Genomic DNA, 288,358 nt, shown 5'->3' with positions numbered 1-288,358 from the left:
TTTGGAAATTGCTACGATTATTGGCCCAGGGACTTCACATGCATTTCTGACTCTTCATCTCAACAGAACTTTGAAGCCAGCTGTTACAGAAACGTGGCCTGGAGATGCAAAATCATCTGCCAGGAGAGTGAATAGTAGAGCAGGACTTGGACTCAAAGCCTGGCTTATCCCATTTCTTGGAAATTCCCTCCCGGAATGATGGGAAGTCAGACCGGTCCCACATCCCACTAACTGAAAATGTTGGGGTCTCTGCATCTTAAAAACAAACTGATGAACCTTTCCTAGTGTCTATCTGCTGCTGTCAGTTTTCTCCTGTCTCCCCCTGGTACATACCCAGCAGTCTGCCTTACTCTCTGCTCTGGGTTTCTTAGTCACTGCCAGCTAACATCCACATCCCTGGAGTGGCATCTGTCTCCCGGGAGTGGCCCCACCATGTCAGTTGGTCCCCAAGACACTTTGTGGCCCTCACCATACCTGAGCCCTGTTTAACCTCTTCAAAACCCGTCTACCAACATGTTTACCTTTAGCTTCCCTCCTGGATTTCCTCCCACCTCTCTGGCAATCCTGCCCTAGTGGCCTTGGCCAGCCCATCACTTGGATGCTGCAAATCCCCAGATTTTGTTTTCAGGCCATGTTCCCTTTATAAACCCATTGTTCACCCTGGTGGGCTCATTTCCTCTTGGAGTTTCAAGGTTTTCATATGTCCCCACCCAGAAACACCCATTTCCCCTCTGTTAGTCTCTCAGTCCCTCTCAGTCTGTATCAGGTGCTGACTTTGATGGAAGAGATTCACTTTTTTCTAAAAGTCTCGAGTTTGGTTCTCAGCTTGGTCTACCTCTGGCTCCAAGAAATATTTTTTGTTTATTAAAAATTGCCAAGGAAGCCTCTGTCTCTCACAGTTTGCCTTGGGTTAGTAATCAACTGCCCCGAGCCTGTAATTTTCTCTCTTCAGTGCCTCAGTGATGGTCAGTAATGGCTGCCGACACCACCATCATTTAATTACTGTTTGCTCTCTACCTCTCACGTGCCAGAGATATTGCCAAAAAGTATTCCCTTTTGGCTCACCACTGGTGAGGGTCTCAGTAATTACACTGCTGCATCAGGCCAAGGTTTTTCCATACTCCCACTGTGAGGAGAGGAAGCTGAGGTTAGATGATTTTGGAGATTAGGACCTTCAAAAATAGCTGTGTATACAGGAGAATTTAGAAACACATGTGTGTGTACAGTGAAGATGCATGCTCAGATAAATTCTGAGAAGAGGCATTCACTTAATGCTTATCCCTAGGCTCAGAGAAAGTCTAGATACGTGGTGGGGTGTCCCCCAGGCAGAGCCAATCTGCAAAGACCAGGAAAGCTGGCTGTTCTCTCATTTTGGAGTCTTGGCATATTTGTTTGTTTGTTTTGTATCTGTTTTAGCTCCTGGCATTTCAGGAAATCTCTGCCAAAACACTAATTGAACACAAGCTAAAGAAATAGAATATTCACAGTGATTAAGCATGACAAGGCATATAATCTTTCCTAAAATATTTTGGAACAGTCTCAAACAAATGTACTATTGTAGCCTTCAACAGCATCGAAGAAAGAAAGAGAGGGAGGGGTCAGAGAGAGAAAGAAGGAGAAAGGACAGAGAAGACTAGCAAACCTTGAGGAAAGAGGGAGAAGTAGAATCTGATTTTCAGAGTTACTATATTATAATAGCCAAATGCACAATTTTCAACAACAACAACAAAATTTCAAGGCATAGAAAGAGTCAGGAACAGATGGACCATTCAGAGGAACAAAATTAATTGACAGAAGCTGTCCCTGAAGAAAGTCAGACATCAAAATCATTAGACAAAGACTTTAAATCTCTCAAGTATTTTCAAAGAGCCCGGGAAAACATGGATAAAGAACGAAATGAAATTAGGAAATCAGTGTATGAACAAAATGAGAATATTAACAGATAGAAATTATAAAAAGGAAACAAAAGTTTTGAACTGAAAAGTACAATAATTTATATAAAAATTCACTAGAGGGGATTCAGCAACAAAATAGAACAAGAAGAGAAAGAAAATCAGTGAACTTGCAGCTATAACTATTAAAAGTATAGACTCTGAGAAGCAGGGAAAAGGAATGAATAAAAATGAACAGACCACAGGGATTTGTGGAATGCCATTAAGTGGAACAGCTTATACCTTATGGGCATCTCAGAAGAAGAAACAGAGAACGAGACAGAATGATTATATGGAGAAATGGTGGCTGAAAACTTCCCAAATTTGGGGAAAGACATGATTCAAGAAGCTCCATAAACTCTAAGTAGGATGAACTCAGAGAGATCCATACTGAGACATATAATCAAACTGTCAACAGTCAAAGACAAAGACAAAAGTACTTCAGCATATACAAGGGATCCTCAATAGATTATTAGCTGATTTATCAGAAGTCATGGAGGCCAGTGGGCAGTGATATAATTTAAAATGCTGAAAGAAAAACTGTCAACCAAGAATTCTGTATCTGGCTAAACTGTGCTTCAGATGTGAGGGAGAAATTAAGACATTCTCTGATAAACAAAAGCTAGAGGAGTTCATTACTATTCAACCTACTCTACCCGAAATTCTAAAGGGAGTCCTTCAAGTTGAAATGAAAGGACTTTAGATAGTAATGCAAAGGGATGTGTGTGCATGTGCTAACTTCAGCTGTGCCCTTTGTGACCCTGTGGATTATAGCCCGCCAGGCTCCTCTGTCTGTGGCGATTCTCCAGGCAAGAATACTGGAGTGGGTTGCCATGCCCTCCTCCAGGGGATCTTCCTGACCCAGAGAGAAAACCAGCATCTCTTGTGTCTCCTGCACTGGCCGGTAGGTTCTTTACCACTAGTGCCACCTGGGAAGCCTGCAGAGAAAGGTAAATATATGGGAAAACACAAAGTCTGTTATTACCAAAATTTTGGTTTGTAACTCCTTTTTAAATTTTCTATAGTATTTAATAGACAAACACATAAAATAATTATAAATCTGTCACTGGGGACACAATGTGTAATAATAAAATTAATAATCAATTTCAGAGCTAATCTGATGTCCACTGAGCCAGGAAAGAAAGCAACAGGAATCAGGTTACATGGCACCCAGAGCTCCATTATTGTGAGGTGAGTCTGTTACAGAGAAGTATGGGATGTACTCTTCTTTGAGTTCCTAATCCCAGACAAACTTTCCACAGCAGTGGCTGCTGGTCTCACCTGTTAGAAACCATGCACACTTCTCCCTGACTGACCGTTCACTCCTGTGTTCATTTGTTTGTTTAATCATTTGTTCACTCGTTGCTGTCATACATTTAGAATAAAACTTGAAGTCCTCGTCATGGCTTTCAAGGCTCTTGGCAGCTTCTCCAGCCTCATTTCTTACCACTGCCCCCTCAGTCTGATTTCTGTCTAATTGTCACACACATCAAACATCCTTGAGTTTCAGGGTCTTTGCACTAGCTAGGAGGACTTACCTGCTTCACACATCTCTCATGCTCCAGCAGGCTAACCTGGGCTTGCTTTCATGGTAACCTAGCAAGTTTCTGAGAGAGAGAGAGAGGACCAAAGCCACCCAAGGCCTAGGTTGGGAACTGGCACTTGGTCACAGCTTTCACATCTTACTGGCCAGAACAGGTCACAGAGAAGTGGGGAAAATGCCAAAGGCTGTATGGTGGAGAGACTTAACAGTGGCTGCTATAACCCCTGACTCCTGTTGTCCATGACCTCGTATAATCCCTCCTTGAGGGTGGGCTGTGCTTCTATCTGTATGATAGACTATGATATCATAGTCTATCAAGGGAACATCACTCTTATGATTAGACTACATTGCACAAGACTCTCTTAGCAAACAGGGTACTAGAGACCCTCCTTATGAGCTCAATGAAAGATGCAGCCATGTTGGAGAACCTTGTATGTCAAGGAACTATGAAAAGACTCTAGGACACTGGGTTGTCCCCAGTCCACAGCCAGCATGGAGCTGGGCTTTCAGTATAGCCACCAGGAGTGAATTCTGTGGAGAACCTGAATGAGCCTGGAAACAGATTTTTCCCCTGCCGGGCCTCCAGATGATGATGCAGCCTTGTGAGATCCCAAGCAGAAAACTCAGTCCAGACTCCTAGATATGGAAAGTCTGAGATAATAAATGCAATAAAGCAATAATAAATAGTGATTTAAGCCGTTAAGTTTGGAGCAATTTGTCATGCAACATAGAAAATGAATGAAGTCTGGGTTCAGCTGATAAACAGTAGCTGAGAAGTGGAGTGTCCTTAAAGGAGTCTAATGGTTCTTTCTGACTTTACCTGGGAACCCAGGATCCCTGAACAGGTGGGTTGTGATGGACCATGTTTGCATGGTATTGGATTTCTCATGTGAACTGCTGCTGCTGCTGCTAAGTCACGTCAGTTGTGTCTGATTCTATGCGACCCCATGGATGGCAGCACACCAGGCTCACCTGTCCCTGGGATTCTCCAGGCAAGAACATTGGAGTGGGTTGCCATTTCCTTCTCCAATGCGTGAAAGTGAAGTCGCTCAGTCGTGTCTGACTCTTCGCAGCCCCATGGACTGCAGCCTACCAGGCTCCTCCATTCATGGGATTTTCCAGGCAAGAGTACTGGAGTGGGTTGCCATTGCCTTCTCCCATGTGAACTGACCTACCTAAAATTCTAGTGTGTGAACACATAGAAAGACAGACTGTATTGATGGGTGGAGCCCAGGATGGCAGTTCCTTGTAGAGTGGGATGTTATGAAAGTCCAGACTGGCCCTCCCTTCCCATCCACATACACACTCAGACCCAGTTTTTCAATGGAATCTCTAGGGGTGATGTGACTGGGATATAGTATTAATTCCATTAACTTGGAGATATGAAAGGAAAAGAGACTTGTCTCAAATTAGTGATAAAAGCAAATATTAATAAAAGATTTTAAAATAAGTTCTGTCTTGTCACTGCCAAGCAGTTAAAAGAAGATGCAGTGGTTAATGTATTCTAGTTAGATGTGCTTTTATGATTAGGGAAGTAAACCTTGTAATTAGCATATTAATTGCTGATATTAAAGTGATAGCTTGAAGATTTTAGTTTCAGAAAGATGAACATTATCACAGTCTTCTTTATGTTATCAATTCGTGTTTTGAGACAGAGAAGGTGCAATGGTAAACAGCACAGCCCCTATTTAAAAGTCACAAACAACAGGTGAGCTGGATGCAGATGATCACATTTTTACTCTGCTCAAATGACATACCTGAAGCACTCAGGTGACAGAAAAAGGAAGGTCATGATCGTATTTGTCAACTGAAGCCATGGGAACAGCACTTGTCCCACAGCTCTGCTGGGCTGCCTGCCCTGATGGGATTTAATGTTTTGTCTTCCTCCATTTGGAAAGTCCTCAAAGAACAGTCAGCGGTTTACATAGGATGTGGGATATTGGGGCAGCAAATGGCATTGGTTTATCAAATTTTTAAAAATTTGATTCTAAACCCACGTTAGGAAATTGGCAATTGGAATTATGTGGTTGCATTACTTGATGACAGCATATTATTTGATAAAAAGCAGAGATATCACTTTGCCGACGAAAGTCAAAGCTATGTTTTTTTTTCCAGGAGCCATGTACAGGTGTGAGTGTTAGACCATAAAGAAGGCTGAGCACCAAAGAATCGATGCTTTGAATAGTTGTGCTGGAGAAGAGACTTGGTCCCTTGGACAGCAAAGGAGATCAAACCAGTCAATCCTAAAGGAAATCAACCCTGAATATTCATTGGAAGGACTGATGCCGATGCTCCAGTATTTTGGCCACTTGATATGAAGAGCTGACTCACTGGAAAAGACCCTGATGCTGAGAAAGATTGAAAGCAAAAGGAAAAGGATGAGATGGTTAGATAGCATCAGTGACTCAATGGACATGAATTGGAGCAACTCTGGGACACAGTGAAGGACAGGGGAGCCTGGTGTGCTACAGTCCATGAGGCTGTAAAGAGTTGGACATGACTTGGTGAAGACAGACAAGCATGTGGATTCTGGATTCTGGGCCTGTGTTTCCTCTCCCTTCTTCCACTGTCACTCCAGAAACTTTAGAGCTGATGGAGAGCACTCCAGAAGGCTGCTGCGGAGCAGGGAGCAATGCTTTTCCCTCCAAAGTCCAAGGCAGTACTTTCCCTTGGTGGAGGGTCCAGGACTCAACCCCGGCAGCCAGAATGGCAGCCCAGGGGCCTGATATGAAGGAGCAAAACCTAGGGTTTTGTAAAACTTTCCTGGAAGGAAAGGCAGGAAAAGCAGGAAACTTTCCTGCCTTTCCTTCCAGGAAACTACTTCAGAGCTCACAGCACTGAACTGCTGATGAAATGCTTAGGTCTGCCCAGAGAAGAGAGGGAAGGGAGGCCAGAGAGGGTGTCAGTCCAACATAGATGCCCCTGGGAGGCTGGCAGGCTGCTCGGTGCAAACCTACCTCTCTTGCAGAAATCTCCCTTGTGTCGCTGCAGCCCCCAGGCCTCTCTGTCATCGAGGTCCTGCAGCCAGGGCAGAGTTAAGCACCGCTCAGGGCTGGGTTCCAGTCCAGAAGTCAGCTCTGGCATCCCGGACCTGCTGTGCCCACCTTGCTGTGTGACCCTCAGTTGGGTGTCTGAGCAGCTCTAGGCTTCAGGCTTCTCTCCAGCCAGTAGTCCTGTTCTCGTGTGGCATCACAGCAGAATTTCATATCCAAGAAGTCTAATTTTTCTGTGTCTTACGTGAAGGAGGATTTATTTGGCTGCATGTGAAAGACTCCAGATAACAGTAACTTGAACACGGCCAAAGTTTGTTTCCTTTTGATGGCAAAGCCTGAAGGAAGACCCTTGAGGGCAGTGTGAGGGCTCTAGGCCACCTGCTCAGCTGTCCAGAGGGTGTGATTTTGAGCCTCAAGGTCCAAGGTGAGCTTCCGCTATCTTGTCCATGCCCCCAGGGCAGGATGGAGGAAGAGGGGTGGGGGGGCAGAGGAGGGTGGGAGAAGGAGAGACATGACCCCCCACCCCCCTTAAGGGATCTTGTCTGAGAACACACACATATCCATTCCTCACTCTTGACTGGCCAGCAGTCACCTGGCTACAGGAGGCAGAGAAATGTGGCCTCAAACCCAGGTAAATATCAGCAGATCTATGGTTGTGAAAGGAGTGGATGATTATTAAAGGGATGGCATGAGCCTTTGACGTTTGTTTTTATTAACCTTTTCTATATTGATTTTTAAATTTGAAAATACTTGCTTACAACATATCAAGCAGTGCAAAGATACATATATTTGTATACACACACACATATACTTATGAGAGTGTGTATATATTCCGCTTCCCGCCCCCCACCCCGCCACCCCCGCCCTATAAACTCTAGGACTTCTCGGTGGCTCAGAGGTAAAGAATCCGCCTGCATATAGGAGACCCTGGTTCAGTCCCTGGGTTGGGAAGATCCCCTGGAGAAGGGAATGGCAACCCACTCCAGTATTCTTGCCTGGATAGTCCCATGGACAGAGGAGCCTGGTGGGCTACAGTTCATGGGATGGCAGAGTTAGACAGACTGAGCAACACTTAAGCTTTCACATAAACTCCAGGCCCCCGAGGGAACTAATATGAACAGTTGGATATACATTCTTTCATGTCTTTCTTGATTGACATGTAAAATGCACAAACCTTTCTGTCTCCCCACATTATTTTTTTTAAATGAGAACTTCATTTTAGAGATAAAATATATTTTTCAAAATATGTAGTCTGCTTGTTTCTAATACATAACAAATCATTTTATTGGAAATTATATGTGGCTCTAACCCGTTCTTTATATTAACTGCATAATCGCTCATAGTATGGATTTCATGGTTGAATGCACTGTAATTTCTTCTGCCATTCCCCAATAGAATATATAGATTATTTCCTTTTATTGTCACTGTAAATAATGTTGCAAGAAACAACCTTGAACACTATCCTCAGGTATGTCTTTCTATTAAGACGTTTGATCAAAGGGCCTGCAGTGAGTTCTACTTGGTCACTTCCTGAAGACTCCTAATTTGTAGGTGGGTGCAGGGCAGGGAGGGGCTGGTCTCAGCCTTCAGCCCCCTTTCACAAACTGGGGACTGAACTACGTAATTCTAGTTAGTGAGTGACAGAGTGGAGTCTTGAGCTCAGAAGTGACCCCCTCTCCAGTCCCCAAATAAAAACCCTTGCTTCCCCTTTGCTGCCAGGGGGCTCCTGCTTCTCTAAGGAGGGGGAGAGACGCTGGGGACAGCCAGCTAATTCTTTAGCCACCTCAGCACTTTGCGGAGCATCCTGTTTTTGTGTTGGGGTGTGTTGGGGAGGATGGGTGACCTAACTTCAGGTCAGCTAGGCAGCCACACCCCCTCAAAGTCACTTCCTTGATTCCTGGAATCCCCACTGCCGAGGTTTCTAGCTCCTGGAAGGATGCAGCGCACCCCTCTCCAACCAGAGGATACACAGTGTGCCCTTGACCCATGACATACATGGCCACCCAGAGAAAGTAACCCCTTCCCTTCCCCACCTGGCCGGAGGGAAGAGGGCAGTTTCTTCCAACTCTAGGGACTCTGTGCATCTTGTGTCTTCTAGCCAAGTCATTGCCATCACTGTCCATGGACAAATCAGTGGTTAGCTCTGAAAAACCCCAGTTCAAGAAATAGCCTTCCTCACTCTACTCAGGCCTGTCAGCTCTACCTGATAATGTGAAGATTCTCAGTTCTTCTCAGCCTGGGCTTAGCAGTCAGCCCAGCCCAGAAACAGGACAGGAGCCAGCCCCACACTGTTGCTGTTGTTTAGTCCCTAAGTCGTGTCCAACTCTTTTGCAACTCCATGGACTGTAGCCCACCAGGTTCCTCTGTCCGTGGATTTCCCTGGCAAGAATACTGGAGTGGGTTGCCATTTCCTTCTTCAGGGGATCTTCCCAACCCAGGGATCGAACCTGTGTCTCCAGCATTGGCAGGCAGATTCTTTACCTCTGAGCCACCAAGGACACCCAGCCCCACACTGCTCACCTTTTATATGCAAGTGGCTTTCACAGTATAGGACATTTTGTTTTCATCAACCTACCCTCTGTTACTCAGGGGCATATATTTAGCTGTTGCTTTTCTCACGTTTTGGGAAGTGCTGATTTTGTGCTTTTCAGAGTGAAGACAGAGGCCAGAAGCATCTTGATTTTGTTTTTGCATCTTGTATGTTTGATTCAGCAGTCGGAAAGCTGTTGCATGTAAGGATGTTTCTGAGTTTGGAAAAGGCTGGGAACAAGGCTCTGTGGGAGAGCCCTGGGTGGTGGGGGCAGGGTAAGAGTAGAGTCTGTCTGTCTTGTCCTTTTAAGTAATGGGATTAAGTAAGCTCCCTGAAGGGCAGCGACTGTGTCCTCTTGCTTCTAAGTCCCCAGCACCTGTGTGAGGTCTGCCCTGGTAAGTGCTTGATAAATAGAACTGGGAAAATGCAGGCAGAAGCTGAGCTCAAAGGCGGGCCCCAGGCCAGGAATGACTGTGCCAGTCTTGGGAGAAGCCAGTGTCTTGGGGGTGGGTGATCCAAGGGTGGCTAGAGCCCAAGCAAGAGGGGACACCCCACAGCTCTGCTGTAGCCCCTGGAGCAGACTTTTGGGGGACTTGCATGTTGGTACCATGGCTTTCCAGGCTGGGCTTCGCTGGGTGGGGAGGCTGCAGGATGTACCAGGTGAGTAGCTGTGCCCAGTGGCAGCCCTGTGTGCTCCAGCGCTGTGGGCGGGGGGCCCTCCTCCTGTGAAGCTCTCTGGGCGGTTTATTTCTGCAGCATCAGTTCTGTTCTGGGGGCTGAAATCCACTGGTCAGGCCTAGCAACAGTCACCAAGAGAAACAAACAGCAGAGGAAGCCTGGGTCATAGCTGACTCCCTTTTGGGGGGATGGCCCTGAGGGAGGTGTGTCAGCCCCCGCAAGATGGTCTCATGGGGGTAGGTGGAGGCAGGGAGCCGACCAAGGACCCTTGGGAGGGCAGTGCACAGGAAGAGGAGCACAGCTATTTGTTCTGTGTAATTAGATTGAGCTAATTTCCTTCTGTGGCACAGAGTCGGAGAGTCAGGGTTCTCAGAAAATGTTATCTTATCTCATTTTGTGTAATGTCATCATGGCGCAGCTGGAATGGGAAGAAAGAACATTTTTGAGGCATTCCTGGTCCTCTTCATGGATTGCATTCTGTTCCTTCGGCGTTGAAGTCAGTCTGATGCTGAGGTCTCCAGGAGCCCAGGGCAGACGCAACACTGTATTTATGTAATCAGCCACAGACATACAGGAAGGCACTCTTTCTGGATAAATCTAAGGCCTGAGTGAGAGAGGCTGAGAGATAGACAAGGCAGTCCCCTGGGCCCCAGCATCTCTGCTCAGGAACCTGCCACAGCTGCTGACCTAGGTTTGTCCCAGAGGGGAAATGAGAGAAACAGAGAAATAAACCTGGGGCAGCCGAGTTCCCCTTTGAGTCACTGTCCTGGAGTGACTCTGTGAAAGGGGGCAGCCCTCCGAGGTGGGGCTGAAAAATGTCAGGGAGCAAAAGAGGATGACCGCGCAGTTCTTTTCAAGATGAGAAGATGAGACACAGGACATGGGCTGGGATCCCAGACAGACACCGGTGGCCCTGCCTTCACCCATGAAGTCTCTCTCCCCGCCAGCTTTCTGGCTGTTGTCTTCATGGGGCGCCAGCTGTCATTGGATGTGGATGTGTCCTCCAGGGCACTTTGCCTGGGGCGGGCTCCCTAGAAGGACAGCCTGGCTGGAGGGACCGGTGGCTGTGCCTCAGCCCTTCCTGATGGCTGGATGCTGTGATGGCCCCTCAGAGTCTCTGTTCTTGCCTGCCTGCCCTCTGGCTCTTGCAGTGACATGGGACCCTGGCAGGCTGGGCTCCGAGCACAATGGCCCCCTGCAGCTCTCCCCCCAGGTGTAGGTCTCTGGGGGTGCTGCAGTTTGCTGTGGTAGAAAGATCAATGATGGATCCAGATCTTAGGAGTGGACAATACCTCCAGGAAATACCTCCAGCTTCCTGAGGAGGGGGTCTCTGTGTCTCGGATGTTGAGGACAACACATGGCATTTTTTGATGTGCTGGCGTTTCTCCTCACGACTACACCAGCCCCTGTGGTCACCACATGCTTGTGTCACCAGGAAGACTGCCCATCCAGCTCCTTCCTCTCCCTCTGCTCCCCATGTCCCTCTGCCAGGTCATCAAACCACTGGCCCCTTGGAGTCTGGATTTCACAGAAATGTACGTGCATACGGCTCAGGACTGGAAGGGACCTCTGGAAGTAGTTGATACATCTGTCATGCTACTAGTTTTCTATCACTTTCATGTACATTTCCTCATTTCTTTATAAGGACTGCCGTCCACCTGGTGGATAGCACGGACACGGACACCAAGGTCTGGGGAGCATCATGACTTACTGAAGGTCATGCTGACTCTGATCTATGCCCTTCCTGGAGCTGCAAACCCCTAGGCCTCCTCATCTCCCTCCTCCTTGGACCAGTCCCAGCTCTGGTGCTAAATGGCCCCATCATAGCTCAGTCCAGCCTTGGCCTCGCCTGGACAGGGCTGTGGGGGCAGCAGTCCTGCTTGGAGCCTCCTGACTTGAGCAGGAGTTTGAGTGGCAGCAGCTGGTTCTCTTGAGCCCTGTCCCGGCTGGTAAGTCTGGAGGCCTTTGTATAAATGCCCCACCGTGGGGTCCAATACAGGAGCAGCTCAAACACAATCTGGAATCATCACTGGTCACGGCTCATCCATGGCAAGCCTGAAATGGCTGAGCACACGTGAAGCCCCGGTTGTGGCCCTAAGAGTGGTTAATGACTCATGGGGTGATTTCATCTCAGAATCTGCACTCTTTTTGGTCCATGTGTCTGGTGGCCCAGATGCCCGGGACTCTGATCAGCCTTCACACACAGACTCTCCCACAGGCCTCAATTCAGTGAGGTCTGTGTGCTCTGGACCCCTCCTAGAACAGTTTTCAATGAGAGGATGAAATACCCCAGACCCTACAAGGGAAAAGGCTGTGTCTTGGGACTCCACACCAGGGGTGTTCACAAATCCCAGAGGAAAGGAAGATCCCCCGTTCCTCCAGGCCAGGTCACAGCTGACCATCTGCTCCTTTTGGTCTGATAGATATTTAGTTCAGTCTCAGGAAGTCTTCTCTGCTGCCTCCCTGACCCCTGGGAAGCCAGATAAATGGTGACAGGAAGGTGAGAGTCTGATGTGTTTTTGAAGACCTGTTCTGGGCAGGAGGACACAGATGAAGGACACTGATTTGTGATGATGCTTCCTGATGCCACCGGGAGTGAGCCATCCAGCTGAGGGACAGTGATTAGGGCCAGGTCCTGGGGGGAGCACAGAAGGGGCAGCCAAGTGAGCTGGGGAGAGAAGCAGTTGAGGAGTGAGGAGATTCTGCCAGGCTGGGAAGGGAGTGGGGTGGGAGGTGGAGGTTGCTGTGCTGTCTGGGGCTGCAGATGCATGTAGGGACTGGCAGGGCTGCCAACAAGAGCCTCAGACGTGGCTTGCAGGGAGTCTGTGAGCACTTTAACTCAAGCGGTGACATCCAGTCACTTTGTGAAGCTGCCAATGGTCAGGATTGTAAGGAGGGTCAGGCTGCAGATCTCTGGCAGAGCGCTGAAGCCCAACACTCAACTCTAGATCTCACACAAACGAAAGGAGACGTCCTCGCTCCTCCAGGGTGAGACATGTTTGCTCAGAGCCAGGAGGCTCAAGCTGGCCTTCTCCCCACACAGGAGAGGTTGGTGTTATGGAGCCAGTTTTTCTGGTCTACAAAACTTATCAACGTCGTAGGAGGCTGAGATGCTCCTAGGGGTTATTGAGACAGGAGACCCTTTCTAATCTGTGCTGATAAAAAGAATCAGCTCATGTTAATAGGTGGCAACAGCAGGCTTGGGACTCTGGCTGTCGCCAGTGGCCCCTCTGCAGTCTTAAGAATGGTCTTTGGTACCAGAAGGATGCTGAGGTTGAGGCTGGGATTAGTGGGAGGGGCAAGGGTTGCCAGGGTTGAGGGTGTGGCAGAGACTCCTGTTGCCCACATTCTGGGCCCACCACCAGATACCTATTTGAAGACGCACAAGAACCACCCCAACCCTGGCTGCCCACCCCCGCCCCAGACACACCTGAGAGGCTCTGACTTAGTTTAAGGCTTTCTCCCTGATAGAGAGTAGGTCCCAGAGAGGCCATGGGTTAAACCCATTTCACCTGCCTTCCCTAAGCATGGTCATTTTAAGAATCCGAGGCAGCTAACATGTTCGCCTGAGTTTTTTTCCTAGAAACTTGGACTCATCTGTGTCTAGTTGGAGCTGAGTTGGTTAAGACTGGATGGAACTGCCCATCCTTCATCGGAGCGAGCGGGAGCGAGTGGTTTGCTACTTCTTCTGGCCCATAGCGGAGTCACGCATGCGCAGAACAGCCATCCTCACAGCTTCGCCTCATCACCTTTCCCACGGTCCCTGAGCAAATGCTCTTTGCTGGAAATTTCAGCATCTTAGCGTTCAGGAAACAAACCTGGTTGGTGACACTGGAAGTTCTTTCTTCCCTCTAGTGCCTCGGACTTTGCATCTTGGAAGAGTTGGTGGGAGACTTTCCAAGTGAGGTTCGTATGGTGAAGGCACCAGGGGGCTGGACACCCGAGGGCAGAGGTAGGGGGTTGCCCAGGAAGTGGGGGAGCAGAGAGCAAAGGCCACAGCCTCCATCTACGTTCCATTGGCCTCACCGCCTGATCTAGGCCTTGCCATGTTTCTCCTTATGCCCAAAGGAGGTGGGACGGCTTGACCTCTGGCCTTCTGCTAGACCTCCCTACACCCCGGTTCAGCCTGAAACCTAGAAGGGTAAGTTGTTCCAAGGAGACCGAAGTACAGGCTGTCCTCAGCTCGGGCCAGGGTGTGCTCTGAGTGCTCTTTGTTCATGTGGCTATTTCTTTGTAGAAGCAGGGCTGTCCTTGAGGGTGATCTGGGGACTTGGATCAGCCTGCAAAGGCTTGACTGACCCATGAGGCGTCCTGCGTGGCTTTGACAGTGGTCTTGGGTCACCCGCTTTCCTCTGAAGCTCAGCTTTGAGTGGGTGGCTGTGGGGCCTCTCCTGGGGAGAATGTGGGCAACAGGAAGGGAGGGGAAAAGGAGAAAGAAAGGGCGGGTGTGTGTGTATTCGGGGGCTTTATGGGGGTGAGGGAAGCCAGGCTCACACAGTTCTTGGGCTGCTCCAGGAGCAGAATTCGGCAGAGCCAGAGGGGGACACTCAGCAGAAGGCCCAGGGCAGCTCTCAGGCCTTTTGGGGGCACATGTGCCCTTTAGAACTTCAGGATTTGGTGTACTTTTGAGTCTGGTGATTTTTTTTCTTGTCTGCTTAAAAAAGTGTAATTCACACATAGTAAAATAGACCCTTCTAGAAAAAATTAAAGTATAGTTGATTTACAATGCTGTGTTAATGACTGGTGTACAGCAAGATGATTTGGTTTTGCATTCTTTTCTATTATGGCTTATCATAGAATATTGAATATAGTTCTCAGTGCTAAGCAGTAACAACTTGTTGTTTATCCGTTCTATATGTAAAAGCTTACATCTGCTAACCCCAGTCTCCCACTCCATCCTTCCTCCACCCCCAACCCCTTGGCAACCACAAGTTTATTTTCTTTGTTCATAATTCTGTTTTGTAGATAGGTTCATTTGTGTCATATTTTAGATTCCACATTTAAGTGGTATCACATGGTATTTGTCTTTCTGACTTCATTCTGTATGATAATCTCTAGGTCCATCCATGTTGATGCAAATGGCATTATTTTGTTCTTTTATGGCTGAGTAATATTCTGTTGTGTATATGTACTACCTCTTTGTTGATTCATCTGTCAGTGGACAGTTAGGTTGCTTCCATGTCTTGGCTGTTGTGAATAGTGCTACTATAAACATAGGGGTACATGTATCTTTTTGATTTATAGTTTTCTCCAGGTATATGCCCAGGAGTGGGTTTGCTGGATGACATGGTAACTCTATTTTTAGTTTTCCAAGCAACCTCCATGCTATTATCCACAGTGGTTGCACCAGTTTACATTTCCCACCAATAGTTTAGCGGGGGTTCCTTTTCTCCACACCCTCTTCAGCATGAAATGAACCCACTTAGTGGATAGTTCTTGAATTTTGACATAATGTATACAGTTGTGTAACCACCATTGCAGTTAAAAACATTTCATTGTACCCTCCTCCAGGTAAGTGATGGTTTTTGTAAATGTTATGAATGATTTTCTATTTTATTTCTCCATTGGCTATCATTGGTAAAGAATATTACATTAAATTTTATGAGTTAATATTTTATCTTGCAATATTGATGAACTCTTACTAGTTATAATGACTCCTCTAATGGTCCTGTTGAATTTTCCGTGCAGATGATCCAATGTGCAAATAAAGACAGCTTTATCATCTCTTCAAATTCTTTTAGCTTGTATTTTGTTTTCTTGTCTCAGTGATTGCCAGGATCTCCAGATTTATAATAAGTCATCATGATGACGGTAGATGTATTTAGGTTTTTCTTTTAAGTGTAATGTTTTGTTGACTAAGTATGATTTTTTTGTTATTGAGATATGTCAAAATAAGAAAATACTATTATATTCCCAGATGAGATTTAAAAAAATAAAAATCATAATATGTATTTACCTAGTACTTTTATGCATTTATTTTCATAATAACATGATTTTTTCCCCTTTAGTTCTTAGTACCTTAGGTCTTAATGTTACTGATGTTCTTATCCTAACATATGCTTAATTTAAATTTCTAGAATAAAATTCTTGATGCTGTTGCATCATCAATACCTGTTGGACTTGGTTGGCTAATATTTTGTTAGGATTCACAAGTATAAAGAACTTATTTTTTTTTTATTCTCCTTACTAGTTTCAGAATCAGGCATATGATGTGATTATTCCTTGGAAGTGTGGTAGATTACATCCACGGTACCTGTCTTAATTTGGGCTTCTGTAACAAAAATACCATAGACTTGGTGGCTTAAGCAACATTTATTTCTTATAGTTCTGGAGGGTGGCAAGTCCACGGGGCCAGGAGGTTCAGTGTCTGGTGAGGACCTGATTCATAGTTGTCTTGTTGCTTTACCCTCACATGGCTGGAAGTGAATAAGGGAGCTCTCTGGGGTCTGTTTTGTAAAGGCACTAATCCCATGACCTGATCACCTCCCAAAGCCTGACCTCCTAATACCTTCACATTGGGAATGAGGCTTCAACATATAAATTCCAGGAAGACACAAATATTTAATACCTTAAGAATACCCTTTGCATCTGGGTACTTTTGTGAATGCTCAATTTACCTAATACTTATTGGTCTATTCAATATTTCTTCCTGTGCCATTTCAAAAGAATTTTCATTGAGTTAAAATAGACATACAACATTATATTTATTTCTGGTATACAACATTATGATCCGATATTTGCATATATTACAAAATGATCACCCCGATAAATCTAGTTATTATCTGTCACCACACATAGTTGCAATGTTTTTCTTGTGATGAAGGCTTCTAAGACACTTTCTTAGCAACTTTCAAATGTACAACTCAGGATTATTAACTATAGTCACTGCTGTACATTGTTATATCATCAGTGACATTTATAATGGGAAGTCTGTGCCTTTGATCCCTTTCACCTATCTTTCCCATCCCCATTTAAAAAATTTTACATATATCCAGAAATATATTTTGCCTAGACTCTCTACGTTTATTAAAGCTGAGTAGTTAATATTTTTATTGTTGTTATATCTCTGTGTCATAGTTGATCATATTTTTTCTTTTTAAACTTTTTATTTTGCATTGGAGTATAGCTGATTAATAGTGTTGTGATAGTTTCAGGTGAACAGCAGATGGACTCAGCAATACATATGCATGTATCCATTCTCCCCCAAATTCCCCTGCAGTCTAGGCTGCTGCATAACATTGAGCGGAGTTCCCTGTGCTGTATAGTAGGTCCTTGTTGGTTATTCATTTTAAATATAAAAGTGCATATGTGTCCATCCCAAACTCCCTGATTAATCCCTTCATCTCTAATTCACATTATCTCTTTTTTTCTTGACCAGTTGTGCCAGAGGCATGCCTACCTGTTTAGGCAGATTTACCTTCTGATTTGTTTCTGCTGGCCAAAGCAGGTCCAGTGTTCTTTAAAAATCAGCCAAACCTTTCTCACCTCCTAGTAGTTCTTGTCCTCTTCTCAGGTTTGGGGAGTTTTCAAAAAAAAAAGCTTCGTAAGTTTTGGGCAACTTTCCAAACCAGATAATTTCCTGGATGTCACATTGCAGAGTTTGAAATATATAAATTAAATGTGATATAATTTATTATTTGATAGAAAAGATCTACTAGATTCTTTATCTCACCATCCATCCCCATAATTCAGGGAAATTAGGGTCCAAGGGGAAATCAGGCTACTATTAAATAATAACACAAATATGAAAATTACAACAGTGGTAAGATTTAGGAGTGGGGAAAGGCTTTGAGAAGTGATACAGGAAGCACTGACTCAATTATGACCATCAAGGAAAATTTCTCTGAGTAAGTGATAGGAGTTATCTTGGTGAGGAAGAGAAGGAACAGCATTTCATGTAGAAGTAACAGCATGAGTAAAAGTCCTAAGACAGGGAGCCAATGAGATGGGATGAGAAGGATTAAATGAATACATTAAGGGATTTCTGCAGTCAAGTCTGAATCAGTGGTATTGATAGTATTACATTGGCCAAAAAGTTCATTTGAATTATGCTGTCAAGTGTTTTGGAAAAATCTGGATGAACTTTCTGGCCAATCCAATATCTTTAGACAGAGAAGGATTGAGAAAGAGTCCTAGGTTGTAAACTGAAACGTATATGCATTAAAGTTGGAAAAACCCCAAAAGATAAAAATCCTATTTGTATCCTGAGAAAAATAACTGCAAAGGCATATTTCAATAACTGAACATACCCTCAGAAAACAGAAAAATGTCTTTGGAAGGGTTTGAAATTGTTCCTGCATTGATTTGAAATGATCAAAACTCAAAATGTTGCAGGTTAAAATGGAAAATAATTAAAAATGATTCTTTGGGATAATATAAACCAAAGCAATATGTTAGATCTGGAATATAGTCAACTTTCCCATCATTGCATATTGAAGACAAATATACTTTCAACTTATAGTATTTGCTTTTAATTTAATTGAGTGAAGAAGAGCTGATTAGTTAAATTTCAGCTCTGCAACAACCCACCTTTCCTAAGAGCACAGATTCAGATGTGCATGCCCTGGCATCTCTCTCTGCATCATGCCATATACCAGATTTTTGGTTGAATGATAATGTCTGCAAGTACCACATATCTCTTGATGAGAATAAGCTACAGGTTTGCTTAAAGGTTACTAACTTCAGTTGCCCCAAATATATGACTGTAAGCGAAAAATCTGGGCCAAAAAATAGGCAAAAAATTGAGATGATGTAATTTACAGCTTCTTTCCCAAAGAAGTTGATGCAAGATGATTTGTTCATCTTAATAACATTTTAATAGATTCTTTCTCATAACACGTATTGCAAACCAGAACATTAAACACTCCAGAATGGCTGTGGATTATAATAAGCACTTATTATGGCTATGGATTTAGTAATGTGACAAACAGATTGCCTTGGTTATAAAACCTGGGATTGCTTTCTTTGGTTTTGCAGCATATGGAATTCTTCTTGGTGAACCATTAAACATGCACCATGCTTTTCTAATTAAAACTAATGATTCCCTTTGTCACCATTTATCCCATCATTTCCTGGTGCAGAAACTTTCATAGCATCATAGGATAAAGGCCAAATATCATAGTCTAAAATGCAGTTCCTCCATGATCTTCCTTTCTGCTCTTGCTACCCTTTAGGCTCTCATGAAAGTGAAAGTCACTCAGTCGTGTCCTACTCTTTGGGACCCCGTGGACTGCAGCCTGCCAGGCTCCTCTGTTAATGGAATTCTCCAGGCCAGAATACTGAAGTGGGTAGCTGTTCCCTTCTCCAGGCTATCTTCCCAACCCATGGATTGAACCCATGTCTCCCACATTGCAGGCGGATTCTTTACCATCTGAGCCACCAGGGGAACCTAGTAAACAGTCTATATGATTTCTCCAATTGTGACTGGTCCCTTCCTGCCTCTGTAGCGTATTAAATGCTCCTCGCAAAGTTCTTCACTTTCTCTCTTCCATCTTGGCCTGCTGAAGCCCTTGCAGTTCTCTCAGAATTATCTCAGATGCACCATGCATCTTGGAAGCTTTCCCTGGTCTTTCTAATTACACTTCCCAAACTGGGTTCCTCAGAACACCAATTCTAAGGACCATAGAAGGACACTGCTTTCTGGAGAGTCACAAAACAAAAGGAGCATCTTAAGTGCTCAGAGAAGTTGTACAGTAAAGACATCTGTTAATTTTTGTTCAGCTCAGAACTTTCTAAACTTGGTGTGACCATGAATTATTTTTTCCCCTCCAAATGGTACTTGTTCACCTCACAGAGAGCAGACTTTGAGAAATATTCCCCTGCTAGTCTGTGTTGCCTGTTCGCAGGTCCTTATTTTTTCACTCACCTAGTGAACAGATAAAACATTTATAGACTGTATACTAAGTGTAGAGAAGGATTAAGAAAATGACTCATGCTTAGAGTCTTGAGAGAAGCTTAAAGTCTAGTAGGGGAAATAAGACAGTAATGGCTGTCCAAGGTTGGCTGTGCCACGTGCCCTGATTCAGGCACCAATGAGATGCTGTGGAGGCTCAGGGTGGAAAACAACCTTTCAACCCAGGGGATATCCATCTGGGTCCTTCAGGAAACAGATTCCCACTGTGTGCTTTGTAGCCAAGTAGGAGTTCCTGGATGATTTCAGATGGTATCTTATTGAACATTAACAGTGTTTATTTAGGTATTAAATGTGAATTTGGAAATGTCACTGGCACACAGTAACCACAGAGTAGGTAGTGGCCCAAAGTTTTTGGTGGTGATGTTGGTTCCCATAAATTATATAAGTTAAAAGCTTGAGAGAAACTTTGAAATAGTAAATAGATAATAAAATGGGAAATACAGAGAAAAATGTAGATTCCTAGACAGGCTTAACTGTGCAAGGATTGATTAGGGGGTATGAGCTCTGAGAAAAGAGGGAGGGAGTTGAGAAAACCTGGGAGAGCCATCCAGCCACCATGCAGCCTGACCCCTGGGTGAAAGAGAAATTGAGGGTTAGGAGGAAGAGAGGGCCGCCCAGGGAAGATGTGGCCAGGCCACTGGGAGTCCTTGAGCCACAGCTAGCCTCAGAGCTGTCTGGAGGCTTCTGTTATCCTCAGTCATGACCAGGAGCAGCCCAGGGGTGATGTGGCCTGCGCACAGGGACAGCACTGAGGTCTAGAGTGAAGCCACTGGTCTGGAGGTCAGTCCTGTCATTGCAGGTGCATGAAGCGTGTTTCCGTGGCTGCAGCTGAGCACTGGGGCTGGCTGAGGGCTTCACCAGCTGGCACTGGTGCTTGACCCTGATGTTGTATTGGAATGTAGAGGTGGGAGAGAAGAGCGTTCCAGGCAAGATGAGCAGAAACGCAGAAGCAGAAAAATATGGAATTGCCCGTGGAATACATCATTTCATTTATGGTTGGAATGTAAGGTATGGGACAGCTGTTAAAAGTTACTGGTGTGAATTCTGGAGTCAGGCAGCCTGGCTGGAATCCCAGCTGCTCCCTTACGTTGGGTGAGGCCCCTCACAGCTCTTTCTTCCACTGTCCTCATCTTTATTGTGGGAATAGTGATGGGGTGGTTGTGTCATTCCAATAACAACCTTTGAAACCAACTAGATATCTGGCAATTCTATTCTATTCTGACGTAACAAACCTGAGTGAATGTAGACCCCAAAGTTGAGGGCTGAGTAGCACTGAAGTGACTGCCCGCACTTAAGATAGCAGCTGCCAGTGAGGTCCCCAGGCTACTTACACGTCGCTGTAAATTCAAGATTTTCCACACACTCACCCCTTAGGTTCAATAATCCACTAGAATGACTCGCAGAACTCAGAATAGAGCTTTGCTTACAATGACCACTTTTTAATTTTTTACAAAGGCTGAAACTTAGGGACAGGCAAATGGGAGAGATGCATATAGGGCAGGGAGTGGGGTGGGGGACAGGCTCCAGGCACAGCTGCTCCCCCAACACAACCAATAAGTTCACTAACCTATGTGTTTATGTTAGCACAGACACAGGTGTGCATGAGGTGGGGTTGTTAAGAATAGCAAAAGACACTCCTGTCACTCAGGAGTAATGTTTATGTGAAATAGACATATGTGAAATACACTATCTTAATAATTTTTGTAGTACAGTTCAGTGGTATTAGATACATGCACACTGCTATGTCATCACCACCCTTCCAGCCTCATGAGTCTATTCAGCATATAAAACTGAAACTATACACACACTGAGTTTCCTCTCCTTCAGCCTGTCAACCAACATTTATATTCTATCCTTATAGTTTTGATTATTCTAAGTAAACTGACATCAGTGGGTTCATTCAGCATTTGTCTTTTTTGTGACTTAAATAATTTCCTCAAAGTTTATCTCCGATGTTACATATTGCACGATTTCTTTCTTTTTTAAAGCTAGGTAATACTGGAATACGGGGCTTCCCTGGTGGCTCAGAGGTTAAAAGCGTCTGCCTCCAATGCGGGAGACCCGGGTTCGATCCCTAGGTTGGGAAGATCCCCTGGAGAAGGAAATGGTAACCCACTCCAGTATTCTTGCCTGGAGAATCCCATGGAAGGAGAAGCCTGATAGGCTACAGGCCACGGGGTCGCAGAGAGTCGGACACGACTGAGCGACGGAACGGAATGGAACGGAATACTGGAAAAGAGTCTGATGCTAAGAAGGGTTGGGGGAGGGAGGAGAAGGGGACGACAGAGAATGAGATGGCTGGATGGCATCACCGACTCTGTGGACATGAGTTTGAGTGAACTCCAGGAGTTGGTGATGGACAGGGAGGCCTGGCGTGCTGTGATTCATGGGGTCGCGGAGAGTCGGACATGACTGAGTGACTGAACTGAACTGAACTGAATAGTTCATATGTATAGACCACATTTTGCCTATCCATTCATCTGTTGGTGCACACTTGGGATGCTTTGATGTTCTCAGTTCAGTCACTCAGTTGTGTCCGACTCTTTGCGACCCCACAGACTGCAGCACAAGGCTTCCCTGTCCATCACCAACTCCTGGAGCTTGCTCAAACTCATGTCCATCGAGTCGGTGATGCCATCCAACCATCTCAGCCTCTGTCGCCCCTTCGCCTCCTGCCCTCAATCTTCTCCAGCATCGGGGTCTTTTGCAAAGAGTCAGTTCTTCACATTAGGTGGCCAAAGTACTGGAGTTTCAGCTTCAGCATCAGTCCTTCCAATGAATATTCGGGACTGATTTCCTTTAAGACTGACAGGTTTGATCTCCTTGCAGTCCAAGGGACTCTCAAGGGTCTTCTCCAACACCACAGTTCAAAAGCATCAGTTCTTTGGCACTCAGCTTTCTTTTTGGTCCAGCTCTCACATCCATATGTGACTACTGGAAAAACCATGTCTTTGATTAGAGGAACTTGTCTGCAAAGTAATGTCTCTGCTTTTTAACATGCTGTCTAGGTTGGTCATAGCCGTTCTTCCAAGGAGCAAGCGTCTTTTAATTTCATGGCTGCAGTCACCATCTGCAGTTGTTTTGGAGCCCCCCAAAATAAAGTCTGTCACTGTTTCCATTGTTTCCACATCTGTTTGCCATGAAGTGATGGGACCAGAAGCCATGATCTTCATTTTTTGACTGTTGAGTTTTAAGCCAGCTTTTTCACTCTCCTCTTTCACTTTCATCAAGAGGCTCTTTAGTTCTTCTTCGCTTTCTGCCATAAGGGTGGTGTCATCTGCACATCTGAGGTTATTGATGTTTCTCCTGGCAATCTTGATTCAGGCTTGTGCTTCATTCAGACCGGCATTTCACGTGATGTACTTTGCATGTAAGTTAAATAAGCAGGGTGACAGTATACAGCCAGGACATACTCCTTTCCCAGTTTGGAACCAGTCCGTTGTTCCAGGTCCGGTTCTAACTGTTACTTCTTGACCTGCATACAGATTTCTCAGGAGGCAGGTAAGGTGGTCTGGTATTCCCATCTCTTTAAGAATTTTCCACAGTTTGTTGTGATCTACACAGTCAGAGGCTTTGGCGTAGTCAATAAAGCAGATGTTTTTCTGGAACTCTTCTTGCTTTTTCAATGATCCAACGGATGTTGTCAATTTGATCTCTGGTTCCTCTGCCTTTTCTAAATCCAGCTTGAACATCTGGAAGTTCATGGTTCATGTACTGTTGAAGCCGGGCTTGGAGAATTTTGAGCATTACTTTGCTAGCGTGCGAGATGAGTGTAACTGTGCGGTAGTTTGAGCATTCTTTGGCATTGCCTTCTTTGAGATTGGAATGACCTTTTCCAGTCCTGTGGCCATTGCTGACTTTTCCAAATTTGCTGGCATATTGAGTGCTGCATCATTCACAGCATCATCTTTTAGGATTTGAAAAAGCTCAACTGGAATTCCATCACCTCCACTAGCTTTGTTTGTAGGCCCACTTTACTTGGCATGCCCAGATGTCTGGCTCTGGGCGAGTGATCACACCATCGTGGTTATCTGGGTCATGAAGATCTTTTTTGTACAGTTCTTCTGTGTATTCTTGCCACCTCTTCTTAATATCTTCTGCTTCTGTTAGGTTCATACCATTTCTGTCCTTTATTGAGCCCATCTTTGCATGAAATGCTCCCTTGGCATCTCTAATTTTCTTGAAAGGATCTCCCATTCTATTGTTTTCCTCTATTTCTTTGCATTGCTCACTGAGAAAGGCTTTCTTATCTCTCCTTGCTATTCTTTGGAACTCTGCATTCAAATGGGTATACCTTTCCTTTTCTCCTTTGCCTTTTGCTTCTCTTCTATCCACAGCTATTTGTAAGGCCTCCTCAGACAACCATTTTGCCTTTTTGCATTTCTTTTTCTTGGGGATGGTCTTGATCATTGCCTCCTGTACAAAATCACAAACCTCCATCCGTAGTTCTTCAGGCACTCTATCAAACCTAATCCTTTGAATCTATTTGTCACTTCCACTGTAATCATAAGGGATTTGATTTAGGTCATCCCTGAATGGTCTAGTGGTTTTGCCTACTTTCTTCAATAAACTGCAGAAGGGAATGGCAAACCGCTTCAGTACTCTTGCCTTGAGAACCCCATTAACAGTATGAAAAGGCAAAAATATATGACACTGAAAGATGAACTCCCCAGGTCAGAAGGTGCCCAATATGCTACTATAGAGAGTGGAGAAATAACTCCAGAAAGAGTGACGAGATGGAGCCAAAGTGAAAACAACACCCAGTCATGGATACAACTAAAGATGGAAATAAAGTCCGATGCTGTAAAGAACAATATTGCATGGGAACCTGGAATGTTAGGTCCATGAATCAAGGTAAATTGGAAGTGGTCAAACAGGAGATGGCAAGAGTGAACATCAACATTTTAGAATCAGTGAACTAAAATGGACTGGAATGGGCAAATTTAATTCAGATGACCTTTGTATCTACTACTGTGTCCAAGAATCCTTTAGAAGAAATGAAGAAAGCCCTTATAGTCAATAAAGGAGTCTGAAATGCAGTACTTGGGTGCAAACTCAAAAATGACAGAATGATCTCTGTTAGTTTCCAAGGGAAACCATTCAATACCACACTAATCTGATTCTATGCCCCAGCCACTCATGCCAAAGAAGTTGAAGTTGAAAGGTTCTATGAAGACCTACAAGACCTTCGAGAACTAACACCCAAAAATGATGTCCTTTTCATCATAGAGGACTGGAATGCAAAAGCAGGAAGTCAAGAGATATCTGGAGTAATAGGCAAATTTGACTTTCGAGTACAGAATGAAGCCGGACAAAGGCTAACTGGTCACTGCAAACACCCTCTTCCAACAACACAATAGAAGACTCTACACATGCACATCACCAGATGGCCAACACTGAAATCAGACTGATTATATTCTTTGCCGCCAAAGATGCAGAAGCTCTATACAATCAGCAAAAACAAGATCAGAAGCTGACTGTGGCTCAGATCATGAACTCCTTATTGCAAAATTCAGACTTAAATTGAAGAAAGTAGGGAAAACCACTAGACCATTCAGTTATGACCTCAATCAAATCCCTTACAATTATACAGTGGAAATGTCCATCATTAGATGAATGGATAAAGATGAGGTCTATATACACAATGTAATATTACTCAGTCATAAAAAAAGAATAGTATAAGGTCATTTGCAGCAGATTTTCATAATAAGTGAAGTGAGACAAAGAAACACAAATATTATATGACGTGATGTGGAATCTTAAAAAAGGTAACAAATGGGCTTATTTACAAAACATAAACAGACTTACAAACAAAGAAAACAAACTTATGGCCATGAAAGGAAAAGCAGGGGAAGAATAAATTAGGAGTTTGGGATTAAAATACACGTTCTACTATATATAAAATAGATAACCAACAAGGACCTACAGTTTAGCATAGGAAACAATTCTCAATATCTTATAATAACCTATAATGGAAAAGAAATCTGTATGCAGGTCAAGAAGCAACAGTTAAAGCCAGACATTGAACAATAGACTGGTCCCAAACTGGGAAAAGAATACATCAAGGCTGTGTGTGTCACTGTGCTTATTTCACTTATATGCAGAGTACATCATGCAAAATGCCGGGGTGGATGTAGCACAAGTTGGAAACAGGATTGCCAGGAGAAATATCAGTAACCTTAGATGACACCACCTTTATTAATAAAGCGAAGAGGAACTAAAGAGCCTCTTGATGAAAGTTAAAGAGCAGAGTGCAAAAGCTGGCTTAAAACTCAGCATTCAAAAAATGAAGATCATGGCATCTGGTCCCATCACTTCATGGCAAATAGATGGGGAAACAGTGGAAACAGTGACAGACTTTATTTTCTTGGGCTCCAAAGTCATTGCAGATAGTGACTGCAGCCATGAAATTAAAAGATGCTTGCTGCTTGGAAAACAAGCTATGACAAACCTAGACAGCATTTTTAAAAGCAGAGACAGTACTTCGCCAACAATGGTCCATCTATTCAAAGCTATGGTTTTTTTAGTAGTCGTGTACGGATGTGAGAGCTGGACCATAAAGAAAACTGAGCACCAAAAAACTGATGCTTTCGAACTGTGGTATTGGAGAAGACTCTTGAGAGTCCCTTGGACTGCAACAAGATCACACCAGTCAATCCTAAATGAAATCAGTCCTGAATATTCATTGAAAGGACTGATGCTGAAGTTCCAACACTTTGGCCACCTGATGCTTCAAAGAACTGACTCATTAGAAAAGACCCTGATACTGGGAAAGATTGAGGGCAGGAGGAAAAGGGGAAGACAGAGGATGAGATGGTTGGATGGCATCACCAACTCGATGGACATGAGTTTGAGCAAGCTCCAGAAGTTGGTGATGGACAGGGAAGCCTGTCGTGCTACAGTCTGTGGGGTTGCAAAGAGTTGAACATAACTGAGCAACTGAATAATGGAAAAGAATCTAATACACACATATATACATATATTTATAAACATACTTGTATGTGTGAATCACTTTGGTTTATATAAAGATAAAACATTGGAAATCAACTACGTGCTAAGTTGCTTCAGTCATGTCTGACTCTTTGCACCCCTATGGACTGTAGACTGCCAGGCTCCTATGTCCATGGGATTCTCCAGGCAAGAATACTGGAGTGGGTTGCCATTTCCTCCTCTGGAGAGGGACAGGGTCTTCCTGATCAGGGATCAAACCCGTGTCTCTTCTGTCTCCTGAATAGGTAGGTGGGTTCTTTATCACTAGTACCACCTGGGAAGCCCTGGAAATTACTTCATTTAAACAATTTTTTAGGTTGGTTCTTTGAAAAGATCAAGAAACTTGATAATCATTAGATGAGCTAAGAAAAATTACTAACACCAGAATTAAAAGTGTGGACATTATTACCAATTCTACAGAAATAAAAATTATTATTGAACAATTTAGATGACCTGGTAAGTTTCCTAGAAACACAAATCCTAACAAGAGTAAACCATGAAGAGAAAAACTGAACAGTCTTATAACTAGCAAGGAGATTGAATCAGTAATCAAAAATCTTCCAAAAAAAGAAAAGCTCTCAACCTGAGGGCTTCACTTAGTGAATTCTACATTTTAAAGAAAAATTTCATACCAATTCTCCCCAAACTTTTCCAGAAAATTGTAGAAGAGGGAACACTTCCTAGCTCATTCTATAAGGCCAGTTTAAGCCTGATGCCAAAGCCAGACAAAGATACTACAAGAAAAGTAAATTACAAACCAATATCTCTATGGACACTGATGCAAAAATCCTCAACAAAATCCTAGCAAAAAGAATTTGGTAGTATAGTAAAAGGATTGTACACCATGACCAAATAGGATTTATTTCTGCAATGCAAAGAAGGTTTGACATATGAAAATTGATCAGTATAATATGCCACGTCAACAACATGAAGAAACTGAACAATCATCTCAACTGATGTAGAGAAGTAATGTGGGAAAATAAAACACTCTTTCATGATAAAAAAGAACCCAACAAACTGTGAATAGAATGAAACTATCTCAACATAATAAGAGCAATTTATGAGAGACTCACAGCAAATATCATACTTCAGTGAAAGAGTGAAAGCTCTTTCTCTAAGAGCAGGAACAAGGTAAGGATGCCCATTATCCACCTCTTTTATTCAACACAGTACTGGAAGTTATAGCCAGAGCAATTTGTTATAGGTATTTTGCAGATGACATGATCCTCTACACAGAAAACCCTAAAGACTCTATGAGAAAATTACTAGAGCTAATCAATGAATATAGTAAAGTTGCAGGATATAAAATCAACACACAGAAATCCCTTGCATTCCTATACACTAATAATGAGAAAATAGAGAAATTAAGGAAACAATTCCATTCACCATTGCAATGAAAAGAATAAAATACTTAGGATATATCTACCTAAAGAAACAAAAGACTTGTACATAGAAAACTATAAAACACTGGTGAAAGTAATCAAAGAGGACACTGATAGATGGAGAAATATACCGTGTTTGTGGATTGGAAGATTAAATATTGTGAAAATGAGTATACTACCCAAAGTAATTTATACATTCAATGCAATCCCTATCAAACTACCAACGATATTTTTCACAGAGCTAGAACAAATAATCTCACAATTTGTATGGAAATACAAAAAACCTCGAAGAGCCAAAGCAACCTTGAGGAAGAAGAATGGAACTGGGGGAATTAACCAGCCAGACTTCAGGCTCTACTACAAAGCCACAGTCATCAAGACAGTATGGTACTGGCACAAAGACAGAAATATAGATCAATGGAACAAAATAGAAAGCCCAGAGATAAATCCATGCACCTATGGACACCTTATCTTTGACAAAGGAGGCAAGAATATAAAATGGAGAAAAGACAGTTTCTTTAACAAGTGGTGCTGGGAAAACTGGTCATCCACTTGTAAAAGAATGAAACTAGAACACTTCCTAACACCATACACAAAAATAAGCTCAAAATGGATTAGAGAGCTAAATGTAAGACCAGAAAATATAAAACTCCTAGAGGAGAACATAGGCAAAACACTCTCTGACATAAATCACAGCAGGATCCTCCAAGACCCACCTCCCAGAATATTGAAAATAAAAGCAAAAATTAATGAATGGGACCTAATTAAAATCAAAAGCTTCTGCACAGCAAAGGAAACTATAAGCAAGGTGAAAAGACAGCCTTCAGAATGGGAGAAAATAATAGCAAATGAAGCAACTGACAAAGAATTAATCTCAAAAATATACTAGCAACTCTTGCAGCTAAATTTCAGAAAAATAAATGACCCAATAAAAAAATGGGCCAAAGAACAGACATTTCTCCAAAGAAGACATACAGATGGCTAACAAACATATGAAAAGATGCTCAACATCACTCATAATCAGAGAAATGCAAATCAAAACCACAATGAGGTACCATTTCACACCAGTCAGAATGGCTGCTATCCAGAAGTCTACAAGCGATAAATGCTGGAGAGGGTGTGGAGAAAAGGGAACCCTCTTATACTGTTGGTGGCAATGCAAACTAGTATAGCCACTATGGAGAACACTATGGAGATTCCTTAGAAAACTGCAAATAGAACTGCCATATGACCCAGCAATCACACTCCTGGGCATACACACCAAGGGAAATCAGAATTGAAAGAGACACATGTACTCCAGTGTTCATCGCAGCACTGTTTATAATAGCGAGGACATGGAAGCAACCTAGATGTCCATCAGCAGGCGAATGGATAAGAAAGCTTTGGTACATACACACAATGGAGTATTACTCAGCAATTAAAAAGAATACATTTGAAACCGTTCTAATGAGGTGGATGAAACTGCAGTCTATTATACAGAGTGAAGTAAGCCAGAAAGAAAAACATCAATACAGGACACTAACACATATATATGGAATTTAGAAGGATGATAATGATAACCCTGTATACGAGACAGCAAAAGAGACACTGATGTATAGAACAGTCTTTTGGACTCTGTGGGAGAGGGCGAGGGTGGGATGATTTGGGAGAATGGCATTGAAAAATGTACGTTGCTGCTGCTGCTAAGTCACTTCAATCGTGTCCGACTCTGTGTGACCCCAGAGACGGAAGACCACCAGGCTCCTCCGTCCCTGGGATTCTCCAGGCAAGAACACTGGAGTGGGTTGCCATTTCCTTCTCCAATGCAGGAAAGTGAAAATCACATGTTAAATGAATCGCCAGTCCAGGTTCGATGCAGGATGCTTGGGGCTGGTGCACTGGGATGACCCAGAGGGATGATATGGAGAAGGAGGTGGGAGGGGGGTTCAAGATGGGGAACACATGTATACCTGGGGCGGATTCATGTCAATGTATGGCAAAACCAATACAATATTGTAAAGTAATTAGCCTCCAATTAAAATAAATAAATTTTTTAAAAAAGAAGGGAAAATGAAATAAAATACACCTAAATTGTAAAGGAAGAAGTAAAGTGATATGTTTGCAAATGATATCTTATATATACATAGAAAACTCTAAAAATTCCACACAAAAAAATTAGAGGTAATAAATGAATTCAAAAAAGTAGCAGGATACAAAGTCAACACACAAAAATCAGTTGCATTTTTATACACAATAAATCTAAAAAGGAAATTGTAATAACAGTTCCATTCACAATAGCATAAAAAAGAATAAGATACTTAGGAATTATAACTTAACCAAGCAAATTTGGAAAACTCAGCAGTGGCCACAGGACTGGAAAAGGTCAGTCTTCATTCCAATCCCAAAGAAAGGCAATGCCAAAGAATGCTCAAACTACCGCACAATTGCACTCATCTCACACGCTAGTAAAGTCATGCTCAAAATTCTCCAAGCCAGGCTTCAGCAATATGTGAACCGTGAACTCCCAGATGTTCAAGCAGGTTTTAGAAAAGGCAGAGGCACCAGAGAGCAAATGGCCAACATCCGCTGGATCATGGAGAAAGCAAGAGAGTTCCAGAAGAGCATCTATTTCTGCCTCATTGACTATGCCAAAGCCTTTGACTATGTGGATCACAATAAACTGTGGAAAATTCTGAAAGAGATGGGAATACCAGACCACCTGACCTGCCTCTTGAGAAACCTGTATGCAGGTCAGGAAGCAACAGTCAGAACTGTACATGGAACAACAGACTGGTTCCAAATAGGAAAAGGAGTGCGTCAAGGCTGTATATTGTCACCTTGTTTATTTAACTTATATGCAGAGTACATCATGAGGAACGCTGGGCTGGAAGAAGCACAAGCTGGAATCAAGATTGCCGGGAGAAATATCAATAACTTCAGATATGCAGATGACACCACCCTTATGGCAGAAAGTGAAGAGGAACTCAAAAGCCTCTTGATGAAAGTGAAAGAGGAGAGTGAAAAGGTTGACTTGAAGCTCAACATTCAGAAAACAAAGATCATGGCATCTGGTCCCATCACTTCATGGGAAATAGATGGCAAAACAGTGGAAACAGTGTCAGACTTTATTTTTTTGGGCTCCAAAATCACTGCAGATGCTGACTGCAGCCAGGAAATTAAAAGACGCTTACTCCTTGGAAGGAAAGTTATGACCAACCTTGATAATATATTGAAAAGCAGAGACATTACTTTGCCAACAAAGGTCCGTCTAGTCAAGGCTATGGTTTTTCCCGTGGTCATGTATGGATGTGAGAGCTGGACTGTGAAGAAGGCTGATCACCGAAGAACTGATGCTTTTGAACTGTGGTGTTGGAGAAGACTCTTGAGAGTCCCTTGTACCGCAAGGAGATCCAACCAGTCCATTCTAAGGGAGATTGATCCTGGGTGTTCATTGGAAGGACTGATGCTAAAGCTGCAACTGCAATACTTTGGCCACCTCATGTGACGAGTTGACTCACTGGAAAAGACTCTGATGCTGGGAAAGGTTGGGGGCGGGAGGAGAAGGGGACGACAGAGAATGAGATGGCTGGATGGCATCACCGACTCTGTGGACATGAGTTTGAGTGAACTCCGGGAGTTGGTGATGGACAGGGAGGCCTGGCGTGCTGTGATTCATGGGGTCGCGGAGAGTCGGACACGACTGAGCAACTGAACTGAACTGAAGGAGATGAGACGCTTGTACAATGAAAACTACAAAATATTGCTGAAAGAAACTGAAGAAGATATAAATAAGTGGAAACACATTTCATGTTTATGGATTGAAAGACTTGATATTGTTAAGAATGTCCATACTATCCAAAATAATCTACAGATTCAAAGCGAGTCCTATCAAAATGCCAATGGCAGTTTTTAAACAAAAATCGAAAAACCCAAACTAAAAGTCATATGAAATCTCAGGTTCTTAGGTTAGGTTCTGTCGCTCAGTCGTGTCCGACTCTTTGCAACCCCATGAATCACAGCACGCCAGGCCTTCCTGTCCATCACCAACTCCCAGAGTTCACTCAAACTCATGTCCATCGAGTCGGTGGTGCCATCCAGCCATCCCCTTCTCCTCCTGCCCTCAATCCCTCCCAGCATCAGAGTCTTTTCCAGTGAGTCAACTCGTCGCATGAGGTGGCCAAAGTATTGGAGTTTCAGCCTTAGCATCAGTCTTTCCAATGAACACCCAGGATTGATCTCCTTTAAAATGGACTGGTTGGATATCCTTTATCCTTGTAGCCCAAGGGACTCTCAAGAGTCTTCTCCAGCACCACAGTTCAAAAGCATCAATTCTTCTGCGATCAGCTTTCTTCACAGTCCAACTCTCACATCCATACATGACCACTGGAAAAACCATAGCCTTGACTAGACGGACCTTTGTTGGCAAAGTAATGTCTCTGCTTTTTAATATGCTATCTAGGTTGGTCATAACTTTCCTTCCAAGGAGTAAGCGTCTTTTAATTTCATGGCTGCAGTCAGCATCCACAGTGATTTTGGAGCCCCCAAAAATAAAGTCTGACACTGTTTCCACTGTTTCCCCATCTATTTCCCATGAAGTGATGGGACAAGATGCCATGATCTTTGTTTACTGAATGTTGAGCTTCAAGCCAACCTTTTCACTCTCCTCTTTCACTTTCATCAAGAAGCTTTTGAGTTACTCTTCACATTCTGCCATAAGGGTGGTGTCATCTGCATATCTGAGGTTATTGATATTTCTCCTGGCAATCTTGATTCCAGCCTGTGCTTCTTCCAGCCCAGCATTCCTCATGATGTACTCTGCATATAAGTTAAATAAGCAGGGTGACAATATACAACTTTGACGTACTCCTTTTCCTATTTGGAACCAGTCTGTTGTTCCATGTCCAGTTCTAACTGTTGCTTCTTGACCTGCATACAGGTTTCTCAAGAGGCAGGTCAGGTGGTCTGGTATTCCCATCTCTTTCAGAATTTTCCACAGTTTATTGTGATCCACATAGTCAAAGGCTTTGGCATAGTCATTGAAGCAGAAATAGATGTTTTTCTGGAACTCTCTTGCTTTCTCCATGATCCAGAGGATGTTGGCCATTTGATCTCTGGTTCCTCTGCCTTTTCTAAAACCTGCTTGAACATCTGGAAGTTCACGGTTCACATATTGCTGAAGCCTGGCTTGGAGAATTTTGAGCATGACTTTACTAGCATGCAAGATGAGTGCAATTGTGTGGTAGTTTGAGCATTCTTTGGCATTGCCTTTATTTGGGATTGGAATGAAGACTGACCTTTTCCAGTCCTGTGGCCACTGCTGAGTTTTCCAAATTTGCTAGCATATTGAGTGCAGCACTTTCACACCATCATCTTTTAAGATTTGAAATAGCTCAACTGGAATTCCATCACCTCCACTACCTTTGTTCATAGTGATGCTTTCTAAGGCCCACTTGACTTCACATTCCAAGATGTCTGGCTCTAGGTGAGTGATCATGCCATCATGATTATCTTGGTCATGAAGATCTTTTTTGTACAATTCTTCTGTGTATTCTTGCCATCTCTTCTTTATATCTTCTGCTTCTGTTAGGTCCATACCATTTCTGTCTTTATCGAGCCCATCTTTGCATGAAATATTCCCTTGGAATCTCTAATTTTATTGAAGAGATCTCTTGTTTTTCCTATTCTGTTGTTTTCCTCTATTTCTTTGCATTGATCGCTGAGGAAGGCTTTCTTATCTGTCCTTGCTATTCTTTGGAACTCTGCATTCAGATGCTTATATCTTTCTTTTTCACTTCTCTTCTTTTCACAGCTATTTGTAAGGCCTCCTCAGACAACCATTTTGCTTTTCTGCATTTCTTTTCCATGGGGATGATCTTGGTCCCTGTCTCCTGTACAGTGTCATGAACCTCCATCCAGAGTTCATCAGGCACTCTATCTATCAGATCGGTATTATGAGGGGGCATCAGAGGGCAGACACACTGAAATCATAATCACAGAAAACTAGCTGATCTGATCACATGGGCCACAGCCCTGTCTAATTCAATGAAACTAAGCCATGCCGTGCGGCGCCACCCAGGACGGGTGGGTCATGGTGGAGAGATCTAACAGGATGTGGTCCATTGGAGAAGGGAATGGCAAACCACTTCAGTATACTTGCCTTGAGAACCCCATGAACAGTATTAAAGGGCAAAATGATAGGATACTGAATGAGGAATTCCCCAGGTCAGGAGGTGCCCAGTATGCTACTGGAGATCAGTGGAGAAATAACTCCAGAAAGAATGAAGGGATGGAGCCAAAGCAAAACCAATACCCAGTTGTGGATGTGACCGGTGATAGAAGCAAGGTCCGATGATATAAAGAGCAATATTGCATAGGAACCTGGAATGTTAGGTCCATGAATCAAGGCAAATTGGAAGTGGTCAAACAGGAGATGGCAAGAGTGAACATAGACATTCTAGGCATCAGTGAACTAAAATGGACTGGAATGGGTGAATTTAACTCAGATGAGCATTATATCTACTACTGTGGGCAGGAATCCCTTAGAAGAAATGGAATAGCCATCATGCTCAACAAAAGAGTCCGAAATGCAGTACTTGGATGCAGTCTTAAAAACGACAGAATGATCTCTGTTCGTTTCCAAGGCAAACCATTCAATATTACAGTAATCCAGGCCTATGCCCCAACCAGTAACGCTGAAGAAGCCTAAGTTGAATGGTTCTATGAAGACCTACAAGACCTTTTAGAACGAACACCCAAGAAAGATGTCCTTTTCATTATAGGGGACTGGAATGCAAAAGTAGGAAGTCAAGAAACACCTGGAGTAACAGGCAAATTTAGCCTTGGAGCATGGAATGAAGCAGGGCAAAGGCTAATAGAGTTTTGCCAAGAGAATGCACTGGTCACTGCAAACACCCTCTTCCAACAACACAAGAGAAGACTCTACACATGGACATCACCAGATGGTCAACGCCAAAAACAGATTGATTATATTCTTTGCAGCGTAGGATGGAGAAGCTCTACACAGTCAGCAAAAGCAAGACCAGGAGCTGACTGTGGCTCAGATCATGAACTCCTTATTGCCAAAAATCAGACTTAAATTGAAGAAAGTAGGGAAAACCACTAGACCATGAAATCTCAAGGGATCCCAAATAGCCAGAAGTGTCTGGAAAAAAGAACAAAACTGCAGGACACACACTTTAATTTCAAAACTTACTACAGAGTTAGAGTAATCAAGAATGTGAGATAGGCAGAGGGACAAACATAGAATAATGGAATAAAACAGAGTGTTTAGAAATAAACACACATACAGTGAAATGATTTTTGACAAAGGTGCTAATGTTGCCTTTTCAACAAATGATGCTGGGAAAACAATAACCACATGCAAATGAATTAAACTGGATCCATACATAACACCATATACAAAATTAACTAAAAATGAATCAAGGACCTAACTGCAAATTAAAACAATAAAAAATTTCAGAAGAAAAGATAGAACAAAAACTTCATGACATTGCACTTGGCAATAATTTCTTTGATATGATATCAAAATCAAAGGTAACAACAGAAAAAATACACAAATTTGACTTCATGAAAATTTAACATCTTGTGTACCAAAAGACACAGTCAAAAGAGTAAAAAGGCAAAACCGCATGATGGTAAGAAAAGATATTTGAGAATCATATATATGATAAGGGATTAATAAAATATATAGAGAACTCCTAAAACTCAACAACAAAAACAAAAAACCACCTCAACAACAATTCAAAATTAGCAAAGTACTTGGAATAGACATTTCTCCAAAGAAGGTATGTGAGTGGCCACAAAAAGATATTCAGCATCACTAATCATTAGGGAAATGCAAATCAAAACCACAATGAGGTACCATCTCACACCCATTAGGATGGCTACTGATTTTTTTAAAAACAATACAGGTTTAGTGAAGCATGGACAAACTGGAACCATTGTGCACTCTTTGTGGGAATGTAAAAAGGTATAGTTGGTATGTTGGTTCCACAAAACGATTATACATGGAATTATTAGTGCCAGCGGTCCCACTTCTAGGCATAAACCCAGAAGAAGTAAAAGCAAATTCTCAAAGAAACATTTACACACCCATGTTCATAGCTGTATTATCCACAATAGTTAAAACATGATTATGCAAAGATGGATGTTAGGTCCATGAATCAAGGTAAATTAGAAGTGGTCAAACAGGAGATGGCAAGAGTGAACATTGACATTTTAGGAATCAGTGAACTAAAATGGACTGGAATGGGCAAATTTAATTCAGATGACCATTTTATTTACTACTGTGAGCAAGATTGCCTTAGAAAAGATGGAAAAGGCCTTATAGTCAACAAGAGAGTCCCAAAATGCAGTACTTGGGTGCAAACTCAAAAATGACAGAATGATCTCTGTTCGTTTCCAAGGCAAACCTTTTAATATCACAGTAATCTGAGTCTTTGCCCCAACCAGTAATCCTGAAGCTGAAGTTGAATGATTCTATGAAGACCTACAAGACCTTCTAGAACTAACACCCAAGAAAGATGTCCTTTTCATCATAGGAGACTGGAATGCAAAAGTAGAAAGTCAAGAGATACCTGGAGTAACATGCAAATTTGGCCAAAATGAAGCAGGGTAAAAGCTAACAGAGTTTTGCAAAGAGAACACACTGGTCACAGTAAACACCTTCTTCTAACAGCACAAGAGAAGACTCTACACATGGACATCATCAGATGGTCAATATCAAAATCAGATTGATTATATTCTTTGCAGCCAAAGATGGAGAAGATCTATACAGTCAGCAACAACAAGACTGGGAGCTGACTGTGGCTCAGATTATGAACTCATTATTGCAAAATCCAGTCTTAAATTGAAGAAAGTAGGGAAAACCACTAGACCATTCAGGGATGACCTAAATCAAATCCCTTATGATTATACAGTGGAAGTGATAAATAGATTCAAGGGATTAGATTAGATAGAGTGTCTGAAGAACCATGGACAGAGGTTCGTGACATTGTACAGGAGGCAATGATCAAGACCATCCCCAAGAAAAAGAAATGCAAAAAGGCAAAATGGTTGTCTGAGGAGGCCTTACAAATAGCTGTGGATAGAAGAGAAGCAAAAGGCAAAGGAGAAAAGGAAAGGTATACCCATTTGAATGCAGAGTTCCAAAGAATAGCAAGGAGAGATAAGAAAGCCTTTCTCAGTGAGCAATGCAAAGAAATAGAGGAAAACAATAGAATGGGAGATCCTTTCAAGAAAATTAGAGATGCCAAGGGAGCATTTCATGCAAAGATGGGCTCAATAAAGGACAGAAATGGTATGAACCTAACAGAAGCAGAAGATATTAAGAAGAGGTGGCAAGAATACACAGAAGAACTGTACAAAAAAGATCTTCATGACCCAGATAACCACGATGGTGTGATCACTCGCCCAGAGCCAGACATCTGGGCATGCCAAGTAAAGTGGGCCTACAAACAAAGCTAGTGGAGGTGATGGAATTCCAGTTGAGCTTTTTCAAATCCTAAAAGATGATGCTGTGAATGATGCAGCACTCAATATGCCAGCAAATTTGGAAAAGTCAGCAATGGCCACAGGACTGGAAAAGGTCATTCCAATCTCAAAGAAGGCAATGCCAAAGAATGCTCAAACTACCGCACAGTTACACTCATCTCGCACGCTAGCAAAGTAATGCTCAAAATTCTCCAAGCCCGGCTTCAACAGTACATGAACCATGAACTTCCAGATGTTCAAGCTGGATTTAGAAAAGGCAGAGGAACCAGAGATCAAATTGACAACATCCGTTGGATCATTGAAAAAGCAAGAAGAGTTCCAGAAAAACATCTGCTTTATTGACTACGCCAAAGCCTCTGACTGTGTAGATCACAACAAACTGTGGAAAATTCTTAAAGAGATGGGAATACCAGACCACCTTACCTGCCTCCTGAGAAATCTGTATGCAGGTCAAGAAGTAACAGTTAGAACCGGACCTGGAACAATGGACTGGTTCCAAACTGGGAAAGGAGTATGTCCTGGCTGTATACTGTCACCCTGCTTATTTAACTTACATGCAAAGTACATCACGTGAAATGCCGGTCTGAGTGAAGCACAAGCTGGAATCAAGATTGCCTGGAGAAACATCAATAACCTCAGATGTGCAGATGACACCACCCTTATGGCAGAAAGCGAAGAAGAACTAAAGAGCCTCTTGATGAAAGTGAAAGAGGAGAGTGAAAAAGCTGGCTTAAAACTCAACAGTCAAAAAATGAAGATCATGGCTTCTGGTCCCATCACTTCATGGCAAACAGATGTGGAAACAATGGAAACAGTGACAGACTTTATTTTGGGGGGCTCCAAAACAACTGCAGATGGTGACTGCAGCCATGAAATTAAAAGACGCTTGCTCCTTGGAAGAACGGCTATGACCAACCTAGACAGCATGTTAAAAAGCAGAGACATTACTTTGCAGACAAGTTCCTCTAATCAAAGACATGGTTTTTCCAGTAGTCACATATGGATGTGAGAGCTGGACCAAAAAGAAAGCTGAGTGCCAAAGAACTGATGCTTTTGAACTGTGGTGTTGGAGAAGACCCTTGAGAGTCCCTTGGACTGCAAGGAGATCAAACCTGTCAGTCTTAAAGGAAATCAGTCCCGAATATTCATTGGAAGGACTGATGCTGAAGCTGAAACTCCAGTACTTTGGCCACCTAATGTGAAGAACTGACTCTTTGCAAAAGACCCCGATGCTGGAGAAGATTGAGGGCAGGAGGCGAAGGGGCGACAGAGGCTGAGATGGTTGGATGGCATCACCGACTCGATGGACATGAGTTTGAGAAAGCTCCAGGAGTTGGTGATGGACAGGGAAGCCTTGTGCTGCAATCCATGGGGTTGCAAAGAGTCAGACATGACTGAGCAACTGAACTGAACCTTTATCAGTGGTTGATCTACTACCTTTACTGTATGTGTGCCTTTACCAATGAGGTGTTTGTGTTTTTCACATTCTAGTGTGGTCTCTTTTCCTTTGAGAAGTCCTTTTAATGTTTCCAGTAAAGTCAGTTTAGTGGTGCTAAAGTCTTCTAGCTTTTGCTTGTGTGTAAAACTCTTGATCTGTCCTCTAAAACCAAAATGATAGCTTTGCCAGGTTCTTGGCTGTATGTTTTTTCCTTAGATCACTTGAACATATTGTGCCACTCCTTTCTTGACTGGAAAGTCGGCTTCTAGTCTATTTGTGCATAACTGTTTGCCTTTCTCTTGATGTTTTAAAGATTTTCTCTTTTCCTTTAATTTTGCCATTTAATTATAATATGTCTTGGTGCAAACTTCTTTGGTTCATCTCACTGGTCATTCTCTGCTTCCTGAACCTGTTTCCTTTACCAGGTTATGGAAGTTTTCAGCTATTGTTTCTTTAAATAAGTTCTGTTCACCTCTCTCTGTCTTTCTCCTTCTGCAGCCCATATAATGCCAGTGTTAGTATATTGGATTTTGTCATAGTTCTCTTAAACTATCCTCATTTTAAAGAAATTTATTGGAGGATCTACAATGTTGTGTTAGTTTCAGGTATATAGCAAAGTGATTCAGTTATACACATGTTCTTTTTCAGATTCTATGAATATATAGGTTATTACAGAATATTGAGTAGTGCCCTGTGCTACACAGTAGATCCTTGTTGATTATTTACGTATATTAGTGTGTGTATGTTAATCCCAGGCTCCTAATTTATCCCTCCCCACCTTGTTCCCCCTTTGGTAACCATATGTGTGTTTTAAAAATATGTGAGTCTGTTTGTTTTGTAAATAAGTTCATGTGTATCATTAAAAAATTAGATTCCATAAATGTGATATCATATGATATATGTGTTTCTCTGATTTACTTCACTTAGCATGATAATCTCTAGGTCCATCTGTGTTGCTGCAAATGGCATTATTTCATTATTTTTTATGACTAAGTAATATTCCATTGTATATATATGCCTCATCTTCTTTATCCATACCTCTGTTGATGGACATTTAGATTGCTTCCCTGCCTTGGCTATTGTAAATAGTGCTGTGGTGAACATTAGGGTGCATGTATCTTTTCAAAGAAAGGCTTTCTTTGAGTATATGTTCAGGAGTGGGATTCCTGGATCATACGGTAGCTCTATTTTTAGTTTTTTAAGGAACCTCCATACTATTCTCCATAGTGGTTGTACCGATTTACTTTCCTAGCAACAGTGTAGGAGAGTTCCTTTTTCTCCACATCCTCATTGTATGTTCTAATTTTCATGCTTTTATGTGTAGCTGTCTAGTTTTCCCAGCACCATTTATTGAAGATTGAGTCTGTCTGTTCACCATTATATTATTCTTGCCTCCTGTTAGAGAAGTTATCCTAATTTTTAAAAATTCTTTTTGTTCTTTTATCTCTTCAGCTTGGATAATTTCCAGTACTGTCTTCTAGTTCACTAGTCTTTTCCTCTGTGTCACCTAATCTACTGTTGATTCCTTTTATTTCAGGGAGGAAGCCAATTCTGACTCCATGTTGGAACTGTTTGACTTGCTTTTCATTGTTTTTGTAACTATAATCATACAGAATGGTTTACCTCAGAGAATCCTGCCCCTCTGCCTAAAGTTCCTTTGTTCAGAGTCCTGTCTACATGTGGATGGCAGGAAGGAAGAAATTAACACATCTCTTTCCTGAGGCTTGCCATTCTAGGAGATGTTTGCAAGATTACTGGCCTTTTTACTTTGCTTCCTCACCTCCCCTCATCTCTAACCTATAAAAGAACCTGGCATCCAGACCCCAATAAGATGGTTATTTTGAGGTACTAACCTGCCATCTTCTCGGCCTGCCAGCTGTCCGATTAAAGTCTCTTCCTTGCCTCAACACCTCATCTCTTGGATTCATTGACCTGTTGTGCGGCGAGCAGAGTGAGCTTGGACTTGGTAACACTTATACTGTATTATTTATTTCAGTCATTGTATTCTTTAGCCCTGTTTGGTTCTTCTTTATACTTTCTAACTCTTTTTAAACTTATTACTGTATGCATCCATTCTTCTGAGTTAGTTGAGCATCTTTATAATCATTACCTTGAACTCTTTGTTGGGTAAATTGCTTATCTCCACTTACTTCTTCTCAGTTTGATCTTGTTCCTTCATTTGGAACATACTCCTCTGTCTCCTCATTTTGCCTAATTCTGTGTTTCCATGTGTTGGTAATTCAGTTGTGTTTCCTAATCTTGAGGAAATGGCCTTATGTAGAAGACATTCAATGAAGGGGAGCCCACTGCATTCTGGTCACCTCATGTAGGCTGTGTTGACTGTTATGTTGTGGTTGGTATGACTACTGTGGGCACATTGATAAATGGATCTGATCCCTAGCCCAGTTGACTACACAGCCCTAGTTCAAGCCACCCCTGTTGGCTTGCTGTTAGATGGGGAGGGGTCCTGGCATGGCTGGTTGCATGGCATGGGGGTTGCCCAGAGCTGGTGCTGGCCTGCTTCTTGGTGTGGCCTAATCCTTGGGTGGCTGGCTGTTAGTCCTGAGAGGCCCTGGGGTTAATGCCAGTCCACTAGTGGATGGGTCCTGGGCTGGCTGGCTGTGGGGCCAGAGGGACCTGGGAATGATGCTAGTCTGCTGTGGGTGGCTGGAGGGAGGATTCCAGAATGATGCTTGCCAGCACCAGTATCTTAGTGGTAGAATGAGCTCCCCAAAATGACTGCTGCCAGTGTCTATGACACCAGGGGAAGTTTCAGTAGCCTCCAAGAGGCTCTCCAAATCAGTGAGTTTGACCCAAATCCCTGAAAAGTATTGAGTCTGCACTGGGACTTGAAGTCTGTGAGATTACTGTGTTCCCTTTAGGAATCTCTGTTTTCTACACCCCTCTGGTTCTCCCATATACAAGCCCTGTCACCCTTCAGAGCCACACATTCTGGGGTCTTATTTTCGGTACAGGGCCTCCAAGTTGGGGATCTCAAGGTGGGTCTCAGACCCCTCCCTCTTTGGAAAGAACCTTTGCAGTTGTGGTTATCTTCCCATTTGTGGATTGTCTACCTGAGAGGGTGGTGGTGTGGGCCAGATCATATTGTGTCTCTACCATCACTACCCATCTCATTGTGGTTCCTTCTTTAAATCTTTTCTGCTGGTCTTCAGATTGTTCTCATTGATAGTTTCTCTGTAATTAGTTATAAGTTCTGTGTGCCCATGTGAGGAAGTGAGCTCAGTTCTAGTCTACTGTCTTGGCTGCACCTTCACTGTGTTTTCATTTCTACTCATCTCTGGGATTTTCCAGATTCCTTTGTGAGTTTTTCTTTGATCCATTGGTTAAGAGTGTGTTGCTTAATTTCTAAAATTTTGTGAATTTTGTTATTGATTTCTTAACTTTAATCCTGCTGTGGACTAAAGAAAATATTTTGTATAATATCTATCTTTAAAAACTTTGAGACTTGTGGCCTAACATATGGTCTGCCCTGGACAATGTCCTATGTGCACCTGAGAGTAATATGTATTCTCTTGTTGCTGGCTAGAGTGTTCTATATATGTCTATTATATCTAGTTGGTTTATTGTCTTTTTAAGTCTTCTATTTCCTTACTTACCTTCTGTCTAGTTATTTTATCCACTATTGTGAGTGGAGTATTGAAGTCTCCAACTCTTACTATGGAGCTCTCTATTTCTCCCTTCAGTTCTGTCCATTTTTGCTGCATTTATTATATTTTGATGGTCTGTAATTAGATATATGACTTCCCTGGTGGCTCAGACGGTAAAGCGTCTGTCTACAATGTGGGAGACGTGGGTTCAATCCCTGAGTTGGGAAGATCTCCTGGAGAAGGAAATGGCAACCCACTTCAGTGTTCTTGCCTGGAAATTTAGATATATAAATGTTTATAATTGTTATATCTTTTTTTCTGTGTTAAACCTTTTATAATATATGACATTCCTCTTTGTCTCTTATAACCTTTTATGATTTAAAGTTTGTTTTGTCTGATATTACCATAGCCTCATCCCCTGCATGCCCAGTAACTTTGGGTTACTGTTTGCAGTTAAATCTTTTCCCATCTTTTCACTTTCAACCTGCTTGTCTTAGGATATCAAATGATTCTCTTGTAGATAGCATAAAGTTGGAGCTATACATATAGCTATAGAGTTGTGTTTTTATATACATGCCAATCTGTCTTGGGATTTGAGAGCTTAATCCATTTATGTTTAAAGTAATTAATTATGAGAAGAGGCTTACTACTGTCATTGTTTTCTATATGCTTTACAGCTTTTTTGCTCCCCTTTCCTACATTCCTGTTACTTTTTGGGTTTAATTGTGTGTTTTTTTTTTTTTTTTGTAGTGAAATGTTTAAATTCCTTTCTTATTTCCTCTTATGTATATTGTATAGCTATTTTCTAGGATACTGTGGGGATTACATTTAACATTCTGAAGTCGTAACACTCTCATTTGAATTTATATCAACTTAACTTTGTTAGCATACAAGCACAGCTCCTTTACAGCTTTTACCCCACCTTCTTTGATTGTTGTTGTCACAAAATTACATCTTTATACATTCTACACCCCTAAACATAAGCTGATAATCATTTAAAATGCATTAATTAGTCCTTTATATTATGTAGGAAACAAGATTTGGAGTTACAAACCAAAGTTACAGCAATAATAGCTTTTACACTAATAATTTTTTCTTTAAATGTGTTAATTTCTTAAACCATGTTGAAAGCAAAAAATGCAATTACACATCAATTTTGTAATAGCTTTTATAATTTCCCATCTATTACCTTTATTGAAATCTTCATTTTTCAATACAGCTTTAAGTTACCATCTAGTGTCTTTTCACTTCACCTTGCAGGACTCCCTTGAGCATTTATTTCAGGGCAGGTCTAATGGTAAGGAACTCCCTCAGCTTTTGTTTATCTGGGAATGTCTTAATTTCTTCTTCATTCTTAAAAACAGTTTTTCTGGTTATAGGATTCTTGGTTGAAAGTTTTTTCTTTTATCACTTTGAGTATATTGACTCACTGTCTTCTGGACTCTAAAGTTTCTGATGAAAAATCTGATAATCTTATTGAGGGTCCCTTGTATGTGATAATTTGCTTCTTTCTGCCAGCTTTCAAGATTCTTTTTCTTGCTAGATTGATTATGATGTGTTTTGGTGTAGGTCTCTTTCAGTTCATCTTAACTTGGAGATTATTGACCATCTTGGATGTTTATACTTGTTTTTCATTAAGCTTGAGAAGTTTTCAGCCACTATTTCTTCAACTATTCTCTCTTTCCCTTTTCTCTCTTCTTCTGGGACTCCTATGATGCTTATGTTGGTACACTCGATGATGTCCCACAGATCCCTTAGTCTCTGTTCACCTTTCTTCAATTTTTTTCTTTCTGATCCTCAGATTTGATAATTTTTGTGGCCCAGTCTTCAAGTTTGCTAATTCTTCCTTTGGCCTACTCAAATCTGTTTTTGAATCCTCCTAGTGAATTTTAAGGCTTCCCAGGTGGCTCAGTAATAAGAATCTGCCTGCCAATGCAGAAGACATGAGAGATGCAGGTTTGATCCCTGGGTTGAAAAGATCCCCTGGAGTAGGAAATTCAACCCACTCCAGTGTTCTTGACTGGAAAACTCCATGGACAGAGGAGCCTGTGTCCATGGGGTCACAAAGAGTTAGGTGTGACTGAGCAACTGAGCATGCACAGTGAACTTTTAAGCTTGTTGTACTTTTCAAAAGCTACAGAACTTCTTTTTAGGTTTTTTTTTTATCTCTATTTGAAAAAATTTATTTATGTAATGTATTTATGTTTGTGCTTGGTCGTCATTGCTGTGCATGGGCTTTCTCTAGTTGCAGTGAACAGGTTCTACTCTTTGTTGCAGTGTGCAGGCTTCTCACTGTGGTGGCTTCTCTTGGACGTGTACCTCTAGTCTTGCAGTCTTCAGCAGTTGCAGCATGTGGGCTCAGTAGCTGCGCACAGGGTTGGGCTCAGTAGCTGTGGCTCATTGGCTCAGTTGCCCCATGGTGTGTGGAATCTTCCTGGACCAGGGATTAAACACATGTCCCCTGCACTGGCAGACAGATGCTTAACCACTGGACCACCAGGAAAATCCTGTCTCTTTATTGAGTTTCCATTTTGTTCACAGTGCAGTTTCTTGACTTTCTTGCATCATCCTTTAATTTTTTGAGCATCTTTAAGACAGTTGTTGTAACATCTTTGTCTAGTAGATCTGCTATCTGGTCTTTTTCAGGGACAGTATGTTGACTTATTTTACCATTTGAATGGGCCACACTTTCCTCTTTCTATGACTTGTGATTTTTGTTGTTGAATGCTAGACTTCTGAATCTAATAGTGTCACTCTGGAAATCAGATTATCCCTTCACCAGGGTTTGCTCTTTGTTATTGTCTTATTTTTGTAAACTGTCTCTGAGCCAGTGATCCATCTAAAGTGTAAACTTAAGGTTTTCTTGAGGCTCTTTTCTGAGCCTTTTCCTGAGCATGTGAAATTACTTTCTAATTTCCTCCATATATTAGTTGTTTTAAATGTCCTAGTGTCTGGTTCCCAGAGTCTATTGGTGTGGAGATGTGGAGGAAAAGTAGGTTAGAGCTGAGGGTGGGAAACTGAGTCACCGCCAATGAGAATCATTGAGATGCCGCCTCACACCCACTGCTGTTGCTCAGTCGCTCAGTCCTTGCTGACTCTTTGTGACCCATGGACGGCAGCACACCAGGCTTCCCTGTCCCTCACTATCTCCCAGAGCTTGCTCAAACTCATGTCCATTGAGTCAGTGATGCCATCCAATCATCTCATCCTCTATTGTCCCTTCTTTTCCTTCAGTCTTGCCCAGCATCAGGGTCTTTCCCAATGAGTCGGCTCTTTGTGTCAGGTGGCCAAAGTATTGGAACTTCATCATCAGCTTCCAGTGAATATTCAGGGTTGATTTCCTTTATTATTGACTGGCTTGATCTCCGTGCTGTCCAAGGGACTCTCAAGAGTCTTCTCCAACACCACAGTTTGAAAGCATCAATTCTTTGGCACTCAGCCTTCTTTATGGTCCAACTCTCACATCGTACATGACTACTGGAAAAACCATAGCTTTGATTATACAGACCTTTGTCAGCAAGGTAATGTCTCTGGTTTTAAATATGCTGTCTAGGTTTGTCATAGCTTGCTTTCCAAGGAGCAAGCATCTTTTAATTTCATGGGTGCAGTCACCATCCACAGTGATTTTGGAGCCCAAGAAATTAAAATCTGTCACTGTTCCCCATCTATTTGCCATGAAGTGATGGGACCAGATGTCATGAACTTAGTTTTTTGAATGTTAAGTTTTAAGCCAGATTTTTCACTCTCCTCTTTCACCATCATCAAGAGACTCTTAAGTCTTACTTCCCTTTCTGCCATTAGAGTGGTGTCATCTGCATATCTGAGGTTACTGATATTTCTGCCAGGAATTTTGATTCCAGCTTGTGCTTCATCCAGCTCAGCATTTTGCATGATGTATGCTGCATGTAAGTTAAATAAGCAGGGTGACAATATACAGCCTTGACGCACTCCTTTCCCGATTTTGAAGCAGTCTGTTTGTTCCATGTCCAGGTCTAACTGTTACTTCTTGACCTGCACACAGGTGTTTCAGGAGGCAGTTAATGTGGTCTGGTATTCTCATATAATAATTCTCCACAGTTTTTTTTTTTTTGGCTTATTATCTTTTTTTAAAAAATTTTTTATTGGAGGCAAATTATTTTACAATATTATATTGGTTGGTTTTGCCATACATTGACATGAATCCGCCCCAGGTGTACATGAGTTCCCCCTCCTGAACCCCCCTCCTACCTCCCTCCTCCCTTTTTCCTCCTTCTGGGTCATCCCCATGCACCAGCCCTGAGCATCCTGTATCATGCATCGACCCTGAACTGGTGATTCGTTTCACATATGACAACATACATGTTTCAATGTCATTCTCCCAAATCATCCCACCCTCACCCTCTCCCTCAGAGTCCCGAAGACTGTTCTATACATCTGTGTCTCTTTTGCTGTCTCATATACAGGGTACTCATTATCATCTTTCTAAATTCCATATATATGCATTAGTATATTGTACTGGTGTTTTTCTTTCTGGCTTACTTCACTCTGTATAATAGGCTCCAGTTTCATCCACCTCATTAGAACTGATTCAAATGTATTCTTTTTAATGGCTGAGTAATACTCCATTGTGTATATGTAGCAAAGCTTTCTTATCCATTCGTCTGCAGATGGACATCTAGGTTGCTTCCATGTCTTGACTATTATAAACAGTGCTGCAATGAACATTGGAGTACACGTGTCCCTTTCAATTCTGATTTCCTCGGTGTGTATGCCCAGGAGTGCGATTGCTGGATCATATGGCAGTTCTATTTCCAGTTTTTTGAGGAATCTCTACACTGTTCTCCATAGTGGCTGTACTAGTTTGCATTCCCACCAACAGTGTAAGAGGGTTCCCTTCTCTCCACACCCTCTCCAGCATTTAATGCAAGACTTTTGGATAGCATTCTGACTGGTGTGAAATGGTATCTCATTGTGGTTTTGATTTGCATTTCTCTGATTATGAGGGATGTTGAGCATTTTTTCATGTGTTTGTTAGCCATCTTTATGTCTTCTTTGGAGAAATGTCTGTTTAGTTATTTTTCTGGAATTGAGCTGCAGGAGCTGCTTGTATATTTTGGAGATTAATCCTTTATCAGTTGCTTCATTTGCTATTATTTTCTCCCATTCTGAAGGCTGTCTTTTCACCTTGCTTATAGTTTCCTTTGCTGTGCAGAAGCTTTTGATTTTAATTAGGTCCCATTTGTTTATTTTTGCTTTTATTTCCAATATTCTGGGAGGTGAGTCTTGGAGGATCCTGCTGTGATTTATGTCGGAGAGTGTTTTGCCTACGTTCTCCTCTAGGAGTTTTATATTTTCTGGTCTTACATTTAGCTCTCTAATCCATTTTGAGTTTATTTTTGTGTATGGTGTTAGGAAGTGTTCTAGTTTCATTCTTTTACAAGTGGATGACCAGTTTTCCCAGCACCACTTGTTAAAGAGACTGTCTTTTCTCCATTTTATATTCTTGCCTCCTTTGTCAAAGATAAGGTGTCCATAGGTGCGTGGATTTATCTCTGGGCTTTCTATTTTGTTCCATTGATCTATTTTCTGTCTTTGTGCCAGTACCATACTGTCTTGATGATTGTGGCTTTGTAGTAGAGCCTGAAGTCCGGCAGGTTAATTCCCCCAGTTCCATTCTTCTTCCTCAAGATTGCTTTGGCTATTCGAGGTTTTTTGTATTTCCATACAAATTGTGAGATTATTTGTTCTAGTTCTGTGAAAAATATCGTTGGTAGCTTGATAGGGATTGCATTGAATGTATAAATTACTTTGGGTAGTATATTTATTTTCACAATATTTATTCTTCCAATCCACGAACACGGTATATTTCTCCATCTATTAGTGTCCTCTTTGATTACTTTCACTAGTGTTTTATAGTTTACTATGTACAAGTCTTTTGTTTCCTTAGGTAGATATAATCCGAAGTATTTAATTCTTTTCGTTGCAACAGTGAATGGAATAGTTTCCTTAATTTCTCTATTTTCTCATTATTAGTGTATAGGAATGCAAGGGATTTCTCTGTGTTGATTTTATATCCTGCAACGTTACTGTAATCATTGATTAGCTCTAGTAGTTTTCTGGTAGAGTCTTCAGGGTTTTCTGTGTAGAGGATCATGTCATCAGCGAACAGTGAAAGTTTTACTTCTTCTTTTCCAATTTGGATTCCTTTTATGTCTTTTTCTGCTCTGATTGCTGTGGCCAAAACTTCCAGAACTATGTTGAATAGTAGTGGTGAGAGTGGGCACCCTTGTCTTGTTCCTGACTTTAGGGGAAATGCTTTCAGTTTTTCACCATTGAGGATAATGTTTGCTGTGGGTTTGTCGAATATAGCTTTTATTATGTTGAGGTATGTCCCTTCTATTCCCACTTTCTGGAGGGTTTTTATCGTAAATGGATGTTGAATTTTGTCGAAGGCTTTCTCAGCATCTATTGAGATAATCATACGATTTTTTTCAGTTTGTTAATGTGGTATATTATGTTGATTGATTTGCGGATATTGAAGAATCCTTGCATTCCTGGGATAAAGCCCACTTGGTCATGATGTATGATCTTCTTAATGTGTTGTTGGATTCTGATTGCTAGAATTTTGTTAAGGATTTTTGCATCTATGTTCATCAGTGATATTGGCCTGTAGTTTTCTTTTTTTGTGGGGTCTTTACCATATTTTGGGATTAGGATGATGGTGGCCTCATAGAATGAGTTTGGAAGTTTCCCTTCCTCAGCAATTTTCTGGAAGAATTTGAGTAGAATAGGTGTTAGCTCTTCTCTAAATTTTTGGTAGAATTCAGCTGTGAAGCCATCTGGACCTGGGCTTTTGTTTGCTGGAAGATTTCTGATTACAGCCTCTAGTTCCGTGCTTGTGATGGGTCTATTCAGATTTTCTATTTCTTCCTGGTTCAGTTTTGGAAAGTTGTACTTTTCTAGGAATTTGTCCATTTCTTCCAGGCTATTCATTTTATTGCCATATAATTGCTGATAGTATTCTCTAATAATCCTTTGTATTTCTGTGTTGTCGGTTGTGATCTCTCCATTTTCATTTCTAATTTTATTGATTTGGTTCTTCTCCCTTTGTTTCTTGATGAGTCTGGCTAGTGGTTTGTCAATTTTATTTACCTTCTCAAAGAACCAGCTTTTGGCTTTGTTGATTTTTGCTATGGTCTCTTTTGTTTCTTTTGCATTTATCTCTGCCCTAATTTTTATGATTTCTTTCCTTCTACTGACCCTGGGGTTCTTCATTTCTTCCTTTTCTAGTTTCTTTAGATGTAGAGTTAGGTTATTTAGTTGACTTTTTTCTTGTTTCTTGAGGTGTGCCTCTATTGCTATGAACTTCCCCCTTAGCACTGCTTTTACAGTGTCCCAGAGGTTTTGGGTTGTTGTGTTTTCATTTTCATTCACTTCTATGCATATTTTGATTTCTCTTTTGATTTCTTCTATGATTTGTTCATTATTCAGCAGCATGTTGTTCAGTCTCCATATGCTGGCATTTTTAATAGTTCTTCTCCCGTAATTGAGATCTAATCTTACTGCATCGTGGTCAGAAAAGATGCTTGGAATGATTTCAATTTTTTTGAATTTACCAAGGCTAGATTTATGGCCCAGGATGTGATCTATCCTGGAAAAGGTTCCGTGTGCACTTGAGAAAAAGGTGAAATTCATTGTTTTGGGGTGAAATGTCCTATAGATATCTATTAGGTCTAACTGGTCTATTGTATCATTTAAAGTTTGTGTTTCCTTGTTAATTTTCTGTTTAGTTGATCTATCCATAGATGTAAGTGGGGTATTAAAACCTCCTATTATTATTGCATTGTTGTTAATTTCCCCTTTCATACTTGTTAGTAATTGTCTTACATATTGCGGTGCTCCTATGTTGGGTGCATAAATATTTATAATTGTTATATCTTCTTCTTGGATTGATCCTTTGATCATTATGTAGTGTCCTTCTTTGTCTCTTTTCACAGCCTTTGAAGTCTATTTCATCTGATATGAGTATTGCTACTCCTGCTTTCTTTTGGTCTCTATTTGCATGGAATATCTTTTTCCAGCCATGAAGATAAGAGATTAGTTTTAAAATTTTTAACTTGTAGTTTGCCTTGAATGTTTCTGCATTTGAGAGTTCCCTTCCCACTTTCTAGTACTCTAAAAGAAGCCTAATCCAGTAACAGAAATATTGAGTCTCTGCATCACAACTCAGTATACTTAGAACACAAAGACAGTGCTTACTACCTGTTTTGTTTTGATCTTTTAATTAATAAAGAAAATGGAGGCATTTAAAAGGCTAATTTTTAATTTTTGCAAAGGTGTATTCCTGTATGGCTACCACTCTTCATGTTATAGTTAGCATATCTGCTCTTCAGATTCATCCATATTGTATGTGTTGCTTATTGTTGAGTGGTATTCCATTGTGTGGAATACTGCAGTGTATTTATTCCCTGGTTGCTAGACATCTGGGTTATCTTCAGTTTGACTATTATGGCTAAAACTGCTATGAACATTTTAATACAATTTTTCAGTGGACTTATGCTTTCATTAATCTTTGGTAAACACCAAGGAGTGGGATTTCTGGGTATCAATTCAATACTAACTGGGGGATTTCTGCAGAAACTAACACTTGTGGCTGGTGATTTTTATTTTGGCCAGCCAGAAATGAATTCATTTCACTAAACACTTTGCAGGTTATTACATTCAGTGGTTACACCTGACACACCTGTAAATCTTCTCCAGCACCATGAGTTTCATTTTCACTTTTTATATCAGAAGCGATCACTAAGGTTTGTCTTTTTGTTGGTTTAATATTCATACCATATGAATCAGAACATTCTGAAGAATTATCATCTTATGAGATACTAGTATACATGCTGTGTGAACAATCAGAGAAAGTATCTGCATAAAATTCACTGAAAAATTCTTCACTCAAAATTCCACAATCAGTCATTTTTGAAAATTTTATGTTAATAAACTTGTGTTTATAATATATACAAGGTTTGAACAAAAGTCTGATGGAGCAAAATGTGAATGATAACGACAGTCACAAGTTGCATAATGAACCTTTGATCAATTTTAGGCTCTAATAACTTCACAGTTATGTTAATTGTATTACTCTCTAAAGATGTATTGCTAAGTCTCCAATCAATAATGATAACAAAAGACGTACTAATATGTCTCCAGTGAGTATTTAACTGTATTTATCTTTATGAGACACTGACAAACTATCTTCTGAAGTGGGTGTACTATTTTAAATTCCCACTAGTAATGTATGAGAGTTCCAGTTGCTTTCTGTTCTGCACAGTATTTGGTATTACTGATAGTCTTAGGTAGATAAATGAGTGTGTGCAATTATATTCTCCCAGGCTGTCTTCTGATTTTTTTAACAGTATCTTTTGGAGAGCAAAATTTTTAAGTTGTAATTTCAACTCATCAATTACTTTTTTCTGACTCATTCATCCTTTTTGTGTCTTATCTATGAACTATTTGCCTAATCGGAGGTCACAAAGAATTCCTTATGTTTTCTTCCATAAGGTTTATAATTTTAGCTCTTGTATTTAAGTATGTTATCCATTTGGAAATAATTTCTGTGTATGGTATGACATAAGGTCAAGTTCATTTTCCTGCATATGATGTGACATAAGGATCAAGTTCTAATATCAGCAGTGTATTTTGAAAAGATGATCCTTTAACCATTGGATTATTTTGGCACCTTTGGCAAAAATCAATTGGCTGTGACTATGTGGGTCTCCTCCTAACTTTTAATGGTTTTCCTTATCTGTATGTCCATTCTCATGCCCACACAATCCTGTATTGACTACTCCAACTTTATAGAAAGGCTAGAAATCAGGTAATCTAAGTCCTCCAACTTAATTCTTTTCAAAAATTGTTTTGCTTACCTAAAGTCCTTTGCATTTCCATATAAATGTTGAATAAGGCTGTCAATTTCCACAATTATATGGCTTCAGTTTTCACTGGAATCATGTTGAATCAATAGATGAATTTGAGGAGGACTGACACAGCAATGACATTGAATCAATCAATACACATGGACTGTCTTCTCATTTGCATTGTTTGCATCTTTTTTTCAGCTGTATTTAGTATTTTTGGTGCCCAGGTTTTGCCCATCTTTGATAAATTATCCCTAAATGTTTCATATATTAAAAAATTATTTTTCCATTTTACCACTGTTATAAAAGTGAAGAAAGCTGATCGCCAAAGAATTGATGCTTTTGAACTGTGGTGTTGGAGAAAACTCTTGAGAGTCCCTTGGACTGCAAGGAGATCCAACCAGTCCATTCTAAAGGAGATCAGTAGGGTGTTCACTGGAAGGACTGCTACTGAAGCTGAAACTCCAATACTTGGGCCACCTCATGCGAAGAGTTGACTCATTGGAAAAGACTCTGATGCTGGGAGGGATTGGGGGCGGGAGAAGGGGACGACAGAGAATCAGATGGCTGGATGGCACCACCGACTCGATGGACATGAGTTTGAGTGAACTCCGGGAGTTGGTGATGGACAGGGAGGCCTGGCGTGCTGTGATTCATGGGGTCGCAGAATTGGACATAACTGAGCAAATGAACTGAACTGAAAAATATGATAGATTTTTGCATGATGACCTTATATCTGCAAATAAAGTTACTTCTCTTTTCCCAATCTGTGTGCCTTTCTTTTTCCTGTCATGCTGCACCTGATGGGACCTCTAGTACAATGCTTAAAAAAGTGAGAGTAGACATTCTTGCTTTGTTCATAATTTTAGGAAGAAACCATTCAATTTTTCAAAATTATTGTTAATAACTGTGGGGTTTGTTGCAGATGCCCTCTATTAGATTGAAGAAATTTCCTTCTATTCCTAGATTGCTGAGGACTTTTATGACTTGGTGTAGAATTTTGTCAGGTGCTTCCTCTACACCTGTTAAGATGATCATGTGGCTTTTCTTTTTGCTCTGTAAATATGATAGAAGTATGCAAAAATGACGTAAACTGGTTTCTGAATGCAAAACAACCTTGCAGTCCTGGGATGAATTCCACTTGGTCATAAAGTATTTTCCTTTTGATACACTACTCAAAATGATTTCCAAATACTTTGTCAAGGATCTTTGCATCTACATTCAGAGAAATATTAGTGTGAAGTTTTTACTTATTATGTCATTGTCTGATTTTCCTATCAGGTTAATGCTGGCTCCACAGACTAAGGCGGGAAAAGTGTTTTGTTTTCTGGACGAGCTTGTACGGAATTTGTACAATAACTTCTGTAAAATTTTGGAAGAATTCACCGGTGAAGCCATCTGGTCCTGTAGTCTTCTTTGTGGGAAGATTTTAAAAAGTTTTATTTATGGCTGCACTGGGTCTTTGTTGCTGTGCATGGGCTTTCCCTAGTTGTGGCGAGTGGGAGCTACTCTCTAGTTGCGATGCGTTAGCTTCTCATTGCAGGGGCTTTTCTTACTGTAGAGCACATGCTCTGGAGCTTGTGGCACACAGGCTTAGTGCATATGGGATCTTCCTGGACCAGGGATTGAACCCACATCCCCTGCATTGGCAGGTGGATTCTTAACCATTGGACTACCAGGGAAGTCCTGTGGGAAGGTTTTTACTAGCAATTTCTTTGTGATTAGACTAAAAAGGTTATCTATCTCTTGTTATAGTGAGTTTTGGTTGTGTCATATTCATCAAAGCTCTCAAGTTCATTGGCTTAAAGTTCACAATGCTTCCTTTTCATCCTTTCACCCTATAGAATTTGCAAGAAGAATATCTTCTCTTATTCTTGACGATTTGTCTTCTTGATCTATGTGGCTAGAGAAACCTCTATTTTTTTCAAAGAATCAGGTTCTAATTTTGTTGGTTTACTCATTGCTTTTCTGTTTTTTCTGTCATTAAGTTCTTCTATTATTGCCTTTCTGCTTGGTTTGGATTTAATTTTATTCTTCTAATTTCCAAAGGGGGAAGCTTATGCCTTCTTTTCTAATATAACCATTTAATATTATGAATTTTCTTATATGCACTGCTTTTACTGGTTACTGCAACTTCTGATGTTGGATTTTCATTTTTATTTAGTTCATTTTATTGTCAATGTTTACTTAGAAACATGTTATATAGTTTCAAATAGTTTTGCAGGCAGGGGGAGGGGATTTTCCAGATGTATTTCTGTTACTGATTTCTGGTTTATTTTGTAGTCAGAGAAAACCACTTTGTTTTTAATTCTTTTGAATTTGAAGGTTGTTTCATGGCTCATAATATAGTTTGTCTTCATGAATGTCCCATGTGTTGTTGAAAAAAAATGTGAATTGTTGAGTGGACTGTGTATTTGATCACCAGAACAGAGAAATTTATGTTCTATCTTTTTTAAGGTTCAAAGTCCATATTATAGTTGTTCTAATATTGTTGTTCCCATTGATCTTAAGAAGTCTAAGTTCACATCTTCATGTTTTCATGGCTAATTTTAAGTTTACACACAGATTTGAAAAAGTCTTTGCCCTCCCTTCTCTTTTTCTCCACATTATGACATCCTCTTCTCGTATTACTTACAGTCGGGCTTAAATTTAGATGTAGACAGTGTAGGCTATTCTCACGTGAGATGTGATACAGGCTAGTTAAGAGCATGGCTCTTGGTGTCAGATATTTTATTCTACTCCTTAATATGTGTGTGTTCATGGACACATGGTGTTTCTGTCTTGTAAGGCTTCTGCGAAATCAGCTTTGAGAACAGCAGCAAGGAATCTGTGCATGTGGCATAGGTCAGTGACACACTGTTACTGGATTTGGGGGAGTGACGGGAAATGCTGATGCGTTTTCATCTTCAGAACTTCTCTGATGAATCTAGAATTCTTTCATTAACCATTTACCCGTATAAATCGAACACGGACTTCTTTGAGCTTCCTGTTAGAGTGACTATAGTATGAATGTGTCCTAAGAAGCGTTACTTATTCTTGTTTCCTAAACTTCTACCGTGCTTACTGGGGAGCTTTTTTCAGTGACAGAAGAAGTGAGGAATCATGCTGGGAACGTAAGGCCATCAGAAGGGAAGGGGGTCCTCATGGAGTTTGTTAGGATGGGTGCTGGCACTCCTCTCAGAGGCCTTGAGCACCTGTGTCATGTACCATGAGGGTAAGCACAAGGAAGACACCTAGAAATAAACTCACAAATCAGAACAGAAAGGCAGGAGGACAGGTAGAGTTTACTATTTGTCTATCATGTCTAGTGTTTAATAGGACCTGAATAAGGACATTACCAAATTGCTGAAATCATTTAACAGATACAGAAGCAAAATAGTAGTAAAGACATAGCTGAGCTCTTTTAACATGCAAATTATATTACCATTCTGCACACACGGCCGCATGGACTTGTGCTGGGCACTGGGGCAGGAGAGTGACCTGGCAGGTGGTCCAGAGGATCCTGGTCCTTGTGGGAGGGGCATGAGTGAACAGTGTGAGGGCTGAGGTGAGGAAGGCAAAGGCTGTGGGAGTGCAGAGGAAAGACAGTGAAACCCAGCTCCCCAAGTGTAAGAGGTTACGGATCCGGGGTAGGGGGTAAAAGCTTCTGGATGAGGACGCAAGCTCTGAGTTGGCCATTCATTGTCACTTCTGACATTCCCAGAAACATCAGCTGCAGGAAAATCCCTGACTTAGTGGGGAATGTCTAAACCAATGAGTTTACCCAAACTCAGCCCAAGATAACCAAGAGCAGGATGACTGTATACCCACTTTACAGAGTTTTCCAGAGAAAATCTTGACAATGATTAAAAGAAGGACAGCAAGTCAGGCTTGTTGATGCATTTTATTGTGAGATGGGGAGTCTGGTAAAAAACTAGAAAATGACCATGGTGTAACAAGGAACTTAAAAATGAAGAGTCAGATTTGTAACTTACATACATGAATACAGGAACAAATTGGCACAAAATGTTAAACGTTGTTCCCAACACTGTTTACATGAGGTTATCCTAATTTGGCTTCCTAAGGAAATGAGAGTTTTATGGTTAGACTAATCTCTTAATAAAACCGCAGAGCATCATGCTATTAGTCACACAGTGAATTTCAAAATTTAAGAGTTTTATATTAAAAACTGGGTAAAGGTAAAATGACTTGATTGCAGTTGTAAAACTAATACATTCCCATTTAAATTCTGTTCTACAGTCCAAGGCAAGTATAAATGTTAACATAACACTGTTAAATCAAATCTCAATGCAAGAGAACCAATTGCATCTCTACTTTAAATCTTATCAACTTTCCAAATTTTCATACTAAAATATATTATTGTATTAATACAAACTACAGTATTATACACTACACTGTGTAATAAATAAAGAAATATAAAAATAAGACACATAAATATAAAAGTTTTCTAAAACTAAAAGTACATATGTCAGTAAGAAGGGTATTAATACTGCCAAGTTTGAAGACATACAGTACAAAAATGTTGCACAGATCTATAAACTAAAAGAAATAAAATAATACTGATAGGTAAAAATCAGCTAATGTTGTTAATAAACTGGGTCCATAATAACTAACATTTGGAAACAGTTATGAGCCAAATAACAATGGCAGGTCCATGTTTGAATTGCAAGTACATGGATAAAGCAGATTAGAAAATTTCCCTTTCGTTTCAGTAGAGAAATTCTGAAAGTCAATTAACGCAAAATGAATACTGAGGAATTAAAGGGTGAAATGTCCCAGTGTTTGGCTTCTCTGACAGAGTCAGTGGTTTTTAAGTTTTATTTTGGAATTTTGATACAAGAAACAAATCAACAAATGCTAGTTATTGTAGGCCACGCATGAACGGAGGCTGGTCAGAGCCTTGAAAATACTGATAAATGGCACTTACAGCACACAGGTCTTGCTTAAGGCCAGAGGAGATACAAAGCTTCATATCACATCCTTCATATTTGTGTACCACGTACGCAAACACAATTACGAACACTGATTCTGACGTCTCTGCTGTCTCACCAGTATCAACACTGTTAGTCCCTGCAATCAGAACTCAACGGCAATCTCGTCAACTCCATTTTAAACCACATGAGTAAGAAACTTCAGCTCTTCTAGCGGCTGCTTTCTTAAGGCTAACAATACACTTTAAATGAGAATACGCTCTACTGTGACATCTAAATATTAGAAATGACTACCTTCTAGGTTGAATTTAGAAAAGGTAGTTAGCACGGTTTGGAACTGCATTATACTTCTCCGTGAAGGGAATTCTGTAGTGCAGAAGTTCTCACATTTTAAAAAACATAATAAAATACTGAAGCGGATTTAGCATATGTTTACCAATAAAAAATTATAAAATTTCTCCCAATTGTACAGCTTAAGAATAAACCAACGTAAGAGTGCTAATTAATACTGATAAAATGAAACAATGTCAGGTGCTCATCTAATTAGATCAGCTTTCTTTAACCTGTTAAATCTCTGCTTTCTGAGTCATTAAGTTTTCTAATCTGCTTCATGTTACAAACTTGTTCCTAACTTTGAAAAATGCATGAAAAATTACTAGGTCTGAGGTTCAGGCACACCCGGATTTTTTTTTGTGTTTTTTTTTTTTTTTTGATTTTGTGTTTTTTTAAATTTTTACTTTACACAGTAGTGAACAGAAATCACAGTATACAGGTTACTGTGTTTCCATGAAAAGCATGTATAATATAGAACAAAACTTCATTACCAATTAGAATTTTCTTTCTTTTCTAGAAAAACTTTTAGGCTTCATTTGTTTTCTCTTCGGACACCCGCTCGCTGCCCTCACTGACTTTGTGTTCTAAGCTGCGGGCTTGGCTCCCAGCCCCCGCCCCCTGCCCCACACCTTCCGTTTCTGCTCTCTCCGCCTCCTCCTCCGCCTCCTCGTCCTCGTCCTCCTCGTCGTCCATCTCCTCCTCCCCGTCCTCCACCTCCTCCTCCACCTCCTCCGCCCCTCGCGCCGCGCCACTTCCCTTCTCCTCCTCCAGCTCCTCCAGCTCCCGCTCCTCCTCCTCCTCTTCCTCCTCCTTCTCGCTGTCCTCATCCTCCTCCCGCGTCGAGCTCTCCCTCTCGTCCGAGTCGCCCTGCCCCGCGTGCTGCTCGGGCGGGACCCCTGGGCCTGCAGCCCCAGGCTCGGGGGGCTCCCGCTCCTCGGCCTCCCTCTTGCAGTAGGAGTAGCGGTGGTTCATGTGCTGGGAGTAGGAGCCCGAGTGGGAGAAGCGCTTCCCGCACTTGTCGCACTGGTAGGGCTTCTCCCCGGAGTGCAGGCGCATGTGCTCGATCAGGTGATGCTTGTGTTTAAACGCCTTTTTGCAAATGCCACACTCGTGGGGCCTTTTACCTGAAAATAAGGGCACATTTATGAAATACAACGGCATGGAGCTGCTAGGCCTTGGGGCACTTCCGGTTATGGAAATAGCCATCAAGTCAACTCTGCAAAACTGGCAGCTTCCTTAACATACATACCTGTGTGTTCGTATTTATGTCTCAACAGTGAGCTACTCTTTTGGAATATCTTATCACACAAATCACAAGCATACATTCCGTTTTCTGTCTTCCGCATTTTCTTTTTGGGGGGCGTGGAATCGGAGTCGTTTTGATCCTCTACGTTGGATACTCCTTCTGAGCTAGTGTCTTGCCTTTCATCCTAGAGGAGAAAAGTAAGTAGGAAAAGTTCATTTAAGATTACAGGATAAACGACAGACATAAATAAAAGCAGAGCTGAAGGAACCACTTTGATTTCCGCTTTCAACAACCTGACCAAAGCAGGCTGCAAGTGAAGGTTCAGGTGAGGGGGCAGTGCGGTCACAACAGCAAAGCAGCCCAGGGTCAGTGGGCACTGAAAGAAAGGACGCTGCAGAGAACACACTTAGTTCCCTATGTATCACTGATCTGTGACAAGTTTGCCGAATGTTTTAACTTACTAGTTTGCTAAATACTCGTGAATTTCTAACTGCATCACTTACCTTCTGGGTTTTACTAAGTGAAAATTAAGACTCTATTTCTTAAAAGTGGTCTTTAAATTGTATCTTCCAGGACCTCAGAATTTTGTGAACTAAACTTCATTGTCTCCTTGTAAAGAGGGAGAGGTTTGTTCTATCACTTTTCTAAGAAGCAAGATGAAAAAAAATGCAGGCAGGTCTGTGTTTTTAAACAAGAATCCTTGCTTGATGGTGAATCTTCACAGCTTTGGGTGAGGGTTAGGGAGAAAACTGGCAGCAGGGTCTCCTGTAGGTGGAAGAATTCTGCAGAGAGCCTGCAGTTGGATTGGGGCCCTAAGATCCTGTGTCTTTCCTGAAGACTTCCATCCTAAACACACATTTTCCACAAGTTTAGAGGTTTCCCACAATTTCTTACAGCTTTGTAAGGCGGGAGAGGAGAGGACTTTCCTGGTGGCTCAGTGGTAAAGAATCCGCCTGCCAATGCAGGAGATGTGGGTTCGATCCCTAATGCAGGAAGATTCTCTGGAGGAGATGTCAAACCACTCCAGTATTCTTGCCTGGGAAATTCCATGCACAGGGAAGCCTGGCGGGCATGGGGTCGCCAAGAGTCAGATACATCTGAGCTGAGCGACTAAACAACAACAAGGTGGGCAAAGTGCTGACAGACATTTTTCTGTCACTTGTAAGCTGCCAATGGTGTTAAAGGGACTCTCTTCCTGTTACTGGATCTCGTTAACTGAAATTTCTCAGTTTATTCTTCAAAGGTGTGAAGAGTGTTTTATACAGTTAAAATTTAGATTTCATGAAAAATTTAGCCATGTGAAAACTTTTTCAAGGTTACCACAATTATAGGAAGCCCCATTGGTAGCAATATTTAAGGATACAAAAGTAGCAAAACATCCTTGAACAGGATATTATAATTACTTTAGTCACATCTTCTTATAGCAAGTATTTGGAAAAAAAGATTAAATTTATCTCCAGTATTCATTTGCTTCAATCAGAAATTGATGGAAAAAATGGAGACATCAAGGTCAGTGACACAGAAAAAGCCTGGACAGTGAGACACACAACAGTCATGCAAAATAGCTTTATCATAACTGTCATGGATTTGAAGAGTGTTACAGAGGAAAATACGAACACAGATTCACAATTGTACTTCCTCATGTATTATTATGATTGAACACTAGTTTATAAGCTTATAAAATCATCAGTAAACTCATTAGGTGAATTCTTTATATACTTAATTTTTGTTTGCTTCATTAAAGTCTTTTATAAACAAAGGTTAACACAAAAAGTAAGAGCTAAGTTTGCCTGGTGTAAAACATCTGTGAACAAATCTTCATTTACTGATGATCATAATCAAGGCAGAAACTATGATGAATTCTGGGAACTTAATTATAAAACAGAAGTCCAATTAATGAGTATTTGATTTTTACTTTCCTCTTCCATCTCTAGTTTCAAACAGTCAATCTTATAGCTGAGACCCATCGACCCCCTTTTCAGCAAAATAACACTTAAAACTGCAGTTGAAAACTACACTCTGGATTCAGTCAGTTCAGTTCATTTCAGTCGCTCAGTCATGTCCGACTCTCTGCGACCCCATGAATCACAGCACGCCAGGCCTCCCTGTCCATCACCAACTCCCGGAGTTCACTCAAACTCATGTCCACAGAGTCGGTGATGCCATCCAGTCATCTTGCTTATTTAACTTATATGCAGAGGACATCATGAGGAACGCTGGGCTGGAAGAAGCACAAGCTGGAATCAAGATTGCTGGGAGAAATATCAATAACCTCAGATATGCAGATGACACTACCCTTATGGCAGAAAGTGAAGAGGAACTCAAAAGCCTCTTGATGAAAGTGAAAGAGGAGAGTGAAAAGGTTGGCTTGAAGCTCAACATTCAGAAAACAAGGATCATGGCATCTGGTCCCATCACTTCATGGGAAATAGATGGAAAAACAGTGCACTCTGGATTAGTAAACAACAAAAGCCAAGATGCCACAGCAGCTAAGGCACATAGTCAGCTATTTACTTTCAAACGTGACAGTTTAACAAGCTGTTTGGCTCTCTCATGCCTGGTTTTTATTAGAGAAATTCACTAAAATAAATCAAACTAGCATTTGATCAATGGATTGGGGCTGGGAGTGTTTTTTTATTCTTTTTTACCTGATTTCCATTGGGCTGGACCACCTTCAAGGGTGTTTCCTGGACCGCCGGGCTGACTGCAGTCGAGTATGTGTAGGCGACCTGGGGGATCAGGATGGTCTGCTTGTTGGCAGCCAGTGCTCGCAAGCACGGAACGCTGTTCTGGTCAGCGATGGCCACGATCGTGGGTAACTGGGCAGTGACGGTAGGTATAGCAATATTTATGGGGTTGGCACTTGGTGGGATTACATTTACAACTGGTTCTGAGTCTGTAACACAACTGTCCTTTTGTGGCTCCTTTTTTGCACAAGACAAGTTCAAGGGTTCTTCCTGGACAGAATAAACACTGTTCTGGTAAACACTAGTGATAGTTGGCCTTTCCAATAACTCGCCCTGCTGCTTTGGTAGTGAAAGATCAAGAGGTTCGACCTGTGGCTCTTCCTGCGCCCCTTCTGTCAGGTATGAGTAACCCTGTGCGCTTCTGGAGGAAGAGAGGTTCAGGGGGGAAGGGGATGAGGCGCTGCTTCTGGAACCATTGACGGCCGAGCCCCCTGGTAAGAGGGGAGAGCTAGCTCTCTTCAGAGGGCTCTGGCGGTTCCCTGTGCTGTCTTGGGCTTCATCTGCATCTGCAGCCTGAGGCTGATCGTCACTCTTGGCAGGGGTGTTGGCTTTGCCTGGTTCCGGGGAAGATGGTTCAGAAGACTGCACTGAGATCTGTCCTGCTTGCATCTTTTCAAACCACTTTTTCACTACATCCAGTGGTAGGTTCACAGAATCGGCAATTTTTGAGAGCTCTTCTGCACTTGGCTGTGCGTTCAAAGCATAATATGCTTTCAGAAGAGACAAGAGGTTCTTTAAAGGTGGCTGACTGGGAGACAAACTGCCATCTCCGGACCCCGATGGAGCAGAGGCCTCGGGCTTGGCAGCTTCTGGGGTTGGGGGCGGAGGGGGCTGGGCGGGCTGCTTCAGGTCATAGTGCTTTAGCTCTGGAAGTGCATTGATGTCCCCGGGACAGTCGTCACACAGGAGGCAAGTGCTGTCATTCCCTCCCCCTTCAAAGCTTTTGTCCTTCTCAGACTTAACAGTAAGATCTTCTGGTAACTTTTCACTTTTGCAATTGTTGGTGGGAACTGGGGTCTCTTTTTTTAAATTCTGAGGAACAACTTGAAGTTGGCTAGGTTGTTCAAGACTGTAGTTAATGATGATTTTGGTTGTTCCATCTTGATCAACCAGAGGAAGACTGATGGCTGAAATAACAGAATGGCCGCCTTGCTGGATGGATGAAGCATTGATGGTTTCTTGTTCTTTGGATGCAAGATTGGCTTGATTATTCTCCAAAACTTGCCTGATGACGTTACCATCTACCGCCACTTTAAGTACATTCTGAATATCACTTAAATTGATACTGATGGGGGACACCAAACCCACTGTTGGCAGAACAACGGCCTGTACCACACCCTGAGGAGAGCTGGTTGCCTGTAAGGGGCCACCACCACTGAAAACTCCATTCTGTAGAGGGGCTGAGCAGCTGATTCCTGAAGCAACCACGATGGGTTTGAACTCATAATCCACAGGTTCAGTTTTAATCTGGTTTACGGGAAGTTGCTCTTGAAGGGGCTTGTTCTCTATCTTCTGCCGCATCTGTGGTCTCGTAGGACTGCCTGGGGAGGCCGAGAGGGAGGGAGAGGAACACTGCGAGGTCTTGAGCCCTGTTCTTGGTCGCCCGTTCACAGGCATCAGGCTGATACATTTCTTACTGCTTATGTGTGAGCTGTAGGAACCAGAATGGGAAAAACGTTTCTTGCAGTTTGGGCATTCATATGGCTTCTCTCCTAAACAACAACAAAAAGTTACATTTGTAAATTTTCACATATTCACATTTTCCCTAAAACAAGCAGTATCAATTTTAAAAGGGGGTTACCATGTACGCTTGTGATACAGTTTTATTTAGAATCATCACTTTTAAGTTGAAAACCTACATAAATGTCAAGCACCAGTGAAATGTTCGTCTGAACTACATGCTGACCAGTAAGAGAATCTTCTCTTCAGGTGCGTATAACAGTTTTGCTCACTTTTTACAGTTCAAATCTTTCTCAGATACCAAAAAATTATATCCCACTCTTTCAAGTAATTTTTTTCTTATCCTGTGTCACTAAACTATGTAATTCTCTATATTTTACTCTACTTAACCATCTATAGGAGAAATTAATATTAGACAAAAGGAAGCAAAATCTCCCATAAGACTTAATAAGTGTGGACATCTATCCTTGACTGTATGAGTCATATGAATATCTATCCTTCCTATATTCATAGGTTTCCTTGAAAAGACCTTTTTCAGTGGGGAAGAAAAGTTTAAATACAAGTATTGTTACAAGCCTTGGCTTATTAAGCTGGGATGTATGCATGTGCTTAGTTGCTCAGTCGTGTCTGACAGTTTGTGACCCCAAGGAGACTGTAGCCCACGAGGCTCCTTGGTCCATGGGATTTTGTAGGCCAGAATACTAGAGTGGGTAGCCATTCCCTTCTCCAGGGGATCTTACCAACCCAGGGATCAAACCCAGATCTCTTGCATTGAAGGCGGATACTTTACCGTCTGAGCCACCAGAGAAGCCCAGTACAACTGAAGTGGTAGCCTATCCCTTTCTCCAGGGGAACTTTCCCACCCAGGAATCGAACCAGGGTCTCCTGCATTGCAGGCGGATTCTTTACCAGCTGAGCCAAGAGGGATGTATGTACTTCTAGATAAATAAGGCAGTGTTCGCTGTGTGCTCAGCTGCTCAGTCGTGTCCAGCTCTTTGCAACCCCATGGACTGTAGCCGGCCAGATTCCTCTGTCCATAGGATTCTCCAGGCACGATACTGAGTGGGTTGCCATTTCCTCCTCCAGGGGATCTTCCCAATGTGGGAAGCAAACCTGTGTCTTTTGTGCCTCCTGCACTGGCAGGTGAATTCTTTACCACTGAGCCTCCTGGTATGAAAAGCATCTTGGAGTTTCAATTTCAGTGACAGTGGTTACAGTAACTTAGAACATTTAAGTATTACAACACAGAGTATACTTTTGCTGCACAAATACAACATCTTTATGAAATGTCAGGAAAACAAACAAGCTTCGTGCTTGCAGAGGCCTCCCTTACGTCACTCCCCAAGACCTTCCAGGGTACAAGGTGTTCTTCTAGATCACTAGGGGTACGCTGACAGAAATTTTTGAGTTGAATGGAATATTTTCATACAGCACAACTTTTTTTTACTTTAGTTTGAACATGTTCTAGTTCATGAACGGATAGTCTGAAGGTTACCAGTGCCTGGGTGCAGGGGGGCCGGGTCTCAGTGCCGTTTACTCCCCACACCTGCTGCGTGCAGGCCACAGGGCTGCTCTGTAAGCCCCTGCCAGATGAATGAGTGGCTAACTGTACAATGATGAAGTGTGGCGATGCTGCTTATCCACTCAGTAGCAAAATAAAGCTCTTTATCTCCCCCTTTCTTTTTAATGATTAAAAGGAAAGCAGCAAGAAAGCATAGGACCTGCTAGTCTTGGAATTTCAATTTGTAAAGATGAAAACAAGTGCATTATATTTTCTCAAATGTGTCTGCATAATCAAATTAGAGTTGGAAGGAATCTAATAAAGCCCTCTAGTATAGCCTCCTTCTCAATGAAGGGTTCATTTCATATCATCCTTGGCACCAGCTCATCTCTGCTTAACCTCTTTTATTAAAAGGAACAGATCTGAGGAAGGCAGTCTAGTCTGGCTTTGCTGAGGACCAGGATCTGAGTTCAGATTCTTGCTCTGTCACATACTATGTCTATTTTCTTAATCTGTCCAAGCCTCAGTGTTTTGGTGCATAAATGTAGATACACACTCACTGGATTGTTCTGGCAGTTGTAACAGATGATGTAGCAAAACTCAGTGCGCTCTCAAGAAATGTTAGTGACTCTTTAGAAAAGCAGTGAGACGGAGGGTCAGTACTAAGCCAAAGCTGGCCTTCCCTGTTTGTTTCTGATGCCGCATGGAGCTGGCCTAACATTTCCTCGACAAGCCAGACTTTCAATGTGATGAAGAGCTGTCACAAGTATCCCTCAGTTTCCCTCATGCAGGTTACACGTGTCTAGGTCTTTCGTACATTCCTCATGGGATGTGTTCTTCAGAACTCTTACCCGCTTGTTAACTTACCTCTGAGACTCTCCAGTTTTATCAATATCTTTCCAATGGGATGCCTGAAATGTGATTCAATACTCAAAATGCATCGGATAAAAATTTCCATTGGGCATTAAACAAGGGATATGTCTTTGCATCTCTCTTAACATTCTTAATTATTTGATGACCTTTTTAGATGAACTACATGCTTGTTCCCTTGCTGACTAGGAAAAGAAGCATCTGTAGTATTGATTATTTCTGTCTTTACAGAGCACAGTGGGGATGGCAGTGGCTTTGGAGTCAGGAGGCCTGTGTCCCAGAGCCCAGCTTTGCTGTGTCCCAGCTGAGTGACTGGGGAGAAGCTAAGTTCTCTGAAACTCCATTTCTCATCAGTCAAAAAGGAGGAAATAGTATCAGCTACCTCCCAGGGTTACTGTGAGAGCTGCATAACTTAATGCAGTTGAGTGTCCAGCAGGTGCTGGATACCATTACTATTATGGGAATCACCCTGTTATTTTACAGCTGCTACAAAAAAAGACTGCAGAACAATTATTCTAAAGCCAAAGTCATTATGTTTGTTAGAAAAAGCCGTGTTTCTAACTTCATAGCTGAAGCACAGCACCTCAGTTATTGACCTCGGTTAGTGTTGTAACTACTACTGTAACAGGAAGTCGTGCTGCTCAGTTTGATACATTATGCACACTGACTTTTTTCTAATGGCTGAGGTGGTGTTCAGTTGCACCTGATATAAAAGTTTTCTAGGCTGAAATGACTATCAGGCCGTGGAACAAACCCAGGTTACTTGCTGGGGAGCCTCCCCGCCTGGGTGCAGGGGTTCTTTGGTACCCTCTCTGTGGGCAGCTGCATTGGCCACCTCACAGCCCCTTTGCACAGTTCCCATGTGCAAAGTTTATATGACGGTGACACACAGGACTCTGCATAGGGTTCATTTCATGGACATGAGAAGAGATCCTTGCAAATCTAGGGCACATAACTTCAGGGTCCTGAACTTCAATGCCTTTTAAAAACTCAGCTGCAAAAAAAACCCCAGAGTTTCCTGAAGGATGAGGTTCATTCATTATTAGGTACTCTAAACAGTGCTTTCAAACTACATGTGGTGAATGATCATTGTTTTTTTCATTAAAAAGCATTTTCCAATCTCCTATGGACTAACATTGTACAGGATATAATGAAATTGTCACAGCACTGTCTTGATATACTTTCTAAATGCTTTACGCTTGGTTTCTGTTTATCTGGGATGACTTGGAGTAGCCCTGCTCGAAATCTCCTCTTGGAATAAACCACCAGGCTCTGGGAGCTGTAGACTTGGATGGTATCCACTGAGCACCCTGGGGCAGTTCTCTTTCTGAACCGCATTTTGGTGAAATATCACTGCCCTCTACGGAAGAATCTTACTTTAGAATGAAAACACTATTGAGTCCTCTGCTGTATTATTTTAAGGATATTTTTGAGGATGATGTAAATTATATTTTGGTTCTTTCTTCTTAATGATGCTCCAAGGAACAACTTTCTCTATGGACTTCAGTATCAGAAGAGTTGTGCTTTTTCTCTCATCTTCTGACATCTGATCCTTTTTACCTACAGACACTCTAGATTTCCCATTACTAACTGTAGTTTTCTTATTTCCTAAAACCTAGGGTCTAATTTGTGGTCTCTTCTAGCATGTGCAAAGGAATTCATAGTATTCTTTTTTTTTTTCTTTCTCATTTTTACTTCATGCCTCTCTTCCTTTATTTTTATATGTTTACTTTTTTTGCTGTATTAAAGATATACAAACCTAATATTAAATAATCTTAAGAGACATAAATATGAATGGACAGCAGAGCACAGGAGTCCGTGTGCCATGATGTGGCCTGAATCTGCCTCCTCTTTTATTAGAGCAGCAGCATACTGTGAACTTATATAAAGCTCTTGATCACGAAAACACCTAAAGGGTTTCTGTAGATAGTACAGGCATTATTACTTGATTGAAGCTGATTTTTTATCTCAGTGCAGGATTTTGAGATTAGATATCAACTTCTTGTTTCCGGACTTGTATTTTAATGTTTTGTACAATCTGTGCTTCCCAACTGCGTATAATCTATAGATCTGCAACCCTCCTATATGACTGCAATAGGACATTCATTTTTATATATGAAATTTTACTGTTTTATTATCCCAACTTCAACATTAAAAAATGAATTAGCTATAATCTCTATCAACAACTTCGTTTCTGATGAGAAAGTAAAGTCGCTTAGTTGTGTCTGACTCTTTGTGACCCCATGGACTGTACCCCACAAGGTTCCTCCATCCCTGGACTTTTTCAGGCAAGGGTACTAGAGTGGGTTGCCTTTTCCTTCTCCAGGGGATCTTCCCGACCCAGGGATCTAACCTGGGTCTCCCCCATTGCAGGCAGATGCTTTACTGTCTGAACCAGGGAAGCCCTTCTGGTAAGAAGGGGGGCTATTAAAGATAAATTATTGATGTAACACCTATCCTTCTCAAACTATTTTAAAAAACTGGATAGGAAGGAATACTTGTGAACTCATTCTATGAGATCAGCATCATCCTGATATCAAAACAGACAAAGCACACACAAAATTGCAGGCCAATATCACTGATGAATACAGATGCAAGACTCCTTAACGAAAATATTAGCCAACCAAATTCAGTAATACATTGAAACACCCAGGTATACCATGATCAGGTGGGATTTATCAAGGGATGAAGAATGGTTCAGTTCAGTTCAGTTCAGTTCAGTCACTCAGTCGTGTCCGACTCTTTGCAACCCCATGAATCACAGCACGCCAGGCCTCCCTGTCCATCACCAACTCCCAGAGTTCACTCAAACTCATGTCCATCGAGTCGGTGATGCCATCTAGCCATCTCATTCTCTGTTGTCCCCTTCTCCTCCCACCCCCAATCCCTCCTAGCATCAGACTCTTTTCCAGTGAGTCAACTCGTCACATGAGGTGGCCAAAGTATTGGAGTTTCGGCTTTAGCATCAGTCCTTCCAATGAACACCCAGGACTGATCTCCTTTAGAATGGACTGGTTGGATGGTTAAATATCTACAAATCAATGTGATATACCACATTAACAAACTGAAAGTAAAAACTATATGATCATCTAAATAGATTCAGAAAAAGCTTTTGACAAAATTCAATATCCATTTATGATTAAAAAAAAAAACTCTCACTGAAATGGGTACAGAAGGAACATACCTCAATGTAATAATGACTATGTATGATAAGCCCATAGCTAACATCATACTCAATGGGGAAAAGCTGAAAGCATTTCCTCTAAGATCAGGAACAAAACAAAGATATCTACTCTCACCACTTTTATTCAACAAGGTATTGGAAGTCCTAGGCACAGGAGTCAGATAAGAAAAAGAAATAAAAGATTCCAAATTGCAAAAGAAGAAGTAAAACTGTCACTGTTTACAGATGATATGATACTATATACATAGACAATTCTAAAGATGCCACTAAAAAACTACTAGAGCTCATCAATGAATTTGGTTAAGTTGCCAGATATGAAATTAATGTAGAAATCTGTGGAATTTCTAGACATTAATAACAAACAAGAAAGAACAATTAAGAAAACAGGTTCGATGATTCTATATTGTTTCATTCATTCTACATATTCAATATAATTCCTATCAAAATGCCAATGCATTTTTCACAGAACTAGAATAAATAACTCCTGAAGATTGCATGGAAACAGAAAAGATGCTGAATAGCCAAAACAATCTTGAAAAAGAACAAAAGTGGAGGTATCACACACCTCAATTTCAAACTATGCTGCAAAGCTACAGTCATTTAGCATGGTGTTGGCACAAAAGCAGGTTCATAGATCTATGGAACATAACAGAAACCATAGAAATGAACTTGTAAGGGTGGTTAACCTATGGCCAGAATATACAGTGGGGAAAAAGACAGCCTCTTCAATAAATGGTGTTGGGAAAACTGGACAGCTACACTCTCTCATACTACACACAAAAGTAAATTTCAGATTAAAGATCTGAAACCGTAAAACTTCCAGAAAAAACACAGGCAGTAAGCTCTTTCACACAGATCTCAGTAATATTTTTTTTTGATATGTCTCTTCAGGAAAGGGGAACAAAAACAAAAATAAACAAATGGGACTACATCAAACAAAAGATTTTTGTGTAGACAAAAAAACTATGAACAAACTGAAAAGGCCACCTACTGAATAGAAGATATTTACAAATGATATAAATAAGGGGTTAATATGCAAAATGTCCAATGAACTCATACAACTCAAAATCAAAAGACACATCCAATTAAGAATGGGCTCAGAATCTGAACAGATATATATTTATCCAAAAAATACTTATAGAAGCCAACAGTCACATGAAAAGATGCTCAACATCATTAATACAATATCCCCATGCACCTGTCAGAATGACTATTACAAAAAAAAAGTACTGGCAAGAATGTGGAGAGAAGGGAACTTAGGTCACTGTGGGTGAGCATGTAAATTGGTGCAGCCTCTATGGAAAATGGTATACAGATTTCTCAACAAATTAAAAAGAAAACTACCTTTTAATTTGGCAATTCCAGTTCTGAGTATTCATCGAAAGAAAATGAAAACACTGCTCTGAAAAGATTATATATACCCCTGTATTCACTGCAGCATTATCTACAATAGCCCAGATAAGTCAAATCATGCTGCTTATACAGTGTTGTATGTCAGTTATATCTCAATAAAGCTGGGGAGAAAAAGGACAGTAGAAGAGGCAAAATATCCATTGGATATATGTTAATACAATGTTAATATATATATATATGAAATTGATGAAAATTGTTCAATAGCACAGGAGCTAAGAAATAGGATCCTGATGCAGATGCCAAAATACAGCTTTGTTTTCCAGACACATTAACGTATAAAAATTTTAAAAATTGTATTTGTGGACATTCTTTAGCCCTCAATGAGCAATTCAGCACAACTTCTATTAATGCAGTTCCAAAATACACATATCACAAAGCCATCCAACTGTACTTTTTTTGCAGGATATTTGTAAAATCTATTAATAATTGTCAGTATAATAATTTTCACAAAACAAGCAAGTGCAGAAAGTCATAATTTCCCACTCATTAGCTAATAGTTGTCTTTCATTGAAATTATTTAATATTAAATAATGCATCAAAATTAACCAGGAGACAATTCATAACACAATGTGAATTTTCTTGGTTGCTTTCAAAAAAAGGCAAATAGAGCTCTCTTTGATTGTAAGTCTCTAAACTGGACGTAATATTTTTACCATGTATTGATGTTCATTTTTCACGTGAAGCTGTAGATGGTGAGCAGTGCAGAACTGAGGGTGAGACGGGGAAGCCCGTTTTCTGTGAAGTCACCTCTCGTGCCACAGTCCCCACCCCTCATGCTGCCCGCTCCCACTGTCCCACGGTGCGCACGCCGTTTCCTACCCTGACTTCCGTCTCTCCTCCTCTATGGAAAGAACGTCTTCAGCTCCTTTCCCTGTGCACATGCTCTATCATCCCTTGTTAACTGTGCAACAGGCAATGAAATGAACATTCACCGAAAAGCTCAAGTGTCTCAGGTTGTACATCTTGTAAAATGCTATATACTCTTAGTAGGAAATTCAAAGTGTGTCCTCTTAGCTTGATATACTTTAGCCAAAGATTAAGATCCCAATAAAATACCGTTTATAAGCAGAAAATGTCTCCATATTAGTGTTTATCCCAAAACAACTGCAAAGAGTTTCTAACCATATGTGTAGCTCACATGTGATATTAATTCACTATCATTATCGCTATGATATTCAAGGTAGACAAAGAAAACAAATATTTACCACTGTGGATTCTTAAGTGCTCTTTTAGATGGTGTTTGTATTTGAAAGCTTTTCCACATTCAGTGCACTTGAATTTACGATTACCCCCAGACTGCGTCACATGTCTCTGTAAGAAAGAATTGGTATTTTATTTGTAAAGCAAAAAAGCTTTAGACATAAAGAACATCCAGTCTGCTAAAAGTAATGTTTGGGTGGTTCTTTTGTTTCTTAAAGGCCTCAAATCGTAGCAGTCACAAAAATCTAACACTTGGAAAGTTACCAAAAAGGAAGAGGACAGTGGCAACAGAATTTTGACATGAAGGAAAATCTCCACTTCCCAGTTTAAAGAATCAGAATCACTCTACGATGCAATATAGCATAAAGCAAAAATACGTACTTGACCAGGAACTAGAGATGATTTCCCTTGCCTGCACTTTAATTGACAGATAAAGAAACTGTGGCCCAGAACGTCCAGGACTCTGTCTCAAGCACACTTACTAAACAGAAGAACAAGGTCTCCTGAACAGAAGAAAAGGCTGGGCTTTTTCAGGACTCTCTAGTAAGTTTGGTATTTCCAAAATCTTAATCTGATGATTTAAAAAATACTTCCCTCTTTTCAGTCAAATATGGATTACTGTAATAGTTTTCTGTCTGGTTTATTAAACCCCTACTTTTACATACTGTGAATAAATTCTGCACCTTTCATTCATCTTACAAAAGCAGTGTTTGAACTGAATTATACAATATATTCTGCTCATAAATTTCTAGAGGATTCCTGTTCACCCCTGGGCACAGATTCTGAGGCTACAGATGCCAGGTTTACAGCCCTGAGTTTCCAGGCTTCTTCAGCAGGAATCCGCATCTCATCATCCAGTGAGTCCCACCTTCTGCACATACACCACTCTTCACCTCCCTGCTCCCACTGATACCATCCCTTACTTCCTGGCTACGTTCAAAGGCTCCAGTTCTGCTTGCTCTATGCTTTCCCACAGTGCAATCTCTGTTCTTCTGTCCTTCACACAGGAAGGACAGAGAATAAGCATGAAGTATGTGTCAGGCTCTACTTCACCCCAGCCCCTGGCTTTGAAATTGAATACATGGCACCAACTCCAAACTTCTCTCTCTAGGTCTCTCCTTTCTCCATTCCAGGCTCTCATAGCTTCCTCAATGTCCCCACTGAACAGTGACAGGCATCTGCTAAGAGGACTACACTGACCTTTTCATTTCTCTCCTGGAAATCAGCTCTTCCTCTCCTGTTTTTGGAGGGCTTAATCCACCTGCAGTGCAGGAGACCAGGGTTCGATCCCTGGGTGGGGAAGATCCCCTGGAGAAAGGAATGCTTACTCACTCCAGTATTCTTGCCTGGATAATTCCACGGACAGAGGAGCCTGGTGGGCTAGTCCATGGGGTCACAAAGAGTTGGACACAACTGAGTGACTAACACTTACTTACGCCTGTTTCTTACCTTTGCGAGTAAACCCCTCATTTATCTGATCATTGCTTAGGCCATGAATTTGAAGGCATCCTGGTCCCTCTCTTTCCCTGAAACCCTTATCCAGTCCCTCAGCAAGCCAGCCTGAAGCCACCATCCTCATGATGTCACATCTGTCACACCAGTGCCTCAGGCCTGGGTTACAGCCATAGCCCTTAAGTGTGCTTCCTACTTCCTTCTTGTCTCTCTCGATCTACTCTCCACCCCACAGCTCATCTGGCCTTAAAAATAAGATATAAACACAAAATTCAGTATCTTTCAAATGCTTCCCTATCACACTTTAGAGTAAAATCACAGGCCTGAGCCACGGCTCATACAAGAGGCCTCATCATCTGCCTCCTCCCTACCCAGCCTCTTCGTCTTTCTCCCCTTCACGCACCCTGGCTGCCTGCTGTTTCTTGGTTTCTGCCTTGAGGCCTTCACGTGCCTCTGCTCCCTCTGCACAGAATGCCCTTCTCCCAGTCATTCTGTGACTGGCTCCCTCACTTCACCCAAGTCTAGGTTCAGATGTCCTAGTCTCAGAAAGGTCTCTCTACTCTATTAAAAAAAAAAAAAGCTTCCGCCACTTTCTATCCTCTTACTTTGCTTTGTTTTCTTCATTCTACCTGTGTTTATATTTTACATCTGTTTTCTCTCACCTATAATACATGCCCGCTACTGTCAGGGACTTGCTCATTTTCACTACTGTGTCTTGAACACCTACAACAGGGCTTACACAGATTCAAAACTCAAACATCTGTTGCATGAATAAGACAACATGGAAATGCTCACCTCGATTTCCAGAGGCCAGCAAGGCGGACGCTCTGCCTCCTAACCTAAATGGTTCCCAATTATACCCCTCATGTTGCTGGCCTCCACAATCATCATGGTTCCTTTCTGACCTTCGTCTGACCACATATTTCACATACGAAACTGACCGACTACCTTTACATCCCTCAAAGAAAGCCTCACACACACAGTGGCCTTCATGCTCATCAGAGACCTTACAACTTATTTTTCTCACAGCATCTTCTGCTTTCCCTCCAGTTCTGTCTGTCCTTTGAAGCTCCTTTCTTTGACAAGGGCCCTTGGGGTGGAGAGGATGTGGGGCAGCAGTTGCAGGATAGCTCTGCTCCCCAAATGTCACCTGAATAGCCCCTTTCAAAGGGCTCATCTACACTGTGGTCACGTCCCCAGGGCTCGTCTACACTATGGTCACGTCCCCAGAGCTTGTCTACACTATGGTCACGTCCTCAGAGCTTGACTACACTGTGGCCACGTCCCCAGGGCTCGTCTACACTGGGGTCAGGTCCCCAAGGCCCACCCACACTGTGGTCAGGTCAGGACACCGGGGTGCCAAGAGCATGCTTCTGTTCTGTCCCTGACGAGACTCGTTCAGGGCAGATGAGAAGATGAGGTTTGTCTTCTGTGGATCAGTTTCCTCCTCGTGGCACTCGCTCCCACCGCAAGTGCTCCTTTGTGGACTGAAGCACTGACCTACCCAAGGAAAAGCTGGTCCTGTGCTCATGCCTGCCTGTACACTCCACATCCCATGATTTCATGAATAATGTCACCAGGGTCCTGAGAAGACAGGCTGACCCATTCTCATCACTGTTTCTCTTACAGATTTTGCCCTGGTTTTTGGTTGAGCCATCACAGCCAAGAGGGTAACTCGTGCTCTCTGGGGTCAGTGACGTGGATACACACGGGGCAGCCTCTTACACTCAGGTGGACAGGTATTCTAAGTCTCTTGATAGAAGAGACTGGACACGTGCCCCAAGCACAGCACATACCTTCAACATACTGTGTGCTGCTGAATTACTTATTTGATTTTTAAATCTAGATTAACCAGATATTAATTTTATTATTTACAGTTTACCTTACAAAAGCAGAACTGGCAAAAATGTTTCTGACTTTAATTCTTAAGTTCAGAGTCAGCAGCATAACTTAAAGATAGTCTTGGTTTATACTTCTAGAAATTGAGGCAAAGCGACATAGAAACAGAATAAACCATAGGAAAATTGAGTCCTCAGATTAAAAATGATTCAGTCTAAACTTTAGATTCTTAAGAGGCAACTTCCCTTACATGGGAAAAAGCCACAGTAGCTTATATCGAAAATAGCGTTTCACGAAAAATTAAACTTAATTATTATTTGATTTTTTTCCTCTACTTGGTCAGTAGTAAGTCATGTGGTTTATGAAATGGTATTTATTTTTCCTAATTGAACATTTTAGTAGAATGCATTTTGAAATCCAGTTATAAACTTAACATATTTGTTATGATACAAGCAAAATAACTGAGTTGAAAGGGACCTTATCTGAAAGAGAAAAAATGTAGTCACTTCTAAAATAGTGCTCATAGTGTTTACATGTGTGTTTAAACTCAGAAATGACCTGATCATCCAAAAGAAAAATCACTGTCCTTTTTACAAGGCTCCAGACCAGACACTGTCTGGTATAGCCCCTTAATCTTTCAGTGTGTGAGAACCCTTGCCTTCCATGGAGCGAGAAGTTCTTGGTGTGGACAGTGGGTGAATCTGAGTCGTGCCACTTACCTGCTCTCGTCCGGATTTGTGGGAGGTCATGTGGCGCTCAAGCTGGGTTCTGTATGCAAATGTGTAACTGCACAGGGAGCAGCTGAAGTTGTCTTCATTCTTCTCATGGCGATACTTAATGTGTTCTTTCAGAGAGGTAAAGCGTTTATATCCTCTGTCACAATACGGACAGGTGAGCAACTGGGAAAATGCATCTGGTGTTCCTGTAAAAGAAGGATCATACATTTTAAAGGTGTTCCCAAAATAGTACTAAAGCTCCCACCGAGGCCCTCTGCTATGTGCAAGATATTGTGCTTTGTATTTGATCCTCAAAACCAACACACTGATGTGTCTCTGTTTTATAAAGAGAGGATGTGATGCCCAGAAAAGGTTAAATAACTTCCAAGTCACACAGCCTGTGAACAATGAAGTTGAGAGTCAAATGTAAGATGACTTTAAAGTCTCATATCTTTTTCACTAAAACATAATTCTTCCCTTCTTTTGATTGGTTAATTAGACAAAGAAAACAAAAGCAAAATTATAATGCAGGTTATCGCTGTGAATGTATACACATGAAAGGGGTTTGGTACACTATAACCGTCTTTCTACAAAGGCAACAATGTCATTATTAGTTATTGAATGTTCCTTCTTTCAAATTTGAAAAATGTCACTACAGCCATCAGAGAGTAAGTAACATACAGTTAGACCACATTTCTAAGGTTCCTGTGCAGAAGCAGGTGACTGTGGAGGACGTGCTATAGGAGGTGTGAGGAGCGGTGGGGGCTGGACTGAGGGCTGGCCACTGAGATGCCCTGCATGGGTTCTTCGTGTTCTTTCCCCTCCTGAGACACACTGGCACACATCTTGTTTAATTTCAGATGGATGACTATTAGGATAGCTTTCAGAAAATAAGCCATTATAGATAAACTGTAGTTCAGAGAATGAACTACATTATTTTTAATACATGGAAACATCTAAGCCTGCCAATCTTAAAATGTAATACCACTTGGCCAATTAATATTATTTAACTACATTTCTATATTGGATTTACTTCATCAAAGAAAAAAGTTCCTAAGTCACATCTTGCTATAAATGTTATCTTAACTTTATTTTTAATTTCTTACAGAAAAACAGACTACTAGAGAAAATGTCATAACAGTCTTCTTTACTTCATAACATGTCACTGTTATTGATACACTGAAATATGTATCAAATATATGAATTAAGTCAAACAACCAAGACCCCAAAGTTTATGATGGTATCTTCTGTTACCAGCTCGCAAGGCACCTGGAACCAGAGACTTTTCCACTGGTGATGACTCCGACATGACCCATTTCTTTGGGGACTAGACTAGCCATGTGAGGACACTTGGGGTGGGGAATCATACTATGTTTTGTCTAACATCAATTTCCTATTTGTACAGGCAAGTGGGAAGTCAGTATTTGGGACACTCTCCTTGCCTGTCGATCCTACTGCTCTCAGCTGGTGTCAGGGGCTAAAGTCAGAGTCCACGTGACAGGTGTTTTATCAGCAGCACCACAATCAGTTTGCTTCCACCAGTCAAGCTGTCCTGAACTCCTGTGTCATAAGCTGTCTGCTCGCATTACATTCTATTTTCTTGTTTGTTTTCATGATTAATTCTTGTAATTAATGTACAAAATACTAATAATTTTGTAAAATGGCAAGTTGCTCATATTTAAACAGCAAGTTCTTTTCATAAATATCTATTGAATGTTCTCACACATATGAGATATGAACTTATTTTATATTTTAGGCCAACAGCATAAAACAATGAAAAATAAATCTAATTGTTTAACATCATAAGTTTATAGAATGAACAGGTTTAAAAGTTAAAGTTTTTGTTTTAAAAAAATATTGGAAAAAATTTTTAAACTCACCTTTTAGCAATGAAGACTTGTAAGGAATGTATGTTTCTTTTCAGAATTTCTGTAATACACCTATGGTAGGAATTCAGTACTAAAAAATCCACCCTATGTCTGACCACTTTTCGAATTATAATTTCTTTATGAATCTGTGACCATAAATAAACTTACTTAAAAAACATTTTAAATTTCTGTGTCTTAAACTTCCTTTAGTGGCAGACTGATATAAAACCTGTGAAAAAACCTTGATTTGTTACGACTGAACCAGAATTTTGATAAATCAACCTGCTGGAATAAAGCTCCCCTATTTACAACTTATGAAGTACAGGATGGTATGTTTAATTTACTAAAACATTAAAAACCTAAGTGCTTCTGAAGATAATCACTTTTTCATGGAAAGAGATGTTGCTGGTGTGACAGAGTATCTACTGTGAAATACTGTATTAGTAGTTAAACTACATTACATATCTGAAGGTAATGAATACCTGAATGAAAAACATTGTATACTTCAAATGTTATACTCATTCAGAATGACTAAGGCTCCAATTCTTATGGGACTTAACTGCACTGATTTGTAATAATGGACTTTACAGAGTTTAGTTTTCATTATTTCACTGAGGCTTTTTGAAATCCTGTTTGTTACATAAAATTTTATGTATTTATAAACATCTGTATTTTAAGGTTTTATATTTACCTTTCATATTTATTGTAACCTACTGCTTCTTCAGGTAAAATGTTAACACATTTTCTTTAAGAGAAAAAAAAACATCCAGGAAACAAAAGTAGGCCCTATAGAATTATAATGCTAATAACTATGGACTCTACAAATCTGCAAATAGATAAACAGAACACATGTTATTAAACTGAACTGCAGTGTCCCCAGGCTAACTATCTATCATTTTCAGAAATGCGTCCTTTTGCCACACTGAAGGAAAGAATTCCTAAAGTACCCTACTTCTCTTTCCTTTGTCACCAAATTATTTACAGAAATCCTACCTATTCTGGAGTGAAACTTTCCTTTCTGATCTTTTTCACAGCTGATTTCCTAATTTAAGGAAGGGACAGTTGACTTTCTGTAATGGAATCTGACTTGTTTTCTGATCACCCTTGTAGATTTCCTTCAAAAATTTGAAAGTTGATTGATACAATACAATTTACATGAGCACCAAAATGCTGAAATAATTAGGCATAAATCTAACAAAATATGTATAAGATTTATTTGAGGAAAACTATAAAACTCTGATAAATGAAACCAAAGCACTCAATAAATACAAAGATATTCCATGTTCAAGGATAAGGAGACTCAATACTATCAGGATGTCAGTTCTTCCCAACTAGATTTTCATATTCAGTGCAGTCCCAATCAAGTTATTTTATGGATATTGACAAAAATTCTAAACTCATATGGAGAGGCAAGAGACCCAGAAGAGGCAACATAACACTGAAGGCAAGAATAACGGGAGACTGACACTACTCATCTTCAAGGCTTACTACAGAACTATAATACTTTAGATAGTGTGGTGTTGGGGAGAGAAGAGAAAAATGGATCAGTGGAATGGAATACCGGTGAGCCCAGAGAGAAAATGCAATACAATGGAGCAAAGACAGTCTTTTCAACAAACTGTAATGGAACAACTGGACATCTACACACAAAAATATGAATGTAAACACAGACCTTACACCCTTCACAAAAATTAACTCAAAATGGATCACAGGCCTAACTATAAAATGACTAAGACATAGGCTATAACAGAAGAAAACCTATACCAACTTGGGTATTGTAATACCTGTTTAGATACCAAAGGCATGAGTCATGAAAGACATAGTTGATAAGCTGGACTTAATTGAGAATGTTCTGCCCCATGAGATAAGACAATAAGAGAGTTAGATGATAAACCACAGACTGGGAAAACTATTTACAAATGACACAGCTGAAGAAGGACTACTATCCAAAATACACAAAGAATCCTTAAAACTCAACAGTAAGAAATCAATCCATAATAGGTCAAATCATACCCCCATTCCTCATTCATCTTCATGACAGAGAATAAGGGAATCACCATTGCAGTGCTGAGTTCAAGAATATGTGCCTAAGATTAAAGTGAGCCTCTCAGAGGACACGATGGAGGAGTAAGGACCTGCGCTCACCACCTCTCAAGAAGACACCCAAATCACAACTAACTGCTGAACAGCCAACAGCAAAAAAGGCTGGAACCTACCAGAAAAGATATTCTACTTCCAGAGACACAGAAGAGGCCATAAGGAGATGGTATAAGGGGTGTATTTGCAATACAACTAAACTCCATTCCTGCTGGGTGGGTGACTATACTAGAAAGTAATCATATTGCAGAGGTTCTCCCACAGGAATGAGAGTTCTGAGCCCTATATCAGGCTCCTGAGTCTGGAGATCTGGCATCAGGAGGATGAGACCCCAGAGCATTTGACTTTTAAGGCCAATCAATGGGGCTTGATCACAGGAACTCCAAAAAATTGAGGAAAAGAGAAGTAACACGTGTAAGGGGCACACACAAGGTACTGGGTGTGCTGGGACACAAGGGGAAAAACAGTGATTTCAGAGGAGCCTGGGCCAGACCTACCTGTTGGGACAACATTAAATGTACCCACATTCACATTATACTGATCCTAGAAGGAGAGAGAGAAAGGTCCTGAGAAAATATTTGAAGAGAGAATAGCTGAAAACTTCCCTAACATGGGAAAGGATCCAGGAAGCACAGATAAACCCAGGATAAACCCAAGGAGGAACATGCCAAGACATATTAATCAACTTGATAAAAAATTAGAGAATAGCACTGAAACATGTATATTACCATATGTGAAATAGACTGCCAGTCCAGGTTCGATGCATGAGATAGGGTGCTCAGGGCTGGTGTACTGGGATGACCCTGAGGGATGGGGCGGGAGGTGGGAGGGGGGTTTGGGATGGGGGACACATATACACCCATGGCTGATTCATGTGAATGTATGGCAAAAACAACTACAATACTGTAAAGTAATTAGCCTCCAATTAAAATAAATAATTTTAAAAAATTAAAGAGAAAATATTAAAAACAACAAGGGAAAAGCAACGAATAACATACAAGGGAGTCCCCATAAGGTTATTAGCTGATTTTTTAGCAGAAACCCTAGAGGCCCGAAGGGAGTGGCAACATGTATTTAAAGGGGTAAAAGGGAAAAACCTGTAACAAAGAACACTCAGCAAAGCTCTGATTTCAACAGAGAAGTCAAAAATTTTACAGACAAGCAAAAGCTAATTTGGCACCACCAAACCAGTTTTACAATAATTGATAAACTTCTCCAGGGGGGAAAAGAAAAGCCTACAACTAGAAACAAGACAATTATGAATAGGAAAGCTCACTGGTTAGGGCAAACATACAGTAAAGGCAGGAAATCATCCACAAACAAACAGGGCATCAAAATCAGCAACTGTGAGAAGAGAAGAGTACAATGCAGGATATTGGAAATGCATTTGAAATTAAAGAGACCAGCAACTTAAAACTAGCTCATAGATATGCAGACTGATTTAGCAAAACCTTGTGGGAACTCCAAACCAAAAATATACAACAGACATATGCACAAAAAGGAAAAAGGAATTCCAACACAACACTAAAGATAGTCATCAAATCACAAGAGAACCAAAGAGGAAAGGAAGAAGAAAGATCTACAAAAACAAAGCACCCAACAAACAGCTCATGCAACTCAGCTGTTCTTTTAACAATGCAATCAAAAAATGGGCAAAAAATCTTAATGGACATTTCTCCAAAGAAGACATACAGATGGCTAAAAGACACACGAAAAGAAGCTCAACATTATTATTAGAGAAATGCAAATCAAAACTACAATTAGGTATCACCTCACACCCAGTCAGAATGGCTATCATCAAAAAATCTACAAACAATAAATGCCCAGATCCACAAAAACAATCCCCAAAGTAACAAAACAGCAATAAGAATATATATATCATCACTTACCTCAAATGTAAATAGATTAAATGCTCCAACCAGAAGATTGGCTGAATGGATACAAAGATAAAGACCCGTATATATGCAGTCTACAAGAGACCCAAATCACTGCAGATGGTGACTGCAGACATGACATTAAAAGATGCTTGCTCCTTGGAAGGAAAACTATGGCAAACCTAGACAGCATATTAAAAAGACATCACTTTGCTGACAAAGGTTCGTATAGTCAAAGCTATGGTTTTTTTCAATAGTCATGTATGGATATGAGAGCTGGACCATAAAAAAGGCTGAGTGCCAAAGAATTGATGCCTTCTAATTGTGGTGTTGGAGAAGACTCTTGAGAGTGTCCTGGACTGCAAGAAGATCAAACCAGTCAATTGCAAAGGAAGTTAATCCTGAATATTCATTGGAAGGACTGATGCTGAAGCTCCAAAACTTTGACTACCTGATGCAAAGAGCTGACTCATTAGAAAAGATTCAGATGCTGGGAAAGAATGAAGGCAAAAGGAGAAGCGGGTGGCAAAGGATGAGATGGATATATAGCATCACTGACTCAATGGACATAATTTGAGCACACTCTGGGAGGTAGTGAAGGACAGGGAAGCCTGGCAAGCTGCAGTCCATGTGGTTGCAAAGAGTCAGACACAACTTACTGACTGAATACACACACACACACACACGACCCACTTCAGATCTAGGGATATATACAGATTAGAAGAGACAGTCTCTTCAATAAGTGGTGCTGGGAAAATTGGGCAGCTGTGTGTAAAAGAAAGAAATTAGAACTTCCTAACACCACACACAAAAATAAACTCAATATGGATTAAAGACCTAAATGTAAGGTCAGAAACAATAAAACTCAGAGGAAAACACAGGCAGAACACTCTTTGACATAAATCACAGCAATATGCAAGATCTTCTCTGACCCACCTCCTGGAGTAACATAGATAAAAACAAAAACCAATGGGACCTCACTGAAAGCTTCTGCACAAAAAAGGAACCTATAAGCAAGGGGAAAAGACGGCCCTCAGGATGGGAGAAAATAATAGCAAATGAAACAACTGACAGAGGACTAATTTCCAAATTATACAAGCAGCTCATGCAGCTCAATACTAGAAAAACAACCAACTCCATCAAAAAGCGGGCAGAAGATCTATACAGACATTTCTCCAAAGAAGACATGCAGATGGCTAATAAACACATGAAAAGATGCACAATATCATTCCCTATCAGAGAAATGCAAATCAAAACTACAATGAAGTATTATCTTACTCTGATCAGAATGGCCATCATCATAAAGTCTACCAACAATAAATGTCTAGAGGGAATGCAGAAAGGGGGAACCCCCTTGCCCCGTTGGTGGGAATGCAAATTGATACAGCCACTATGGAGAAGAGTATGGAGATTCCTGACAAAACTAAGAATAAAACTACCGTATGACCCAGCATTCCCACTATTGGGCGTAAGAAACCATAACTGAAAAAGAAAGACTCATGTACCCCAATGTTCATTATAGCACTATTTACAACAGTTACGACATGGAAGCAACCTAGATGTCCCACTGACAGATGAATGGATAAAGAAGGTGCGGTACATATACACAATGGGATATTACTCAGCTATAAAAAGGAACACATTTGAGTCAGTTCTAATGAGGGAGATGAACCTAGAGCCTATTATACAGAAAGAAGTCAGAAAGAGAGAGACAAACAATCGTATATTCATATCATATATTAATGCATATATATGGAATCTAGAAAGACAGTAAAGATGATCCTATTTGCAGGGCAGCAAAGGAGACGCAGATATAAAGAACAGACCTTTGGTCACAGTAGGGGAGGGAAAGGGTGAGATGACTTGAGAGTAGTATTGAAACATGCTATTTTCATCTGTTTCTAGTTCTTGGAAGCCAGAATGACAGCTGATTTCTTTACAGGAGAATATGAACACATTACTCTTGTATTTTACTGCTGCTTATACACTGGCTGTTTTTTTTTTTTTTGTAATTAATTCATTTTTTATTGGAGGCAAATTATTTTACAATATTATATTGGTTGGTTTTGCCATACATTGACATGAATTCGCCCCGGGTTTACATAAGTTCCCCCTCCTGAACCCCCCTCCCACCTCCCTCCTCCCTCCATCCTCCCTCTGGGTCATCCCCGCACGCCAGCCCTGACCATCCTATAACATGCATTGACCCTGAACTAGTGATTCATTTCACATATGACAACATACGTGTTTCAATGACATTCTCCCAAATCATCCCACCCTCACCCTCTCCCACAGAGTCCCAAAGACTGATCTATACATCTGTGTCTCTTTTGCTGTCTCGTATACAGGGTTATCATTTGCATCTTTCTAAATTCCATATATATGCGTTAGTATGCTGTATTGGTGTTTTTCTTTCTGGCTTACTTCACTCTGTATAATAGGCTCCAGTTTCATCCACCTCATTAGAACTGATTCAAATGTATTCTTTCAGAGATGACCAACATAGATACAGAAAAAAAAAATTTGTCTCCAAATAAGTATGTTCTGAACCATACCATCAAAGTTTTCTTCCAGAACAGTGGAGCAGCCTCAAGGGGAAGTATGGTTTCTCCCAGTACCTACTTATACTGCCTGCTGCCATATAAGCGAATGGAAGTCAATGTCCAGGCACGGTCCTAAGCATTTCACGTGTGGGGGCATCACAGTATACACATGAGATGCACTGACAAAAGACTACACACTGTGACCATGGACATCACTCCATTCGCTAAAGAGATTACTCTCTACTGCCATCTGTTATAAATTCTGGTTTTCAGAAATGTTGCCTATGGTGGGGTGGGTTCCCACACAGTGCAATGGAAGCAATAATCCTTCAGAGGTGAGAACCAAGCGGCCGTGAGCTCCAATTACCGTTTTCGTCATGCCCGCTGGCCTCCGGCGTGCCCTGCCTCTGGTCGTCCTCGGGTGCCTCGGGGTAGATGACTGCAGTGTCTTGTTGTTGCAGGAACTCTTCAACGTTAGGATCATGGTTTTGTTCATTTTCTGCATCTGAGTCGCATTCATCATCTTTTACTAAAAGAAATGCATACTCTATAAAAAGCCATTTCACCACCAAGTTGTTACATAGTTTTCCTAAATAAGAAACTATCTTGAGAGAATACAGGACTGTCCGTGAATCTACAGGAAATATTTACAGGAATATTAAAAACAATTTACTCATTCAGCTATAATCTATTGAGAAGTCTGTTTTCATAAGTTTAAGGTGTTCTAAAAGTCTCGACATTGTTACCATATCCTCTTTAGGTTTTAGGGTTGTACTTCTATTCCATTTTACTGGTGAACAAGACCCAGTGGAGGCTGGCTGAATCCTTAGTTTCTCAATCAATAATAAAGCAAGGAAAACAGGAAAAGAGAAAAACATAGTTCTCAAACCTAAGTTCTTCCGAGCAACCTACTGTATCATGTTTACTTAGAGCTGTACTTGAATGACAAACTGAGTGCAAACTGCTCTGAAGTTCAGTACAATTATGTGATTTCTTAGAAAACAGCTTTAATAGTTAGCTACAGTCAAAAACATTTCTCATAAGAGTTAAAGAGTATCAAATTGATAAAAGTGCTTTCCATCTCCCCGAGTATTCAGATACAGACAGGGCTGTTCTTAGTCTTTCTGCTCCAGTAACTGTGTCACTGTTGGGTGATGGGAGAGGCATTTCCTCCAGAGTCAGAAGGTTACGAGGGTAATGCACGTCTTCACTTGGAGAAGGGAGCCAGGGCACTGGCATGCTGCAGGGTGGGCCTGGTGCCCTGGCCTTTCCATCCATCTGTCCTCCTCCCGGAGGAGGGTCCACACTTCTGGTCTGGTGACTATTCTGGGTCAGTATGGCCTCTGGGCGTCTCATTTATGACTTCTTCACACACTTCAGATTGAAGTCAGTTCTGAATTTGTGAAACAGCAGACTGAACTGGGCCCAATTAAGATGGTGATGTACCAGCATCTTTTTGTTCAACAGATACTAAAACCCTTGCACGGGAGCAGTAACTCATTTCCTCAATGTGGCTGCTGTTTAAAACTTTAGCACCAATGACACAGTAATAAAGGTGACTACTCACCATCTTTTCCTCCTTTTAAATACAGTCAGTAGCTATCAGTTACGTAGTGTCTGCTATATATAGTCAGTCCCTGAACAATATGGGTTTGAACTGTGAGGATCCACTTATACTTGGGTTTTTTCAATAGTAAATACTCTAGTACTATATGACTGTCATTGGTTGAACCCATGGATGTGAAACTGTAGACACGGAGGAATCCAGTATTGGGAGGGCTGCCTGTAAATTACACATGGAATTTCCACTGCAGGGGGCAGGTGCCTCCACCACTGTGTTGTTCGATGGTCAACTGTACTGAGAACTGTATTTTCTTAGTTGATGCCAGTCGTCACCAAACCTTGGTCACTGGGTCCAGGTGGAGCTGAAGACTCTTTAAGAGGGAAGCCACCACTCTTCACTTAAAGGGAATCCATTTCCAGATCCTCAGCTGTCATGCAGGGCCCTTCCTAGAGTCCAAAATCTTCTTTCTTCTACTCCTCTTTCACGGTCCTTTGCTCTAACTTCAAAGACAGACATGTCCCCCCTCCACCCATTACATCAGTACAGTGCATGCCTTGCAGTATAAAACCTCCAGCTGCCAAAGGAAAACAATTCAAAGTACTGATTGGGAGAAGCCTGCTTGACTGATCAATTAGGCCAACATAAGAAAGAGGAGAGTGAAAAAAGTTGGCTTAAAGCTCAACATTCAGAAAACAAAGATCATGGCATCTGGTCTCATCACTTCATGGGAAACATATGGGTAAACAGTGGAAACAGTGTCAGACTTTATTTTTTTGGGCTCCAATATCACTGCAAGATACTGATTGCATCCATGAAATTAAAAGACGTTTACTCCTTGGAAGGAAAGTTATGACCAGCCTAGATAGCATATTAAAAAGCAGAGACATTACTTTGCCAACAAAGGTCCGTCTAGTCAAGGCTATGTTTTTTCCAGTGGTCATGTATGGATGTGAGAGTTGGACTGTGAAGAAAGCTGAGCGCCGAAGAATTGATGCTTTTGAACTGTGGTGTTGGAGAAGACTCTTGAGAGCCCCTTGGACTACAAGGGGATCCAACCAGTCCATTCTAAAGGAGATCAGTCCTGGGTGTTCACTGGAAGGACTGATGCTAAAGCTGAAACTCCAATACTTTGGCCATCTCATGTGATGAGTTGACTCACTGGAAAAGACTGATGCTGGGAGGGATTGGGGGCAGGAGGAGAAGGGGACGACAGAGAATGAGATGGCTGGATGTTATCAACGACTCGATGGACATGAGTTTGAATGAACTCCGGGAGTTGGTGATGGACAGGGAGGCCTGCTGTGCTGTGATTCATGGGGTCGCAAAGAGTCGGACACGACTGAGCCACTGAACTGAACTGAAGAGCACTCTAGGTGTCCAGCCTTCCCAGGATTTCTATCGGGGAAAGGTTGGCGACTAAAATGGGGATGTTTTGACCCTGATTATGAATCTGTGAAATTAGCTATATGATATGGCCAGAGAAAGTAGAGTAATTTCCCCTTAATGACCTCAGCTGTTTCATTCCCTACCTATTCTTAAAAAATTCACTGCTCTTCAGAAGGCTGGTGAGAACAAAGCAAGGAGTATTCTCGAAAACCTTTCCTAAGATCTGTCATTAGCTAAAACAATAAGCACTTCTGAACAGCTAAAGTAGTACAAGTCTGTGTTGTTATACCTTTTCTTTATCATTTTATTTTCCTTTTTTATTTTTTAAATTATGGAAGTATGATAACACATTTACAGGAGACTTGGAAAACACAGAACAAAGTTACATATAGTTCCACTATGGTGGTCGGTTGGTTGGTTTAGTTGCTAAGTTGATCCCATGGACAGAGGAGCTTGGCAGGCTACAGTCCATGGGATTCTCCAGGCAAGAATACTGGAGTGGGTTGCCATTTCCTTCTCAGGGGATCTTCCCAACCCAGGAATCGAACCCGGGTCTCCTGCATTGTAGGCAGATTCCTTACCAACTGAGCTACAAGGGAAGTCACTATATATCATAATATATATATAGTTCTACTATATATTACCATTATTTTTTTAAGTAGATCTTTTCAATGTAACTTCAGATATTTGAGTTAAACTAGATTAAACTCACAAATTAAATTTATATTTATGTGATTTCTTATAGAGGAAATATAGATTTGACAAGTTATTTAAAAATACTTTTATCAGATTATATTACAAAATATTTATTTCAATTAAATATTCTCCACTTTTAAAATGTTTATATTTTCTATAGCCGAGTAGCTAAATATATCCTAGATGGTGGAATGATGAAGTTTTAAGTAGTGTACGTTGTTCAGAATTACATATGTAGTATGTATTTTATACATGAATCTTATATCTTCAATAAGTTATAAACTTATCTATACACTGAATGGTTGTAAAGATACTCATTTGGAGACAAAGATTTTTCTAACTCATAATAATTAGATTAGATCTAAATAACCTTAACCTCATCTTATTTTAAAGAAGTATTTATTATACTTTATACATTCCTCATTATTTATAAATTATATATTCTTCATATTAATAGAAAAAATTTTATGAAATTCCTCAAAATGTGTATCAACACATTCATTTTAATTAGGAAAATGAAGACACACTTTATTTTTCTGCCAGAAAGTCTGACTTGGCTGATGGTCTAACAGTGATAATTGGTTTCACTAGTAAGGTTATATTAGGTACAAATTTTCCAGAAACTGAATGAACTAATAAGTTTATAGTTCTAAGAAATTGATCAAAATATACTTAGTTCAGGTATTAAAAGAATTTTTATTTAAAAATGTACTGACAAAATGTACTTATTAGCAGTATTTCAATATTCCCAACCATTAGGCACAAGGTGCCTCTAAGTGAGGGTAAAAAAATAGCAAAAGTCAGAACAGATATCATTAGTCTTTTGGTAAGTAAGTATGGGTGAAGCCTTTTGGTATACACCCAAGGAAGTGAGGGCCTGAATGATTCTGGTGGCTGAGAAACAAATCCTTTAGCAAAATAGGTGGCTCTGAATTTTTGCTTTCAACAGAACTGAAGGCGCATTTAATAGAACTGGTCATTGACAAGTCATTAAAATATTCTTAATAGACAACTGTAATTCTTTGCATAAATTTCTGAAGATATATAAAGAATTTAATAAATCACTTATGACAAAAACTTATTTCATCTTTTTATTTATGAGAATAAAGTTCTTTCAGAGCTAAAGAAAAACCGGAAACAGAATTAATGCTCCACACTTTTTCTTCTAGAATAAGTGACATTAAACTACTGATTATGGGCTAATTAAAAAATACTTTGGCTCCTTTAATCTCATTTCCAGTAACATTTTACTTTAATGAGTAGTTGACCCCTGAAAAACACAGTTTTGAACTGCATGGGTCCTCTTATACTGGATGTTTTCAATAGTGAATACTACAGTTCTACATGCTCCACAGTCGGTTGTGTCCATGGATGTGGAACAGCAGACAGATGGGGGCCCTGTGTACGGAGGAGCTTGGTACTCAGGAGGGCTCACTGTAAGTTGTATATGGATTCTGAATGGGCAGAGGGGTCGGCGCCCCAACCCCTAGGTTGTTCAAGGGTAAACTATAGTTATTAAAATTTGTCATGTATGTTGTGATCAGTGATCATAGGATAAAGCAATCCATAAATTTAAAAAAACCTAGGAGCCATATAGTCCCTGGAAATTAAACAGAAAGTCACATTTCAATTTATATATAAGTTTTTCTTGCAAAGAAATGACAGTTGATCAAAAGTATCTTCGAACAGGAAATATACACTGGTTAGCATTAAATTCTATATGAGTTCAGGGAGTAAACATTATGATGCAACATTTCTGACTCTCAAAGAGGTATTCATATTTAAAAAATGAATGGTATTAAATTGCTGTGGATTTCAAATATAACAATGATGTTAGAAATGTCATTTTTAATCTGCCAGATAATAGGTTGTAACTACAGATGACCCTTAAAACATGAGGTTTAGGGGTGCTGACCTTCCAAGTGGTGGAAAATCCACGTTAACTTAACAGTCAGCACTCACTGTATATGATTCTACATCCTCGGACTTGGCCAACCCCAGACTGTGAAGCACTGCAGTATTTATTATTAAATAAAATACATGTATATGTGAACCTGCACCATTCAAACCTGTGTTGTTCAGGGGTCAGCTATACTTACTAAAGTGAAGAATTTTTTATGTCCATCAGACACCTGGGAGGAAGTACGTAATAAGTCTGTATAATATAAAGTGTGGAGGACAGGAACAGTATGTCCTAGGACAGTTGGGAGGGTTAAATGAATTAACATGGTATGTGTTGAGTACTGTACCAGGCACTTAGTAAGTGCTCTGTAATTGTTATGTTTTCTTCAGAGCGGTCCTGCAAGGTGAACACTGAACTAGAGCAGATGACTTAGTACTGGGGTCTGCTATCGAAAGCTGGGCTCTTTCCAACTAAAGTACACGGTTTCCATGAACCTGTACTTACCAAGCCAATTTCAAGCTAAGACCAGACATTCCTCAGTTTTACCCCTAAAACTTAAAGTGCTGGGAAGTGCACATGGTGAAAAGGTCTATTATAAAGCAAAATTCCTAGTCTTAAGACTAATAAGTGCATGTGTTTAAATATTAGAGAGATAAGCAAATACAGAGAATATGATGACAATTTTGCTTTCTCTCAGGTGTGACAAAACTCTGAACTAACTGTCACAGTACAGAATTACAACATTATAATCATTGGTCAAAGTGTACAACTGTAGGCTTATAATCACAAATTACAGAATGCAAGGCTAGAGGGGAAAAACACTTAATATAAAGGCTAAATAACATTTTTATGAGGCAATCAGTGTTTTACTCCCATCAGAATAAAGGATAGTTAGGCTTCCTCCAATCTTTATCCTCCAATTTTGAAACTTTGCACAAGTATCAGCTAAATAAACAAAGAAAGGATGCTTAGAAGAACAAAGGCTGTTTCGGGTGACTTTTTCACTCTCTGAATACTAAGCTGAGACTATAGTTCTCACTTCGTGAACTGCAGAAGGAAGTCAGCTTGAGAAAGGAGCTGACAAAGTTCTAAACTAATGATGGTGACCTCTTGCCATGGTTTTGTTTACTTTGTCAGCACATCATTCCCTGGAAGTGAAGGGAATAACACAAGCAAAGGTGAAACATGACTTCAAAGTTAAACTGCTTTGAAGGCTCAAACATCTAATTTCCACCCTTCTTTGGTGAAAACTGCATTTATCAGAGTTTTATTAAATGTTTACTCCTAATTCTCCGAGTGCCAAGGATGTAACACACAGGGCTCACTATTTTGGAGGGGAGGATGCTGTATTTCAGCGGGAACTCTAGTTTATATACAGTTACACTGCCTTCCAGACCTGACTATTTTGTGGGTAGGGAGATTATGTATCACTCATTACTTCAAACTGAAAGCATGAATTCATTTTTGTACTGAAGAGCAAACTTTGAGGTAAAATACCATCAACTTGGAACTCTAGGTGTCTTTTTTGCTGGCACTTTGCCTCAAAGGGCAAACGATCTTCTACAGAAGACCTTCTACTACTCTGGTGATGTGAGTCGTCACATTTTAACATTAAATAGAAGAGTAATGAACAGCATTCTTCTGTGTTCATTAACACTGTTTCACTAACAACAAATATATTGTTTAAATATTTTACATAATGTATAAGTCAGCCTGACAAATATTTGATAATAAGCATACCTGAATACATTATTCATGCAAGTTCAACACAACCATGTTAAAGGCAGAATACAAAATCTTTGTCTGTGGCACCATAAATGATCACATATTCCATTATTTGATTAATTTGCAGTGCACTTTCAGTACGAGTACAAAGGCTTACTCTTTGTTTTATAGAAATGACAATTATAGAAGGGCTGATGCTTATAGCTAAAAATCGATTTTTGACACATTACTACAAAATACACTCATCTTACACAATACAAGGTGATTGATAAGGCTCTGTGGAATACTCCTAAAATGTACTGCAAAGAACAAAAAACTATAAATGTTAAGCCAAAGAAGAACCATAGAAAATTTAAAACTATATGATAGAAATATCTAATCTATGGTTGAATATACAGAATACAATTATACTACTTTTAAGTATAGAATTTTGAAGAAATGTTTTAATAATTTGGAATTTCTTTTTGAAGTTTACATTCTAAGACTGCCTTATGAGAAGTAATAAGTGCCTGGTATTATCATATATTGGACATTATCATATGAAATATCTGGATTTAAGATTTGCACTTACTCTTTTGCTTCTTAAATCTGATTTGAATCCAATAATAGAGTAACAGTCTTAAGTCTCGGGGAATATGTACTAATATAGTCACCTAGAAGCAAATTCCCTTCTTTACTATAATTCAACTTCATTTTGGGTTGGGAAGATCCCTTGGAGAAGGGAAAGGCTACCCACTCGAGATTTTGGCCTGGAGAATTCCATGGACTCTGGTCCATGGGATTGCAAAGAGTTGGACACGGCTGAGCGACTTTCACTTTCACTTTCAACTTCATTTTGGCCTTTTTCAATCATAGAAATGGTAAGAAAAAGTGTATTCTCTTGTTTGCTGTGCATGTTCAGTTATCAATATTCATAATTCTCATCTGGTTTCTAGATAACCCATGATATTTGCTTGTTTTTCTCTCTTTTGCTTTTAGTCTTGTGGGCAATTTCATGTAGATCCTGGTAACTAATAATGAAACTCAAAATAGATCTGTATTTCTGTAACTATGGTAAAAATCTGATAGAAGTTTAAATTATCATTCAAACACTTACTCTGTGGATTATCTGTAGATTATATTTGTCATCCTTACAGATGAATATCTGTATTATATGAATATCTAAGGTTGCAGTGTATTTAAAGAATATAAACATCTAACTTTTCATACAGTGCCCCATATGCCTAGGTACTTAAACATTTAAAGGGGGGCAAGATAAAGAGGAGGAGACAAATTAAATGCAGGACTCACAATTGCAAAAACCAGTCACACAAAAGGCTGTTCAAAGATGACAGTGCTTGAGAAAAAGGCAAGAGTACCTGCACATCCCACTTCATCTGCCCGAGCTTCCGGCCCCAGGATTTCTTGTCCTTCCTTTCCTGCTAAAATCAAAGAACAAAAGCATTAAAACAGGTCCCCCCCTCTCACCAACATTTAATTTCTATAAATCTGAAAAGGAAATTTTTAGGTTATATTTGATTTGGATTTTTCCCCCTTGTATAAGTACAGTAACATGTCCTACTAAACTAAAGCTTTTTAAAGAAATTAAGCAGTTTCACAAAACTCATAGAGATATTTTAGAGAAGCAAAATAAGTGAAAATGTATATATATATTCTGGACTTCTACATATATTAGAATTATACACATACTAGGATTTTATTAATGGTATTTTTTCTTGGAGGGGAAATCTATCTACAGGAAGTAGGATTCCTTTTCCATCTCTTTCCTGAAGCACAAATTGCTATGTGCTGGGCACTGTGCTGGGTGCTTTATCAACTCATTTCCTTTAACCTTCATAAACTATCTCTTTATAAATTAAAAAATCCCACCAAAACATGAGGCTTGAAGAGGTTACAGAACCTGCCTAAGGACACACAGCTACTGGGTGGTGGAAGTGGAATATGAATGCAGGTCTGAATGGCTCCAAAACCCGCTCTCTCCTCCACCCTGGCTTATCTCACTATAGACAGAGTTCCTGACAACCTGCAGTGTGCCCAGAGCAAACAGCTAAGGACTATACCTTTTCTTTCACTCTCTTTATTATTCTAACTACTAGTAAGTAGTAATAAATGATAATAGTGGTACCAATAAATATTTTAGATGTCTATTATCCACTTTCTCTGGGGTTCAGATGGTAAAGAATCTACTTGCAACACGGGAGACATGGGTTCAATCCCTGGGTAGGGAAGATCCTCTGGAGAAGGGAATGGCAATCCACTCCAGTATTCTTGTCCTTGTCCCATGGACAGAGGAGCCTGAAGAACTACAGTCCACAGGGTCACAGAGAGTCAGACACGACTGAGAGACTAACACACATTATCCATCTCTGACATCTATATATTTGTAATGAGCTGATAAGATCAGAGTCAATATGCACATTATTTAGGCAAGCAGAAAGTAAACTTTATATATTTAGGTACATTTTACTTATTGAGTAGTTTATTAAGAACCTGTGCACATACGAAAGATTAGAAGTTAAAAACTGCTTTCAGAGTATATAATGTAATTATGATCAGAAGACTTACAAAGTCACGCTAAAACACTGTGTAGTTATCTGCACTCCAATCAAATCCCACTGAATATGTCAATCAAAAATCTTGATTCAGATTTTCCTTTAAGTTTGATAATTGAATTGAGAAATAGAGCACTAATCAAGTAAAATCTGTGCTCACATTAAAGCATGTATTTCTATAAGTGTCTTGGATTACTGGGTGGATTTATTCGGCAGATTTTCTATACTCATTAACTTTTATGTTACTACTTAAAGATGATCATTATGTGATAGTTAAAATATGCATAAACCTCTTTAGATCAGCATAAAGAACACTGTCTGAAGTGGATAATGATGAGATTAACTTCTGCTGAAGAATTCTCATTTTATATCTGCTATCAGTAAAATGACAATTTAAAAATCCCTGGTCAAGTGTTAACAATACTGTATGATAAACACTGGTATTTGCTAAGCATCTGAAAAGTCTCCAATGTTTATTTTTTTCCACTTCCTCCAAAGCATCTACTTAACCTAAAATAATAAACAGTGTGCCAAGTGGGTAATTATGATAGTAATATATTTATTATTGCATATGTGTGTTCGCTGTTTCTCCTCACACGAAAACCAAAGCAGGCAGAGCTATGACTTGCTAAGGTGGAAGGTAACACTGATTTTAGTTATTTATTTTGGAGTTTTTGTTTCTTTTTTTTTTTTTCAGTACCACATGGCATGTGGAACTTTCCCCGACCAGGGACTGAACCCATGCCCTCTGCAGTGGAAGCGCAGAGTCTTAAACACTGGACCACCAGGAAAGCCCAAGGTATCACTGAATTTAAAGTTTAAAATGCTGTTTTGGACCTTATTAATTTTACTGCTTGCAGTTAAAGCTAACTTAAACACTGTCTACAATTAAATTATTCCTTTTGCTGGAGTGAAATCTAGGCTCTTACATGAGAATGTAACATGTCAGAATCTGGTCCCATGCTTATTTACCACAGTTTGAAACCTGGAAGCGTCCAATCATCCCCTCTTTATTGGGGGAGGAATTTTTGTTCAACAACTAAACTCATGTCAACTAATGAAATAGAAATGGTGCTCGTGCTGGGCTGTCAGGTGGGTACCCTCTTCTCACCAAAGATCTGCCTGCAGTAGCCCCTCCCTGCTCCATCCAGGGACCAGCACGAGGGCATCTTGAAACAAGGCTATTCTAAATATTTCTCAACCAGCATTCTCCCTAATGTGTTCTGACCTTACTTCTAGTTTTAAGAAATATAAGAGGAATAAAGTAACTGAATCTACTTGTACCTAAGATTTTTTTTCTCCTGTAAGACTTTATAATGTCAACATATTATGACTAACCAATCTAAGTGAAACATAGGAAGGAAAACCAGAGTGCTCCTGAGGGTTTGACTTTTAGTCTAAATACCAAAGCAAGTATCTAAAGGACAAACTCCAGAGTAACAAGACTTAAGTTTTTCATAGACTGGCAAAAGATAGCTGAAGTAAGTCATGAAATGTTACTCGGCGATAAAAAGGAACAAACTATTGATACATACAACTTCAATGAGTCACTAAAAGATTATGGAGAGTGAAAAAAGCCAATCCAAAGGTTATTACACACTGCATTATTCCACTTATATTACATTAATGAAATGACAAAATTACAAAAATGGAGAATAGCTTAGTGGTTGCCACGATGAAGGATGGGGAGGAGGGGAAAGGAGGAGAGGACGGATTGTCTGAAGGCAAGTGGGGAGCCCTGTGGTCATGGATGCTCTGCATCTCACCTGCATCGACATTAATATCCTGGTTACAATACTGTACTACAGTTCTACAAGATGTTACCATTTGAAACTGGGTAAAAGGTGCACAGACTCCCTGTATTATTTGTAAATTTAAAACTATGAATTGTTTGTGAATCTGTAATTATCTCAAAATTGGAAGTTTACTTTAAAAAAGTCAAAGGCAAATAGCACAGATTTAGATCAAAGTAGACAGCACCTGTTCATTCTGTTGAAGGATGAAATTCCTAGTAAGTAAAAACAAGTACGAAAGATATAGTTGATTTTAATTAGAAATGTAGATGCTTAATATCAATGGCGAGATAAGATAATTCAAAGAACAGGACCGATAATTGAACACATGTTCTAAATTCTAAAACTTGCATTTCCGAAATTAATACCAAGGTGTTTCTAATAATTACACATATTTCTGTGAGGATATTTTGTAGCAATGGCTAAGAAGGCACAGTGAGTGGCTAAGGGAGTCAGATTCTCCTTTTCTGCTCTTGTCTTTTTCTCGATGACACATACACCAAGCACATTTAGACCTGCCTTTTTCTTAAAGCTGTGTTCTCTGCTAGAATGCTGTTACCCATTCATCTGAGTAATTGCTACTAATTTGACTTCTCTGAAGCTCAGTTCATGTCTCTCTCAGTTTGTAAGTCTTCCCTGACCCTGCTCTCTGTTAGCCCCACCCACTGTCCCTGTTACAGGAGAGAAACCTATTACAGTAACACTGTCCAAAAAAAAAACATTGAGAAATTCCTGAATTCAAACATATTCAAACTTTGATTAAGGATGAAATGTTTGTTTCACTGTGTCCTTTTTTAGAATGTTTCCAGACAGCTCCATCTTTCCTTCTTATATCCATTAGGTTCTACATATGTATCAATCTATTTTTGGTATAACTGTCCATCAACCTCCCAGTAAATATAATTCACAACCTCCAGGAAAACCTGTTAATGTAGACAATGGTAAACAAAAAACATGCCTGCAGTGAGCTTTGGTGAAGGTGGAGATAGGCTACCTGTATGTCCCACCAGACGCAGCTGCACCACCTGGGAGAACGCATAGGGGGCAGTGTGAAGACTCTGGAAGGTGAACTGGAGCAGGCAGAGGGAGAAGAGGGAGCCACTGAGCTGGAAGTGACTCCTCCCACCGTGGCCCGGGTTCAGGGCAGTTCAAAAACTGGATGTGGACACTGAAGCATGGAGGAAGTATGCTAGAAAAGCCCTCCAGTTTAGGCTTAGGGAGCAGGAAAGGGAGAAATATACATTTTTCCATCTTTCATTTTGGGTCCCAGCCCCCAGGTCATCCCACAGTGGTGGGAGAGACCATGGTGAAAGCAGGGGCCCCAGGGTATCTAAAAGCCAAGGGAGGGGCACCTTCTCCAGCTGAAGGAGCAGAGCCTGAAGAGGGTGGTATGCGCGTCCACTGAGCTCCCTCTGCCCGTCTTCCTGCAGCTCTTCTCACAGTCACAGCTGCAGGAAGTATGCACAAGGTACGGCAGTAAAGTCCCAGGAATTTGGACAGAAGACTGAACAGAAGAGTCCTGAGGAACTGGAAATACTGAGGAGACCACTGGGAGGGAGAGGCATGGGGAAGCAACTGCACAGAGCTGTCTGTGGACTCCTGGGTGCATCCCAAGTTTCCCTCACGTGGATCTGATCACAGACTCTGAGAATTGAAGCATGGGATAAGATCATTACTCTGCATGGTACAGATCTGAAAGGCACTGCAAAGGCTTGAAAATGGAACTTATATTGGGACCACAACCCACAAAAAGCTGGTTGGAACTTACAGCCTGATACACTGAATTGCCTGCTAAACCAGAAGTACAAAAATTCTCCACAGGATTTAAATAACAAGAGTCTCAAAAGATAATACTCAAAAGTGTCCAGGATACAATCCAAAATTACTTGGCATGCAAAGAACCAAGAAAACCACAGCTTCTGTGGGAAAACAGAAGAAGAAGCTGTTGCCTCAACACTGAGATAACACAGATGTTGAAATTACAGGACAGCTTTTATAAAGGTTCTCCAAGAAGTTAAGGGTGAACACTCTTGAAAAGAGTAGAAGGAAAGTCTCAGCAAACTTGCATCAGCAAATAGAAACTATAAAAAAAGAATCAAAAGAAAACTTTAGAAGAATACAATAACAAAAAATTTTAACCACTTGATAGGGTCAATAGTAAAATAGAGATGAAAGAGGAAAGATTAGTGAACTTGATGACAGATCAATGAAAATTTTCTAATCTGAAAAGCAGAGTAAATGACTAAGAGAGTCTTAGATGTACAGCATAATAAGAAAATATCTTTCATGTCACTGAAGTCACAGAAAGAGAACTATATAGAAAAAAAATTTGAAAAAATAATGTCTAACAACTTCCCAAATTTAACAGAAGACACAAATTAATAGGTCAGAGGTTAACTGAATGTCAAACAGGGTAAAGCCCTCCAAATCTATGCCCATATCATCAAACTAACTCTGAAAACGAAAAAAAAAAAAAAAAAAAAAACTTGAAAAGAGTAAGAGAAAATGTAATATAAGGGAACAATGATTGAAATGACAGTAAATTTATCATTAGAAATTAAGGATTCCATAAGGGAGTGGAATGTTTTAAAATGCTGAAAGAAAATAAAAGTCTCTCAACCCTAAATTTTACATTCAGTGAAAACATACTTCAGAACTGGAGGCAAAAGAAAGATTAGTTCAGTTCAGTTCAGTCGCTCAGTCGTGTCCGTAGATAAAAGAGAGCTAGCAGAGTTCATTGCCAGGAGACCTTATCTAAAAGAATTGCTACAGGAAGATCTTCAGAAAGAAGGGGAAATGATATTAGAGGGAAACTTGAAATGTCAGGAATGAAGGAGAATATAAGAAATGACAACTACATATACAACTACAATATAAAGGAAGGAGGGCAATGGGATCCATGTGGGTGCAAGGTTTCTGTATTTCATTTGGGATAGTAAAATATTGATTCTAAATAAACTGTGAAAAGTATGTAACATTCAGATCTACAGAGCAAATACTTAAAAAATCAATATAAAGAGATACAGTCAAAAATGAAATAAATACGTGAAAATGGAATACTAAACCATATTCAAATGGTCCAAAAAAGACAGGAAAAGAATAGAAAAATGAAAAAAATGAAAAAAAAAAAAACAAATAATATACAATTATAAACCTAAATCCAAATACCAAAAGTTATATTAAATATAAATGTTCTAAACAAGTCAATTAAGAGACAGAGATTTTTAAAAATCAAGCTCTATCTATAGCTCTCTACAAATAAAGTCATTTCAAATATAATGATATAGGTATGTTAAAAGTAAAAGGATACAAAAAGATATACCATGCAAACATTAATGAAAAGAAAGATATGGTGATTATTTTAACATTAAAGTAGACTTTAGAGCTAAGAAAATTACCAGAGATATAGAGCAACATTATAATGACAAGTCAATTCACCAAGAAGATATAACCATCTTAAATATGTGTGAAACTAGCAAAGCTTCAAATCAGGAGACAGAGAGAACAGAAAGCAGATCTATGATTATAACTGGAGACTTCAATACTCCTCCTCACATTAACTGACAGAACAAGCAGAGAAAAAGTCAGCGACAATATGAAGAACCAGGCAGCATTAAAACCTCTAGAACCAACTGACATAGAACATTCAACCTGGTCCTTTTTAAAAGCACATAAAAGATTCAGGAAGACAGATTACATCCAGGATCATACAACAAAACTTAACAAGTTAAAAAATATATATATAATTTAAGGTACTGAGTTGGTCAAAACAACATACTTTTTTGGCCAGCCTAGTATGTTTTTTTAGCATAATGAATATAAACTAGATATGTAGGAGAAAGAGGAAAAAGTTTCTAAACACTTTGGAAATTAACACACTTCTAAGGAATCAGAGTACATCATGAGGAACGCTGGGCTGGATGAAGCACAAGCTGGAATCAAGATTGCTGGGAGAAATATCAATAACCTCAGATATGCAGATGACACTACCCTTATGGCAGAAAGTGAAGAGGAACTCAAAAGCCTCTTGATGAAAGTGAAAGAGGAGAGTGAAAAGGTTGGCTTGAAGCTCAACCTTCAGAAAACAAAGATCATGGCATCTGGTCCCATCACTTCATGGGAAATAGATGGAAAAACAGTGGAAACAGTGTCAGACTTTATTTTTTGGGGCTCCAAAATCACTGCAGATGCTGATTGCAGTCATGAAATTAAAAGACGCTTACTCCTTGGAAGGAAAGTTATAACCAACCTTGATAGTTCATTAAAAAGCAGAGACATTACTTTGCCAACAAAGGTCCGTCTAGTCAAGGCTATGGTTTTTCCCGTGGTCATGTAAGGATGTGAGAGTTGGACTGTGAAGAAAGCTGATCGCCGAAGAATTGATGCTTTTGAACTGTGGTGTTGGAGAAGACTCTTGAGAGTCCCTTGGACTGCAAGGAGATCCAACCAGTTCATTCTAAAGGAGATCAATCCTGGGTGTTCATTGGAAGGACTGATGCTAAAGCTGAAACTCCAATACTTTGGCCACCTCATGCGACGAGTTGACTCACTGGAAAAGACTCTGATACTGGGAAAGGTTGGGGGTGGGAGGAGAAGGGGACGACAGAGAATGAGATGGCTGGATGGCATCACCGACTCTGTGGACATGAGTTTGGGTGAACTCCGGGAGTTGGTGATGGACAGGGAGGCCTGGCGTGCTGTGATTCATGGGGTCGCAGAGAGTCGGACACGACTGAGCGACTGAACTGAACTGAAGGAATCCATGGGTCAAAGAGAAAAATGAAAAACAAAATATCAAAATTTGTGGAATGTACCAAAAACACTGCTTAAAGGGTACTTTACATTATTAAATGCCTATGTTATAAAATAAGGACTCAGATCAAAACTCTGTGCTACCATGGTAAACAGTGGGAGAAGAGGAGAAAAATAAAAGTATTAAGAATAGAAATCAATAAAAGTGAAAAAAGAATAACAGAGAAAATGGTAAAAGGTTCTTTGAAAAGACCAAAAACAATGACAGACATTAAGAAAGACTGACAAAAAATGAGGGAAACTATAAATTTCTAATATCAGGAATGAAAAGGGGATCATGGCAGAGCCAGAAGATATTAAAAGGGCTATGAGTTCAAGAAGTAAACATTAAGATATACATTTCTCTTAAAGAAGAGCTTATTCATGTTTTTTTTTAAAACAATGGAAGTATTAAATGAAGGTATTAAATTGCTATGGATTTCACATATGAATGGTGTTTAAAAATGTCATTTTTAATGTGCTAGATAATTAGGTTGTTTGTAATTACACTTAAATGAAAAATTTTATATGTCCATTATGAAATCTGTGAGGCAGTTCATAATCAGTTTATAAAATATAAACTTGGAGGATAATAACAGTAGTTAGGGTAGTTGTGAAGATAAAATCACTACAGTACGTGCTTAGCATTGTACCAGACACTCAGTAAGTGCTATGTAATTGTGAGCTATTTTCCTTGTAAGGTTAACATCTCTTAAAAGACATGAATTTCAAACTTTTAAATGGAGTATATCGTCAAAAACTAGAAACTACTGCAAGTCATCCAAGATCAAATGGCTAATCTGAATATTCCTATAATTGTTTTAAAAATTTAATTTGTAGTTTAAAATCTTCTCCAAATAACAGAAAATTCTAGGTCCACATGGTTTCCACTTTAGTTTTACCAGACATTTACTGAACAGCACTATATTTAAATAGTATTTTTAAGAAAACAGAAGAGAAAGGAAGACTTTCCTATTAATTTTATGAGGCCCATATTACCTTGATACCAAAACCATGTTACAATATTACAAAAACAAACCAACCAACCCATAGACCAGTATCTCTCATGAACACTGGCACAAAATCTTCAACAAAAAATTACCAAGTCATATTCAGCAATATATGAAAACACAATGACTCAGAGGGGCTTTCCAGATAATCTAAAGCTAGTTCAATATTGGAAAGTCCATTAATGCATTTCACTGTGTTAACAGGCTGAAGAAACAAAAGCACATGATCACAGCAACTGACACAGAAAAAGAATTTGAAAAAATCTGACATCTATTCATGATGAAAACTCTCAACAAACTAGAAATGAGAATAGTTTCATAAAGAACATATACAATAAATCCACAGTTAACATTATACTTTAAAGCAAAAGACCACATACTTTCCCTCTAAGATTGGGAAAATGTCCACTCTCACCACTCCTAGCATTTTCTAATAAAAAGAAATAAATGGTATACAGACTAGAAAGGAAGAAAAACTACCCCAATTTGAGAGAAGACTGTCTACATATAAATCTTAAGAATCTCCAAAGAATGTTTAGAACTAGCAAGTCTGCAGGATACAAGGGCAACACATAAAAATCAATATCGCCCAACCATGTAATTCTCCCTAATGAGAATAAACAAATGGAAACTTAAAAACAAAATACTCACAATAGTTTTTCCCTTCAAAAATGAAAGACAGAGGTTTAAGTCTCTTAAAATGTGTTAATGATCTGCATTTTGAAACTATAAAATGCTAATGTAAGAAATCAAAGAACACCTACACACATTAAAAAAAATCCAAAAGTCAGTTGCATTTCTATATTCTGATACCATATGAAATAGAAATAAATAAATAAATGAAATCTTGTTTATAATAGCATCAAAACTAACAAAATACTTATGAATACATTTGACCAAGGAAATAAAAGCATGAAATGCTGTGAGGCAATTTTCCTCCAATTAAAAAATTAATTAAAACACAATTTCATTAAAAAAGCTGTAAAACACTGATGAAAGAAATTGAAAACTCAAATAAGTGGAAAGATATCTTGTGTTCATGAACCAGAAGAATACTGTTAGATATCCATACTGCCCAGAGCTGTTTGTAGATTCAATGCAATTCCCATCTAAATTCCAACAGCAGTTTTTACAGAAACAGAAAATAAATTATAAATCCTAAAACTTATGTGAAATTACAAAAGATCCCAAATAGCCAAAACAATCTTGAGTAATAGGAACAAAGCTGAAGGTAATCACTTCCTGATTTCAAACTATACTATAAAACTATAGTAATAAACACATGTGGTACTGGCATTGAAAATACATAGACTAATGGAAAAGAATCAAAGGCCCAGAAATAAAGCCATGTATATACTAAAGGCAACTAATACTTGACAAGGGAGCCAAGAAAGCTCAATAGGCAAAAAGTGGTCTCTTCAATCGATGGTGTTGGAAAAAGTGGACAGTCACATGTAGAAGAATGAAGCTAGACTCCTATCTCATATCACCATCAAACATTAACTCAAAACGGGTTGAAGACGTCAATGTGAGGCATGAAACCATAAAAATCGTGGAAGAAAACACAGGGGAAAAAACTCCCTGACATTGACCTTGGCAGTGATTTTCTAGATATGACACCAAAGCACAAGTAAAAAAATAAAAAATAAAGGAATACATCAAACTAAAAAAGCTTCTGCACAGCAAAAAGAAATGATTAACAAAATGAAAAAGCAACCTGTGTGGCGGAAGAAAGTATCTGCAAACCATATAAGTGAAAAGGAATTAATAATCAAAATGTACAGGGAACTTCTATTACTTGATAGTAAAAAAGCAAATAATGATTTAAAAATGGGCAAAGGACCTGAATGAGCTTCCCTGGTGGCTTAGTGGTAAAGAATCTACCTGCCAATGTGGGAGATGTGTGTTTGATCCCTGGGTCAGGAAGATTCCCTGGAGGAGGAGATGGCAACCCACTTCAGTATTCTTGCCTTGGAAATCCCATGGACAGAAGAGCCTGGAAGGCTACAGTTCATGGGGTCGCAGAGAGTCAGACATGACTTAGTGACTGAGCATACACACAAAGGACCTGAATAGACTGTTTCTTTTTTTTAAAGAAGACATACAAATGGCAAAGAAATACACATGAGAAGGTGTTCAATATCGCTTATCATCACTCACACCTGTTAGAATGGCTGTCATCTAATAGACAAGGTAGTGATGTGGAGAAAACGAAACCCTTGGTGCAGTTTGGAATGTAACCTGGTGCAGCTACTATGAAAAATAGTATGGAGGTTCCCCAAGAAAATTAAAAACAGAACTACCGTGTGATCCAGAAATCCTACTTCTGAGTATATATCTGAAGGAAAAGAAATTACTATCTCAAGAAATATCTGTACTCCTATGTTCACTGAAGCATTGTTTGTAATAGTCAAGGCATGGTGTCAGCATGACCTGATGAAGGCGGCATTAACCTTCATCATCTGGTTAAGTTGCTGTCCTGTCAGGTTTCTTTATACCAGTTATTATGCCTTTCTTTATAATTATCTGGTGGGGAAATACTTTAAGATTATGCAAATATCTTTTTTCTCATGTTATCGGCACCCACTAACTTTAGCAACCATTGATGGCTCTTGCCCACAACAATTACCAAAGTGTTTGCCTAATGGTGATTTTCCACTCTCCTGATTACTTCGTAATTTACAACTAGAATTATACTATAAGAGCTTTCCCTTCTCCTCCATGTATTTAAGTATTTATATCCATATGGAGGCATTGATATTTATTTCATGTCATAGATTATAATCAATACTATCATTTATTTTGCTGCCAAAATTGTTCTAGATTTGGCCATGGGGAGTTCCTTCAAGTTAGCTCTTGTGTCTCTTGATATGCCTTCATAAATTTTTTTTTTAGCATTTTCTTATTCATGTTCCAGGTTTATCTTACATTTTCTCTCCCTTGGTTCCAGAATGAGTCATTTCTGCAAGGAGCCTTGCTACAGTCATTCTACAGATCTGGGCACTGGATATGCTCACAGCTACTGTCTGTCACTGCCGCCCTGCCTTCTCGGCAGACAGAGCTGGGAGACACGTGTGTGCACTGACACCTGCACACAGGTGTGTGTACTTTTTTATTTGTCTTCATAGACATTAAGAACCATGAGATCACGCTAATACCTCTGATTCCAATCAGACACCACAGGCTTTATCCCAGCCTCCTTTCTTCCCCTTGTGTGTAACTCCTGCTGACAGTGAGAAACCTGGGTCTCCTTATCCTCAATGTATTTACTTATTTGTTCCATATCAGAGTACACTATACACATAAAGTAGTTTCAAAATAATGCATTCTTCTGTGAGTAGCATTTTTATTAGGGAAAAAGGGGACAGGAATGGGTGTGTGACACTTTTTTGAGTGTGTCTTTCTGCACCTTTACAGCCAGGACAATCCATCCCTCCCCCAAATGAATCACCCAGCAGACAGAATACAAAATGAAATACAGACATTAGCAAGGGTACCTAGCTGTATTACAAATGAATTACATGACACACTGAAGGGGATAGGGAAAACAAGAACCTAAGTAACCTGGAAATCAATATTTGGAACATGTGCTGTAGAGCTGACGACACAGGAGTTGTACACACTGCTCTCCATCCAGGCACACGTCTGATTGGCTGGGATTTTTCAGGAGGGCAGTGGGCACAGCTGAGGTTCCCACAGTGTGCAGAGCCCAGACTCCTCCCCCTGGGCCACCTCATAATGCTTAGACATTTAGAGTCACTCAAATGTTAGTGCTGCACATTTAGTGCAAATGGAGTTGGATCCCGTTATGAGCAGAGCTAAAAAAAGACCTCTGCGGTCATCTGGCCCAGTTTTTTCATTTTATAGATGCAAAAGTGGCACTCAGGGGACACAGCAGTACAAAGAAGACGAGAAGCCGCATGGTAAGCTTTTCCACATCACACACCACCTTTGGTTGGAAAAGGTTCCAAAGGGTAGGTCAGGCTAAATCTTGAGAAGAGGATAATTTAGTTCAATACTGAGTTATTTAGTGATGGCGGCATTCTTTGCATAGATTATTTATTGTATTTTATTATAGTGTTAGTTGCTTAATCGTGTCCAATTCTTTGCGATCACATGGACTGTGGTCCACCAGGCCCCCCTGTTCATGGAATTCTCCAGGCAAGAATACTGAAGTGGGTTGCCATTCCCTTCTCCAGAAGATCTTCCTTACCTGGGGATCAAATCTGGGTCTCCTGCATTGCAGGTGGATTATTTACTGTCTAAGCTGCCATTTTATTATAACTTGTACTCAAAAAAGCTTTATTGCTATAACTGTAAGATCAGACTTTTATGTTTTATCTTAAAGAAGTTTTCATTGAGTCGGCATTTTTGTCCACATGTACATTTCTATAGAGGTTAAAAATTCAGAAAAATGGTTAAGTCACTCTTACTTGGGATCATTTTAAGGCATTAAGAAATAGCCGGTCTATTAAATGATATTGTATACCACTGGATTAGTTTCATGTAATTTTTAAAAGCTAAAAGAATAAAAGGTCTACAAAACAGGTGTCCTGAAAGAGCATACATATTTAAAAACGTTTAACTGACACAAGCATGAGAGTTTTTGGCTGAACCACAAGAAGCTCTTGTCAGATAAGTATGATATGCTGGAACACTGCCAAGTTACACTCTTTCCTACCAAAAAAAAGTGAAGTTTATAAGTTTTTTAAGACAACAGGACTTAATGAATCTAGAAATCTTATCCTTACATGTGAACATGTCTTAGTTTATTTAGTTTTATAATGAAAATATTGCTTCTCTTTAATCCTTCTAAGAACTTGATCCAAACTTGAGACTTCATTCACAGGTAAGATTTTAAAAGGCATTTATGGCATAATTAACATTTTGATAGCACATAATATTTGCCAGTACACTTAAGACTGACGATTTGTACTCTGGCTGCAAATCTGTACCAGTTTCACGTGCTGATCTCTGCCACAGCTGAATGTCATTGCCTGCTTTCTTTACCATTCCCCCTGTTCTTAGTCTTTAAGGAAACAAATTGGCATAGACAGTGTGGCTCCTGTAGCTTTCCTTCTTTGGTTTTTTATATTGTTTTACTTTGGGTAGTGGCTGATTAATAAGATGCACCAAAAAGTAAAGAACACTGAGCAGCAGTGGAGCCAGGTCTCCTGACAGAGCAAAGCTAAGGGGATCAGGCAGGGGACCATCTGCCCCTGGGTGCCGGCTCTTCTGTTCGTAACTCAAGTGCTCTGTTTCTGCTCCGGGAGCAGGCTGGTTTGGTCAACCAGGTCCAATGTGACAGATAATTTTTCAAATTTAGTCACAAGGACCATCCTGAGAAGTCATAAAACGATTCAAGGGTAGAAGTGCTCTGGATCTGAGGCCTCATTACATAAAATTTCAGTGGAATGCATGATTAAAGGCCGGTTAATTGTAACCGACTGAATGAACCATTAAAAGTTACTAACGTGGATATTCATGAAGTTAAATTAATTTACAGAGGATTCTGAATCAATAGTCCAGCAAAAAGTGGTTGCCTTGCATCCCTGGGCAGGTCTGCAAATTGGCTGTGCATCTTTTCGCAGATGAAATATTAAACTCCCATTGTTTACCAGAGGAATGGTTTTATGTTTACTGGCTTGTTCTACCTGGTCAGGCAAGATTGTTTTGAACATGGTGTGACACATATAAACCTTATTTACTTATTTAACTAGGTGAGGTAAAGCCTAAAGCTAGCACTTTATGTAGGTTATTTATGAAATGAATGTATCTTCAAATTGAGGGCTTATTTTTTAGAGGAGTTTTAATTAGTTTTCACTATCTTTGTAGCATGTTCTCTAAACAATGCACACTGAACAACTGTGGCTCAAATGAACTAACAATTATGTTCAGGTAGGAATTAATGTGCAATTCTTAATACCCTACGACTTGGGTGTTAAATTTACCATAAGATTTGGTCAAATATAACTTGAGGGAGCTTATATACAATACAAATTAGAAAGTATTGACATTCGCTCCATTTCATTCATTTTAGCGACCCCTACTCATGTTTTCCACTTTGTCATCACACATAATTGAGAAAATCTGGAAAAGAAGGATATTCTATTGCTTGTGGCCATATGTTCACTCTTGTCATTGTGCTTTCTTCCTTCCTGATAGCCCAAGATTTCTTTTCTGTCATTCCCTTTTTATTCAGAGGCTGCTTTCAGACATTCGTTTAGGGAAGGTGTGCTGGGGACAAACCCTCTCCCTATTCCTTCATTTGATTTCTTCTTCATCTTTGAAAGATCTCTTCTCAGGATACAGAATCCCAGGGTTGACATTTTTTTTTTAATGCAGGAGAAATACACTACTACTCAACTTCTACTGTAAAGCTGGCAGCCCTGAAAACTCCTTTTTTAATGTAGCATGTATTCCTGCTTCCAAAGGAATGAGGAGCAGACACTTCCACGTGCAAGACAATTCTTTTCTTTAGCATTTGAGGTCTCCTGTTTCCAGCTGGCTCTGTGATTTCCTATGAGAAATTTTTGGCACTTAAACTGTTTCCCTCTAAAGGTATATGCACTTCCCTTCTCTGATTTCAGGATTCTCTCTTTGGCTTTAGTTTGCTTATGACACACCGTGACCTGGGTCTCCTTGGATTTATCCTGTTTGGGATGCAGGATTCTGTCTTTTTGCTGCATGTGGGAAAATTTCAGCCGTTATTTCTTGGACTACGTTTTCAGGCTCATCTTCTCCTGGAATTCTGGTGACAGGCACGTGAGACCCAGAGGAGTGGCTCAGGCTCAGCCCCATTCTGCAGTCTGGTGCCATTGCTCACAGGGGCTCACGCAGGCTCCAGTCCCCACTGCCACATCACTGATTCCTCCTGTGTCCTCCCACATGGCTACGGAGTCTGGGTGCTGAGGCTCTGAATTTCAGTCATTGTATTTTTAAGTTTTAAATTTTCCATCTGGTGCTTCCTTATATCTTCACTTCTTTGTGAAGACTGTATCTTTTCATTTGAAGCACGCTCACGATTGGGAGCTGAAGCACTTTTATCATGATGATCCATGTCAGATAATTCTAGCATCTTTGTCACCTCAGTGTTGGTGTCTGTTGATTGTCTTTTCTACTTCAGTTGAAATTTTCCAATGAGTGAGTTTTGAATGACACTTGGGGATTCCGTGGTGGCTCGCTCAGTAAAGTGTCTGCCTGCAATGCGGGTTTGATCCCTGGGTCGGGAAGATCCCCTGGAGAAGGAAATGGCAACCCACTCCAGTACTCTTGCCTGGAAAATTCCATGGACTGAGGAACCTGGTAGGCTACAGTCCATGGGGTTGCAAAGAGTTGGACACGACTGAGCAACTTCACTTTCACTGGGACATTCGGTTATTCTGTTGGGAGACAGAGGCCCTGGATCTCCTGTGTGAAGGTGTTCAGGGTCTCATTCCAGGCCATGGTGGGCTCCTCCCTCAGCCTCTATTCCTGCCTGGGGAGAGGGCCTGCTCTTTATGGCTAAATGGGTGGGATCGAGGCCCCCACCAGGCTCTTCTGATTCCACTCTGGCTGAGGGGGCGAGAGTGCCTTATCACTGCCCCACGTGGCTTCCACTGACATCACGGGTGGTGCAGGGTGGAAGCCTTGAGTCCTCACCAGGCTTCCCAGCAGGAGAGGGCAGGATGCCTATCACCACTGTGGCGAGGGGGAATGGAAGGCCAGGTTTCCATGTGGTTTCCAGGGCGTGTCCATTGTCACTGCTGCTGAGAGGGGAGCAAAGCCCCATCTCCCTACTTGGTCTCTGACATCACCATGGCAGGGTGTGTGTGTGTGTGTGTGCTCTGCTCAGTGGATGCCAAAGGCTGGGATCCCCACTAGTGGGCATGGGTCGCAGGGCGGCAGTCTTCCTGTGGCTGGACTAGAGCAGTTGGTATGCACAGCCTTCTTCTTACCAAGTGTTGAGGTTCTGATCCCCAGGGGACTCACTACTGACTGGGTTGTTCCTTGGGTCCTAGGAAATCTGCCCGTCTTCTCTCCACCCTCCAGAGTCTTCCTGGGTTTGTTTACGTGTAATATCCAGAGATTCTGGCTGTATTTAGCACAAGAAACATGGGAAAATATGTATTTCATCTCCCTAGAAGCAGAGGTCTCCATAGTTTTTTTTTTAAAGAGTTGATAAGGGATTAAGTTACTATCTATTTTACTGCTTCCCAGATGCCTTACACATGGGCCAGCCCAGAAAACTCCTTAGTCTCTACTCATATTTTACATAAGAAAAGTTTAAGAAAATAAAAAAAAGCAAAGTGTCACTCAGAAGGAGCTTCCAGGCTGCTCTGATTTCAAAAGTATATTTACAAAAAGCAGGAGAAAAGGAAGATAAAAACTGAAGAAAACTGAAGCTCTCAAATCAAGTCTAGGAGGGTGCAGTCAAACTGGGCTGCATAGGCCCTGGTCTGCTATGTGGCATAATCTGGATTCAAATCCCACAGGCAACCAGGAACATGAGAATTAGATGTGATCTTCTCTTCTAGAAAGTATGAAGTTCAAGAAGCAAAAGAAACTCAAAACTCAGGATAGAGAGATCATGGTACAAAAACACTTGGGTGAAAAATTGAAAGCATTTCCCCTAAAGTCAGGAACAGGACAAGGGTGCCCACTCTCACCACTACTATTCAACATAGTTTTGGAAGTTTTGGCCACAGCAATCACAGCAGAAAAAAAAATAAAAGGAATCCAAATTGGAAAAGAAGTAAAACTCTCACTGTTTGCAGATGACATGATCCTCTACATAGAAAACCCTAAAGACTCCACCAGAAAATTACTAGAGCTAATCAGTGAATATAGTAAAACTGCAGGATATAAAATCAACACACAGAAATCCCTTGCATTCCTATACACTAATAATGAGAAAATAAAAAGAGAAATTAAGGAAACAATTCCATTCACCGTTGCAATGAAAAGAATAAAATACTTAGGAATATATCTACCTAAAGAAACAAAAGACCTATATATAGAAAACTACACAACACTGGTGAAGGAAATCAGAGAGGACACTAATAGATGGAGAAATATACTGTGTTCGTGAATCGGAAGAATCAATACAGTGAAAATAAGTATACTACCCAAAGTAATCTATAGATTCAATGCAATCCCTATCAAGCTACCAACGGTATTTTTCAGAGCTAGAACAAATAATTTAACAATTTATATGGAAACACAAAAAACCTTGAATAACCAAAGCAATCTTGAGAAAGAAGAATGGAACTGGGGGAATGACCACAGTCATCAAGAGAGTATGGTACTGGCATAAAGACAGAAATATAGATCAATGGAACAAAATAGAAAGCCCAGAGATAAATCCATGCACCTATGGACACCTTATCTTTGACAAAGGAGGCAAGAATATTCAATGGAGAAAAGACAATCTCTTTAACAAGTGGTGCTGGGAAAACTGGTCAGCCACTCGTAAAAGAATGAAACTAGATCACTTACTAACACAATACACAAAAATAAACTCAAAATGGATTAAAGATCTAAACGTAAGACCAGAAACTATAAAACTCCTAGAGGAAAACATAGGCAAAACACTCTCCGACATAAATCACAGCAGGATCCTCCATGACCCACCTCCCAGAATATTGGAAATAAACGCAAAAATAAACAAATGGGACCTAATTAAAGTTAAAAGCTTCTGCACAGCAAAGGAAACTATAAGCAAGGTGAAAAGACAGTCTTCAGAATGGGAGAAAATAATAGCAAATGAAACAACTGACAAAGAATTAATCTCAAAGATATACAAGCAACTCCTGCAGCTCAATTCCAGAAAAATAAATGGCCCAATCAAAAAATGGGCCAAAGAACTAAACACACATTTCTCCAAAGAAGACAAACGGATGGCTAACAAACACATGAAGATGCTCAACATCACTCATTATAAGAGAAATGCAAATCAAAACCACAATGAGGTACCATTTCACACCAGTCAGAATGGCTGCTATCCAAAAGTCTACAAGCAATAAATGCTGGAGAGGGTGTGGAGAGAAAGGAACCCTCTTACACTGTTGGTGGGAATGCAAACTAGTACAGCCACTATGGAGAACAGTGTGGAGATTCCTTAAAAAACTGGAAATAGAACTGCCATACGACCCAGCAATCCCACTGCTGGGCATACACACCAAGGAAACCAGCATTGAAAGAGACACGTGTACCCCAGTGTTCATTGCAGCACTGTTTATAATAGCCAGGACATGGAAGCAACCTAGATGTCCATCAGCAGACGAATGGATAAGCAAGCTGTGCTTCATATACACAGCCATTAAAAAGAATACATTTGAATCAGTTCTAATGAGGTGGATGAATCTGGAGCCTATTATAGAGAGTGTAGTAAGCCAGAAAGAAAAATACCAATACAGTATACTAACGCATATATATGGAATTTAGAAAGATGGTAATGATAACCCTGTACACGAGACAGCAAAAGAGACAGAGATGTATAGAATAGTCTTTTGGACTCTGTGGGAGAGGGCGAGGGTGGGATGATTTGGAAGAATGGCATTGAAACATGTATATTAACATATGTGAAATGAATTGCCAGTCCAGGTTTGATGCATGATACAGGATGCTTGGGGCTGGTGCACTGGGATGACCCAGAGGGATGATATGGGGAGGGAGGTGGGAGGGGGGGTTCAAAATGGGGAACACATGTACACCAGGGGCGGATTCATGTCAATTTATGGCAAAACCAATACAATATTGTAAAGTAATTAGCCTCCAATTAAAATTTTTAAAATAATTTAAAAAAATCACTTGGGTTTCCTGGCTCATACAAAATTATTTTCAGAAAATACAAAAAGTCTTTGAGAATAAATCACTAACCTGATCACTACTCATGATCTTTGAGGGACAGTGGAGATTAGGAGAGGTGGACAAAGTCATTCAGTTTTCATATTGTTCCTTTTGAAACTATAGGTCAGAGATGTTGAACTTCCTTCTGGACAATGTGTTCTAGAATAGATTATATAAAGGTACTGTGTGTGTTTATCTGCACTAAAGAATAAAAATAAAAACAAAAACACTGGTCACTAGCACTCAGGATGGGTTCAGTAAAAGAAAAGTCATATAACTGGCCTCATATCCATTTTTTACATTATTCCTAAGAGGCATGATCTCATATGATATTTATTTTTGAAGACATGGATGGCAGAAAGTGAAGAGGAAATAAAGAGCCTCTTGATGAAGGTGAAAGAGGAGAGCAAAAAAGCTGGCTTAAAACTCCACATTCAAAAAACTAAGATCACGGCATCTAGTCCCATCACTTTATAGCAAATAGATGGGAAAAAAAACAGGAACAGTGACAGACTATTTTCTTGGGTTCCAAAATCACTGTGGATGGTGACTGCAGCCATGAAATTAAAAAATGCTTGTTTCTTGGAAGACAAGCTGTGACAAAATCTAGACAGTGTATTAAAAAGCAGAGACATCACTTCGCCAACAAACGTCCAGATAGTCAAAGTTATGGTTTTTTGAGTAGTCATGTATGGATGTGAATTGGGCCATAAAGAAGGCTGAGCACTGAAAAATTTATGCTTTTGAACTGTGGTGCTGGAGAAGACTCTTGAGAGTCCCTTGAATAGCAAGGAGATCAAACCAGTCAATCCTAAAGGAAATCAACCCTGAATATTCACTGGAAGGACTGATGTTGATGCTCCAATATTTTGGTCACCTGATGCAAAGAGCCAACTCACTGGAAAAGACTCTGATGCTGGGAAAGAGTGAAGGCAGGAGAAGGGGATGACAGAGGATAAGATGGTTAGACGGCATCACCAGCTCAAAGGACATGAGTTTGGGCAAACTCTGAGAGATGGTGAAGGACAGGGAAGACTGGTATGCTGCAAGTCCATGGGGTCGCAAAGTGTGATATGACTTAGTGACTGAACAACAACAACAAAATACAAAAATATAACTTATTGGTTTTTAAGCAGATTCTTCATTTGAGGTCATGATATGAAATTAAAGATAGGTTTATTTTTAATAAAAATACTTTTAACTGTAAAAAAATAAAATAAAATAAAAAATTAAAAAAAAATAAATAAATAAAAATGAGCTGGAAAAAAAAAAAAAAGATAGGTTTAACTATATCAATAGGGTATGAAAAGTTTGATTCTGCTTATAAAAAACTAACAAAATTAAATATATAGATCAATATACTAAATGCAAGTATGGTTGAAATAACTATTATTCTACTTCAGAAAATACTTTTTAGTAAGTAGAAGGAGCCGGTCCGTGGCCTTTTAGGAGCCAGGCTGCACAGGAGGAGGTAAGTGGCAGGCGAAGGAGTGAAGCTTCATCTGTATTTACAGCTGCTCATCACTTGTGTTACCGCCTGAGCTCCACCTCCTGTCAGATCAGCAGAGGTATTACATTCTCAAAGGAGTGTGAACCCTACTGCAAATCATGCATGTGAGGATCTAGGTTGCGCACTCCTTATGAGAATTGTCCAGAAACACCCACCCCCCAACACACACCGGTCCATGGAAAAATGTCTTCCATGAAACTGGTCCCTGGTGCCAAAAAGGTTGGGAACCACTGGATTAACAAGACAAATAAACTGTAGCTCATTTCAAGCTTATCATCTAGTTTATCATTTCAGTTAATACACTTTTTAAGAAGAACCCAGAGAATAGAATATTACAAGAAAAAGAGAACTCACCATCGTCCTCCCAGCAGCTCTTTGCGCTCCCTTCCCTTGCGCTGCTCCCGGGCAATACTGTCTGGTCTGAGGGCAGGTCATCGTCTGGCATGCCACCTTCACAGTCGGCTGCATCTGTGATGCTTTCTTCTTCCACAATGTGGAGTTTGTCTTCATCGTCTGAATCTGAGTTTGTTTCTACCACAGTATTATAATTTGTAACTGTAACACAAATAAGAAACAAACAATCAAAACCAACTAATATAAAAATCAGTTTTTACACCTTAGTAAAAGGAGATCAATCCTGGGTGTTCACTGGAAGGACTGATGCTAAAGCTGAAACTCCAATACTTTGGCCACCTCATGTGAAGAGTTGACTCACTGGAAAAGAGTCTGATGCTGGGAGGGATTGGGGGTGGGAGGAGACGGGGACGACAGAGAATGAGATGGCTGGATGGCATCACCCACTCAATGGACATGAGTTTGAGTGAACTCCGGGAGCTGGTAATGGACAGGGAGGCCTGGCGTGCTGTGATTCATGGGGTTGCAAAGAGTCGGACACGACTGAGCGACTGAACTGAACTGAAAAAGAAATTTTATGAAGTGCTTAAAATAGATTGTCACTCAATAATAGTTTATTTTAGACTGTAAAATGTAAACTAATGTATTTGATAACATGCATATATATAGCACTTACTAGATACACACGAAAGGCAAGTGCTGTGATTCATGGGGTCGCGGAGAGTCGGACACGACTGAGCGACTGAACTGAACTGAACTGATGCTTAGTGAACACTTAATTGTATGTACAGGTGCTTTATAAAGAGTAACTCATTTGATTCTTATAGCAACATTTTAGCAACCCTATGAACAGAGGATCTATCTACTGCCTACTGCTTATAGCCCTATTTTACAGAAGTGGGAACCAAGACACAGGGAAGGTCACTTGTCCATCTAGGAAGTGGCAGGGCAGGGATTTGAACCCCAGGAATCTGGCTCCATATTCTGTGTTCTTAAACATTCCATCAAACATCTTCTCCAGTTATAGCAAGCTTATGTTATATGATACTGCTTATGTGGAATGAGGGCTTCAAATCTTTCAAGTACTACAATTTAAGAGAAGAGTTCATCTTCCCGAATAAAATGGCAATGCAACATCAAGTTTAACAGTATTCTCAAGTTGTCAATTAGGTCCAGGCATTTTTGATTAATCCCATACCAACTTTAGAAAGAATCACCCAATATAACCAAATTTCCACATAATTCAGACATGATTTAAGTGATGTTTATATGTAGGTAATATTTATATGTGAGTCATTCTGAAAAAAGAAACCTAATGTTCAGTTTTCAAATGGGCATCCTTTCTACCTTTTCAATGAACTTCAGTAAAGTTTAACACCAGCGTTATAAAGATATATAATTATTCTGAATGACCACAGCTCACAGAACCAAAACAAATAATATAGTCCAGTCAATATTTTTCCTCCACAGTCTTTGTAATATTCACTCTAATTGGATTAATTATTTAGACCTTCATTGGAAATGATCACTGGAATAGCTCTTTTCAACAATCTGCAGGATGATTCTTACGTGCTAAAATTGAAGGGGAAAAAATAAGCTTTGTTCACGGAGCCAAACAATAATTGCTTTCAGTTATTCTTTCCATTTTTCCCTTAAAATTTCCAATCATTCTTGAAAGAAGATAATCACCTAAATGCTTAAATGACACGCATATATATATATACCCCTCCCCATATAAACACACACAGACACACACACACCGAAGAACACAAAAGAAGAAACACAATCTAAAAGTAGGGATGTGTATGTCAAGGCAGGAACTAATAACCAAAAATCTCCAAAACTGCTTTGACAGACCAGAGGAAGACCCCTCTGTTCAAAACAGTACCAGAGGTACCCTTCTGCCCACATTAGGAACTCTTCCATATCTGAGGAAAAATATCAAGTCTTGTGTCTTTAATACTTTGGAATAAATACATTTTCCCAGATCGTTCCCCAGAGCAAATAGTTTTCTCTCTAGTTTTAATGTAGAAGTAATAATGTCACTGTAAAAAGTTCACCCAATACAAAACATGTAAAATTAGTAAAAGCCCCCTCCTCCAATTTTTCCTTCCTCAACACATTCTTTCAAGGTAACAGTAACACAAGGTTTATTAATCAATTTATGCAATAGGCAGACATGCTACTTGGAGAACGAAATGCAACCCACTCCAGTACCGTTGCCTGGAGAATCCCATGGACGGAGGAGCCCGGTGGGCTGCAGTCCATGGGGTCGCAAAGAGTTGGGCATGACTGAGTGACTAATACACACACACAGACATGATACTAAGTATTTTATACGATGCTGCTGCTGCTGAGTCACTTGCAATGCTACAGACTGTAGCCTGCCAGGCTCCTCTGGCACGGATTCTGTCCATGGGATTTACCAGGTAAGAATATCGGAGTGGGTTGCCATGCCCTCCTCCAAGGGATCTTCCTGACCCAGGGATCGAACCGTCGTCTCTTGTGTCCTACATTAGCAGGTGGATTCTTTACCACTAGTACCACCTGGGAAGCCCATTTTATATACTTTATACTATTTAATTGTAACACATACCTCACCTTATACACTTTTATTTAATATAAACCCTACATATATAAATGTATGCATGCATATCTAAATAAACACACATGGGGTCACATTATACTGTTTTGCCATGTAGTTTTTGTGCCATGTAATAACATATCCTGGAAACTTTTCTATGTGAGGATCTATTGAGCTTTTTCACTCCTCTGGATGGCTACATAGCATTTCACTGTACAGACATAATCTAACCAATCATCTGTAGACAAAATTTAGCTTTTTTCTAGTGTTTAAGCATTGTAAACAATTTAGTAATACATTTTCTTATAAATACATCTTTGGACATTCCTTAAATACATTTTTCAGATACACTGGTAGGGGTGGAATTGCTGAATCCAAGGAAAACTTATTTAAGTAGCTATGAAAACACAGGAATTCCTTCCACTCCAGTCACGCCACGAATAAAGTAAATTGTGAAACTATGTGACAGGTAAAGAGTGTGATTCTCAAAGAACAGTCTACAGCTGGAAAAGCGTTTCCCAATGAGAGTAAGCGTTTAACTGACAGTAAGATATAAATGTGTGTGTTTATAATTTTACTTATTTTTGGCTGTGCTGGGTCTTTTTTGCTGTGCATGGGCTTTCTCCAGTTGCAGCGAGTGGTGACTACTCTCTAGTTGTGGTACAAGTGTTTCTCATTGTTGGGACTTCTCTTGTTGTGGAGCATGGTCTCTAGGGTATGCGGGCTTCAGTAGTGGCGGCACATGGGCTCAGTAGTTGCAGCTCCTGGGGGTTAGAGCTTCAGAAGTTGTGGTTCATGGGCTCATCTGCCCAGCAGCATGTGGGACCTTCCTGGATCAGGGATCAAATCCATGTTCCCTGCATTGTCAGGCAGGTTCTTTACCAATGGACACCAGGGAAGTGTGTGGGTGTGTGTATGCTTGAATGAGAGATCTTACTGACAAATGATGCACAACGCTATTAGTCTTGTTTTTACTTTCCAGAGCTCCTTATTAGTAGCCTACTGAAAGCCTTACTGAAGTCATTTAAAGTTGAGACAGTATATAAAGGCACTTATATGCCCCCAAACTAAAATCTGAAGATAGCTAATGTTTCCTGAGGATTAACTGATTCTGTTGTCCACTAGACCTGGCTGCCACAGAAGGTCTGGTTCAATGCAAAGCTCTCACTGTGCTTGGACATTCATAGATAGATAAAATTTCTACTAATTTCCAAAAGGAGGTTTTAGTACCTTTTCAGTATCTTGCAGTGGCCATGGGTTTGCATTGATGCTATTCTTGCCTTTAAATACAATATACTCTAGTTTAGTTTTATTATTATCAATTTTGTTGGCCATAGGTTGTCTGGTTAACTCTAGATTGTATACTTACATGTACACTTAAAAGTATTTGGGGCTTGAAAATTTTCCAAATTTTTAAGATATATACATACACATTATGGTTTAAATATTTACTTGCATGCTTCATAGTTTTCATTAAGTTCTTTTTACTCTGAGCTGTTTCATTCTATCTGAATCAACTGTAGCCTGAAGTCCTCTTTGTGAATATCTGTCACTTTCCAGGGTTCCAGCAAAACTCCTTCCTGTGCCCCAGTAGAAGCTGCCTTTGTAGTATGGATGACTATAAGCCACATAACAAAAACACAGACACTGCACATATTCTACTGTTATCTTTTGAATTTTCCCCAAAGTGTATTTTGAATAAGTGGAATAAAACTTGAAAAATCCAGAAGAGCAATATATTTTGTTGACTAAAATGGAAAAAAAGATAAATAAGCCTTCTTACTGTCTTTTGCTTCACAGTCACTTAGTGGAGAAAAAGTAGTGAAAATCACTTAAATTAATTATCATAACTCAGATAACACGCAAGCCTGTATGTCTGGATCTATCCTTTGCTGAATCCACAGAGCTAATTTCAAACTACACAGCTCCCACATCAGAAACACAGAGAGAATAACGCAGGGCCTTTATAAATTGTAGAAGACAATGAGTGTCAGTGATCTCAACTGTCTGCCCATCTATTCCCATATCTCTATGCTGTGTGCAACATGTTAATAAAAAATAATGAAATACAGATAATCTAAAGAGAAGCATTTTTAACAATCACAGGTGATCATTACCTCTCACTTTTGAGTTTTAATTAAAATAATAAATTTTAAGAAATGAAAATATAAAGGTTTTAGAATCTTTAAATATATAAAAATCACATAGCAATATCATATTATAAATATACACAATGTGAAATTTACACTTCAATGGAAATGGTAAACTTATCACTGCATCCAGACTGTGGTGAGGATACGCTGGCTCCTGGTGGTGATTCTTCGTGTCATTTGCTAACATTAATGCCAGATTGAACAGTGTTTCCCACACAATGTGGTTGTGAGGAGCTAATGACTGAGACATGCATTGTGCTCAGATCTGTATTGTATCGGCAGTAAAGACTACAGAAGTATCTGCTATTACTCTCAGCTTCGTGGCATCTCACTAAACCTTTACAACAATTCCTAAGAAGCAGGTACTATTACATCTTCCTTTTATAGACAGAAAAAGAGAAAAAGTAGCTGAGTAACAGTTCTGAGGTTAAATAGCTACTAAGTTGAATAGCTGGACTCCGATCCCGGTCTGTCTGATTCTACAACCCATATAATTTTACTACTATGTATAAAGCCTGCTGGCTGAAGATTTCTGCACTAGTGATAAATATTTTTACACTTGTATTTCTGTGTCTAGCCTGTTCTGAGGCCCTGTAATTCCATACTTAACAATTCGCCACTAAAAACATTTTCAAATGATTCAAAAACTTTAACCATTAGAATCTGAAAATAATATAACCAATAGTATCCCATGAAGAAATACCATCATTATAACCAATAAGCCTTTACAAGACTTGCACATACTATTTTCAATACTTGATAGTATGTAGTACTGTATCAAAGGCGCTCATTAAACTCTATGTACCTATTTCTTAAGTCACGTACAATTATAATAAAAGAATTAGCTAAATTAGATGAATGAGGTTCAAGAGCTGAGCAATACAATCCCAACTTCATCACAAAGGTAAGAGAAAGATATTTGAAGGCTTTATAAATAGAAGCCCCACCAGACCCTGTGTATACTCATGCTGCAGTGCAGATTAGGTTCCTATATGTGAGGGGAGGCTGGGGGGTGGGAAGAGGAGGTGGGGTGGCTGGGGTCTGATTCACAGGTCTTCGGTTAAAGACACAGGCAAAGGCCACGTTTTGACATATTTTCTGATGTACAAAGGCATTTTTCCTTCCAGAGGAGAAGTACATCATGCTGAACTACATCCCACTCCTTCACCAATCCCCAAACACACACATCTGCATGGCAGAAAAGAAAACTTCTCTTAGGAGAAGACACAAGACTGGTCCTTAAAAGCTAACAAACCACTTCTAGCAAACTGTTCTACGTACATCATAATTTAAGAAAGACCTAGAAAACAGGTACACTGAGTCACGATCGCCATACTAGAGGGGGATGAAGCCATATTTTACATGTGTCTGCACTATGTTGAGAAAAACATAATTTAGGCAGGAGTGCCATGAAACAGATTGGAAGGTGGAGACACTGCACAAGTACTTCCATTATTGCTAACATCGCTGCGATGAAAATACCATCATATCATGTATTCATATTTCTCTTGACTGGAGCATAGTCCCTGACACACTCACTGCCTTCCCCTTCCACACAGCAGGTACAGAATTATTTGCTGAACTGAATGTGAGCCCACACTTATCTATTTCTCAGGGAAGAAGTCAGTCAATATATTTAAGTTCTACTGATAATTCAGGAAGATAAAAGACAAAGCTGCAATGATAACCAGATAAAATAAACTTGTCAATTAACACACAACATAGAAAGAAGAGGTCATTTGACAATTTGTAAGGTTCGAGAAAACTTGTGCTAACAGCATGACTCCAGGAAAGAGGCGTGCTGTCCATAAATACTACATTCAATATTTGTTAATAAGGTTTTTGAACTAATTTATAGATAATGTTCACTTACTATCTATATGTGTTTTACTGCATGAAGTTATGATGAGTATGCATATTTAATATAACATACAAGTAATCTAATAAATGGGTTTCCCAGGTGGCTCAGTGGTAAACAATCTGTCTGCCAAGCAGCAGATGCTGGTTCAATCCTTGGGTTGGGAAAACCCCCTGGAGAAGGAAATGGCAACCCTCTCTAGTATCCTTGCCTGGGAAATCCAATGGACAGAGAAGCTTAGTGTGCTGCAGTCCATGTGGTCACAAAGAGTTGGATATGACTAAGAGACTTAACAACAACAACAATGTAATAAAGTACAAAGTGTAATTAGCTAATTTTAAGTCCTTTAAAAATAGACATCATAGTGATTGTAGAGTGCTCTAAACACTGAACATGTGAGATTTTAATAAACACTAATGGTTCGGCAAATTTGGAGGTAATTTATTTCAATTCCTCTCTAGGTACAATCTTTCTTAAGAGTACCCAATAAACAATAACCACAGACTCTTTTGACATTTTCAAAATAATTTGAGAAACATAACTTCAACTAAAGTCAGTAATTCTGAAATTTACCCCTGCAAAAGGGCTGGTGGTTTTCAGTGCCTCCAGATACCAGCTATTAATAGATGGACAGCTGAGAGCCAAGGTGGGAGGAAGGGCTACTACCATGCACAGAAGCCTCGTTCTTATTTTCTCCCCTCTCTCATTACACAGAAATCACTGCATATTCATAAGATCTGTCTTTCGTCCTCTCTAGTTCTTATCTGGACCTTTCTCCCATTCTCCATGGGTCCCTCTGTATCTCTTCCTAAGAGCCATCCCAAGTTAACATCACCTTTTCCTGCCTTAACAAAACTCCCACTCACTCAGGGAGCTTAGTTTAGCCAATGTTTGTATAATTTACTATACGGTTGGCAAAACTGTTAAACAGCAAAATTCTCAGTAGATTAAACTAAACTCAGTCCCAAGAACAGGTGAGGAATGTATATAGACTAAAATAATTCATGCTAAATTATCAATAACTAATAGTTCCTTTACAGGTAAATATTGATAAAAAGGATGCTTTTTAATTTGTATGACTTCTTACTTATGTAATACCTGCAGTATGAAAAAACTCAATGTGAAGAAGGGATTTAAAATGCATACATAGAAATTATTAAGTCAAAAAGGAGAAAAGCTATATAATCAAATCAATCCAAAAGTCAGATATTTAAATAATAACATAGACAAATCACTCGCCCACTTAACACTAGAAAAAAATTGAGAGGCACAAATATTCAATATTAAAATACAAACAGAGAAGTAACTAACATGACTTACCAACAAGAGGAATTTAACAGACAAACTTTATAAATATTTTGCACAAATCTAAGCAAATAAATTTGTAAACATGGGTGAAATAACTTTCTTAGAAACTGAAAATGATTATAGCTATATTTATTATTTGATAGAATTTATAAAATTATAGAAGAGAGAGCCAAGGTAGACGGACTATAAAATAAATTTGGGAAGATATCAAATAGTTAACCATAAAGTGCCATATGTTTTCCCAGGTGAACTTTAGGATCTTCAAAAGACTGATAATTCTGTTGCTTTTTCAAAGGAGAGGAAAATGAAGAGTCCAAGTTCTTTTTATGAGGCCAGCATAGTAACAGTCAACTCAAATCTGAGGAAGACCACACTCCTCCCCTCCCCACATTCCACCCAATAAAATCAGTCTTACTGGTAATCACTGATGTAAAAATTCTAAATAAAATATTAAATCCAGGATTATATTAAAATAATAAAGCAAGCACTACTCAATATTAAGAAATATATGAGAATTCAGTACATTAACACAACAAAGGAGAGACAACATGACTTGTATAGAAGCTGAAACACATCTGAAAATATTCCCTATTCCTTGTTGATAAATGCTTTTTCATAAAAAATAAAACTGAAGCTAGTATCCTGATAAACAATTATGTATTGGGAGGCATTTTAAAGATAAAGATGTTTAATGTCATTAGAAATTAGCAGTATTCTAAAAGAACAAGCCAATATTTTAAAAGAATGAAAGACAAGCACAAATAATAGAAAAGAAAAAGCAAAATTATTATTGGCAGGTGATATGAAGATGTTTCTTCATGAAGAATGCAAGAAAAATCACTAAGAAACCATTCAGTTCAGTTCAGTCGCTCAGTTGTGTCCGGCTCTCTGTGATCCCATGAATCACAGCACGCCAGGCCTCCCTATCCATCACCAACTCCCGGAGTTCACTCAAACTCATGTCCACAGAGTCGGTGATGCCATCCAGCCATCTCACTCTTGGTCGTCCCCTTCTCCTCCCGCCCCCAACCTTTCCCAGCATCAGAGTCTTTTCCAGTGAGTCAACTCATCGCATGAGGTGGCCAAAGTATTGCAGTTTCAGCTTTAGCATCAGTCCTTCCAATGAACACCCAGGATCGATCTCCCTTAGAATGGACTGGTTGGATCTCCTTGCGGTAACAAGGGACTCTCAAGAGTCTTCTCCAACACCACAGTTCAAAAGCATCAATTCTTCAGCGATCAGCTTTCTTCACAGTCCAACTCTCACATCCTTACATGACCATGGGAAAAACCATAGCCTTGACTAGACGGACCTTTGTTGGCAAAGTAATGTCTCTGCTTTTTAATATACTATCAAGGTTGGTCCTAACTTTCCTTCCAAGGAGTAAGCGTCTTTTAATTTCATGGCTGCAATCAGCATCTGCAGTGATTTTGGAGCCCCCCAAAATAAAGTCTGACACTGTTTCCACTGTTTTTCCATCTATTTGCCATGAAGTGATGGGACCAGATGCCATGATCTTTGTTTTCTGAATGTTGAGCTTCAAGCCAACCTTTTCACTCTCCTCTTTCACTTTCATCAAGAGGCTTTTGAGCTCCTCCTCACTTTCTGCTTCATTGACTATGCCAAAGCCTTTGACTGTGTGGATCACAATAAACTGTGGAACATTCTGAAAGAGATGGGATTCCCAGACCACCTGACCTGCCTCTTGAGAAACCTGTATGCAGGTCAGGAAGCAACAGTCAGAACTGTACATGGAACAACCGACTGGTTCCAAATAGGAAAAGGAGTACGTCAAGGCTGTATATTGTCATCTTGCTTATTTAACTTATATGCAGAGTACATCATGAGGAACGCTGGGCTGGAAGAAGCACAAGCTGGAATCAAGATTGCCGGGAGAAATATCAATAACCTCAGATATGCAGATGACACTACCCTTATGGCAGAAAGAAACCATTAGCAATTAGAAAATTTGGTAAATAACTAATTATGAATTCAACAGGAAAAAATCAATAGCTTTCCAATAAATCAACAATAACCTGCAAAAGACATAGCAAAAAAAATTCTACTAATAATATTGATAACTACTCAGAAGATAATACCTCCAGAAAAAAAGAAGCCTGGAGAGCTAGCAGGGAGCTGGCACACTCAACGAGCATGGAAGGATGTGGCTGAATGAAGACATCCCTCTTGGGTAGAATGGTTTCATATGGTAAAGATTCAGTTCTACCTAAAATAATCTACAAACTCAATGCAATTCTGGCCCAAGTACTAACATGCTATTTTAGATTCTAAATGTAGATGATCTGGACCAAATGATTCTAAAGCTTACAAAGAGATACAAGAGCACAGTCTCTGGAGCCAGACTGCTTGGTTCTAATCACAACTTCCCCTCTTACTGGCCATGTTGCCTTGGGCACATTACTCAGTCTTCTCATGCCTCAGTTTCCTCATCTCTAAGATGGGAATGATGATAGCATGTCCCTAATAGAGTTGAAATAATGAGAAAAAAATTATATAAGCAAAAACTTCATACAATACTGTACATAAGTGCTCAACACATAATGTTAGTATTATTATTTTCTGGGAAATAAAACAATTCAGGAAAATTCATTAAACTAATAGTTAAAGTGATAGGCTTCCCAGGTGACACAGGGGTAAAGAATCCACCTGTCAACATAAGGAGACACCAGAGACACAGGTTCAATCCCTGGGTCAGGAAATGGCAACCTATTCTAGTATTCTTGCCTGGGAAATCTCATGGACAGAGGAGCCTGGCCTGGCAGGGTATAGTCCATGGGATTGCAAGGAGTCATACAGGACTGAGCATGTGTGCGCACGTGCGCACACACACACACAATGGTGGTGGTGAGGCAGGAGATATTTGGGTCCCAGGTTGAGTAAATGGAGTTCACCCCCTGTGGACAGAAACTCCATAATTGAAGGATAACAGAAGGATAAATGGAAGGATAATCTGAGTCCTGCCCAGATACAAGACAGAGACCACATATTTCTCATTCTTGAAGTCAAGGAGACCTTCCCAACTAGAAAGCTCCTTGGAGGTCAAAAGGGGAGTGATGTCAGTCTACTCATAGCCTCTTCACTGGAATCCATCTTGGCTGAGAGATGCATGTACACATATGAGAGGACCCTGAGATAAACCAAACACTGACTCAGACCCAGGCAAGTCAAAATGATTAGCCAAAGGAAACGGGAAGAAAGGGCTCATACAAGTGATTTAAACTAGCACAAGGGTGTGACTCTCAGAGTCTGCCCATGTGTCTATCTACATATACTCTTTTTCCTCTAATAAATACGTTACTTGTTTCACTACTTTCTCTTCTTGTGGGAATTCTCTACAAAGTAGAAAAGCCAGAGTCTTGTCACTGATCACCAGTCTAGTGACTGGGATTCAGCACTCGCACTGCCATGGCCCAACCTCAATCTCCAGCCAGCAACCAAAACCCTGTTTCAAGCTGCTGCAGGACGAGGCCACTGGAGATCAGTGGTAGGAGAACACAGATGAGATGTACCAGACAGGAAAGGAATCTCAAAGCCATAGAAATGGAAAGATTTACACCAGCACAGGGATGGGCAAATGATCAATGGACCTCACAGAATCCAGAAACAGATCCCCAAACATATGGTGGTCGTGCTCATCAGATTCCCACCTCACAACTTCAACCAAAATGAAATCTGCATGAGTCAAAGATTTTAATCAACAACAATTAAATCATAAAAGTAACAGAAGAAAGCACAGGCAAATCCTTCTACAGACTTAGAATAAGGAAGGCTGTTATGAAACAGACTCACAGAATGAACTTATGGTTGCTGGGGGAAGGATGGGTGGAAGGGATAGATAGGGAGACTGGGATGGACAGGTACACACTACTGTATTTAAAATTAATAACCAACAAGGACCTACTGTATAGCACATAGAACTCTGCTCAATGTTATGTGGCAGCCTGGATGGGGGCTGTTTAGAGGACAACTGATATATGTATGTGTACAGCTGAGTCCCTTTGCTGTTCACCTGAAACTGTCACAACATTGTTAACTGGCTACACCCCAATACAAAAAAGTTTTTTTTTTAAAATAAAGGCTGTTATAAGCATAACACAAAATCTGTGATTATACATAGAAAAATTAAAGTCAGAAGACAACAAACTGTGAAAAACATGTGCACTCCATGCTCCTAAAGGTTGATTTATTACACAATTCTTAAAAACCCATGAGAAAATGATGACCAACCAATAAGAATATACAAAGGAAATTCACACATGACAGCATGAGTGGCCAATAAGCATGTAACAGGAACACTCAGCTTTGCCAATTAAAGACACGCATGTACTCAGTCATGTCCGACTCTTCGTGACCTCATGAACTGTAGCCCACCAGGCTCCTCTGTCCATAGAATTCTCCAAGCAAGAATACAGGAATGGATAGCCCTTCAGTGGTAGAACATTCCCTTCACCAGGGAATGTTCCCGACCCAAGGACTGAACCTGGGTCTCCTGCATTGCAGGAGGCTACTTTGCTGTCTGTGCCACCAGGGACGCCCGTCAATTAAAGCCGTATTTACTTTAATCCTATCTTGTTAACATATCATTACTTCTATACATAACTTCAACTCTCCTGCCTTTCTCTGACTTCAAAGCCCCTATTTTCATTAAATCTCACTTTTCTAGACTCTATACCTCAGTCCTGCTTTCCTGCAAAACGTCCTGAAAATACTGCCTACACTTGTCTCTGATGTCTCTATTTGCTTTAATCTTGTCAGGTCTGTGAAGGATGCTTACATTGTTAAATCCAATGACAATCAGGCCTCATGTTACATGACCAAGTAGCAGCATTTGACATAATCCATCACCCTCTCCCTCTTCAAAGCAATCTCTTCTTTCTGCTCTCTCGGTTCTCCTAATACACTGCTGCTTTTCTGTTTCTTCCCTCCATCTCCCAACCTCAATCTGTCTTATGGCTCTAAACCTGCTTTAATACCCGAGTTCCAGTTTCTCCTCTGAACTCCAGACTTGCACAACCACTGCCTACTTGATGTCTCCACTTGGATGTCCAAGGGCAGACCTGCCATACCCCAGGTCCAACTCTTGGGCCTCCCCTGTTCCTCTCCATTTCAGTCAACAGCAACTCTGTTCTTTCAGGTGCTCGGGCCAAAATTCTTCATGTCAGCTTTGACTCCTAATTTTCTCTTATATTCCACATTTAACCCAGAGGGAATGTATCTTAAAATACCTTCAGCATCTGACCACTCACTCCCCGACCCCACCACTCTCTCCAGAACATTGTAACAGGCTCCCATCAGGCCTTCTTCCTTCTTCCTCTGTCTTCTGGCAGTCAGTTCTCAGTACAGCATCCAAACAACCCTCTACAGCATCAGAGGAACCCTGTCACCCTTCTCTCAAACCATGTAATGATTTCCCACCATATCCTCTGTAATTCAGAGGCCCTTCCAGAGCTGTGCCCCTCCCCTGCCACCTCCCAGACGTCACCTTTGCCTTCACGCCTGCTCCCTGCACTCCAGAGGCGCTGGTCAAGGTGGGTACTTTACTACTGACTCTACCTGGGAAGCCCAAAAGTTAAGAGTGATCGAGTAAATAACTACTACAGGATTCCCTATATCATTGAGTCTTAATCTTTATGCCTTGATAATGAGCTACTAAATTAAAATTTTTTATACTTCTGGTTTTTAATTTGAAATATGTTGAAAAGTTAAATGGATTTGAATTTTGTATCAAAGAATTTCTAGTATTTGGTTGTACCAGTTTTGAGAAGCAGCAGAATGGTAACTATCTTTGGAGAGAAGCTTTTCAGAAAATAAATAATATCTAGTAAACAGGAAGATCATGTGAACTCACTACACTTACATTTTCATATAAACTTGACCTTAGAGAAGAAATGACCTTAGTGGTCAAAGAAATAGAGACTCTAGGAAAAAAATACATAAATGGAAATTTAAGATCATATACAGAAACAGAAAAAGGGGTATTTTTAAAGTATTTAAAAAACATTATGACCTACTGAATTTCTACTGCCAATGAAAAGTTAAGCCAATCAATACTGTGTAAATAGTTTTACAATCTGCCTCAAGAATACTACATATTCAGTTATTTTATAAATGTAAATTCAGTTAATCTGTACAAAAACCATATTAAGAGTTATTAATACTCTTAGTGAATAGATAAGAAAACTGAGACTTGAAGAGGTTATGGAATTGCCAAAGGTAGACCAGTTGTTCTGGAGCCAGGATTTCCAATCAAAGCTGTGTGGCTCTGGAAATCCTGCTCTGAACCTATATATACTGCCTCCCCAGGCAAGCAGAATGATAGCACCAACAAATCCTCACAAACCAGGAGCAAAGAGAGGGTCGTGATAAATTATTGAATACTTCACTGACAAGCATTTAATCAAATCTTTCTGACCTCAGAATCTCAGAAAATAAAACTTAAAAATATCCTTTTTATTCATCTTTACATCAGAATGACATTTGAAGACACAAATAATTACAAAATGGCAGTTCAGAGATTGTTTTATTTTCTTGATTTAAATTAATCTCCAAAATATACAAGCAGCTCCTTCAGCTCAATTCCAGAAAAATAAGCGACCCAATCAAAAAATGGGCCAAAGAACTAAACAGACATTTCTCCAAAGAAGACATACAGATGGCTAACAAACACATGAAAAGATGCTCAGCATCACTCATAATCAGAGAAATGCAAATCAAAGCCACAATGAGGTACCATTTCACACCAGTCAGAATGGCTGCTATCCAAAAGTCTACATGCAATAAATGCTGGAGAGGGTGTGGAGAGAAAGGAACCCTCTTACACTGTTGGTGGAAATGCAAACTCGTACAACCACTATGGAGAACAGTGTGGAGATTCCTTAAAAAACTGGAAATAGAGCTGCCAAATGATCCAGCAATCACACTCCTGGGCATACACACCGAGGAAACCAGAATTGAAAGAGACACATGTACTCCAATGTTCATTGCAGCATTGTTTATAATAGCCAGGACATGGAAGAAACCTAGATGTCCATCTGCAGACCAATGGATAAGAAAGGTTTGGTACATATACACAATGGAGTATTACTCAGCCATTAAAAAGAATGCATTTGAATCAGTCCTAACGAGATGGATGAAACTGAAGCCTATTATACAGAGTGAAGTAAGCCAGAAAGAAAAACACCAATACAGTATACTAACGCATATATATGGAATTTAGAAAGATGGAAATGATAACCCTGTATACGAGAGAGCAAAAGAGACACAGAGGTACAGAACAGTCTTTGGGACTCTGTGGGAGAGGGTGAGGGTGGGATGATTTGGGAGAATGGCATTGAAACATGTGTATTACCATATGTGAAACGAATCACCAGTCCAGGTTCGAAACATGATACAGGATGCTCGGGGCTGGTGCACGGGGATGACCCAGAGGGAGGATAAAGGGAGGAGGGAGGTGGGAGGGGGGTTCAGGAAGGGAAACTCATGTACACCCGGGGTGGATTCATGTCAATGTATGGCAAAACCAACCAATATAATATTGTAAAACAATTAGCCTCCAATAAAAATAAAAAAGAAAAAAAATTTCCATTGCACATACCTGAATTCCAAAATCCTACGCACAGCAAATAAGGGCCTCCAGACTGAATGTTATGGCCTTCAACATCTCTTTATCTTTACCCGCTACCATTCTGCCCAATATATTCTATTCCTTAGACATCTCTGAATATTCATGTTCTCCTGTGCCCCTTATCCGCTACTGCCAAATTTCTACTCATTTCTCAGAACTTACATCCAAGCCATCAACAAATCCTGCTGGTCATACCTCTCCATGCCCTTCATTGGATCCTACAGGATCCGCCTCACCGGTACCCTTGCCTCCATCTACCCTATAGCAGCCACAGCGGTATTTTCAAAACATAAAGCAGAATATGCCACTCTCCTTCTTGGAAACTTTCTGTGGCTCTTCCATGTTCCATCATGGCCTGCAGGTACTGTGTGTTTAGGCCCACCCCTTCTTCTCCATGATTCTTACACATTCTCACCAGATGATCTTCTTGTTCTTGGCATGTGTCTAGCCAGCTTTGTGCTCTCCAAGCCCTTGTCCTTGCCCTGCCCTCTGCATGGAGTGATGCTCTGCCCCCAGCTCCTTCCACAGTGGCTCTCTTCTCCATGTCTCCATCCCAGTGTCACAGCCTCAAATCCTCTCATGACCACCCAACCTAACCTGCTCCACCTGTGTTCTCTCTCATCATCCTATTTCTTTCCGAGCAACCAATCAGTAAATCTCTAAACTGTTTAATTACTAGTTTATTTTCTTTCCTTTAGTTTCCTACTGCTGCTGTAATAGATTACCAGAAACTTAAGAGGTTTAAATTACACATTTGTTATTTTATAATTCTGAAGTCAGAAGTCCAGGATGGGTCTCATGGGTTAAAATCACGGTGTCGGCAGAGCAAGAGTCTTTCTGGAGGCTCTAGGGGAGTGTATTTTCTTGTCTCTTCCAACTTCTAGAGGCTGCCACATTTTCTGCATGTGACCTCCTTCCTACTTCAAAGAAGCAATGGCAGCAGAGACTCTTTAACATCACAACATTCCAACACTGACCCTACTTTTGTCTTTCTTTCACCTCCACTTTTAAGGGCCCTTACCATTGCCTCGTGGCTCAGACTGTAAAGAATCGGCCTGCAATGCAAGAGACCCAGGTTCAATCCCTGGGTGGGGAAGATCCCCTGGAGGAGGAAATGGCAACCCATTCCAGTATTCTTACCTGGAGAATCCCACAGACAGAGGAGCCTGGTGGGCTACAGTCCATGGGGTCGCAAAAAGTCAGACATGACTGAGTGACTAACATACCATCAGGGCCAATTGGATAACTCAAAATAGTCTCATTTTAACACCAGCTGATTAGTAATCTGAATTTTTTCTGCTACTTTAATTTTTTTGTCAAGTAAGTGACATATTTACAAGTTCTGGGGATTAGGACACAGGCATCTTGGGAGGCCATTATTCAATCTACTGTACTTTCCCACTAAAGTGTAAGCTCCACAAGGGCAGACATTGTCTTGTTCACTCCAGGAGTCTAGTTCCAAGCATTACAGGGCCTACTGAAAGCATTCAAGAAATTTGTTGAATTAATTAAAATGCTACCGCTTTGGTGATGTTCTTCTTAACTTATCAAGACTCTTGTTTTAACCTCTGTGATCTTACATAAATTTTCACACTTTCTGCGATAGTGTACACATCCAATTATGTTTTCATTATGTTCACATGCTTACATTAGGTCTTTGGTTAAGTGTGAAATGTCCTGATAATATAAATGATTAAGTGCTGTGAAAGAGGTCTACAGTCAATGACTTTTAAAGTGAAACAGACTTTAAAAGGTTTAAAAAATTTGTTAATGATTTCATAATTGTTTTTATGATTTCCTAAAGACTCTGATGCTGGGAAAGGTTGGGGGCGGGAGGAGAAGGGGACGACAGAGAATGAGATGGCTGGATGGCATCACCGACTCTGTGGACATGAGTTTGAGTGTACTCTGGGAGTTGGTGATGGATAGGGAGGCCTGGCGTGCTGTGATTCATGGGGTCGCAGAGAGTCGGACACGACTGAGCGACTGATCTGATCTGAATAAAGTGTGGTATATTCCAACAATGTGTCAATAAAGGATCACCTTGCTGTGAAATGTATGTTAAATAAATTTCAAACTTGGAAAGGATTTGGAGTATAAGTCTCAGTCCAATATTTTATATTTGAAACCCAAAGAAGCTAAGTAATTTGTCTAGTTATACACAAAAATTATGAATCTGGCAAAAAAATCCAGTGAAGTTTCTATAAGAATCCACTTCCTGAGGTTGCCATGAAGATGAAATGAATGCATTTAAAAGAACATAAATAAAGGACCTAGCACAGAGCAAGTGCTCTATAAACAGTGGGGTCAGTAGATGCTTTTATTGGCATGATTATCATAAACACTATATATTTCTAATCTCTCAATAATAGAAATAACTTATGGAAAGTAGTTAGTGAATACTTGAGTTAATGAAAGATTAAAATATAAAATACAAATAAATAAGGTTACACAATTTTTAACAAGCTAAATGCTTTGTTACTTACTTTCATAGGAAAGGACAGGTAAATGAGAAGAAGCAAAGCAGCAAAAGCATATCAATATCACACTGACCTGTGTCATGATGCCTTCCCCAACCTGTCCTTATTAATGGCACTTGCCCTCCTCCCTTATCACCTGTTTCAGCGAGGGTACAAGCATTTATAACAATGCTAAGGTGCTATGTCATTTACCTTACTTACTCTTTGCCATCTGCACTGATGAGAAGGCAATGGTGGTTCTATAGTGCAATTCAAAGCAGTAGCAACAAACTGTGTATCTTTGTGTCTTTCACTGTCACTCATTTCCAGTTTAAAAATAATTGCCGTTTCACTTAAGAATGCCTTCATGAAGTAGTAAACATCATTTTCCTTTAGTACAGGTCTTTTAAATATTCTGTGTGACAAAATGGGATGTATACATAAAACATTTCTGCTGGATATCAAAGCATGCAATTGTTTTGAGTTGCCAGCTAAACTATCTGCTTTGTTCATGGTATTTTACTTGAAAGAACAGCTAATTATTATTTAAAGTTCAAGATAGACCAATGGATTTTAATGTAACAGACTATGAAATTCATTATATGGCTTTATACTTCACCCACATTGCAACTAAAGAGTTGCTACTTGATGAATTTTGGTGCAGTAATCAAAAAATATCCCCAATTATCTGAAAGAGCTAATTCCAACTACATAATTGTATGAGGCTATATTTTAACATACTTTAACCAAAACAATTTACAAGAGATTGAAGGCAGAACAGAAATGTGAACCCAGATACTTTTACTGTTATAAAGAATCATAAATATTTTAAGTGTTTTATTAAGAATCATAAATATTTTAAGTTTTCAGTTTTAATTCTGAAAATAGTAAATATTAATAAACATAACCCACATAATTAAAACCACTTTGAGGTATTCAAGCATTCTTTAGAGTGTAAAGGGACAGTGTAAAGGGACCCTGAGATAAAAACTTTGAGAAATGTGCTGTTTAATAAGGTACCCACTAGTCACATATTATTTTTCATATTAAAGTCAATTAAAATTATAAATAAAATATAAAGCTCCTCATTCATACCAGACTCAGCTCAAGTGCTCAATAACTATATGTGGCTAGTGGCTTTAGACAGAATATAGAACATTTCTATCATCATAGAAAGTTCTACTCAGTTCAGTTCAGTTGCTCACTCATGACCGACTCTTTGCGACCCCATGAATGACAGCACGCCAGGCCTCCCTGTCAATCACCAACTCCTGGATTTCACTCAAACTCATGTCCATCGAGTCGGTGATGCCATCCAGCCATCTCATTCTCTGTCGTCCCCTTCTCCCCCTGCCCCAATCCCTCCCAGCATCAGAGTCTTTTCCAGTGAGTCAACTCGTCGCATGAGGTGGCCAAAGTACTGGAGTTTCAGCTTTAGCATCAGACCTTACAATGAACACCCAGGATTGATCTCCTTTAGAATGGACTGGTTGGATCTCCTTGCAGTCCAAGGGACTCTCAAGAGTCTTCTCCAGCACCACAGTTCAAAAGCATCAATTCTTCGGCGATCAGCTTTCTTTGGACAGCACTTATCTATAACTGTATTTGGGGGCAGTTAATCAGCATCTTACTAAATATCACTGATACAATTCTTTCAATATTTTCATACCCATTTCAACTCTCTAAAAAGAATATATATCTAAACACTAAAACACTAATATCTATTCTACATACAGATGACATGGTAATGTTATACACATGATACTATATTGTAGCCCATAATGCCTTAAATATACATTACTAGAAATTATGCTGAATAAGAAAGATATGTGTTCAACTGAATATTTATTAACTCAATAAATATTTATTGTTGGTTTTACATAAAACAAGCCTATGTGATTATTATCTTTCATATTTGAATATATTCCTGTCCAAATTTATAAGCACTGGGTCTCAACTTTTTTGTTTTTGTATGTTTCCGTCAAGGGTCAAGTTATGCTGCTTCACTTCATTTTCATAACTAAGGATTTAAACCCAGTCCTTCCCTCTTATTATTTATTGATCATACAAAATGGGTGTTAGAGTTCATAATCATAAACTACTAATTATGACTTTCATGTTTTCCAAAGACTTCTGTACATGTGGCTGAAGAAAGCAGTTTTTAAGGTTATATTAAGTTATAGTAAACAATGAAATGATTAAATTTGTTTTGAATGAATTAGTATCACCTAGGTTTTATAGACAGAGAAGGCAATGGCACCCCACTCCAGTACTCTTGCCTGGAAAATCCCATGGACGGAGGAGCCTGGTGGGCTGCAGTCCATGGGGTCGCTAAGAGTCAGACACGACTGAGTGACCTCCCTTTCACTTTTCACTTTCTTGCACTGGAGAAGGAAATGGCAACCCACTCCAGTGTTCTTGCCTGGAGAATCCCAGGGACGGGGAGCCTGGTGGGCTGCCGTCTGTGGGGTCGCAAAAAGTCGGACACGACTGAAGCGACTTAGCAGCAGCAGCAGCAGGGTTTATAGAAGGCTTTTATCTCTTGTATAGTGTCGTAGGATTCCTAACTTTAAAAAAAATTTAGCAGCCAATTATTTTGATTTGACAATCCATATATCCTGCTAAAAGCAGGGAATGAAATCTGGAGAAGCTTATTAAACTTAAAATTTTAAACATTTTGTTTAAATACACTTTAAGTTTTTGCATATTAAGAAAACTGCAAAGTACTTTGGAATACCAAGAAGCTTGGGCAGGCCTGTATTTGTCCTCTGTTCCTCCTCACCCAGTAGGTAAGAGATTTATAGTGTAGTGGACATTGCCTCTTATTTCCTGTTTAGTTTAAGGCAGTGCTCCCTGGCAGGCAAGACATTTACAGGAAGGAGAAGAACAGGAGAGATTTGTGGGCTCCTGGCCAGGCAGGCACTTTTCTGGTCAAAGACTGAGACCTGTACCTGGAACTAGGTGAGAGATTAGCTGTTTGCCTCTATACAAAAGCCCTCTGCCATTTTAGGACTATGTATCACCCCCTTCATACACCCTGTGAAAGATTCTTTTTGGAAAAAGAAGACAATAGTTTTTCTTAAATCTGCTTTTTGGGTGAAAGAAGCAAAAACATGATCCATAAAACTAACATACTCTTTGTACAGTACAGAGTATGTACTAATTTGGGCCTTACAAAATCACCCCTCCTCCATGCAGAAGAATGCATACAATAAGTTGAACTGTAGGAATTTATTTCTTCAATAAAAACAAATAAAAATAATTACTATTTAAATTAAGCAATTTTTGTAAACTATAAACTTTATAATATACTAGCTCCTAAAGCCTGTTTTCAATTTTGTCTTGCTATGTAAGTTCATTATAAACAGTGTTTCTGTAACCAGAAAGGCTTATGATCTAAATAAGAGCTAACATATTTTCATAAATTGCTTTATTTTCCATATAAACTGTTTGTATACTTATGCAGCAAATTATTTTCCAAGGAACATTAATATATGGTTAAGGGTAAAAGTTTGACACTATACTGGTAGAGGTAGAAATTTTTTTAAAGTAGAATCAGATTTTATGATTCAAATTGGCTTGTTAAATTTTAGTATAGAAAAATTAGGAAACAGATAAAAGTTATATGACTACTTATTAAACTGAAAAAAAAAAGACAATGTTTATGAAATTCAAATCATGCCTCTATACAGTAGCAATCTAAAATACTATGTTAAAAGGTAGTATTTAGGGACTTCCCTAGTGGTCCAGTGGCTAAGACTCCCAATGCAGGAGGCCCAGGTTTGATCCCTGGTCAGGGAACTAGATCCCATATGCTGCAACTAAGAGTCCTCATGCTTAACTAAGACCTGGTGTAGCCAAATAAATTAAAAATAAATGAATACAAAATGAAAATAAAAAATAAGGAGGCATGTTTAGTTCTTTGGCCCATTTTTTGATTGGGTCTTTTATTTTTCTGGAATTGAGCTGCAGGAGTTGCTTGTATATTTTTGAGATTAATCCTTTGTCAGTTGCTTCATTTGCTATTTCTCCCATTCTGAAGGCTGTCTTTTCACCTTGCTTATAGCTTCCTTTGTTGTGCAGAAGCTTTTAATTTTAATTAGGTCCCATTTGTTTATTTTTGCGTTTATTTCCAATATTCTGGGAGGTGGGTCATGGAGGATCCTGCTGTGGTTTATGTCAGAGAGTGTTTTGCCTATGTTCTCCTCTAGGAGTTTTATAGTTTCTGGTCTTACATTTAGATCTTTAATCCATTTTGAGTTTATTTCTGTGTATGGTGTTCGGGAGTGTTCTAGTTTCATTCTTTTACAAGTGGTTGACCAGTTTTCCCAGCACCACTTGTTAAAGAGACTGTCTTTTCTCCATTGAATATTCTTGCCTCCCTTGTCAAAGATAAGGTGTCCATAGGTGCATGGATTTATTTCTGGGCTTTCTATTTTGTTCCATTGATCTATATTTCTGTCTTTATGCCAGTACCATACTGTCTTGATGACTCTGGCTTTGTAGTAGAGCCTGAAGAGACTAAAGAACTTAAGAGCCCGAAGAACTAAACAGATATTTCTCCAAAGAAGACATACAGATGGCTAACAAACACATGAAAAGATGCTCAGCATCACTCATAATCAGAGAAATGCAAATCAAAGCCACAATGAGGTACCATTTCACACCAGTCAGAATGGCGGCTATCCAAAAGTCTACAAGCAATAAATGCTGGAGAGGGTGTGGAGAAAAGGGAACCCTCTTACCCTGTTGGTGGGAATGCAAACTAGTACAGCCACTATGGAGAACAGTGTGGAGATTCCTTAAAAAACTGGAAATAGAGCTGCCATATGACCCAGCAATCCCACTCCTGGGCATACACACCGAGGAAACCAGAATTGAAAGAGACACATGTACCCCAATGTTCATTGCAGCACTGTTTATTATAGCCAGGACATGGAAGCAACTAGATGTCCCTCTGCAGACGAATGGATAAGAAAGCTGTGGTACATTTACACAATGTAGAACTACTCAGCAATTAAAAAGAATGCATTTGAATTAGTTCTAATGAGGTGGACGAAACTGGAGACTATTATACGGAGTGAAGTAAGCCAGAAAGAAAAATACTGATACAGTATATTAACACATATATATGGAATATAGCAAGAGGATAATGATAACCCTGTATACGAGACAACAGCAGAGACTTGGATGTGTGGAGCAGTCTTTTGGACTCTGTGGGAGAGGGCGAGGGTGGGATAATTTGGGAGAATGGATTGAAACATGTATATTATCATATGTGAAACGAATCTGACGTGGTTGGGGGCTCCCCACCTCAACACTCTGTGGATTCAAGAGGCCGTTCCTTCTGGAAGTTATAAATTAGCCTGGGATAGAACCTGCATACTGAATTTACTAATTAAGAAATGAGAAACCAGAACTATAAAGGTGGCATAGAAATACAAGAAACCATTCTTAAGTAATCTTTTAAAACTTTGAACAGAGTTACAGATTTTACCATTTGTTATAAACTGGTATATATAATTTAACCAGAACCAAAAGAAAATTAGTATTGTGTGAATTCTGAAGCACTTTCAACATGTTGTAGGAGTGATGTGGACTTTCTTGAGTTTTACACTTTCATAAGTGAATGGTCTGTATCTCGTGCCTTTGTTGGTTTTCCGGGAGCTGTAGTTTCTGGGAAGTGAGCAGCTCTCATTCCTGTAACTCTTGTAATCCAGTCATTCGTGTGCCCCCTTCATGAGGATTCAGTGCAGCTGTGGTGCTGTTATCCCTCTGATAGGAACTCTAACTCAGTGTAAAGCCCCAAAGGCCTGTTACTTATTTTTATTTTATATTGTACTATATTTTATTTACAGTATTGTGTTTGTTTCAGGTGTATAGCAAAGTGATACAGTCATATATATATATGAATTAACAAAAGCAGTTCCCGTCTTTTGATGGGGTGCTCATGGTTTATAACATAAATGGCGTTATTTTGAGAGAGGGATAACTTAGGTATGGCATTGGGTTGTTTTTTTTTCTCTTTTTGCAGCCTGAGGCAGTTGTAAAATAACTTAAAGTAGCTTTTTACAACTCTGTATTCTATAGTGTTTTTTCATTTGGTGAAATTTTAACTGTTAATGTTTTTGGCATTGTGCTTTGTACCATTTATTAAATAAAAATTAAAAAAAAATAAGGAGGCAATTCATTAATAAAAGCCATGAAAGTTAATCTAACAATGTAACAGATGCTTTGGGGTCCAACTGATTTGAGTGGAAATCTTGGGTCAATCTTGGGTGGTGGTTCTTGGGTAAGTTTTCTTCTTAAGTCTTGGTTTCCATACATATGACACAATAATAACTACTTCAAGACTGTTGTCAGGATTGAGTTAGTCAATTTCTATAAACTGCTTCATATAGTAAAGGATGCACAGTAAATGATTAATGAATGATCCCACACATCACACACAGTTTTCCCAGGACACAAATATACTTATAAGCATTTTATGCTGATTCTCTTTAGTAATCCATACCTGATATAATATTTTATTTAAAAATTTTATTATGTCAAATATCACTTAGAAGTTTAAATAAGAAAATTAAGATATTTAGATTTTAAAAATCATATGCAATTGCATAAGACTATCAAAAACAGACTCTCAGAATCCTATGAGACTCTTTACCTTAAGTATGAACTCAGTCTACACTGTCCCAGACTGATTCGTTGACTTTTAAAGCAAATGTTTCAAATTTTGTATATTTCAGATGGGGGATAAGGAGGGAGGGAGAGGGGGAGAGGAAGGAAGAAAGGGAGGGATGGAGAGAGAGAATGAGAAAGGAGGAGATTGAGATGAAGTCCTGTAATACAGACTGAGCCCCTGGATCAATCAATACCCTGAAGTCGTCACCGCTTGTATTTTAATGTTATACGAGCCAGTAAAATTCATTCCTTGCCCTCCTCCTGGCTTTGGGCTTATGCCTACTGATGAAGCTGGGTATCTGAAACCTACAACCCAACAGCCTTTATTAATAAACTAATTATGGGTGAAAATACAGCAGGCAGACAAGATATAGGGTTTATTTCTATAAATCCATTAGAATTCTTCAGTGAATGATGGTTTTAGCTTTTGTACTCAAGACACTGATTCCCAAGCTTGGAAGCAGTAGCACTATTGCACATATCCTTGAGATGTAACTATGGAATTCCTCTCTGAATTAAGACCAGGTTGCACATACCTGTATGCATCTGTTTTTTAACCATACACTTTGATAGTATGTAAAGAAGATCAAATGGCAACAGAGACTAAAAAGATGCAAATGAGATTTTCCTAGTCTCAACAATTTAGTAAAGATAATAAGAAATTCTTTTTCCAGAAAGACTTCTGTTACATTCATACAAGGAGGTGTACAATTCACAACCTGTTCTCTCAGTTATGCAGAAAGACTACAGGTCTGTGTTTCTGTTTCAGGTTTGTCTCCCATCCTCATCACCGGGCAGTGCTCGTTAAAATGTGACTGGTGACCTAGCTAATGGTATCTGTTATAATCTTGCCTTTTTGAGCTAAGAGACTAACCTACAAGAGGTGTTTGTTTAGGGAGAGGGTAAACATGCAAACTAGAGATTTCTGTTGTAGAAGGTGCTATACAATCTGGCACTAGAATTTCCAGGCATCTATCCAGTTATTCACAAACAGGATATGGGTGGGATTAGCTAGTGCACTAGGAACAGTCAGATCACAGGACGTCCCAGCTGTAAAACCTCAACAATATGAGGGTTTTCTGGACTACTCCCGGGCTATAAAGTTAGGCTGACACTATAATCAGAGCATTTTAGTAGTCTGAAGACTCTGGAGTGAGTTACAGACGTAAAACTGTCTTTCAGGAGGAGTGTTTCACAAGGCCAAAACAACCTAGAAGTCAATGAATATCCACAGAGAGCTGCCCAAACTGTACTGTTTCCCCAAGTATCTCTTAACTAAGAACAGCTGTCACCCTGAGTCACTCTGGGGAACAGAGACTGGAGACGCTTGTTTTCTCTAGGTCACGTGTTTTGCATTTCAACTTGAATCTTCAGATTGACAAAGAGTACAACAACCCACAGCATCTCCAGACCTTAAAACTGATTTACAAACGACAAAGCCCTTCAACCAGAACATCCTCAGAGCAAAACTGTGAGACTGTATAGTTGGTGTTCTCATCACTTTTTAAGGAAAAGGCATATAAATTCGCACAGAGAGTCAGCAGCAAAGTAAGGATTAAAAGCAGGTCTCTGGAGTTCTCTCTGAAGTACCATGTATTCCAGGAACAAATTTAAGTCTCTTGCTAGGCGCTCTGAATTTCTCAATTAATCTTCCATAAAACCTTTGTGCTGTTTATATGCATACATCTAAAATTCTCTTCAATACATGCAAACAGTTATTTCATCCTCTGGTAAACATTTGTATTCTAATTTCTCAATACATGGGTAGATGTTCAGCTCTAGAAAAATACACCCTTAAGTGCCATCAAAATGCAAGTTGCTACACAACAATTTTTCAGACTTGAAAAAATGAAACAAGGGAAAAATAAAGTGAAAAAGTAAGTTTCAAGTCAGATAGTTTAAAAACTTTAAAATGGGCATAATTTACATAATTCAAAACTTGTGGGAAACTCTGATGCTTACAGATCACAACTAAGGAAAGCAGGTGATGCAGAGTTATACTGGAGGAAATCTGTCATGCTGAGAAATGTGGGGACTTTTACATTAGAGAGCTTCTCAGGTTTGTTGAGGAACACATATATAGCAATTTTTCTTATGATTTCCCTAAAGTCTATTTTCTCTGAGGTCTGAACTTGCTGCATTTCTGCCAACCTCACTCTTTCTAGAAACCTCACCTTGTGGCTGGGCAGGGATCACTGAGCTGTCATATTAAAACAAAAAAATGCATCTTAGCGCTCAGTCTTGAATGTACCTCAGAGTGTTACCACATGACGAAGTGCTTTGAGTTCATGATGACAGTGGGAAAATTATTCGGTTGTTCAGTTAACTACTGGCTTACTCGAAACTACTAAAAACGTATTCAAAATTTTAAAATAATGTCCCTCATTTCCTTTCATCCTTAAAATACTGTCTAATCTAAATTTAATTCAAATTCACGATTTCTGGTCTTTGTATTTACAATTAACAAAGATTTACTAAACCACCAGGTATACAACTCCTCTTCTTTGCATATATTGTGCTATCCCAAATTCCTTCAGGAGTACTGACATTCCTCCCAAAGTAACAAGGGCTGAATATTAACCTTCCAAATGTTTTCAAATTTTCTGTAATAAAACGTATTTTCCCCATTAAAAACAATGAAACTTTGGTTGCATTTATTGTATAGGAAGGCTTCAGACAGAAAGTTAGTGCTGTGCTTAAGGCACAATCCTCTGTCTATACTGACTGTGTGATTGATAACGTACACAAGGTTATTGTTATGAAGCATAAAATGTTGATTCATAGGCTGAAAAAGGTTTAAAACATAAAATAAATCAATAAAATACTATGATTTGGTAAATCACTTTAAAGAGAAAAACCTACAAAATACATTATGCCAATAACCCACATGTCAAAAAAGAAATTCCCACCTTAGAAAAATAAATTCCTTGTGAGCAGCATGAACATTCTAGCACAAGTTTAGCACACCAGAAGCTGTCAAGTTCCAATAACCTATTATTCACAGCTCTTTAATCATTGCCACAGAGTCGATTATAAATAACCTCATACATTTTAAAATAAGGTCATTCTGAAATGAAACAAAAGGTAGTAAATATTCTCATGTATAAGGAACTCAAATCCTAATGTACCACAGAACTGTGTGCGCTCAAATGTTCAATATAGAGTAGGTTGAGCACACCTTTTATTAACCATGTTGTGTGTGTGCTCTGCGTCGATTCAGTGGAATAACTAAATTGCAGCATCACTTAAATCCAACAGCTGAAAAAATCCCTCCCCAACAAATTTTATTATTGAGACCTTAGGCATTATTCATGGTATCGTAAAAGTAAAATATAATAATCAAATTGTTAATCTATTGAAACAATGCTCTGCAAACTCATGACGGAAAGACCAGTCTATAAGGAAAACATACAGCTTCACTGGTGACACAGTTGGTGACCTCAAATGTGGGTTAGAGAAGGTATAAAATATTTTAACAGAGTGGCAGAACACTTTTCAGAAAAAATATTAAATTAAAATTGAGAATAAGGAGATAAAAGTACTACTCAGAAGGCAAGGTCCTAAAACCAGTAGCTGAAACCAGTAGCTAAAATAAAGACAACAGAAACAAGAGAAACAAAAGTAACAACTTGGCTTTGTATCAAGAGTCCTTTATGACAGCTGGTCATTACAGAATCTCTAGAAAAATTTCAAGTAGTCCCATGATTCCAGAGTGGTTTCCTATCATCATGGCCCCTATTAGCATGAGAGGAGTACATGACTACAACCCTTCATTTGGGAACTTTAATAGAATGAAAAAACAGCCTGAAGAACATTTGATTTCAAGTAACTATGTTTGCCTTTAATTGACTACTTTAAGATTTCCCCATGAAGTTTTCAGACTAAAAATCTTGAAGTTTTTTCTCAATAAATAAACTTGCTAAGTGAGCAACTTTCCCCCACTTTTCCATTTCTCCCTAACAAGTGTGCCTGCCTATAGTTACAAATTGCATTTTGGGAAGCGATAAATTAAAAAGTTTGTGCCAACTTAGCTCCTGAGTACTGATCCTTATGCATTTACATTATGTAGTAACACAACCTTTGTGGAGAACACCTACAGTGTAAACTCGTTATCAGAATAATAATTGATAATGATAATTTTCCTCTTTTCCTCTGAAAACAGGTAAGAAGAAAAACATGCACTAACATTTTACGATCTTAAAAAAACCACATGCATGTCCCAATTTCTACTGAATCATTCATTTCCCTCCCCTGGTTTTAGAACTATTACCTTAAAAACCATTATTTCTTGCATAATAAAAAGTTACTCACCTCCAGGACTTGGTTTTCCATGACAAGGTAAGTACCAAGAGAAAATGCTGACCATAGAGAAAACCATGAGACTACTCTCTGCCCATATTCCAGAAGAAGAGCTACATAGAGCTTTCTAAAATTAACTCAGCATTGTTATTAGTATCAAAATTCTCTTAGTTCTATTCTATGCTATAGTCATCGATATTTTATAGAATTACTTCTCACACTAAAAAGTACACTTGTGATACGGAAGTGATGTTCTTCCAAGGTCAAATTTCTAATGATGCCACTGTACCGTCTTTATTTTTTTAATATAAATTTATTTAAATTGGAGGCTAATTACTTTACAATATTGTAGGGGTTTTGCCATACACTGACATGGATCTGCCATGGGTGTACATGTGTTCCCCATCCTGAACCCCCCTCCCTCCCCATCCCATCCCTCTGAGTCATCCCAGTGCACCAGCCCTGAGCACCCTGTCTCATGCATTGAATCTGGACTGGCGATCCGACTAATGCATATGTATGGAATTTAGAAAGATGGTAATGATAACCCTATATGCGAGACAGCAAAAGAGACACTGCACCATCTTTAATGTTGCTTTTCAGTGGTAAAAGATATAAAGACCTTCAGTAGAGACAATAATCAAAAGATCCTCTCTGACTTGGCTCTCTGTTAAGTATGAATATAAAATTATTTCCTTAGTAGTTCAAATAGTACACAACCTTAAAAATACAGTGCATATGTCAAAATATGGTGATTTCCAAAGATAATGTTCGGTCTATACCCCAAACCATCACTGACTCGATGGACATGAGTTTGAGCAGGCTCCGGGAGGTGGTGATGGACAGGGAAGCCTGGCAAGCTGCAGTTCGTGGGGTCACAAAGAGTTGGACACGACTGAGTGACTGAACTGAACTGATACCCCATACCTAAAGATACTGGTGGCATTATTGCTCCTATTCTTCTATTTCATATCTTCAGAAGTTCACGAAAAGGTAAAAATTATAATGAAGACCCTCGGCTAGTACTTCACCCTAATGCCAAGCACTTTGGTCTTCCTATACTTTCTGGGGTGACTTACAGAGCTTCAGGACAGTAAGACTTTGAACCAACCAAAACATCTTTTTGAAAGACTGGTCTTATGACTTTAAAACATGCTGGTCAGTAGGGGATGGGGGGAGAGGGAAAAAAGCAGAGAACTCTAGGCTAGAGTAACCAAACAAGCTACAGAAAGGATGGCTGTTAGTTCAAGTATCATTATTTACCCACGGAGCCAGGTGTGGTCACCTGAATCATATGGGTGGAAATATGACTTGTTAGGGGGCAATGACTGATTCCTTCATTTATTTAAAACATTCACTGAGCATCTGTCATAGGTCAGACACTACAGTTAAAAAAATGAATAAATCAATTTTATTACCAAGGATCTCACAAGTAGGGTAGACAAACATTAAATAAATAAGTTATAATACATTATGATGGGTGTACTTGATATAAACATAACAACCTGATAGAGAACAGAGAGTAAAAGAAGGATTAACTTTCTCAAGAATGGACACTGGGGCAGGTTTCAAGAAATGAAAATGCTTTAGCAAGGAGATAATGTCTAAGCTTTTTTTCCTAAGATGGTTCTTAATGGATAAACTGAACAGATAAAAAGAGATGAAGATCTTTTCATAAAGAAGAAAAAGGAACTGCTTCTTCCAGGCAAATTCCACCAAGCTATTCCTAAATTAGGGAAACTGTAGAAGACTAAAGGCCTTAAGTTATACATAGGATACTCAATTTTGCTAGGGGACAGAAGGTTGAATTCAAGTGCAAATGATATACTTGAATTCTAAGAATGCATTTCTTTTTAGCAATATGATTTGAATTCACTGGTGGGTGAATAATAACCCAGGCATGTCCCACCTCATTCATGTCTGGTCCCTCTCAATAAAAACCATGAGGGTACACACACTCTTTGAAGGTGCCAGGTGCACCATGGCAATACTCCCCTATGGCTACATCTTCAAGAACCCCCGACACAACCGCCTAGCCCTTGAGCTAGTCAAGTTTCCCAACCATCCTCAGAGTTTTTGCCACCATCCACACATAGCTGAGTGGTTGGAGCTGTAACCAATCAGGGTAAGTTGGGGATGGGGATCTTCCCCTTTCTTCCCAGAAGGACCCAAGAAGGACAGGAAGTAATAGAATAGACTGCTTTTGTTTTATTCACTATATGAAGTCTGTTTGTCAGCAAGTTATTGAAAGGAAAAGAACCTATTAGTTTTGATTTTAGAAATAGGAAAATGGTCCTCAACCAAATAAAAAGCAATAGATACAGGGTCAAGAATCAGGCTGGGTGGTTACCAGGGTGTTCTGGGGGACACAAACATTTATGGAATGGATGAAGATAATGGAGAAGAAACCACCAAAGACAAGGAGAGACTAAGATGACCGTGTCTGTGGGAAACCACTGTGAAGGAAATTCAAGAAGGGCAGGCGAGGCAGACACAGTTCTATGAGTGACTACCTTGCATAATCCTTGCCTTGTAAGTATGGACAAGAGACATCATTCCCAGTATAGCACTGTTACATGATGAAAGTGAAGGGATTCTGCAGAGATGAGGGTCTTTAATCAGTTGACTTTGTGTTTTTCAAAAGAGATTATCCTGAGTGGGCCTGACTTAATCAGATGAAACCTTTAAAAGAGGGCTTAGACCTCAGACCTACCCTAAGCTCAGAGACTCAAAGCAGAGACTTTCTCTCTTTTGCTGTTCTTGAAGAAGGAAAAAGCCATGTTTTAACTGCCCATGGAAAGGAGCAGGCTTCCTACAAATACAAGGAAAGGGATTCTGTCAATAATCTGAAGGAGTTTGGACGATGTCCCTGAACTGCACATGGGAACATGGCCTGGTGGAGTCCTTTCACTGCAACATCCAACACCCACTGAGGCTGTGCCTGGACTCATGACCCATGGAAACCGTGAGATAATAAACGTGTTGGTGAACTCATAAAATTTGTGGTGATTTATGCAGCAGTGGAAGGGTAATCCATTAAGCAGGTTCCCAGCTTTGCTTTTCTTTTGGACATGAATGTGGGCAAATTCCGGGAGATGGTGAGGGACAGGAAGACTGGTGTGCTGCAGTCCAGAGGTTGCAAAGAGGCAGACACGACATGGCGACCGAACAACAAGAGCAGCAGCAGCTTTTCTAAGAGTGAAGGAGAACTGGGAGTCGATCTTTAGGTCGTCAGGTCCCTGATACATGTTAGGACTTAGGAGGGGCTGTATTTTCAGCAAAGACAATCAAAGTAGAAAACCAATAATATAGGTGAGAACCATGAGGGTCTTGTTGTTCATCCAGGACATTCCAGATCCCGAGGCTGGGACAGTCAGGCTAATTTCACATCACACCATTGACAGGCAGGAGGAGAGCGTGCCACTTGCTTTGCTCAGCTCTGTTAGCCAGACCGCAAGTCCCCTGATGACACACTTTATGCCTGTCCTATTCATGGTTCTGTACATTCAGCTCTCAGCCACCCAGCACATTTTAAACATTCCAGTATGTACTGATGAAATGAATGACTCACACTGGCCAAGATGAAGAAGTCAGTCAGAATATCTGAAGTTCTATGAGGAAAAATTAGTACAAATCAGCACCAGTCTTCACGACTCCTTAAAAATATTTTCACTCGTGGTTGAAGTATGAATAATCTGTGATGCTACAGCAGACAGCTGTCTAGTCACTGTGCAGCAAATCCACACACATCTGCTGTGTGCCCGATGCTGAGGTAAAACTCCTGATTGATGTCTCTGTGTTCATTCTAGCTGTTCTCTTGGCCAACTCCACACATCACCCACAGCAATCTTTTTAAGACAACTCATCTTTAATTCCCTTGTTCCAAACCTTTTAATGCCTTCTCATTGGTTCAGTGATAAAGAATCTACCTGCCAATCCAGGAGATGCGAGTTTGATCCCTGGGTCAGGAAGATCCCTGGAGTAGGAAAGGGCAACCCTACTTCAGTATTCTTGCCTGGGAAATACCATGGACAGAGGAGCCTGGTGGGCTGTAGTCCACAGGGTTGCAACTGAGCACGTTATACTGAGGATAAAAGCCCAAGTGCTCAGCGTCGTTTCCATCTTCTGGCTCTGCCTCCCAACCCCGCCCCAGCTCCTCCCATGCCATCCCTTCATCACTTCGGACTACCCATGCCTGCTATACTGGTGCCTGGAACCTTCTGCCTTTGCCCTCCTCCTTCTCACCCTTCAAATCTTAGGTTAAGTCTCCACTTAAAGGTCATTTCTTCAAAGTGCTCCCATTGTAACTCCTGTTTCTGCACATTAGTTACCACACGGCCCAAGCAATTTCCTCCACAACACTGGAAGCTCCACTAGGTCAGGGACTGTGTCTGTTTTGCTCAGAGAAGTATCACCAGAATTATATTCAGTTCACATTTTGTTGGGTACATAAAAGTAAAGACCTAAGAGACTACAAGTCACAAATCATGAAGGCCACTGCCACCAGCAGTGAGAAGCCAGAGTCCTACCTGGTAACATAACGTCACTGGAGAACACAACGCCCAACCTCAGTGGAGCAGAGGTGAGGCCATCACCCTGCTGCTCTGCTAGATACAGCAGAACAATCGAAACCACCACAACTAAAACAGAGTACTTCTCCTTCTATCTTTTCTTAAAATATTATACTAAAATTTTTTAATTTTTAAGAGACCCAGGTCTCCCACATTGCAGGAGGATTGTGTCTGAGCCACCAGGGAAGTCCAAGAATACTGGAGTGGTAGTCTAGCCCTTCTCCAGGGGAACTTCCCAACCCAGGAATATAACTAGTCTCCTGATTCTTTACCAGCTGAGCTACTAGGGAAGCCCTTTCTTAAAATACTGTACTGAAATTTTTAAATTTTTAAGAATTTCACTTACAGGAAAACAAGTTTTAAAATCACTTATTTAAGGGATCTAAAGTGCCTTCTTTAAGCAACACTATTAAGAGTAAGAAAGTATAGGACTTCCCTGGTTATCTAATGGTTGAGAGTCCGTCTTTAAAATGCAGGGGATATTGGTTCCATTCCTGGTCCAGGGAAATTCTACATGCCTCAACTACTGAGCCCACATGCCCTAGAGCCTGTGCTCCACACAAGAGAAGCCACTGCAATGAGAAGACCACAAACCGCAACTAGAGAAAGCCCGCATGAAGCAACAAAGACCCAGTGCAGCCAAAGATAAATAAAAAATTTTTAAAAGAGTAAGAAAGTAATCTTCCCATGTGGCATAGAAAGTAAAGTATCTGCCTGCAATGCAGGAGACCTGGATTTGATCCTTGGTTTGGGAAGATCCCCTGGAGAAGGAAATGGTAACCCACCCAGTATTCTTACCTGGGAAATCCCAAGGACAGAGGAGCCTGCTGGGCTACAGTCCATGGAGTTGCAAAAGTCAGATAAGACTTACCAACTAAACAACAGTAACAAGAGCACAGCCTGTCTATACGTGGCTCTAGTACTAAAGTCCTATGTTTTGGCACATAGTAGATGCTCAATAAAAATTTTTTTGGACAGAATAATCAAGTGTTTTATAAAAACCTATTATGTACAAAGTAGCAGCAGCATTAGAGTTGGGATTAGAGATACTGCTTGGTTAAAAAAATATGAACTGTAAAATATTTACAGTAGCTTCAAATAAAATTATCAGCAAATATTAAATAGAGGACAAAAACTAGAAATTTCCATTAACTAGTATTCCTATACATGTAAATTTCTAAGTGAAACACCTTCAGGATCATCAAAGTAGCATTAAGGACGCTTTAGTATATTTTCCCATAATGTGAATTTGACTATAGATGATGAGCCTTGTTCACCTATAAATTAAATGTGATAACCCACTACTTAACTAGAAACTCAATTTCCTGATAATGCTTTTGGATCCAGAATAAAAGGATGATCCAAATTAGATGACTAAATTCAACCTCACATCTCACAAGGTACTTCTATACTTCTGGCTGGCTGTGTTTTTAAACATTTTAGGGAAGGAGGAAGACATTCTTGAAGAGGAAGGATGAGGCACCAAGAAGCGGAAACAGACATGTACTGTGTTGAGAATAAGAAATGCTACCAACAAGAGACTTGGGCTGAAGACCAAGAATAAGTGAGATTTGGAAAACTTTAAATTCTAGCTTGAGTTTTGATTTGGTAGCCAGTTAAGGACTATTAAAACTCCTAACTTAGAAATGAAACATATAAAAACACTGCTTAAATAAATGCTTGACACATGGTTGGTTCTCAGATGTATACAGTTCAAATAAATTCATTACTGAATGTCTCTGAGCAGGGTAAGACTGAGGTATGGATTCCAGCACACAAGATTCAGGTGTAAAAAGATGAGAGCCAGGACTAGTGGAGCAGCTGTGGAATTGGAAAATAAAGGTTTCGTAAATTTTCTAACAGCCTGAAATATTTGCACTGGAACTGATTTCAATGATCAGAATAATACCAGTGACAGAAATTTCTAGGCCAGTATGGTACAATCAAGAAAATATTTGCTTCATAGAGTTATTTAATTTGGCAAGTATATGCCCGTGTTGCTGAGTCCTTGGATTAACTATCAAGTATGTAGTTGAATTCATTCTTTCTATATACTCCTATATTTTTCTCTAGTGCTCTAAAAAATAAGATTTAGGTATACCTGTAATATCTCCTAGTTTATAAGGTGCTTAGAATCTTCAGCAAAATATTTTAAAATTTGATCCAAAATCCTTTACGAAAAATGGCTAAAGGGTTCACTGAGAATTCAAATTCACCATTTTTAATGTCTTGCTTTCCACCTTAAGCAGACTGGTACATTACCATCATAAAGATAACTCCAAGGTTATAACAAGACTAGAAAATATACATTGCCATGTCATCATTTGAGAGTAAGAAATAACTTAGTATTTAATTTCTTAAATACTTTCCTTTGAATTTGTTTTTTTATTTTAACAGCTTTATTGAGATATCTTTGACATATAATTGATGCTTTGATATGTGTTATGTATTGTGAGACAATCACTACAATCAAGCTATAAATAACATATCCATCTCTACATAGTTATAAATGTGTCCCTATGTGTGGTGAGATTTAATCATACCTATCTTCTTTGTGAATTTCAAGTATATAATACAGTACTGCTATCTGTCATCACCATATTGTACATGAGATCTCTAGAACTTACTTGTCTTGCATAACTGAAATTTTGTACCCTCAAATCTACCTGACTTCACTCCCCCATCCCTAGATCCTAGCAATACCACTCTACTTTCTGCTTAATGAATTTGATGAGTTTAGATTCCATGTACATGTGAAAATCAAAGTGAAGTCACTCAGTCCTGTCTGACTCTTTGTAGTCCACCAGGCTCCTCTGTCCATGGGATTTTCCAGGCAAGAATACTGAAGTGGGTTGCCATTTCCATCTCCAGGGGATCTTCCTGACCCAGGGATCGAACCTGGGTCTCCTGCATTACAGGCAGACTCTTTACCATCTGAGCCACCAGGGAATCCCATGTACATGTGAGACTTCCTTATTTTTAATCCCATAAATATATAATATTCCATTTATATTCACTAAGTCATGCGACCCCATGGACTGCAGCATGCCAGGCTTCCCTGTACTTCACCATCTTCTGGAGTTCGACCAAGTTCATGCTCACTGAATCAGTGATGCTATTTAAGCATCTCACCCTCTGCCACCCTCTTCTTCTTTTGCCTTCAATCTTTCCCAGCATCGGTGTCTTTTCCACATCTTCAGTTCAGTCGCTCAGTCGTGTCCGACTCTTTGTGACTCTGTGGACTGCAGCACACCAGGCTTCCCTGTCCATCACCAGCTCCCAAAGTTTGCTCAAACTCATGTCCATTGAGTCGGTGATGCCATCCAACCATCTCATTCTCTGTCATCCCCTTCTCCTCCTGCCTTCAATCTTTCCCAGCATCAGGGTCTTTTCTAATAAGTCAGTTATTTGCATCAGGTGGCCAAAGTATTGGAGCTGGAGCTTCAGCTTCAGCATGAGTCCTTCCAGTGAATGTTCAGCACTGATTTCTTGTAGGGTTGACATCTCAGCTACTGTGAATAATGCTGTGCTTAACATGGGCATGTATGGGGTCTCTTTCAGATCCTAATTTCATTTCATCTGGGTCTGTCTCAAGAAGTGAGATTGCTAGATCACATTAGTTCCATTTTCAAATGTTTGTGCGATCTCCATACCATTTTCCATAGTGGCTGTACCAATTTATGTTCCCATCAACAGTGAAAAGTGTTCCCTTTTCCCTGCCTTCTCACCAACACTTATATTTGTGATAATTGCCATTTTGATGAGCGTGAAGCAGTATCACTTGGTTTAAATGGCATTTGCCTGATGATCAGAGACAATGAGCATCTTTCCATATACCTTAGATGTCTGAATTGCTTCTTTTGAAAAGTATATTTCTAAGATGGGGTATTTTTATTTTTGGTATCGAGTTGTATGACTTCCTCATATATTTTGAATAGTAATTCTATATTGGATATGTGGTTTGCAAGTATTTTCCCATTACATACTATGCCTTTTCACGCTGCTGATTATTTCCCCACTTTCAGTAATGGATAGAACCTCCAGCAGAAAATTAATAGGGAATTTTTCCTTTGCTTTATAGAAGCTTTTTAATGTAATTCCCCCTATTTTTTGCTTTTGTTGCCTGCACTTTTGGTGTCATAGCCAAAATAATTACTGCCAAGACTAATGTAAAGATTTTCTCCTATATTCCTTCTAGGAGCTTTTTATGGGGTTGGCCAAAAAATTCCTTCAGTTTTTAAATAAAAATAAAATGCATTTTTCATTTTCACCAAGAATTTTATTGAATAATGTATTCAACGTTTTGTTTCACTAGCTTCTGCCATTTTTCAGGCAACTTCATAATTCCATCTTCCCAAAACTTTTTATCTTTTTGAGCAAAGAACTGTTATAGGTGCCTTTTACAGTATTCCAGGGAATTGAAGTTTTTTTTTCCATTAAGAGAATTTTGCAAAGACTGAAATCAATGGAAATCCGAAGGTACAATGTCTGGTGAGTATGAAGGGTGAATCAGAACTTCCCAGCCAAGCTGTAAGTTTCTGCCTGTTCATCAAAGAAACATGCAGTCTTGCGTGGAAGATGATGCCTTCTCTGTTGACTAATTCCCGATGCTTTTTGTCAAGTGCTGCTTTCAGTTGATCTGTTGGGAGTAGTATTTGGAATTAATTATTTGGTTTTCCAGAAGGAGCTCATAAGTAGAGGACTTCCTTCTGATCCTACCATATATACATCACTAGCCTTGGTGGTTTGTGGTGGTTCATTTCACTTGCCCCATGATCTCTTCCATTCCATATTATATTATACAGTATCCATTTATCATTGCCCATCACCATTTATTTTAAAAACGAACACTTTCATTATGTTTCAGTAGAGAATAACAGGGAAGTAACAGTGAAGAAGGTTTTTTTTTTTTTTTTTTTGCTTAAGAGGAAGCTAAACACCAAAGCAATAAACCTAACAAAGCTAAAATAATGCAAATGATTTTCAATGCTTGATTTGGATGTTTTGAGTATATCAGCTAGTTCCTATGTGGTATAATGTTGATTGTTCCCACAATTAAAGTCTCAATTTGATTACTATCAACTTCACTTCGTCTATCTGACCTGGGAGCATCATCTAGCGAGCAATCTGCTACATCTGCAACATCAAAATTCAAAAATCACTTATGACATGTTGTATTAGTCACAGGCACCTTCTCTATACACTGCACAAGTCTTCTTTGGCATGTAAATTTTTACCTTTCTTGACATAATAAAGCCTAATATGCCAAAAAATGTTACTTTTTTCTTCAATATTAAAATAACTACACAAAATTTTATCAATTTTGTTTTTAAGTGAATGCTGATAAGACAGCTGACAGAATATGATTTAACAAATTTGTTTTGAATGAAATTAAAGACAACTAAGTGCTACTAGAACCATATTAAGGGGAAAAAACCTTCTGGTCAACCCAACAGTTTCAGGTGCTACATTTAAGTTTCAACCCACTTTGAGCTGATTTTTGTAAATGGCAGAAGATAGGCATCCAATTTAATTCTTCTGCATGTAGATATCCAGTTTTCCCAATATCACATGTGGGTGAAAAATGATGATTCTTCTTTGTTGGCTGGTTATTACTAATTCAATCTCTTTCTTATTGGTCTGTTTGAGCTTTGTATTTCATCTTGATTCAGTTTTGGTACACTGTATGTCTCTAGGAATTATCCAATTGTTGGCATATAATTGTTCCTAACACTGGAAAAGACCCTGATGCTGGGAGGGATTGGGGGCAGGAGGAGAAGGGGACGACAGAGAATGAGATGGCTGGATGGCATCACCGACTCGATGGACATGAGTTTGAGTGAACTCCGGGAGTTGGTGATGGACAGGGAGGCCTGGCGTGCTGTGATTCATAGGGTCGTGGAGAGTTGGACACGACTGAGCAACTGAACTAACTAACTAACAGTCCCTTAGGATTCTTTTTCTCTGTAACGTCTGCAACTTCTGATTTTCTTTGAATATCCTCACCACGTGAGACCATCCTTTTCCCATCACGTGTTATTGGACACTTTATCAAAGATTAGTTGACTGTAAATGCCTAAGTGTGCTTCTGGGTTCTCTGTTCTGTTCCATTGGTTTATATGTCTGTTTTGATGTCAGTCCCTTACTCTTTTGATGACTATAATTTTGGAATGTGATTTGAAGTCAGGCATTGATGCCTCTAGCTTTGCTTTTGTTTAAGATGGCTTTGGCTATTCTAAGTCTTTTGTGGTTCTATATGAATTTTAGGATGTTTTTTCTATTAGCAGAAACAAAACCATTGGAATTTTGATAGGAATTACACTGAACTTATAGATCACTATTGCCTGGAGAATCCCAGGGACGGGGAAGCCTGGTGGGCTGCAGTCTATGGGGTCGCACAAAGTCGGACACGACTGAAGTGACTTAACAGCATCAGCAGCAGCATGGGTAGTATAAACATTTTAACAATATTAATGTTTGCAATTCATGAATGTTGAATGTCTTTCCACTTATTTGTGCTTTTTTAAAATGTCCTTCATCTATGCTTTATAATTTTCAGTGTATGTCTTTAACCTCCTTGCCTAAGTATTTTATTCTTTGCATAGCTAATGCAAATAGGCTTTTTTGGTAGTTTCTTTTTCAGATAGTTTGTTGTTAGTGTGTAGGAATGGAACTGATTTTTTTAATGTTGATTTTATATCCGGCAACTTCACTGAACTTATTTATTCTAATAGGATTTTTTTGTAGAGACTTTAAGAGCTTTCTATCTATAAGATCATGTCACTACAAACAGATAATTTTATGTCTTATGATTTCAATGCCTTTTATTTGTTTTTCTTTCCTTATTACTCATTAGAACTTCTGTTATTATACTGTCAGTTCTATTGTTCTGAGTCTTAGAGGAAAAACTGTTACTGTCCTATTGGTTATGATGTTAATTTTTTTTCACATATAGCCTTTGTTGTGTTGAAGTATATTTCTCCTACACCTATTTTGTTGAAGCTTTTTATTCATAAAAGGATTTGAATTTTGTCCAAATTATATTTCTGAATCTATTGAGATGATCATCTGTTTTTTGTCTTTCATTGTATTAATGTGGTGCACCACACTGATAGATTTTCATATGCTGAATAATCCTTGCACGCCAGGAATAAATTTTACCTTTTAGGGCTTCCGGAGAGTTGGACACGACTGAGCGACTGAACTGAACTGAACTGAACTCATAGCTCAGTTGGAAAAGAATCTGCCTGCAATGTAGCAGACCCCAGATTGATTCCTGGGTTGGGAAGATCCCCTGGAGAAGGGACAGGTTACCCACTCCAGTATTCTTTGCTTTCCCTTGTGGCTCAGCTGGTAAAGAACCCACCTGCAATGAGGGAGACCTGTGTTCGATCCCTGGGTTGGGAAATCCCCTGGAGAAGGCAAAGGCTACCCATTCCAGTATTCTGGCCTGGAGAATTCCACAGACTATACAGTCCATGGGGTTGCAAAGAGTCGGACACAACTGAGTGACTCACTTTTACTTTAATGTGCTGTTGAATTCAATCTGCTACTATCTTGAGGACTTTGCATCTATGTTCAGAAATATTGGTCTATAGTTTTCTTGCGTTGTCTTTGGTTTTGGAATCAGAGTGATACTGGCCTCGTTAAATGAGTTTTGGAGTATTTTCTCTGCTTCTATTTTTTTGGGAAGAGTTTAAGAGCTGGTATTAATTCTTCTTTGAATGTTTGGTAGAATTCCTTCCATGAGGCCATTCAATCCACAATTTTTCTTTGTTGGCTGGTTATTACTAATTCAACCTCTTTCTTATTGGTCTGTTTGAGCTTTGTATTTCATCTTGATTCTATTTTGGTACGTTGTATGTCTCTAGGAATTATCCAACTGTTGGCATATAGTTGCTCCTAACAGTCCCTTAGGATTCTTTTTATTTCTCTGTCATGTCTGCAATTTCTGATTTCATTTGAATATTCTCTTTTCCTTCCCTAAACTAGTTAAGGGTGTGTCAATTTTATCTTTTAAAAAAAAACAACTCTTACTTTCATGGACTTTGTTTTGGTAATGTTTTTATATTCTCTATTTCTGCTCCAGGTTTTATTATTTCATTCCTTCTGCTAGTTTGGGGTATAGTTTGCTCTTCTTTGTCTAGGTCCTTGAGTTGTAAAGGTAGATTAAGATCTCTCTTCTATTTATTTATTTATGACTATACTTGGTCTGCATTGCTATATGTGGGGTTTCTCTAGTTGTGGTGAGCAGGGAGCATACTCTTCATTGTGGTGTATGGGCTTTTCATTGCAGTGGCGTCTCCTGTTGCAAACCATGGGCTCTAGGCATGTGGCCTCAGTAGTTGTGGTACATGAACTTAGCTGCCCCATGGCATGTGGGATTTTCCTGGACCAGGGATTGAACCAGTATCTTCTGCATCGGCAGGCAGATTCTTTACCACTGGACCACCAGGGAAGTCCCTCTTCTTTTTTAATGTAGGTATTTATCACTATAAACTTTCTTCTTAGTATTACTTTTGTTGTATCCCATAAGCTTTTGTAATTATATATGTTATATATGTAATTATATATATATGTAACATATATATGTTATATATGTAATTACACATATATGTTATATATGTAATTATATATGTTATTTTCATTTATCTCAAGGTATTTTTAAAATTCCCTTTTGATTTCCCCTTTCACTCAATGACTGTTCTAGAATGTGTTGCTTAGTTTCCACTTGTTTGTGAATCTCCCTATTTTCTGTTACTGATTTCTAGTTTCATTTCATTGTGGTCTGAAAAGATACTTGATATGATTTCAGTCCTTTTAAATTTAAGATGTTATTTTGTATAACCTCACATGATCTATCTTAGAGAATGTTTATGGGCACTTGAGAAGAATGCATATTCTTCTACTGTTTGGTGGAAAGCTCTGCATATTAGGCCCATTTGATCTATCAGTTCAGTTCAGTCGCTCAGTCGTGTCCGACTCTTTACGACCCCATGAATCACAGCACGCCAGGCCTCCCTGTCCCATCACCAACTGCCAGAGTCCATCCAAACCCATGTCCATTGAGTTGGTGTTGCCATCAACCATCTCATCCTCTGTCGTCCCCTTCTCCTCCTGCCCCCAATTCCTCCCAGCATCAGGGTCTTTTCCAGTGAGTCAACTCTTCGCATGAGGTGGCCAAAGTATTGGAGTTTCAGCTTTAGCATCAGTCCTTCCAGTGAACACCCAGGACTGATCTCCTTTAAGATGGACTGGTTGGATCTCCTTGCAGTCTCCAAGGGACTCTTAAGAGTCTTCTCAAACACCACAGTTCAAAAGCATCAATTCTTCGGCGATCAGCTTTCTTCACAGTCCAACTCTCACATCCATACATGACCACTGGAAAAACCATTTGATCTATATAGTATTGTTCAAGTCATCTGTTTTCTTACTGATTTTCTGCCAGATGTTTTACCTATTACTGAAAGTGCGGTACTGAAGTCTCCAACAACTAATCTATTTATCGGTTTTCTATGTTGATTTGTCAATATATGTTTTATATATTTAGGTGCTCTTGATATACGGTGTATATATAATTGTTCTACCTTCCTGGTGAGTTGACTCTTATTATATAATGACCTTCCTCATCTCTAGTGACAATTTCTGACTTAGTCTATCTTGTCTGATGTAATCATAGCCACACCTGCTCTCTTTTGGTTATCAATTCTATGTAATATCTTTTTACCTATCCCTTTAGCTCATCTGACTTGATATCTAAAGTGCATCTCTTCTAGTCAATATGTCACTAGATCTTCATTTTTCCATTTTTCTAGTCACCCAGCCACTCTTTGCCTCTTGATTGGGCATATTAATTCATTTACACTTAATTATTCACAGTCATTATTGACTTAACTATTTCCACTTTATTGTTTTCTGTGTGTTTTGAAGTTCTTTTTATTCCTCTTCCTCCCTTCTTTTGTTGAGCTCTTTAGTAATGATTTGGTTTGACTCCTTTCTCTTTATCATTTGTTTATCTACTGAAGTTTTCTCTTTGTGGTTACCATGAAGCTCATATAAGTCTTCTTGTATTTATAACCACCTATCTTAATTTGATAATATATGTTAAATTGCATATAAAAACTCTAGTTTGGGGTCAGAATTTACTTTTTATATTGTGAATCTGTTATTCAATTTTTGTGGTTATAATTAATACTTTTGTCTTCTAAGTTTTATGTTATAGGTGATTTCTACACAACCATTACACTGTTATATTTGTCTATATATTTACATTGTCTATATTTGTCTATTTATTTGTCTAGATATATGCTATATCTCTCTCTACCAGTGAGATCTATATTTTCATATATATTTTCATGTTGCTGTTTTGCATGTTTTGATCCCACTGGAAGAATTCTTAAGAATTTCTTGTAAGGCAGGTCTAGTGGTGTTAAACTTCCTCAGTTTTTGTTTATCTGGGAGACTCTCTCCTCATTTTAAAGGATACCTCACAGGGTATAGTAGTCTTAGTTGGAAGGTTTTCTTTCCTTTGGATATTCTGAAATGTATCATCCCACTCTCTCCTGGCCTGCAAGATTTCTTAAGAAATCCACTGACAGCCTTCTGGGGAGTAAGGGGATTCCCTTGTATGTGATGAGTCACTTTTCTCTTGCTACTTTCAAAATTCTCTCTTGCCTTTAACTTTTGACAGTTTAACTGTAAGGTTTCTTGCTGTAGACCTCTTTATGTTCAATCTATTTGGAGTCCTATTGCTTCCTAAGTCTGGATATCTATTTCCTTCCCCAAATTTGGAAAGTGTTCAGTTATTATTTATTTGTTTTTTTTATACTTCAAAATGTATTAAAAGGGTAGCTGCCATCCTAAGCTTTCTTACCAAAAACATAAATAAAAACCACAAACACACACACAAAAACAAGAAAACCTAAAATGAGACAGCCAAAGCCTCAGTTTCTTTAATAAACTCTCTGCCCCTTTCTTTCTTCTCCTTCAGAGGGTTCTGTAATTAGCATATTGGTTCCTTTAACAATGTCCCATAAATCCTGCAGGATTCTTTCATTCTTTTTTTAGCTCCACCTGGATAATTTAAAATCATTTATCTCTGAGTTCATGGATTCTCTCTTATGCTTTATCAAGTCTGATGTTGGAGCTCTGAGCTCCATTTTTTAGCTCAGGCATTTTATGCTTCAGCTCCAGGATTTATTTGGTTCTTTTATATTTTTTCTGTCTCTTTGTTGAACATCTCATTTTGTTCTTGTGTTATTTTCCTAATTTCCTACCACTGTTTGTCTATGTTCTCTTGTAGCTCACTGAACTTCTTTAGGACAATTATTTTGCCTTTTTTTATGCATTTTGTGTATCTCCATTTCTTTAGGGGTAGGTTATTGGAAGTTTATTGAGTTCTTTTGGTGGTGTTGTATTTCCTTGACTTTTTATGTTTCTTGTTTCCTTGCACTGGTATCTGTGCATCTGAAGAAGCAAGTCACCTTTTCCAGTTCTGATAAAGAAGCTTCCAGTGAGTGTAGGAGTGGATGGCAAGTCCAGGTTTGGGGGAGAGACCCAGTGGTATAGCAGCTGAGGTCAAGCAGTGGCTATGGAGGCTATGAGGGCTGGTGAGGTCCTCAACAGTAACTCCAGATCCAGTAGTGAGTATCCTTGGGTAGGCAGGGGTGAGGGCTGGCTATGAATGTAGGGGTTCAGTAGGCTGGCTACAGCAGTGTGGGCTGGCTGTAGGCATGCATGTGGCAGCACGGGCCAAGCCCAGCTGTGTGCAGTTGTTCTGCTTGTAGTAGTTATCCACAGATACATGCTCAGTAGTGGGAGCCAGAATGAAGGGGCCATACAAAGTCAAGAGTGAGTGTGTATAGTGTTGGGGGCCAGCTGTGAGCACTTGTGCAGGGGTGGCGTAGCAGAGTGTATTCACAGTGGTGAGGACTGACCACTGGGACATGTATGGCAACGAAAACTGAAGTTGGCAGCAGGAGCTGGAATGACGATGCTTTGGCGATGGAATCCAGTAGCTAGGCTTACATGGCAGCAGAAAGTGTCTTTTGTATTATAGTAGTAAAAAAATAATGGAGAGCTCAGCGTATTTAATTATTCTGAATTTTGCTTAGAAATCTACACCACAAAAAAGAAAAAGATTGAGACCACTGACAAGTATAACTAAAATTATCTTTCTTCTTTTCCAAATATGTGAAATATTAAGTTGTAACAAAAGAACAAAAATATCTAGTCCAGATAGTCTTTAGAACTATGTGTTAGTAGTAAACAGTATCCCATATTTAAAATCTGGGGGAAAAAAATCCATCTTCAGATAATCACACTTCTACAATAGGACACAAATGGAAACAGAGGAAATAATTTCAAACCTTTCAACACATTTTTACACAAGCAATAAAAAAGTGAAACAGAAAGTCAGTAAGACATTAGCATTTATATCTAAGATTATTACAAATAATTCCAGCCTTGCCTATCAATTAACTATCTCACATTCTGAAGCCATCTTAAAATTTGTGAGTGTCAACTTGGGTAGTTCTTAAAACACCAGGTAATTCTAGATAACTTTGTGTTATTGTTGACAATTGAAGAGAAATTAATACTCGGTGCCAATAATCATTCACAAAAGGTTATGGAACAAAATAACCAATCGATATTAGTAATTCTAAATTATCTTTGAGAAGGCAAAAAAGGCAACAAATATCTCAAATACTGGTTTACATTCAAATAAATGCTTCACTTTTCTGGATTTCCCTGATGGTCAGTGTTTTAAAAATCCTCCTGCCAAGACAAATGACATGGATTTGATCCCTGGTTTGGGATGACTCCACATGTCACAGTGCAACCAAGCCCATGAGCTACAACTACTGAGCTGGCGAGCCGCAACTACTGAAGTTTGTGTGCCCTGGAACCCATGCTCCACGACAAGAAAAGCCACCACAATAAGCCTGCACACCACAACTAGAAAGGAGCTCCAGCTTGTGACAACTAGAGAATGCAACAAAGACAGCACAGCCAAAAATAAAGAAACAAGAAAAAACTGTTGTCTTCACTTTAAGACAACTAAAAATACTTTAAAACAGATGTGATCCTGCCACCCATAATGGCTTTGACCCCAACCCTATGAACAGAAGAGACCTTTCTCTGCACTCTTAGTAGTAGCTGTACTAGTACTAATCATGACAGCAGTAGCCAGGATGATTAAAGTATCCTTGTCTAATTTATATAATATACATGGACTAAATATTTCTAGCACTACTTCTCAGAAATGTAATTTTTTATACACATGTATCACCCCAGTGGTTATTAAGAACTTTTTTAATATTTAAGTTTCTAGAATTAAGTGAGCAAGGTAAAACAATCTATAGGACTATGCTTTTTCATAGAAATCACGTTTTCTCTCTCTCTCTTTTAAACGTTTTATTTTGTATCAGGGTAGAGCCGATTAACAATGTGGTGGTAGTTTTAAGTGAACAGTGAAGGGACTCAGCCATACATACTTGAAAAGCTAATTATATTGGAGACACAGACTTTGTATTCCTAGGGGAGACTTAAGGGAACTGGATTTCACCATCAGGATTGCTGACCAGGTCAAAGTTCATCGTAAGGATGCTGGAGGCAGGCAAAGGGAACAGTCAAATGATTCTGAATGACAATTCTGAATGACAATCAATATAGAATTTATAAAACTATATTGGGTAAAACCTGTGATTCCTGTTTCTCAATAATCTTGTTTGAATAAAGTTGATCCACTCATGGTAAGTTTCAATTCCATGCTTTCATCAATGGTTAACCTTTATTAAGTATTCTTTAGATGTGTGCTCAATTAATATATCAAAAAGTCTAGCTGATAATATTGCTGCTATTTATAACCAAGTGAGGACTGAATTTTTCTTTGCTGAGGGATCTTGAAATACAGAAAGAAGGCAGTCATGATAGGTAAAGGGTTGGTACTAAGGTTATGAAGTTCAATATGCTGCCGCAGATGCCAGGGATCTCAGGATTCAGATAGTCTACATCACAGGTAAGCAGGTGCAAACATTCATTCACAACTTCCGAAAATCACTGAGTCATCAACAGGGATATGGAATTAGAGACGCTGCCTCAGTTTGAGAAGCAAATAATTTCATAACTAAAATTAGAACTAAGTATACCCTGTCTCACGTAACAACCCTCTCTGTAACTTTCAAACTAATTTTAAGATAATTATGATTTTATGGGTCCACTGTAGGACAGTCAGTGATGCTATTTTTGTTATGCCACAACTAACCTTTTAAAACAAGTAAGGTAAAGAGAAAACACTTGATAACCTATTTAATGAGACCAAATTTATATACAAATCCACTGTATAAATACAAACCAAAATTTTGGCAAATGAAATTCATTTCATTTTTTTCTCTAAATTGTCACCTTTTCAGTAGAGTTATGATTACTAGTTGGTAAGATAGGAAAAACACACAACATTTTCCAACTGAAGGTCAATGATTGTGTGCCATGCACTATGATGGGTGCTTTCAAATACTAGTTCATTGAATTCTGAAAGTGGCAATAAGGTTTTCTTATCTCCAGATGACATATCAGAAAAACAAGGCACAGAGAGATTAAGTCACTTGCAGAAATTATACCTAGGACCAAAAAAGGTAAAGGAAAAAGAGAAAATAAAAAATGATTCCCCACTTGCTAGTCCTTGGATATACCACTAAGAGGAAAAGGAATTCCAGGAGGGGTCAGGAGAGGAGCCTGTGGCAATGAACTAGGCTTTGATGCAGAGCTGGCAACCAAAGGAGCTGCTGCAGGGGCAGCTGGAAACATGGACTGGCACAGAGGCCAAGATGTTTCACCTGTTCACATTTATGAATATCAAGTTTAATTGCTATAAAATTATAAAGATGTTCAATCTATAAAGTTAAACTGTAAACGAATCTCATTTTAAAGATATAAACCATCTCAGTATTCTTGACAGCAATAAAAAGTTTTACAGGTAGCCTTAATTAGAGACTTGTATTTTGTCTCTCTCAAATTCTCTGTCCTGAAGAAAGGCCCATGGAGGTGTCTGTTAGTGAACAATTCTGGCACTGAGCCCACCAGCCTACTTCTGCATCAGCTTCCTCCTCAACTGTTATCTGTTTCTCCCAATAGTTTTGCATTTTCTTTCTACAGAAGCACAAGTCCAAGGCCTCCAATTCCTAAAGCCAGTGCTTTCTGCCCTCTACAACTGTAATCACAATTCCTGTCCTTTCTCACTGCAGCTTGTTAAAACCACCTTCTCCAATCTCTATATCACGTCTACAATTTCAACTCCTATGTAAAGTTTTTCTAGGCTAAAGCAATAGAGGCAATTTTTTCTAGACCATTTGAGCAGATAGAAGAGTCTATTACCTATGAAGCCCAAAATGCACTTACTACTCAACCACTGCATTCTTTTGACTGATGCTGCATTCTTTTGACTGATGCCAGGGGTTTAGCTGCTTGTGTATCTTCTATATGTTGTATATCTTCTATGTTGACATTGTCTGTGTTTTAGACTTATGATTGGCAGACATATATTTAACTTCATTTTTACAGTTTTTACCATGCACAATGTCATGTAAAACTAATGCTTCTGATATAGTTTATTTTCTATATAATCTCAATATATAATCTTGCAATTCTGGATAAAAATAAGTGAAATAATACTTGTCCATAATTTAGACTCTGTAACTTTAAAAATTATTAACTATATGAATCTTTAAAAATCTCCTGCAATGGGAGAAACTTAGGGCAATTAGCTGACTTTAGCTGGTCTCTCTCTCTTAGTTATACTTCCAGGATGTAGAAGGGTCTCAACAACTTCACTTGGCTGAGGGCAGTACCCCTGCTTAAATCTTTATCCTAATGCTTCCTGACAGCTGTTTCGAGCTACTTTCCAAAACCAGGAAAGACTTTTCTATAGACTACTACATTTTCAACTAAAGCCAAGGAAATCTAAAATAGAGCCAATTAATCCTTAACGTTATATAAGAAAGAATTTTAAAGAAATGTATTTTACCATTTTTAAAATAAAAATTCCACAAGTGTAATCATTTTATAATGAGAATTTTGGTAATTCCTGCCTTTTCTAGTTTTAAAAAGTTAGTTCTTAATTAGACATTTCATAAAAGTGGGCACAAACTTCAATAAATCTGCAGAGAAATAACACTGTTGTCAGTTATTCCTCTCCACTCCTATCTTTTTCACAGTTTTGCTCCTAAAAGAAAGTATGATCTTCTGTTGTGTCAAATGGTATTAAATACAATGGATCCTGACTTAGATCTGTGACGTGAAATTAAAATTTCAGAAAATCTTACACTGGTTCACTTAAGTTTGCATCAATCCTTATGAACTTAGGCAGTCCCCTCCCTTACCCATTACTCTGCAGTTTATTAGAACAGAATGCTCAAGTGAAAGAATGTACAAAAGTTTGATTCTGTTTTAGCTCCGTTATGCAGTTAAATGAAATTAGCAAACTTGAACAAAGAAGAGATCTGGAAAACGAGTGCAGATGTGATACAGAGCAGTCTGTTCCACCTCAAATACACAGGTACTAGGGAGAAAGACTGACAGGGCTCCCTAGAAGCCATAATGTTTGGGATTTTGCATTTCTAAATTTTAATTTCCAAAATCTTTAAAAATAAACTTTCAGTTCAGTTGCTCAGTTGTGTCTGACTCTGTGACCCTACGAATCACAGCATGCCAGGCCTCCCTGTCCATCACCAACTCCCGGAGTCTACCCAAACTCATGTCCATCAAGTCGGTGATGCCATCCAGCCATCTCATCCTCTGTCGTCCCCTTCTCCTCTTGCCCCTAATCCCTCCCATAATCAGGGTCTTTTCCAATAAGTCAACGCTTCGATTGAGGTGGCCAAAGTATTGAAGTTTCAGCCTCAGCATCAGTCCTTCCAATGAACACCCAGGACTGGTTGGATCTCCCTGCAGTCCAAGGGACTCTGAAGAGTCTTCTCCAACACCACAGTTCAAAAGCATCCATTCTTCGGGGATCAGCTTTCTTCACAGTCCAACTCTCACATCCATACATGACCATGGGAAAAACCATAGCCTTGACTAGATGGACCTTTGTTGGTAAAGTAATGTCTCTGCATTTTAATATGCTACCTAGGTTGGTCATAACTTTCATTCCAAGGAGTAAGCATCTTTTAATTTCATGGCTGCAATCACCATCTGCAGTGATTTTGGAGCCCCCTAAAATTAAGTCAGCCACTGTATTCACTGTTTCCCCATCTATTTGCCATGAAGTGATGGGACCGGATACCATGATCTTAGTTTTCTGAATGTTGAGCTTTAAGCCAACTTTTTCACACTCCTCTCTCACTTTCATCAAGAGGCTTTTTAGTTCCTCTTCACTTTCTGCCATAAGGGTGGTGTCATCTGCATATCTGAGGTTACTGATATTTCTCCCAGCGATCTTGATTCCAGCTTATGCTTCCTCCATCCCAGCGTTCCTCATAATGTACTCTGCATATAAGCTAAATGAGCAGGGTGACAATATACAGCCTTGACGTACTCCTTTTCCTATTTGGAACCAGTCTGTTGTTTCACATCCAGTTCTAACTGCTGCTTCCTGACCTGCATGCAGGTTTCTCAAGAGGCAGGTCAAGTGTTCTGGTATGCCCATCTCTTTCAGAATTTTCCACTATTTATTGTGATCCACACAGTCAAAGGCTTTGGCATAGTCAATAGAGCAGAAACAGATATTTTTCTGAAATTCACTTTTATTTTTTTGATGATCCAATGGATGTTGGCAATTTGATCTCTGATTCCTCTGCCTTTTCTAAAACCAGCTTGAACATCTATTCATAGTCAACATTTACATATTTTATCCTTAACGAATTTGTGGATTTTCAGCAGTAATTTGCCTGTCATATTCTGTCCATCTATTTTAAAAGGTACTTTTGTTATTTCAGAAAATAAAATGATTTCTACAAAAACGTGAGTTTTACCATTACCATATTATTAGCATTATTGATCTGTTCCTAATTAATGCAAAGAGTAAAAGATGTTAAGAAGTATCTAGCTTTAAAGTATTTTTTGTAATTTTAAAGCAAATTTCATGAAAGCAAAGCTGAATATGAAATAGAAATACTATACCAGTAAACAATCTTTGATACCCACAATACTGGTAATCTCTGACAGAAGGTAGTGTAAGCAAGATGGTGGCATGCTGCTTCTGCTATTTTGTCACATTTAGTAGATTACTAGTCTACTATTACTTTTTAAAATACTTTTTTATATTAGTCTCAGAAATAATGCCATTTGAAAGGCAAAAACAGAAGGGGAAGTCATGCTAATTTTACACAAATAATTCCTCTCTAATTGACAAAAGAGTAATTTTGGTATTTAAATAACAGAAGAAATTAGTTCCAACTTCCTGGAACAAGGTTATTATTTGTCACCATGGTAAAACCTGGTTAAAAAAAAGTCATGGAATTACCCTTAATGCATATAATTTTAACCATCACTAATTTTTAACTCTTTGCGGGGAAAAATAAAGCTATCCTGTTACTAGTTAAATGTAGCTGTTCTCAAAATACGGTCCCTGAAACAACAGTATTAGCACCTCCTGAGAACCGGTAAGAAGTTTCTTTTAAGTTCTGAGGTGCCACCCTAGACCTACTAAGTCAGAAACGATGGGTGAAGGGTCACTCCATCATTGCTTAGACAAGTCCTCTGGGTGATTCTGATACAACTAAAGTTTGAGAACTGGTGGTCAAACATGTTTTCAAAATAGATCATAAAGTATTTGAGATAAAACTGTGGAAATTTCATGTATGTTTTATGGATGAAGTGTTCCCAGACCCAAATGAATTGTTGAAGTACAACTCAGAAGAAACAAAAAATCAATTTTACAAATACATCAAATCTACTGTTTTTAGCAATGATGTAATCAATCCGTAAGAGAGAGCGAGCGCGCAATGATGATTGAATGTAATGTCTTAGTCAATAACAGGTAGGAAATTTTTTTAAAGCCACCAAAAATGCTTTCAGTAACAGCTGTGTAATAGATCTTGTAAAGCGAGAAGTTGTAAGTGCACAATACTACTGAGCCGGCACCAGGGACAAAAGGCAACAGAGGAGAGAGAAAGCCATACGCCTGTTCCTTAAGGACCCACATGAAGGCACCCATCTGAACATGTAGTTATCTTATGATGGTTTGAATAAATTCCTGCATAAAATAGGTCTTCTGATAGCACATAACTTGATATTACTAATATTTGCATGTTTTAATTATTCAAAATGTCTTTTCTCTGGAATGTAAACAAATCTTTCTGCTTCTGTTACAAAATACATATTTAAAGCATTACGGTCTTTTTAAACTTTCCTTCTAATTTTTCATCTTAACCTGTTTTGCCATTCTGATTAATGTCTTTCTTGATAAAACATTTATTTCGTCCATGTTTTCTTAGTTTTGAAACTCATGATATGTCTATATGGTCACTGTTTCCTCACATACTACTCTTCTTCCTTCCATATGTATTTGAATAAAGAACTAGTATAAATTAAGTTGGCTTCCCAGGTGGCACTAGTGGTAAAGAACCCGCCTGCCAAAGCAGGAGACATAAGAGACAAGGGTTCGATCCCTGGGTTGGGAAGATCCCCTTGAGGAGGGCATGGTAACCCACTCCAGTATTCCTGCCTGCAGAATCCCATGAACAGAGGATCCTGGCAGGCTACAGTCCATGGGGTCACAGAGTCAGACATGACTGAAGCGACTTAGCTAGCATGCATGCAAGCATAAATGAAGTCAATGAAACACATCTACTTTCTTTAGATCCCTGAACAAAAGAAACTTTCCAAAAGAGGCCACTGAGAACCACGGACACCTTCCTTTGATTAAATACTCAGGGCAGTTCTTCTAGCATTAAAAAGAAAAACTGTATTTAGTATGACATTGTAAAATATAATCAATAGCCTTTGAAAAAAAATTAGCTCTCCTTATTTCCATCACAAAAACATTTTACATTATTCAACCTAAACTCCCTGAAAAGTGTACTTCTAGTAATTTTACTGCAATACTGTCTGAATCTAACAAATGTTTTTATAAGAGCAGCAAAAGACAAGTATTTATAGAGAAAAAACATTTCTTTAAAAATAAACATTCTACCTGAGACTTGAATATGCTTAAGCTCTAGAATATGAATTTTAGAAATAATTCTTTGCTTTTACCATATCATTTAAGCTGCCAAAAAGTTTAATATTAGAAACCCCATGGTCTCTCTCTCTCTGACACTGACACACACACACACAATCCTAAATTACAGGATAGGAATACAGAGTAAGTATTTAATACAGGCAAGATTCTGAAAAAGTATTAACTAAGTATACATTATAACTGTTAATGATAAAGGTTAGTGTTTACTGAATATCATACTAATACTTAGTGTTTACATTCTCTCTAATCATAATGACAACTCTGCAAACTCAGTATTACTGTCCCAATTTTACATGTAAACTAAATCACCCACTGACATCAAGCTTTTCCCTTCAATTTGCCTAAGGGTACACAGCTAGTACAGCAGTAAAAGTGATCACTGAACCCAAACTAATTCCAAAGTCTGCTCTTTTATCTATAGGTTATTGCTTCCCCCTAGACTGTATTTATCACATATATTTTATGTATGTACTTACGTGAAATTTAATATTTGTATTGCATTAATTTTTCCAAGTAATTTATTGGGATTTATAGTAGCTAAGAAAAATAACCCCCAAAGTAGCTATTATGGAAAACTCCAGAATGCTTTCTCAAGTCTGGTCTTAAATCCAATCTTCTCTGTTCTAAATTTTAATCTACAAGAAGCTGCTTCTGGCAGACAGAGATAAAATGAAGTGTCAGTTCTGCACTTCCTGTGTCAAGTGTTTTTCTATATTAATGAAAGTTTCAACTCCAACAGACTCCAGATTGGACATTTTATCTTCATTTTTTATAAATGTAAAGTTTTAAATAAAAGGTCACTAGAAAGCACTGAGAAGACATAGTAATGGAATTCGCATGAAACAAAGACACAGTAATCATTCTAAAATTGGGAGAGGCTTCAGCAACCACCTGGTAGTAGCCCAAAGCTTACTTCACAAATGAGAAAGCTCAGAGCTGGAGAAGTGAACGTCATGTGATTAATCAAACTCTCAGGACACAGGCCAGTGCTGCGGAGGCTCACAGTGAGGCTTCCTCATAAACAAAATTCACCATTTCAAGAGGACCCACTCCTTCCACTCAGAAAGTCCTTCTTCCTGGCATGTCCCTGGTGGTCTAGTGGTTAAGAATCTGCCTGCCAATGAAGGGGTCATGGGTTTGATCTTAGGTCCGGGAAAATTTCACAAATACTCAAGTGCTATGGCTACTGAGCCCATGCGCCCTAGAGCCCGGACTCAGCAACACAAGAAGCCACAGCAATGAGAAGCTGGTGCATGACAGTTAGAGAGGAGCCCCCACTCTCCACAACTTCGAGAAAGCCCGTGCACAGCCATGAAGACCCAGTATAGCCAAAAATAAAGAAAAAAAAATTTTTTAAAGACAGTCTTTCTTCCTGATGTTCTGTTCTTTCCATAGAATCACTACTCCTTACTACAAAGGATAATACTTTGAAGCAATCTTGGACAAATCACTATCTTACACCTAAGAAAGATAAATCCTACTGCTTATATTTAGACTTTCTTTTCCATTCTTACTGCCACTGCACTGGAGAGCAATCTCTAATAGGAGGAGAACAATTTATTAATAATGAATATCAGGATTCAAAAAAATGGAAAGATATCCCATGCTCTTGGATTAGAAGAATTAATGTTAAAATGGCCATACTACCCAAAATATCAACAGATTTAATGTGATCCCTGTCACGTTACCCAAGACATTTTTCACAGAACTAGAGTAAATAATCCTAAAATTCATATGGAACTATAAATGGCTCAGAATTGCCAAAGGAACCTGAAGAAAAAGAACAAAGTAGGAGGCATAATACTCCCAGACTTCAGACAATACTACAAAGCTACAGTCATCAAAAGAATGTGGTACTGACACAAAAAGAAACATGTGGATCGATGGAACAGAATGGAGAGCCCAGAAACAAACCCACACACCTACAGTCAATCGTCTTCAACAAAGAAGACAAGAATATGTTAACACCACGGGAAAAAGACAGTCTCTCAGCAAGTGGTGCTGGGAAAGTTGAATAGCCACATGTAAATCAATGAAGTTAGAACCTTGGCACTGTGCACAAAAATAAACTCAAAATGGCTGAAAGACTTAAACATAAGACATGACACAATAAAAGGCCTAGAAGAGAACATAGGCAAAAGATCCTCTGACATAAATCACAGCAATGATTTCTTAGGTCAGTCTCCAAGGCAATAGAAATAAAAACAAAAATAAGCAGATGGGACCTAATCAATCTTATAAGCTTCTGCACAGCAAAGGATACCATAAACAAAATAAAAAGACAATCTACAGAATGGGAGAAAACATTTGAAATGATACAAAATACAAGGGCTTAATTTCCAAAAGATATAAACAGCTCATACAACTCAACAACAACAAAACAACCTAAACAAAAACTGGGCAGAAGACAGACATTTCACCAAAGAAGACATATAGACAACAAAAGACATACGAAAAGATGCTAACTGTCAGAGAAATGCAAATCAAAATTACCATGAGGAACCACCTAACACTGGTCAAGATGGCCATCATGAAAGACTGTACAAATAATAAATGCGACAGAGGGTGTGGAGAAAAGGGAATCCTCTTACACTATTGATGGGAATTTAAGTTGGTGCAGTTACTATGGAGAACACTATCGAGGTACTGCAGAAGACTAGAATTATTATATGATCCAGAAATCCCATTCCCGGGCATATACACAGATAAAACTACAAATCAAAATGATACAAACACCCCAATGTTCATAGTAGCACTATTCACAATAGCCAAGACATAGAAACAACCTAAAAATCCATTAACAGATGAATGGCTGAAGAAGACGTGATAAATATATATAACAGAATACTACTGCAAAGATAGGCTCAAAAAGGACAGAAATGGTATGGACCTAACAGAAGCAGTGGATATTAAGAAGAGGTGGCAAGAATACACAGAAGAACTGTACAAAAAAGATCTTCAAACGAAGATAATCACGATGGTGTGATCACTCACACTCACCTAGAGCCAGATATCCTGGAATGTGAAGTCAAGTGGGCCTTAGAAAGCACCACTACAAACAAAGCTAGTGGAGGTGATGGAATTCCAGTTGAACTCTTTCAAATCCTAAAAGATGATGCTGTGAAAGTCCTGGACTCAATATGTCAGCAACTTTGGAAAACTCAGCAGTGGCCACAGAACTGGAAAAGGTCAGTCTTCATTCCAATCCCAAAGAAAGGTAATGCCAAAGAATACTCAAACTACCGCACAATTGCACTCATCTCACACGCTAGTGAAGTCATGCTCAAAATTCTCCAAGCCAGGCTTCAGCAATATATGAACTGTGAACTCCCAGATGTTCAAGCAGGTTTTAGAAAAGGCAGAGGCACCAGAGATTAAATTGCCAACATCTGCTGGATTATGGAGAAAGCAAGAGAGTTCCAGAAAAACATCTATTTCTGCTTTACTGACTATGCCAAAGCCTCTGACTGTGTGGATCACAATAAACAGTGGAAAATTCTGAAGGAGATGGGAATACCAGACCACCTGACCTGCCTCTTGAGAAACCTGTATGCAGGTCAGGAAGCAACAGTTAGAACTGGACATGGAACAACTGACTGGTTCCAAATAGGAAAAGGAGTACGTCAAGGCTGTATATTGTCACCCTGCTCATTTAGCTTATATGCAGAGTACATCATGAGGAACGCTGGGATGGAGGAAACACAAGCTGGAATCAAGATTGCTGGGAGAAATATTAATAACCTCAGATATACAGATGATACCACCCTTATGGCAGAAAGTGAAGAGGAACTAAAAAGCCTCTTGATGAACGTTAAAGAAGAGAGTGAAAAAGTTGGCTTAAAGCTCAACATTCAGAAAACTAAGATCATGGTATCCGGTCCCATCACTTCATGGCAAATAGATGGGGAAACAGTGAATACAGTGGCTGACTTAATTTTGGGAGGCTCCAAAATCACTGCAGATGGTGATTGCAGCCATGAAATTAAAAGACGCTTACTCCTTGGAACGGAAGTTATGACCAACCTAGACAGCATATTAAAAAGCAGAGACATTACTTTACCAACAAAGGTCCATCTAGTCAAGGCTATGGTTTTTCCAGTGGTCATGTATGGATGTGAGAGTTGGACTGTGAAGAAAGCTGATCCCCGAAGAATGGATGCTTTTGAACTGTGGTGTTGGAGAAGACTCTTGAGAGTCCCTTGGAGACTGCAAGGAGATCCAACCAGTCCATCCTAAAGGAGATCAGTCCTGGGTGTTCACTGGAAGGACTGATGCTAAAGCTGAAACTCCAATACTTTGGCCACCTCATGCGAAGAGTTGACTCACTGAAAAGACCCTGATGCTGGGAGGAATTGGGGGCAGGAGGAGAAGGGGATGACAGAGGATGAGATGGTTGATGGCAACACTAACTCAATGGACATGGGTTTGGGTGGACTCTGGCAGTTGGTGATGGGACAGGGAGGCCTGGCATGCTGCGGTTCACTGGGTTGCAAAGAGTCAGATACAACTGAGCAACTGAACTGAACTGAGCTATAAAAAAGAATGAAATAATGCCATTTGCGGTAATGAAAATGTAACTAGAGATCACATACTAAGTAAGTCATAACGACAAATATATCACTTATATGTCAAATCTAAAATATGATACAAATGAACCCATATATGAAACAAAAATAGAATCAGGGCATAGAGAACAGACTGTTGGTTGTCCAGGTGACGGGGGTGGGAGAGGGATGGATTGGTAGCTTGGGATTAGAAGATGAAAATGGGTATAAATAGAATGGATAAAGCACAAGGTCCTACTGTATAGCACAGCGAACTCACAGTCAATATCCTGTGATAAACCATAATGGAAGAGAGTATTAAAAAGAATATACATGTATAAATGAGTCACTATGCTATACAGTAGTAATTAACATAGTATTGTAAAACAACCATACTTCAATAAATTTTTTTAAATGACAAAACCCTTTAAAACAAAATGAACATTAGCAATATGGTCTATTATTAACCAGTTAAAAAGACAATGATGTTAAAAATAAACAAATTTAAAAAAAAGACAATGATGGACACCATAATGAATCATGCAAAAATGGATATAATTTAGAAACAAAATGAAATGCACATTATCTCTACAATAGTTTGATACGTTATGCATGCAGTCAAGAGAGAAAACACAGAAAATTTAAAATAGTAGTTATTTGGTGGTTTTCTGATGGTTATTAAAAATTATTTTAAAAAGCAATAACTTTAACAAAAGCTGCATTAGTAAGTTTAGTATCTACATGTTATGCTTTCTGAAACTTGTAAGCTTATAAAACATAAATTAAGAATCCTGAAGAGGATATAGTATGTACTATCTTCATAACTCTTCTGTAAATCTAAATTATTTTTAAAAAGCTTAAAGAACAAAATGATTCTTCATATTCTACTAAATGACCAATACTTTTAAAGACAAAACGAGTCTTTTAAAAAAATTCCATGTTGTAGCACACTCAAATAATGATCATACATAATTTCAAACAATATTTTTTCAGTATTCTACACTTATAAAATTTCATAACTAAATGATCAAAACCAAAGATTTGTTCAAAGAAGCAAGTTTTGCATGTAATAATTATATCAGTATATACAGTCATGTTTCTAATACCTTTAGGTCCATGTTGTTTACTGAAATGTTTGAGTGTTTATTAAATGATCCAAGGGCCCTCACAAACTCTGCTGCTGCTAAGTCACTTCAGTCGTGTCCGACTCAGTGTGACCCCATAGACGGAAGCCCACCATGCTCCCCTGTCCCTGGGATTCTCCAGGCAAGAACACTGGAGTGGGTTGCCATTTCCTTCTCCAATGTGTGAAAGTGAAAGTGAAGTCGCTCAGTCGTGTCCAACCCTTAGCGACCCCACGGACTGCAGCCTACCAGGCTCCTCCCATCCATGGGATTTTCTAGGCAAGAGTACTGGAGTGGCTTGCCATTGCCTTCTCCGCACAAACTCTGAACTACTTCTAATGTGGGGGCTACTGTTAAAAGATTGGTAACATCTGTTGGCTCACAGAAAAAGGAAGAAAATTTAAAAAAAAAATCTACTTCTGCTTCATTGACTACACTAAAGCCTTTGTGTGAATCACAACAACCTGTGGGAAATTCTTAAAGAGATGGGAATACCATTCACCTTACCTGCCTCCTGAGAAACCTATATGCAGGTCAAGAAGCAACAGTTAGAACCAGACATAGAACAATGGGCTGGTTCAAAACTGGGAAAGGAGTACGTCAAGGCTGTATATCGTAACCCCGCTTATTTAACTTATATGCAGAGTACATCAAGGTGAAATGTGAGGCTGGATGAATCAAAAGCTGGAATCAAGATTGCTGGGAGAGATATCAACAACCTCAGATATGCAGATGATACCAGCTTATTGGCAGAAAGCAGAGAGGAACTAAAGAGCCCCTTGATGAGGGTAAAAGAAGAGAGTGAAAAAGCTGGCTTAAAACTCAACATTCAAAAAACTAAGATCATGGCATTCAATCCCATAACCTCATGGCAAATAGAGGGGAAAACAAGGAAACAGTGACAGATTTTATTTTATTGGGCTCCAAAACCAGTGTGGACGGTGATTGCAGCCACAATATTAAAAGATGCTTGTTCCTTGGAAGAAAAGCTATGACAAACCTAAGAAAAGTTATGACAAAAGTTGTGACAGTGTATGAAAAGCAGAGACATCATTTTGCCAACAAAGGTCCATACAGTCAAAGCTATAGTTTTTCCGGTAGTCACGTACAGATGTGAGTGTTAGATCATAAAGAAGGCTGAGTGCCACAAATAATTGATGCTTTTGAATTGTGGCGCTGGAGAAGACTCTTCAGAGTCCCACGGAGAGCAAGGAGATCAAACAAGTCAATCCTAAAGGAAATCAACCTGAATATTCACTGAAAGGACTGATGCTGAAGCTCCTCTACTTGATCACCTAATGTGAAGAGCCGACTCATTGGAAAAGACCCTGATGCTGGGATAGATTGAGGGCAGGAGGAGAAGGGGGTGACAGAGGATGAGATGGTTAGATGGCATTACTGACTCAATGCACATGAGTTTAAGGAGACAGTGAAGGACAGGGAAGCCTAACATGCTGAAAGTTCATGGGGTTACAAAGAGTCAGATACAACTTAGTAACTGAACAACAACTTCCAAAATTGCATTCATTCGTTCAGCAAATATTAACTGAGCATATAACATGAACCAGGCCTTGGGCTTCTATGTGCTAAGGATACAGCAGTGAGCAAAGTGAACAAAATTCTTGCCTTTACATTCTATATGGAAGAGGACAGAAAAAAAAAAAAAACCAGAAAAGTAAAATCTATGTGATGGTAGATGGGAATGGTTCTCACAAAGAAGAAATGGAGGAAGCAGAATGCGGCTGGAGTGGGGGAAATTTGCAATGTTGACTGAGTAACTGAAGAAAGCTTGAGTTAACATTTGAGTACAAACTCCCAACTGATGAGGAAATGAGTGACACAGGTAATAGGGAAAGAGATCTGCAGGCAGAGAGAAGAGCCAGTGCAAATCCCCTAAAGCAAGAATCTGCCTGCACGTTCCAAGAAGAGCCAAGAACCAGATCAGGAGAGCAGAGAGAGACTGGAGAACAGAAGCCAAGGTCCAGGAAGAACAGAGATCAAGAGGAGGTGCCCGGGAGATTTATCAGGTTTCAGATTTCATTCTGATTGAGATGAGAAGTCAATGGGGGGATTTAAATCAAGGGAGTGACGTATTCTGACTTAGATTTTACGTAACTATGCTACATGCTCTGTTAAGAAGAGACCTATGTAAATCACAGGCAGAAATTGCAACTTGTGATTGGATTCTGGACATTTTTACTAGTATAGACAGGAGACTATGGTGACAGAGATGTGGGGAAGGATCAGACGTGGATGAAAGAAGCTAGGAATCAAGGATGCACCAAGACTGAGCAAAGAACCAAGCAGCTATTTACTGAGAAACGGAAGACTCAGGAGGAAGTGGGCGTGGGGGAGATAGGGAGTCTGGTTTACTGCAGTACATTTTGAGAACAGAAAATGACTTCTGCTTATCGGCAAACAGATGGGCATCTAAAGCCATGGGGCTGGGCGAGGTCATCAAGGGCTTAAGTTTGAACAGAAAAGAGGTCCAAATTCAAAACATTGGAGAATTTCCAGTTCAGAGGTTAGAGAGGAGAGAAGGAGCCAGTAAGGAGATTGAAACAGACGCCAGAGAGGTGAGGGAAACTAGCTGAGCGTAGCATCTGGAAGCCAGATAAAGACAGCAGTCAGAGCTGCTGCCGGTCACATGAGCTGAGGGCTGAAAAGCCCATCACCGGGGTCAGTAAGAAGGACAATTCTGGTGAGGTGGCAGGGGATACACAAACTGAAATCCCAACACACAGTCAACTCTTTCAGAGAGATTAGCTGCAAATGAAAAGATCCTCGGCAGTAACTGAAGGGAAAATCAGAACAGGAAAGTTTTTAAGGTGGGAGGAAAACAAAAAATAACCCAGCATTATCTGTATGTTGATGGAAGAGAGTTAGTAGTGAAGGAAAAATTAAACGATACAGGAGATGGAAGTCAGGTGTTTGATTAAAAATATTTTATGTCAGGAGAGCAAGAGCTGTTTTATTAACGTTTTTTTGGATTGTCAGGTCCTTCAAGGCTCTGATAAAGTCAATGAGTCTTCCACTAGAAATGATACACATCTAAACCTCTGTTTTCATTACAGAGAGGTCCAGTTTCACTGAAGCTGATCTGTAGCTCTCAGGGGAAGATCCTCTAAAAATCATTTTGTCCCTTCAGGTAATTTCACAGATAAAATCTAAATAGTTACCATATGATAACAAGTAAAATCTAAATAATTAATTACTACCTGATGACAAGTAAAGTAAAATTATACTTGCAGATAATCTAAAAATAAATCATCTGGGCTGTTACATCTGCTGACTTATTGAGCAATTCAAATCCTCTTATCCATCAAGCACCAAACTGGATTCTACCACACCTATCATTTCTTCTGATAACCCCATAATTTCTTTCCCCTGGATTCACTGCTTCTTCAACATCATTGAATCAGTTAACTCCATAATAATTTGCATCAGCTCACTGTTTCTCTATATTCTGAGTTTCCCAACTAGAGCACTAGCAGTAAAGGCAGAAATACTTCTTGGCATCATCACCTTCAGCTACAACACTGTTACAAACACAACATTTATTTCATAAGTATATGCTGAACAACAGACTAGTTCCAAATAGGAAAAGGAGTACGTCAAGACTTTATATTGTCGCCCTGATTATTTAACTTATATGCAAAGTACATCATGAGAAACGCTAGGAAGAAGCACAAACTGGAATGAAGATTGCCGGGAGAAATATCAATAACCTCAGATATGCAGATGACACCACCCTTATGGCAGAAAGTGAAGAGGAACTAAAGAGCCTCTTGATGAAAGTGAAAGAGGAGAGCGAAAAAGTTGGCTTAAAGCTCAACATTCAGAAAATTAAGACCATGGCATCCGGTCCCATCACTTCATGGCAGATAGATGGGGAACAGTGCAAACAGTGGCTGACTTTATTTTTCTGGGCTCCAAAATCACTGCAGATGGTGATTTCAACCATGAAATTAAAAGACGGTTACTCCTTGGAAGGAAAGTTGTGACCAACCTAGACAGCATATTAAAAAGCAGAGACATTAGTTTGCTAATAAAGGTCCATCTAGTCAAGGCTATGGTTTTTCCAGTGGTCATGAATGGATGTGAGAGTTGGACTGTGAAGAAAGCTGAGCGCAGAAGAATTGATGCTTTTGAACTGTGGTGTTGGAGAAGACTCTTGAGAGTCCCTTATACTGCAAGGAGATCCAACCAGTCCATCCTAAAGGAGATCATTCCTGGGTGTTTATTGGAAGGACTGATGTTGCAGCTGAAACTCCAATACTTTGGCCACCTGACACGAAGAGCTGACTCATTGGAAAAGACTCTGATGCTGGGAAAGATTGAGGGCAGGAGGAGAAGGGGACGACAGAGGATGAGATGGGTGGATGGCATCATCGACTCGATGGAAATGGGTTTGGGTGGACTCCGGGAGTTGGTGATGGACAGCGAGGCCTGGCATGCTGCGGTTCATGGGGTTACAAAAAGTCGGACACGACTGAGCAACTGAGCTGAACTGAAACAAACTAGTTAACTTTTCAGTGGCTTCTGAAAGTACAGGTCTGATTTAACTATGTCAACATCGATTATAGGCAAAAATTTAAAAAACCACCATGAAATGAAATGGAGTGTTAATTTTTAAAATAGTACCATCTCATATGCAACAAAGCCCAAAGCTGGGTAAAACTATTAACTGAAAATTGTGATCATGATTGCTTAGGGTTTTTTTTCTTTCACCAACATGATAAACTGCCTTAATTTTAGTTTAAATTTTGTGATCTAAATGTAGCACTGAATCTTGATGTGAGTAACAGGGGTAAATGGACATGTCTATTTGTGATCTCACTGTCAGGGCTATACTGATTATTGTTCTTCCTATAAAACTTCCCAAGGGTACACTCAGCACTGGCAGCACTGTACATCAGGCAAAGTTCCTTGCTCACAGTTCCTTCCCACCCCGTGGCATGCTACACCATTAAGATCAGCTTTTATCATCCACGCTGACACCCTGTGTCCTGCCTGTGGCACCTGCCACGACTTGTGCTCAGGTTGTAGGTTTTACCTCATTCTCATCTTCCTTTCCTCTGCCCTTCCAAAATCCAATGAACATCTGTCATGTTAAGATTTGCCAAATAAATAATCATTTCACAGAAACAAACTCACTTTAAGGTGTGTGTATTGTGCTAATTAAAAAAAATTACAATGACAAAAACTCAATTTAAGCTCCAAAACGGACAGACAAAGCATATAGCTCAATATCAAAAACAACCCAATCCAGAAATGGGTATAAGAAGTAAACAGACAATTCTCCAAATTATACATACAAATGGCCAAAAGGCACATGAAAAGATGCCCAACATCACTAATTACTAGAGAAATTCAAATTTCAAAACTACAGTAAGGTATTGCCTCACATCAGTTAGAATGGTCAACATCAGAGAGTCTATAAAAAACAAATGCTGGAGAAGGTGTGGAGAAAAGGGAACTTTCCCACACTGTTGGTGGAAATGTAAATTGGAGAAGCCTTTACGGAGAACAGCATAGAGGTTCCTTAAAAAACTAAAAATAGAGCTACCATATGATCCAGCAATCCTACTCAGGTTTATATCTGGAGAAAACACTACTTTTATAAGGTACATGCACCCCAGTGTCCAAAGCAGCACTATTTACAATTGCCATGACATGGAAGCAACCTTAACGTACATCAACAGAGGAATGGTTAAAAGATATGGTACATATATACAATGGAAGACTACTTAAACCATAAAAAGGAATGAAATAATGCCATTTGCAGCAACATGAACCTAGAGATTGTCCTACTAAGTGAGATCAGTTAGACAGATAAAGACAAATATCATATGCTATCATTCATATGTGGAATCTAAAATTTTAAAAACTATATAAATTAAGTTTTTATAAAACAGAAACAGACTCACAGATTTAGCAAACAAACTTACGGCTACTGAAGAGGAAAATGATGCGAAGGGATAAATCAGGAGTTTTGGATTAGCATATGTACACTACTATATATAAAACAGATAATGAACAAGGACCTATTGTATGAAACAGGGAACTCTGCTAATATCTTGTAATAATGTATAATGGAAGAAAATATTAACAAAAAGAATATATATGTATGTATAACTGAATCACTTTGTATATACCTGAAACTAACATTGTAAATCAACCAGATTTCAATTTTAAAAAGTCGTAACACACACATACACAAAGTGTGAAGGCACTGCAATGCCTTTCATATCATGTATATATTAATAGGAAAGTGTAGCTCTGCTTCCATACGAAATTAGTACTGTTTTAGGGGGAAGTTCTGTAAGATGCGGCAAAATCACTCCTACAAACATTCAGATAGAGTATCTGATGAGATTTACAGGTGAAGAAAGACAAGATTTACAACATTCTCTATGCAGAAGAACTCCTCGTTAGCACACTATTATCAGTGAACGTAAAACCATGCATTCATTCAACCAACAGGCATTAGCTGTATAAAGCAGGCCTGGGCACAGTACCTCACACAGGTCAGACAGTGAGTTAATCATCCCCCTGTATCATTAAAACACAAACAACGATCCATTCCTCTCCACTGTTAGAGCTTAATAAAGTGAACACCACCCATTTCTGCCCAAGTCAGAAACCATAGATACCCTTGGTGTCTCTGTATTCTTTGATCGCTCATCTAACTACACCTGACGCCCAATAAACTCTCACTCTTAAATCTCTAACACACCCAATTCTCTTCATCCTCACCATCGCCACACTAGTGCAAACCTAAACTGACTGTGAAGCTAACAACCTCCCATCTTTCTATCCTTCATAGAGCAGATGCGTCAGTCTCAGAAAAGCACAAATGTGATGGAGCTTTACCGAGCAGCGAGGATGACTGGCAACTACACTCAACTACACGATGACTCTCATAATTATGATGCTGTATCTGGCTTCTTTCCCGGAAATGAGCCTATACAGGATGCTCCTATTTCTGTAACATATGAAGAAGGTGGGCCAGAGGTCTCCTTGGGGGCAAGGGGAACACTGACGGGAAGGAAAGGTGAGAGGGGACTTCTGTTTCTTCACCCAGGAGATAGTCACATACATGTATTCAGTTTGTGAAATTCATCAATCTATATGCTTATGATATGCTCACTCTTTTGGATGTGTATGAGGCTTTAGTTAAAAGTTTTAGAAAAAATAAAACATGCTGCTCGATGACCTCCCACCACCCTGAGCTGAAGCCCCAAAGCCAAATTCCTAACAATGACCTGAAATACATTTCACCACAAGGTCTCTGCAAGTCTTTGTCTTAAATGGTCACTCTTTCTCCCTTTATGGCTTTCATATATGTTTATCCCGCCTCTGCATTTTATGGGACTAATTCCTAGCAATGCTCAGATTCAGTTAAAATTTCATTTTCCCGAGGAAGTCTTCCCTGATCTGAGATGAGGTTACTATCCCTGTCTCCCCTCTGCATGATCCCACCACACAGCTGAATGAGACTGTGAATTCTCTGAGGGCAGGGCATGTGTTTTATTTACCTCTCTGTTCTCTCAGTTCTTTGTATATTTGATAGCTGGCTGAATAAATTTATTTCCTATACAAGAACATGGCAGGTAGTTGTGGCAAAGTTTCAGTCTATGAACTGTAGTATAAACAGTGAAACTGCTAAAAGTTTCTGATATAGGAACTTAAAGGAAGTAAGAGTTACATGCTAAATTATTTATACACAGCAAAGTAGGAAGCCATGCATGTGGTTACACAGAAAAGTCACTTTTAATACAGCTATTAAATTTATTTGAAAATTCCATTTTAAGTAATAACCTATGGTAATAAGGTGGTTCAGAGGTTAAAGCGTCTGCCTCCAATGTGGGAGACCTGGGTTCGATCCCTGGGTCGGGAAGATCCCCTGGAGAAGGAAACGGTAACCCACTCCAGTATTCTTGCCTGGAGAATCCCATGGACGAAGAAGCCTGGTAGGCTACAGTCCACGGGGTCTCAAGAAGTCGGACACGACTGAGCGACGGAACGGAACGGAATAAAATCCTAAAATTGATCATAAATAACTTTTTACTCATCTACATTCAAATGTTGGTTATTTTTAACCAGTTGTGAAAACCAAGGCTTTGAGTGGACTGAGTGAGTAGGTCAATTGTTTCAGCTTCTTTGCATGCAAAAATAATATTTAATATCTGTCTATATCAACTTAAAAAAACTATAAATATTTGCAAGTGTTCCTAAGAAGAATTTAAGTTTTTCTATTTTAAACACAAAATAATTTGCTGAATAGAAAATAAAACTATAACTCCTTATTTGTTATAATTACCCATGGCAAGTAATTTAGGCAGCCTGTTGATTCACAAACTGTTCTTCTGGAAAAAAGAACACTTCAAAGGTTACTGGCTATAAAGACAGAGAGGCACAGGTGATAACCACCTTGAGTGCTAACACCCAAATGAAAGAACAAAGCTGTCATCCTTTTGGGAAATCAATGCCATTTTCTATAATGAGCCTTAGGCTACAAATTTTAGAAATTTTTTAAGTGTAATGAACTTTAAATTAAAAATACAGGTAATATCCTGAGTTGCCTTACTTTTTTCTATTCCTTTTGGGAAATAATTGCTTTCTGTGTATCATCCCTCAAATTTCTTTGTATTCTAATTAGGTTGACTTTACTGGCCAGAATCAGTAAAAGCAAGGATAAAGATACTTCCTTTATTTTGAGAAAAGATTAGTTTCCTTAATACAGAACTTGCTTACATAACATTTCTAAAGTACTACTATCATTTTTAGAATTTTATTGGAGTATGGTTGATTTAAAAGCATCTTACAATAAAAACCTTAAAATACTCTATCACTGAACCGCAACTTGAAGTGTACACCATCTAACCACCGAATTTAATCAGAGTTCAGAACCAGAAAAGGTCCCAATAATGCTCAGTGTGATGTTTATTAAGGCAATTAACTGCTTTTTAAAAATACTCTGAAAATAATTTAAAAATAACATTACTGCTTATTTTCTTGATTCTTAACTCTTTTTGAAGGAAGGATTTGAAAGGAGAAAAACAAGATTTGAATGATAATCGATAATTCATTTTTTTTACTCCAGCTTCAAGAATCTATTGCACAGTCTCACAATTTATTGAGGAGTCATTTTCATGTGACAGCTGGTACAGACTGCAGTCAAAGCGGGGAACATGAGAAACTATTAGCAAACTAAATGTTCCCATTTAGGCTGGTATTTCTCAAGTCTAATTAATTCAAGCTAAAGCTTTTTCCTTCTAAAAATAAGTACAATCTTTCTTAGAATTAAACTTTAGTTTTCATGAATATTAAGTTTCAAATGAATGAAGGCAAGTAACATATTTTTTTGAACCTCAGTTTGTCAATAAAGAGATAACTTTAGTCCAGATCAGTGTTTATCAAATTTTGTGTTATAAAACCCTTCAAGAAGATGATGGAAAAAATACAGACATTCTTCCCAGCAAAAAACACATACATAGAAAATCTGATAATTCCAGGGTATTCACAGACCCTCTGAAACTCATCCAAATACCACTTGGTAAAAGTGGAGCTAGGTTGTATTTAAAATATTTTGTAGTTTTAAATGTTGGTTTCAGAAATAAGGTTAACGTCTTTAAACAAAAGAAAGTCAGGCTTGAGAATAAATGTGAAAACCCAAACACAATTCATTAATTTACTCATTGCTACTAAAGATATTAGCTTGGAAAGCCTGAACACCTTATTTATATATAGACACAGGTGGTAATTTGACAAAATAATTCATACTTAAGGCATTAGAAGTTAGGCAAAATAAGATTCTTATGTAAAGCCAGGATATTTCTAGACATGGTAATGTGTGACATTCACAGCTTTCAAATCACAATAAGTCGTCTCCTTCCAACCCTCCCTATTACCAGGTTCAACTCCTTGGAGTGAGGAAGAAAAATATTACATAACATAAGCTGCATTTGAGGTCTTTTAGGTGACTGTTTTGAGGGAAAGGGAGTACTTTCAGATCCTTAAATTTATTTAAAAATAATTGTGGGATCACTGCCCCTCCAAAAAAAAACTTACCTGTAATTCCTGTTCTCTGAAGGAAATGCAGTAATTATAAACATATCCACTCTCTTGGGTTCATCCTTCTAAGCATGAGGGGACTTGGAATGCACCATGGCTTACACCCAGCTGCTACACTGCCACACTGCACTGGCCTCGGCTCTCCCTGCCTGACTGGAATGGAGCAGGGCTCACCTAGTCATCCACCCTGGGAGGCAGGTGCTCCCCCACAGGAAGTGTGGGGGTGGTGTAACTACCGTCCTTAGAAAACACGAATTACAAATGGTCCCTCCTCTACAGTTTAAGGGGGATGGAGACACTACTAGAGTTGCTGTTACATGCTTCAAAACTGGCATTAAGATCGCAACATTAAAAAACGATAAAGAAAAGAACTCCCTAGTGATCCAGAGGTTAATTCAGAGCACTTCCACAACAGGAGGCACCGGTTCAAACCCTGGTTGTGGAACTAAGATCCTGTGTGCCACCTGCCACAGCCAAAAAATTTAAAAACTAAATAAATAAATAATATGTAAAATAAATGTTAAAGTATAAGAATGGAAAGCTGTCCCTCTGTAAAAGAAGCCTTGAGGGGGAGTAAGTGATGCAGGTGTTAAGAACTGACTGCCTGTTGATCAGGGTGACGTCCCATGGTCAACTAGAGAGCAGAGCATCACAGGTACTTAAATATCGTATCTTGGCATTTAGCAACCTAGAATTTTGTGTTAATGCCTGCCAACTTGAAAGTCATGTGCACAGTCAGCTGCAGTGTAGCCAACAGTAAGAAGGTAACTTGAAACACCCAGGACCCTAAAAACTGCTGAGATTATCACCAAGGGTGGATGGTTTTTCATAAGGTCTGATACTCATAATACGTTGTTCGACTTCGACAAGCTCTCCTTTATGAACTCAAATAATCATTCAATTTATAAAATTTAATCAACCTTACAGCTTAATGTGACAATTTAGATTTTAAATGTTCATCTATACAAAGACTGAGTCCCTATCATATATAAACCCCTCTTCTGTCTCTTAAACATCTTAGAGAATTAGGAAGAGGGGCTTTGCTGGTGGCTCAGTGGTAAAGAACCCGCCTGCCAAAGGAGGAGAATTAGGAAGAAATGGGCTCCTGGTTTGCATACTGATTTTCGAAGGGTTATAAAAGTTATCCACAGAGAACAAGATTCTCTGTCCTCTGGTCCTACAGACTGGTGTCTTCCACTCAAACCAGGCTAGGACTGCCAGATAAAAACCAGGATTCACAGTTAAATGTGCATTTCAGATAAACACTTTTTTCTTAGTATATCCCAAGCATAGCATGGGACATAATTACACTAATTTATTTGTTATTTATCTGAAATTCAAATTAAGCTGGGCATCCTGAATTATTTTTTGTCTTCTGCTAACTCTGCACACTCTAACCCAGGGGGGGCTCACAGGGTCACCCAGGATGGTGCCAGAGTGGGCCTTCCACCCTCAGTCCAGATCTGCACCAGCACGGTGGTCACAAGCAACGTGCGGCTATGAAACACTTGAACTGAGGCCAATTCAATATGAAACATTCTATAAATGCAAAATTCACAGCAGACTTTGAATGCTTAGTGTGAAAAAGGTAAAACATCTCATAAACTTTTGTACTAATTGCATGCTGAAATAATATTTTAGACGTATCAGATTAAATAAAATATAAGCAAAAGTAATTTTGCCCACTTTTTACCTTTTTTACGTGGCAACCAAAAAACTCTTAAAATTACACATGTAGCTTGTATTTGTGACTTGCATTATATTTTTACTGGACAGAGCTGGTCTACATGCCTCGAAGAAGAGGACTGGTCGAGAATTTCCTTGCTGTTCTTTCTCTAAAAAATCAATATTAGTAAACAAAGGGCTGCCTCTCACTTCTGTCTAGATATGAGAGTAGGCAGGGGACATGACCATACCAAGGAAATGAAACTCTAGCAAAGACTGCTTTCCATACGTTAAAAACAAAATCAAAACACAGCATCCAAATATAACTGAGAGACAATTCAGAAACCTGTTATTTGATAAGGTCTAATGGGCTTCCCTGGTGGCTCAGAGGTTAAAGCGTCTGCCCCCAATGCGGGAGACCCAGGTTCGATCCCTGGGTCGGGAAGATCCCCTGGAGAAGGAAACGGTAACCCACTCCAGTATTCTTGCCTGGAGAATCCCATGGACGGAGAAGCCTGGTAGGCTACAGTCCATGGGGTCGCAAAGAGTCGGACATGACTGAGCGACGGAACAGAACGGAACGGAATGTACAAAAGAAGAAATAAACTCTAGTATGTGCACACTGTGTATGATTAAGTTGTGCAGGTGCATATAAAAATAACATCTCCCAGACCCTAGGTCCAGTGGAAGAATCTCAGTACTACCACGTTGGGTGTCCACTCCTATATATTATCAAAGTCACAGAACAATAGTTTTTGTTCTCTAATACAAACTGGGGTGACATAAGCTATTAAGAATTACTGGGAAGAGTACTTATGATGCTGTAGATACAGAAGGGCTAGACTCAAAGGTCCTCATTTTTTACATTCATGCTACATGACTTGACCCTATGTGGGTCAAGAAGTAACAGAACTGAACATGGAAAAACAGACTGGTTTAAAATTGGGAAAGGAGTATGACAGGCTGTATATTGTCATTTTACTTATTTAATAATATGCAGAGTCTATCATGCTAAATGCAGGGCTAGACAAACCACAAGCTAGAATCAAGACTGCTGGGAGAAATATCAACAACCTCAGATATGCAGATGATACCACACTAATGGCAGAGAGTGAAGAGGAACTAAAGAGCTCCTTGATGAGGGTAAAAGAAGAGAATGAAAAAGCTGCCTTAGAACTCAACATTCAAGAAACTAAGATCATAGTATCTGGTCCCATCACTTCATGGAAAACAGAAGGGGAAAAAGTAGAAACAGTGACAAATTTTATTTTCTTGGGCTTCAAAATCACTGCAGACAGTGACTGCTGCTGCTGCTGGTGCTACTAAGTCACTTCAGTCGTGTCCGACTCTGTGTGACCCCATAGACGGAAGCCCACCAGGCTCCCCCGTCCCTGGGATTCTCCAGGCAAGAACACTGGAGTGGGTTGCCATTTCCTTCTCCAATGTGTGAAAGTGAAAAGTGAAAGTGAAGTCGCTCAGTCCTGTCCGACCCTTAGCGACCCCACGGACTGCAGCCCACCAGGCTCCTCCATCCATGGGATTTTCTAGGCAAGAATACTGGAGTGGCTTGCCATTGCCTTCTCCGGCAGACAGTGACTACAGCCATGAAATTAAAAGACGCTTGCTCCTTAGAAGGAAAGCTATGACAAACCTAGAGAGAGTATTAAAAAGGAGAGACATTACTTTGCCGACAAAGGTCAATACAGTCAAAGCTAGGGTTTTTCCAGTAGTCATGTACAGATGTGAGAGTTGGACCATAAAGAAGGCTGAGCGCCAAAGAATTGCTGCTTTTGAATTGTGGCACTGGTGAAGACTTTTGAGAGTTTTTTGGACATCAAGGAGATCAAATCAGTCAATCCTAAAGGAAATCAACCCTGAATATTCATTAGAAGGACTGATGCTGAAGTTCCTATACTTTGGCCACCTGATACAAAGAGCCGACTCATTGGAAAAGACTGATGCTGGGGAGAGTTGAAGGCAAAAGGAGAAGTAGGTGGCAGAGGATGAGATGGTTGGATGGCATCACCAACTCAATGGACATGAATTTGAGCAAACTCTGGGAGACAGTGAAGGAAAGTGGAGCCTGGCATGCTGCAGTCCATGGGTCACAAAGAGTTGGACACAACTTAGCAACTGAAAAATAAAGAACAACGGATGTGAAATCAGAGCACTGGTTCTAGAACTACGAAATAAATTTTTCTTTTTAAAAAGTATATTGTATTAAAAAAAGTATGTTGTCAATACGATAGTAAGACAAAGCTTGTTTCAAAAATGACAGGGGCTGGGGGAGGAGGCTTTTTTAGAATAAAAAAAATTCAGTTATATAAAAGCTAAAGCTTAGGTAAGGAGTAATACCCATTTATTTTTATATACTCCACCTTACATTTTCACTTGGTTTGACTTTCAACTCGAATTATTTTCTCAACTGGCCCAAAAAATTAATAAACCTGTCTATTCTGTTCCATGCTGTTATAAAAGTTAAAAATTATTTAACATGTTCTTCCAAATTAAAAATCAAAACAAAATTATATAGAGATTATTTCCAAACTCTTAGTAACCTCTATTTTTCACTAATATAACCTATATCATCTCCAAAGTAGATTTAAATCTTTTAAAGGTGCCTGCAATTATAATAAGTAAGACTGGTTCTAACTCAACTACATACACATAAAAAAATTGATTCTCAAGGTTTTTTCATAAAAGGCCTCAGCCGTAGTTTTACTAATTCTAACAACAAACACAAAGTGTACTTTCCCTTCTCAATATCTTTTTATTACACAGATATAGGAAGAACAATTGCTTTGAAAAGAAAATAGAATTATCATAAACCAAAAGAAGGGCTAGCCAGACAAAAATCAGCAGATTTCTCCTAAATTTGATAGTTCATAAAAAGTTCAAGTCTTTTAGAACTAAAGTTTCCAAGATCATTTTAACAGCTTTAAAAAAGATGAACAAAATTGGATATAGATATTTAATTTCTTCATCAGTACCAAGTACTCACTGTCAATACCAGTGTCCTGGTGATTACAATCTGAAATGTTCTGTAGATATTAGGTCTCCTGATGGCCTGTTACGATCTGACATGAATTTTATGACTACATACCTATTAAAGAATAAGAAGACATTTGCTTTCACACTTTTTGAAGCTTAGCAGAGATTTAAAAAATGGTTTGAGGGACTTTCTCTGAAGTAAAGGTAAGCTTCAAGAAGACCATGAAAAGCAAATCTTCAAAGCTGGCTACATCAATTTAAGCAGACTGCTTAAATGCTGTCACTGTGTCAAAATTCTTGAATGCAAATCTTAATACATCCAAGAAGAGTTTTTGATGAAGGATCAACGACGGTAGTTATTAAGCTGATTTAAATGCAGACTGAAGTGGAAGACAAATTTTACCGTTAAGTGGAATTTTTGGAAAACGAAACAAAAAGTGCCCCGCATCTCTAGGACATGTGCACTTCTCAACAAGGAGAACCACGTCTGCTTGACAATGTGTGGTGTCCTGCCCACACATGCAGCCTTCGCCTCTCTTCTGTGAGAGAGGGAGGGGTGACTCCAGGCCTCCACGGAGCATTCCAAAGCCAGTCCTGCAGGAGCCTCGGCCCTGAGCGTACTCCCTGTTCGGTGCTTACCTTTAGAGAACAAGGAGGATGACACAAAGTGACCAGGGCTCACAGCCCACACCTCCAAGAACACTGAAAAGACCTGCAGAGCCTTCCCGGTGCAGGAGGGACCTCTTTTTAATCTTCTGGTGGTGGAAGTTTAAGATTTTCCTGAAGAGAAGAGAAGAGTCAAATATTACACTGAGATCTTGCCGTGTGATTCAAGTTTATCTAGAATACAAATGGTAGGCTCTGAAGAAATAAATTAGATAAAATCAGGAGTCTTCCAAAAGCCATATTCTCTTCTTTCACAAAAAGTATTTTCCCTAAAGAATATGACTTCTCTTTAAACCCTAAACCTTAAGTTCAACTTCTTCCTCTGCACTGAACTAACAGCTGAGAGATGAGAAAAATACAGAAAAACTCTAGGTTGTCAAATGATCACAGTCGCAAATACCATTAAAATACTTAGGAGAGCTAAACTCACTGAAAAGCAACGAGTTAAAAAGAACAGAAATTTTGTCCCGCCTCTGTCTCTCTTCGATGACATGCATTTCCTGACAATTAACAGAGAACTGGCCCTTTGAGTTAAATGCCACATAATCATACGTGAAGCAATCTACTAAATGTGGGCTCCTGGAGGAAAAGGATTTGGGTGCTTTTACTTTTTTATACTGATTACCTATACAGTCTAAAACAGCTCCAGGCACATAGTAAGCACTAAAAATAAAATTGGTAGGTACAAAGAATATTCATCAATTAGCCAATATTCTCAAGGTTGAAAGTTACACAAATGAAACAATTAGAAGCCTGCAAGTGTTCTAAGGAGTTTGAAACTGTATTATTTGAAAACAATATTAACAACACCAACATTCCTGAACACATATTAAATAATTAAAGAATATAACGTTTTAAAAATGTTGTGTCTTAAAATATTTATGAGGAAATGTTATAAATATATTATTTCAAGCCAAATTCCTGAAAAGGGGTGGAAATCACACACTGTACATTCACAGCACATTATGCAATATCAATTATAAGAATATTAGTATAAGTGAAAGGAAACATGCCTTTTTAATATTTTAGTATTAATTATTTTTCATCTTTTGAAGAGGTCTACATAAACCAAGTGATAATACAGTTATCTATCAATATATGCATAACTATGCTTAAGTAAATCATTAGCATAATTTGAAAATGAAATCAGAAGATGCCATTCTATCAGTACGATTTTCATACATATTTCAAGTAAATATTTATGTTTTCTTTAATCTCAAAAAAACACAAAATTTAAACAGAAAATGCTGAGTATTATTCATTTATTTGCTTTCCTGTCACTTATAGACCAAGAACACAGATTGATTTCCTTCAAGTAGTTTTACAACTCTTCCCAAATTTGATAAATTAGGGAGAAAAAGAAGAAATGCTGAAATCAGTAACAGATACAACAATCATACTGATAAAGAACTAAATACGTATGTGTTGTATATAGTTTTTAATAAAAATGCAAGGTTTGTATACCCATGGCTGATTCAGGTTGATGTAGGACAGAAATCCACACCATATTGTAAAGCAACTACCCTCCACTCAAAAAAAAGGAAAAAATGCAAGGCTACTAGAAGAACAAACTATTACAAAATATGTGACTTCATTTGACTCCAAATTCTACAACTGTAGAACCGGCCTTCAAAATACACTGGACGGTGCCCATAGGGCCTTTCACCCCAGGACACAGGCAACTGTTAAACATACAGCCAAAACCACAATAAGAAAACAGGCAGTAAATCTAGGACTGATGCTTACCAGTAAAACAATGTTTTAGCTGACAGATCATGCCTTGATTATAGTAGTAAAGACCTTTCCCTAATTCACAAAGAATTCAACTTAATATCTTATATCAGGGCATCAGGATTAAATGTGAAAAAAGGAAGAAATTTTAAAACAAAATTTTAGAAATTTACTGAATTTAGAACAATATTTCTTATCTGGACATGTTGCGAAACCTTTGAAACTAATTTTGGGGAGAGGAGTGAACACAGTTAAAAAGAACTAATGAGCTTAAAGGGGGTAAAGGAAAACATAAAGTTGGAAATTCTGCTGCAAGAAAAAGATTCCACTACTTGGTTGAATCCCAGGCCCAGGAGGGTCAAGAGAGGACATAAGTTCCCCAGACAGAGGCCCTGACTGGGAGCTTCTTTAAAATCCTGGTTCCCATTAGAGGGTGATGGATCCTTTGCCGCATCCCCAAAGGCAAGAGGAATGAAGTTTAAGTTTACCACATTTAGAGATGTAGGGTTCAGTGTTTAATTTCACTTGCAAGTATAGATTATTAAGGTACAGTACAAATGACTTAGTTTCTTACACAACTGTTGTAAGCAATCTGCTTTCTCTTTTTCACGCTAATGTTTCCCATAGCTCATAGCTATTACTCAGCTCAGACCACAGGGGGATTCTCCAGGCAGCTTCCTCAATGAGGTAAGACAGGTGATGTGTTCAGATGACACCGATCACATGGCTATAAAAGGTTCTAGGCAAGTGCTGAGGTTGGGAGGAAGCAGGCAGTCAGGGACAGTGGAGCCATCACTAGTCCACTGCCCGTACTTTATGGGATGCTGATCTGGGTGACAAAAGTAGCGTCTTCTGATACTGTTCCTTATGCTTTTTCACTGACTTGCATTTCCAGTTCTAACTCACTTGTGCTCTTCAAAATTGACTGATCAGTTATTAAGGACTTGTTCCTGTATATTCCTTCCATCGTTTCTCTCCGCAGCACTTACAACAGAACGTTTTGCAATAGTTGATTTCTGTATCTGCTCTGTCCAAATGTAAGCAATTAGCCACACAGAGTACCTGGAATGTACCAGTATGACTGAGGTACTGAATTTTTACTTAATGTAAATTAATTTGTATTTAAACTGCCACATAGGGCTGGTACCTACCATACTGAACAGCACAAGTGTGGAGGGCTGCCATTATTTTCACTTGATTTTCTAATTAGCATTTTTTAAAAAATCACCCATTTCCTTCAAATCTAGCATAAATATTTTAACTGTGGATACCGCTTTACAGACATACATACAAGTATGTACACACTTGTAATCATGGTATGTAAACTTACTAGTTTATTTTCACTTACACCTAACACTTCTCCACATTTCTAGAACTGCAATGCACAATACTATGGCCACATGAGTATTTAAATTTAAATGCTGTTAAATAAAATTAAAAATTCAGTTCCTAAGGTGCATTAGCCACATTTTACACGCTCAGTAGCCATGTTTGTGGCTAGTGGCTATGATATTAGTGTAAATCATAGGATATTTTCATCAAAGCAAAAAGTTTCTTGGACAGTTGTTCTAGAGTCTTCAAAATTTATTATTTAAAGACAATATTTTACAATGATGTTCTATAATTAGTCTCTAAACTGGGCATCTTTCTACATATATGATTTATAATTAGCACAATAGTTATTTCCTAGATTCCCAAGTGAAATATTTAAACATTACTGTGACTCTGAGTATACATGCCTGAATCACTCCCCAAGAGTTTGGCGTTACTGCTTATCTTGCAAGATTAGATTTCTTTTAAGAAAATGTAGCCCTTTTAATACAATGAAAAATCTGTATTTCCAAGTCATAATTTGTCGCTTTTTGGTAAGTGCATAGGTAAATATTTCCCCTCATATTACTCTTATTTCTTTATTCTCAGAATCTGTCATACTTTTTCTCATTTATATGTTAGGATCTTGAAGTCTAAATTTGCATATTCTGCAATAATATGAGACTGTCAGATCTGTTTTCACTTCCTCTGTAACTTCTGTTTTAGATATTTTCCACAGTTTTCAGTGATCCTTTTAATTATAATATTTTGATCTGCCAAATACTTTTAATATTCAGGGGTATACTTTACCTTGGTGAGTTCTACTAATGCTTCATATATGAGATGCAAAAGCATTTCCCAAGGTACTTTTAAAAAAAATTCCTCTGGTTGTGTAAAGTATGGATGAATGCCTTTTCTTGTCTTATCCCTTTTGCAGTTATACCACTACCTAATACCATTGAATGAATATCCTTTAAGTGGCCTCTCTGATAATGAAAAATAGTTAAGTTGTTATAAGTACACAGGACTAAATTTGGATTCCTTATAACACTCCTGTAATCCATGTTTTATAAGACAGAAAAAATACTTTTCAGACTCCCTCTAACAAAGGCAACTGGATTAGTTTAGTAAAGAGTGAGTAGAAGCGGGGCGAGGATATGGATAGTAATGTTTTGCCCAAAGATTAAGATAAAATTTGCTGATTACAGCACATACTCGAGTCTCTAAACTCACTGAATGCTACATTAAAAAAAAAAAACTAGTAGAAGGGGCTGATTTTCCATCTGTATTGACACTGGCAAAGAAATCACAGTGGCCGCAGAGGCAAGAAAGTGGAAGGTGGTGAGGGACAGGGATTTGCAGAGGTCACAGGATGAAGGACATTTCTCTCAACTCTCACTGACCAAGAAGTCAGGGGCTCAAGGAAAACTTCTGTCCAAATCTGCAAGTGGCAGAGAATTCTCTTCTACTATCTGAGTTACATGTCTGTTCCGACATCATTACCACTGATGTTTTAAGTTTCCCAGTATGTAGTAGAATCAGACTTACCCTCACTGTTGAATCACTATCAAATAAAGTAAGTCACCAGAAAATCTGCAAGTTAGAAGGAAACTGAGAAATCTATTAATTGATTATAGTGAAATAATCTGCCAACAATTCTCAAGAATAAGAAACAGTTTCTCTTCATTTATTTAAATCTTAAGATGCTTTCAAATGTTTTAAGTTTCTTTCGAAAGGTCTAACATCTTTCTCAAATTTATTGGTAAGCATTATGCTTTGTTTGTTACAGTTCTAAGTGAGGTCTTTTTACAGTGTTTTTCAGTTGGTATAAAGATACAGTATATCCAGAACTTTATTTTTCCTGTTTACAAAAGTGGCTTTAAAGCTGACTGCCATAGGTTTTCTTATTCAGTCATGTCATCTAAAAGTGAAATATTTATTTTTTCTTATTTTGTTAACAGTATTAAATGGGGTTACTGGTGGTTGTTGAATAATAATAAAAATAATAGTTTTGTTCCCAAATTTAAGTTTATAAATCTGGCATATTAGGTCATCCCTTATATGCTACCCACCTATATAATATTACTCTGCCCTGTGATACTGTTTGGCTTGCTGAAGTTCAACTAATCACTCATGACTCAGCAGAGAGACATATTTGACCAAGTAGAACTCGGCAGAAAAGGGTCCCAGTTCCTAAATGATCAATACTGTATATGCTAACTATATAAAGTTGTCCCAATACTGACACTGTTCATAAAAATCAAGTAAGAAATAATACTCTATAAAAATCCTGTAATTACATGGTCACTTCAGAGTTATGTGATCTTCATACCTAAAGTTACTCTTGGATAGTAAACTAGATATTTAAGAGATGATATTAAGAGCACTGGGTTTATTTCTAGGACGAACTATTTCAGAGAAATCAAAGTCACAGTTTACAAGGGAAAATTCTTCTTAGAAGAATTTCTAGTAATAAATGTGGATGGTGTAGCAGATTAAAATATTTGTTATTCTGCAAACCCTAATGATAGAATTGATTCAGAAATAATCGGCAACGGATTAAACCACAAGAGGAAAGGGAGAAAGGCTCCATGGAGAGACTGGACTGTTGGCACTGACCAATTCTAACACTGCGAAGAGTGTGACAAGCAGACACCACATGCTCTGTGACGTGGTTCAGCATAAGGCACAGCTTCATGTACAAGGTATTCCTGTCCACCCCACCTACACCCTAATGAAAGCACAAGCACAGAGTCAGAAAGCTAAATAAAAAATGAACCATTTTTGAGTAATAAAAAAAAAAATCAAAGCTCAACCTGCATCTAACCAGATCTTTTAACTTCTAATTTTCAGGAAATGTAGAGGTCAATGGAATACATTAACTGGGAAGACACCAGAAATATCCAGAATAGGGGCTATTCTATGGGACAACTTCCCCAGCTCCTTTAATGAGTCAAGCACAGGAAGGAGAGAGCGATGAAGAGAGGAAGGGAAGGAGGGAGAGGCAAGGAGGGAGGGAAGTAGGTAGTGAGGAAGAAAAAACTTCAACTGTGCAGCTGTCCTAACAACCTAACACGACAAGGATTTTGTGTGGATTCTGAACAAACAGCCCCAATATCGTATGACAATTTTGAATCAAAAGCATGGGGGACTGAATAGGGAGATAGCATCAGCTGATACAAGTAAGTTTTGTTAATTTTGTTTGATGTGATAGAGGTATTGTAGTTATATTAAAAAATCTTTCTTTCCCTACTGTATAGCACAGGAATTATATTCAATATCTGATGGAAGAGAATATGAAAAAGAATGTGTGTATATATATGTGTGTGTGTGTGTGTGTATGTATGTGTGTGTATTTATATGAGTAACTGAATCACTTTGCCATATGACAGAAACTACCACAACATTGTAAGTCAACTATACCCCAATAAAATAAACTTTTAAAAAGACCATTTTAAAATAAAAGAGTTGACTATTGAAGAAGGTAAGGGTAAAAAAGACTTGAGGTCTGGGATCTTCTTCAAAATAGTTGAGAAAACAGGAGGAGGTAGATGAAGCGACTGTGGCAAAAATTTCTAATTGTTAAATCTGGGCCATAGATGTAGGGAATTTAATTATTACACTAGTCTCTTTTCCTTTACAAGTTTGAAACTTTTCACAGTTATAGAAACCCAGGCCCCCAGAATATCACCTATTAAGCCAAATACAGTCTAAGTAAAAATAGAACTATTATCTACTGCCTTGCCACACATCGAACATGCTCACCCTGTACAAAGCAAGGGTGCAAAAGATAGCACAGACTGCCCTGTGGTTGGCACGGATGTACCTACATTGTAAAATAGTCATTTAAAAATTAAATTTGACTTGCAAATATTGTTACTGTGTATATGTGTACATGCAAGGAAAAACTGTAAATTCTAGTCCAATGATACTTTCAGTTCAGTTCAGTTCAGTCGCTCAGTCGTGACCGACTCTTTGCGACCCCATGAATCACAGCACACCAGGATCCCTGTCCATCACCAACTCCCGGAGTTCACTCAAACTCATGTCCATCGAATCGGTGATGCCATCCAGCCATCTCATTCTCTGTCGTCCCCTTCTCCTCCCGCCCCTAATCCTTCCCAGCATCAGAGTCTTTTCCAGTGAGTCAACTCTTCGCATGAGGTGGCCAAAGTATTGGAGTTTCAGCTTTAGCATCAGACCTTCCAACGAACACCCAGGATCGATCTCCTTTAGAATGGACTGGTTGGATCTCCTTGCAGTCCAAGGGACTCTCAAGAGTCTTCAGCACCACAGTTCAAAAGCATCAATTCTTCGGCGATCAGCTTTCTTCACAGTCCAACTCTCACATCCATACAGGACCATGGGAAAAACCATAGCCTTGACTAGATGGACCTTTGTTGGCAAAGTAACGTCTCTGCTTTTTAATATACTATCTAGGTTGGTCATAACTTTCCTTCCAAGGAGTAAGCGTCTTTTAATTTCATGGCTGCAATCAGCATCCGCGGTGATTTTGGAGCCCAAAAAAAATAAAATCTGACACTGTTTCCACTGTTTCCCCATCTATTTCCCATGAAGTGATGGGACTAGATGCCATGATCTTTGTTTTCTGAATGTTAAGCTTCAAGCCAACCTTTTCACTCTCCTCTTTCACTTTCATCAAGAGGCTTTTGAGTTCCTCTTCACTTTCTGCCATAAGGTTGGTGTCATCCGCATATCTGAGGTTATTGATATTTCTCCTGGCAATCTTTTTTCCAGCTGGTGCTTCTTCCAGCCCAGCGTTCCTCATGATGTACTCTGCATAGAAGTTAAATAAGCAGGGTGACAATATACAACCTTGACGTACTCCTTTTCCTATTTGGAACCAGTCTGTTGTTCCATGGCCAGTTCTAACTGTTGCTTCCTGACCTGCATACAGGTTTCTCAAGAGGCAGGTCAGGTGGTCTGGTATTCCCATCTCTTTCAGAATTTTCCAGTTTATTGTGATTCACACAGTGGATACTTTAGTCCAATGATACTTTAGGAAACAAAATATCAGAGAAACAGAAAAATCTGTATCCCTAACAAACAAATATAAGATATTATGTTTTGCTGGGTACACTGAACCAATGCAAAGGAAAGTATTTTGATATTATACCTCTTTCATTATCTCAATAAACTCGTGCTGCCTTCTGATTTTAATGGTACATATTACACTTGGGTTTGCATTTTCAAAACTATCCCGATTCAAATGACCCCTCCCTTTAACCAACCGATATTCTTTTCTCTGAATGAGGTTGACTGGTCTCAGCTAAGTGACAGGAGGTTGTGTGTTACAGCCTCACTATGCAAAATATAAAACAGCATAATACTTTATTCACAGCAGGTACTCAAGTATTCAAGTGAAAGATTTTAACACCCACACAGATATTTGGATTTATATGTTCCTCAAACATTTAAATGAATCTCTAAGGGTAAAGTATGTGGCAGAGATACCCTGAAACGTGCCCCTTACATGCTCCACCACATCACCACCACCACACAACCACAGTCATCATTTATCTGTCCCCACGTAGTGTCCCTACAGCGTAAGAGAGAACTGTCTACTTGTCTTATTTTCACAGCAATTAGAGATGTTATCTTTTCAAAATTCTTGGTTTCCCTTTTTCTGTATTAATGATCACTTAGTGGTGGATAAGACTTTTTCCAACATGGTAACACAGTAAGCAAATCCTCCACAAATTTTGTTAGTTTTTTTTTTTCTTTTTTTTTTTTGTAATTAATTAATTTTTTATTGGAGGCAAATTATTTTACAATATTATATTGGTTGGTTTTGCCATACATTGACATGAATTCGCCCCGGGTTTACATAAGTTACCCCTCCTGAACCCCCCTCCCACCTCCCTCCTCCCTTTATCCTCCCTCTGGGTCATCCCCGCATGCCAGCCCCGAGCATCCTATAACATGCATTGACCCTGAACTAGTGATTCATTTCACATATGACAACATACGTGTTTCAATGCCATTCTCCCAAATCATCCCACCCTCACCTTCTCCCACAGAGTCCCAAAGACTGATCTATACACATCTGTGTCTCTTCTGCTGTCTCGTATACAGGGTTATCATTTGCATCTTTCTAAATTCCATATATATGCGTTAGTATGCTGTATTGGTGTTTTTCTTTCTGGCTTACTTCACTCTGTATAATAGGCTCCAGTTTCATCCACCTCATTAGAACTGATTCAAATGTATTCTTTTTAATGGCTGAATAATACTCCATTGTGTATATGTACCAAAGCTTTCTTATCCATTCGTCTGCAGATGGACATCTAGGTTGCTTCCATGTCCTGGCTATTATAAACAGTGCTGCAGTGAACATTGGAGTACATGTGTCTCTTTCAATTCTGGTTTCCTCGGTGTGTATGCCCAGGAGTGCGATTGCGTTGGTTTTATATTCTTATAAACTTAAGACTTCTTTCATATGACTGCATGTTAGTATTTCCTCCAAATAACTTGTAAATTTAAATGCTATCCTTGTCCAAAAAAGTTTGCTTTTAATGCCCTTGTTACATTTTAACATTTAAAAGGCAGCAGCTGCTGCTGCTAAGTCACTTCAGTCATGTCTGACTCTGTGTGACCCCACAGACGGAAGCCCACCAGGCTCCTCCATCCATGGGATTTTCTAGGCAATAGTACTGGAGTGGCTTGCCATTGCCTTCTCCGTAAAAGGCAGCAGGTGTTCTTAATGTGTGTGCAAAGTCACTTCAGTCATGTCTGACTGTGCGATCCTATGGTCTGTAGCTGGCCAGGCTCCTCTCTCCATGGGATTCTCCAGACAGGAATACTGGAGCGGGTTGCCATGCCCTCCTCCAGGGGACCTTCCAGGGTTCGAACCTGCATCTCTTTTGTCTCCTGCACTGGTAGGCAGGTTTTTTACCACTGGTACCACCTGTGAAGCCTACTCTTCTAATTATGACTACAATCTCATCTGTAGGTCAATAGACATACAAACCAACTTCCTACATTCACTTAGCTGGGAAAACATTGGGGCGCAGGTGCCTGCCACACTGAGGCAGAGCTGGGCAGTACAGGGGACCTTTAATTAGCAGCTTCTGGCCACTCCGCTCCCCTTTAGCAGGGATAGGTGGTATTTACAGGATTCAGTGAGATCATATGGTAAAGTGTATACATACAAGCACAAACCACGCTTGCTTATGTCTTCTCCCTTCAAAGGCTATATACTCTACTTGAATCAGTACTCTGGGAACTCATGATAATGTTTACATAACTATAAAACCCTACACTGTTGTAAAGGGCAGAGTTGCTATGAACTACTATAATTATTTAACATTGGTTTATAAAAAGCTAGTATAAAGGTGTAAAAAAATAACTTGGTACCCACTAGAAATGTTTACTGGAAAAAAAATTTAATCCTATAGCAAGGAAATCAGTTTGAAATTAGGTAGGCTTCCCTGGTGGCTCAGAGGTTAAAGCGTCTGCCTGCAATGCGGGAGACCTGGGTTCGATCCCTGGGTCGGGAAGATCCCCTGGAGAAGGCAATGGCAACCCACTCCAGTACTGTTGCCTGGAGAATCCCATGGATGGAGGAGCCTGGTGGGCTACAGTCCACGGGGTCGCAAAGAGTCGGACACGACTGAGTGACTTCAATCAATCAATCAATCAAAGCAATTTTACATTTCCCTTGTGAGTTATAGAATAGTACATAATTTATATGGGAATATTTGAGAAGTCCTGAAATACCATACGTAAAAATCAAAATGTATTTTCACTTGACGGTATCATGTAAAATACCATGTAGGACAGAAATCTTTACTCAGCATATAAAATAAAAAGTTTAAATGAATTCTTAGCTTTTCATTTCAATTTAGGGCAATAATATGGAATGGATATATACATATTGTGTGTATATATGCATACACACACACACACACACATATATATATAAAACACATACACATGAAGTGAGGAGACCTGAGATCTGAGATAGCCTCAGTTAGAGTAGTTCATCTATCTGCGATCCCTCCATGTATTAGTTGTAGAGCAGGAACTTGGTCTCAGATCTTCGGCTTGACGTCTAAGTGTTCTTTCCATGGTTTTAGTCTTCCTAAGGCCTAAAGCACAGTGACAGCATAATTCTTCCGGCTATCATGACACTACTATCAGCAAGTGCTAGACAGCTTAGTAAGTGTTCAGTAACTTACCAAGTTGATTAATTCTATCCAACTGATTAGGGTCATGGGAAATGATACTTCTAGTGTTGAAATAATTCTCTCTTACTGAGACCTTACAACAGAAGAAGTAATTCTATATCATAAGCAAAAATAAGGACACTAGATTATGAAATACCTATCTTAAATTTAATTCAAATATTTCATCTGAAAATAATTCATTAAAGTACTTGCACTTATTGTGAATTAAATTGAATTAATCTACAAATACAAAAATTTTCTTTGTACACAGAGGGGTTTAAGGCTGCAAGCTACTAAGTCTCAGTTAATAGTCAAACCAACCGGTCAGATTCTAGAGCCCAACCTCTTAATCATGACAACTCAGAAATGTAAAACTGCTTCGTATAATTTTATTAAGTGATCATACAGGATAGGCTTTACGAGCTCTGCTGATATTCACATTTCTTGGTTCCTTAGAAACTTCAAGTTTCCTTATTTTAAGTAAACTATACAAAAGCCAAGAATGTATAAGTCCCTACTAATTTCTAAGACCCATTCTCAAAGAGTTTCTGTTCAATTTTTACGTCAAAATGAATAACCTCATTTCATGAGGAAAATAAACTGAATAATGTACACACTATAGATAAATTCTCAAGATATCCTTAAGAAAGTATGCTTTTAAAAAAAATGTCACAACTTTACTGTAATTACTAGGTTAATGTCTACCCTCCCTGACAGACTCTAACCTGAAGGTGACATCAATCATATTTATGACTACACCCCCTATGCCTAGTGTAGTGCCTGATATATACAGCAGACTGTCAATAAGAATTTACAGAATGAATGAATGGGATATGCTCTTTTATCTATTATGTTTATTTAGTAAAGGTCCCTAGCATGTGTGTGCTAACTCACTTCAGTTGTGTCCAGCTTTTTGTGACCTTACTGACGGTAGCCTGCCTGGTTTCTCCTCTGTCCATGGGATTCTCTAGGTAAGAATATTGGAGAGAGTTGCCATGCCCTCCTCCATGCAATTGCCTGACCCAGGACCTGTGTCTCCTCCACTGGAAGGGGGTTCTTTATCACTAGCACCACCTGGGGAGCCCAAAGATCCCTACTGCTGCTGCTGCTGCTGCTAAGTCACTTCAGTCGTGTCCGACTCTGTGTGACCCCATAGATGGAAGCCCACCAGGCTCCCCCGTCCCTGGGATTCTCCAGGCAAGAACACTGGAGTGGGTTGCCATTTCCTTCTCCAATGTGTGAAAGTGAAGTCGCTCAGTCGTGTCCGACCCTTAGCGACCCCACGGACTGCAGCCTACCAGGCTCCTCCATTCATGGGATTTTCCAGGCAAGAATACTGGAGTGGCTTGCCATTGATCCCTACTAGTAGCAACTAAATATGGCTTGTAACATTTATTTTACATAAGACTTGATACATTTTTATCATTTAATATATTAATTTTTAAGATGTCACAATTTTTCTTCAAATGATCCCTGTGATTTTTATCAGCAAGAATTCCTTCTTTATAAACTTCTGTCACAGGTTCTTAAAAGAATGGATTTTGAAACATACTCCATTTTATTTTCCACATTTAAAAGCTTCTTCCGTCTATGAACTAAAAATGATTTTTTCCTTCCCACCATTATAAACAATAACTTTTTATTAAAATTTACGTTTCTCAAACTTCCAATTCCACACCATTGCTAATCATCATTTCTTCTGATAGTGGTAGCCCCCGAACAGAAGCCACTGTATCACAACATACCAAGCAGATACTGATTCGCTAAAAACTGAAAAGTTACAGTTATGTCCCTGATAAAAATGATGACTATTAGTAGACTTTTGTTTGCTTAGAAATGAGGGTCATTTTGCATTCATTTCATTTTAGTAAAAGAAAGGCTATGTATCCCCTTTCATCTGTGATGTTTACGTAAGTATGTGGTTAAAGATCTTTATGTGGCTAACTGCCCAACTCTCCACCTGCCCATGGACCACTCGAAGCTAACTGCATAGAACCTAAAGGAGCCATCATAGAAATGTAATGTCATGAAAACTGCAAGGCCCGCTGCCCAGCCAGGATCATTTTCCTCTAGACACTCCTCCTGGGAGGATGGGAATGACACCTTTCTCCCAGCAGTGACAAATGAACTGCCTTATCAGCTGAGCTAAGATCTTCAAACCAGAATACTTGAAAGGGAGGCTGGAGTCCTTCTTCTGAGTATACCCAGGAAAAAATTATAATAGCAGTCACTGCAGAGACTGAAGTCAACATCACAATCTTGAGGAGGAAATTAACAACAGACTTACCCTGGATTTTTGCCACTTGAAACATAGTTATATTTAATTTTTTAAATAGCTTATATATTTTAGCAGTAAATTAGGGGAAAGAACATGTCTAATCTAAAAGTAAACCTTGCTGATTTTAGGTTCTTACTAGATTGCATGCTCTGATTCAATCTGCTTTCACATTATCAACTGAATAAAGAGTGAGTCTTCAATGAGTTTTTTAATGTTGACAGATCTAACTTAGAAAACTAACTTTATTATTTTTCAAACATCACTTCCCTTAGACAAGATTCACTGTGTCCTACAGAAAAAGTGTAAATGTTTAGTCATCCAAATGGTCTATATGGTCTATCATATATATTCTCAAGAATGTAATAAATATGCATATTTCAGAATAAGTTATAAAAGAAACAAATTTTACAATTATTTCTTTCAAAAAGGGACAAAGGTGATTAAGGAAATCATACTATCATTAAAAAATGTCTCCACGGAACAACTCAATGATATAAAGTGAGTGATAAATAAATCCCTATACTGGCCTGACACTAGAATGGAACAGTTGCTAAGGAGAGGATAGTGGTTAGTTCATGAATGACATCTATTTTAATAATCTTAAATTCAGCTGAAGAAATCAGGGCCATCATTCACTGCATTCAATCTTAAAATGTAAGAATTTTCTCCAGAAAATGAAATTCTTATAAGAACATGACTTCAACAAGGCTTTGCTGCAAATTCTTAAGAACATCTAAGAAAACAGAATAGCAGCAGAAAAAAAATTTGTGGTTAGAATTCAGTCTTTCTGCATGTTTCGATCATAAAATATTCATTTAATAAATGATACATATTGAAAGTTCAGAAGACAAGTGATCAGTTACCTTAATAAATAAATATGAGATTCCTGCTTTACTCACACACCTGCTTATACCTTACCAAAGTACTGGTTCCAGTTGCAATTTTATCTACACTGCAATCACCATCTACAATGCAAGTTTAAGAGCAGTTAGGAAGCACCTCTGTTTTGAATCACACCATCTTCCTTTCAGCACTGGGCTGCATGGATGGCACAGCGCAGACTATCTATAGACCGAGTGGAGGAAAGGACAATGATGCCATCTGGGGTACTAGTTCGCTGTCAGAGTGAGAATGTGTATATGGTGAAAGATTCTGTGTGAGGTGCTTGTCACATGTGCTATTCCTGACATGTTTGTTATTAAGCTCTAGAAAATACGGTCACATTCAACTAACATCATTTTGACACCTCTAATTATAAAAGAAAAATTACCCAAACTATGTCAATCTCAAAAATTATAAGTCTGACATAGACTCACAATCTATTATTAAATCTGGCCTTCATCACACTGTCCAGTTATCACAAAGCTACTATGTCCACAGAGACACTCAAGTAAGTTCTGATAAACACTGATTTTGGATTTCAACCTTTATAATTTACTAATTCCACTCCTGTCCAAAGTTACTATAATGAATCATGGATCTGATAGGACACAGATATTCAAATAAAGGGGTATACAGGAGCCAAACACAAAGAGGATAAAACTATTAAGTTTAAGGTCACCTGAAGGACATAAAAATGTAGCTAAATTTGAATTATTTTCTCAGTGCAAACATGTGAAAGGCAGGAGATAGAGGTCTGATTGTTTCACTACAATTTGATACTGTGCTATATTATGAACAGCTACTCCATTTTATTTTGGCTACATAAATATCTTAAGAACTTTGTATTTTCCACAGAGGTATAGTAATAATGATATATTTTAAAAGCCTAATGTCAGACTCAGTGTATTTGATTATTTGATATTGTACTTTCTTTCTTCCTCCCTATCATCTTATAATGTAATTAAAACGGAAGCAGGAATCAACAGCTTACCTCACTGCAAAATTTATGACATTTACTTTGAATGAGGAGCAGCTATGAAACTAATTCAGTTTGGTAGAAACTTTACTCAAGGAACATTTAAAATACACTATTTTTAAATGATGATTAACTACAGCAGAACTATAAAAAACTGAATGTGTTAAACTGATTTTCATACTTAATATTATTTTCTTATCAACATTAAGCATTATAAAAATCTCATCTACAAAACCATTCCTTACATTTATCTTATTATAGATGTAAATCATAGACATATAAATTCAAACACCTAGCATTAATTTTGTCCTAATTTTAAAAGCTCTAAAATTTTAATTCAAATACAATGGGTTGGTATGCTTCACAACTCACACACACATAGTAAGTTAAAGGGAAACTCTTACCATGGGTTTTCTTTTGCCAGTCAGTTCTTCCACAGCTCTCCCGGCAGGGCCTTCCTCTGTTGAGCAGACAGCAGCCAAATCACAACATGACTTTTGGATGCTCACGTCTTCAGATGGGAGTTTTCGGCCAATTGCCAGTTGAGAATTTAAACTGAAACTAAATTACCCAAACTTTATTAAATTGTTTCCACACCCACTAACTGATAATGAGTAAAGACTCTAAGCTGGAAAATTAAGTGAGTTGAGTTTGATTCACCTCTGTTCAAGCAGTTATTAACATGTTTAAGAAGAAATGCTAGGATAAAAAATATATCTTCAGACAACAGTTTTAAGTAAACGTCAATTGTTTCCAAAAAGTTCCCACAATTATTCCGTAACCCAAGTTAACACATGACAAAGATGGTATTTATTCAATGATGTATCTATAGAGTCACAAATTTAAATTCTGTCATTGAATCTACCTGAAAACTAATTATAATATGGGGAAACACTCTGACAGTATCATCTATACTTATATAAAGTATTTGTTAAATCATCACCTACTTGCAGTCCACACCATGAAGAAGTTAAAGGTTACACGCCCTGCCTGCAAGCATCATCCTCTGTACTGAGAAGAAAAATGTCTGCCTACCACTTCCAATTACAGTGCACCAACAACTCTGCCCCCTCTCTGCACCAGCTGAGGCTCCTTTTCTCTCAATTATTACAGTTGATCTTTGTAGCACCTGTCAATTATATATGGTCTTCAATCATTGGGCTTTCTGATTAAGTTGTATAGTCTCTCTCTGTTCTGATACTTCTCGAGTATTTGGCATATTACATTGCATTGTTCCCACCTGTGGTTAAGGCATTCCCTCAGATCCCCAGTAGCATTTCTGCCCAGTCAGAAGTTGGCCCATTCAATAACATTTTTTTCCCTGACAATGTAAAGCTTCAGTAAATATATAATAAAGCTAAAATGAAGACAGGAACGAAAAGGAAAACAGTGTCTTCCTGAGGTATCATATTTACTACTAATTTAAAACAGTTTATGAATGTCACCTATAACAGGTGCAGACTCAGTGCACATAATTAGACAGTCACGCAGGACTCAGATCAGAACGCATGACACACCCCTATCCTCAGATTCCATGCCCGCCCTCCTCTCACACACATGAGAGCATGTGCACATGCATCTCTAGCCCACCCACACCCTGACAGGTTCCTCCCATCAGTAACCTGGTATTACATACAAGAGATATTAATACAAGGTATTACATACAAGAGAATATAGAGAGTCAATTTACAGTTAAACCAGGAGAAACTGACTTCAGAACAAAGCCCAAAGCTTACCAAAACTGCTGTGTCTTAAGAGTTAATCACAGTGACCTCAAATAGTTTGATATCCTAGAAACAGGCTTATTCCATTCTATCCAATAATTTTAATCCCAAATCCTCAGCAGCAATAACACTTAAGAACTATTCAGAGATGAACAGAGTTCTTTCCTGAATAGTAGGAGCTACAATATTAGCCTCCTTTCTCAAAGAGTTTTATAATATAAAACTTTGAACATGAGGGTTGTGGGAGGAGAAGACAGTTCATGAAGATGTATGAATGGTAGATTTCTAAGAGTGAAACAAGCACACAGTGGCAGTTTAAATTGTTTGAATAGATTTGTCACATGTGGGGTGATCTGAGAAGGCTTTCTATCAGGATGTATTTTGAAAGCAGAAAATATACAACCATTTCATTATTATTGAGCCTGATGAAGCCCACAGAGCAAAGCTTAATTAAATATAGACTATGACTGTGGGAGTATTCATGCCCTTACTCTGGAATAAGATCAAAGATAAATTCCTTAGTCAAATGAAATTTCAGAACATGAGATATTTTAAAAATCAAGCCTTCAATATAAGAGAAACAATTCTAAACTTGTTCACGTCACTCATCCTAAAGATTCCAATCATCATGGTAGTGATTTAATTTAATTTTTAGTACAAGAGACATAATTCTGAAAAGTTACTATCACAGTAGCAAAATCATGAACCAGAAAGCACAGAATGCTTCTTTTTGTGTGAACAAACAACATTATTGATAACGCACCTACATAACAGAGCTAGTTTCATTATTCCAGCAATGATGACTTGTCAAGTGTTTGAGTGCCTATATATAATCTTAAATGCATTCAACTAGTTCACTTATAACAGTTTTAACATTTAATGCCACCCCTCATTTTAACAGAGAAACAGGTCCAGCAGTAATATATTACTTGTCCAAAGTCCCACAGCTAGATAGCAGCAAAATCAAGACCCCTTAAGAACCAATGTTTCTTTTACTATAATTAAGTAAAGAAAGAATTATGCCTAAGAAAGAAATATAATTTTATTAAAAAGATGTAAACCTTTTAACCTCGACATTAAATCTCAAACATACAGATCACTAGCTCCAAAGACGCAAAGACTCAATTCATAAAGTTAGGGAAGAAGAATGTAGGATTAATTTAAACCCTACAGGCATTCAGTCTTATACCCAAATCTTACAGACTCAGAACACGAGTTTGAGGAATATATAAAATTTCATCAAAAGTTTCTCTACAGGCCAGTATCACCGATGAACATAGATGCAAAAATCCTCAACAAAATTTTAGCAAACAGAATTCAACAAGACATTAAAAAGCTTAGACACCATGATCAACTTGGGTTTATTCCAGGGATGCAAGGATTCTTCAATATACACAAATCAATCAATGTGATACGCCATATTAACAAATTGAAAAATAAAAACCATATGATCTTCAGCACCCATTTATGATTAAAACTCTTCTAAAATGGGCACAGAAGGAACCTACCTCAATACAGTAAAGGCCATATATGATAAGCCTACAGCAAACATTATTCTCAATGGTGAAGAACTGAAAGCATTCCCCCTAAGATCAGGAACAAGACAAGAGTGTCCACTTTCACCACTATATTATTCAACACAGTTTTGGAAATCCTAGCTACAGCAATCAGAGAAGAAAAGAAATAAAAGGAATCCAGATTAGAAAAGAAGAAGTAAAGCTCTCACTGTTTGCAGATGACATGATACTGTATATAGAAAACCCTAAAGATACTATCAAAAAACTAGATTACTAGAGCTAATCAGTGAATTCAGCGAAGTCACAGGATACAAAATCAATACACAGAAATAACTTGCATTCCTATATACTAACAATGAAAAATCAGAAAGAGAAATTAGGGAATCAATCCCATTCACCACTGCAACAAAAAGAATAAAATATCTAGGAATAAATTTACCATCGCTGAAGAATTCATGCTTTTGAACTGTGGTGTTGGAGAAGACTCTTGAGAGTCCCTTGGACTGCAAGAAGATCCAACCAGTCCATTCTAGAGGAGATCAATACTGGGTGTTCATTGGAAGGACTTATGCTAAAGCTGAAACTCCAATACTTTGGCCACTTCATGCGACGAGTTGTCTCACTGGAAAAGACTCTGATGCTGGGAGCGACTGGGGGTAGGAGGAGACGGGGATGACAGAGAATGAGGTGCTGGATGGCATCACCGACTCGATGGGCATAAGTCTGGGTGAACTCCGGGAGTTGGTGATGGACAGGGAGGCCTGGTGTGCTCTGGTTCATGGGTTCGCTAAGAGTCGGACACGACTGAGCGACTGAACTGAACTGAACTGAAGGAGACAAAAGAACTGTACACAGAAAATTTTAAGACACTAATGAAAGAAATCAAAGATGACATAAACAGATGGAGAGATATTCCAAGTTCCTAGGTAGGAAGAATAAAGGTAGGAATAAATAAAATTGTCATTGTGAAAATGACAATACTATCACATGCAATCTACAGGTTTAATGTGAACCCTATCAAATTACCAATGGCATTTTTCACAGAACTAGAACAAAAGATTTCACAATTCATATGGAAACACAAAAGACCCCAAATAGCCAAAGCAGTCCTGAGAAAGAAGAATGGAGCTGGAAGAATCAACCTTCCTGACTTCAGATTATATGACAAAGCTACAGTCATCAAGACAGTATGGTACTGGCATAATAACAGAAATACAGACCAAATAAACAAGATAGAAAACCCAGAAATAAACCCATGCACCTATCAGTACCTTATTTTTGACAAAAGAGGCAAGAATATACAATGGGGCAAAGACAACCTCTTAAATAAATGGTACTGGGAAAACTGGAAATCTACATGCAAAAGAATAAAATTAGAACACTTCCTAACACCAGACACAAAGATGAATTCAAAATGGATTAAAGACCTAAATGTATGACCATAAACTATAAAACTCTTAGAGGAAGACATAGGCAGAACACTCGACATAAATCAAAGCAAGATCCTCTATGACCCACCTCCTAGAGTAACAGAAATAAAAATAAGAGTAAACAAGTGGGACCTGATTAAACTTAAAAGCTTTTGCACAGCAAAGGAAACAATAAGCAAGGTGAAAAGACAACTCTCAGAATGGGAGAAAATAATAGCAAATGAAACAACTGACAGAGGATTAATTTACAAAATATACAAGGAACTCATACAACTCAATACCAGAAAAACAAACAACCCAATCAAAAAGTGGGAAAAAGACCTAAACAGATATTTCTCCAAAGAAGACATACAAATGGCTAACAAACACATGAAAAGATGCTCAACATAGCTCATTATTAGAGAAATGCAAATCAAAACTGCAGTGAGATATCACCTCACACTGGTCAGAATGGCCATCAGCAAAAAGTCTACAAACAATAAATGCTGGAGAGGGTGTGGGGCAAAGGGAGTACCTTGCAATGTTGGTGGGAAAGTAAATTGATACAGCCACTATGGAAGACAGTATGGAGATTCCTTAAAAAAAACTAAGAATAAAACTACCAGCAATCCCACTCCTAGGCATATATACTGAGGAAACCAAAATTGAAAAAAGCACATGTATCCCATTGTTCATTGCCGCACAATTTACAATAGCTAAAACGTGGAAGCAACCTAGATGTTCATCGACAGAAGAATGGACAAAGAAGTTGTGGTACATATACACAATGGAACATTACTCAGCCATAAAAAGGAATGCATCTGAGTCAGTTCTGATGAGGTGGATGAACCTAGAGCCTATTATACAGAGTGAAGTAAGTCAGAAAGAGAAAGATAAATATTGTATACTAATGCATATATACAGAATCTAGAAAATTTGTACTGAAGAATTTATTTGCAGGGCAGCAATGGAGAAACAGACACAAGAGAATAGATTTATGGACATGGGGAGAGGGGAGGAGGGGGTGAGATGGATGCAAAGAGTAACATGGAAACTTACATCACCATATGTAACATAGATAGTCAACAGGAATTTGTTGTATGTCTCTAAACCCAAACAGGGGCTCTGTATTAAGCTAGAGGGGTGGGATGGGAGGGAGGTTCAAAAGGGAGGGGATATATGTATACCTATGGCTGATTCATGTTGAGGTTTGACAGAAAACAACAAAATTCTGTAAAGCAATTATCCTTCAACTAATAAATAAATTAAAAAAATTACACACACACAGTTTCTAATACAGAAGTCAATTTTGTAGATTTTCCCATGGCATCACATCTATTTTTATTTTACCTCCTAGCAGTCTTTTTATCCAGTTTTTTTTTAGGACTGTCTAGCAATTAAACCATGCTACATGGATAGCATTAGAAATTAAAGTCTTACTTGACTGCTTGATATAACTCATCTTGACTATATACAAACCGACAGTAAGAGATGTTCAGAAAATTTGTAAATGAGAAACATAAAAATAGTCAAAATGGCTTAGATTTAGCTATAAGGATAAAAGTTGGCACTAACTCAACTTAGATTTGTCCACTCAGTCATAATTCATAAGATGTTTCCAGTCAAACACAACACGCTTTTTTAGTTCAGTTAGTCTCCAAAGTCAGAGCACTCATTAGGTAACACCTAAAATCATTCACTAGAATTCTCAGAACAGGCAATGACACCAACATATTAGTGCCTTCCACCACCACCACCACATGCTTCCCCAGACCACAGCCAAAGAGAATGAAATAATCTTACCTAATTTATTACTATTATTTATAAATCTAATTTATTATTAAATTAGAATATTTCAGAATATAAAATCAAGATTTATGCTATTTAAGTAAAAAATATGTGCTTAAGGAGTCTTATATTCCATTTGGTCACAAAGTAACATCTCTATATATTATATGTATATTGCATATATGTATGTACACACATGTGTATACATATACATGCATGTATTTATTTATACTAAAGAGCAGTCCTCTTAAAATCATGTGTTTATTAGAACGTGTAATTTTTTAAAGTTTTCCTCAATGTGCAAAGTTGTGTGTGTGTCTACTTTTTAACCAAGAATTGTAAAATATAGGGTATCCATATTTAAATCTACCTGTTGAAGTACTCTATAGAGATGGTATATTGATATGCCAACATACATAAGAAGAAATAGCTTCTTTATATCACATTATTCACAGCAACCCTTGAGAAGGTAGGATTTTTAAAATTAGTCAAAGAAATATGCCTCATCCTTTTCATAAATTTACCACATTTACAAGAAAGTTATTTGGGGGCAAGTTAGTTATCTCTACCTCAGTTTCTACAGTGAAAAATGAAGGTAACAAGAGCAACTCAGCTCACAGGCTTGCTGTGAACATGAGGTAAGTTAACAGCTGTCCACTGGCTGGAGGAATGGGCCAGACACACATCAGTTTTCAGAGCAGTCATGGTCATGACCACAACCACCACCACCTTTGGAAGCACCTCGAAGGGGTCTTAGTAAAAATGCAGAGTAAACCCCACTCCCAGAGATTCTATTTCACTATCACACCCAAAGTCTAAAAATAATGTATTAAAGAGAAAGCAAAGAAATATGCAAAACACTGTTTGCACCAACACGGCCTTATGAATACAGTACCAAGTAGCAAAACACTTTATAACAGAAAAAGCTACATCTTCCAAAGTCCAACAATAGCTTTATTTCCTTCTCTAAAACACACACGACCCATTCCCAAAGCCAAGAGCTATTTTCCAAAGAGCCAACTAACTCTACAGGTAGACAGGAACTTCGCATAAGGAAGTAAGGGGTTCTGGCTTGAACAACAGTTAAAGACGCTTAAACACTCCAGTCCTTCTTGGGTACAGAGTAGAAAGCAATTCTGCAAAAATTCTTGTGAGTAAAGCAATTACCAAAAATTTGCCCACTCACTCTAGGTGGGATTCTCTGCTAAATGTTGAGGGGGATAGAAGCAGGAATTATGAAACGTTATGGAATCTCATCATGAAAACAGCCTCACAGCTTCTTGCAAGCATCACAGAAGTCCTGCTCCAGCTCATGAGTAGTGTGCGCTAGGAACTCAGACAAAGGATTCAAATTAGGGTTCATCAGGAAGCCTTCACAGAAGAAAAAGGTCTTTGCTAGACCTTACAACAAATAAGATTTTTATAGGGAGACATAAACTGAATTTCAGGCTGAAGAAAACAGCACGAGCAGGAAGCAGAACTTTGGAAAACTCCCACTCTCCCAGGAGAGCACACGCACTGCAGAGCACCCACACCGCGTCCGGGAAGGGAAATCAACCATCTCACCTTCTCTGCTCAGAAACCCAAGCAATCCTTCAGAAAGCCCGATTTGGCAAGGGTGTGCCTAATGGGGTGTGTTATGATAGTCCAACCCTGGCTTTGAAAAGGGACAGAGACAGGAATCCAAAGGATCATTTTAATCCATTAATCGGCGGCGGTGAGGAACAAAACAGGTATCAAAGATGATTCAAGTTTTAAGTCTGTTTTTTTCCAGAAACTCTCTATTCCACCCTGCCAGCTCAGGATGAAGGAGGTGGTAGACAGCTGAAGCTGTTGAAAGGGGGCATGGGTTGGTCCTGGCGTCAGGCAATGAGGACCACCCCGTGGCACGAAAGGCAGAGGGTAACCGTCAAGACTGGGCAGTGTGAGCCTGTCTGCTGGAGCCAAACACTCACGGCTGCTTTTTCTTGATGACACTTCAAAAGGCCTTAAGGGTGTGACTCAGAAAGAAAGAAATAACAAAACAGTTTAAGACTTGGAAAGCCTAAAAATGACAATGACTGGTCGAAAAATGATGTTCCCTGTATTTAGTAGGATGTACAAATGCATTTTAATACGGTTTATAACATGTTCACAGATTCAACCTGTCCAACAAAAAAAATCAACAATAAAACTTTTATTCAGTACAAATAAAGGTATCAAGTACTTGCAAACAAAAAAAAGTAATAAAGCTCATTTATTTCATTGAAAGTGAGAACCTTTGCTTTGTTAGATTAGATTCACCTTTAAATATCACATTGTTCTTACGTGTAAGACAAATTTAAGTCATATTTGCTTCTCATTTAAACCCTGCCTCTATCCGCCCGGCACCCCTGGCCTTTCTTGCAAAGCTGTTCACAGGCAATGTTCATAGACTACCATTATATCACGTGCACAGATCTTCTCAGCCAAGCAGCCATCACTGAGATGGCTCCTCAGAAGCAAAGGCTACACCTTTGCTTTCAGTTTGGCCCACCAAAACTCAATGGCACTAAATGTGTGCTTATGAAATGAATGACATCCCCTAACCCAATGTGCACACGAATTAAATAAAAGCTATGCAGAATTATAGAATTTTGTAACAATAAACATGTGATTTCCTAGGGCACCTATACAGTACAGTTCAGTTTGCTGATGGCCCTGCATCAGCATAGCACTCACAGCTCGTGAACTCTCTGGAGATATTAATAAAACATTTCAACACAATTAGTTTTGCTGGCTGAAAAAAGATGCTTTTCACAATTCACTATATTTTTCTTGCATCTGAATTTGCATTTTCAGTCTTCAAAAACAGTCCACATTTTGTTCATCTGCTCAACAAAATTAATTTACAATATCTTGTCATATACCCTTTATTTCCAAATAGTTAAAACAATATTAAAAACTTCCATTTAAAAGCTATCATATTTTAGGGATAGTCACACAGGATATCACACTAAAATAGGCAAATGTCAGTTCCAAAGCAAACAGATCACTTATCTTAAAACATAAGGAGAAACTAGCATCTGTTAACCTCTCTCCTGTACCAGATATAAGATCCTCATTCAAACCCTGGGAGGCAGATGGGGGCATAGCCACTTTACAGCTGTCGGCGTGCTCAAGGCCCCAGAGTTCCTAAATGACCCATCACAATCCCCATGTCGTCTGTCTGGCCCAAAACCTATGCTCCTCCTTTTTACAGTAACTCTAGAAAACTGCCAGTACCATGTTTTTGGTTTTTCTCTAAAGGGCAAGGGAATAGGGGGTAGGCAGGACAGGGAGGGGCAGTAGGTGATAAAGGTAAACACTGTAAAGCCTCACCACTCTTCTGGACGTGCTCTGCAAGAAACCTGCTTTTCCTCACTTTGTTCATAGGCAGCCTTCCCCGCATGCCAGTAGCCATATGAATTCATAGCATGCCTTGAAAAACGGAAACAGTATTTTCAAAAACTCAAGGAAACAGAGGCTACTGAGAACTGTTTTTTGTGAGGACAGATGGCCCTATGACACACACACCCCAATAACCCCTGAAGATATTAACAAATAATCATCAACAACCCAGAATTCTTATATATATATGACTTTTAAGAATTTTACTCTAAGAAAGGTCGAGATGAACTGTTCAAGCAATCAAAGAAGGCAAGCATTTATTATCTGGAAAACTTAACTGATTGCATGTCCAATGATTCTAGATGAATAAATTACTAATTTATCTAGAAACTTTCAACAGCTATTTACACTATCATTTTATACTTTCACAAGAGGATACTGCAGTGTGAAATCAGCCACTATAAATTTAGTGGAAAACACCAATTATTACAAATTCCAAATAGTATAAAGTTTTTAATTTTAAGAAAAAGAAATCCACAGGCCCCTTTTTAACACAAGCTGGCAGTAAACCATACCCCTGTCAAAGTTTACAAAAAAGTATTTCAGAATAGAATAGCCTACAGTACTTCAAAAGTGAGGGTGAAATTGTTTCAGTTTACTCTTCTCTTCCCTCCCCCATCCTGTATCTCTGCATACTGACAGTTAACATTTTTCCGTTTACTTGAAGAAGATGCTGTACCATCTAGTATGACAAAGTGAAATGGGTTTACATTTCAAGTGTCCATAGGGTCTTAGGAGATTTGAGGTTGGATCTTTAAGAAATGCTACAGCTTTGGGGCCAAAACACAGTTTGTCTAGCATTTTAAACAAGATTTCACATGATCATGAGCATGGCAGTAGGCAATTAAACATGTGTGACCCTTTGTACAGCAACAACTTTTAAACACAGTGGTCAAGAATAGTCATTTATTTGCTCTGCTACCTTGATTGAGGAGGAAAAATTCACAAGAAGACCTATTCTATACAAAGAATTTACATAGCACTGAAAAATAAGCAAACAAAGTTTAGTTGAAGGGGAACCAAATAATGAAAAGTCAGAGCCTGGTCAAACAGAGAAGCAAGCTGGCAACCAAAAGGTATCAACCATTTTGGCCTAGATTTGCTCGTAATGACTGTGTGACCCAGATACTGAAATATTTGGCTATTACTTAGAAATCTAAAAACTGAAATAAATGAACTATATGGTCAGCTGGTTAAATATTTTAGTCAAAATGACAGGTACTTAAGATAGCATTTTCTACAAAGGCTTTTTATAATTTTAAAAATAAGTATTTTTTGATTTGTAAATAATTTCAATAAATTATAATTCACTTTTCTAATAAGATAATAAGGATGATACTCTCTACTGGAGATTATGGTTCAAAAATTCTTTGAAAAGCAGGATGAGAATATACATTTTTAAAAGTAAAGCTTATTTAAAGATATGTATATTCCTAAACTAACTTTGTTATGTTTATGATCAACATAATAACTTTTTCTACAATGAGATGTCTATTAGTGACAAGAGAATTTTTGGAAAATCTTCCACCAGAAACTATAAAAATTAATATTCTTTTTTAGAGGCAAAATTAGACTAATTTGAAAACTGGCAGTTAGGAAACTAGTAAGTGTCTGGCTTTAAATACTTTTAGAAAATTATAAAATTAGTTTTACTTATTCCTGGCTTTTAAAGAAAAGTGGTATATACACTTTTTTATATTTTCTTAACTGCCTACAATGACTGTGTATTATATGTGTTATTGAGAGAAGAGGATTTAAAACATCAGAATGTAAAATGTAAAAACAATTTCTGATCTATCTCTTCCTGATCATGAATGTAAAAGTGAAATAATACTTTTAAGACAGTTATGGATCCATGACCTACTCATATGGGTTTTAGAGTTCTCTCTGACATCAGCTGTGTCTTGTTTCTGCTGTACTTTGCTGGGAACTGGTTAAGAGAGAACTACCAAATGCCCACCTACAGCACCCGGGCTCCCTGCTCCCCGCACATTCCCATCTACTCTTGAGCTCCCAGCCATGCACATGCAGACAGCTGAAGTTGCCAGAGGTGAGCTCTGAGGCACAAATTATTCTGGGGACAGTGAATCTCTCTTTAAATTAAAAATAACACCTAGATAGTTATGTATTTCTTATGTAAAAAAATCCTTCATTTTCTCTTTCCTTTTCTTTTTTCCTTCCTTCTTTTGATGTCTGCTTTACCTATAAGTAATTCTGATCTTTTATCTTCATATCGTGTGATATGATGTACTAGCCACCCCTCTCCCACTTAGAGGAGCACAAACTCTCTAGAAACCCAGTCTCCAGGTCGTCTCCCTAAATACTCTCACTCTTCATGTCGGAGCTCTTACACGTATCTGGTGATGCAACCCCTGATACAACATTGAGCAGCCCTAAGAACACAGAAACATTGGTGGGTAAGAAAATACAGGAGTAGATAAGGTATTCAGGGAACTGTGCTTCTAAAACTTTCCCCTCCTGAATCTTCTAATTTAACTAGGAAACTATTTCTAGAACCAGTGAGCCAACTGTAAATTCTTATCATTACAAAGGAAAAGTGTTTCTTAATAATTTGGTATTAAAACAACATAGTTTATTTAGAGCTAAGTTTCCACCAATCAATCAAGAATGTGCTATGTGCATGCTAAGTTGCTTCAGTTGTGTCCGACTCTTTGCAACCCCATGGACTGTAGCCTGCCAAGCTCTTCTGTCCATGGGATTTCCCAGGCAAGAATAATGGATTGGGTTGTCATTTCTTTCTCCAAGGGATCTTCCCAACCCAGGGATTCAACCTGTGTCTCTTAGGTCTCCTGCATTGGCAGATGGGTTCTTTACCACTAGCACCACCTGGGAAGCCCCAATCAAGAATACTAAGATCCTAAATACTCAGTCACTTTTCAAATCTGATGTTGATTAATAAGCAGTGTGAACAAAGTAACATGTACCAAATGAGCACACATCATGCATGTACAGACTTGTCTACAAGCCTTACCATATAAATTAACATGTAAATTCTTTTTAAACTAAGTTCTCCCTAGACTGCTTAACAGAATCCAACAAACGATAACAGGAATTAGCTCAATACACAAATTATTTTTTAAGGAGCAATGCTTTCTAAGTTGGAGAAGGAAATGGCAACCCACTCCAGTGTTCTTGCCTGGAGAATCCCAGGGATGGGGGACCGTGGTGGGCTTCCGTCTATGGGGTCACACAGAGTCGGACACGACTGAAGTGACTTAGCAGCAGCAGCAGCAGCAGCTTTCTAAGTTATTCTATACAATAGTCATTGCCTAACATTAGCCTAGGCTACTAAGAGGATTCTGGAGATGCTCTTGCAGTTGAGTTCTACAGATGGAACAATGACAAGACTGGTGTTATATTTCTGTCAAATCCCTTGTTCACCTCCATAATTTCAAATCTATCCACTTCTGTCCAACTCAGCTGCTGAATCCATCATCTCAAACCTGATCCACAGAAACAGCTTCTAAAGAACAGGCCTCTAAATTCACTGCAGTCAGATTCATGGTTTCCAGATGAAAACAAATCCCATTACACCTCCATTACAACCCTCCCGTGACTTCCATATTCTTTAGGATAAAGGTTGAACTCCTGAACGAAGTCAGGTAATCTGTTTCCTGAATTCCTCTCCACTGTCACTTCTCTTCCTTCTCAATGCCAGCCACCCCGGAATCCTTTAACGTCTTTCTCCTGCTTTTGCAGAGACTATTTCTGCTGCCTGCCGTGCTCTTTGACTCATGGATTTCGAACAACCTCAGCCTAAAAATTAACTCCTTTTGTCCTTCCCTGACTTGCCCGTTAGTGCTGCCCCCCAGTAGAGGGCTGGGCTAGGTCTACCTGCTACATACTCATATCACCTTATGACTTTCTTCTCCCTTAATGTTCATATGAGTTGTAGTTGTTTGGTTTCAGTGTTTCCCAAAGTTTTTGGGATACAGAACTTAACTTCTTATTTACTGTTTTACAATATCATTTAACATAATGCCCAGCACACAATAAGAACATTTAGTAAATATTTGTTGAGTAAATGACTCTCAATTAAAGGTGCAAAAGGTAGCGCAGTAGACAGTACACAAATCTGGACGTCCTGAAGACCTGGTTTATAATCCCATAGCTCCCACTTACTACGTGACTTTAAGTCTCAAGATTCTTGAACAGTATCTGATACCTGCTATGTCTTCCTTATGTAGTTGGAGGGAGGAAAAAACTATAGTCTGTTTTCTTCTATAATGTATTCTAGAATACATGTACACTGGTGACTTCCCTGGCCATCCAGTGGTTAAGACTCTGTGCTCCCAATGCAGGAGGCATGGGTTCAATCCCTGGTTGGGGAACTAAGACCCCACATGCTGCAAGGCACAGCCAAAAATACATAGGTGTATATTTGTAATATTTTTCACTTTAACATTTTTCAAATAAAGAGGAGTCTTCCAGCAGAAATCAAAAGAACCTTGCAGTCATTACACACAGCATCACATCTTGTCACTGTCTATCCCTGTGTAAACTTGGACATGATTAACAGTGTACCTTTTATCTATCACCTCAATTATCTGCATTGCTAGAGCCACATAGAGGTGAATTTTAACTTAATGTTACGTCCCTAATTACTTCTTAAAATGTGTTTATAAAGAACTCTGTAATGCAGCATTGAAATAAAAAGTTATTACACATGCAGATCTGCCTGTAACATGTGGCTAATTTATGTTTAGTGAAGATTTACTAAGTGATAATTCTGAGCATGTAACAAATACTTGTCTGTGTAATTCTCCTGGATGACTTTCAACAGAATTTACTTAACTTTTAGTGATGTGTAATGTAACTAGTTTAAAAAAAAAGCTACAAGATTAAATAGGAGATGGAAGCCAAGCCAAAGGAACTCCTTGATGTGCCTCAGAATTATGCTGTCAATGCGAAAAGTGCTCAAGGTCAAGAACAGCATGCCTATGGCTGAAAGAAATTCAGAATAATCATTCAATAGAACACTCTTCCTACCTCCAAAATAAGTGCTTGATTTTTCCAAAAGGAGAGAAAAATAGTATTAAATCAAAGGATATGTCTTTCCATTGCTATCTCTTAGAATCACGAAAACATAATAATATGGACAAACATGCTCTGCAAATTAAGTGCTATGCATACAGGTAATTTTAAAGGTGGGCTTCCCAGGTGGCTCTGTGGTAAAAGAATGTGCCTGCCAATGCAGGAAACGAAGGAACATGAGTTCAACCCCTGGGCTGGGAAGATTCCTGGAGGAGGAAATGGCAACCCACTCCAGTATGTGTACAAATAGCACTGCTTTCCATAAAACGTAAAAGCTTCTCTCAAAAGGCATATATAAAGTCAAGGTTTAAAAATAAGAAAATGAACAAGATTCCAATGTCACTGACTTCGTTTTAGAGGAAATAAAATGTTCCCCCTATCTTTCAAAAGACAAATGCACTTGACAAAACGATGTCCCCTTCTTTTGCCCTATTCTCACTTACAGCACTTCCTACATAATCCATCACACCATTATATGTTCAATTCTTTAAAACATTCTCCTGGGAAACCTATTTGAACACTGAATCATTATTATTGTCCACAAGTTCTTTCTTATATCTATCTTCTTTTTTCCAGTTGTCTAGTATATTTAGTATAGTATTTTATTTAGTTTTGTCTTTGAAGACATTATTTAAAGGGAAATCAGTATCCTCTGCAACTAATCTTGAAGAGCAAAGCAGGACACAAACTTTCACTTATTTCTGGTGACCAAAACTCTGTAATGACAATATGACAGACTGGTGGCACTGGTGACTCCCAAGACAAGAACAAACCAGCTGGTTTAAATGGAGTCAAACCTTTGGATGTTAGTACCATGGCTATTAATCCATGTAAGTATTCTGTATCCACACCCTCCTTATAAATGGCCACTGGAAAATTACATCTCTCTTCAGACTTCTTCCTCTGATTTTGTGTGGCAATCCCTACAGTAAGGGACTTGTAAATCAGATCATAAACAAATTCTGGAAGGTGACCTGAAAAAGGGACTTTACTGGGAAAGTCATACAACTTCTCTACAAAATGGCAGGCTGGGTAGAACACAGAACTATGGCAGATGAAAACGATCAGCCTATTTATTTAGACATTTCTACTGTCCAGCAGCTCACTACATGTTAAACAGCCTACACAGAGCCATTTACAAAGAATCTTTGCATGGAGTAGATGCTTAAAATTAGATCTATAAAGTACATGGCTATTGTCAACTTTACTCAGAAGTATCAAAATGCCTTGGGAAGACTAATAAGACTTTAGATGAATTATCATTTGTCATTAAGAAAACACTTCTAAGCACTAGCATCTCAGATACAAATACTAACCAAACATGCAAGACACTGGAGAGGGATGGGACAGGAGTAGCTGGCGCTCCAGCACGAGGCCAGCATCCTATCTCATCTGTCAGGTCATCCTGTAGGGCTGACATCACTACTGTTTGGCTGAGAAAACGGCAGCTAATAGCTCTTAAGTGACTCTAGTGTGGAGCTAGCACACAATCCTCATATGCCTGATGACACCAGCTTGTGAAACGTGTAACAACCACCATCTGTGTCCAGCCAAAAACTCCATTCCTTTGCAGCAGTTAAAGTTTCCCAAGATAGCTGCAACCACACATCTCATCCATCTGCTCTTTTAGGGTCATCTCCCGCATCAAGAAGTGAAGCCTACCTCCCGCTGCACCCCCACCGCCCTCCCCGCAACCAATCTTTGATCTGAGGTGATCTTGTGACCAGTTTTGACCAACAGAATGGGCAGAAGTGACTGAGTCTCTCCAGAATCTGGGCCTTAAAAGAGCTACACTTTTGCCTTCGCTTTCTGGAGACTTCCTTCTTGGGATCCCTCTAGAACAAAGCAGGAGGAAGCCCAATCAAGTCCACAGAGAAGCACTTAAGGAGAACTCAGCCCCCCATGGGGCCTGCCCCAGCTGCATCCTGTATTCCTGCCATCCTTCTGAGCACCCTGACCATGAGCACATGATGCAGAAGACACAGCCAGGCAACCCTCAGGATGATGAGAAATTAAAATTGACTGTTGCTTTAAAGCACTAAAGCCTCAGGGTAGTTTGTTATGCAGCAACAGGTAAGTGACATGGTCACTGTCCCCCTCAGAAACGCACTTCAACCATATAGTATCAGCAAGAAAGAGGCCAATAAAACCCCCAAGATATCTGGTTTCCGTGACTATTGAAACAGGATTGTAAAAACCATAGTAAAGTCTAAGTTTTACTTCCCTGTTGGTCCAGTGGTTAAGACTTCACCTTCCAATGCAGGGGTTGCAGGTCCGATCCCTGGTCCCACATGCCTCACAGCAAAAAAGCCAAAACATAAAATAGAAGCAATATTGTAACAAATACAATAAAGATTTTACAAATGGTCCACATTAAAAAAATCTTAAAAAGAATTACTAAGGATTAAAATTAATTTTGATTAAAAAAATCAACATGGTTCAGAACTTAAAATCACAATGACTATTTATGAATGAAGTTAATATTGAGTGAATCACTAAGTCTTAAACAAATAAGATGTCACCTGAGGTTTGGAAAAGAAAGGCAAATAGGTAACATATCAAAGCAGAGCATCTAAATCAGATTTATTAGCCTATGTATTAAAGACTGCCATATGACGAGCACAAAATATACACACTGAACTATACTAATCACAATATCTTAATCTTACTTAAAAACTTATTCAAGGATAAACATTATATTGGTGAAGTATCTGTACACTAGAGAAGCAGCAAAATATCAATAAATAAATATTTCCAGTTGATAGAAGTTTGGATTACAGTCTAGTATTTTAAATTTCTATTACACAAGTGTAAAAAAGGTATTATTATATCACGAAATGTGCTGAATACACACGTTTCAAGAAATATTTTTAGATAATCTCTTAAGATATCCAGATACTAATTTATTACAAAAAACAAGGATGCAGTTGATTTATGAAAGATAACCACCATCTCCAGCTGTGTCACTCTTTAAGAGATTATTGGGCTGAGAGAAATTGCTTTGATTCAATAAAACACGAGTCTCTTATGACTTAAATAGCAAAGAGAAAATAATCTGGTGTAATTCCTACTTTGGTGCTATAATAAAAGGCAGAAAAACAGAAACTCACATAAATATATAATATTATCTTCATAATTTTTAGAAAATAAAAATTTCCAAATGGCCTGTAAAGGATTAAAAAATGCTCATGTTTTACCAGACTAACTCTGGCAATGTCATAGTCATAATGAAAAGGTTTCTGAAAAACCAAAAGAAATGCAATGATTTCCTCAATTTAAAATTCAATTTTGTCTTGAGGCAAACACTGTGAAAGATACTATAGCCAAAAAGAAGAACATATTTTGCTAAAGAAAATTCCCCAGGAAACTTCACCCAGGACAGGGCCTGACAATGTGTAACTACGCTGCCCCTTTCTAGGCGCTGCTGGAGAACACACATTTAACACAGACCGCCCCACCCCCCCATTCTGGTGACCCCAGTTACGCAGCTAAACCCAGGCTGCAGCCCTTGCACATTCACACAAAGTTACTCTTTGGCTGTAAAGGATCCTTTTAAAAGAAAGAAAGCGAATAATGGGGGAGAAAGAACTGGGGAGAAAGAAAAAGCCGCTTTTGTGCCATATGAATTATTTATTCAGTCTAGCAATGAACTTACTATTTCTACCTCTAACAATCGATCAGGGAACTCTAAATAGTGAACTCAAAGACTAACAAAGTTTAAAAACTATCACTATTGAGCAAACTTCTGATTTTTTTCCTACATGAAAACACTTTTAACACTGTAAATTAATTGATAAATTATAAATTTCTAATTTATAAATTTAAAAACCAGACCAAAAGTGTCAATTTTAAATTGACAGACCAATAAATCAGCTAATAACTTTCATCACAGGATATTAGACACTAACAATTTTTTGTTATTCTTAGTTTAGAAAGCTGATTACAAAGTGCTCATTTTTATCGTTATTTGTGTCTGTTCAGTATTTAAATGTTTTGCACTGGTCCAAGGAAACCCCTTCCCACTGGTGACAGGGCCATAGAGATTAGTTCTACAGATGTCTCTGGAAGGCAGTCCTGCTCCTGAAGAGTCAGCCAGGCTACAGTCAGGTTTCCCTCACAACCATTCATGACGTCTGGTTGTCTGAATTATTCAGAGATTAACTCTTCTTTGAATAAAAGCAGAGTTAAGGTGCTGCTGCTTGAAAAGAGAAATAACCAAGTTTATTCTATGCCCAGGTCTCCTTCTACATATTTGAGATGATACACAACTTTTGTTCCCTTTATCATCACAGAATAATTTACTCTAAAAACATGAAGATGCTTTGCTTTTTGTGTGAGTTTCTGAATCTTTAATAAACTTTTTTCCCTTGGCTTGGATCTTTTGTAACCTACAGTCCACACAGGACACAACTTCTGAAAAATTACATACACGTTTGCTTATACTTCCGCTCTCTACTTGAAATTATTCGAAAATCTTTCTGTCTCCAGAGAAGCTATCTACACGATATAGTTTGACTGGATCCTATTTTTCTTCTCCAGGTAAACCCCTGAACAGTGAGTCGGATGTCTTATTCCTCTGGCCCCATGTCCTCCCTCCTCCAAGATTCTCCTACTTCTGCTTTCCTTCCAGACAAATCACCTGGCAAAATGCCAGCACTCATTCTCCTTGTTCAAATCCACTTGGATGTGAAGAGCTGGGAGAGTACTTAGAATTCATCTAAGGTTATGGTGAGGAAACCAAGGGCCACACAATTTATGTGATTAACCCGGATATCTACAATTAGTACATGGTATGGCAGAGACCAAAAATCACGTTTCCAGACACCATCTGGTGCTCTGTGTACTAACCTCCCAAGAGGATACGGGAATTCATGCTGGAGAATATAAACTGATAAGGGCTTTTGGAAAGAGCACCAGCAATATGTATTAGGAGGCTTAAACGGGTTTGCCCAATAATTCCACTTCTGGGACTCTATCCTAGGAGAAACTGTCAGAAAAACTTGATGTACAGCTATTCATGTCAGGTACTTATAATAAAAAAAATTTAATAACATATGTCCAATAATAAGAGGGGATATATATCCACTAAAAGAACTATAATGGAGTAATTTCAATTGTTTATGGAAGTTTTATAAATTTTATAAAAGAAATTTTCCTATGTTAAGTAATGGTGTGTGTGGAAGGGACAAGTTAAAAGCCCACGAAGGTATGCAAAATGAACGCTTTCAATCAAATGAATCCTTAGCCTTTCATTGAGTGAGACTCTATTAAATTAAGACTGATAGAAATAAGAATCTTATTTTAGTAAGAGGAGATTACAGAAGAGAGAGTGATCTTAGCCTCTAAGAAACATACACGCTTTTTTAAAATCAGCATTTCATAATTCAGTTCCTTTCTCTAGCACTTTATAAGGACTAAAAACCTGCTCTCATAATCACTTTAGAGTAGAAATAAAATGAATTTCCTAAACCCCAAATAAAACCTCAAGACCTTCCTTATCTAAAGCTCAACTGCATCTTACTTAAAACTGGAATACTAAGTGTTTTGAGAATTTTTAAAGTCCTCTTTTAAAGCATCTAATCTCACTTATCAAAGCTTCAAACAATCCTCAGTAGTTAGAGGCCTTTCAAAATTCACACCCTTTAAATTCTGTAGATCTTGTCTAATCTTAACGCCAAGGAAAAGGGTTGAATGAGCAAAAGTAGTGTTAGGGTAGAAAGATATTTTGTGCATTTATTAAATGAGGAATGCAGAAAAATGTGCAAAATACATTCATTATTTAACAGTCAAAGTTATGATAACACATTTATTTATTCTGTAACCTAGCCTGAAAGAAGACCTGATAACTGACATCATTAAACATGCATGGTTATATTAATGCCTGAAAGACAGAAACAGACTTTGTGTAAGTTTACAAGATTTATTAAGTTCCTTTTTACATAATAAAGAATAGCCAGACAAAAAGATACTGAATTTAAAAAAACAAAACAAAACAGGATTTGTCTATTTTAGTTACTGTTTCATTCCTCTCCTCAACAAGTGGTCTGTTCTCGGCTAATCAAGACATAATAGATAGGAATATTAAAATGCTTTATCCACTCAAAAAGAGAAAGGAAAATGGGATATTTAAAAGTTGCATTTATATATTTATGTTTTTACCAAAAGAAATACTATCAGTCCCAAATCCATCTAATTCAAGACAAATTGTTTAATTTAGGGGCAACTGTTCAGTTCAGTTCAGTCCAGTCGCTCAGTTGTGTCGGACTCTCTGCGACCCCATGAATCACAGCACGCCAGGCCCATCTCTCAAAAAAGTTTGTTTCACTCAAATTTTAAGTACTAAACTCGTAACATTCTACCTTAATTTGGGGTCTAGGGATTCCATACATCAACAACTCTTTTATACTCCTTTTTTTCCCTAAATAGAACTCTGAAAAACCACCATAAAGTTCCTAGAAATAACTCTAATGGAGTTGAAATCTCAAGTGAGCCAGACATTTCCCATAGTTTGTGTTTGTACAAAGGTCAGTCTTACACATAAGTCAATGAGTAGAGTTTTATTTCTGAAGTGCGTAAGGAACAGTGAACATTCTGTAAGGTAACTAGTGGTCCTTCTGGCATATGGTCCCCCATATTCCTTACATTTTAACAATGACTTCATACTTTTAACCAACCAAACCCAGTAAGGAAATTGTAGTTTCTGCTTCAAACTATATGTATAATCTATACACCAAATCATGTAGCTTTCTGAGATTCTCAGTTCCTGTGTATGGATGACCTATTCAGTTGGATTTCTTTAAGGCCCTTTCCAATTTAAAAATCTAGTATTCATTTCTCTCAGTATTTTTCAAGTCCTTTTCAAAAGTGATAGTAAAAGAAAATGTTCTCATCTCTTTCTGTTAGTCTGCACAGAAAAATTTTCTAGGTTCTCCCAGCATTTTCCAAACCCTCCTTATGATCTCAAGATTCTGACTTCCTCACAACATGATGATGCTCGTAAGTGAACGGGGCTTCTCTGCTAACAGCCTCCTTTTTCATCTTCCTCCTTTTAGACTACTGGTCCCCCAGGCATTCCACTTAGTCAAGAAGAGTCACATAGCCCCTATCAGGGTTTCTCTCCCATAAAAGGTGTTAGGATTGGTTGTTTGTTGTTGTTTTTTGTTTTAACAGCTTTATGGGGAACATCAGGCTTCTGGAAAGCAGTTCTGTGCAGCTGGACAACTTACAGCATGTAGGGTCTGAATCTACCATCTTAGCTGAAGAATGGGACGAAGTTAGAGAAAAAGAATTGATTTGAGGTTACTAGTCTACCTTTCTGTCACTAAAACAATTCTGAAAAGTGAAATTAAGGTTTCTACTTTAAGCAGCTTGAATGGAATTTATTACACTTATATAAGAAACTATTTACATTATGCATGTGTGCTAAGTCGCTTCAGTGGTGTCTGACTCTGTGTGACCCCATGGACTGTAGCCCACCAAGCTCCTCTGTCTATGGGATTCTCAAGGCAAGAATACTGGAGTGGATTGCCATGCCCTCCTCCAGGGGATCATCCCAACCCAGGGATTGAACCCATGTCTCTTTCATCTCCTGCATTGGCAGGTGAATTCTTTGCCACTACACCATCTGGGAAGGTCATTTACACTGTATAATGCAAATCCCCCAAATCTGTTTTCATCTATCAAAATGTATACACTAATCTCTAGCTAAATGGAGTTGTAAATAAATGAACTAACCTCAGAGCCCTGTAAGTGAAAAGACTAGTCAATAAAAATGCTGAAAACACAAATGGTTTAGTGAACTGCCTATAGATTTGGGTATTCAGCATGTCAGTGGTCAATTTGGGTTAACCACCTCTTCAACTTCCTTCCCCCTCCTCCAGAATCTTAAAATCAAAACAAGTTCTTTTGGTCAAATCTTATTATCTGAAAAATACTAAATATTTTGATTTTTCTATGTTCTGTCATATCAAAATTATTGGAGATCTCCATGTTAATAGTTTTCATTACTTTAAGTTTCAAATTTATATTTATGAATTTGAATTAAAGAGCTTTAATCACTAAACTACTGATTCAGCAATAAGAAAAAAATGAATTAGTTAAGTTCTCAACCATTCCAATAGTCCAGTTTAGTATGTTCAGAATAGTCCTGAACAAGTTGAAATACCCAAGTTAGCAAGAAATCTCCCACAAGTCTTGTGTAAAGGGAGGAAGAGTCTTTTCACCCAAGCTATGAATAGAGCTTTTCTTTTGAAACAAAGTGTGTGAGGTACAGTGAACAAACTGCAAAGGTAACAAGTTCTTTTGTCATATGGTCTCCTACAACCTTCTTGTATTTTAACAGTTAGTGAGTTTGTAGCTTCTAATCAACTACAGTCGATAAGGATGTAACAGCTTCTGCTACTGAAAGTCATGCGAGCCTAACTAAGCACTAGTCCTAATTTCCTAACAGATTATCAGAACCTAAATTAGAAAGATTTAGAGATTCAAGAACTTTCAACTTCATTATTGTAAAATTAAAATAATTTTACTTAACATTTACTTAACTCTTTATATTTAAGCATTTTATAATTAAGAGTTGACAAATTGGCATAAATACCAGATTTACAAAAATCTACACAGAAAAATACTAATATAATCTTTTATTATATAATACACACATATAACACTTTTTTTCATTGAATACATGAAAAACCTCTTACACTAGTAACTACTGTGAGACAATCTAGTCTAGTTTACTGAGAAGGGGAAAGGGAGATACTCCCAAATACAGTGTCTCGATACAATTCATCAGTTCACACACTGATGATGAAATGTAAGTGCCTGGGTCAAGTGGGAACCACAAACACCAGCCAGCACCCCAGTCTCCTTTCCCTGACTGCATGGAAAGTAGAGAGCAGAGTACAGCAAGCCCACCTACCCTTGACTCACACTGTCTCCTCTGAAAGAATCATCCCCCTAGCCCCAAACCTCCATAATAGAAAAAGATAAACGTGGGGATTATGCCAAGCTGACCCCAAGCTTTGTTCTCCCGCTCAAGACACATTCAGTAGAAAGGTCTAAACACCCATCTGATTTGACAAGCATTTCAGCTTACAAAGAAGGAGGTGAAAGTGGAATCATACTTGGAGCACTCATGGGTTCTGTGTCAAAGGTCACTTAGCATTTCAGCTGCTGCTACTAAGAACCAACGTAGGCAGAGCTCAGAGAACAAGATCATGGGAATCTGCTCTAAAAGGTATCTTTGTGAATCATCTCCTCCACCCTGTGCATTATATGAACATATTTTATAACAGATTTTATTAACTCTGAATTTCCTAAGAGCTGTTACTCAGAGTGATACTCACTTGTCAGAAGGACATACATAAAGGATAGGTGGCATAACTATACAACCACAAAGTGAAAAAAAGTTATCAAAAGTTATACTTTATACAATAAATAACAACTTAGTATTAATAACATAATGCTATAAAAATTACTGAATTTTTATATTTTTCTAAAGGGAAATATTCAAGACTGAAACAACAATGCTATCAAAACATATGAAAATAAATTAGAGCCTTCCAAAGCAAATGAAATATCAGATTGAACAATCTTTTTAAAAAATGAATCAGGACTGATGGCTTAGGTTATTGAAACATGCTGAAAATGTTTTGAAACATGCTGAAAATGTTCCACCGAAAACGTTAACTATAATGTAAGTGCTAAAATAAATTTTACTTTTTTCTGTGCCACCATGTAATATAGAAAGAAAGCTCTCAAGAGCTTCTTGAAACAAAAGCACTGGAAAAGGGCCCTGGGGGAGGGGCAGGGTAAAGGGTCAGCAGGGAACTGGGAACAAATGGCCAGCCACTGGGATGAGGGCGGTCGAGGGCGAGAAGAGCAAGTGCATTTTGTTCCTGCCGTTCTTGGGATGTGTCCTCAACAGCTACTAGACAAAAATCAGAGTTGCTACAAACACCAAAATTTTGCTCTACTACTACAAAAACCCAGGGAAAGGTTTTTAGGATTTTTTTTTTTTGGCAGGGGAGAAACGCAACATTCAGAATTCATTCCTTAAATATTGCTGGACTATTAGGCAAAACTTACAACTTTTGTATTTTTACTCTGGGGACTTCATAGCTCTGCAATAGGACTGTCCCCATCTGAAAGGGAGTGAAGCCAATCTATCCCTGTCTTTTCAGCAAATCAGCTCTCACCTCTATGTTTAAAAGCTGGGTGGGAATTGAAAAAAAGAAAACAGCATTCATCACAGAAAGTGGGCTTCCTCATGAACATGTCTCCACAGAGCAGCACCTCACCTATGAGGACTGGGCCACCACCTTCCTCTCCATCCAAACGTCTACAGAGAACACCTTCCAATCCACTCTAGAGACCTGACCCTTTGTCACCACCCAGAACAACCCACCTCCATCATTTATCTCCCTGACCATCCTCCTCTGTCAGGACCTCGTCTCCGCCACACCTCCTCGACAGTCCCAGGATGCCTTTGTTCTCCCAGCTCCATGTCTTGGCTTACTTCCTTCTCTATCAGCTCTGTCACTAAGTAACATGAGTTACTGAACCTCTCCTTGCCCAGTTTCTACCTCTGCAAAATGGAAATGGTATTTTATATCCATAGCTTTTCCAACAGTCATGTATGGATTTAAGAGTTGAACCATAAAGAAGGCTGAGAGTTGAAGAATTAATGCTTCTGAACTGTGGTGCTGGAGAAGACTCTTTAGAGTCCCTGGGACAGCAAGGAGATCAAACTAGTTGATTCAGGAAATCAACTCCTAATACCCACTGGAAGGACTGATACTGAAGCGCCAATATTTTAGCCAGCTGATGCTCACTCATTGGAAAAAGACCCTGATGCTGGGAAAGACTGAGGGCAGGAGGAGAAAGGGGTGGCAGAGGATGAGACAGTCGGATGGCATCACTGACTCAATGAACATGAGTTTGAGCAAACACCAGGAGATAGTGAAAGACAGGAGAACCTGGCATGCTGCAGTCCATGGGGTTGCAAAGAATTGGACATGACTTAGCGACTGAAGAACAACAACAAATCCACTCATTCATTCAACTCCCCTGTGAGTGCCCTCTGCAGGTCAGGCACTGAGGACAGAAATCCCTGTCCTCACGGAACTGACACTTAGAATGTCCTGGAACAGAGAAGGTTGTTGTGAGGATTCAACGAGTTGATACATACAAAGAATAATGCACAGTACGAAACATGCAATACGTGCCACAACCGATCACCTGAACTGCTCTGACTTCAACACGTTAGCTGCACTAAGTGACTAAGTTTGTACTGTGCCAGCTGGTGAGACTTCTACCCTGGATTATTGCTGCATCGTGACTGCCATCACTTGTTTAGGCTACAGAGGGCATCACAAACATCAATTTGTTCTATTAAAAATGTGGCTCTTATTTCCTTAGTTGGAGCCTCAGATGGGCTCACTGATAATTTCATTTGTTCTTGGTTGATTCCTTCTCTCCTTTGTGGGGCTTCTCCTTCTCCACATGACTCTGAAACTCCCCAACAGCCTATCTATCTTCTGCCCTCTTCCATGTTCTCAGCCCACAGATGCTGCCTGAAAGGTCTCATGATGTCAATCACCTCTGACAAGCTGATTTTTTCCAGCCCAGGTACCCCAGTCACATCCACAGCATCAGATTCAAAAAGTCAACTGCCTTTCTAAACCTCAAACTCAAAATGTCCCAATCTGACTTGCTTAGCTTCTAGACTGGTCCCTACTCATTGTGTATTCACTCTGCTTGGTGTCATCACCATCTATGCAAGCACTAGGCTAGAAACTCTGGAGTTGATCTTGTCTACTCCAGCCCCCCAGCTATTTCCAAGCAAGTAGTACTGAATTTACTATCAGTTGATATCAAGTGTAAAGAGTCTGAAATCTGTTCCTGCTTCTCCATTTTTATTAACACAGTACTATTTAAGTCCTTGTCAACTCTGATTAAGACAACTACTTGGCCTCCCCACCTCCAATCTTCTTCACTTCAAATTTACCATCCATAACAGCTACCAGAGTAACCCATTCAACTTGGCAACAATCATACAGCCCCTATTTAACACTCGTTGATGGCTTCCCAAAGCAAAAAATGAGAGAGGAACTTCGTCCTCTAACAATGGCATAAAAAAGCTTCCCATGTTCTGGTTCTCCAGCTCTCCACACTGTTGGTCCCTTTTTTATTCTCCTACCAACATACATCTGCATGTACTTCCAGACCACAACTGTTGTCTTTTATCAACGTGTCTTCACTTCTCTTCTCCCCAAGGTTCGTCCTCGGTTCCCATTTCCCACCACTCCCCAACACAGACACACGCACAAATGCTCTCTCTCTCTGATTCTTTTAATACTCAGTTCAGACATTTTTGCTTCCAGTAATGTCAGACTTTATTTTGGGGGGCTCCAAAATCACTGCGGATGCTGATTGCAGCCATGAAATTAAAAGACGCTTACTCTTTGGAAGGAAAGTTATGAGCAACCTAAATAGCATATAAAAAGCAGAGACATTACTTCGCCAACCAAGGTCCGTCTAGTCAAGGCTATGGTTTTTCCTGTGGTCATGTATGGATGTGAGAGTTGGACTGTGAAGAAAGCTGACCGCCGAAGAATTGATGCTTTTGAACTGTGGTGCTGGAGAAGACTCTTGAGAGTCCCTTGGACTGCAAGGAGGTCCAACCAGTCCATTCTAAAGAAGATCAATCCTGGGTGTTCATTGGAGGGTCTGATGCTGAAGCTGAAACTCCAATACTTGGGCCACCACATGAGACGAGTTGACTCAATGGAAAAAGAGTCTGATGCTAGGAGGGATTCGGGGTGGGAGGAGACGGGGACGACAGAGAATGAGATGGCTGGATGGTATCATCAACTCGATGGACATGAGTTTGAGTGAACTCCGGGAGTTGGTGATGGACAGGGAGGCCTGGCGTGCTGTGATTCATGGAGTCACAAAGAGTCAGACACAACCGAGCCACTGAACTGAACTGAACGCTTTCTTTGGCCATTCTTTCCATTTTTCTATATTACACTGACTGCACTGTACTTACAAACACGTTTTGTGACTCTATCCATCACCCAACTATAAATTCTCTTAGTGCAGGACCACAGCTTTATTCATCATTGGATCCCTAGCAATTAGCACAGTGCCTACAACACAGGTGACAAGCATTAAATGTTAGTTATATTATGCCATCTAATCTCATATCAAGAATAGCAAGTAAGTTCATCAAGTACCAGACTATAAAACTATATAAAACAGAAAATGAAGAGTTAGCTGATTTATTTTTTTCCTTTCTGAATGTTAAGTGCTATTTCTAAAATGTTATGAATGGGGTTTAAAGATTAGCTGCAGTTCCATTCAACAAAAATCAAGACTTTTTCTATAGTTTATCCTTCAAATGGTTTCAAGTTTATACCAAAAGAGTAAGTTAACGATTCCTAAAATGTATCCCTAAGTGTTTTGACATCTGAAAGAAAAATATCTTGTGCCAAAAGCCAGATGTGCTTGGTAGGGGAAAGAGTAAGAACACAGAGTTATAAAACCCCTGAATTTACATGGAAATTTCTATAAGCCAACATCAGATTCTCAAAAGGATGTGACCCTCAGTGAGTAAAGAACTGTCACTCTAAAGGATCTGATTCTTTTCTCTTTACCTCTGGTGCCAAATTTTCAAATATTACTATTAGTTTCTTCACAAATCATTTACAATTCCCTATTTTTTTCTATTCATAGTCTATCTTATTATAGGAATTTCCCAAAAGTATCACATCAACATCCCTGAATCAAATATTGCTTTCTCAAATTCATATATGCTATCATTAAACTTTCTTATTTAAATTATGACTCCATCAGCTATCTTCAGAAGAAGAAAGAAAGGTCACTATCACCATCTGTGTATGTGGCTAGACCTGCAGTTAGAGGAACAGGTACTCTGACCTATCTACTTTTCTCATCTCATGAATATATCAACAGGTTAATTTGAGTCAATTTAAGCAATGTCTAGAAATACATCATTTATTCAGATTACTTTTTACACCAGATAAAAGGGAATTATATAATCATTTCATCATAGTCTAACAATAAGCTATCAATTTTCCAAGATAGTACCCTATTTATTAAATAGTATTGAAAATGATGTTTCCCTTAGAGATCTACTTCATATGGTCTTTTGTAGCTCAGTGGTCTGGAGCCAGGCTGCTAGGTTTTCAGGCTCCACTTACTAGTGATGCCACCTTAGGCAACAGCCTCTCTGTCTCTCTGTGTTCTTGGCTATAGAATGAGATAACAATATCCTTTTCACAGGATTTTAATGCAGACTAAGTTAATATTTTTAAAGTGCTTAGAATAGTGCCTGACACATAAAACTACTGTTTTATAAACAGTAACAACAACAAAAAAGTAGTAATATCCTGAAAGAAAGAGAGTCACTCAGTCTGTCTGACTCTTTGCAACCCCATGGACTATAATTTTCCAGGCCAGAATACTGGAGGGTAGCCTTTCCCTTCTCCAAGGGATCTTTCCAACCCAGGGATTGAATTCAGGTCTCCCACATTGCAGGCGGATTCTTTACCAGCTGAGCCACAAGGGAAGCCCAGGCATGCTGGAGTGGGTAGCCTATCCCTTCTCCAGAAGATCTTCCCGATCCAGGAATCAAAGGTCTTTCTGGGGTCTCCTGCATTGCAGGTGGATTCTTTACCAGTTGAGCTACCAGGGAAGCCCACTATCCTGAAATAAAACATCATATCCACAAATTGTGAGAATAAAATACATTACATACCTTTTAAGTTAGAAAAACATAAGGTAGGGCAAGGTTGTTCTCAATCTTCTTAAAATGCAATCAATAGGTAGAATATATTTGAAAGTAGAAAACTATAAATTCAGTGCTTAGAAAAATGTAACAATTAAAGTTATCTGTACCTCATGGGGCTTCCCAGGTGGCACTAGCAGTAAAGAACCTGCCTGCCAAAGCAAGAGACATAAGAGGCTTAGGTTTGATCACTGGGTTGGGAAGATTCCCTAGAGGAGGGCATGGCAAGCCACTCCAGTATTCTTGCCTGGAAAATCCCATGGACAGAGGAGCCTGACGGGCTACAGTCCATGGGGTTGCAAACAATTCAACATGACTGAGCAACTAACACACTCCCTCAAAAAAGACACAAATATCATATTAAAAACTCAAGATATTCGAAATAAATCTTTTCTTTTTCCCAGTTACCATTTTCAGTTAAATAATGATTATCAGCAGCTGATTAATTTTATAAGTAATTGCTAATATTAAATACAAAAATTAATTCTATAAATAAGTTTAAGGTATAAATAAAAACAGCAAATATTTGAGTATTCACCATACAGGTTTTTTTTTTTTTAAAGAAAAAACACTACCCTTACCTCTGGCATTTACTATGTCCCTCCCCAAAGCAATGTTATTCACTCATCCCTGATTTTATATTTATCTATCCCTTTAGAGTTGTACTGTAATTGTATCCTTGAACAGCATATTACTTCACATATTCTTGACTTTTATATAAATGGAACCATGCTATATCTTCTTCTATGATTTGTTTTGTACCAACAGTACATTCTTCAGATGATCTGAGCTGTTGAGCACAGCTATAACTCATTCATTTTTAGCATTCCATTGTCTGAATATATCACTATGCATCCTACTGTGAATTTAAGGGTTTTGTTATTGTTATGAACAGTGCTGTATGGACAATTATACACGTCACCTAACATGTCAAGCAGAGATGTTTCCCTAAGACATACTTAGGAATGGAGACACTGCATCACAGTGTATGTGCATCTTCATTTAATAACACCAGGTTTTTTCTAGTGGGTGTGCCAATTAACATTACCACCATTACTTCCTAAGTGTTCCAGCTGCTCCATACTTATGTGAACAGAAGTACCATTTGGCTTTTAATTTTTGAGAATCTAGGAGGAATGAAATGCCTTCTTGTGGTTTTAACGTGTGATTCCTTAATTACTCAGGGGCTTCTCTGGTAGCTCAGAGGGTCAAGTGTCTGCTTGCAATGTGTTAGACCCGGGTTCAAGACCTGGGTCGGGAAGATCCCCTGGAGAAGGAAATGGCAACCCACTCCAGTATTCTTGCCTGGAGAATCCCATGGATGGAGGAGCCTGGTAGGCTACAGTCCACAGGGCCGCAAAGAGTCAGACACGACTGAGCGACTTCACTTTCTTTCCCTGATTACTCATGAAGTTGAATATCTTATAATATGCTTATTGGTCAAATGACTTTATTCTTTTATAAATGAAATGACGACTAAGTCCTTTGCCCAGTTTTCTATCGAGCTGTCTTTACTTCGCTGTGTGGCAGACTTTCTATGTGCTGAGAGCTAATCCCTATGCTCTTTACATATCTACGCAGTGAAAAAATTATTAATTTTGATGTAGTCATGCTTGCCCATCTTTTGCTCTACTTATGCATTTTTACCTTATTTATTCAAAGCCCTTAAAATATCCTATTCTATTACCTTTGGAAAGTGGTATGATTTTACCTTAACTATGCCTTTATCTTACCTATAGGTTTAGATCTATAATCAAGCCTAACTGATTTCTTTAACTATTACAAGGCGGATGCTCCAACTCAACTTTTTTCCACTTAATTAACCAACCACCCCAAATACCGGGTCATCCAATAATACCAGTGCTGTTACTGATCAGGTTTCCTTAATGAATACCTTACTATTATTCCTTGAATAGTTTGTATTAATAGAATTTGCTAGTAACCAATGTGTAGCTGGTATTTTTGTGAGCTTATTTTTCCTTTATGTTTTACGACCATTCAATTTTTTATGCCTTCTTCAGCTAATCAGTACAAGCTCATTTTTCTAGGACTGTGTCCATTGGTGTAACTTTCACCTACAGGAGCATAAAGACGACCATTCCTGGAACACCTGTCGCACACACTCTTCTTCACTCCGGAACCATAACTGTCTTGTGACTTCTCTTCCCTTTAGTCCTGACAGCAGTTTTCAGTCTTGTTAGTCTTTTCAAACAATAGGTTCTTAGTTGCACTGTTTCCTCTAATTTACTTTTGGTTTCAATTTCATTAACTTATATTTCCTTTTTACACTACTTGAAGGAGCATTCTTTTATTCTTCTAATTCTTACGAATTTTAGTTATTTTTTTCAGCATTTAGTCCTGTAACATAAACATTAAAGTCGACAAATTTCCATAAACTATCACTTTAGTTATATCACACAAGCCCTGATATACAGTATTTTATTACTGTTAAATTATAAATATTTTCTAATGTTCTTTATGAGTTTTTCTTTGGTCCAAGAGTTATATGCAAATAATACACCTGAATTCCCAAAACTATAGGGAAATTATGTTAACATTATTGTTATATAAATTATGTGCTTATAGTTAATGGCATTGTAAACAGAGAGTGCAGTATGATGTCAATATACAGGAATTTGTTAAAGCTGGCTGTATTTGACCAGAGTATTGTCAGTTTTATTAAATGTTCTCCATGTGCTTTAAAAGAATTTTTTAAAGATATCTGACAGGCAATGTTCTATAAATGGCCATGACAGCAAGTTTGTAAATGCTGTTATTAAAATCTTCTATATTTTTGTTGATTTTTCTCTGCTTATTTCAACATTTATAAGCAGAGAAATTATTTTAAGCTTATTAAAAATTACTACTAAGCTCTAGTAAGGGAAACCTTTAAATAACTTACAATGCTGATGGATTTTTTCCTGTGGGCCTATCTATTTTTTGCTTAATATATTTAGAAAGCGTATTATCAAGTGCATGGCAGTTTTAAATTACCATTCCTTTTATCTTTTTTTATCATTATTTGGTGACCCTCACTCTCTACACAATATTCATATGGCAACATAACACAACTTTTCTTTAGTAACTATTGTCAGGCATATCTTATTTTTATCCTTTATAAATTTTTTATAACCTTTTAAAAGGTATGTTTCTTAGAAAGAGCATATAACTAGATTTTGCTATTTTATCCAATCTGACAATGAGTTTCTGTTAACAAGAGCATTTTTCCAATTTACATGCATTTCATTTCTAATATATTTACGTTACTACTACCTTATTTGTGCTTTCTACTTATATTCCCATTTCTTGTCTTTTTTAAAAAATTGAATATATTTTCTCATTCTATGTCCCTATTCTACTAGTTCGGAAGAAACACATACTACTTCTAGATTCTTATTCCTTATCTCAGAAATTTTAACATGAGTACATAACAGAGTTAAAGTGTCTGCCTCCAATTTGGGAGACCTCGGTTCGATCCCTGGGTCGGGAAGATCCCCTGGAGAAGAAAATGGCAACCCACTCCAGTATTCTTGCCTGGAGAATTCCATGGACGGAGGAGCCTGGTAGGCTATATAGTCTACAGGGTCGCAAAAAATTGGACATGACTGAGAGACTTCGTCTTCACCTTCACACAACTCACCAAAGTCTACAGCTTATCAATAATATTCCTGGGCTCTCTCGCCTTATGTCTCAGACTTTCCATGTGCAGCCACCTTCCTTACCCATGGTAATCAGAAACCCAGGAGGACATGATGGTGGTAGTATGACCATGACTTGCTAACTGACTGCTGACTCAACCCGGTACACTGAGGACACATGGCAACCTGGGCTATGCACAACTCAGGGGACCACGAACAACTGGGGTGAGTATGGTCGTGAAACCTGCTAACAGCTAACACCTTGCTTCTTTCCCCACATGCGTCAAATACTGTCCAAGAACAGACGGTCCAAGTCTGCCTTCCTGCCTTAAACTGTTTTTGTAGCACATTAAAACTCCATACTCAGCTACTGTGGAAAAGAGAGGAGGATGAGCCTTGTCCAGAAAACCAACTTGATGTGGTAAAAGCTACGATTACAGAGCATTTTATAGCAATTAAGTTTTACTACTGTCACACATGGTATTAAATTTTACTACTGTCACACATAGTAAGTTAAACACATACATAAGGGACAAAAGGTACAAATGAATACCCCTAAGATGAGCTTTATAAGCTTTAAAAGTTTCTACTACAAAAACAGTTTATAACATATGGAGCACAAAATCCCCTTAATTAATACAAAATTAGGTCCAATGTGATATATTTAGAAAACATATACAGATAAGAGAAGAAAGGAATGGCTACCCACTCCAGTATTCTTTCCTGGAGAACCCCATGGACAGAGGAGCCTGGCAGGCTACAGTCCATGAGGTCTCAAGAGTCAGACATGACTTAGCGACTAACTCACCACCACCACCATACAGATAAGATGGTATTTTTTACATAAGAATTAATTACTTAGTGATTGAAACATGATGAAGTGTGCTTTCTCAGCATCTGGTCTAAATACAAGCATTAGTTTTAATCTATCCTTTAACATGCAGTGTGATTTCCCAAAAAAGCTTGCATTTTTTTTTCTGTTTATTAAGAGAAACACACACCAGTCCTACAGCTATTCTGAATCAGAAACATTCCCTTAAACAAACTTTTATTTTATTTGGAATCTGTAAGTTTCATACATGCCTAGTTATTTCAATGTAGACAGTAAAAGAGCCAGCTCATTTATCAGCCTTGTTTAATATAAACAAACAGGTAGTGGATCATGCCAGCCCAAAGAATGGCAAGCACCATTACCTTATTTTATTATCTACAGTAGAGAACTGATCAAAAAGTACATATAACAGATTCATAAGATGGAGTTCTACACAGAACCATTAATAAGTGCCAGAAATAATCTAGAAAACTGCCTAGTAATAATAAATGCAGAGGATTTTACATCATCAGAGAATCATAATTAATGGCAGTAAAACCATCTTATTCCTTAAGACTGTAAGCACACAACATATTTGCATGGGTTGTGATTTACTGATTTGAAAAAGGAAAAAAAACATATATATATATATATATAATTCCTCACTATAGTGCAGAGCTCAGAAAGAACCAACTTCTTACAGATTTTAGCAGTCTACTCCAACCAAGGCCACTTCTGCTTCCAGTGAAGTAAGTCTTTTATTCAGAGATGATGAAGTGGCAATGGTGACAGTCATGATGGTAGTCACACAATCAGAGCAATTACTATGTGACTCTATTAGCAATTCAGCGTACAAGCAAAAACTCAGGAAAACAGGAAAAATATGCTTTCACTTTTACAGCTTTCCCTACTTTTAGTAAAGCAGCATATATGTTCTTCAATGTTTAATCATTCAACATCTAATACATAAAGAAAATTAGATGATAGATTACATAATCACCTCACCCTCTTCCTCAAGACCTTTGGCAATTCCTCATCATCATTGCACCCAAGATAAAATCCAATCACAGTAAAACACAGCTTTATTTTCTTCATTTGCTTCCCATCAAATTCTCCAGCCTCATCTTTAGCCATTCCTCCACTTGCCCTACAGAGTTCAACCACATGTGACTTTCAAGCCCCACAATGAGTGCTGGGTATGTGTGCGTGTGATGTATTTGCATACAATTCCCTGTCTGGAATATTTCTCTCTACATCTTTACTAAGATAACCCAGACACATGCTTTAGGACATAGCCATCCCCTCTGCATGTGGGTCAGAATACCACATCAGTTATCAAACTATATTCTAAAGGCTGGTTTTCCTATATTTCTTCCATAGTACACTGTAAGCTCTTCAGGGCTACATACTGTATCCTTCATCCTCAGGGTCTCACTGCCTTGCACACAGATATCCATCATGCTCATTCTACAGATGAAAAACCTTGACCCAAAATATTTTCCCAATTTCATAGGCTGAGTAACAGTAGATTTAATATTAGCATCTAAGACTTCTATCTTCCTGTTCAGTACGTTTTCTATACATGCACCTAAGGATACCAGAACAAAAGGAATTATGCATTAATATCTATAAAGTTCAAGCCAGATACAAAGCTAAGTGGACTATAAAAAAGTGAGAAATTTACAAACAAAAAATAAGATACAGGTTAGTTACAATGGATTTTCAAGGAATATGGACAGGTGATAAAAATAAATAGAAAAATACTACCTTAAAAATAAGAATCACATAGGAGTTAATCCAGTGACATATAGGCTTTTTAGGACATGAAAAAGATAAATATTAAACAAACATTATCTGAGTAAAGTCATGCTCAAAATTCTCCAAGCCAGGCTTCAGCAATACGTGAACCATGAAATTCCAGATGTTCAAACTGCTTTCAGAAAAGGCAGAGGAACCAGAGATCAAATTGCCAACATCTGCTGGATCATGGAAAAAGCAAGAGAATTCTAGAAAAACATCTATTTCTGCTTCATTGACTATGCCAAAGCCTTTGACTGTGTGGATCACAATAAACTGTGGAAAATTCTGAAAGAGATGGGAATACCAGACCACCTGACCTGCCTCTTGAGAAACCTGTACGCAGGTCAGGAAGCAACAGTTAGAACTGGACATGAAACAACAGACTGGTTTCAAATAAGGAAAGGAGTACGTCAAAGTTGTATATTGTCACCCTGCTTATTTAACTTATATGGAGAGTACATCATGAGGAATGCTGGGCTGGAAGAAGCACAAGCTGGAATCAAGATTGCAGGGAGAAATATCAATAACCTCAGATATGCAGATGACACCACCCTTATGGCAGAAAGTGAAGAGGAACTCAAAAGCCTCTTGATGAAAGTGAAAGAGGAGAGTGAAAAAGTTGGTTTGAAGCTCAACATTCAGAAAACAAAGATCATGGCATCTAGTCCCATCACTTCATGGGAAATAGATGGGGAAACAGGGGAAACAGTGTCAGACTTTATTTTTTGGGCTCCAAAATCACTGCAGATGCTGATTGCAGCCATGAAATTAAAAGACGCTTACTCCTTGGAAGGAAAGTTATGACCAACCTAGACAGCATATTAAAAAGCAGAGACATTACTTTGCCAACAAAGGTCCGTCCAGTCAAGGCTATGGTTTTTCCAGTGGTCATGTATGGATGTGAGAGTTGGACTGTGAAGAAAGCTGAGGACCGAAGAATTGATGCTTTTGAACTGTGGTGTTGGAGAAGACTCTTGAGAGTCCCCTGGACTGCTAGGAGAGCCAACCAGTACATCTTAAAGGAGACCAGTCCTGGGTGTTCACTGGAAGGACTGATGCTAAAGCTGAAACTCCAATACTGTGGCCACCTCATGCAAAGAGTTGACTCACTGGAAAAGACTCTGATGCTGGGAGGGAATTGGAGGCAGGAGGAGAAGGGGACGACAGAGAATGAGATGGCTGGATGGCATCACCGACTCAATGGACATGAGTTTGAGTGAACTCCGGGAGTTGGTGATGGACAGGGAGGCCTGACGTGTTGTGATTCATGGGGTCGCAAAGAGTCGGACATGACTGAGCGACTGAACTCAACTGAATCAACTTCAATGAGGGATAAAGTATATAGCAAAAAAAAAAGAAAAAAAAAAAAAAACAAGATCAAGCATCTATGACAAGATAATGGGTATACTGGGGCTTCCCAGATGGCTCAGTGGTAAAGAAGCTACCTGCAATATATAATCTCTGGGTCAGGAAGATCCCCTGGAGGAGGAAATGACAACCCACTCCAAAATTCTTACCTGCAGAATCCCAAGGACAGAGGAGCCTACTGGGCTACAGTGCATAAGGTCGCAAAGAGTTGGACACAACTTGTTGATCAAATAACAACAACAGAGGGTATAACAATCATTTACGTTAAGAGGAAAGCACCTGTATTTGGTATATGTTATCTTTTCTGGGAAAAACATTATAGGAAGCAAGATTTTAACTTAAAAAACCATCAGTCCAAGAGAAATGACCTTTAAAAAGCTCACAATTGAGAAGTAAACATAATTTTAACCAACTCAGATCTATATGCTTTAAAATATTTAAATATTACAAACAGAAAATTTGAAAATAGCCTTTCAAGTCATCCCAGGGGCAGAGGGGAGCAGGGCAATGACTTCTTCTCCCAGGGTTAGCCTTCACTCCACAAGCACTGATTGCTTACCATGTGCAGGTTCACCAAGAGGCACGAAAGGGCAGTGTCCATGAGAACGGAATCTAAGTGGATTCAAACCCCAGTTCTACTGTTTATTAGCCCTACAAAAAGGGTCTGACCTTAATAGGATCACTGTGAGAATCAAATGAGCTCTTAATAGTAAATGTGAAGCCCTCAAAACAGCACCTGCCCTGTGGAGAATAGTGTAAACACAGCAGCTGCTGTACCTGTCCAGTCACTGCCACCTTGAGACTACCCCTGGCACGCCAGGATAGGGAAGAAAAGGAAACCAACACAACAATGTAAAGCAATTTTCCTCCAATTAAAAAATGAATGAAAAAAGATAAAGGAAACCAGGGTTGGGTAGGGAGGATAACATAAAAACACCGTAACACAGCAGAATAAGCACAATAATACAAATATAAAACAAGTCCACAAGTATAACAGAAGAGAAGATAATCAGCTTTCTCGGACAAAGGGAAGGGGACCAGGGAAAGCATTTTAGTGGAAGAAACATCTGAGATGAACTCCTGTCATTTCAAAATGTAACAAAACCCAGGGGATCATGGGGAAAAAGTATATACCAGGTAGAGGGAACAAAAGGACCTCCGAAGGCATGGAGCAAAAGCCAGAAGTCTGTAGGTGGGAGGTGGGAGGGACCACCGGAAAGAGGGAGAAACAGCAGGCAGGACCATAAATCAGGGCCTGGGATGCCTCTGAAGGACCTTGGTTTTGTCCAGTAAGTTAGTAAAGATCCCAGGAAGGGGTTTAATTAGAGTAATGATTAAATGAGACTGCTCTTCTCACAGACAGTTTTGGCAGCAACCTTCATGGCAGACCAGAGGAAGGAGGAACAACCAGCTAGTTTAAGATTGAAAGTGCTAAACTCACCACCACCATGTAGGAATGCGAGAGTGCAAAGAGAACATTCACAGGCAGCTCAAGTTTGGTCACTCTCTTTCAGGATCTTTCTCGAAAACGTTAGCCTTGAGTGTCTCCGTGAGATGAAAATGTGTTAAGGACAGAAAAAAATTGAAAACTGACTGGACACAATGAAATGGCTGTTAAAAAAATGTATGAAAGCAGGATTTGTATTTCTCTACAATCAAGAAAGAGCTCTGGTTCTTAGTTAGGTTCTAAAAAACATTCTTAAAAATCTCAAGTAGAAATTCTCATGCTGAAATTTTGATGAGTAAGATCTAGTTTTTGTCTTCTGAAACTACTCAAAGGGGAAAATTTTCCTCAACTGGGCAAAGATTTCCTAGAACACAAAAAGCACAAAGACTAAAAGAATAAAATTATAAACTGCATTTCATCAAATGCGGTACAAGCCACAGAAAGGGAGAAAATATTTCACATATCTATATCCAACAAAGATCTTGGGTCCAGAATATATAGAGAGCTCTTATAACTCAATAATACAAAGGCAAGCAACCCAATTAAAAGTAGATAAATGATTAGAAGACATATTTCACAAAAGAAAATATCGAAATGGCCAATAAGTATATCAGAAGATACTCAAACGTCACTAGTTATCAGTGAAATCCAAATTAAAACCGAAGTACACCTCTACATACCTACTGGAATAGCCTAATCTAAAACATGGACAAATGTCTGCAAGGATTAGAACAACTAGAACTATCATTCTTTGTAAAAGATAAAATGGTACAAGCACATGAGAAACTAGTTTGGCAGTTTCTTGAAAAGTTAAACATTCACTTACTACATGAGCCAGCAATTCTACCCAAAAGAAATATAAGCATATAACATAAAAACTGGATGTGAATGCTCATAGCTGCTTTGTTCTACAGCAAAGAACCAGAAAACAACCCAAATGCAGGCATAACTTGTTCTACCGTGTTTGACTTTACAGTACTTCAAAGTCACCGCATTTAAAAACAAACTGAAGGTATGAGGCAACCGTGTGTTATCAAATGATGGCTAGCATGTTTCAGCAGTTATGTTAATGAAGGTATGCACAGTTTTTTAAGACATAATGCTACTTACTGCACACTGAAGAGAGTTTAAGGCAATACTCATTTTATTGTGGTGATCTGGAACAAAACCTGCAGTATCTCCAAGGTCTGCCTGCGGTAAGCCCATTGCATATGAACAGAAAATCCAATTCTGCCACACAAGGGAAGACTGCTCAGCAAGACAAAAGGGATGGACTACTGACACATGCTACATCACAATGAAAACACTGTGCTGAGCAGAAGAAGGCAGACAGAGCACACACTGTACGATTCTGCTCATATAAAACTCTAAGACAGTCAACCTCATCTCTAATGATCAAAACCGGACTGTCGGTGGCTTGGGTCAAGGCAGTGATGACTGACAAGACAAGGTACAAGGGAACTTCTGGAGACGCAGGAAACATTCCATATCTCGATTCTGCTGGTGGTTACACAGGTAAAACCACGGGTATGTCAAAACTCATCAGAATGTACATGCATACTACTGTACATAAGTTAAACCTCAATAAAACTTAATAACACGCACAAAAAAGAGAGTCACATTTTAACTTTTATCTTAGGATTGCCTTGATCTATAACCACAAGAACACACTGTTTTAGGGAGACATACAACTGTCTTCTTCCATATTATTTTCAAACTAAATGAATGAAACCATGAGAAGCTGTGAACGCCACATTCCTTATGCTATTCAATTATGGAATATGAAGCTTAGCTTCCTTGGGCTTAGGCTGTTTTAGGCAGCAGAGTAACAAGTTCAGGTCAATACTATACATAAGGTAATATGGTGAGGTCTCTTGCAATAAAATGCCCTTTGAAAAGAGTCCAAGGCAGTCTTTCTAAAGCTAAATGACATACACAGATACCTGTAAGATGAAGCTTCAGGGTATGTTATTATTCTACCAATGATTTAACAGCCAGCCATGTTCTTAAGGCCAGAACAATTAAGCAATGCTTAAGGTTAAAGCTATAGAAACAATAAACAAATTTTATAAATAATAATAAAACAACATCCTTTTAGATGGCAGTTATTACTGTAGTAATTAAAGTTAATTATGGACAAGAGAATAAGAAATTGTCAGTTGATTCAAGATGCATTTAAAGCAAATAATCTAATATTATAAATAAAAATTTAAACAAAATTTATTGAATGCTTAAAACATGTATTAAGCTCTGGGCTTCATACATCTTATTCAACCTAAGGTATACTCTAAGGTTACCATCCCCATTTTAATATGGGGGAATTTAAGCATATGGAGACTAAGAAACTTCATTGCTTAGTCAAGGTGACTCAGGTAATATATTACAGGATCAACCTAAATCCTTAACTACTGTTTGCTCCCCTTTAGAAAGAAACACCATATTCAAAAAGTGAACTACAGTCTCACCAAAGACCTAAATATGAAAGATAAAAACTACAAAACTATTAGAAGAAAATCTAAGAAAATATCTTTGTAACTTATGGATTAGAAAGGACATCTTACAACCCACAAAGTAAAAAACGTGATAGATTTAAGTATATTACAATTAGGGAGCCCCATATCATAGTCAACATCAACAGGGACTGGGATTTCTATCTGATATACACAAGTAATTCCAGGAAATCAACAAGTGGAAACTCAACCAAAAAGAAGGCAAAGAGTATGAATAAGTCAGACCTGGAAAGGGAAATTTAGATGGCTAGCAAGGACGTGAAGAAACAATCAACCTGCCTACGAAACAGAGAAATGTGTTTTATACTTCATATAAATCGATTATAATATTCTACTTAACAACTGTCAAATTAGCCAAATAATTGTACAATACCAAAAGCTGACAAAAATGTGAGAAAATGGGAATTTTTATCTAACACTGGTGAAGGGAAAAACTGGTGTAGCTATTCCAGAAATAATCTGGCAGAACTTAGTGATATTTAATATGTGACTAACCTATAACTCAGCAATAGGATGCCTGGATATATGTTCCCAGAGAAACTCTTTCACAGTCATTAGCAACATGTAGAAAGATGCTTTTTACAGAATTATTTGTACCCAAGAGTTGGAGTCAATCTGGGTCACCATTACTAGGGAACTGATAAGTAATCATTAAGTGCTGAAGCAAACCATGAAATACCACACAGCTAGAAGCAATGAAAGACATGTACTTACTATAACATAAACAGATCTCAAACAACACTAAGTGAAGGAAACATACAGCAAAATATCAGTTATACAGATGCAAAACAAATAACTAGATAATTTTATAAGGAAACGGCCTAGAACATACATAAAACACATTAGACTGAGTACAAGTGAGAGCTGGGAAGGAGAGAGGGAATAGAAGATGAGGCAGGGAATGAAGAGGAAAAAGGACAATCCAAGTAATAGGAACATGCCTCTAAGCAACATGATGCCAACTCTGTACCCGCAATGTTTTAGATGAAGTCAGCACATCAACTGTCAAATTTGATGGATTTATGGGAAGAGATTAGAAATTCATTTTTATGAGACAACTGAGTATTCCACAAAATACCTTTGGTTTTTCCTATGATAAATCTGAGAATTCAAGACTTCTACTTCTTCCTTGTTATCTTCATAGGTAAAATGGTCTGATTAAGGCATATCAAGCTACTAGCCTGAGAAGCTGTAACCAAGTTCAAGCAAACTAGTAACAGAATTTATCAAAGTTCTTTTTTCTCTTTGAATCTGTTTACTTATCTGAAAAAAATAGATTTGGATAATTCTCCCAAATCCCTCCAGCTCCAACATTTCATTTCATTTAATTAGTATTTGTTCACATTAAATTATTTTCTCTCTGCTCCAACTATCCCCTCCCCCCAATTAAAAAAAAAGAGTATCAAAAGAGATTTTAAAAAGGATGCAGCAACAGGAGTGAACAGCAACTTAGTTTTTTAGGGTAGAAATGAGAAAACATTAGAGATACAGTCAGAGAGCCTTTTCCCATATCTAAGGCAGAGTGAGGTTAACTGAAACCCAGGCTCAGACATTCTATTTCATGAAGAATTTTAGGTATTCCACCCATTATCACTGCCCCTTCTTAAAACACATGTTAAAGTCCCTTATCGAGTTTCTACTTGAAGGTCCTAAATTTCAGCTTTACTATATCATTTTTCAGATTAAAAATGATGATTCCCTAAAGGTCCCTTCCACATTAAAAATGTTACGATTCCAAAAGAAGGATGAATTTTTAAATCAACAAACCTTTCACATTCTGAGCACTTAACAAAAAAAAACAAATAAGTGTTCAATTAGATCTGTGGATTGAATGGATATAAGGCCTTAAAAATAAGAGAAATTAGACTATATTGTAGCTTGGTAACCATGAATAGTAACCAAGGTATCTGAAGAATAGTGATGTCACATTTTACAAAAAGAACATTGAAATCAATATTTTAAATATCTGAAAAGCTGAAATTAGAATATACCTAAAATTCTGAAACTAGAACATATTAAAAGAGAAAAGGGACGTCTTGCAATATTTTTAGAATACAATAATAAACATGAGAAATTGACATCACTCCCATATTTATCTTCATCCACACTGAAATTTAAATATGATGGGGAAGGGGTAGGGGAAGGGGAGTGGGAATTAAGAGGTCACAAAACATCTGTTCCTAATAATTCCAGCACAGATACAGTTGTTCCTGCAGGTCCCCCAGGCCGCCAAGCTACGAGGTCTTCCACCAACAGCTACAGTATAGACTCCAAAGCCCGCACATCAAGTTTCAGGAATCCACAGAGGTGACTATAGGACAATTATGTACGTGGACAATTAACTGCATTCTCTATGTCTACAGGGGACCTCAATTAAATGCCAAGAAAATGTTTGAAGAAATAAACGAGAGGAAAATAACTTCTTAGAGAAAGAATAAAGAATCTAATAACATTTCATAGCTATTAACACAAGCATGGACTTGAATACTTTTTTTGGCTGATACTTTTGGAATCTTTCAATTTATTTACACCCCAAAGTTTGTTCTAACAAAATTAATGAAGTGGGTTGTAAACATTAATTTTTTTCTCTGAATACTACCTACCAGAGGGCCTCTTGCTATTTAAGTATACTGCCATACTTTCAAGGCAATGGCAATCCACTCCAGTACTCTTGCCTGGAAAATCCCATGGACGGAGGAGTCTGGTAGGCCGTAGTCCATGGGGTCGCTAAGAGTCGGACATGACTGAGCGACTTCACTTTCACTTTTCACTTTCATGCACTGGAGAAGGAAATGGCAACCCACTCCAGTGTTCTTGCCTGGAGAATCCCAGGGACGGGGGAGCCTAGTGGGCTGCCGTCTATGGTGTCGCACAGAGTCTCACACGACTGAAGTGACTTAGCAGCAGCAGAAACAGCAGCCATACTTTCAAGACACCCAGTTTCAGATTAACTAGCAGCATAAACCACCCCCATCATGCACACAACATACTCAAAAACTGTATTTGGTAAAATCAATGCCCTAAGAATGCTTCCATTACAGCTATCATTCTTCAAGCAGTGTTCCACAGGGATGTTTGTCAAAGGGACAAACTTCCAATTATAACACGAAGAAATACGGGGAACTGATGGCTGGTTAACAGTACTGTACACTGTACTTGAAAGCTGCTATGAGAGTAGAGGTTGAATGTTCTCATCATGACAACAAACTGGTAATTATGTGAGGTGAAGGATGTGTTAACTAACCTTACTGTGGTAAACACGTTGCAATACATATGTGTATCAAATTATCACATTGTACACCTTAAACTTACACAGTTATGCGTCTATTACATCTCAGCAAAACTGGAAAAAATAAGAAAAAAGCCACTATCTCATCCAAAGAAAAGATTTCCTACAGCAAAGCTTGTACAGTAGGTCACATTTCATTTTAACCAAGGTTGCTGCAAAACTTTTCCTACTCTGTGTATATCCATTTATTTTCCACTTTTAATACACCTATTTTAGCTATTATTTGCCTGGAGAATCCCATGGACGGAGAAGTCTGGTAGGCTACAGTCCACGGGGTCGCATAGAGTCGGACACGACTGAGTGACGGAATGGAACGGAATACCCAACATAGTTTTTCAAAAAGTATTTTCACTTTATATTTTATTTAATTTTTAATGTATTTCATTTCCTAATTAAGGTGTTTTAATTAAAAAAATTTACATTTTATATCAATAATGAACTTTAATTTTACTGAACTTATAGGTCTGTTGGAAATGAAGAGACATTTCTCCCCATAAATTAGTGATCATACTGCAAGGATTGTGGTGATGGTTTAGTCACTAAGTCAGGTCCCACTCTTGCGGCCCCATGGACCACAGCCCACCAGGCTCCCCTATCCATGGAATTTCCAAGGCAGGAACACTGGAGTGAGTTGCTAATTCCTTCTCCAGGGCATCTTCCCCTTTTTCATGCCTAAATATTACTACCATTTCATCAAGTCCTCTAACCTCTCATTGCACTTTTGCACATTAATGCATATCTTCTTCCAAAATCTGTGTGATTTTTCTTTACCTCTTCTGTAATTCACGACAGGTAGTTAAGAGTAGCTTGTAATATAATTCCACATGATACTGCATCTGTGTTTACATCTGGCTCCAATCACACGCTTAGAAGTGATTTATACAAGGGAAAGCAAAAAAAGAGAAAAAAATAAAAACACAACGAGGAGAAATAATTATGCTGTTATTTTAAATGTATCATTTCCAATTTGATAGAACTTTCTTACCATTTGCTTCAAAGCTATCAAAATTGCAAACACAGGGTATGGCATTTTAAAAAATACTGTCTACAAGAAAGAAGAGAAAGTACTAACCATATATTCCATATGTTTTTATATCAGAGTCATCTTAACAAGTGATTGGTGCTTCCAATTTATAAGATCGTTTAAGTTTTGCTCCACGCTACAACTGTATGTGTCATGGTTTCATGGTGAAGTTCCTTAGTTAATTAAAAAAAAAAGTAAACCAACACTGTTCACTATTGAGCCCTAGGAATTAGTAGAACACCAATCTCAAGAACTATGTCAGGAAATGTGAAACTATACACACAAACACACACTCCTGAAGAACTATGACACCCTAAAATGAGAAATTCACACAAGTTTACCTGATAATTCAGGTAATTCCTACCTGAATTCCTACAATTCAAGATAAAGAGTATTACAATTGCATTATGGTAATGGTGTTGGTGCATTAATAGAGAAACCATTAAAAATAATTAAGGAAATAAATATTCATGACATTTGACCTAAGTTAGTTACATTAACATAATTATATAGACATAGACCAAAAAGATATAAATACATTGAATCTTGTGCAATATAAGTTATAATATCAATTTACATTTGTTGAAAAGAATTCTTTGAATACAAGCATACTAATTAATAAGCTGCAGAGATTTTTAAATGAATTTTAAAACTTCAAAACAAATGTACATTCCTTAATTTTCAGTTGGTCAATGTAAAATTTATATACTACCTGATTCTGAATCTTAACTAGAAGGGGCGGGAAAGACAACATCTAAAAATCACTAACATCTAGTAACCGCTGTTTAATACCTTCTTCAGAAGTTGTCTGCCAACCCATGTATAATTTAAGTCTACATAAATTATGAAAAAATAATTATATTGTATCACCAATTTCAGATTTTCTTACCATATTCAACCATTTACATTTTTAATGTCTAAAAGTATATATATTCCCAGAGATCTCACTATGAATGAAAAAGGGAGTTAAAAAATATAGTAATTATGTAAAATAAATATGGACAAATCATTACATATTCTTCTCCAAACCTACCAACATAAAACTTTCTTTAAGAAAGCAGTAATACAAGCAAGACTAAATCGATAGCAACCTCAATTTCAAGATTCAAAAAGATCAAATTTATAAAACTATTCAAGCTAAAACAATCCTACTTCTTTCCAGTCCTAGAAAATGCTTATGCCTAATTTACCTAGGGCTAGTGTTAAATAACGGTTAAGACCCAGAATTACATCGAAGGTCCCTATCAAAGCAGAGGTCTCAAATCAACAGGAGATATGACAGGTTTATGGTAATACTAAAGCAATAATCATTTTTGTTAGCATCCTCTACTGGTGGTTTCCAAAGACAGCAAGCAGAAACGCAAATGACAGAAGATATGTACCTGCTAGTCCATCCAGGGTGAATTAATCAGTGTGTAGTCATTAGTGACTACAGGACTTTTCTCAAAAAAAAAAAAAAAATGTAACCACAAAGAGAAGTGGAAAATGAGAAGACAGATTTTGAAAATACAGCAAACAAAGCATTACATTATAAATGGTAAAAAATCAATGTAAGCCATTCTAATGCCACTCCTTTAGAGACGACTAACATCATTACCATAAAGTTACTACATAAGATTTGATGCTTTCGTCAAACCTTGTTCAACTGGTTTACCCCTGTCAAGTCACATTACCTGATACTCCCATTAATATCCTACTCTGCAGATATATTCCAGAGAAGAAATTAAAATATTTTACTGGAGGCTGAGCAGAAAATCTGCATGCCTTATTTTAAAATTAACAAAAAATTATTTACATATAAATTACAGCATAAAGTACCTCCATGAGTATCTCCCACTATATACATCACATCATTTATTCCTTCATTAAAAAGATTTAAGAGTTAACATTTTTTCCAAGCGATTCTCTTCAGTAAACAACCGCAACTTACATATGATTGCGTTGCTAAGAAATCCTAACCATCACCTATCCTGAGGTTTCACAACACAATGGCATGTAACTTAATTTTTAATTTGCAAATCAGGAGATTTAATCAAATAGCGTGGCTGTAATAATCAGCAATGAATGAAATGCATCTGAGAACAAAAAGCAATACAAGGACGAAGCCAAAAGTGATGAAAATGGAAGATACCTGTAGTAGCACACTGCTATCTGAAACACCTTTTGTTTTCTGAGAGTAATGCTCACTGCAGACAAGACGTTTTGTGCTAAACATCCCAAATCTGTTTTTCTAATATTAAACACAAAGGAAAAACACTGACAGCAAGCGTGGTAAATAAATCCCTCCCTTGAGAATGAAAGCAGCAGACAGGAGGGGGCTGACATACATGCAGGAGAAAAACTAAACACCATCTTTTTTCTACCTGCACAAGTTGCCATTTGCTGCAGCGATCCAACAGCTCTCTTTCCTGTTGATTTCAAGTACCTTTCAGGATCGCTTTTTCCCCTTAAGTCATCTGTTGATATGCCTGATGGGTGTAATATTCACATCCCAGGATCTTTAGAAGAAAAATCCATCCTTTCCAGCTCAGGTAAACATGTTTACAGCAGCTGCACAGACGCTGGGTGGTTCAGACTCACATGTCACACACATGTCGTCAGCAACAAGAAAAGCCCCTTTCTCTGGCGATGAACATTTTAAATAAGGTAAAACGCGAACAGCCCTTTCCAGACCAACTTACCTTTCATAAAGCCACATCAGCAACAGCAGCAACAGCTCAATATAGCACACACACTGTTTGACGCTAAAACAGGAAATTAAAATTGCAATAGCCTGTGCTCCGCTCCTGGCCGTAACAAGTCATCTCTCCACAACGAGGACGCCAAATATTAGTTATCGATCATTACTTAACAGACGTCTTTAAAATGCAAATATGCATTTGGATAACCAAGATCGTTCACGAAAGCGGCGGTTTCAATGTCGGCTCGAATGAATTAAAATTACGTTTACATCTTGAAACCGCCTAAAAACCTTCGTATCTGCTTCTAGACAGGAAATCCCACACAAAATCTAAAATTGCCAGGAAAGGTTACAAAACCTCGCGTTTCGCATCCCGGAGGGGAGGGAGAAAAGGAGCCCGGGCCTGGGGGTGGGGCGAGCGCCGGAGAGTTTTGACTTAAACCCGTATTTCCTCATTTTCTGGAGGATACGGCGATCCCGTTCCAGGCGCATTTATTTCCCTACTCTCAGAAACTCGTTTTAAAAATAACGCAGGAACCCATACGAGCCCCTCGGTCCGCTAGATCCGTGCAATTCCTTATATAGACTCGGCCGCAGGCAGCGGCAGGGCCGTAGCCGCCCATTATTCTCCAAACAGGTACCGGGCGGGCGGGGGCCGCGCTCCGGCCTCGGCCCTGTCGCCGCAGGAACTGTCCAGACAATACCCACCAGCAGACGGTCGCCGCGGAGCGGGCGGGCGGGCAGGCGCAGCATCGCCCCCCAAATAAGCAGAAATGCAACCAACTTCCACCGTCTCTCCCCACCGCAAAGGGCGACTGTGCAACCCACCAACACATGTTCGGGGCTCGCTCGCTCGCTCTCCCGTTATTATTATTTTTCTAAACTCTCACGCCAGGCAGATGGGGGGTGTGTGTGTGTGTGTGCGCGCCCCTCCCCGCGCAGCATCAGCACTCATTAGTAAAGCCGGCGGCCGCCGCCGCCGCCGCGCGGGCAGCGGCGCCCCGCGTCCGTCAGTCCGGCCGCCCCCCTCCCCCACACTCCTTCCACCCGAGACCCCGAGCGCCGTCCAAGCTCCCTTCGCCGGTTCCACGCCCCGCGCGTCCGGCCCAGGTAACAACTTCCCCAAACCGAAAGAGAACAAGGGAGGCGCACGCTAGGCAGCCCATCCCCGCGCGGAGGAGGCGTCCTCCCGGGCGGGGGGACCTGTCTGCGGTGCTTCCCGGTCCCGAGACCAGGTAACAACTCTGCCAACCCGCAGCCGCCGCCCCCCACACACACACCCCGCGGCTCCCACGGCCGCCCCGCCGGCTCCCCGCGGGACGCGGACCGCGCTCGGGGCGCTGAAGGGACCCGCACCCCACCCCTAGGACCGTGAAGCCCCGTCCCGCGCCGAGCGCGCCTCGCCGGCCGCTCCCAACTTTACCGCCACCGGCCCGGCCCGTCCGCCCGCCGCGCGCTCCGCGCACACGCGCGCACGGACGACACGCAGCCCGCGGCCGCCGCGTCCCGCCGCCGCGCGCCGGCAGCCCGGCCCGCCCGCCCGGCCAAGCCGCGGGGCCCGAGCCGGCGGGGCCGCGGCGCGCGGAAGCCACTCTGCACGGGCAAGCGCCGGGCACAAGTTAGTTCCTCGGCTCCGGGGCCTCGGCGCCGCGGGTACGAAACGCCGAGGGCGCCGAGGAGGCGGGGAGGGGGGCGCCGAGCGGGCACAAGAGTGGGGAAAAAGTGCGGAAAGAAGCAACAGCCGCTCCCCGCCGAGCCCAGAAAAGTGGGCGCCGCGTCCCGGACGCCCGCCCGGCCGCCTGCGCCGGGGATGCGGCGGCCGCGGCGGCTAACGGTCCAGCGAGGCGGCAGGGGCGGCGGGAGCCGCTAGGCGGAGAGACCAGGTAAGAGACATAACGGTTCAGGGAGAGCGGGCGGCCGCGGCGCGGCTCCGGCGGCGGCGGCCCGGAGGGGGGCAGAGAGCACTACTTTCTACTTTCCCACTCCACTTGGCCCGTCCCTGCCCGGCCGCCCCCAGCCCAGCTCGCCCCCCTCGCCCTCGGGGGCGTCCCGGCCGCCCGGCTCCCCCTGACTCCGCCGCTCCCCGGTCCCCTCCGCCACTCACCGTTATTGCGCCGCGGGTTCGCCTGCTTTCTGCGCTTACACCTGGGGCCATCCGCCATGATCCTCTCGCTTGTGTCTAAATGCTCGAGTCACCTCCTCCCCCTCCCTCCCTCCCCCTTTCACCCCCCCGCCCCTCCGCCTCCACCCCTCCCCCCTCCCCACCGCACCTGGTTTACGACACTCGCGGCTTTACGACATCACCTTCCTTACACCTAGAGCCACTCGCTCTACGGCCGGAACCTTGTTGCTAGGGAGAGGACGGTTTGCGGCAGACGGGGGTGCAGCTGAGTTTGCATGGAGGAGCGAGGAAAAAGTTTCCTCCAGGTGTCGCGGGCGGGGGTAGCGGGGTGGGGGCGCGGGGGAACCGTGCGGACGTGGTCCGAAGGGCGACTGGCCGTCGGAGCCGAGAAAGGTAAAATAGGAGCTCGGAACTGGCCACACCCGCTGCGGCCGCCAGGGGCACGTTCGGGTTTGGCTGATTCTCGCCGGCATCCCGTGCCTTCGGAGCCGCCCCCGGAGTGGCAGGATCGACCTGTCTTCCTTCGGCCTTACGGGGGGCGGGGTGGGGGGTGGCGGTTCTCGCAACCCCGGCCGCCCGGGGATGCCCCGCGCTCGGGGGGCGGGCAGGCGGGGCTGGGGAGCGGCGGGCGGCTGGTTCGGGACGCGCGGCGCCCCGAGACTACCTGACCCCGCACGTCGGCCTCCCTGCCCCTCCTCGGACGCACGGTTTCTCCCCCGCCCCCGAGCAAACCGCGGTTGGGAAGTGACTTCAACGAGGTAGAAGTTCAGCTGGACCGAAAGAGGGACGAGAAGTTCCGCTTGCGAGCCACCTCGGCGGTGAAGCGGAATGAGTAATCCCCGCGCCGGCCTGTCTCACTTCCTCCTGCGCGCTGGGCGCTCACCTGCTGTCATCTCGGCCGCCCCCGCCCTTAGGCCGCGCCCTTCTCCTTGCGGCCACGTCCGCCCTGTGGCCCCCCACCGCCCAGTACATCGGCCAGATCCGAGACCCCCAGACTTAAGAGTTAAGGTGTTAACAGGCCACAATTTAGTATCTGGGTGGGCAGCGGTCGCTGTGCAGAAACTTACGGCGTGAAACGAGGGCTGGCAGGTGTGGTCTTGGCAGGTGATGGATGGTGATCTTATCTCAAACTGCGTACAAGTTCAGGGATTTCTGAAAGACCAAGTAGATACCAGCACAAATACCAAGAAGGTCACGTCTTCAGTATTGAGTAGAGACTTCGCTCTCCCCTCCTCCCTTCAAACGAGGAAATGTCTTTGGAACCAACTTGAGGGAATACAGCTGAGCTGTGTTTCGAATAATAAAGAGTTATAAATGAACATTGTAAGAGATGATAGATAAAGAAGTTGAGAAGACTGAAACGTCACCAAGTATTAGAAGTAACAGTCAACCTAGCACAGTGCTGTCACAGTAGGTGCTCAACAAATTTATGCCTATGAGTTTTGTCATGCCGATGGCAGGGCTTTTTTATTATGTTAATTTTTTGAACACCATCCAGACTTTTGGAAGATCCATTAATAATCTCTCCAAACCTTTCATCTGAAATGAATTTACAGCTGAAGTCTAGTAATTTAAAATTAGAAAGTTTAATCCTGAATATAGATGAAAATTTTCTCTCCCACATTTGCTCTGGCATTTTGATAAGTGGATGTGTTATTTATTGGTTCATGAAAGGGGACTGTAACTGTTCTTCGCTGTATATTATGTCTGTGTGTTTGGCCTCTTCCTCAGTACCAAAGCTAGAATCATCACTTTTAATGATCATCTTAAGTACAGGCAGTCCTGATCTCCTCAATACCATGTTCACTGAACTTGTACATGTGAGAACCAGAACAAGGCTCATGCATTGCTTGGTTCAAGTGGTAATTTTTCCCTACCCTCCCAAAAGCTATATAATGTTCTTCAGTTGTAGGCTTCTGAATCAGCTTAGACTTTATCCTTTTCGGACATCCCTCTCAACACACACACACACACACACATATCCCTGCCCCACCTCTCAACACACACAATCACACATCCCTGCCCCGCCTCAACACACACACACACACACAGTCTCCCTGTCCCACCTCTCAACACACACATCGTTTTTACAGCTACCCAGCCAGAAAGGGAAAAAAAGTACTTTTTAACTCAACCACACATTTCACTTAGTCTTAAACTTAGGAAGTATCACACCTTTTTCTGAAGTAACCTGTCCTGATCCACCTACTAAGCTTTCTTCTGTGTTCATGGGAGTGTGCTCGGTTGTGTCGGGCTCTTTGCAACCCCATGGACTGGAGCCTGCCAGGCTCCTCTGTCCATGGGATTATCCTGGCAAGAATCCTGGAGTGGATTGCCATTTACTTTTCCAGGGGATCTTCCTGACCCAGGGATCGAACCTGCATCCCCTGTGCCTCCTGCATTGGCAGGCAGATTGTTTACCATTGAGCCAGCTGGGAAGCCCTGTCTGTGTTCATCCTAACCTTGAAATCAGATACAAAGTGAAGGAATAAACCAAGTAGGAGTTAAACCGTCTTTAGAGGTTACTGGTTTAGTTAGTTTGGACCAGACTATTCAGCTCCTTGCAGACAGATACCTTTTTCTCCCCCTTTTGCTTGCTTGTTCATTTCTGTGCCCTCAGTACCTGGCAGGGTACCTAGTCACATAGCAAATACTTGATAAGTAATTATTTTTGAAGTTAGTTCCATTGACCTTTTCTGGATCTGTTCTTGGCTATAAACTAAGGGTGGTTTATCTGCCTTCATCACAGTAATTCTTAGGGTCTGTTGAAATTATGGATGTGAAAGCTGTCTACTGTCATTTATATCCTGCCTTACTTTGAGAATAATTGCTCTTGATTTTAGATTCTCCACAGTCATTTTTCCCCCAAATGATTAATCCTGCTCACTTCTGTTTTTTAAATATGTGCAGGAAATACTGATATACCAAATTTTCTAATACAAAACTTCAATTTTTAAGAAATCCTGTAGTAATGGGTTAGTGGAGGACAAAGGATCCTGGCATGCTACAGTCCGTGGTATCACAGAGAGTCAGACATGACTTAGCAACTGAAAAATAACAACAGATTGTAAACATAGTATATGTTTAAATGCACTTTATTTACTATGAGGTTTCCAAAATTATTGAACTCTAAGCTGAAAAGAAAGCAGGTAAATCTCAGTAGATTGCTGCTTTAAACTTGATGCATATGTGATGGTTGCTTCTTATCTCAAATATAACTGAAGAATTGGAAAAAAAATCTTGTGAAAAACTTTAGAAAAGGAATTTTTAAATAAATGTTTTAAGATTTAGGTTTGTTTAGTCAATTATACTTCAAAATTTAGGTTTCCTTAAACAAGATGGGGATACTAGTTAGAATTTAACATGTGCCCTGTACTGTTGTTTTTTAGTATTTGTGGTGTCATTATACAATGTATATTCAATGTGTACTCCTAATTTTAATGTCACTGAAATGTTAACACTGCTTCTGGAGAGCACTTGGATTGCACATGCTGAAGGAGAGGTATTCTGCTAAAAATGAATAACTGTAATCTTTTCTAAATTTACAGGGAAAATGTAAATCGGTGGAATATTTTTAATATTGAGTTTTTCTATAAATTTTTCATAAATCCTTTGCACCTGCTATTCACATTCCATGTAAGATTCATGTATACAGTAGGATAAAATTTGACATAGTTAAGTTTAAAATGTGCATATTTCATGGTGTTCCACTTGGAGCATATGATTTCCACGTACCTCACTTTCTAAACGAACACATTCAAGAAGTATAATATTCTATATGTGCATCTTCTGTTCAGTTGTGTCCGACTCTTTGCGACCCCATGGACTGTAGCTCGCCAGGCTCCTCTGTCCATGGGATTTCCCAGGCAAGAATACTGGAGTGTGTTGCCATTTCCTTCTCCAGGATAATATTCTATAATCTTTGTCAAAATAAGAAATCAGTTATTTTCATGGAAAGATAATATATATATTTCATGAAATAAGTTGACTACATTAACTTGTAATTTAAAAAAAAAATCTTAAAGTCTTGAAAAGAATCCGTTTGAGACATGTTATCCATCAAAGGAAAGAATGTAGAAGCCCTGCAGAGGGGTGCTGTAAGTCTGTGACTCAGTAGTGACCCTGGATGTGTGCTTCACAGGGAGCCAGGGCAACTCTGCGTCACTGCTTCTGGAAGTAAACATGGCTACCATGTGATGCAGAACCAACAGTTGGCCTAAGGACCCACACACGCTTTTCTAATGAAGCCTCCCAGGAGGCAGTAATAGGGACAGGTGTCCCCCAACCTCCATGTGATTTTATTATATATTGCATCATGAAACAGGTTTTCCCTCTCTAGGGAATAAGGCTCCTATTTTTCATATAAATTTCTGAAATGTTAACCCATGGGGCTTCTTATTTGGAGGACAGTTTTTCAGGAACATTTCTAACAGATGTTAAGTGTAAATAAATGCAGACAGAATTGTTTGAGGGCAGTGAATGAACATCTAAAAAGTAGTTTCTATAAAATCACAATAATTAAAACGATTGCTTTCAAAGGCTGCCTCTGCAGAAGATTGGTCATAGTTTCTATTACTGAAATCCTTTATGAACATGAGTAGCATTTTTTTTCATATTCTTAACAATTATACGTAGGTAATTTGTACTAGAGATGGGGAAGCAACGTGCATGTTTAGGATTTGAGGGAATGTTAAGAATCTTGTGGTATCAGAGGTCTGATATCAGGTTTCTACTGCTGTTTTTTTCCCTTTTGCCTCAATGTATTTCTTTGCTCTGGCATCTTGGCTTATTTTTTGCAGCTGACTGGTTCTGCTACAGAATACTGCTGTTTCTTTGACCTACAGTCCTGGCCTTCTGTATTTCACAGACCTTCAGTTATAATCATTGCCTCTGTCCCATCCTTTCAGTATACACATTAAGAATATTTGCAGTCGGTAACAGGTTTTAGATGTCCCGTCATTGTGTTACGCTCACATGGAAAAGTCGGCAATTAGAAACACCGTGTTCAGATAGATCCACAGCTTAAAGGCTCCTGATCGGGCGCTTCTCATTTTTTCATCTTATACCTCAATTTCTTTGCTCCGTCGTCTTGTCTCAAATAAATAGATCACACCTGTCCCCCCCTCGACTGTCTCACGTGTTAATCATTCTCTTCCTCTTTATCCCAGGTCTAGTCCAGATCTCTCTGGGTCAGTTCCCTTTCTGTTTTTGTTCAAGGTTTTTGAATCATCCCCGCCCTGTAAAAGGCTTTTACAGAAAAATATTATGAAGAATGAAAAGCTATGCTGGTTATTCTCTGACCCTCAGAATTCCTTCACTGCATTTCTGTGCCGTGAAAAACTGGTTTTTGTGGACCACATCCCCCAGGCTCCTTTGCCCTTTGGTTTCTGTTCGGTTTCAGCCAGTTTGGAGGCATTGGCAGATGATCAGAGGAAGGAAAGAGAGAGAGGTCAGGATATTAATTTCACCTTCCCCCACACGCCCTCCTGCCTGTCTGTGGCTTTTGGCAGGAACTTCATTCCTCTACCTAAGGCCATGACTCGGATCAGACAGTCCTATCCCATGGCTGCAGGTCTTGTCAAGTACCAGAAATGGCTCCCTCCCTTCGTCCCCTCAGGCCGAGAGATGGTCATAGTTTCCTCCTTATAGTTGTGAGTCCTTATCCCTCGTTGGCTCCCCTAAAAATGCCTTCCCACATCACTTCCCACAGTCTGTTTATCAGACTCTCTTTGATTTACCTTTGGAGTGTGCCATTGGTGGCCTGCCAGGCCCCTGAGTTGTACACACCTAGAAATGTGTTTTTATCCTGTTTCTAATCAAGAATTGTTTCCATGAATTACAACACTAAAGTTTGAAAGTGAGTTAGATGCCATATGTCATGATTGTCAGGCATGTACTCTGCCCTAATAAGTGTACATGCAAAACCCGGCAGATGCTGCATAGAAATGCGCTGGAGTCTACGACATACACTTATTCAGTTACTGTTTTTGGCAGGAAGCCCCCTGCCTTGGTTGATCTAAAGTAAGAGAAACTACTTTTATATACTTCAAACCATGGACCGGGGGAATCAATGCTTTAGTATTAAGATGGAGAAGATGGTTGTTCCCATCAGTTTCTTCCTGTTTTAATAATGGAACCATCCACACTTATTGCATGGCTCTGGAATGGTCCTTGCACCTACCTTGTTGCTACTGTGCTGCTCAGTCCTGGTCTGTGAGTGATGTGCTGGTTGATGAAGTCTCTCAAGAGAAGTGGTTCACCATTCCTTCTCTTCCTGCTGGCTGGAATCAGACCTGCTGGCCAGAGTCCCGTCAGGTTAAGGAAAGCACACCAACAAGATTAAAGGAGCCTGAGTGACGCCACAGGAAAGCTTGTAACTTCTGCCTCCAGGTCTCTGTTACAGAGACACGTCAGTCTTTTTTCAGCTGCTGTTGTCTCAGGTTTTCTGTCACATGCAGCCAAAGTTAATCCTGTTTGGTGTAGGTATGTGAATTAGTTTCCTGTTGCTGCTGTTTAAAAAAAAACAAAAAACACAAACTTGGTGGCTTAAAACAACACAAACACATTTCTGGAAATCAGAAGCCGAAATGGGGCTCACTGGGCCAAAATGAAGGTGTTGGCATGCTTGGGTTTCTGCTGAAGGCTCTAATGGAGAAACCATTTCCTGGCCTTTTCCAGCTTCTTAGGTCCCTTCCCATCCTTTGACTCCTGGGCAGCTTCCATCTTCAAAGCCAGCAGCACTGGGCAGAGCCCATGCATGTCATGCTGCCCGATCACTGGCTCTAATCCTGCTTTCCTCTTCCACGTCTGAGGGCCTTTGCGATTAGATTAGGTCCCCCTGGCTCATTCAAGGTATCAGTCCATTTTAAGGTCAGCTGATTATGATTAGGCTTAGCCTATCTGCACCATTCTTTTCTCTTTGCCTGATGACCTGACATATACATCCAGTCTGTGCCCAGGGCATTAGGGCATAGACATCTTTGGGGGGCACTGTGCCTCCCAAAGGATGCAAGCTTTAAGCTTCGTCATTGAGAAGTATGTTTGTGTTGATTAATCAGTTCATCTTAATTGATAAGCAGCTGTAAAGCATTTCGCTAAGTGGTCATTATTTTTTATATAACATTTAACATTGGGCCACATAGAAGTTCTAATAATAATCCTTTGGTTCATTTATTCACCTAATATTCTTTTTTTCCCCACCTAATGCAAGGAGATCCAACCAGTCCATTCTAAAGGAGATCAATCCTGGGTGTTCATTGGAAGGACTGATGCTAAAGCTGAAACTCCAATACTTTGGCCACCTCATGCGACGAGCTGACTCACTGGAAAAGAGTCTGATGCTGGGGGGGATTGGGGGCAGGAGGAGAAGGGGACGACAAAGAATGAGATAGCTGGATGGCATCACCGACTTGATGGACATGAGTTTGAGTGAATTCCAGATTTGGTGATGGACAGGGAGGCCTGGCGTGCTGTGATTCATGGTGTCGCAAAGAGTCGGACACAACTAAGCGACTGAACTGAACTGAACTGAATGTGCTTGACCGTATTCTAACGTGACGTGTACTGGGTGAGGCTATAAAATGCCTAATTTGGTCCCCAGCCTTAAGAAGCTTGCAGGATTGTGGAATAAACAAGTTGACAAAGATGCTACTGCACAAATGTCCGCGAGAGACACCTAAGTCACCTGGAGTCAAGGAAGTCTTGAAGAAGTGATGGAATTTGTCAGGAGGGAGGAGAGAAGCGTGTTAAAGACAGAAGTCACAACATAGGCAGAAATCTTCAGATGAAAGTAGTGTATTGTGGAGCAGGGGTGGGGGGAGGTGGCAAGTCCAGTAGAATGAATGCATTGAATAAAAAAACCCACATGCTCCAGAAGAGGCTGCAGAGGTGGTTGGGCAGGAAACAGATCCTATGGAGATGCTAAGGTTTTATAGTGATGAGTTGTAGCCATGGAAAGGTTTTTTTAAAATCAAGATTGTCCATGTTGTACATGATGTTAATTAGTGTTCTGGGCGTGGAGGATGAGGGGGTGAGCAGAACAGCAAACATCAAGAGAATTTTAAGTTTTTTTTTTCCTCTTGAATAATCATTTACAAAGGAATAACTGAGCAAGTAAAAGCAATACAAGCTGTGACTATCCAAACGAAGCACAGATGAAAGATAACATTTCCAGATTATATTAGCAAGTAGTATAATAATGATAAAAGCAATGTAAAGCATAATTATCGTTTCTGATATAAACACTATCATATATAGTGTTTATATTAGTAGTAGAGTTGTTTCAGGTTATACATTCTTGCAGTGGTCTTACTAGCTCCTCATACTGCCTTAGTACATGGTAGGACCTCAAAATTATGTACTAAATGAATAAATATTCTTTGAAAGGTTCTCTGATGTATCTTTTAATACTTGCTTTTTTTCGCACTATTACATTTACTACAGCCCAACTCATAAAAGCTCACATCCTCTCCATTCAAATCCTGGTATCTTCCAGGTTACCTCACATATTTTCAGGAAAGCAGGTTGATTTTCTTTCCCTAGTTTTCACCTTATCTCAGCACTTCTCCAGCTGTATCAGAGTCCTTGAGAATTGTACCACCAGCCCCACAAAGCTGGTAATTTCCTCACCCGCTTCAGAGCACGTTGACTTTTTCACATCTCCTTGCCTATTCTGAGGCTCTTCATCTTTGTATTTCTGATACCAAAAGCAATGCCTGTCTAATGGGAAGCATACTTGGTTAATTACGGAAAAGACTGAAAAGAAAGCTCCTGCCATTCATGCATCATTCTGGTGGCGGGGGGGTGCTTTGTGAAGAGCAAATGAGATACTACATGTGAAGTTTTACATGCTGCTTGGTGCATGGCAAAAAATGATTGGTACTACAACAAAAGCAAATTCTTGGGCAAAGATCAGAGTCAGATGTTAAGAGCATAATCTACTACCATTTCTACACAGTGCCTTTCTGTTCAGGCTAAAGGATAAGATAATTTTTATCCCTGAAAATGTCACTTCAGGTGTAGGTGGAATGATTCTAATTAAAAGGCAGAAAGAGAAGATGATATTAGCATGTTGTTTGTTTAACATCAGTTGGTTAGGTTGTCTAGAAATACTGTTGGCTCACATTAGCTATATTATCTCTAGAACATCTGTCTACGCAGTAAGTGAACTCCCTTTCCTAGAATGGGTAACACTATTTGCAATGCAGTTAGATCGTGTGGGGGGCTTTTAAAAATGCAGATTACAGATTATGAAAGGAATATTAAAAATTCTTCGTTTCTTGATTTGTAATAGAACCCAATTCAAAGTGGATCAAGTCAAGAGTAGAGGTGCAGACACAGAGAATGGACCTATGGACACACGTGGGGAAGGGGAGGGTGGGATGAATTGGGAGAGTAGGACTGACATATATACACTACCACGGATAAAACAGGTAGCTAGTGGGAACCTGCTGTATAGCACAGGGAGCTCAGCTCCGTGCTCTGTGATGGCCTGGGGCTGGGGGGTGCAGGGGTGGGAGGGGGAGGGTACATATGCTGATTAGTGTTGTAACAGCAGAAACTAACACGGCGCTGTAAACCAAGTATACTCCAGTAAAGAAAAAAATTTGTTGTAGACAGCCAGGCTCCTCTGTCCATGGGATTCTCCAGGCAAGAAAACTGGAGTAGGTTGCCATTTCCTTCTGCAGGGAATCTTCCCCACCCAGGGATCGAACGAATCCATATCTCCTGCTTTGCAGGCAGAATCTTTATCACTGAGCCATCTGGGAAACCCAGTAAAAACAAAAATAGGGAATAATAAATAAAGACATGGTCCAAGAAAAAAGAAAGGAATTTATAATAAGGATGTGAGTGGGAATTTCCCCACGGAATCCTGGAGTCGGGGAGCAGCTGGTCAGGAGTGAGGATCCGGAACACCTGTAAATCTGCAGGCAGTGCTGCTCCCTGGCTCACCTCTGCACCCCTGTGCAGGTCTGATTCGTTTTCCCTCTCGACCTCCTGCTCTGCATGAGGGTGGGATGGACTCAGGAGAGGTCTGGGGAGACGCTGTAACATCACACAATACTTGGGATGAAAACAGTCACTGCTACTCCAGCCCCAACATCAGGACTGTTCACTTTTCACGTGTAGTTTACACAGTTACGATAATGCCTGGTTTTTGCCATATATGTGTATAAGAACGGTGTATAATTTAGTGTTATACTGCTTTCACTGAACATATCAAATACATTTTCCCAGGTAGGCACATAGCCTTTATGATTGAATTTTTTTTTTTACTTAACTGTGAAGTGAAGTCGCTAAGTCATGTCCAACTCTTTTCGACCCCATGGACTGTAGCCTACCATGCTCCTCCATCCATGGGATTTTCCAGGCAAGAGTACCGAAGTGGGTTGCCATTTTCTTTTCCAGAGGATCTTCCCAACCCAGGGATCGAACCTGGGTCTCCTGCATTGTAGGCAGACGCTTTACTGTCTGAGCCACCAGGGAACCCCTAGTCCTACTTAACTGTAACATTCCTCAAATTGATATAATTTACTAAACCAGTTATATCTTGTTGAACATTTACATTACATCCAGGTTTTTTGTTGTTGTTATTTGAAAAATGAACACTATTGTATGTTTTTTTGTCATCTCCTAGAGAAATACTCTTAACACTGGAATTATTTAGTCAATGGAAATGAACATGGTTACATCTTTTTAAACCTGTCATCAGCATGCTTTTGAAAAGAGTTGTGTCAACTTATAATGATGCCACTGGAAATATAAGAATTGGTCTCACCAAGACTAAAAAATTTTGAAAAAAGTTAGCTTATTCACACTGCTTGGAATCATACAGATCGTTCTATGCTTTAGAATCTATAGGAAGACACTTAAATGAACTAATGAACATATATGAATATATATTAAATTCTATACTGGATTAAAACAATAATTCCATCCCTGAATCTTGAGACCTATTCAAGCACTTTCATGCCTAGTATTAAAAATATGTGTGCGTTTTCATTTTTGATTTAAAAATTCCCTGATTAGTGCAAGAACAGTTTGTATTTCATTTATGTTCTAACTAAGTTTATCACTGGATTTTAAATGTCTGGTAAAATGAGAGTATTTAGAATTTTGTAAGTTTCAAAATTCTCATTTGCTCTTATGGAATAATCAACTAACTGCAAAGATTCCTTTTCTATGCTAGCAAAGGTTAGCAATTTTAGAATACTTGAAAAAGTATATTTTGCTGTCAAATAAACTGGAAATTAATCCAAAGGCATTCCTAGAAATACTATGCAATCATTTAAAAAGAATGGAGCATGGGACTTCTCTAGTGGCCCATTGGTTAAGAATCTGCATGCCAATGCGTGGGATTTGGGTTTGATCCCTGGTCCAGGAAGATCCCACGTGGTGTGGGGCAACTAAGCCTGTGCACCAAAACTAACGAGCCTGGCTCTAGAGCCAGAGAGTTGCAACTACTGAAGCCTGTGAGAAGCAATGAAGACCCAGCACAGCCAAAAATAATAAATTTTTTAAAGTAAAGAATGGAGCAGTTGATCTGAAAAACTCTCAAAGATAAAAAGTAAGATTAAAGATAAAATGGCAAGGTAACAGAGTGTATAGTTATCTACCATTTATTTTATCCTCATAATTGTACACACACATATACATGCCTGTGCATAAGCTAGAAAGATGACGATGCTCAAGAACATGGTAAAGTAATTCCATTTAAAGCTGTAAAGTAGATGATGCTCAAGATCATGGTAAAGAGATTCCATTTAAAGCTGTAAAGTAGGGAGACAGCCAGCTCTTAGCCCTGCTGATGAGCATAAAGATAACATGGTCTGACAAAACTGCAAATCTCTGTTAGCCAATATTTTTACTTTTGATTCATATCTTAACCATACAATTCTGGCTACTTTCCCATTTTGCTGAGTTTCTATAGTACATTCTTAACTCAGGTGGTTTTTATTTCTCTATCAAGATTGCCTTTATCCAGCAAAGAGAACTTGGGGAAAGGAAGCTCAGTTAGCCAAAGATGAATGAATGAGTGAACGAATACATGAGATTTGAGAGTCCACACTCAGCAGTTTATTGTAGGCATAATCTTAGGCAAATCCAAGGTTATGACCCCAACTTCCTTCACTGCAGAATTAAACCTAATCCCCCTACATAAACTAAAATCCCATCCATATTCACAGGGCCTTGATGAGTATGACATGAGATCATGTGTGTGGACGTTATTTTGAAAACTGTAAGACATCAAGTTTTGAAGTTTTACTCTGCAAACCTGTATCAGTATAAAAATACTTCCTGAAGTCGAATGTTAAGGAGTTTTGAATAATTAGCTCCTTCGTATTTTATTTGAACCTCTAATATTAACTCAGAGACATTACTTTGCCAACCAAGGTCCATCCAGTCAAGGCTATGGTTTTTCCAGGGGTCATGTATGGATGTGAGAGTTGGACTGTGAAGAAAGCTGATCGCCGAAGAATTGATGCTTTTGAACTATGGTGCTGGAGAAGACTCTTGAGAGTCCCTTGGACTGCAAGGAGATCCAACCAGTCCATCCTAAAGGAGATCAGTCCTGGGTGTTCATTGGAAGGACTGATGCTAAAGCTGAAACTCCAATACTTTGGCCACCTCATGGGAAGAGTTGACTCACTGGAAAAGACTCTGATGCTGGGAAGGATTGGGGGCAGGAAGAGAAGGGGACGACAGAGAATGAGATGGCTGGATGGCATCACCGACTCTATGGACATGAGTTTGAATGAACTCCGGGAGTTGGTGATGGACAGGGAGGCCTGGCATGCTGTGATTCATGGGGTCGCAAAGAGTCGGACACGACTGAGTGACTGAACTGAACTGCACTGAATATTAACTCATTTTAGTAAAATATATTGAATTGATTACTTTAAATTCCTTTCCTTTCTCTTGCTCATCCTCTAATGGAGGTGCCTTTAAACAAAGAAAATGTCAAAACCAAAATATATAAAAAAGAGGAAAAAGAGGTCTGAACTAAAATGGCATATCAAATATTTAACTATTATTTTAAAACCACCATGATAAACTTTTGAAAAAAATATTTGCTTTTTCTTTCTGAAGGCTTTTGCAAAGGACTGGCTTTGGTTTTATGACCAGTTTTGTCTCTGAAATTATCTTCCAGGATTTCAGCCAACTGTCAAATGCAATTGAATTTAGTCACATTTTTCCTTCTAGATTACCTTATAAAGTGCTCCCAACAGACCATTAAAAATGCCCACAAGTAACCAATTATTATTTACTCCTAACTTTGATATTGTTTCACATTTTGCTGTATAACTTTAGATAACTGTGGTGTTTTACTTTCAGCAGCAATATTTTCGTTATAGGTAAAGTCATTCCTATTTAAAATAGTATGGCGCACACCCACACTTGGAATCGACATTATTCAATACATTTTGCTGTTACTTACAACTAGTCATTTACATTATTTTATATTATTTTAATGTAAACAGTTGTGGAATTTAGTCATTTTGTATACTTTGAATTAACGAATGTCATTAGATAAGTATTTTTTTCTCTTGAGTAGCTCAACTTATTTTCTGATTCTACCAATCCAATATTATGCTTTTGATTGGTAAAGTCACTGACAAATATCTGTTACTGATATTTGTCAGATATTCAAATATCTGAAATATAATTTCATATAATATTACAATGATACAAAAGATTTTCTGACTCATATTTTCACATAGCTAACCAGTGACATATTTAGTAAATTCTAAAAAGTAATATATAAATGCATGCATGCATGCTAAGTCACTTCAGTCTTGTCCTACTCTTTGCTATTAACGGTAGCCCGCCAGGCTCCTCTGTCCATGGGATTCTCCAGGCAAAAATACTGGAAAAGGTTGCCATGCCTTCCTCTATTCCTTCCTGTCTCAGGGATCAAACCTGCATCTCTTGTGTCTCCTGTATTGCAGGCAGATTCTTTATCTCTGAGCTACCAGGGAAGCCTCCTAATATATGAATATAAAATATCAAATGCTAGCATAAACTTTATAAATAGCAGAAATGGTTAGTAGAAGAAATTACTCAGATACTGTCTACTAACAGAAAAAAGATGAAAAACATTGACTATAGGAGAAAAATATAATTAGTGTCATGAGACAGTTGAATAAATTGATTAGTTCTTCATTTTATTTTCTGTACCTACAGAAGTCACAGTAAGTCAAGAGAACGTATGGCCTAGATTCCTGTTTTCCTTATTCTCTAGTTCATTTATATTTTTGTCTTCCCTCAAGCTCACTTTCTGCAGACTTTGGGTGCGTCATGGATGTAAATCAAACCACTACAGTTCACTTTGGGGGTTGATGCTGATTATAACACATGTCCTCCTTTACATCCTCTCCCCTTCCACTGCCAGTCAGCATCGAACTAGCCAAAATGGTTATCAACCAGACAGAAGCACTTGAGGCAAAGAATTGGACAACCCATTAGCTAGAAAACCATCCCCTGAATAATTTAAAATCAACTGAAGCTCTTTCCCCAGATACAGAATTGTTCTGGAGTTCCATTCATTGTTGCATTTCTCCTTTACAGAGCCCTGGAAAACACAGATCAACAGTGTAACAGCAAAAGACTTCATGATACCAAATAGGGAATAAGGGTCTGGGAGATGCTTGGGACCTCTTAATTTCCAGGCCACTTGATAGCAGATACAGTTCATTACACAGGAAAATTGCTTGATCTTGGAAAGGAGGGTGCTGGAGGTGAGGGAAAATGAGCTAGTCCCCAACACAGTTCACCTTGCAATTCAGTCATTTCGATCTAACTGGAGAATGATTGCTGTTGCATTCCAGATGAAGAATGAAAGCTGCTTTCCATGAGAAAATGGCGAATCATGTATCCCCTGTGTTTAGATCTGAGAACAAAAAAGAATAAAAGGAAGCAGGGGAAAACCCATGTCTGTTGATGCACACGTACAAATTTAATAGAGAACGCACAATTTGTAGAGCCTTTAGAATCTACTCTCAGCATGGTTTTATTTGAGCTTCATTAACCGCTAATTGACATTATTCCCATCTCATATGTGTAGATACAGATTCAGAGAGGCTGCCATCACCCAGTTGAGAATAGTCTAGACTGGGACTCAGCTGACACTGTAACTAAACAAATCCCACCTTCAAATTCTGTTGTACTTGGTTAACGTAAAAGCATACCCACAGCTTTGCCATAACAGAGTTCTGAAGCATAAAGGAAACGTTAGCATTCAGAAAAATAATGAGTAGAAATAGTCTAGTGAACATTTGGTTATACATTCAACATTTCTGTAAGTTTTCTCATGACGTATACCATTTTGAGTGATTTGTAATTCTTTCTATATCCCCTCTTCTCTACTTGAGCAATTCCATGAACACAAGAGATTCCTTCAGAAGGTTCTTTTTCTCCCCATTCCTCCTGATCTGCTGCATTGATTTCTGTAGTATCTAACCACCACGTTTTTAATTATCTTTATTTCATAATCAATTGGTCCATGTCTTTTCTCTCATGCTCCATTATAAAGTCTTTTATGATAGAGACTATGGGGTGCTAGTTACTCCTGTTACTATGATGATCATGTCTGGAAAGTATGTATACTTTCAAGTATCTTCCATGATTAATAACTTCCCTCAATGACTCATATCAGAAAGGGTCCTGACTGGAAGCCGACATGGAAAGAGCACATTTTGTCTCAGAATAATTGACCTGAACTTAACCCAATAGGAACCAAAAAAAAAAAAAAATGTTGGAAGAGCAGTAGCCCTTTTGAAATGAGCTGCCAAAGATGAGCCATCACATTTTATATCATTACTTATGGTATTAGTACACCTGACTTCTGAGAGCCAAGGAAGTAAAGGTTGGTTTGGGGAGCAGACATCTTTGACGTGACTAGACCAAAAGAAGGAAAATAGCAGTCAAAAGTTGAAAGATGTCCATCATCCAAAACAACTTAAGTTCTGAAATAAAATTTGGTAGCCCTGGAATAGCAAGGGATCTAGATGGTCCATGGAAGTGGGAACACAATACAGCTTGGGAGTTACATAAACAGAGTAAGTCAAGACTGTGTCTTCTAAGAACTTCCCTGGTGGTTCCAGTGGTTAAGAGTCCATCTTGCAATCCAGGGATGCATGTTCGATTTCTGACTGGGCAACTAAGATCCCACATGCTGTGGGGCAACTGAGCCTCTGTGCAGCAACTGCTGGGCCTGCATGCCACAACTAGAGAGTTTATGTGCTGCAATGAAAGATCCCCACATGCTGCAACTAAGACCCTACACAGTCAAATAAATAATTTTTTAAGATATCTTCTGAAATGAATACTTCTAATGTGGAAAACTAAGAGTCGGGGGAAAAAAATCTGACATTACATTGTTGCTAGCATAACCCACAAACATAATGCCGAAGATTCTTTTGAAACACAATTTAAAAGTTTTACGATAAAATAATACATGGAGCTAAGAGTTCATAACTATCTCCTTTTGGACCTAGATAAAATGCCAACCTGATACAGAATTAATTTGTAGAACTCTCAAGGTACCATGCCTTCGATATGCACATTTTAAATTAGCCAATAGAAAAATTAAGAAATAGCAGACATATCGATGTAGGGAGAGGAAAAGTTTTTTCAGACATCACAAGATGTTTTACTTGTCATGGAAGGCAATTTAAGCATCAGGGCAAGATCTCAAAAGTCTGCATCACTCACAGCATCTCAGTTAACCTACTTTTTCAAACCAGGATTATCTGGAATCAAATGACTGTAGAGCAGGAGAAAAACTCAAATGGCCTACCAAAAAACAGTTTTAAAGGGCAAAATAAAAATGTTTTAAAGATGTCTTAGCACTAAGACATTCCTACAAGAATAAAGATAGTTTTATATAGATGTACATACACATACAATGTAGTGATTGAGAATTTGAAAGAGTAAAATGAGATAAACAATAAACATATTGACTGGATATCTAAGAATAAGGATCAAAAGATAAGGGTCTAGTCAACATTTTGGAAAGAATAGAGATACTAACAATTTTCCACAAAGAGATGTCAGCAGTGAAAGAATATCTTTTAAAAGTCATCCAAGTCATTAACAAACAGAAAAAAATAAATCATAGTGAAATTGAAAGAGATTTGTGTGAAGTCAACTGTTGGTTTAAAGCATAAGAATGATTTTTCTTTGAGTATCAAGAAAGTCAGTGTGGTAAGGTGATTACAGAAAATACTGTTGGATTGTTTTTAGAAAACTGGACAGAGCTGTGTGCCAAGTAAGATAAAAACAGATCAAATATTAAGTCAAAGATGTCAAAACAGGCCATTTAACCTTATAAACCTACCTTGGAAGCAAGGGAGAGTGCCTAATCTTTTTAAAGAGGGACACTTAAGAAGAAATCATCTTTTCCATTCATTGGACAAATATTTATTGATCTGCTTCTGTGTGCCAAGCACTGTTCTAAGTTGCTGGGAAACATCAAGGGGCCAGAGAGACACAAATCCTTGCTCAGTAGAACTTGCTAGTGGCATGAGACAAGTAATAAGCAACGGATATAGTATAAATAAATAAGCAAATCATTTAACATGTTAAAAAGGATTAAATGCTATGGAAAAGTAGAATAGGGTAAGAGCGATTGGAGATGCTGATTGATCATGATCCCCTCTTTTAAATTACTGAGCAAAATTACCATTAGCTGGTAACATGGTCTCAGAAAGGTGCATGCTGCAATTAAAAATAAATTTTAAAAATAAAGTTGCATGCTGGCATACCCAGGAGGGTGTTGGGGGAGCTAGGCAGATAGGACTTCTTCCATGCATGACTGTTTGATTTTAATTCCTCCATAATGTTCATTTGGTTCAAAGCAGGTGTTGTCAGAGCAGGATGGGAGCAGTGGAGTTCTCATAAGAATATAAGTCTGTTGACGCTAAGTCGTGTCCAACTCTTGCAACTCCGTGGACTGTAGCCTGCCAGGCTCCTCTGTTCTTTGGATTTTTCAGGCAAAAATACTGGAGTGGGTTGCCATTTCCTTCTCCAGGGGATCTCCTCTACCCAGGAATCAAACCCGAGTCTCTTGCATTGGCAGGCAGATTCTTTACTGCTGAGCCACCTGGGAAGCCCATGTAGTCTGTTATGAACACTGTAATGAAGTCTGTGGTGTCTTTCATTAATTGACTCCCTAACACCTGTTCTCCTTATTGCTTTTGTTTTCCATTATGTTAAATACTATTTCACCACTGTTTTAAAACAAAATAATTGAACATATGTGCAGTTACCATCTTAAAACTCTGGCTTTCTTTCCATCAGTGTTAATGGTGATACAGTTGCCCATATTTGCATGTTAATGAAAACAGGGCTAATATCTTCCCTGGTGGCTCAGAGGTTAAAGCGTCTGCCTCCAATGCGGGAGACCCGGGTTCGATCCCTGGGTCGGGAAGATCCCCTGGAGAAGGAAACGGTAACCCACTCCAGTATTCTTGCCTGGAGAATCCCATGGACGGAGAAGCCTGGTAGGCTACAGTCCACGGGGTCGCAAGGAGTCGGACACGACTGAGCGACGGAACGGAACGGATCTTTAACCACACAGATGAAAACGCAGAGCTCATATGTTTGCACAGCACCCAATATGGAGGGATTTGCTGTCTGCTGCCAGGGACCATGGGCTTCAATTACCTTTGCTCATCTCTTCTAAATTTCATCCAAGTACATCATCAGTAACACTAAACTTCACATCACTTCAATGTAGGAACTTCTGCCTCTTTTCTCATCCTTGGAAGATCATTAGAAGTAGGAAGCTGATATATCATTCTTAAACTCCAGTCATGCTATTTCAAAGAGCTTTGGGCTCATGACCACTTAAAATCCCCCTCATGATAACATTACAATGCCAGGAACATCCTCTGGCAACTAAGGGTCACCAAGGTTATTTTGCCAAGGTTGCTCACCTAGCTGGGTGAAGGGCACAGTGTGTGAGGCAGAGCTGAATATTATACTGCACTGTTCCTAAAAAAAACAATCTCAGTTACTTAGACTTAAGTGACTTGGTTTTGTTGTGAAAACCGGGGCAGTATTTAACAGAACTTACCGAGTCTTGGTATTGCGATGACCTAGGTAAGTCTTGTCCTTTTAATGACTAAATGCCTCTCCCATTTTGTTCACAGTTGGTTCCTCTGCCCCAGCCAGAGCTCAGCTCAGCTCACCCCAACTCTCCTTTGCATCGGGGGACTGGGGGGGTGGGGTAGGACCAGAACTGTTGTAATCTCTGATAAATGAAGCAACCAAGTATGCATGAGAACTCTGGTTGGCTTATTTTTTTTCTGTTTTATTTTGCTTTATTTTTTTAAACTTTTTATTTTGTATTGGGGCATAGCAGATCAACAAACAGTGCTTATTGAAAAATATGCTCACCTAGGATAAGAATTCTAGATTTTTTTTAAAATGAAACATCTCTTGTACAGTCATTCTTAATAATTCATGGTTTTTTCAAGATGGAAAAAAATTCAAACTAGATATTGCAAAAAATTAGTATTTCCAAGTCAGTGTTTTACTACTTTGTATGTAATTTATGGATCAAGCCAAAATTTTAGAATTTAAATTTGTGGAATTGTCAAGTCTCAATACTTGTGTTAGTGCAGAAGCAGAACCACTAAACCCTGAGTCATTTTAGTCCTTGATTGTGTATTAATGCACGTCTGGAACATTCACTGCTATGGGCTTTGCCTCAGGTCTCTACTTCCAACTTGGCCATTAAGCTTGTGAAAGAATATCCTATCACATTTTGTTTATGCAACAGTAGAAATAAAGTCTCCTTGAAATCTAAAGTTTTTTTCCCTTGCTGTTCAAAAATATTCTTAGAGGAATGTGTGTGTGTGTACTCTCTGAGGGATTGATAAGCAAGTTTAATTGCATATTGAATAATGAGATGAAATTTAACATTATCCAACAGGAGTGCCCTTCCCTGCACCCAGGTGAAAAGCCTATTATTTATGGAGTGTCTGTAAAGATTAAAGTAACTCCCCAGAGAAGGAGACTTAGACCCTCATTCCAGACTTTTATAGCTTTATTAGTATATTTTTTCCTTATTGCTCAGATGGCTTACTGCTTTTTTAAAAATTGGGGTATAATTGCTTTACAATGTTATATTAGTTTCTACTATACAGCAAAATGCATCAGCTATATATAGATCCAACTTTTTTTAAATTTTCTTCCCACTTAGGTCATCACAGAGCATTGAGTTAATGTTCCCTGTGCTATACAGTAGGTTCTCACTATTTATCTATTTTATACATAGCAGTGTATATATCAGAGAAGGCAATGGCGCCCCACTCCAGTACTCTTGCCTGGAAAATCCCATGGATGGAGGAGCCTGGTAGGCTGCGGTCCATTGGGTCACTAAGAGTCGGACATGACTGAGCGACTTCACTTTCACTTTTCACTTTCATGCTTTGGAGAAGGAAATGGCAACCCACTCCAGTGTTCTTGCCTGGAGAATCCCAGGGGCGGGGGAGCCTGGTGGGCTGACGTCTATGGGGTCGCACAGAGTCGGACACAACTGAAGTGACTTAGCAGCAGCAGCAGTGTATATATATGTCAATTCCAATCTCCCAATTCATCCCATACCCCCTTCCTCTTTGGTACTATACTGACTTACTACTTTTGTATTTTTGCATTTTCTTCTGGTTTTCTCAACTGGCAATAAGGCCAGCACAAGACCCCTCTACTGGTACTGCATCTCCTTCACTCGGGGAAGGAAATTGCTTCCTCTCTTCTGCATCCGTATCCCTGTCAGTAACACAACTGTTACAGCATCCTGAGAGCTGCTGGTTAGTTCTCAGTCCTTGGGATGGCAAATCCTCAAGGATGAGCCTCTGTCCCTGAAAGAACTCCTGCACTTGACCTTTACGATGGCACACTTGTCTGATTTTCCTAATAATTTTCAAGCAACTCCATCTCAATCTCTCTGACTTGTTCATCTTCCTCTTCCCACTCTCTAAATATTAAAGTGCCAGGGGTCACTCCACAGCCATCTTTCCTTCTCCATCTGCCTGCCTTCCTGAAGTGATCTCATCATCCATGTCCTTGGCTTTAATTCTCATCGCTTGGTCAGTTCAGTTCCGTCGCTCAGTCGTGTCCAACTCTTTGTGACCCCATGAACCACAGCACGCCAGGCCTCCCTGTCCATCACCAACTGCCAGAGTCTACCCAACCCATGTCCATTGAGTCAGTGATGCCATCTAACCAGCTCATCCTCTGTTGTCCCCCTCTCCTCCTGCCCTCAATCTTTCCCAGCATTAGGGTCTTTTCAAGTGAGTCAGCTCATTGCATGAGGTGGCCAAAGTATTGGAGTTTCAGCTTTAGCATCAGTCCTTCCAATGAACACCCAGGACTGATCTCCTTTAGGATGAACTGGTTGGATCTCCTTGCAGTCCAAGGGACTCTCAAGAGTCTTCTCCAACACCACAGTTCAAAAGCATCAATTCTTCAGTGCTCAGCTTTCTTCACAGTCCAACTCTCACATCCATACATGACCACTGGAAAAACCATAGCCTTGACTAGACAGACCTTTGTTGGTGAAGTAGTATCTCTGCTTTTTAATATGCTATCTAGGTTGGTCATAACTTTCCTTCCAAGGAGTAAGCATCTTTTAATTTCATGGCTGCAATCACCATCTGCAGTGATTTTGGAACCCCAAAAAATAAAGTCAGCCACTGTTTCCCCATCTATTTCCCTGAAGTGCTGGGACCAGATGCCATGATCTTAGTTTTCTGAATGTTGAGCTTTAAGCCAACTTTTTCATTTTCCTCTTTCACTTTCATCAAGAGGCTTTTTAGTTCCTCTTCGCTTTCTGCCATAAGGGTGGTGTCATCCGCATATCGAGGTTATTGATATTTCTCCCAGCAATCTTGACTCCTTGTGCTTGTGCTTCTTCCAGCCCAATGTTTCTCATGATGTACTCTGCATATAAGTTAAATAAGCAGGGTGACAGTATACAGCCTTGACGTACTCCTTTTCCTGTTTGGAACCAGTCTGTTGTTCCATGTCCAGTTCTTAAACTGTCCCTAACTGAGCTTTTGGTATCAACTCCCCTCCCCCAACCTGTTCCTTCTGTCTGCTTAGTCTCTTGTTTCACACAGCAATAATCCCATCCTTCTAAAAGGCTCAGGCCAGAATTAATCTTGAGTTAACCTTGCAGTTAATCTTGACTCCCCATTTTCTTTAACACCTTGTTCAATTTTTCAGAAAATTCACGTGTTCTACTTTCAAAATACATTCAGAATTTGCCCACTTTCCTTCACAGTCATCTGGGCCAAGCCGCCATTGTCATTCACCTGGACTATTGTAGTCACCAGTGTCCATCATGGGCTTTTCTCTGTTTCTGCCTCTAGCCTGTTTCAGTGCATCAGCCAGAGTTGTCCTGTTAAAATAAGTCAGCTCATGTTCTTTGCTCAAACCCCCAAAAGCGTCCCCTCTCAATAAATTCAATCCACAGTCCTCACAGTGGTCTTCAAAGTCTACATGATGTGCCTACAACCCAGCTCTCTAGCCTCACCCCCTGCAGTCCCATCTTCACTCCTCTCCACCACACTGGCCTCCTCAGTTTCCTTGTATGTGCCAAGCAAGTTTCTGCCCAAGAGCAGGGATTAGAACCAAGGTCACTCAAATTCCAAAGCCTATTCCTAAATCCAAATAATTTAATACAGTATCCCCAGAAATCCTAATCAGAATATTCTCATAGAGACACAGCACCTAAATCATATACTAATTTTTAAAAATTCCTTTATTAAAAGGAATTCTGAACATATGCTTTACTGTGCTGGGCTATTTCCTAATAATATGATATAGACAGTTGTAGGACTTAAAAAAAAAGATCTGAGTTCTGTGATGTATGATATATGCAGATTGTCTTAATTAATATAAAATCATCTAAAGAAGAACATCAATACTGTATATTAACGCATATATAAGGAATTTAGAAAAATGGTAACCTGAACCCTGTATAAGAGACTGCAAAAGAGACATAGGCATTTAGAACAGTCTTTGGGACTCTGTGGGAGAGGGTGAAGGTGGAATGATTGGGGAGAATGGAATTGTAGCATGTATATTATCATAAGTGACCAGTCCAGGTTCGACGCATACATTTTCCTCTGTTCATTTCTTTGCATTTGTGCTTTTTTAATAAAATTCTTTTTTAGAAATAAAAAAAATAAAAAAAAAAAAGAAGAAATTGGAGGGAATAAAGGGAGTGCCCAGGAAGCATGCTCTGTCCACGGCTTTCTTGTACTGGGGAGGCAGGACTGTTGGCAACCCTAAGACATGGTGCGTCCACCTGCGTCTCCACGTGCGCAGCCAGGCTCAGCACACGTCCCTTCATCTCTGAGCTGGGCTGCGTGTCAAGGGTTTCTCATCCCCAGGGGCAGTGCTGAAGGAAGCAGACAGACCTGGGGTCAACTGGCACTGACGCTGGAGAAACAGTTTAGTCCCTTTCTAGTTTTTTTTCTCCTTTGACACTATTACAATAGCTTACGTTATTTTGTCTTTCTTCTCACTTAGAAGGTAGAGGGATTTAATTAGCCGTGAAATGACTAAAGGCAAGAAACAAAGATAAAAAATATATATATATATATATAAAATCATCTAAATACTGTCAACAAATATTTAATGTCTATTAAGTGCTAGCACCTACAATGACACCACAGGTGTCAAGCCCATGTTGGAGTAGGGGGATGTACTGATAAATGAGAGAGATTCCAAATAGGAAAAGGAGTACGTCAAGGTTGTATATTGTCACCCTGCTTATTTAACTTATATGCAGAGTACATCATGAGGAACACTGGGCTGGAAGAAGCACAAGCTGGAATCAAGATTGCTGGGAGAAATATCAATAACTGCAGATATGCAATGAGAGAGATAGAGACAGAAATTGAGAAGGAGGGAGAGAAACTGGAGAGGCCCAGGTGATTTTGCAAAAGGGACTGTCAGGTGCCTTTGTCCAAAAGGGAATAGGACAATGACTCTTAAAAGAATCTGGAATGCGTGTCTTATTCAACAATATAATACCAGTTAGTGAATTCATCATGTTAACAAGCTGAAGAATAAAAATTGTAAGATAGTTAGTAGGTGCAGAAAAAGCATTTGATAGCATTCAACATTCATTTGTGATTTAAAAAATAACTCTTCAGTTCGGTTCAGTCGCTCAGTCGTGTCCGACTCTTTACAACCCCATGAATCACAGCAGGCCAGGCCTCCCTGTCCATCACCAACTCCCGGAGTTCACTCAAACTCACGTCCATAGAGTCGGTGATGCCATCCAGCCAGGAAACTAGAAATAGAAGTACATTTATTAATAGTTAATCTGACAAAGCACCTATAAAAAACTTTATATAAAATGTTGTATTTATTGATGAAATGATGAAAACCTTCTCCTTAAGACTGGGATAAGATAATCATGCCCTTTATCAATGTCCAAACAATATTGTAATGAAGGTCATAGCCAATACAATAAGGCAGAGAAAGATATGAAACATAGAAGGATAGGAAAGTAAAAAATAAAGTGCATTGTTCACAAGTGATAAGATTGGGTCAGACAAAGTCCAAAAAGATCTTTAAGTAAATTTTTAGAATTAGAGAATTAGCAAGAAGGCTGAGTATGCAATCAATATACAAAAATCAATTGTATTTCTCCAAACTCCAGAGTAAGTAGGACCTAGAAAAAAAGGAAAAATTTGAAGATATCATATAGAATAGTTTTAAAAACATCAAATGCCTAGAAATAATCTTATTAGAAGATGTACACCGCTATATAGAAAACCAAACTATAAAACATTATTAAAGGCATAGAGAAGCCCCTTAATAAATGTGTGTGTGCATTGAAAAACTCTGTTGTAAAGTTAGTTCTCCCTAAATTTAGCGAGTTTAATGTAATGAATATATTCAAATGAACCCAATAAAAACTCCAGCAGGTTTTTAGCAAACTGACAAACTGATTCTAAAATTTTATATGGAAAGGCAAAGTTTCTTAAAGAAGAAAAAGAAGTATGGAGGAGCCATGATTTATTAAAAAACAAAGTAATTAAGGGTGTGAACTGGCAAAAGGATTGAGATAAAGACCAGTAGACCAGAGAAGATTTTTCAAAATGGATTCATATACATATATGGACTCTTGTTTTATGACATGTGGCATCCTTGATAAGTAGTACTGAGTCAGTTGGCTCCCCATATGGTAAAAGATGAAACCTTACCCTTCATATCATACATAAAAATCCATTACAAGTAAGTTGTAAATAAATATGGAGTGTGAACGTTAAATCTTACAGAAAATGAAACAGGAATATCTTCAGGACAATAGGATAGGCGGTTTCCTTGAACAGAAACCAAAAAACACTGTCTAAAAAGAGGGTGATTATACGTCACACTAAATAGATTGCATTGAAATTAAGAACTTGTACCAGTCAAATCATTGGAGAGTAAAAATGAAATACATGGAGTAAAAGGCAATATTTACAACCATATAATCAGCAAGAGCTTATATCCAGAAAGAACTCTTATAGATCAATAAGAAAAAGACAACCAAAAGAAAAGTGGGCAGGAGACTTGAACGTCACAAAAGAGGACATCCAAATGGCCAATACAGATATGAAAAGGTGACATCATTACTCTTCAGGAGAATGGAAATTAAAACCATGAAGAGATTTTACTTCAAATCTACCGGAATGACTAAAATAGAAATGCCTGGCAGCACAATGTGAGGAGGATATGAAGCAATAAGTACCCCTGTATTGCTGGTAGAGATGTAAATCGGTACTTGTCAGTTAGAAAACTATTTTGTACCACCTACTAAAACTGTGCAGAGTCATACCTTCTGACCCAGTAATTCCACTTCTTGGCAGAAATGCACACATACATGCACATACATCAAAAGGCATGTACAAGAATATTCATAGCAGCATATGAAAGTAACATTGTAAAATATTCTTCAGGCAATGCAAATGAACTAACCATTGTTAATTCATTTATATAGAGTTTAAAAATCAATAACATGAATGTATGGTGATAGAAATCAGAATGTTGATTATCTTTCAGGAGAAGGGAGGATTTAGAGATGGAAAAGGGACCAAGAAGGGGACTTTAGGAAGCTAGTAATGCTCTATTTCATGACCTGGGGGCTGGTCATAAAGATGTCCACTTTGGGATAATTCATCGAGGTTATGATTTTTACTTTAATATATGTCTATTATACTTCAATCATTTTTAAAAGATTTTTATAAATTCCCACTGCAGAATAGCAACTTTTACTTATTAGGTACTATTTTCTTTTTTACCTATTTTGTCAATGGATTTGTTTCTGTTACAGTATCTTATAGTTGTTGGAAACAGCATTATGTGAATTAAAAATATAATATTAACAGCACCTCAGGAAATTATACTATTGACGTAAAAAATGACTGGGTTATTTTGCTGCATATTTTGTGTTAGCAAGCGTAGTTACAAATAAAATTTTAGGAGGCACTTATCAAGTGAATACTTTTTCAAAAAATATTTTAATTCTGAAGTAATACATTGTTCTATGGTGTTCTATGGCTGCACACGTTACTCCATGCCTGTGTTTATCAATACATGTAAAATGCCTACAGTTTTTTAAAAACAAAATGTGATCATAACTTACATACTATTTTGTAGTTTATTTGTATATCTAAAATATATGTGTGAAATCTTTCTAATTTATATATGGTAAATGTTGTTATTCAAACTTAAAAAACTGTAAGAATTAAATGTAAATTCCATTTACTCCTCCCCTTACCTTTCCCCGCTTCCCAGAATTAAGCTTGTTAACACTTTTGCTTTTTGCATCTTTCCATAAATGCTCTGTGTATGTCAGTGCAGTTTCTGTTTATTTTTTACAGTTTGAGACCATGCTTTTCTTCAACTTAGTCTTTCCCTCAATATAGTTTCTTGGCAGAACTCTATTAGCCTTTGCCTTTGCCCTGCTTCATTCCGTGCTCCATGGCCAAATTTGCCTGTTACTCCAGGTGTTTCTTTACTTCCTACTTTTGCATTCCAGTCCCCTATAATGAAAAGGACATCTTTTTTGGGTGTTAGTTCTAGAAGATCTTGCAGGTCTTCATAGAACTGTTCAACTTCAGCTTCTTTGGCATTACTGGTCAGGGCATAGACTTGAATTACCATGATAGTGAATGGTTTGCCTTGGAAACGAACAGAGATCATTCTGTCATTTTTGACATTGCATCCAAGTACTGCATTTCGGACTCTTTTGTTGACCATGATGGCTACTCCATTTCTTCTAAGGGATTCCTGCCCACAGTAGTAGATATAATGGTCATCTGAATTAAATTTACCCATTCCAGTTCATCTTAGTTCATTGATTCCTAGAATGTCGATGTTCACTCTTGTCATCTCCTCCGGTTTGACCACTTCCAATTTGCCTTGATTCATGGACCTAACATTCCATGTTCCTATGCAATATTGCTCTTTACAGCATCAAATCTTGCTTCTATCACCAGTCTCATTCACAACTGAGTGTTGTTTTTGCTTTGACTTCATCCCTTCATTCTTTCTGGAGTTATTTCTCCACTGATCTCCAGTAGCATATTGGGCACCTACTGACCTGGGGAGTTCATCTTTCAGTGTCCTATCTTTTTGTCTTTTCATACTGTTCATGGGGTTCTCAAGGCAAGAATACTGAAGTGGTTTGCCACACGCTGGGCTGGAGAAAGCACAAGCTGGAATCAAGATTGCCGGGAGAAATATCAATAACCTCAGATATGCAGATGACACCACCCTTATGGCAGAAAGTGAAGAAGAACTAAAGAGCCTCTTGATGAAAGTGAAAGAGGAGAGTGAAAAAGTTGGCTTAAAGCTCAACATTCAGAAAACTAAGATCGTGGCATCTGGTCCCATCACTTTCTTAGCAGATAGATGGGGAAACAGTGGAAACAGTGTCAGACTTTATTTTTCTGGGCTCCAAAATCACTGCAGATGGCGATTGCAGCAATGAAATTGAAAGACGCTTACTCCTTGGAAGGAAAGTTATGACCAACTTAGACAGCATATTAAAAAGCAGAGACATTACTTTGCCAACAAAGGTCTGTCTAGTCAAGGCTATGGTTTTTCCCGTGGTCATGTATGGATGTGAGAGTTGGACTATAAAGAAAGTTGAGCGCCGAAGAATTGATGCTTTTGAACTGTGGTGTTGGAGAAGACTCTTGAGAGTCCCTTGGACTGCAAGGAGGTCCAACCAGTCCATCCTAAAGGAGATCAGTCCTGGGTGTTCATTGGAAGGACTGATGTTGAGGCTGAAACTCCAATACTTTTGCCACCTGATGCACAGAGCTGACTCATTTGAAAAGACCCTGATGCTGGGAAAGATTGAGGGCAGGAGGAGAAGGGGACAACAGAGGATGAGCTGGTTGGATGGCATCACTGACTCGATGGACATGAGTTTGAGTGAACTCCACGGGTTGGTGATGGACAGGGAGGCCTGGCATGCTGCGGTTCATGGCGTCGGAGACGACTGAGCAACTGAACTGAACAATATAGTTTCAGTATATTCATGTGTTTGCATATCAGTGTGTAAATATCTACTTTTAAATATATAATACATCTTCTTTTAAATATAGTATCTGTCATATTTTTAATGGCTACATAATATTCCAACATCAGGAAATATCATAATGTACTACATTTAGCTTTTCTCCTACTGATAGGTATTTATATTATTTCTAGTTATTTGTTATTACAAAATTATTACAACAAATGTGTGTCTTTATGTATTTGAGAGAATATGTATATAGGAATCTCTCGGTCAAGAGTATAAATATTTTTGACATTGAAAATAACCAGAACCATGCTTTTGTGAATAGTCATTGAGAATTGGATTCAGCAGTATAGCTAGAAATTAATTTCATCAAGAATTAAAGTACAGCACCAAAATGGGTACCAGTGAGTCAGTGAAGGCAGGTAAGTTATGGTAAATGTGAGTGGAATGAGGCTTTAGTGGAAAGCGAGAAATATGGCAGATAGCATTCCATGCCCAAACACCCAGCCATAGTTCCTATTTAAATGTCAAATATAGAATGTCAGACAACTTACACAAAGCTATAGCCACTATTCACAAATTGAAATTATAATACAATATAATTAAATCATCCATTTATATACATAATAATCAAGTAGAATATTTCACTTAGATTCCTTAAATTTAGAAATTGTCTTCTCAAGATCAGGCTACATTTCCTCTGGAAACCCATCATTTTTGAGTCATGCTGTTCTAAGAATTGAGTTTTTCTTCTAACAGAGAACTGTTGATCATTTAAGTCTGTACCTACTGCTGCTAGTAGTTCTTAGTTTAACACCAGGAAATGAAGACATCAGAACCTGTTAGAAATGAAACAGTGGACACTACATGTATTAATATACTCCCTAAATTGTTGAATTTAGAAAGGAACAAATATTTTTTCTTCACAGCTAGAAAATTAGTACCCTGGTCCTGTTATTCTCCTACACCATGCATCAAAATAAAATCTTTCTTTGCCATAATATAGGATTGTTAAAAGAGAATAGGAGACATGGTGGATGTCTGTGTATCTGGATGATTTTAGCCTTTGTGGACAATCACAGCTGGTATCTGAGTGCTTATTATGAGTGTGGTGCACTTATAAGTGCCCATTTGTATCATTTCATTTACCTGTTGTCATAAAATCCCTGTGAGGTGGGTGTTAAAATAAGCACCATTTTGCAGATTGGAAGTACGAGGTGTAGAAATGCTAAGCCAGGCACACAGCTGCTAAGTAGTCAGTATTCAAACTCTGGTAATATGGCTCCAGAACCCCTCTCCCTACCCATTCCCCAGAGCTGGAGTCTCATTTGGTTCTGATGTTGTGAAGCCCAAGGCCCCACATCTTTTCTGCCTTCACCCACTTCAGAGCACACAGCATCAGTTGGTCATGAGATTTCCCCCTGCCATTGGGAAGAGGCGCTGGACAAAGGCAGAGGTTTCTGTGTGTGTGTATGTCATCCGTAAGATGGGTGTCTTCACCTTGTCTTGACTTTCAGCATGACTTGTTATTTTTTTTTTTTTGCTGAAAGCCAGATGTGATCTAGCTAGTAATACGAACTGAGTTTATCAGTCTTTTAGTGTGAACTGTCAGTTTGTCCAGGAGCTGGGCTGTTTATAATGTTTGCTGTAGTTTGGCCAGAAGCTTCTGTTCCCTCTGGGGTTTTTTGGTTTTGTGTGCAGTGTTTTGTTTTTAGTGTTATTTTCTCCCCTGCTCTTGTCTTTAGGTTTCCCGAAGAGCTCTTTCTTAAACACTCTCTGTCTCCCTGCTATCTCAGTTGTAATCTACTATTACTGCAATGGAGCCTTGTTGACGTGGTGGTGAAGTATTGGGGAGGAGAAGTGTGCTGTAATCTCATGATTAAGTCTCTACATCTTCTCATGGAAAATTGTGCAGCTATATACTGTGTATTAGATGGTATCTGAAGGAAATGACAATAATGTTCATAAAATGTGGCAGTACCTGGTAGGCCTGGCATGCCTGGCTGTGCCCAGTGGACATATAGAGCAAAAGGCATTAAAGCCATACATGGTGGTGAATTCTCTTCATTGACTCTAACATCATGGTGAAAATCAACCAGATTTATTAAGGAGCTCACATGAAACAGCCCTTGAACTGTCAGAATCACTTCAGGCAGATTTGTAGAGACCTAAGATATTGTGTTAGCAAGTGACAGAAAGATCCACTGAAAGCAGAATTTCCCTAGTTAGCTATAGGTAAATTTTTAATTTTAATATTGAAAATTATAGCCTTTAAAATATGTGCTCTTGAACATTCTCTTATTTTTGTCTGATTTTGCTATCTGAAATTCCCTTACTTGCCATCAGTCCAGTTCTTTGATGGGACTGCAAATCTGCAAAGTAGTTTAATTATCTTGTTTCAGAGCTCAGATCTGCACAGGAGCCAGTGCAGAAGAGAACCAAGGACATGCCTCCAGGACATGAAGTTTCAAATGCAAGCACAGGAATTCTTATCCTTTTTCAAAGCTCTTGGCTCAGTGGGGAGCGGAATGGGTTGAATTTTTCTCATCTTTTTTTCTGCCCCTTCCCTAAACTCCATCCATCCTCAATATTTTGTGGGCTTGTTAAAGGTAATAGATGTTCAAAATTTGATGCCAGAAAGTTGATGTTTGCAGCTATGCTTCCTTCGTTATCTCTTTATGAAAGTTTCTGTCCTTTGTTCTGAAATAATGATGTGGGTTTTTAAAAATTATCATTATTTTTCCTGATTGTTGACCTAGGAAGTCAGTGGTTATGGGTGGTTGCCTCCCCATCAGCCATTATTACCATAATCCCCATGTTGAACTGATGTGCTGTGGGGAACCACACAGAACTTACAGACGCCCTGGGAGATATTTTACACTTTCAAGAGAAGCACTGTAACATTTGTTGAATGCTGTGTGAACTACTATTATTAAGTTGTTTGGACCTGGCCATTTAATAATAAAAGGAACAAAAAAGGAGCTGTTGATTATTTCTTTTGACTGAGAGGCACCATGAAAAAATTACTGAGGCACTAATTTCACTGTGAGCAGTGGAAGTTAAGGACCTCTGCGTTACCTTCTTATCAACAACTCCACGGGGATCCACAGGGATCCGAGACATTGAATGCGTCATTGGATTCGACAGATGGATGATGTGATCAAGCTAAGTCAGTCAATACAGTCTATCTTCCAGACCTTGTTAAGAGATGAATATGTGTCCCAAATCATTCCAATCAGAGTAAATCTCAGGTCTTTTACTTGCGATGTTTGAGCAGTCTCCACCTCAATCTCTCTCTTTCTGTCTTTGGCTGAGAAAACATGCAGCCACTGGAGCTCTTGATAGTCATCTTTTGACTACAACAAGAGCCACATTTTGATGAAGCTGATACAGTAGAAGATAGAGCAGAGAGACTGAAAGAGGTGAGTGCTTGTAACATTCTTGATCCAGTGGCTCAAGCCATGCATGAAGCCTCCTGGTCCTCTTCATTTAACTTTTTCTTGCATTATTGCACTAACTAGGATATCTAATACAATGCAGAATAGAAATGGTAGTATTGGGCATCACTGTCTCATTCTCAGTCTTAGGGGGAGAACTTTCCATAATTCACCATTAAGTATTACACTTGTCATAAGCATTGTTTTATTTTTGTAAATACTCATCAGATTAATACAATTCCATTTTATTTCTTGTTTCTAAGAAATGATATCATGGATGAATGTTGAATTGTATCTACTGAGGAAGTAGGACCTTCTGTCCCTCTCCTGGATTGAAACAATGTTCTGGGCCTAGGATAGTCCCTTATGTGGAGGCTGGGTTCCAAGCTGTCACTTAGCCCTAGCTTCTTCTTCCTTATTAGAGAAACCTTTCCCCTGTTCTGGACATACAGTGAACTTCCTTTTATTTAACTGTGTGCATTATATGGCATGTGGACATGCCCATGTATATCTGCCCCCACTCCTTGGGAAAGGAATGAGACTTTCACCTGCAGCATGAGAGACGTGCACATATCCACAGCCCTGCATTGACCATCAAGAGGGCCATCCTGCTCACTGGGAACCAGCACACTCTGCAGACCTGATTTTGCTACATATATTCTCCCTTCTGTGAGTGAAACCTTGTTCCAACACTATCTTATATGCTGAGTTCTTCCTAACTGGTAGAAGGTGCAGTGGGCTGAGGTCTGTGGGTTCCCACTTCTGGTGGTTGGCGCTGTTATGATCTTTGCTGCCCTCTGTTCAGTGGGAATCCTCTCTGGGGATTGGTAGCTGCAGTCTTCCTGCTCAACATCATCAGATACTTTTTTTTCATCTACTAAAATGACCATATCATTCTTTTTTCTCCTTTTTTCTCCATTAAGTGAAGTGTATTAGGTGAACTGATTTTCAGATGTTATACTACACTTACATTTCTGTAATAAACTCCACTTAGTCATAATATAATGCTGTTTTTATACATAGCTGGATTTGACTTGCTATTATGTGATTTAAAAATGTTGAACGTTTGTCTGAGAGAGACTGGTTTGTGATTTTCATGTAATATCCTTGCAGATTTTGATATCAAGATTATTCTGGTCTCATACAAAAGTTGTGATCCATTCCGTCTTTTTCTGTTCTCTGCTGCTGCTGCTGCTAAGTCACTTCGGTCGTGTCCGACTCTGTGTGACCCCATAGACGGAAGCCCACCAGGCTCCCCCATCCCTGGGATTCTCCAGGCAAGAACACTGGAGTGGGTTGCCATTTCCTTCTCCAATGTGTGAAAGTGAAAAGTGAAAGTGAAGTCGCTCAGTCGTGTCTGACCCTTAGCGACCCCACAGACTGCAGCCTACCGGGCTCCTCCATCCATGGGATTTTCTAGGCAAGAGTACTGGAGTAGCTTGCCATTGCCTTCTCCGTTTTCTGTTCTCTAGAATGTGTTTTTTTCACAATATGTCTTCCTTACAATTTTTGAAAGACTTTGAAGCCATCTGGGCTTGAAGTTTTTTTAGTGGGAAGCTTATCAATAACATAGTTATTTAACACACATATGTGTGTGTGTGCATGTGCACGTGCATGTTTGACTATTTAGATTTTATGTTTATTCTTTTGTCAGCTTTGGTAAATTCTGTTTTTAAAGAATTTGTTACTTTATCCAGACTGCTAAATTTCATGGCATAAAGTTGTACATTTGTTGTTCAGTCACTCAGCCGTGTATGACTCTTTGAGACCCTATGGACTACAGCTTGCCAGGCCTCCCT

The 288,358-nt window shown here is 39.3% G+C and overlaps 1 protein-coding gene, 1 long non-coding RNA gene and 1 other non-coding gene across 13 annotated transcripts in view; 1 reads left to right on the top strand and 2 right to left on the bottom strand.

Annotated features, from left to right (window-relative positions):
* The window catches only part of LOC129555319 (uncharacterized), an 11,797-nt gene extending 4,638 nt beyond the window's left edge, over positions 1 to 7,159 (top strand). Inside the window, exons 2-3 of the long non-coding RNA XR_008685732.2 lie at positions 3,042 to 3,122; positions 5,590 to 7,159. This is a non-coding gene — a long non-coding RNA (uncharacterized LOC129555319). The remainder of the gene's footprint in view (positions 1 to 3,041; positions 3,123 to 5,589) is intronic.
* Positions 7,160 to 56,252: 49,093 nt separating this feature from the next.
* On the bottom strand, positions 56,253 to 254,678 carry ZEB1 (zinc finger E-box binding homeobox 1). 11 transcript variants are annotated; one of them, XM_055429807.2, is made up of 12 exons: positions 254,559 to 254,646; positions 204,579 to 204,735; positions 203,220 to 203,281; positions 188,781 to 188,921; positions 113,997 to 114,197; positions 92,515 to 92,577; positions 84,250 to 84,411; positions 75,504 to 75,706; positions 71,499 to 71,604; positions 61,547 to 63,357; positions 58,902 to 59,082; positions 56,253 to 58,776 (listed from the first exon to the last, which is right to left on the bottom strand). In XM_055429807.2, exons 5-12 carry the CDS (start codon positions 114,085 to 114,087, stop codon positions 58,178 to 58,180), a joined length of 3,216 nt encoding a protein of 1,071 aa, XP_055285782.1. In that variant the 5' UTR covers positions 114,088 to 114,197; positions 188,781 to 188,921; positions 203,220 to 203,281; positions 204,579 to 204,735; positions 254,559 to 254,646; the 3' UTR covers positions 56,253 to 58,177. The 11 variants fall into 11 exon arrangements, with proteins under 11 accessions (XP_055285782.1, XP_055285761.1, XP_055285788.1 ...); XM_055429786.2 differs by lacking the exon at positions 203,220 to 203,281; XM_055429813.2 differs by lacking the exons at positions 188,781 to 188,921; positions 203,220 to 203,281.
* LOC129535385 (small nucleolar RNA U109) lies at positions 107,640 to 107,765 on the bottom strand. The gene has a single exon (XR_008681652.1). It is a non-coding gene; the product is annotated as a small nucleolar RNA U109 (small nucleolar RNA).
* Positions 254,679 to 288,358: the final 33,680 nt, after the last annotated feature.

The sequence above is a fragment of the Moschus berezovskii genome, chromosome 15 (assembly GCF_049115385.1).
Source record: "Moschus berezovskii isolate FMDL1 chromosome 15, NW_MosBer_1.0, whole genome shotgun sequence".
In the NCBI taxonomy this organism is placed as follows: Eukaryota; Metazoa; Chordata; class Mammalia; order Artiodactyla; family Moschidae; genus Moschus; species Moschus berezovskii.
The sequence above is the reverse complement of the archived record's forward strand: the minus strand, read 5'-3'. Positions and strand labels throughout refer to the sequence as shown.

Excerpts from the sequence above, each read along its gene's own strand:
- ZEB1 (XM_055429726.2), bottom strand. The coding sequence starts at position 214,033 with ATGGCTACTGGCATGCGGGGAAGGCTGCCTATGAACAAAGTGAGGAAA. Across the intron at positions 84,412-92,514 it reads AGATGAAGTGGGATGTGCAG|TAAAAGATGATGAATGCGAC; the intron begins GTACTCTTGCCT and ends CATTTCTTTTAG. Across the intron at positions 75,707-84,249 it reads CAGCGGGCATGACGAAAACG|GAACACCAGATGCATTTTCC; the intron begins GTAATTGGAGCT and ends CTTCTTTTACAG.